Here is a 228,102-nt window from a genome sequence, read left to right as displayed (position 1 = left end):
GCTAGGATATGAGTTGGCAGAAGGCAGTGCAACTTTTTCTGCCTCTCTTTCTTATCTGTTTCATGAACAGGCAAGCAGCTTCATGGAAATGAAAATAGCAGAGGCACTGTAGCAAAATAATACTGGTTTTAATCTTTTTTGCAGAGTTCCTGACTGACAGTTGGTCAAGGAATCAATCTGTCTAATATCCCAATACCCTAGTAATTATTTCCAGTTCCTCTGTCTCCTAACATAGAGAATTTTTTGGGTCCACGCGGGCCATGCAAAGATGGAGGGGGCAGAACACCAAAGTCTATTAAACCAGTAGGAAACTTTATTCCAGAAAAAAAGAAAGAAAAATCTCCATGGGGCACACACACACAGAAAGCTTATCAGCTGACTGAGACCACAGCCAGAGATGGACTTGTATAAGTGTGGCAATTGGGCTGTTTCTGAACTCCCCTTTCTATAGCAAGAAGCAAGCATCAGGCATGAACAAAAGAATTTTTACAATCTCAAGGTAAAACTCAGATACAAATTGCCTTTTTCACAATTTCCACTAACAGCATTTTTCAGTTAAACTAGTGTTTGTATTTAGCCCTTTGTCTCTCCCTGACACTTCCTAATGGTGTTTACCAAAGCTCTGCACTCCCCTGATACTGTCAGTTTTACATAGCAGGGAAAGGTATGAGATAATGCACAACCAAAAAGTCAGGTACACATTAACTCAGCTCACATTAGTTGCTGGTCATGAGTGGCTGGGGTTATCTAAAAGCTGACCCTCAGCTTGCAGAGGGACTCTAGGTGTGCAGAGGGCCACTTCAGCCTTGAAGGCCAAGCTATGCGTTGTAAAGCCAAGTACTCGCTGGTAAGAGTTAAACCTTAAGCTGCTGAGAAAGCTGCTGACAATCTGCTCTCATTCTCCTAGGCTTACAACTTTATATTTATTTCTGGAACCTACATTTTTTATATTCTTATTCTTGGACTCTTCAAATCTCCCCCAACTCCTTTAATTTTTACCCAGAAGTCTCATCATACTCCCAACTTTCACCCCTGTCCTCCAGCCTTTGTCCCGGTAACCATGGTTCATGTCATCCCTTGCCTGATTAATATCAACAGGATCTTAACAAATAGTTCTGATGATAATCTTCTGCCAGGTCAGTCTTACCTGCAAGATTTTTGTTACTAAATTGTAGGAACTTGGTGCTTCTTGCTTAAAGGGGAGGCCGGCCACTGCTGGCGCCACACCGTCTCCTGTACTCACCTGGAAGGTTGTCCCTTCTGTGACATTTTCAGCAGCTGCTGAAAATGGATCCCTTCAATCTAATCATGAGAAGACCTCAGATAAACTCAAACCACAAGTCATCCCATGAAACATCAAGTCCTCTTCCAGAGTGTCATAGCCAAGAAAGAAAAAGAAATGCTGAGGACCTGTCTCTTAAGTGGAGGACGCCAGCGAGACAACTATATCCAATGCTGAACCGGAGCTGGATTCTGGAACCCTGGAACAGTAATGGGAAAATAACTTGACCAGAAGTAAGCTTTGTAGCTTAGTTCTGTTGTACTAGTTTCTTGTTTTGATCATGGTGCTCTGATCATGTGCTAGTGTTAGGGGGTACTGAGTGAAAACTGTCTTGAAAATCGTCATTGCATGTTGGATGTAATGTGCTTCTTGATTTCTACAAGGGATCACACTTAAGAAATTGTTGACTCTCAGAAGAGGCTTTAGACTTTTGAGTAGTGTTGGGGCTGTTAAAGATTGTGGGGACATTGGAAATTGGAACAGTTCATTTTGCATTATGAGATAGCCATGAGGCCATAGGGCCCAGGGGCAAAATGTGATTTGAATGCAAAATGTCTTCTATGAAGTTCCTGTGTTTGAAAACTGGGTCCCCAGATGGCGATGCTGTTTCAGAAGGTTGAGGAACCCATATGTGGAGCCTTGCTAGAGGAAGTAGAAATTGCATGTGGGTCTTTCAGGTTTATATCCGGACTCCCCTTCCTGCTCACTCTCTGCTTCCTGACTTCCATTCAGTTTTACCAACTGCCTCTGCTTCTGTTGCCATGATGAACTGTACCTTCCTGGAACTGTAAGGCAAATACACAAAGAAGGAGCTATGTGAAAAGTCAGAAAAACTCTGCTATGTACTCTTTCAACTTTTCTCAACCTGGAATTATTTGAAAGTGTGGATGAAAAAAAAGCAGAAGAAAACAGATACAAATTATCAACAAATGCTAATCTTGTGTATTGGTTTAGTGCCAAGAGAAGGGAGGAGAGAGAAAAAGAAAGATGCTTGGCAGTTGTCACTAGAGGAGAAATAGATTTGCAATATTCCCATCAGCACCCAAATCACATTTCATATCAATATCTTGAGGCACTGAGGTAAGGTTTGGCTCAGAAACTTCTTTGTAGATCTCTGTCGCTCAGCTGGGAAAGCAGTGATGGGTTCCAACCCTACAGGGAAATGGCTGATTTATTTCTGGGACACAAAAGGCCTCATGACTTCAATCTGTGCCTCCTTCGGCCACAGGAATCCTGGTTTTCAGATGAGAATGTTGGATCTCCAGTGTCTTAAAATGAGGAAGAATTTGCCTGTCATTGTTTAGCAACCTTGGTGGTTGGAGCCAAGGGGCAGCACAAAGTCACACCATACAACAGAGCTCTCATGGGAGGTTTATGGGGGGAGGTGCTGGGCAGCCTCTGAGCTAGAGCGGAAGGAAAGAGAGAGAAGGGCAGGAAGGGTTTGCCTTTTATAAAGAGGTGTAGTGCATGTGTAATGGGGAGAATGCTCTGCTTGGTGGCTGCAGTAACTATGGAGTCACGTAAATTCTTGGCTGCTGCTGCTGCTGCTGCTGTGTCCTGCTAGGCCCCTGAGAGCTGCCTAGTGTAAATGTCTGAATGCTAATGCTGCCTGTCTCATCTAGAGACCAGGGAAAGGAAAGAGAGCAGGAAGATGACGCTACCTGGTGCTGCCCCCCCCCCCCCCACACACACACTGTGTGCCTTCTTGTCTTCCTGCTTTTCTACCCTGCGCACACATAATTGGCACCCGTATCCTACAGTTCTAATTCCCAAGATTAGACACACTTTCTTTGTTCCAGTTTGTTTTGAGACCACGTTTCATTTGTCCAGTTGGAGTCTGAATACTAACAGGTACTGGCTTCTCATAAGACTATAATGATCTACTTAAGGTCCATATATATGATCATTTCCTGGAGACCTATCCCCAGTCACACAGTGTATTTTCATTATTTTAAAGCCAAATTATGATATCTTCAACCCGGAGCCCACGACTAAAATAAAGAACTATTTGCGAACCCGGTAAGCTACAAGTCAAAAACCAGACATGGAGTCCGCCATAAGGGATACCTGAGCTGCCTGTTGTAGCTGTAGCCCCTGCTCTTTGTCCTTCACACTCACAACCATGGACGACTCTAAATATGTTCACCAACTGTGCCGCTTTATCACTCAAAAACCATAAATACAACACGCAGTATGTAACAATTTAAGAAATGAAAAAAAAAAGAAACAAAACAATGGGCTAGGCTGTCTCTCAAAGGAAATTTTCAACACATAACATCCATGTAGTATGCATGTAGTATGTTTACTGCAAATTGTCTTGAAAGAAAAACAAGTCAAAATAGTTTCTTTGAGCTTTACCTGTTATGTTTCCTTTTATCTCCTGAATAATATTTGTGAGCTTTTTTTTTTTTGGTTCCTGGCTTTAGATTTGTTACATACAGGTTTAAACAAATATGGCATACTATACTGCCCTTACTCATGCCTTTGTGTACACATGTGCTTTCATTCTCTGGGATGAGCATCTACGCACATGAATACTGGGCTGCATGGTAAGCGTGTGTTTGGTTTTGTAAGAAACTACTAGAAACCGGGTGGTGGTGGCACACGCCTTTAATCCCAGCACTCGGGAGGCAGAGGCAGGCGGATCTCTGTGAGTTCGAGGCCAGCCTGGTCTACAAGAGCTAGTTCCAGGACAGGAACCAAAAAAGCTATGGAGAAACCCTGTCTCGAAAATCCGAAAGAAAAAAAAAAAAGAAAGAAAAGAAACTACTAGAGCCTTGACCGAACAGCTCTCCACATGTTCTTGGACCTAGATCCCACCCCTTTCTCATTTGTATTTCTTTTCTAAAAAAATATATTTCATGTGTACATGCCTGAGCATATATATGTCGGAAGAGATCAGAAGACGGCATTGGATTTGCTGTGGCTGGGGTTTTAGACAGTTGTAAGCCACCATGAGTGCTCTAGGAACTAAATTCAGCAAGAGCAGAAAATGCTCTTAACCACTGAGCCATCTCTCCAACCCTTACCTGTGGTTCTGTGGATAATGAGACTGCTGGGAACTCAACATCCTGAAATAAATCTCATCTCTGCTCCTGTTCCCTAGAAACAAGATAGTCTTCAATAGTTTAGCCCCGTTTGTCAATATGGCCTGGGATATAAAGGCCAGGGTGGTCTGCTTTCTGTGGCCCTCAGCTGTGATGAAGATGACTCATGCACAGATGAGACTCCAGCCTCCCTGGGCAGCCCTCTTGAGCCTTGTCAGGACCAGCTCATAATGAATGAATTCCAGGCTCCCACTGACCCTTGCTGCCCATCTGCACATAATGAATCGTGTAACGAATACACGCGAGTTTTCTCTCTTGGTAGATGCGGGATTTGGAAACCGTCACGCACCACACACCACATGTCTCTGCAAGTTCCCAGAGCAGGCAGGCCTGTCACTCCACATTCTCATCAACAACAGACAAATGAAGGCTCTTTAAATGCTTCCTTAAGAGCTTTGTAGAATAACTAAAAAGAGTATGAGAGTATAACTGTGCTTTTTTTTTGTTGTTGTTGTTATTCCTGGACTTGACCTTCTGATGAAAACATTCCATAGCCCTCAGTCCCCATGGTTGGTTTCATGTTTTGGGACTATGTCCATAGGGGAAAATCATGGCAAACAAGTTAGGTAGAGGAAGACTTAAGAAAAAAAAAAAATATTTTCAGCTTGTTGTAGGCCACCTTGTAAGTTCTAGGAACTAAACTCTGGTCTTCAATAAGAGCAGAGAATGCTCTTAACCACTAAGTCATCTCTCCAGCCCTTACCCATGGTTCTTATGAATAATGAGACTGCTGGGAGCTCAGCATCCTGAAATAAGTCTGGTTGATTTAACTGGAAAGTTAAGTATCTTTAAAGAAAGTTGGAAATGTATTCTAAAGGCTCTGGGAAGAGGTGAGAAGACACAATTGATGACAGGTCAAGCATGTCTCAATCTATCTCATTCATCAATCCCAGGGACACTGTAAAAAAGATATTTTGTGCAGTTTACAAATAATTCAAGTGGCCGGGCGGTGGTGGTGCACGCCTTTAATCCCAGCACTTGGGAGGCAGAGGCAGGAGAATCTCTGTGAGTTCGTGTAACGGCGTAAACAAATGCAGACAGATTGTAAAAATATATATATCTATATCTTTAATGTAGAAATAGACTTACAGAACCACCGTTCTGGTGGAGACCAGGAAAGCAGAAGCAACGGCTGGGAGCACGCTCGCCAAATTTATAGGCAGACATTAGCCCGAGGCGAACACGCCCCCTAAGGGGCGGGACTTATCCCTACAAATTCGAGGCTAGCCTGGTCTACAAAGGGAGTTCCAGGACAGGCTCCAAAGCTACAGAGAAACCCTGTCTGGAAAAACCAAAAAAAAAAAAAAACAAATAATTCAAGTGAAGTAACTTTCCAAACAAGCTCTAGAATTAAGTGACTACATGAAAGGAGAAACAATGCTTCCAGCAGCTCCTAGTGACCTTTTGTTCAAAAGTGTAAAAAACAGGAAACAGTCAACACATTCATGAGAAAGACAGAAAGCAAGAAGAATCTCTGATTTAAGGTTTATGTGTCCCAGGCAGAAAAATTGATTCATCTGAATCTGTTTCTTTACCTGTTAAGGGAAGGTAGTGACACCTCCTTCACAAAACTGAAGTAATAAAATAGGAGGAAACTGTTTGAAAAGATGTAAATCATACATTATTATAACAGCTTACATCATATTCTAGTATAAGCACTGTCAGAGTCATAAGAAGGACTGAAAATATAGGCATGCTTCTTGGGTGGGTAGGACAGGGCCAGGAACTTGCTGGTATGGCCCCACGCTGATCGTTAGGTTTCCTTATGTGCAAATCATTGCCGTGTTTACCCTCAAGCACCTTTGTAACAGATCCTTAAACACTGTGTTTTAACAGAGGGTAGTCATCCTTTACATAACGAATTTCAAACTGTTTACTAGATTTTCCAGGATGTAGAAAACTAGGTATGTGATTGTCTTTACCCAGGACATTCTGGACTGTGTCAATTAGGCCGTTTTGGCCTATGTGAATATTATGACATTTGTTATTTATGTGTGGTGTGTGTGTGTGTGTGTTGTGTGAGCAGAGTTAGAATGGCTAATAATATAAGGACTTGCACATAATTTCCAAACACCAGTGTTGAAGAAGAATGGGAATTAGATAGAAATCTGGAAGAACAAGCAAGGACTGGGTGGGTTGTGTCTGGAGAAAGAATACAGGTGACTAGGATGAAGACCTATTTGTACTCCTTTGCATTCTTCGTTAGAAACTTGAGCCGCATGTTAGTGTGTTACTCTGAAGAAATACACTGAAGAAGGCATGGTGTTGTACTCTTTTGCATTCTTTGTTAGAAACTTGAGACACAGGTTAATGTGTTACTCTGAAGAAATACACTGAAGAAGGCACGGTGTGTGGTTCGGGTCTTTAATCATGGCACTTAGGAGGCAAAAGCAGGTGGATCTTTGAGGGTTTTTGTTTGGTTTTTATTTTCTTTGTGCATCACTGGCTGTCCTGGAACTAGCTCTGCAGACCAGGCTGGCTATGAACTCACAGAGATCCGCCTACCTCTGCCTCCCGAGGACTGGGATTAAAGGCGTGCGCCACCACCACTCATGGGATCTCTGGGTTTTAGGACAGCCAGGACTACATACCAACTTCCTGGCCAGCCACAACTACATAGTGAGACACCACTCCCCCCTACACACACTACACTGAAACACTATTCCCCAATTTCCTCTGTTGCCATGGAATGCTATAAGGCTCAGATTTTTTTTTTATTTTTTTATTTTCGAGACAGGGTTTCTCCATAGCTTTTTGGTTCCTGTCCAGGAACTAGCTCCTGTAGACCAGGCTGGCCCAAAACTCACAGAGATCCACCTGCCTCTGCCTCCTGAGAGCTGGGATTAAAGGCATGTGCCACCATGCCTTTAGGCTCAGATTTTGAGTGCATCTGTATCTCAGTTGACCAGACCATTATGTGTCCAGATGGGCAATGCCTGCTGGGAGCCCTACTGCATAGTACACAGTATCCAGCCTAATGGCAAGACCACAAGTGACAGAACCATTACGGATGAGTCCTTATTCACCTAATTTGGGGAGACAGGCATTGGCAAGCATGTGTTCAGGGCAGTGTTTGTAGACCTGAAACTCACAATCACCGATGAAGTTCATGGTAACACCTGTTGCCAGGTTTTCCACCCTGAGTAGCTCATCACAGTCAAGGAAGATGGTGCCCATGACTGTACACATAGACATAACACCATGGAGATCATTGACTTCATTGTGGACTGAATTTAGAAGATGACTGACCAGCTCATGAGTCTTGCAGGCTTGTTCCTTTTTTCTGAAGACTTGGTTAGAAACACTGCTTCTGGTTTATGTCCCTGATGATGGAATGACTTCCCTGATTTGGGCAATGCGGAGTTTCCCATTGGTCACCACCTCTCTTTCCCAGAGCACTCTGCTTTTGCCTTCATGGCAGATATGAGACCGTCTATGACATGTGTCTGCTGTGGGATGATGCTCTTGTACTCTGTAAAGATTTGTCCCTTGTATTGGTTTAATAAAATGCTGATTGGCCAGAAACCAGGCAGAAAGTACAGGTGGGGAAACCAGACTAGGAGAATTCTGGGAAGAGGAAAGGCTCAGTCTGCAGTCTCCACCCAGACTCACAGGAAGCAAGTTGAAAATGTTACACTGAGAAAAGGTACCAAGCTCTGTGGCTAAACATAGATAAGAATTATGGGTTAATTTAAATTGTAAGAGCTAGTTAATAATAAGTCTGAGTTAATAGACTAAACAGCTTATAATTAATATAAGCCTCTGTGTTTTCTTTGGAACTGAAAAACTGCAGGACCAAGAGGGACAGGAACTTCCAGCTACATCTGCCAGAGAAATCATCATAACCAGGACCCAACCTACACTGACTTCAACCACCTGGTCATCCAATGGTGTTTCCAATACCACTTTCCTCAGATTTGATGGAGCCCTAAATATTTATCCAACAAAATTCCAGACCAACCCAGGACCCTACCCTCGCTCCACTCTCCTCCGGCTACATATACCTAGAGAAGAGACCGTGAGCTGTGTGCATTCTGGGCAAGATCAGAGACATTGTCGAGACTCAGACTGACCTAGATCACAGGTTCACTATGGTGTATGCCAAGCGTGCCTTTGTATGTGGGTGAGAGCAGGCAGAAGAGCTTTCTGAAGCCCAAGATAACATGGCTGCCCCAGGGAAGGGTTAAAAGGCTGGGAGACAGTGCAAAAGGAGAGAATGCCTGCGAAGGGTATTAGCTCATGTGCTGAAATTTTACACTTCATTGTTTGGGAATTTGTTCTCCCTATTTTAATAAAATTGTCTCTGGTAATCCTAAACTATCAATAGAGGTAATGTTTCCATTTAAAAAATAGGGGGTTGGAGAGATGACTCAGCCGTAGATGATGCTTAATTGTTTTCCCATAGGTGGTAGTGTGAGGTTCCCATGTGGTTCCAAACCATATTTGCTTGTAACTTGAGCTCCAGGGCAGTCGGAAGCCTTCTCCTGGCCTCTGTAAGCACTTGCACACATGTGGCATTACCCCCACTCCACAGATATAAATTTTAAAAAAATTAAAAAATAAGGTACATGCCCTGCAGTGGTGGCACACACGTTTAATGCCAGCACGTGGGATGAAGATGCAGGCAGATCTCTATGAGTTCGAGGCCAGCCTGGTCTACAAAGCGAATTCCAGAACAGCTAAAACGATTACACAAAGAAGCGCTGTCTCGAAAAATCAAAGGAAAAAAAAAGATTCACTGAAAGTTTAGAGAATTCTCATGTAAAATCTAAGTTTAGCACACAAATAAAGCTGATTTAGCATTGCTTTCGTTTCAATTAACTTAAATCATAAAACTACAAAGCTAGTTCATTTTCAATTTCCTATCTTCTCAACAAAGTTTGTGATTGTTGAGTGTGCTTAACTTCTGAATAAAGTCTTTACTTTTTACTATTATTTTGTAAAACTGATTTGTTAGGTGGTGTACCTAATTCATCAGAAACAGTTATTGTCTAGAATAACATTATGTGCAGGTAGGGTCAGCTGTGTTAATACTGAGTCCAGAGAAGAAATGAAGCAGAAAGTAAACAAAGAAAAGTTAAGCAAAAGAGAGCGGTCAGACCCAGAATGGCCAAGGGCCAACTGCTGGATCCCAGACTGTCATGGTTTCCACAAACATCTTCTGCCATCAAATAGCGATAAAGGCTTTTTGTATGCATTTTTGTGTTTTGAGACGGGATCTAGTTATATTACAGTGCTACACAGGTTGTTTCTGTTTCCAGTGCAGTTGGGATTACAGAAGGTCATCTCTGTACCAGGGTGGCGTTACAGTGTGCAATCAAGACCTATTGCCTCCCAGCTCCTTGGGCGCTTAAAGGGAATCCACTAAGAAAATGAGTTTAAAAGGGGAACGTCTCACCTTCCCTTTTTGAGTTTCTAAAGTTAAAACATTCGAAATCAATTTATGGAAACACACTTTTCCTTTCTCTTCTAGCCCGCACTATCCCATCCAGCCAGTCACGCCCATGGCCCCGCCCACTCTGCTCTCACAGGTACCCGCTGCTCAAGCCCCGCCTCCACTGAGGAGCTCCACCTCCACCTGGCCCTAAGCCCCGCCCTCTAAGCGTCCTTGTACCATTGTACGTCAGCGCGTCGGAGCGGAAGCCCGGCGGCAGCGAATGAGCGCGGGCGGCCGCGGCCTTGGCCTCGTTGTCAGCGCGTGCGCGCCGAGTGCGCGAGTCCCGAAACCCTGGCGGAGCGCAGCGCGAATGGAGGCCTGAGGGCGGCGGGGGCGGGGCGCGCCGCGAGCGGGGGCCGTGGCCGCGGCGGGCGCCGTCTAGAGGAGGCCCGGCCGTCCGCCACCACGCAGTCGGGCACGGTGAAACGCAGGCGGCTGAAACCGTGGGCCGCGGCGGCTATGCAGCGACGGCGGCGCGCTCCGCCCGCGGCTCCGCCGGCCCAGGACGGCGGGCACGGCGAGGAGCTGGAGGTGCAGTTCTCCGCCGGGCGTTTGGGCTCGGCCGCGCCTGCCGGCCCCCCCGCGCGCGCTACCTCCGAGGACGAGGAGCGGCTGGAGCGCGAGCACTTTTGGAAGGTCATCAACGCGTTCCGCTACTACGGGTAAGGCGCGCCCCCAGCCCGCCCGGCAGCCTCGTGGCAGGCGGGTTCGCGGGTCACTTGCGCGCGCTCCCCGGGGACGGCTTTCCCACTTTTCCCCGGCGCGGCCCGAAAGAGCGTGCACTTTCCTAGAGAAGTGAACGGCGCCGCTGAGTGGCTCCAACCGGATGGTGAAGGGTAGAAGTGATCCCGGAATTCCAAAATGTGCAGCTTGGGAAGGGAAAGACGACAGCAGGCACTGGAGCCGGCTTTACATTCTTGTAGTCTGAGAGTAAGAATGAAATTCCTTTCGTGGGCTAGGCATGGTTGCAGGACCCTTAAGTATGCTCCCGTTCGTTGTACAACTTCCTAACTTTAACGTTTCGTCTAGATAGGTGTTCAGATAGTCTTATCAGACTGTGTAAATGCAGGTCTGAAAGGGTCTTCGTGCGCCTGGATTTTGGGGCAAAGATAATAGATTTATTCTGGTAAGTGATAGAGTCCCCTGGTCGCTGTATTCTAAGCTTGTAGTTGGAACCAGAGAGACGGACAAACTCTTTGTGGGTCAGACTGTTGTAGATGGGACCCTTGTGCTAGTAGCACAGTTGTTTATATATGTAATTCATTTGCCCATCTGTGACCCCCTTCCCCCCAGGGCGTGGACTGAGCCTTTCTTATTTTTAATGTCACGGCACTTGGCAATGTTGCTGAAGCTCTATTTTTAACGAATAAAACATAGTAGCAAAAAGAGGACACCCCGATACAACCCTCTCCAGTTTTGGCCAGTGCTTACAGTACTTTGTTACTGGTTTGAATTGAGTAGTTATTTAGGATCTGATGGTTACGTTGTAGCAGGTGTGGCAGGAGCATGGAATCCAAAACCTCAATCTTTCCAATTGGAAGTACTTACTGCTTAGCTACACTTCTAGGCTCATGACAGACTGTTTCTTAGATCAAAGATTTTGATGAAATAATTTACTAATTAAACTCAGAAGAAGGGTTATTCTGTGATAGTGGCACATTTTACTACTGAAAAGGAGGAAGAATTTGGGACATAGTAGACTCCATTAAACTTAGGCATTTGTGTTCAGTTTTAGCATATTGGAGCCAAGAGTTGGTGCTTATTATTAGGTATTGGTATTATTAGGTATTGGGTGGGCCTTTATCCCTTAGCCTGGGGGAGAGGACCTTTGACCCATCTTGAGTGTTGCCGTATAGAAAAGGATGCTGTGTTCATTTTCTTTTTCTTTTCTTTTCTTTTTTTTTTTTTTTTTTTTGGTTTTTCGAGACAGGGTTTCTCTGTAGCTTTTGGTTCCTGTCCTGGAACTAGCTCTTGTAGACCAGGTTGGCCTCGAACTCACAGAGATCCGCCTGCCTCTGCCTCCCGAGTGCTGGGATTGTGTGCATTTTCTAGTTGTAACATGGTTCCCGGTGCTTTCTTCTCTCTTTAACAGTTGAATGTGGAATTGGGTTGGGGGAATTTTCATTAAAGTTTTTCTTTGTTTGTGTGTACTGTCTGTGTGAGATAGTCCAAATCTCTGGAAAAGTAGTGTAACATAAGTAACAAATAAGTTAAAATGCCACTGAGAGGTGAGGGGTATAGCAAGCACTGTGTTGCTTTCTAACATCTTTTGACAGTCTGGCCTTGAAGTGTATACTGTATACTATACTGTAACCACTACTCACATCTGGACAGATGCTAATTCACTGAAAGTTAGGATTGAGTTGCTCAGTCTCACTAGCCGTCTATAAAGTGCTCCTCCACCTGTTGCTAGTGTACCATGTTAGAGTGTGGATCGATGTCTTTTCATCAGCAGTCAGTTCTGACAGCCAGTCCTGTTCTAGACTCCTGGCACATTTTGGAGGGCTTGATTTTACCACTAAATGTTACAGTGAATAAAAGACTTTGATGAAAGATTACAGGGCAAGAAATGCCTTTTGGCTCCTGAGTGTACCAAAAAATCTGGTGTTTGAAGACATTCGTGAAAAGCAGAGTGCCATCAAAAGTTTCTCTGTTTGACCAATGAGGTCTTTACAGATGTTCAGCGTGGAACACATGAGCATTGTGTGAGCTTGGGTGGCTGCTGTAGAATGAGGCTACAAAATGACCAAGTAGCTAGTGGGCCTTAGCTTATAGTTAGTTTCCAAAATAGCTATGTTACCCCAAATACAGCATCGTAAGATCAGACTGCTTTCAGCTCTGGTAAAATGCCCCCCCCCCCCGTGTTTTTTTGTTTTGTTTCTTTCCTAACATTGTGTATGTGAGGAGAGCATTTTTAGGGCTCATTCATAAACATATGCTGTACCTCATGAAGCCGCAGACCCTCAGCCCAAACCCTTTAAGGATCTCCCAGAGTGCCCTGAAGACAACTAGATCCCCGGGGGTTAAGGACTGTGCTTCTTTTTATCCAGTTCTGCGGTTACCTGTCGGTTGTCTGAGTAATAAATAGAGTGCACCTCCCCTGCTGCCTGTGTCTCTGTGAGCAACTAGAAGCACCAGCATGCCCAGCATTGGTTTGTTGTTGTTCTTACTGAAATGTGGATATTTGAAAGCGATAAAGATGGAAGTTGTACCTAGAAAAATGACTAGGAGGGCAGGGGACGGTGGGGAGACCTTGGGGGGGGGGAGACAGCATGCATCTAGCAGCATTCTTGCTCAGCACTCTGCACTGTGGGGCTGAGGAAAGTCATTCAGAGACGGTGTTAGCTGTGACGATAGGGGGACACAGTCCTGGCGGTGAAGGCGCACGCCTTTAGTCCTGCACTTGGGAGGCAGAGGCTGGGGAATCTCTGTGAGTTCTACAGAGTGAGTTCCAGGACAGCCACGGCTACACAGAGAAATCCTGTCTTGGAAAAGAAAGAGGGAGGGAAGGAAGGAAGGAAGGAAGGAAAAAAAGGGGGGACACATGCTACTAAAAACCAGTTTGGTGATTTTGGTCACGGGTTTTGAGGTGTGGTGAGAGAATGACAGGACAGCCATTGCCTAGGAATACTACGAAGAAAGGTCTACAATAAGACTGAGCTGCTTAGGGTTAACTTGAAATTGTTGCCGTTCTGCTGTTCTCCTGACTTCACTAAGGCAACATTAGAACTATATAGGTATTGATAAAAAAAGAACTTTTTGAAAATCATTTTGTAATTATTTGAACCTGATAATACTACTTTGGGAAATTTGTTCTCTCTTCCTTTTTTTCCCCCTAAACAATCTGTTGCCATAAGTGAATCTCCCAAGTTAGATAATCTACTTGTAAGTATTAAAGCTATAAAAAGGTGGAGTTTCGGTGTGGACCACATTTAATGAAGTCCTTCTTATTAGTGGAGAGTCTTTAGAGCCCTGAGGCTGTATAGGACATCACATGGTGGAAGGACTGGGAAGCCTCCAGGTCTCCTTTCTTTTTCTTTTAAAGCCACAGTCCTGTCAGATTAGGGGCCACACTTCAGGTACCATTTAACTTCAATTATTTCCTCTAAGTCCTGCCTTCAAATACCATAGTTGTCTTACATTTCTAGCACTTTATACCTCACAATGAGGATTAAATTTTACTGTGCATTTTTGTGGCTAGTTTCAAACCACATGGAAATACAGATTGTGAACGTAAAAAAAGTTCACTGCTCAGTGCCCAGTAGTTAGGAAATAGCTTAGTAAACTTTGTTTGCATAAAGTAGAATGTTTAACAATCATTTTATTCATTTTATATTTGAGAACATTTATCCAGCCTGCAAGGATGAAGAATTATAAGTGATTCTTAGACTTTGAGGTGTACCTGAATCAACTGTGAAACTTAGCTAAAAGACAGATTCCAGCTTGGTAGGACATAGGTCTGGCTAGATGTCCATTCCTAACCTCTTCCAAGAGGTTTGCTGTTATATTTGGAGTAGCTGTTACATGACAGCAAGTCAGACATGGAAAGTCAGATACCTCATGTTTTTATGTGTGGAATCTAAACAGTCATACATAGAAAGAAGAGCAGAAAGTAGTTAACCACCAGATGGGAGCGGAGGGGTGAAGATGTGGTAAATACCACTTTATGTTCCATAACTGTGTGGATCTAGAATTTGTGAATTCGGTCATGAATGAATTCGTCTTTAACAGCTACAAGAGGGGTAAATGTGGAAGGTTAGAAGTAGTTCCTTCTAGAGGAGGGCTTGCTATTTCTTTCCCCGGGGGTAGTTTTACTTTTCTGCTTTTTTTATTTTTTGGTATTTCTGCTGTGGATTTGGTAATGTGTAGAAAGTAGATATGCCTGCTTATATTTGCATGCTGTGTTTGCCAGACTGTCACTGTGCTAAACCCAGTGTAAACAACTTGATGGAGGGCAAATGTATTTTGATGCACTGTTTCAAAGGTTTCAGTCAGCTGTGAGAAATGATGACTGAGCAGAGCAGCTGGTCTCCTGGCAGCCTGTAGTCAGAAAGAATCTGGATAAGATTGCCAAAAGTGTGTCCCCTTGCCCTCCTGCTAACTCCTAGAGTTTCTAGAACCTCCCCCAGAAAGTGGTGTTAGCTAGAAACCAAGCCTTTTGGTATATGTTTCTTGGGTTTGTTTTGTTTTTCTCTTTTTTAAGGAAAGCACTTCATATGCAAATCATAAGAAGTGTTTATACTCACTAGTTTTCATAATCAGTGAAGGCCAATGGAATGAACAGAGGACTATAATGATACCTACCTTGTGCTTGGTATGTGCTTGGTAGTTACTAAATTTCAATAAATGATACTTTCATCATCATTATTTTACCTTGCTTTATCAAGACACTTTGGGGTCTAAAAGGATCCCTTAGTAGTATGACTGGAGAATGGTCCCACTGTCTCCAGTGTAAAAAAAGCAAAGTCCATGCAGCCACTGTCCAGGTGACCTCTAACATCACCCTCAGGGCCTCTCTACCAGAATGCCACACATGCTTTTAGAAACATGGCTGTAGCATGTATGTATAGCATGAGCATTGTCTGTGCTTCTTCACTTTTCACAGAAGGTATTTACATTCGTATTTTACAGATGCATTTGTTTTATTTGTATTTAGAGAGTGTGAAGAATGGTACGCTGAATACCTATGAGCCGTCACCCCGTTTCCACAGTCCGTCACTCTTGTGACACACACACGCACACACCTATCCTATTCCTTTTTCTCACAGAGGGTGTTCTTGAAACATCATTTTCATAGCACAGACAATGCTCATGCTATACATACATGCTACAGCCATGTTTCTAAAAGCATGTGTGGCATTCTGGTAGAGAGGCCCTGAGGGTGATGTTAGAGGTCACCTGGACAGTGGCTGCATGGACTTTGCTTTTTTTACACTGGGGACAGTGGGACCATTCTCCAGTCATACTACTAAGGGATCCTTTTAGACCCCAAAGTGTCTTGATAAAACAAGGTAAAATAATGATGATGGAAGTATCATTTATTGAAATTTAGTAACTACCACGCACATGATGTCTAAACAGTATATTGTTTAATATATAAAATGGAGTTGTATATCATATGTCCTTTAATTTGCTGTTTTCAACAAATATTTGCATTGTTGTTTTTTATCTGTTATGGTTGTGGTAGTGCTGTGTTCATTTCTCTGCATTCCACTGTAGAGCTATAATTTCTTCACCTGACCACTGTAATGGGCTTTCTGTGGTCTGTGGTTTTTTTGTTTGCCATTTGACAATGCTGTGGTGAAGGTGACTTGTGTTTCTTGAGTGTGTGTGAGATTATAATTTCTAGCTCGTAGGGCAGATGAAACAGTAAGCTTTACTAAGTATGCTGTTATTTTGCAAGGTGGTGTGCATTCACCATTAGTGTGTAAATGTTCCGAGTTTTTCCACAGTTTTACCAATATTTGATCTAGTTTGGATTTTTAGATTTTTGCCAGTTTCATTGATGTAAAATGACACTTAGGTGTGAGTATATATTTAGCTTCTAAAAATAAGACTCTCTTTTTTACTTCCTGAATAAGCAATCCCCAAAGAACCACTCTACTTAGGAAGCTTTTGAAATACAAATTGTGAATTTTACATTTGGAACTCTTTAGAATCTTAATTTTCCATTTGCTTAATACTTTGGTATTATATGCTTTGTGTTTTTCAGAATTCAAATTGGACTGGCTTTTAGTTTTTTTCAAAACACATTCTATATTATTACTATTTTGATTCTGGGGATTCAGCTTATACTCCTTAAGCATGCTGGGCAACTACTTTGTCACTGAACTATCTATTCAGACCTTTTTTGTTTTTGTTTTTTTGGGGGGGAGTTTTTTTGTTTTGTTTTGTTTTGGAGACAAGGTTTCTCTGTAGCTTTGGAGCCTGTCCTGGAAGTAACTCTTGTAGACCAGGCTGTCCTCGAACTCAAAGAGATCTGTCTGCCTCTGCCTCCCTAGTGCTGAGATTAAAGGTGTGCGCCACCACCACCCGGCTATCCAGACCTTTTCAGTGTACTTTTACAGCAACATGTTACTACTTGATGATACAGGAATCTAAGTCAGTTTTGCCCAAAATGTTTAATTTGAAAATTTAAATTATTAAAAGTAATTGTAAATTAATCTTTGTTTCCTCTTATTAGTACACATATCTGTTTTTACCATTTTGTTGTTGATTGCTCTAAGAAGTATTCCTCATGAAGAAAAACAAACTTTCTAAGCTGATATTCTTCCGGAGTCAAAGGATAGTAAAAGAGGTCTGTGTCCAGCATAGCTAAGGAATAGTTATGTGGGATGGCAGTCTTAAAGTATGGTTGGCCTCTGGCGAGAGTTCTTCTTGGCAATTAAAATAAACACCTTTTCTGTTTTAGCACCAGTATGCATGAACGAGTGAAGCGAACAGAAAGACAGTTCCGATCACTTCCAGATAACCAGCAGAAACTGCTTCCTCAATTTCCTCTCCACTTGGACAAGATCCGCAAATGCATTGACCATAATCAGGAAATACTGCTGACCATTGTGAACGATTGCGTACATATGTTTGAAAATAAAGAATATGGAGAAGATGTATGTGAAACTTGTTCTGTCTCTCTTCCTGTGAGGGTAACCGTCTGTATGTGTAGGCCTTGAGCAGGTCATCCCTTCTACTGAGAGGATGTTTCCATGTGATGAAGCTGGAACAGCCTGCTAGAGATTGCATCTGTTCGCTGTTTATTTCTTAAACTCCTAGATAATTGGAGGTGCTTTCATGTGATGTTTTCAATCTTATAGTATATAAAGGACTTAATTTTTTGAAAGACTTTACTAGCTGTATTAATTTCCCTTGTTGCATTTTCAGTATCTTCTATTTGTTGATATTCATCTTTCACTGAAATAGAACTATTTTCACTTAAATATCAAGTGCCTGGCAGTAATAGGAACTGAAGTCTCTTTGTATTCTCATGGTAGATGGTACAGTTTGGTCAGTCCAGTGTGAGCCATCCGTGCTATTCATCAGTGAGCTGGAGGGAGTGTCTTCCCTCTCTTGGAGGGTGGGATGTCCTGTCTCCATAGCAGCTCAGTGCTGGTCCTTTCCCAAGTAAGGGCTGCTTCACTTTGTGGTCGTTTTATGATTAATGATTCTTCCCTGTTGAGGGTAGAAGTGAGAGCACCAAGCGTTTTTCTTGAAGGCTCTCAAGATGCGCTAGAGCCCCTAGGTGAGAGGCTAATCACTATCCACTGACCCACCTGTATCTTAGTATGCTCATTTAATCATATTCAAGATTGACTTTCAGAAAATAATTCTTTTCTTTCCCCTCCCTTTTTAACAGGGCAATGGAAAGATTATGCCAGCATCTACGTTTGACATGGATAAGTTAAAGTCTACATTGAAACAGTTTGTAAGAGACTGGAGTGAAACTGGGAAGGCGGAAAGGGATGCCTGCTATAAGCCAATCATAAAAGAAATCATAAAAAACTTCCCAAAAGAGAGATGGTAAAGTCTGCTGCATTTCTGACCCCTTTCTTTAAGGCGTGTAAGCACTTAGCCACGTCATTTCACCTTGTGATTCATTCTCATAGCCGCTCTGTGCCTGCATGTCTTTACATGTCTGAGAGATCTGTTCGTTACTGGATGCTGCAGTTGGGTGAGGTTGGAGTTTTTATGTTCTGTAACATTTACTCTAGTAATTTCAAAAAATTTTGAAACTAAAGTTAGAATAAATACTCATAATCAATAATACACACTGCTTTATAAGTTGTTTTTATAGCAAAGCAAAAGTGTGATAGATTTTACTTTATCTCATTATGGCATTCTTAAAAGAAATGAGGGGTCTACTGACCAGAGAGATTTAATTAACTTTTTAACATAGAACCTTTCAGACATTCAGAAGCTCCTGGTCTGATTTTCAGACTAACATTCATAAATGAATACAATGAAATGCATGACCTCAAAGAACTGGTTATTTTGAAATAAAGTTACTGAAATCTTTAAAAAGCAAACTTGTGGAGGGCTGGGGTGGTGCTTGTTACAATACATGAGGGCCTCTGTTTGGATCCCTAGCACCTGCTTAAGAAGCCGGCTCTTGGTAGTCTGAACTGGGAGACCCTATCCTGTCTCAAAAATAAGTTGGGAAGCAACTGAAGAAGACACTCATACATTTCTAATCTCTCTCTCTCACATAAACACACAGACACAAATTCATATAAACAAAATAAGTAATGTATCTTAATTAAACAAATACTGTGCTCCTAGGTACTTTTTACAATGTATTGATTAGATATAATGTATTGATTAGATATAGCCTGGCAGTGGGTATACGTAATATATTAAGAAAATGCTAAATAATTTGTACATTATTTTTCATAAAAATGTGATTCCTATTGGTGATAAAAGTCATAGATATTCCTAAACTTAACATTACTTATTGCCTGCATTTTGCAATTGAAGACAAGTATCAATTAAATATTATTGTAGTTATAATCTGTTTGGGGCTACAAAGATGGTTCAGTAGTTAGAGCCTCTACCTACCGCTCTTGTAGAGGACCCAAGTTCAATTTCCAGCTGAACATTATCAGGTGGTTCACAATCACCTGGAATTCCAGCTCCAGGGGATCCGATGCCCTCTCTGGACCCTGTGGGCGTCGGCGCTCATATATGCTTCTTCCCCCACACAGACACATACAATGTATACAATTCAAAGTAGACCATTTTTAAAAAATAATAAAATAAGATCTAACTTTTCCTCATGCTCCTAATGTGAATTTTGTCCTCAGACCCCCGGGATTCATTGGTCCCTGTTCAGAGCTCCCGAGTTTGAGTGTATCCCTTGAGGAATGTCAGTGCCTATGTCTCTCTTCTCTCGCTTTGAACTTTTAATTTTGAAATTGCTTCAAAATTATGGTTCATGAATTGTATAACCACCCTCCATATACTCTTTACCAAAATTCATCAAGTTTTGGCACTTTAGAACATGGCTGTATCATTCCCACCTTCTCCTCCTCTCCATCTTCCAGCATGTGGACGTCCAAAAGCACACACCCAGAATGACTGTGAAGCCTTTTGAGGCTTGCCTTAGTGTCTGCCATGCTTTCTTCCTGCCTAGGAATTCAGGCTCTCACTCCGTAGCCCTGGCTCACCTGGAGCACCGAGATCCGTCCGCCTCTGCCTCCTGAGTCTGGCATTGAAAGTGTGTGCCTCCACCCAGACGCACTTTATTCTTAAGTCTGTTCCCTTTCAGTTACCAGACTCGGGAAATTGACCCTTGAACACAGTTATGGAACCTGATGGTATATACTCAGATTTCAGACTTGCCCCGGTAGTCTCCTTAGCACATGTCCTGTCCTCTCTAGAATCCGGTCCACTGGTGGTTCTTATGTGAGGCCATCTCCTAGCCTTCAAAGTTTGCAGGCTGCCTTCTACTAAAGGAAGGCTCTTCTCTCTCCTTATATATTTATTTTAGTGACTCATCATTTGTAGTCAGTGAACTATAATCTATTACCATTGTTTTAATTTTGTTGTTCAAATTCCTTTTTTTTTTATGTGTGAAAATATATAAAATGTTTCAGACCCATGTTGTAGTTTCCTGTGAGGTGTGGCTATTTCTCCAAGGATTTGGTTTCTTGTAATTTGAGATGCTATCCAGAACCCCAAAACAGATATGGGGTCTCTTTGTTATTACTCAGATGTCATTTGCTTTTGGGCATCTGCTGCACAGATACAAACACACATATTGATACTTTAGTGCTGAATTCCTCTGTGGTACACATGGTCTGTCTCTTCAATTAGATGCTTTAACTTTATGCTTTTCTGAGGCAGGGTCTCACTGTAGCTCATGAACTCATGCTGGCCTTGAATTTATCCTCCTGTCCAGATCCACCTCCAGAGTGCTAGGACTATGGGCCTGTGCTGCTACATCTCAGCGCAGTGTAGTTTACAGTGATTTTTTTTTCTTTTCATTTGTTTTTGTTTTTGTTTTTTTAGTCACTACCCAATAACCCCAACATCTGTGTTGTTCATGAGTTTCTTTTGAAAACTTCCTTTATTTTCTTGAGTTTTTGCATTAACAATTTTGTTTTAGTGGGACATTTATGTTTAAAAAAGTGAAGATTAGCATAAAAAATTAATCAAAAATAAATGACGTTTTGCTTTTTCTGTCAGGACACTAGTATAGAGGGAAGGGTAAATAGTTTGTCTTAAATTTCTGAAATACTTGCAAGTATTTATTGCTTCAGACAGTCTCTTAAAATTTTTTTCTTGGGCTGGAGAGATGGCTCAGCGGTTAAGAGCATTGCCTGCTCTTCCAAAGGTCCTGAGTTCAATTCCCAGCAACCACATGGTGGCTCACAACCATCTGTACTGAGGTCTGGTGCCCTTTTCTGGCCTTCAGGCATACACGCAGAAAGAATATTGTAAAAGTAATAAATAAATAAATATTTAAAAAAAATTTTTTTTCTATAGGCTGGAGAGATGGCTCAGAGGTTAAGAGCATTGCCTGCTCTACCAAACGTCCTGAGTTCAATTCCCAGCAACCACATGGTGGCTCACAGCCATCCATAATGAGCTCTGGTTCCCTCTTCTGGTGTGCAGGCATAGATGCAGACAGAATACTATATACATAATAAATAAATAAATCTTTAAAAAAAGAAAATTTTCTATAAACCTTGCATCAAGAAATAAATACAGGATTATTGCCTCTTTCTAGAGAATCAACTGGTTTATAAGGTTTTGGGTTGTATTTCATCTACTACTTCATACACATTAACTTCAGCATCTTCCTGAGACAAGAGTAAAAGAAAAATTTTGTAACAGTAAGTAGTTACTGGTCTCTTACATAAAAACAATTACTACGTCAATAGTAAATCAGCGACTGTGCACACAGGAAACCATCAGCTTATTAAGATATCATCTACAAAGGCTAGGAGCAGGATATTTTGTTGCTGAGTCAATTTTAAGATAAAATGCTTGACTATCTTCCATGTTTAGATACCTCTCTGTGTGTGTATTTTCAGTGCTATTCTTTAAAATCATAAAAATTTGGGCTTTCTGGGTTTTTTTCTCCCAAAGTATTTTCTTCCTTTAACTTTTTTAAGTTACCATAAAACATAATGGGTTTCTTTATACATTTTCATGCATATATGTCAGATATGGCTCTTACTCATTCACTTCTCCATTATGTCCTGTAGTTTATTTTCAGGAGAATAAACATCATAGAAGTCATGGTGTAAATGCTTGTGATCTTTTGACATTTTGGACTGTACTTTCTGAATAGGATCTAGCTTTCTTGCAGACTTTTTTTTTTTTTTTTTGGTGGGGAGGATTTCCATATGTAAGATATCTTGCAAAAAGTCTTTATTTCTTCCTTTCCAACTTGAATACCTTTTACTCCTTGTTTTTGTTCTGGGCGGGTGGGAATTTTCTCTTTTCAATACTATGTATAATACTAACTGTAGAGTTTTCATAATTCTCTTTTTCTTGTTGAATAATTTCCATCTTTATTAGAAAGCATGTTGGATATTAAATACCTTTTGATTCTATTGAAACAACCTTGCAGGTCTTCTCCACCAACCCCCCATTTTATTAAATTCTCATTTTCTTGTTTTAAACCACCTTTGCCTTTTTGGGATAAATCACATTTGGTTATGGTAAATGATTTTCTAAGCATATTATTGGGCTAGATTTGCTAATATTTTGTTTGGGGTTTCTACACTCATTTATTATAAGGGATAGTGGCCAACAGTTATGTTTTCCTAGGGGTAAGCATTTACTTTCTATCCGTATGACCTTGAGACGTTTACAGCTTGTTTTTTATTCTCTGAAAGATAGGGAGCAATCTTCAGTAAGACTCATCTTGAAGACTTTACTTCAGTTATCAAGACTGCTGTAGTCAGTCATCAGTGCTACTACAGGTTATCTGCTTATGTGCTGCACATGGACCCTACCAATGAGTTACACTCTAGCCTGAGATTTTTATCAGTGGCAGTTCATGAAGGATCCCACAGCTAGTAGAACAGTGACCTAATCTCTTATTAACTTTTTATAGTTTTTGTAATTGCTCTAAAGTTCATGAACCTTTATGAACATCATTGCTTCTATGGGGATATTATTTGTTTTAAAGTTTCTAGCTTTTATTCCCTTTGAGTGTCATCAGTACTTTGCTCACTAAAGTACTAGATAATGGCTTCTTTGAAGTCTACGTATCCCTGAAAATTCAAAGTGTCTTTGTCTCTGAAAGTAGATTGCAAAGTAATGCTCTTTAAAATTTGAGTGTACCAAAGCTTGAATGAATTTCAAGTAGAAATTTCAAAGTAGAATGAATTTCAAAGGCTCAAAGATCAGATGTTTATGTCAGCATAAATTACAACATATTTATAATTTTATTCATACTCAGATTCTTGAATAATATATGCTATTCTGTTTAATCAGCCTTTCAATACTAGCTTATCTAAAAACCTGTGTCATTATTAAAGGTGGGGTAAGCTTGCACACTCACTACTGTCTTAACAGTTATCTTTCTGCTGTTACAGTGTTGCCAGTGTAAGCAGGTAAATGGATGAATGAACTCTAGGTGGTTCTAGTAAATTACATAAAAAGTAAAAGAAAAAGGCATTTTTCAGTAGGTAAAAGATTTCAAAGCTGAGGTTAAGAAGGATATGAACCTCTGATACTGCTCTCCAGCCACCCACTTTCTCCCCTGGAAACAATGTTACAGTTGTGGTAAGGATATGCCTACACACACCTATAAACTTTAAATGGCATATGTAGGTCAGGGGAGGGTGTTTATTCCCTCCAGTTTTAGACCGGATGGAAAAGTTGTGTATTTCCTTTTATATTATTTTGTCTTGTTTTACTTAGATTTAGTTGCCTTATTGTATTGTAGCTAGAGAAAGTTAAACAGTGGGGTCATATTAAAGTCATAGGTTTCCCATAAAATGTAAACCCCATGGCAGGTGTAGGTGTGATGTCATGTCCCTGTGCTCCTACACAGCTGAGGTGGGATGTGTCCCGCCACCCAGCTAGCTTTACCCGAAATAATTACACGGAAACTGTATTCTTTTAAACACTGCCTGACCCATTAGTTTCAGTTTCTTATTGGCTAGCTTTTACATATTGATCTAACCCATTTCTATTAATCTGTGTAGCCCACGAGCTGGCTTACCAGGAATGATCTTAACCTGCGACTGTCTGGAGTGGGAGAACCATGGCGACTCCCTGACTCAGCTTCTTTCTCCCAGCATTCCATTCTGTTTACTCCGCCTACCTAAGGGTTGGCCTATCAAATGGGTCTAGGCAGTTTCTTTATTAATAAGAAATCACTCCCACATCATTTCCCCTTTTTCTGTTTAAACAAAAAAGAAAGGCTTTAACTTTAACATAGTAAAATTACATATAGCAAAACAGTTATCAAGTAAGAATTACAGTTACAATATTTATATCTATTTTATCTTTTATCATAACTAAGGAAAACTATAACTATCTATTCATTCTTCAACTCCATCAAAGACTCCAGAAGGATATAATACTACCTAAGTAAACAAGAAATAAGAAAACTCTAGAAATGACAGAGACATCTTGCTGCCTGGACAGTCACCCAAAGTTCTTTTGTACCTTTGGGGCATCCATCTTCAGCCTTCAGGCCCAAAGTATCCAGCAGACATTTTCATGAAGCAGGAAATTCCAAAGACAGTTTAGTCATTATCTGTTGTGTCCTGTAGAATGTCTCGCAGACTCCTTCATGAGTCATGAACCCCGAAAGACCATCTCACCTTTAGACAAGTTCAGCAGTCCTCTCTCTGCGGGTTCTCTGTGTCCATTTTATGCAACAGTCCAGGCAAGAGCAGTTTCTTGCCCAAATGGCTATCAAACTCCATAAGGATCCTCTTTGATGCCCATCTTTCTCTCGAAGTAGATTGGTGCTGCCAGGAGCAGACGTGTCTCATTGTCATGAAAAGTCCTAAGTTATTAAAATATTTTAAATGCCATATTCTGTAGCCTTTGAGAGATATGAAGAATGCCTATCTGAAATATATCTCTATATATCTAGAAAATCTAAGTAACATGACTACAAACTTGACTATTATTTATGATTATCCATCAACAACCTATATTTCCTAATTATACATTACATTTTAAAAATGAACTACACAATCACACCTTATTTAAGATCAAAAATACATATACATATAACAAAATTGACCTTAAAATCCATACCAATGCAAATTATTCATACCTATCATATCCCCCTTTAAATGTAAAAGAACATTTATAAACAATATTTTGGGAACATGGGCGCAGTTTTTCTCTCCAAACTGCTTCCTGCTGAATGGGGGCGTCGTTAATTAGGCCTTTCATGGTATAACCTGTGTGCTAGTTTTATCTTAGTTGGCAGTTGAGCGAAGCAATTTTCTGAAGATGTTCACAACAACCTTTCAGGAGGGCGTGGTCTATCATACCAAATTGGGATAGATTTAATCCACAGGATCTGGTCCTCTGTGAAAACAAAAGAAGACCCTTTCCAAAGCATCATATCCTTAGACCCAAATTTTGAAATCGTAATACCCTTATATCCATCCTGGTTTAGCTTGGCAGCCCATGTAATGAAATGTCTCTCTGTACTTAGCTCCTTCACAGTCAAAAATTTTAAAGAAAACACAATATACATAATCCAGACTTTCTGTGAATTTTCCATTTTTACATGGCTTATTTTTCTTTATTTCTTTTAATCTCTTAACTATCTGTACTCTGTCTCTTTAAAGACTTTACCTTTTTAAAAAAAAACCATTAACTTTATTTTCTATATTTTCTTTCTTCTCTCTCCCAAGTCTACGTACATTCATCCAACAGTGTGGTCTTTTATGTCTGAATCTGTTTTATTGTGAATCTGTAATTTTTTTTTTTACTATCCAGGAGCATTTCTTAAAATGTTAAGCAGTTCTTAAAAACTTAAGTTGCACCATGTACAGGTAATACGGTACCGCCTGTGTCCTGCCCAGTTGAAACCTTAAATGCGCTGTTTTTATGGTAATTACGATAGTTTCTGCCTGAGACCAGCACAGTTCAGCATGGCAGAGCTGAGCCAAGCCGCTCCTGCCTCAGAGCCATTTGGTGCCCCTGAGCCACACACAGTTCCAGGCACACAGCAGTCCACATTGCCATCAAGCAAGCCGTAGAGCTTTACTCCAAATGTTCCATTTAAAAGCTCTGTCTCCCACAGGAGCCAGACAGAGATCGTAATGGCGGCACAGCCCAGAAAGCCGGCATTTTAAAACAGCCAGTTTTTTCCTGCTGCTGAGTCAGGACAATTTCTCTCTGTGGCACGCCACCCACAAACAGCAAAAAGCTATCTTTTCCTTATTTTTAAGCCTTCTCAGGTTTTTAAGTGGATTTAGCCCCACGTTGGGCGCCAAAATGAAGGCGTAAGTCGCAAACAATGCCACACCAATTCGGGGTTATGATTATTAGGGTGGTATTTATTTAAAGGGGAAAAAACTTACAGATCACTGTCCCAGGCAACAGCCCTCTAAGCAACCAGGAAAGGAGTCTAGTCGCAGGCGGAGCAGGAAGTGAAGAGAGCGAGGAGAGGGAAGTGGCGGCTTTTTTAAAGGGAGAGAAACCACGCCCCAGTGGGCTGGTACCTCAGCGGTGATAGGCTGGAGGAGTGGGAGGACCTCCCGCAACACTTAATTGCACAGCAAAACCCTGTTTCAGAGAAGGAAAAGGACCTGGATGAGGCACATTAATTACAGCCATTCAGAGTCTGGTTCGTTCTGGATACAGTGTTGTCATCTGGGTCTCAGATGGTGCCACAGCAGGCATAAGAACTTGATGTCCTTATTTATACTTGAGCTGGATTTGACTCAGTTTCAACTGCCTTTTCTTACTGAGATTTCAGTGATGGCCGTTCTGAGATGTCCATGAAAGATAGCATGTCTAACGGAAATGCATAGAGCTTTCTGAACCTGATCATTACAATGTTTTATGTAAACAAATTTTTATTTTTCCTGTTTGTCCATGTTTGGGAATAATGTGCTTGAGTTTTTTAAGTACAAAATTTGAAGGCACAGATCAAATTCTGCAAGGATCTGTGTGTTAATGAAATACCTTCTACATTTTACCAAATGCCAGATCACTCATCTCTCTGCTTTGGTTTTACCTAAAAGTGGTTTCCTATGCTGATATTGGAAACAGTTAACATTGAAGTTATCAGGCAGTACCATCTCTTTTTATTTTCGTTTAAAATCTAAGTTTAGCTGGGCGTTTAATCCCAGCACTGGAGAGGCAGAGGCAAGTGGATCTCAGTGAGTTCGAGGCCAGCCTGGTCTACAGAGTGAGATCTAGGACAGCCAAGGCTACACAGAGAAATCCTGTCTCAAAAAAAAAAAAAAAAAATCTGGGCTTATCTGAATGTGGTGGCTTGAACATCATTAATCCTACTATTCAGTAGGGAGAGGCAGGAGGAGCAACACAAGGTAAAGGCCACTGTGGTATAGCCTGTTTTAAGCTAGCCAAGCTAAGTATTGAGACCATGTCTCAATCAAAAACATGAGCACAAGGATAGTGTAACACTAAGCATTTGGTAGAATAGTATGTATTGAAATTTTCACCCAAACAAGCAAATAATAAAGAAACACCACAAAACAAATGGTCCATTTTCCCAAGTGTCTGCTGGTTTGAGCTATAAAGTACATAAATGTGAAGGAAAGACATTTGGGCCTGTCTTAAAGGCTCAGAGTTTTTATTATAAGAACTATTTTTTTTGTTATTGTTGTTTTAAAATCTTAGTTGATGTGCCTATTTTAAGACAGTTTAGGGTGATCTTTTTAATGAGTATGTCAGTATTTACTGTACTCCAGAAGACGGTGGCAGACGGACTCGGCGAAAATTTTATTTTCTTATACTTTTTAGGAAAATACTGTTTTAAAGAACCATTTTATATTTATATTAAAATAAAAATTTAAATTATTTTTATGAAGGGATTTATTAGCTTAAGGGAATCCATTTTAAAAGAGAAAATGGAGGAAATATAGAGTGCAATTATATAGATAGAGTGAAGAACATTTTCTCTATTCTCAAAGTCTTCTGGACTAAAAACAGGTATGTCTTTTAGACTTCACTCAAATCAAATTTCAAATGTTCATAATTCTAGAATAATACCCCAGTGATAAAACTGTCTAAGATTAAGAAAAGAAAATGACATAAATTGGTATAAAAGGAATATGACAATCTCACAAGAAAATTCAAATCTAAAAAAAAATCTATGTTAAGAAGCCATTTTTCATATAGTTTATTACAAAATTTGAAAATTAGGGAGCAGTGAAGCTGTGAAGAAAGATTTTTCTTGTGAAAGAAAAAAATTATTAAAAATTTTATGGAGGACAATTTGGTGGTGCTTATCTTGTTTATTAAAAATCTTTCTTAGAGTTCAATTTTGTTGAATCTGATTTGCAGTTATACTTCTGTATGTGGAAACTATTCTAATAATAATAATACCAACTATTAGAAGTAATGTAGTTGCCCGTAATTTATTTATTTTTGTTTTTCACAGACAGGGTTTCTCTGTGTAGCCCTGGCTGTCCTTGTCCTGGTATAGTGTTTTAATAGTTTGTTTATATAGACCACCATTCAGAATTTATGTAAATATGCAGGTTCTAAATATAAGGTCCATAAGTAATTTTAAATGCTTTGAAATAGTGGAAGCAGATGAAGTCAATAAACTAAATTTCCAGAATATTTCTACCACCAGGGGTCAGCCAAGTGTCACTTTGCTGATACCACAAAACAAAGTACAGTGTGTTAGAGTTTGCTAATTTGTAAAGGAGAAATAATACAGTTAAATAAAGCTCTGTCAAGAGTATTTATTGTTGGTAAATAACCAGTCTGCTTGTGTGTTTAGTTTTGTCCTAGTAGGTCCTCCTCTTCTTCATGCCTGTCTTGAATGAACTGCTGAGGTTCCCCTCATGTGTCAGGAGTTGCATTTGTTGTAAATGCACCTTACTAACTTGGTCAACTTGCTACTTTTTTGCTGAGAATCTCAAGCAGGCAACCCACATTTTATATATCTATCTTCCTGGTTTTTCAAGTTTTAAAACCACCATATCTGTTTTAAGTTTGTTTCTTTTCTCCATGAAAACAAGGAATGCTCAAGACTTCTTAAAGATTCATATCAGCATGTATACCTTTGGGGGAAACATCTAGCTGATATTACACATTTAGGAAAACCTTCTTGCCATTTCCCCCATTCCTTGTTTGGTTCTTGATCAATCATATTTTAATTCTACTAAATTTGTTCTAAGACCCTTTGAAAATACCTTGTTTGTCATAATATGAATAGTTTGAAGATCTTCAATAGTGTTTGCTAATTTGTGAGGCAGGGTCTTGATATATTCTGTATTTTGGGTTTTTTTAATATTTATTTATTACGTATACAATATTCTGTCTGTGTGTATGCCTGCAGGCCAGAAGAGGGAATCAGACCCCTTACAGATGGTTGTGAGCCACCATGTGGTTGCTGGGAATTGAACTCAGGACCTTTGGAAGAGCAGGCAATGCTCTTAACCTCTGAGCCATCTCTCCAGGCCCATATTCAGTATTTTGTGTCTTAGTGCCTTTTAATAGCAATATACACACTTAAAATGATTCCTTTTGGCACAAAGTTCATGGTTCTAGTTATAAAGCTAATATTCCATAAGTTACTAAATTGTTGTTGTTGAATTTTGTTTGTTTCTTTAAAGACACAGTTCTCATTGTGTAGACCTGGCTGGCTTGGAACTCATTACGTAGCCAAGGATGGCCTCAAATTCACAGTGGTCTGCCTGCCTCTGTCTCCTGAGTTCTGGAATTGACAGATGTATTATTCAAACATGTGTTCCATAAATTGATACAGAAAATGAAATTACCGTGGGCTAATTCCTTTGGGACTACATTTGTAGACTGAATTTTCAAGTTCCCCAGTTGTTTGTGTATGTTACGTGCGTGTGTGTGTGTACACATGCATGTGAATGGAGGCCAGAGGTAACTTTGATGTCTTTCTCAGTTGTTCTTCATCTTATTTTTTTTTTAGATAGGATCTCTCATTGAACCTGAGCTCACTGATTGAGCTAGAAAGCCCTGGGGATCCTCTTGTCTCTGCCTCCCTGGTGCCAGGACTATGAGGTTTTTGGAGATACAGTTAAGTCTGCAGGCTTGCATGGCCAGCACTTTACTGACTGAGCCATTTCCATGGCCCCCAGTTTCTGTTTTTCTGTTATTTTAAAATGGAATATGCAAAGATTGCCCTATAGAACACAATGCTAATTAAAAAAAGGCCCTGTTGATCTCTGAGTGCACACCTCAGGGAACAGGTAGTAAGATTTGAATGGTTTGAAATAGAATTGAAAGAGAACCAAATTTTGGAAGTGTAATAGTTAAATTCCTTTTTTATAGACAATGCCAACTGGTTACACACATTTTCCTTTAGCTTCCTATGTGTGTGTGACTGCATGTACTCTTGTGTACACCAGTGCACATGTGGACATCAGGGGATAGCGCAAAAGAGTTGGTTCTCTCCTTCTACAGTGTTGTTCCTAGGGATTGAACTTGGATTGTCAGTCTTGGTCACAGCTGCTTTTACCCCCTGAGCTATCTTGATAACCCTAGAATTTGAGTTGCTAGGGTTCCTGAGAAAAGTTCCCTGCTCCCTACCTTTTTTCTTCTAAAGCTTATTGCAGTGTGCAGGTAAACTAGCCGACCTTCGAGAAAAGGAGCATGTAACGGCAGTGTGATGGGATAAATGGGGTCTCTGGTCTGTTGCGGGATATTTGTCATGAGTGCTTGCCCAGAAGTCCTTATCAGGGGAGCTGTGGCAGGGAGGTCATGAGTTTGAGGCCAGTCTGGGGCTACTTAATGAAATCATTTTGAGAAGAAGGCAGTTGCCCATTTTCTCCAAGAGAATATCCCATCCCTCTTCTCGCTTCTGAGGGGAGAAGTAAGGGCAGTGGAAAAAGAGTCCTATTTTGTCTCTCAAGCTACTCTGGAGATAACAATGAGGGCCAGGCTAGTCTCAAACTCAGTGGCCATCCTTTGAACCTCCCAACTCTGGAATTACAGGTATGAGCTACTGTGCCCAGAACTTCTGCCCCTTCCTTTTTGTACCTGAGATCTATCAAATCTGAGACTTTATACATTAAAATCTAAATATAGTTAATTTATTTGTTTCTGTAAATCATTGTGTTGTATGAACTTTAAAGTGTTCTCCACCTCATGATGAAGTTCAAATGTCCCATATGTAATTCAGGGATCACTTTGGGATGATTTATCTTCCCCAAAATAAGAATGGCTATCAATCTTTAGATACAATGTGATTCAATTTTTTTTTTCTGAGAAGTATTTGGGGGGTCAGATAAAATTCTCACTTGATAATGCAATGATTCCTTCTATATCTTACTTTTATTGACATTTAGAAATACTTCAATATAAGAAGTCAAGACTCTGAGTAAGCTTATTCTTATTGAATAATTCAGTAAATTTTTAGTTGTTAATATGGATTTTGTCTTTTTTTCTTTCTAATTTTTTTTTTCCTCTTTGAGGGGCAGGATATAATTGCCTTGTTTCATTGCAGGGATCCTTCTAAAGTAAATATTCTGGTACCTGGTGCTGGACTAGGAAGATTGGCCTGGGAAATAGCTTTGCTAGGTTATGCTTGTCAAGGAAATGAATGGAGTTTTTTTATGCTCTTTTCTTCCAACTTTGTACTCAACAGGTATTTAATTTACTTTTTGCTGGAAATAGTAACTTCTCAAAATTAAATTGCTTTACCAATTTTTGAACAATTCTGAATTAGAAGAAAAGTATGTAGTACTTGACTGATATAGATCATATTTACAGTAAATTAATAATGTTTATACCAATTGCCACTGTAGCCAGGGTTAATTAGCTAGCAGTGTTGACACAGGGCAAGCAACAGCTATTTAGAAAGTGATTTGGTAGTTCATGAAATTAAAACAGTTTCTCTGTAGACTCTTTAGTTGTAATTATGATATAGAAAAGGGTTTTTTTTTTCTCATTTTTTTTAAAGGTCTTTTTACCTTTTGTTTCTTGGTGAAGAGTTTATGGCAGCAGTTGTAACTGTTTTCCCCAACTGACTTTTCAGTAAGTGGCCATACATGCTTACTGCATCTGGAATGAGGTCTGAAAACTGCTGGGTCCTCTACCAGAAGGTAGCAGACAAGAGTGACTATCGTAAGTCACAGGTTCAGCATGTTAGAGACAGAGCCAGTCCCCTGGCTCAGTAGCACACTACAGTGGCATACTCGGCTCCTCAGTGCAGTGCTGTGTTGTTGCTGGTGAGGTGCGGGGAAAGAAGGTTACATACAAAATGGTAAAAATAGGTAACAAGACGAGTTTCCTTGCTTTTACTCAAGGTTTAGGTTCAAGAATACGTTTTTGCTGGGTGTGGTGGCACAGGCCTCTAATCTCAGCTTTTGTGGGGTAGAAACCGGAGGATCAAGAATTCAATGCCATCCTTAGTTACACAGTGAGTTCAAGGCCAGGCTGGGCTACATAAGACCCTGTCTCAAAAACCAACAAAATTTTAACATTTTTTTTTATTAATTTGAATGAATAGCACATGTGAATCTCTGAGTTTTTCTTTTAATCCATGGTTGGTCATTTCATGTATACACACCTTCAATACCAGTGTAGTGTGGATTGGCACTTTTCAAGTCTAATTAGTTTTATGCAAAAAACTTCAGTAGATATTTTAATGCTTAAAGTAGATTCTTTTTTGGTAAAATGTGTAGTTAACATTGGACCTTATGTTCATATTTTACAGATGTTCTGAAATTAACAAATATAAACTTTATCCCTGGATCCATCAGTTTAGCAATAATCGGAGATCAGCTGATCAAATTCGACCCATTTTTTTCCCTGATGTTGACCCCCACAGTCTTCCTCCAGGTTCTAACTTTTCAATGACAGCAGGAGACTTTCAGGAGATTTACTCAGAATGCAGTAAGTTCAAAGCAAATGCTTAAAGTTCTTATCTGTTATTCTAAACAGTGACGCAGTGTTATAACCATTTGTTTTGATGCCAGAATATAAGGTGTGCAACGTCAGTGACATTTTCAAGGTCATGTAAAAGGCAGTGACAGGAAATGTAAAGAAATATATGTACATTCAAAAGATGTTGAGCTGGAGTGATGGCTTGGGTAGGAGCACTGCCTGTTGTTCCAAAGGTCCTGAGTTTAATTTCCAGCAATATGGTGGCGCACCATCAGTAATGAGATCTGGTGTCCTCTTCTGGCCTGTAGGCACACATGCAGGCAGAGCACTATATATAATAAATAAATATTAAAAATAAAAAGAGATGTTGACTCTGTTAATAAAAGAGTCCAAATGTATAGTAACTGCAGTAAGATGGAAATAAATGGTGGGAATGGAGCTTTCTAATGAGGCTGTGACTTGATGGACAGAGATGAGTAGTTAAAAGAATAAGGTCATCAGGGACTGCAGCAGGATTAGATTGGCAAGGAAAGAAATTTTATGGGTGATATGTCTTAAAAAGTAGGTTAGCTTCAGTTGTAGAAGTATCAGGTTGGAAGTTAGATTTCAGTCTGACAGGTTATTAAAGACATTGGAGGGAGGCAGGAATGGAAAGGGAAAGAGTATGAACTGGCAGTAGCAGGAAGAAAGGAAACAGAATTCGGAGCAATAGCAAGAGTATCCTTTCAACATGTGTCTATTTGCCACCTGTTAAATGCCAAGTACATTCTTAGACATCGAAAACCTAACAGCAGGACAGAGGCCTTAGCCACAAGGGACGTATAACTGGAAGGAACAAAGAGGCCATACCATACAGTATTGTATTTAAGAAAATAAGGTAGAGTACTAAGCCCAACAGAAACTAAGAAGGCGGTTGTCACTTACATGTTTAGGGATGTAAGGGGTTTAGGAAAGAGTGCTTGGCCGAGTTCAGCAGGGGCTATGGTGAAGTGAGTAGTGGGGATGAGGGAGATAAGAGGGCACAGGGTTGGTTAGGCTCACTTAAAGCAAGAAGTTTGAATTGTGCTCTGAGAGGATCAGGAAGCCCCTGAAATATGGCTCGGAGCAGGGAGTAGCAACACAGAAAGATTTTATTTATCTAATTTCCTAAAATAGGAAATAAACGCCTAAACTCTGAGATTGGGACAAAGTGCATTCTGAAGATAGAACGGAGCAATGAAGAGTGGTTGAGCTGTTGAGTAAATGTTAAGGAGCAAGATCTGAGAATAGTGAAGTAGTGGAAAGCATTACAGTGCCACAAGGAATCGTTTTCCTCTGACTGGAAGAGGACACAGATGATCTCTTTTGGCCTGGGCACTTTTACAACGTCAGGATTAGAATAGATAGTACATCTTGAATCTGGTCCCTACCTCTGCCTGGAACAACTTACAAGAGCTAAACAGTTTTCTAGTTTAGCCCACCTTTGCTGTGTCTTTCCCAGCCAACTTCTCCCTGCTGATTATCAAGTCATGCTAGGTATTCGGGTATTTTGATGTCATCATTTCTCAAATTGGCAAGAAAGGCCTACTTCTAAAACCTGCCAGAATCAGTGATTAACATTGGTTTAAATCAGAACTCAAAAATCAAGATGATGATTATTTTGTTTATGCAGATTTTAGATGAGAGCTAAGGTAGGCCATCACAGAGCACCTTCCAAGCTCAAGACCCTAGGTTTAGTTACGAGCATCACGGAATAAACATAGTAAAACTAAAGGCTACAGTTGAGTGTATGTGCTGAGCAACTCTTTCACAATGTCACTTGGTAGTATGTGTTGATGTGTTAATAACAAGTGGTTTCCAAATTGACTACTGTATCTACTACTCTATAATCATGTTGATTATAGTGTTGATCGGAAGAGTATAGTGTCTGTATCCCTTCAGCTAAATGAAATATTAGTCCTCTGCAAGAGTTAGTTGGCAGGTATGGGGGAAAGAAAAAAAAATAACAGATGCAATGGTCTGATTTCTGTTAATTAGATACCTGGGACTGTATTGCCACCTGTTTCTTCATAGACACAGCTCACAATGTAATTGATTATATTGATACGATATGGAGAATACTCAAACCAGGTGGAATTTGGATAAACCTCGGTAAGTGCTTTAATGTTCATTAATATTTTACACATCAGTCTGAGGATTAGAGTTTTTCCCCATTTGGTAGTGACACAGTACCAGATGATTGTGAACATTGTAATTATGTTGTATTATCTGTTAGGACCACGTCCAAGTGGCTGATAACCTCCTGAAAGCAGTGGCAATCCAAGCATTGGGATGATCCTCTTAGATCATCAGCACATACTAAGTTCAGTCTGCTGCTTCATCTCGGTCCCTTGTAATCTTCCACCGCTCCATGCAGGTGGTGGCGTTTCATTCCATTAAGAGGAGAGTGTTTTCAGAGACTGAAGCAGCAAGCATGGGTCTGCACCAGATCCTCCGCGTATACGTTACAGCTTGATGTTGTTGTGAGACTTCTAACAGTAGGAGTGTATGTATCTCAGACTCTTGTCTGCTCTTGCGACGCTTTTCTCCTATTGGGTGTTTTGTGCAGCCTCCATATGAGGGCTTTCACCTTGTCTTACTATATCTTATTTAGTTCTGTCTGGCTGTCATGTCTTGGAGACCTTCTCTTTTCTGGAGAGGAAATGGAGGGAGAGTGGATCTGGGGGATACAGGAGGTGTGGGGGAGCTAGGGGGAGGGAAAATGGTTGGGATGTATTGTATGAGAGAAGGATCTATTTTCAAAAATAAAGTTCACACAAAAACAGAATGTTTATTGTTTTTAATCTTTAAAGGAAGGACTTTACCTCCATCATGGAATTCTCCTCCCCTTAGATAGAATAGTTTTTCTAACTATCATGAGTTTAAGAAGCAATAGAAATACAATTTCATACATGCAAAAATGCCTTGTACTTTGAGCCTGTTGCTTGGTACTAAAATATAATTGTGCCTTGTTCCTTTATCAAGAATTAAAAGGTAATTGCCTATTTTCTCCTCTTAAAGGTAGAGGGAGTATAGTTCATTTAAGTTTGCATGTCTTCCTTAAGTGTGATGTGTGCCCTATGTTCAGAGTTAACCACGCTTAGAATATGAGACTTTCATGATAATTCTACCAAAGAAAAGGGTTACATAAAGACCTAGTTTATTGCCGAGATTCTGGCAGTTGGACTGTATATTGATTTTATTTTTACTAGAAACTTTTTCATCAGGACCAAGACTAGAAGTAGTAAATCTTCCCACTTTCTCTTCAGAATTTTGTAAGATTAGATGAGAACAGCTGTAAAATGCAGTCATCATAAGAATCAAATATCTCTCTGGGCAGTGGTGGCACGAGCCTTTAATCCCAGCACTCGGGAGGCAGAGACAGGTGGATCTCTATGAGTTCAAGGCCAGCCTGGTCTACAAGAGTTAGTTCTAGGACAGACCCCAAAGCTACAGAGAAACGCTGTTCTCGACCCCCCCCCCAAAAGAGACTCATATCTTTTTTTTTTTTTAATGTTTTTTTTCCCCCCGTATCTTAAACCTTAGAACTTTAAAAGAAAATGCTTTGGGAAAGTTGGCCCAACGAATGACTTAAGGATACTGCTGAGAACCTATGTTTTGTGATTTAGGCGCTGTTATAAATACTGTAAATTCATAGCAGCCCTATCCTGTTTTGTAGTCCTGGAGGATTAAAATAGGACGTTGTACACCTAGACAGGTTCTCTTTCCACAGAGCTCCATCCTCAGCCTCTCAGAGCAGCCCTAATGAAAAGGCGCTATTTACTAACAGTGGAAGAAAATGAGATCTGCTTTAATAACTAGCAGGAAGGTCCCAGGCTTACTTGTGGCAAGAGGCAGGCTCATACTCTGACACTGCCAGTTTGTGCTTAGTGTTAACATGATCCTATATATACATAATTGAAGGTTGGTTCCTAGTTATTGAGCTATGATACAGTTTGTTGTCCTTCTGAGGTACTTGATTTAACTGATACAAGTAACTTTGTGTATGAACACTTGTTTTATTGATACTTTCTAAAGTTATATAACAAGTGCCTGATACATATAACAAAGTTGGCCCTTCTAAGTAGGGGGGGGGCTGTTCTCTAAAACTAGTTGTGCTGCAGCTGTGTTATGTGCCGTGGACAGCAGAAGTCAGGGAACAGGTACTTACAAGAGGACAGGTAGACTTTCTAGTCATCCAGACACAAGGTTTCAAAACAATCTGAGGAATTATAATAATGAAAACACCTACCTTATCTTAATACGTCATAAATAGAATACTTTGCATGTATAAATTAAAGGATATTACAAATAATAATCAGGGCTGGAAAAATGGCTCTGCAGTTCAGCATGCATACTTTTCTTGCAGAGCACCAGAATTCATTGCCCAGCACTCACATCAGGTGGCTCACCTGTAACCCCAGTGAGCTCCAGATGCCCCAGCCTCCACAGGCACCAGTACTCATGCTCACATACGCACACATATACATGGAATTAAAAGCAAAATCTTTAGAAACAATAGAATCTAGTTTTCCCTAAATATTGGTGTTTTATGGAAATTGTTAGTGTTTTTTACTTTATGTACCATGTGCTGGCTCTTTAGTTCGTTCTTGCCACCTGGTTGCATAGTTTCCCCTATTGGTTTTAATTCTCTGTCAGTATTTTTGATTCAAATAATGCTCTTGTGTTCCAAGCCAGTTTTGTCTTTCATGGACTAAAAAAAAGTCTAGATATCTCAAGATGATTCTGGTGCCTCCCTGATATCTTTCTATTCTCTAATCTGCTCAAACTACCTCAGCAAACATTGCAAGAATGTGTTTGATCTTTTGATTAAGTTGGGCTACTAAAACAGTGCCTAACAGATTGGATAAACAGCAGGCATTTATTTTGTCATAGTTCTGGAGATGGGATTTCAAGGATAAGGTGTCAGCGTGGTTGATGTCCGGAGAAGGCTGTCTTGTGTTGCAGTGTTGTGTTGGTTGCACATAGCTGCTGTCCCAGTTAGGATTTCTACTGCTATGATGAAACATTATGACCAAAAGCAAATAGACAAAAAAGGGTTTATTTAGCTTTACATTTCCACAGTGCTTTTCATCATTGGAGGAAGTCAGGACAGGAACTCAAGCAGGGCAGGAACCTGGAGGCTGATGCAGAGGTCATGGAGGGGTGCTGCTTACTGGCTTCTGCCTCATAAGTTGCTCAGTCTACTTTCTTATAGAATCCAGGACGACCAGCTCAGGGATGACACCACCCACCATGGGTGCCCCCTCCCCCATCAATCATTAATTAAGAAAATGCCTTACAACAGTGGTTCTCCACTGTCCTAATGATGCTAAACCATATATGTAATACTTCATACTGTAAAGCCTGCAAGGAGCTTCAGTATATTTTTCATTGAGTCAGTGAATGGATTAGAGATGGTTTTGTTTTCTTTTGGTGCTGTTTCATGTTGCCTTAACTTTCTATTATGAACTTACTGTATATATTTTATGATCAAGGAAAATACATCTTTGTTCTTTCTCAATATGAAGAGAGATGATAATTGAAAAATTAGCTGGAACTGCTGTTTGGGTTTCTGTAAGTCCAATCCCCCCTTTTCAGAATATCATATAAACAGAACCAGACAATGTAGTGTTTTATGTATCCGGCTTCCATTGTCTGGCATGATGCTTTTGAGACTCACTTAGGTCACTATGTAACCCATGTGTTGTTCCCTTTTACTTTTGAGTGATACATCACTGGATGGATGGGTGACATTTTGTTATCATTTCTCAGTGGATGGACATTTGATTTATTGCCAGACTGCTGGTTAGGAATAAAGTTGCTATTGACACTTGGCACAAAATCTTCAGTGTGGCTGTAAGATTTCATTTCTCTTGGGTTAACACCTAGTAAAGAAATTTCATATATAATGAGTGGGCAGCAGATTTTGCAAGAAACTACTGACCTGTTTTCCAGAGTAGCAGTACCATGGCTTCTCATCCCAATAAGGTTTTGAGACAGTACTCCTCCTGTAATTGTGAGTGAAAAGCTATACAGATCTCTCCGAACTTGAAAGTCTAAATTGCTCTAAAATGTTGATATGCCAAGTAACAAGTTCATACATGATTTCATTTGACAGATGATAGGCAGTATGTTTGTGCACTAAAACTACTATGCAAGATTAGTTTTAGCGTTTAGAGTTATAACTTACTGGTTAGAACCTTCCTATAAGCAAAGCCCTTGGTAGTCCAGAACTGTCCAAACAAACTATCAGGCTACGCAATTAAGTATGTATGAAACTAGTTTTGTGGTTAGACTCAGTCCCCTCCTCTGCCTCCTTTTGTATATGTAAATATTCTAAAATATCAAACACCTGTACTCAAGCACTTCAGCTAAGAGACCTTCCTTCTGTAACTCTTGGCAGTTTGAACCACGTCAGTAAAAATAGTTGTTGACTCAAGAAATGTCTTTGTGTAAGGGAAGGTCTGAAATATGTGGAGATGTCTGTCACAGCAGTTTATAACAAAAGACTACAGAAAGTATTCACACCACAGTCACCGTCCTTGATTGGTAATGTTATAAACACTTAAAGTTATACAATCAACATTTACTAGTTAGTCATTTTGATAGACTTAAAAGAAACGTAAAGACTTCTTTGGGCTGGTGAGTTGGTTATGTGGATGGGAGTGCTTGCTATGCAAGCATGAGGACCTGAATTTGATTCCTAGCATCCACATACAAAGGCAGGTATGTAGCCTGGAGTCATAGCTTAGAGGTTACTAGTAAGTGCTACTCTTGCAGTGGTTCAGAGTACTGTTCCCAGACCCGTGTTTCATGGCTCACAACAGCCTGTACGTAACTCAAGCACGGGGTGAATCTGATGCCTTCTTCAGGCCTCTGCAGGTATCTGTATGAATGTGGCATATACTCAACACAGACACATCCACATAAATAAAATAAAAATAAATCTTATAAAATGAAGAGCCAGGTGTTGCCATGAGCATTCCTGAAACCTCAGCACTGTTGAAGATAGAGATAAGAGGATCACTGAGGCTTGCTGGCCACCACCATACATGGTCCTGGGTTCAGTGAGAGAGCGTGTCTCAAAGAAATAGGGTGGGGGAATGATAGAGAAGGATAGCCAGTGTCATCCTCTGACCTTTGTGTGCACACACATATATACATCCCATTCATCTGTATATATTGCTTGATATATTGTATAGTCTGCAAACTAGAGAGTGCTGATACTTACCTGAAGGTAGTGTGAGCTATAAGACTGCAGTAAAAGAGTTTTAAAAATTTACTATGAAGGACTTATTCTAGCTTACAGATTATAGTCATCCATGCAGGGAATCAAGGCAGGAGTGTGAAGCAAAGACACAGAAATTCTTCCTGTGTTGCTTTCTCTGGTGTAGTCTACTTTCTTACACACCCTGGCCCACCTGTCTAAGGATGGTGCTGCCCACTGTGGACTGAGCTCAGTCCACATCAGTAGCAACATGTGACTTACTGGGTGAATGTATACCTATAAAACTGTATTTTCAGATTCTCTTAAAACAATAGAGCAAGGGGGTTATTGAGATGTTTCAGTGGTTTAGAGAACTTTCTGCTCTTGCAGAGGGCCCAGGTTTAATCCCAGCACCCACATGGTGGTTTCTCACAACCTTTTGTAACTCTGGTAACCAGGAAGTCCTGTTGCATCTTCTGACCTCCATGTGGTATATACACATACTTGCAGGCAAAACATTCATGCACATAAAAAAGTAGAACAGGAGCAGACGTAAAATAAGCTTTGAAGACTATAAAGATTGCTGTGAGGCTCTGCCTTCTGTCAAAAGGCTTTGATATAGTTTAGGACTGATCAGATGGCCAGAAATTGTCTCCGTAAGAGTAGGCTTTTAAGGAAGAGCCACTGTTATTTCGAAGAGTGTGCTAACATATAAATTATATTCATGGACATCTGTTCTAGTGGTTTAGGTAGGGTAAAAATAGAAGAGGGTGCAGCATGACGAGATTCCTAGCGTTGAGAGGCTGGGGCAAAGGATCTGGTGTTCAAGGCCTCCTGGGCCTTTGAAAAAGCCTACCTCTAAACTGAGGAGATGAAAATGTTTACCCACAGGATGACAGGATGGCAAAGCCTCTTAGGAGCAGAAACTGTCTCACTTGTTACTTTTTCTCCCTTGCTTTTTTCTTCCTATCCTTTTCCTTTCTTTTCTTTTTTCCTTTCCTTCCATCTTAGTATGTTGTCTGAGGAGTGTAAATAGAGCTAACTTGTATGTAGGATTTATGATTAACTCAGAGGTAAAGACAAGACTGAGTAATCTGAGAATACAATTGTGATAAGATGTTTTCTTGGCTGAAACTGATGCGTTCATGTTCAGAAGTTTGGATAACTGTCCTCAGCAAATGTAGTGGATCTTTTCACTTTGACCTCATTTCCTACTCAACTATTACGTCTGGAATTCAGCGTACAAAGCTATTAGTACGTGCTTATGTTCATGGAACTCATTCATAGTTTCTCGCACCATAGGTCCTCTACTGTACCATTTTGAAAATCTGGCAAATGAACTTTCTATAGAATTGAGCTATGAAGATATCAAGAATGTTGTTCTGCAGTATGGATTCCAGCTGGAGGTAAGAATGGAAAGACACTGCCAATGTTGACTTGAAAAGCCTTTAAACAGGAATATAGGTGTTACAGCAGTTACTAACTTTACTTTTTCTCATCCAGATAGAAAGGTATTATTACATAGCTCTCTGAATTGTAGAGATTTGGGACAATATGTATATAAAGGAAAAACTGTAGTTCCTGATGAAATAGACCTTCAATATTGAATGGTAGCTGATAATGGCCAGGCTAATCTTTCACTGACAGGCTCTGGAGAAGGCAGATATCAAAAAAAACAGTTCTTATTTTATACTGCCTGGCCTTCTCTTAGCCACCCCATATTAAATAAAACTTTATGGTACTTTGGCTATTACACTCATTTACAAAATAATAGATTTATTCTTAAGAATAAAGAGAAGCAATGCATTTATGCACTTTGTAGTTGACTTCCTGAATTTGAAGCCATTCTTAACTACCTATTAGCAGTGTGATGATGAATTTACATAACCTGTTACTTTGTATGTGGGATTATGAATGCTACCAGTCTTATTAGGGGAGGGGTAATTGGTTTGTTTGCTTTGGTTTTGGTTTTTCGACACAGAGTTTCTCTGTAGCTTTGGTGCCTGTCCTGGAACTAGCTCTTGTAGACCAGGCTGTCCTCAAACTCACAAAGATCTGCCTGCCTCTGCCTCCCGAGTGCTGGGATTAAAGGCGTGTGCCATCACCGCCAGGCGGGGGGGGGGGGGGGCAGGGGTATTGTTTAAATATAGTTATGATAGTGCCTACAGCTATTAACTTCTTGTTTTTGTTAATTGTGTTGCAATCATGATCTTACGATTTTTGCTTTTTTACAGGTGGAAGAGGAATCTGTATTGTCAACATATACTGTGAATGATCTCTCTATGATGAAATACTACTATGAGTGTGTTTTGTTTGTGGTCCGGAAGCCACAGTAATGGTCCTAAGTAATGGTACTACCCAGAAAAAGGTTTAATATGAACAAATGCTGAAATAAACAGCTCACAGTCAGCTATCAGTGACAACAGGACACAACCTCAAATCAGTGGTGCCTTCTTATTCCTATCAAAATTTAGAAATAGTGTCTATTTTCTTAATATCTATTGCTTTTTTCAGAAATATACTATACCATGCAGATTTATACTGCACAGAAAAAAATGGAGAAAATATCTCCTGTGCAGATATATAATGGAGGAGATATCTTCAAGTACTTTTCTTTGAAACCCAGAATTTTCCTTCTTTAAAAAAATAAACCTAAACTCCAGGCTTGATGAAGCTGTTGCAAGTCTGCCCTGTTAATGACTGATATTACTGAAGTCCACATTAAGCTCCTTTGGGGCTTTCCATTGCCCGTGTTACTTTTAGAAGAGGCTAAGGATCCTCTGTCATACTCGGCATCTGGAATTGGAACTTTGTTCTCATTGACCTAAGTAACTTATAAAGAATATTGAAACTATTCTTCATCATTCATTTTTTTTTCTTCTTAGTCCAGCTGAATTTAGAGAGGCATCAAATATGTCTTATGAAATGCTAATTCAGTTGTATCACAGGTGAAAATTCAATGAAATGCATCAACAGAGAAATTCAGTCTTTGTCCATGCTAAACTGAATCTTCTATTAACTCCTGGAAAATCCCATTGAAGTGTATGAGATGTGAACATTTGGAGGCACAATTTTTTAAGCAGTGTTAACTGGAAAAATAAGAATAAAATTTGCCCATCTGAAACATAACTTCAAATCAGTGATGAGTTACAAAGTTTGTCAATGTAATGTTTACAGTGATGTCTTTTAAGTATGTGGCTTATGAAAGCAAGCACTTTTTTTTTTAGTTAAAATATATTTTAGTAAAAACTGTCATGATAGAATTAATGTGAGAAGTTTTGAGTATGAAATTCAGGGATAAGTTAATGCCCATGGTCTGTGTCTTCAATACTCTAGGCAGCAGCCATTCATGGAATTCAGATTAACAATAGTTTTGTCTCCTGGTAGAGTTGGAGTTTAAACAGTGTGTGTGCTGCTTTAATTTTCTACCTCTAGGGAGGCCTGGTTGGGACGGAATTTCCTTGTTGCTGTTAATTTGTTATTCTGTTTCCATTAGCTAAGAAAGTAAAGAGGACTGATGTTTTCCCTTCTACAGGAAAAGAAAAGTTCTTGCTGAATCTTTCACAGATGCTTGTGACCTCTGTGGCATTCGGATTAGATGGATTTAGTATGTGCTGTGGCATAACTCCCATGTTGCCATGCTTTCATACGAACCTTCAGGCCTTTGTGCTGCTTAGGTTTGGGAGTTTAGGATCTACTGCCCTTCTAGTTGGAGGAGTTCTACAGTGTGGGATTGTCGTCTGCCTCCCCTATGAAGTCCATGGCTCCATGGGGTGCATTTTACTGACACCTTTGAATGTGTTTCTTGTTCTTCCAGTGCTCAGTACTTCAGAATGTTCGTTTGATGGAAATTCTCACTGCTTAGTATTGGCAAGGGTAAAAAGTCTCCCAGAACTATTTTTTTAAGAAAAAAAAAATTTAAAGAAAGGTATTTTAAAAGACGTTCACTGAACAGCAAGATATGCATGTGTTTGTTTTTGTTTAGTTGTTACTTAGGAATGCTTTTATGAATTTTGTAGTATTTCTTGTAGCCTGGTCGTTGTCTTCCTTACAGATGTAAGAACAGACTGACAGTAGTGGGTTGCTTTTGTTACCTAACGTTTTTTTCCCTGCCATGTTTTACTCTAAATAATACCACTTACATTTCTAAATTATATATTTTACTTAACTCTGAGGTCAGTTAATCCTTTTATTTTCAGTTTTTTCCTTATATCATGAATATTTTTAAAAATATTCCTTATAAGTTTGTATCACCCTTTTCTGGCTTTTGAAGTTAATATATTCTAAACTTGAAAATAAGGTATGAATCAATAATAGAAGAGTCACTGGAGGACTTTAGTTTTGTATTTTTATATTTAGGTCTAGCTACTTTACCATATAAATAAGCCTTGAAATTTTAAATTCTTTTTCCTAAATTTGCTCGTACCCAAGTTTTTCATCATAAGGTGATCATGTGCTTGCTGTTTTTAAATTTTGACTTTCTGATGTGGTGCAAATTTAGGTTCTGATCAATGGGCAGGATAGGGCATATAAAATATACAGGGAAGCTGCAGAAATCACAGTATGAAATAATCAAGTTTGAGAACTGTAAAATATATGGTATTTATATGTAATTCACATTCTAAATGTTGCCAGAAAGTTGAATTGGAAACTTCATGTCAGCATGAAATTTCCTATATTTTTAATGTGTATATGAACTTAATTTTTCTTAAATATTAAAGTCTGCCAATTGCTATAACAGCTTTTGTTGGTTGTTTCCCTCTCTGTAATGATGGCCATAATGTAAGTATTATTTAATTGATCATATTCTTTTCACCTCTTGGTTATCTAATTTTTTATGCTTTTAGAAAGCTAGTAATAATGTGCATTTGACCTTTGAGTTTGCCCAGGTGGACAGTATTTATTTTCATTTTGTTTCATTCACGCTCACTATAATGGACTTGGAATTTCCCTAGGAAGAAGATTAGTCTTGACAGAGGCTAATAGCCAAAACAAGGACCAGGATGAGCATTTTTATTTTCTGGGTTCATTTTCCTGAATTCTTCTCTATTGACTGGGGTTTGGGGCAGTCTCAGAGGCCTTTGGCAGAGGCCTGCATGGTGCCTCAACAGAAGCCTGCTGGAGAGGGCTTCACACTTTATTGTGAATGGGTATTTTTCCCACTCCTAGTCTCTTCTCTCTTCTGAACTATATGACATGCCTTTAAAGTAAAGAGGATAGCAGGTTTGCTGTTTTGTCTCAGTTTCTCTCTGAGCTCACTTGGCTGTTTTTTTCTGTGGTAATAAAGCAGAACTTGAGGGTAAGGAGCAAAATGCAGTGAAGCAGTTGATGCCTGAGGTGGAAGGGTCAGGGCTAAAGCAGTCCCAGAGGCATGCCTGTAGAGGAAGATCCACCTTCCAGTATTCTGTCCACAGATGATGTCATCAAAGAAATAGTCCATTCATGAGGTCAGAGCCTTCACTGCTAAACAATCGTTGGGGAATCAAGTTTTTATTTTATTTTTTTATTTAATATTTATTTATTATGTATACAATATTCTTTCTATGTGTATGCCTGCAGGCCAGTAGAGGGCACCAGACCTCATTACAGATGGTTGTGAGCCACCATGTGGTTGCCGGGAATTGAACTCAGGACCTTTGGAAGAGCAGACAATGCTCTTAACTGCTGAACCATCTCTCCAGCCCCCAAGGGATCAAGTTTTTAATGTGTATACACTGGGGGACCTTTTATACTCTGTCCCTACTGCATTTGCCCATCGTCAGTATTGCAGAAGTCTTTTCAGGGTTCCATGAGGGGTGAAGACCTGTTAATGTGCCTGACCTTGGTGCACTGTTTCAGGAGGGTGGAAAGAGGAAAAGTAATCCCTTTTTTGGTTTCATCTTTGTATTAGTCAAGGTTCTCTAGAGTCACAGAATTTACAGAATGAATACACACACACACACACACACACACACACTTACCCACGAGGCTGGGTGTCTCAGCTGGTCTTCTGTATGTGCTGGAATCCCGAGTAGGCACCAGTGCCAGTGAAGGAATGGATATGCTCTTAAGGTGAGGGCAAATAAGTAAAGGGAGAATAAACAAACCATACTTTTCCATGTCTTAGGCTTCCAGCAGAAGGTGTGGCCCAGATTAAAGATGTGCCTTCCCACCTCAGAATCTGAATTAAAGGTGTGTGTCATCTTGCCTCAAAATCTGAATCACAGGTGTGCCCCCATTTCTGGGTTGTAGTTCATTCCAGATATAGTCAGGTTGACAATCAAGAACAGCCATCAAAGTCTCTTACTAGTACTATTTCAGCATGTAATTGAAACCTTGACTGTTACTGTCAAGATTTTGCTGTGCAAAAACATTGACCAAAAGCAACTTGGGGAGGAAAGGGTTTATTTCATCTTACAGAGTTCCACAGCACACTAGATCACTGAGGGAAGTCAGAAGAGGAACCCACACAGGGCAGGAACCTGGTGGCAGGAATTGTTGCAGAGGCCACAGAGGACTGATGCTTACTTGACTTGCTCTTTGGGCTTGTTTAAATCTGCTGTTCTAACACTGGCAAGCTCACCTCTGGCTGTACGATCCTCCAGGACCTTCGGTCCACACACATGCCAACCTGCTTCACATTCGGTCAAACTGTGACTACGTAACAGCCTTTCAGAGCAAGAATATCTATAGGAATACAAAAATATCTAATACCCAGCAAATAAAGTTCACAATGAGTGACCAATCAAAAATCGTTAAACAGGGTTGGAGAAAAGGCTCAGAGCACATAGGTCTCTTAGAGAGGACCTATGTTCAATTCCAAGCGCTATGTTAGACTCCATGTAACTCTAGATCCAGGGGATCTGAGAGCACTTATGGGCACACAGGTGCACATATTTACACACATACCCATGTATACACAGAATTAAAAGTAAATCTTTAATTACTGTGTGGCTCAGAAAGCAGGAAATAGGGAAAGATCAGTGAAATGATGCAACCTCCAAACTAACATGGATTATAAAATTAGCAGAGAGCAGTTAAAACTGCAGTCATATATGTTCAGATATTATTATATTCATGGAAAGAATAAAAATGACCCAACTTGAATTTGTAAAGGTGAAAAGTAGATATTATGGGATGGAAAATAGTGGCAGATTTAAAATCAGAAGCTGTCCGGAACCATAGCACCGTGGAGAGAAGGCTGCAGTGGCTTCTTTGCTCAGGTAGGCATGCTTAGGTTATGTTTGGACTTAGGGACATTTCACACTTCCTGTGACTTCTGCCAAGGATCACTCCCATTCTGTATGACTTTCCCTTCACTCTCCGAGGCCTTTAAAATTAACATAAAGAACTCCTTTTATCTGCCTTTTGAAAATAAAGGCACATTTATTAGATATCCTGTCTGTCTCCCTCAATCCAGGCTTCAACGAGAGTTGAAGGAGGTTATTTAACTTGGTCCTTAGCAGATGCTCAAAGTGGTTACTCAAAGAGTGAACTCTTGAGTAGATACAAGATTATGAGGGCTTATAGCTATACTTCTGTGCCTGAGTGGATAAACAGTAGTACATGGCAAACAGTGGAATACAGTAGCCACTATTTCCACAAATACCAGCCATCTGATACACGCCAAACATTTAGGTGACTGATGTAGAGAAGCTAGATCCATGAAGTCTCACGAACATAACTGCCTGAAACATGAGCTGAACAAGACCACCAATAGAAATGCTAACCTGTAAGGGGAAGCTCACAAGACCTCAACCCTAGTTAAAAAACAAACAAATCCTCAAAAAATTACAGGCAACCAAGGGATGTTGAGAGTGGGAAGACCACGGCGACTGGTTAGACAATACCATTTCTTTACACACACACACACATATACACACACACACACACACACAAATAACAGACTGAGCAGATTGCACCTACATATTTAGGAATTCACACAGATATAAAACAGCCATGAATTTGAAAGAGTAGGGGAAGGAGGACAGAAAAGGGAGGAAATAATGTAATTTCAAAATCTAAAAACATAATTCTTTGAAAGAGCCCTAATTACCGGAAACTCATTTCTAGTGTGGGAGACGAGACTAAACAGCGAGAGCTATACTTTTCTTTACGGTGACCAGAGTTGGGCACACTGAGAAACTGGCCAGAATTTGGTGCTCAGGGGAGGATTATCTATCAATTAGAAACATTTTAAAAATTGAGATCTGTTCAAGGTCTGCAAAACAAAAAACAAAAGCCAACCACTTAAAACCACTTGGTCTGTAACAGATGTGCTTGATGATGAGCAGAATAAAGCAGCGCAGAGGCTCCTGCTGGCTCCAGCCCTGGGGAAAGCAAAGCTAGAGGCTGCCTGAATCCAGGAGTTGGAGGACAGTCTGCACGAATAGTAATACTCTCAAGACAGTAATTTTGTTTTTGTTTTTCAGGACAGGGTTTCTCTGTAGCTTTGGAACCTGTCCTGGAACTAGCTCTTATAGACCAGGCTGTCCTCGAACTCTCAGAGATCCACCTGCCTCTGACTCCCCAAGTACTGGGATTAAAGGCGTGTACCACCACCTGGCTCAAAACAGTAAATTCTTTAAAATGTATTACTTCTTTACCAAGAAAACCGGGGGCGGGGCGAATTAAAACCCAATTTCTGGTTCGTTACTGATAGCATTTGATTTTTGTTCCGTCACTGTAGGTGTGTAAACGCACCAGCTACACTGTGGAGGTGAGCGTCGGGACTACTCAGTTGTTGTTTTCCTACCATATACTGGACAGGGCCTAAACTCAGGTTGTCAGGTTTGGGGGCATGCACTGTAGCCTGCTGAGCTACCTCACCAGCCCCAGTCTGCATTTTATATCAAACTATAGGACAGGCAGAATTGGTAGAAGATACTATTGGGTCAATATGAAAATTGGTTGAATGGGTTGGGTTATGGTTTACATAAACAGTACAAAGTTTAAACACAGACTCTGAAAACCAGTTCAAGATGAATATTAACCTTAGAGTAACCATTAAATATTAATGCAAAGAGCTATAACTAAAGCGCCAAGAGGTTAAACTGAAATGGAATTAAAAATATTCTGGTGATTTAATAAAGTCAGGAAAAAAAATAAAAATGCAATTGTATTTCAGACCTCAAGAACAATGAAAACAACACACCAGAAACTGCAGACTGTAGCTGAGACGGTGGCAGCTTAAATATTAGTATTAGAAAAGAAGACAGCTGGACCTGCTGTGCACCAGTCCCAGCTCCTGCTCTAGTAATGCAATGAATATGAGGTGACCCTGGCTACAGGAACAAGAACAAGTCTCAAAAAACCAAACAATTAGGAAGATTATACTCAATTTTAGGCTCCACCAGCACTAAGAAAGTATTAGGACAACTTGTATTCCTTACTCAGTAGATTGGTCCAACTGAGGGCAAAGTGACAGCAAGTACTACAGTGGCAGTTACAGGCAACAAAGATATGCCAAAGCAATAAAGTTAAACCTGGCAAAAAGGTATAATGAGAACTTGGAACATTTTACCGAAGGACATTTAAAAATCTAACTAGAGTTTGACAACTCCAGAATTAGCAGTGGGCTTGATATTGTAAAGATGAAAACATTTCCCCAAACCAATCTATAATTATGACGGGGCTCATAGGTGTGGGTCCATTCTACCCTGGCTAAAGATCCGAGAGTTAGAACTTGCTTCTTTCCTTCAAAGTTGTCAACAGTTCAAATAACAGGTATGGCTAAAATCCAGACCTGATTTTTCAGATACGAAGCAGATCTGTTTCTACCTCAAACAAAAGTCTAAGGATCCAACTAGGTTCCCACTCCCTTAGGGAGATAACTCTGGATTCCACCCAGGGAGTGGTTTGCCTATACCTTGTTTTAGTCTAGGGTGTGTTACTTGTCTTGTTTTGGGAACAGAAGGTTTAAGAATGTAGCCTCTAATCCTTCAATTGCTCTGATCATTCCTGGTATGATATGAATGCAGGGTTGTTTTTTTTTTATTCTAAATCTTACTCCTACCTTTTGAAGTCAGGGCATTTAAGCAAATGGAAATTAAATGCAGGTGATTTTCAGTATTCACTGGAACTCCCTCCCAGTGCTATCCTCTTTCTGTTTTATTATTTTCACCCATGTCTTCATTCTCTTTACTTATTATGTTCCTAATCCCCATGTCTCTATCCTGGTAAGTAGTATCCTTGTTGAAGCTGGTCTCCAACATAATTCCACTGTAATTCAAAAGACTCAAAGGGAAATGCTATAGGTGGTTTCGTATGGAAGAGCCAGGGGCTAAGTATCCTGCACACAATCCTGAAAATATTCAAGGATTGCTCTATAGCTATCAAGTATTTTAATAAAAACAATGTGTGTGTGTGTGTGCGCGCGCACGTGTGCATTAACTTGAACACATGGCATGGATCAGAGAACACCCTGCTGAATATGTCTTTCTACCATAGGAGTCTCAGAAATTGAAGTCAGGCTTAGGCTTGGAAGTAAGCACTTTTATCCATTAAGCTGTCTTGCTGGCCCTGTCAAACCCGCCTATAAAGCTGTAAGCATGTAGATGCTATTTATTGAGACACAATTGCAAATAGAATAATTGAGCTGAATAGATTGCCCAACCTCTTAAGTTCAGGGAGGAATGGAATTAGCATGGAGTAGGAACCACACAACAGTGAGCAACAACTGTCTCACAGGAACAAAATGTACAACTGTCTCATGGGAACAGAATATACTGTCCTTAGCATAAACACACACACACACACACACATACATTGATTCCAAGTGTAGGAAAGACTCAAGTATGGAAAGAAAATTAGAGACTGTAAAATGTTTAGACAAAACATAATGTACAAACTAAAACAGACAAGGCAGCATCTATCTTGCTATATTGTCATGGCAGGGCCAACGAGATGGCTCCATGGGTTGAGGTACTAGCCACTTGTCTTGACCATCTGAATTTGACCCACAAGATGGAAGGAGAGAACGAATGCAACATAAAGTCGGACCCAGTAGTATACACCTTTAACCCTAGTTCTCAGGAGGCAGCAGCAGATGCAGCTCTATGAATTTGAGGCTAGCCTGGTCTACTTATAGAGCTCAAGTCCAACTAGGGATACATATTGAAACCCTGTCTCAAAAACAAATTAGAAGTAATATACAATGAAAATATAAGACAAAAATTGGTAGAAGTATTTATAATGCCATTACCATAGGAGACATTTCTAGAGTACTAAATAAAAAGGTTCTAATAAACCAGAAAAAAAGGATACCCAGTCAAATTTTTAAAGAGGGCTAAGGACGCAACACACCTTTAACCAATGTCTAGCCATCCGAACTGGGCCATGCAGGTACTAGAGGTCAAGTGTAGGCTTTGAAGCAGAGGTAGTGGTGGAAGGACAAACTCCTTACAGCAGACCAAAACCAAAAGGAAAAACAGGACTGATCATTTGAGCCACATGTAAATATAGAATTCATTTAGCAAAGAACACCATTAAATATAACAAGGCTTTCTGCACCAAAAAAGGATTTCCAACTTCACTGAGTAAGGTGCAAATTGAGGCCACATGAGATCCATTCCACATCGACCAGGTCAGACCACAATGTTTGCTGGTGAGGATGTAAAGAAAATGAAGTAGTAAACAATAGCCTTCCAATGCAAAAAAAAAAAAAAAAAAAAAAAACCCAAAAAACAAACAAACAAAAACCACTTTAAACTGAGGAAAACATTTTTTGTAAAATCAGTCTTTGTCCTCACAAAATCTTTTTGACCAATGCTCTCAGCAGCTTTATACATAATAACTTTTATTGAAAAGTAATTAAGCCATCAACAAATGAATAAACATTCTCATGTAGTGGAATACTACTTGGCAATAAAAAGTAAAGAACAACTAACATGGAAGGATCTTTAAGATATTTATGCCAAGGGGGGGAAAGGCAAACAAAAGTATAGATTGCATCACTCCGTTTAAGTAGAGAAAATGCTGCAAAGTAGATGACAGAAAATAAATTTGATGCTTAAGGGATATTAAGGGGGTGACAAGGGAGAAATTCCTAAGGTGATAGATGTATGCACTATCATGTGTTTTCACAGGCATATGTGATGGCAAAATGTAACATTGCAAATATAAGTAGTTTATTGTATCAGACCTCAATAAATCTTAAAATATCAGCAAAATCAAAAATCTTTCACAAAATATATCTGGGTGAAATATAAGCAGTTTAATGTATCAGACCTCAATACATCTTAAAAATATCAACAAAACCAAAAGTCTTTCACAGATACATCTGGGTGAGTGACTAGATGGGGAAACTACAAAGAAGTAATAAATAACTCTGAAACAAGACTACTTGGGCACAGAAAAGAGAAGGAGGTGCCAGTGGAGAGGAACAAAAGATGCTCTTTGGCCCTTCTGGTACTGGCTGTTTCTGAAACTGGGCTAGGCAAGTCGCATGTCTTTACGGTTATTTTAGCCATGTGCCTGCTTTCTATTACCCTGTGTACATATGCAGTCTTATAACTGGGGAGGAGGGCAAGGCACAAGCCACTGCCCAGGCTGTATTCTATCGTTTTGGAGCACGGTCTATGCAGAATAAACCATCTGAAGGACTAAGTTCTTTAAACTTTTCATTTGTTTCAGGTGGAAGAATTATTAACTGCAAACAACTGGAGAGATTAAATGGAAAAGCTATCGTAAACTTCCTGAGAAACCACTGTCTGCGCCTGTTAATACACTCCTCCCACAACCTTCCAGGGTACACCTCCAAATACAAGCGGTTGAACATGCATGTGGTACACATACATAAATGCACCCAACACATTTTCTTCTTTAAGAGGAGTTAATATTCTCGGAGTCATAGCTAAAACAGAATTATCTTCTTTGCATGCATTTTTGCCTGGAGGCATGGTGGGCAAGCAGTCTATCACTGAGTAATTTAAATCAACCGACTAAAATACAGCCTGAGGCAAACCCACCACGGTTTGCAGTTGTCTTCTCCAGACACTGGAAAGGTCTTGGAATCGGGCGGGCCACAGCAGGCAGGGTAAGCGAAGCCTCGGGCTAAGCAGTCACCTCTGCCGCTCCCGCCCGTGGGAGCTCAAATACCAGTTCAGGAGCAGAGAGGGCCGCAGGGTATAGCATCAGGATCCACGCTCCACTTCCACCAGGCACATCCTCCCACACCCCGCCTCCTAGAGGCGCGCACTTCCGGCCACAAAGGCGCTCGGGAACTCAAGCGGTGAGCCTGCACCAACCAGCGGCCGCGTCGGGCCGGAGCGACTGCGCGCGCATCGCGGCGCAGGTTCGAATCTCGGGCGCCTCGCTGCGGCTCCCCAACGTCCCGGTCCCCCTCGGGGCGCCGCAGCCCTCTGCTCCGCGCCGCCTTCCTCCCTCCCTCCGCCACCCGCGTGCCACCCATCCCCAGCCCATGGCCAAGCGGCGTGCGTCCGAGCCGCTCACGTTCCGCGTGCCTTGGAAGCGGCTCTTGCTCAGCGACTTCCCCGAGGGGCCACCGCTCTGGGTCCCGCCGGCTCGGTCCCGCAAACGGCAGGGGGACGCGGGGACCATGGTGGAGCCTGCGGCTGCGCCCAGCAAGCGACGCGGCGGCGGGGATGGCGGCCAGGAGCGGCAACTTTGCCGCGGCCTGGAGCCGGGAAAGCCACCTCCAGGCGAGCAGGAAGAACCCCGGGGCAGCCGAGCTCCCGGCGGCGACGACGACGGGATGGGGAGCGCGGGCAGCGGAGCCGACGGGGCGCACGTCCAGGTAGGTCCGCCCCGCACCAGCCCGGAGCCGGGTCCCAGACTGCGGAAGTCCGGCCCATTCGAGGGGCTGGACCAAATGGTAAAGACCGTGGTCCTGAGGGGTCAGCTCAGTGAAAGCCGGCGATTATTGTAGAACTTGTAGTAGGTTTTCCAGTAGCATCCATCAGTTAATTGAGCACGGTGCTCGGCTGGGCAGAAGGGAAGGGTGTCGTCTGGTCTTAGGAGAACCCGTTAACTCATAATGTTCAGTCCTATGAGAAAGGGTGGTGCCGCTGTCAGTTTTGGCAGCAGCTAGCCATGAAAGCCAGAAAAAAAAAACAAAACACTAGAGGTGCAACTTATCCAAATCTATGTGTTGTAAGTGTATAAAAGAGTAGGCTCTTAAAATTTGGTTAAGATAGAAGTTCAAAGTTGCCCGCAGTGGCGATGCACACCTTTAAACCTCGGGAGGCAGAGGCAGTTGGATCTCTTGAGTTTGAGGCCAGCCTGGTTTACAGAGGGAGTTCCGGCATAGCGGGGGGGGGGGGGGGGGGCGCTACAAAAAGAAACATTGTCTCAAACAAAACAAAACAAAAAATGGGGGAGTCTCAGGGTCTGTACTTTGTTACACACGAAGTAACTTTTCACACGGTGGATGGAATGAAATGCTAATTTTACTTTGTAAGATGTGACTGGAAAACTCCAAATGAGTTTATAAACGCACATTGTATATGTACCGCACAGCCTTGACCTGACTTGAGAACTCTCGACCTGCCTTTAAAGCGGTTCTGGTATAAGTTGGTGGAGGTTAGGGTATTTGGCAAGTGTAATTCTCAGAACTCAGCAAAACCACCTCAACCATCTTGGAATGCATCTGCTCAATGTCTTTTTTTAGTGTCTTAAACATTTATGACAAAGTTAAGAATCATGCCATAAATTAATAATTGAGGTACTTTTGCCATTGTTTTTCGTGCGAAGTCTGATAATGGAAATTTTTTATTTGATACTTCCCCCTTCCCCTTGGTTGTGAGAGATTATCTCTCTTTTTGTTTCGATTTTCTAGCCTGGTTTCTCTGTTTTAATCTTGGTTGTCCTGGACCAGAATGGCCTCTAACTCAGAGATCTGTCTGTCTCTGTCTCCCAGGTGCTGGGTTGAACGTATGGGGAGAGATTATCTTTCAATGCTGCTGTGACTGTTTCTAGTTGTGGTTTCGAGTTGTAAATATATAATTTAACATGGGCCTTATTTAGACTTTCGTTAGTTTGCGAGAAGTTCAAAATCAGCTTCCATAAAACAGAATCATAGTCTTCCATGACCATTGGGTAGAGGCGCATGGTGTCTAGGGTGAGACCTTCCTCTCCAGACCATCTTTGGCAAGCTGTCCACATGCAGATTACCTTTCCTATCAGAATATACTGTGTGCAGTGTAGGTGCAGTCTGTCTATATGTGCACGACTGATAAGGGATAGAGAGGGACAAGTTGACCACGGGGAGCTTTTTGTTGTTGTTTATTTGAGAGGATTTCTTTGTGTAACAGAGTGTACTGGAACTCACTTTGTAGATCAGGCTGGCCTTGAACTCACTGAGCTCCACCTGGCTCTGCCTCCCAAGGGCTGAGATTAAAAGTGTGTCCCACCACCACCTGGCTCAAAGGGAGCTTTTAATATCTGCCACAGCATCTGCTTTAACTCAGTTGGGTCTTGCCTCACACATTGGCCAGATATGGCAGTTTTTACCCTGTGTTAGTTGCAGCCAGATGGCAGTCATGAAGCCCTGCAATGTTCTGTTAGGTCTGTTCTTGAGTTCCCTCTCTTCTGCAGAACTATGAAACGACAGAAATTCTCCATCTCTCTTGCCTTCAATGACAAGATTTTGTATTAAGAGCATATCATCTAGGAGAAAAGAAAGACTATAACAAAAAGCATACTGACATCAGTGTCGGTCTGATTTCTCTTTGCTCAGATTAGGGCTTAAATCCTTGCCCTAACCTCATAGTCTCATGTAGGAAATGCCTTCTTTTCATGCACAGTAATCTTAGCTACTTGTTGTGGTGCTGTCAAGCTTCAGGATGGGTCCTGCGTGGTTTCATGTACAGAGTCAATGTATGTATGTACATATGTACATGTGTGTGTGTACACAAAGCTTATATGTGTATATAGAGAGGGGATAGTTTAATGTACGTGTATACTCAAGACAAAGCCAAGAGTGCATTTATGTTATATATAAATATCTTTAATGACGGTATAATTTTATGCAGACTAATTGCTTAGCCAATATTGCATTATACTTTCCAATAACAGCAGAAATTTTTGTTTGTTTTTTTGTTTTTCTAGACGGGGTTTCTCTGTGTAACAACCCTAGCTGTCCTGGAACTAGTTCTTGTAGACCAAGCTGGCCTCAAAATCAGAAATTTACCTGCTTCTGCCTCCCGAGTGCTGGGATTAAAGGCATGCGCCACCACTGCTTGGCTCAGAAATGTCTTATTAGGACAAGAGTTAATAATATGTGATATCCAGCAATAGTGAGCATTTACCGTCTTAATTTTTAATTCTCACAAAGATCCTAATTCATGTTTCTAAGGGGGTAAGATCGGAGATTTTTGCCAGTTACTCAAAGTGAGGTATACCCGATGGCAGCTCGTTCTCAGTCACTGTTAGACTTACATCAGATGATCCTTTTCCTTTGTACTTGTAAGTAGAGAACTAGAGGGTAACTATTTTGACCCCATTTGTTTATTAAAGTGGAATGTTTTTTGATACATCCTTTAAAAGTTTGTCATGTATGTATTTGGTTATCTGCTGAGCCATCTCACCAGCCCTGTCTTTTGACTTTATTGTATCTTTAGCCCAATATTAAGAAATTCCCCCAAAGACTAATTCTTTCTGCCCTAAAGTCTCAAAGGGTGACTGTAACATGACTGCTTATCCTGCTGTCAACTTTGTCATGTCTCCCCTGAGCATTGACATATAGCTTTGAATAGTAGAAGTGTAAGGTACATTCTTAATTTTAAAAAGAGTGTCTTATACCATTACGTTTTGAAATGTTGAAGCAATATTTTTGTTATATTGGGTTAAAGAAAATCAAAGTTAATTTCCCTTGTTTTTATTTCTGTTATCATTGGAGGAGTAAGTACATGTGATTGCCATTGCGGTGGATGGAGTTACTGTAGTGAGTGTAAATGTAACACAGCCGAGTAAGGCAAAGGTGTTCAGGTTGAGAACTGTCACCCGTCAGCCTTTGTGGACTCCAGTGCTGCTGTCTTTACATGGAGTATTTTAAGGATGTTGTGCCAATTTTAACTTCATTACTTAAAGTAATGTTGTAATCATTTAGGGTATACTGCTTAAAGTTTAAGGGGTCACCGTTCATTTGGCTTGATAGACCTAATTGTCAGTCATACTGATAGTCAATTCTGTGTTCTTCTCTTTATCACGTTTATATACTAAACTTTATAGGAGGTCATGAAGTATTTTGGCCTCTATGTTAGTCTAAATCCTAAACATCAGGACAAATCAAAAGTAGGTTATATTTCTCATTGAACTTAACACTGTCGTTCCTCAAACTCACATGGTGACTCACAACAGTTTGTAACTCCAGTCTGAGGGGATCTGATGCCCTCTTCTGGCCTCCTCAGGAACTGCATGCCCACAGTACACAGACATACGTTCAGGCAAAATACCCATACACATAAATCAAAATTTTACAGCACTACAATTTTTTTTAAAGATGCTATTAAAGGAAATTTTTCAAAAAATTTAAACCCTTAGCAAATACAAACCCACAGATTTGATTGGGTATGTGAAATGCTTTATCAAAATCAAAACTGCCTTTGTTGAAAATGAAAAAGTGTGTAAAACATATCTAAGTCTTTTTCAGACAGAGAATTTAGAAAGTAGTTATTGGGCTGGCAGGATGTCTTAGCAGGTAAAGGCATTTGCTTCCAAGCCTGAGGACTTGACTTTAGTCCCCAGAACTCACATGGTGGAAGGGGGGGGGGGGTGCTGTCTCCTGAAGGTTGTCCTCTGATCTCTTTGAGCCAGGGTAGCCCAGGATGGCCTTAAGTTTACAGCTCCTCCACTCAGTGCCCTCAGTGCTGTGATTCTGGGCATGTCAACCTGCGCAACTGAAAGAAGGAGATATTCCCTAGTGTGTATGTGTGGTGTTGTGTTGTGGGTGGGGTGTGTGTGTGGTGGGGGTGGTGTTTTATAAACCAGTGCTAACATTTTATCTCTCTTCTTTCCTTAAAGCCCAGTGAAGACTTTTGGCAGTATAATACGTTCCAGTACTGGAGGAATCCTCTACCACCTCTTGATCTGGCAGCTCTTGAAGATGTGAGTGCCGACAGTTTGACAGAAACACTTGAGGACAAGAATGAAGTAGTTGAGATTGACATGGAATCCTGACAGGAGAAACTGAAGAAGTGGATTTTTTAATTTGAGAAGAACTAAAGGAAATGTTATTTTCCATCCTTGACATTTGACATGGTACTGTTGTCAAACCTGAAAAATGGGGAAGAATTTTTCAGGCTTAAATACTTGTAATTACTACTGAATATCCTAATGGAGATTTTTAAAGGATTTAATATAGCTGGAGGCAAAATACTTGCATTTTTAGTGAAAGGGGTTTTGTTCCTGCTCTAACTTTGGAGATGCTTATCTTGGAAAGGGTGTTGCAGCTTTAGAGGAAGCACTCAGCTCTTCCTCTCTTGCTCTGTCAAATGCTCCTCTGCACCAAAAAGCTTTCTTGCGGTACATGGAATGAACACATTTAACATTTATATAACTGATGCTAATAAATACTTTCTAGTACATTTTATTGGCTCCTCTTGGTTGAACAAGTAGACTTGAGTATCTATGCAAATTTAAAGTGTGAGATTGTTTCTTAAGCTAATATTGTTTTAGAAGACAATGAATTTTAAACTAGTGAGAATTTCCATTTGGGTAGCTTGTTTTATCTTTCAGTATTTGCTGTTTATTAGAGACAACGGATATAGCCAAAAACTGGATAAAGAGCAGTAAGAAGTAGATGCCTGCCCCTCCTCCCCTTTTCTGAAGTGAAAGGAATGATGTGGTCAGAGAATTGAGTTTTGGTTTGAGTCCATTTTGTTACTGTTGACTACTTTAGCCCCTTGACTACTTTAGCCCCGCAGTTCTCAACACTGATAGCACTTTAACAGGTTTTGTTTTTTTGAGCCCCACCCTAGAGAAATTTCATTCAATTATTTGAAGGTGGGCTTTACACATAATTAGTCTTTTATTGTTGTGTTGTTTTGGGTGCCAAGTCTGCATTCCTGTACTGTGCAGAGCTGGCCAGAACCACTAGACTAGGAGCTTTTCCTGTTTAAAGGAGATCGCTAGTGAGCTGAAGAATGCCTGTTTGTTAGTCTTGTCCTTGATTTGTTACATTATTGGATCTGTCACTTCTAAGTTATTGTGTTACAGTTTTATTGTTAATAAAGTACACTGTTTATGCTTGAGTTATGTATCAATTACTGCTTTTTGTATTGCATACAGAATGCTGGCTTTGTTACTGAATAATTTGTTTATGTTTGTGTATTTTTGACATTAAATCCAGTTCAAAATTTAGAAAAGATAGTTGATGTCAGTAAGAGGAAAATGAGAAATAATAAATAGTATCTACCTCAGAGTGACTACTTTTTAAAATGTTATGTTTGATTGGCATGTTTTTCTGTGGTTGATCCTCACTCTTATCTGCCTGCCTGTCCAGGCTTCCCTGATGTTTTGTTCATACACAGGGCTGTTGTTTCAGCCTCTTCATCCTCCTTCTTTAAACCTTTTCTACCTCCTGGGGCCCCTGTCTCAGTCTCTTCCTGTTGTGATGCCAACAGAATCAAAAAGCCACTTAGGGCAGAGAAGGTTCACTCCAGCTCTGCCTAGGCTATAGTTCCCCTTATGGAAGTTCAGCAGCAAGGGCAGGAGGCAGTGGACACGTGTACTCAGTCTAAGATAACCTTTAAAATGGCAACTTTGTATATGTATGTGGACACTTGTTTTCTCTGTGGTGGTCAGTGAACAACTTGAGAGTTGGTCCTGCCCCCTGTTTCCTGGGGACCAAACTCAGGTCATCAGGCATGGAAAGCAGTACCTTTACCTGCTGAGCCAGCCTGATGGCCATTACCTTTTTATATGGTCCAGGATTGCTGCTCAAAGAATGGTTCTACACACAGTGGCAAGCCCTATCTCAGCTGGGGTCAAAATAATTTCTCCCAGGTGACAATAGATCTTGTCAAGTTGACAGCATCACAGACCTGTCTAGTTTCTTGGCTTGCCTATGCTCACCCCCTCAGATATATGTTTGTTAAAAGCAGATCTATTTTAAGAGAAACATTTAATACTTGTTTTTCTGAACTTGGGTTACCTCACCTAGTACTTTCTACTTCATACGTTTTCCTACAACTTTTTGGTTGTAGTTGAATAAAATTCGATTACCTGTGTCAACGTTTTCTTTGTCTGCTGATAGACGTTGAGGCTGATTCCATTTACTCCTCTTGTGACTAGGACAGGAATAAACACAAACGTGCACACACCTCTTGCAGGATATAGAGTCTTTTGGATACGGTATGTCCAGAAATGGTATAGCTGGTAGTTATATGCTCATATGGTAGCTCCACGTCTAGTATAGGGATATTTTTTCTTTTTCCTTTTTTGTTTAGAACTTCACTCTGACAGTGGCTGTACAAGTTTACATTCCCGTGAACAAAAAGGGTTTTCCCACATCTGTTTTTTCATTTTTTGAGACAGAGTCTTGTGTAGCCCTGGAACTCCAGGTGTGTTCCACTACACCCAACTTGACATTTGTTTTCTTGATAGCCCTATTCACAAGGGTGGGATGCAATCACTACGTTTCAATTTGCATTTCTCTGCTGGCCAAGGACATTAAACTCTTCAAAAGACTTCTTTGTCGGGCTGGGGAGATGGCTCAGCGGTTAAGAGCATTGTCTGCTCTTCCAAAGGACCTAAGTTCAATTTCCAGCAACCACATGGTGGCTCACAACCATCTGTAATGAGATCTGGTGCCCTCTTCTGGCCTGCAGACATTTAGACAGAATATTGTATACGTAAGAAATAATTTTTTTTTAAAAAAAATACTTCTTTGTCCTTGTGTTTCTTTTAAGGACATTTATCGGTTGGCAGTATGTACGTGTGTGCCACAGTTCCTTGTGTACTGGGTATTAGCTCCTTGTCTGGAGTGTGACAAAGTCTCCATGTGTCTCCCATCTTTTCACCCTACTGAAGCTTTTGCTTTGCAGGAGCTTCTTGATTTTATGTAATCCTGCTCTGTGATGCTGGAATTCTATCCAGCAAATGTTGTCCATATCTACATTTGAGAGTTGTTTCTATGCTTCCCCTACAGGTTCAGCATTTTGTGTTTTAAATTAAGGTCTTTGGTCCACCTGGGATTTGTTGAAATAGAATTAGATGTAATCTAATTCTTCTGTAGGTGGGCGCCTTTGCTGGGTGAAAATAACCTTGGACTGATCGTCCTGCCTCCACCTCCCTGCTGGGATTACAGGTGTGTGACACCTCACCTGGTTTATGTGATGTTGGGGATCAATCCTAGGGCTTCCTGTATGCCAGGCAAGTACTCTAACAACTGAGCCGCACGCCCAGCCCATAAATATTACATTTAGAGGTATATTACATAATAGAGAGTTGGTAGATTTGCTTAGGAGAACAAAGACGACAGGAAGAAACCAATGAACTTGATGGTGGAGCAAACGAAATGATCACAGTTCAACACAAGAAAGAACACTACAAGGAACAGAATCTCAGCAGCTCATGGTACAATGCAGAAACTCAGAATATTTACGTCACTGAAGCTCTAAGAATCACTGAGCTGGGAATGCAGCTCGGGGCTATAGTGCTTGTTCAGTATAATGGTGAGTCACTGGGATCAGTACGAAAAAACACGGGATGGGTGAAAGTAATATTACATAGAACCTTATTTTGAGGAATTAGATCAAGTGGATACATTTCTTTATAGGCATAAACTTCTATGGCATCTTCATAAATATGTAACCTTAATAGTCTCATGTCTATTAAAAAAAAAACTAAATTCATACCTTGAAACCTTCCAACAGTCCTCTGGAGTCATGTAATCTTGCTGGAAAACTCTTCCAATTACTTAAGGTAGAAATAACACAATTTCCTTCAGAAAAATGAGACATAAACACTTTTTCAGTTCATTTTGCAAGGCCAGTGTCACTCTGATTCCAAAACTAGACAAACATCTCTCATGCACATAAACATAGAAGTCTTCCTCTACAAAATGCTGAGAAATAAAATTTATTAACATAAATATACATATTCCTCTCTGATATCCTAAGGTAGGTTTAATAGTCATTCTTTTTTTCTTTTGCTTATCTAATTGTTTTTTTTAATCTGCATATTTCATTTTACTTTTTAATCCAAGACAGACACCACAGTCATGATTGGTCCTGAACGTGTTTTGAATCTTCACGGGGCTAATGAGTCTTTGGAAACTCCAAGCTGTTGAAGTGACATTGCTTTGTGAATAAATAGCTTAGTATTCCAGTCAGTAACCAGCTTTCAAATATGCTGGCTCGCCCTCCAGATGAAAGGTGGAGCTATTGCATGATGCTTATTAAAATTTCAAAACAATCGTTTTACTTACATTAGTATAGCTTTTCTGATGTGAACTCATAAAAGTACAGGTGTGAAAGTGTGGGATCATTCATTGGTGCCCAGTTGCTTACCAGCCCTGCTTTATAGGCATCTTCTGGATAGTGAGTTCCAGGTCAGGGTAACAGTTGGGGAGTCTACACAAAACTAAATCTGTCAACCAACATCTTAATAGTGTACACTCCTTTTCTGATTATATAAATTGCATGTGCATATATAGGAAATTTAAAGCATAAAAGGAAAAAAAATGAAATTCCATTTCCCAGAGACAACTCCAGATAATATTTTGCTTTGATATTTCTTATCTACAATTATACAAATACATTTGAATCTATTATGGTTTATTTTTAAGTAACTCATGAACATTGTTAGACACATTTGATCCCCTGCCCCCAGATTCTGTATTGTTTTATCATACTTCTGCCTTTTGGACTATGTATCAGCTTGAAATTTCCAGATTTTCAGCGGGAATGGGGAGTGATGAAAGAGGGTGGTGTGTATAGGCCTAACCCGACTCAGTATACATACGTATGGAATTGTCAGAGTGATACAGACCTACATATGTACACACACACAGGCGGAGGGAGTGATGAAAGGGTCCAGTGGTGCATAGGCATAACCTGACTCAGTATACATATGTATGGAATTGTCAGAGTGATACAGACCTACATACGCACACACGGGCTTTTGGTCTATTAAAAAGAAGCAACTTGTGAAATGTAAGCAAAGAGTTGAACACAAACAATTATTTTTAAATGACACCAATATAATTAGAATAATGTATAGTAGCATGAGGTGAACATCCCACCCAGCCCCTCTTGATGGACACTATGATGGGCGAATGACAATTATGGACTAAAAGGAGAGGTAAATGGACATCATTTTACATGAGATTTATTATTAAAAAATATATATACAATTTTATTCGAATCTAATGAAGGAAATTAAATAAAGAGCTATTTCCCAGATAAATGTTTCTTTTACATTTTTATTTCTCTTTTAGAGTAGTTAAAAGTGCTTATACCAAAGGCTCACATCCGAGTTGAGGGCTAAGACACTGAACATACGGTGATTGACTAGTGCAGCTTGTGCGTCTCCACACTGCCTATCTCCTGCCAGACAAAACTGTCTCCTGGTTACATGGTGCTTAACAAAGGACAGGGTGAAGGTTGAAAACCAAGATGATAAGGTAAGCAGCAAGGAGATGCATGTATCTTCCCTGCTACATGTAGAGTCTTCTCGTGCCTGTTCCTCGGCCTGAGGCACCTTAGGATCCCCTTTCTTTGAAGCCGTGAATACATTGCACGGTGCTTTCAGCGCAGTTCGTACATCCACTCCCCCTACACAAAGGGAACAGTGCTGACCTACGTGCTTCCGCTTTAGAACCCATTGAGAGAAGGAAGGAAGCAAGAGAATGACAGAAAGTCAGAGAGATGGAGTCAGCACAGCTCCAGCTCCCCGTGGGAACAAGAAGGCCCTTCCCGCTGTAAACTTAACCACCCACAAAGACATTAAACCACATCTGTTTTCATTGCTGCCTCCAGCTCTCTCTGCTTATCAATTACATTTACAGAACTCATGAATAACCTACTGACGTGTTAGCTTATCTGCCCGAGCCCTTGCCTCCTAGCTTCACAATTGGTCTTTCGTGGGACCAATTTCAGGGCTTCTAGCCATCTGGCCTCTCAGCTTTTCCTTTGGTATCTTTCTCCATAGCTGAGCGATTCTTCGATTGTACTTGTCTACAAAACCAACAACATTTAGACAAGGCCAAGGTCTTCCACTAGCCTGAGCTATACCACTCAAACCTGCTCAAACCGCAGCTCGCCTGCCCTGAGTCCTGGTCAGCTGAACATAAGGATATGTACCAGAGACAATGGTCTAAGTGGTATGGAGATTAGGAGTCTTTGTTGCAGGGGCCGCTCCTTTGTTCCCGGCTGCTTAGCTCCTAAGTAATCACATAGAAAATGTATTAATTAAATCACTGCTTGGCCCATTCGCTCTAACTTCTTATTGGCTAACTCTTACATCTTAATTTAACCTATCTCCATTAATCTGTGCGTCACCATGAGGTCGTGGCCTACCAACAAAGTTTCAGCATGTCTATCTCCAGAGGCAGTGGCACCATGGCATCTCTTAACTCTGCCTTTCTTCCTCCTAGCATACAGCCTAGCTTACCCTGCCTACCAAAGTCCTACCCTATCAGGCCAAGGCAGTTCTTTTATTCATTAACCAATAAAAGCAACATAGAGACAGAAGGACCTCCCACACCAGTTCCTCAGGATTTCTCAAACAAGTCATTGAAATGAGCTCATATTTTAAAACTATTTATTTTATGTGTATAAGTGTTTTTGTCTGCATTCTGCATGTACATATACCATGTGCATGCCTGATGCCATGGAGATCAGAAGAGGGCATTGGATCCTGTGGACCTGGACTCAAGTACAGTTGGGAACTCCTACATGGATTCTGGAAACCGAACTTGGATCCTCTGCAAGAGCAGCAAGTCCTGTTAACTGCTGGGGCATCTCTCCAGCCCCAGGAGTTCACACGTCTATGTCTTTGAGCTTGTGATGAGTGGGGTCTTTGCCATGATACCTTCATGACATCCTTGCAACTGCTCTCCTGAAAAGTACTTCATTCATTTAGCTGCTTAATATTTAGAGTTTCTTTTAATTTTTAATTATGTGTAGGTGTGTCTGTGTGTGGGTTATGTGCACATTTGTGCAGATGCCAGCAGAGGCCGGAGGTATAGATAGTATTTCCCGGAGCAGACTGGGTACAGGTGACTGCGAGCCACCTGATGTGGGTGCTGGGTATGGACTCAGGTCCTCTGGAAGCACAGTGCACTTCGTTCTCTTACCTGCTGAGCTATTTTTCCAGTCCCCTTTGATTTCTCTTTAGTGCTACTTGCCTCTTTAGCGGCGACACCCTCTTTGGGTGCAATTTTCAACATGCTTCTATTTCTAGCAAATTGCATATTTTCCACCTATTTCTTTTGATGTTCTTCATTCCCATCTCTCTGAATAATAATCATGGGAAATGGTTGTTCTGTGTATCTAGTGTACCAGACACAGCAAGAAGCCCCACCTCTCAGGGCCAGTTTTCTGCGTCAGACAACTTTTCATTACTGTGACGAAACACCTAGAGTAGGCTAACTTACAGGAAGAAAGATTCCTCTTGGTTCATGGTTTTTGTTCATGTTGCACCGTAGCTCTGGGTTTGTGACAAGGTGAAACAACATGTCAGGAAACACATGGAACAAAGTTTCTCAACAAGTAACCCAGGAAGACAAAGGGATAAGAGGAAAGAACCTGGACCCCAGTACACTCTGACAGTCACGTCTCAGTCCTGCTTCCTCTCTCTAGGTCCCACCTCCTGATGCTTCACCAGCTCCCAGGGCACTAGACAACTCAAGCCTTCAGCTCACAAACTTTTGGATTGCATGGAAAACTGGAATCATACTGTGGGATTTCTGCTTTCTTTGTCCCACTTAAGCCCAGGTGACATTCCTTCTGTCTCTCCCAACGCCGTTAGGACAATCTTCTCTCCTTGTGACTTCTCTGCCTTCCAGCACCAACTCTCCTGTCGGAAGGAGGATGACAGCACTTGGGATATTACTTCCGGGCTATTGCAGCTTCTGAGAAGTTAAAGCAAGAAGAGAGAAACTAGTTACGACTATGTAAAAGCCATATGAGCTACAGGTGTTTCCATGCCCTTTTTTGTGTACAGTTAATACCTTATATGGTCATCGTTAGCTTACTCTCATTCAGTTGAACATGTACAATGGTCCACCTGTCTGGGTGCGTTCTGTTCTGGCGATATTCTGCTTATAATATTTGTAATAAAAGTGTGAACTTTGTTACTCAAAATAATTACTATTGAACTTTACCATTTTATGGAGATCAGATCACCTTTGCCTGACTCGTGGAGTCCAGTTTATGCACACCACAGAAGACTACATGGTTTTCTTTTCATAGGATTTATTCTTCAGTGATGAGGAGATACCTACTGTGCTGAGTTAGAGTAACACTTCTTAAAATTATAAAAAAATTATTCTTATGTGTGTGTCTCTATATGGATTTTGCCACAAATGTATCGATGCCCACGGAGGACACAATATTGGATCCCTTGGAGCTGGAATTACAGAAGGTTGTGAGCGTCTCAATACGGGTTCTGGGAACTGAACTTGGGTCCTCTGGAAGAGCAGCAAGTGCTCCTAACTGCTGAGCAATCTCTCCATCCCTCCACATTTTCAGTTATTCTCTGGAGCAGAGGATTTGACTTTATCTTTGTGTCATTGATCCCTTTAGTTAAAGATCTTATAAATTATAACAATGTTTTTTTTTTCTGGAAATATTCACATGACGACCATACATGTTAAAAGCAATTTCAGGGTTTTTTTTTTCAATTTATTTTTATTTTTATTTTTTTATTTTTGTTTTTTGCCAGACTCCTGATTTGCTTTATATATCTTTGACACCTGACCAATAATGGCAAATGATTTTGTTCTGTGCTTACAGTATAGCAGGCATTGTGAGAATGACTAACTATATGGATGGTGTGTGTGTGTGTGTGTGTGTGTGTGTGCATGTAATTATTTTCTCCCAACTTCCTACTTAAATGTACCTAGGCAAAAAGAAGGAGAGAATGGCAGATGAATCAGTGAGTTCCCACTGTATTTCAGGGCCTTTATGGAACATTTGAAGCTCACACAGAACCCTCGCTACCGAAATGAAAGCCGTCATAGGTGAAGAGAGAGGAGGGAGATGAATTCATTGACATGTTCCACAGCCCTGAAATGATTAAAACTTGGTTTACTTGGCAGGGTGTGGTGGAATGAGGTTAGGAAGATGTCTTTGGATTCCTAGAACTTGGCAGAAAAAAAAAAAAAAAAAGAACGCTGAGTCATCAATCTCCTCCTAAAGATCAGTCCCAGGGCTATCAGGGAAGTGGAGTTTATGACACCATAAACACAACTGGACTGCTCTTCTGCTCTGCCACAGCCCAATTTCAACCCCAGGTTTACTGTCACTGGCCATATAGCTAGCATCAATTGCACGGTCTACTCTACGCTGTTGGAGTGGAGCAGGAGAACCGGAGTCTGTACTTGCATCATCTTCGCGGGCCCCTGGTTTAAAGACACTGCTTAGACAGCTGTCCAGTAAATCTCAGCCATCTCTCTTATGGGGTGAGTATATTTCTTTTCTTCTTCTAGAAGCATCTATGAAGGACTATGATTGTTATTCATGTTGTTCTTCAAAGCAAACCATGTAGACAGAAAACTTAGGAATCTCTGGAGACTTGTGGGTGCCTGTAAGTTGGGTGCTCCTATGTTCACCCTCTCCCTTCTTTCTACAACCCAAGGCTCCAGAGGAATAAATGCTAACACTTCAAAAGGCCACTTGCTTAGAAGTTTGAGGAGACAAACAAGGCTGCAAGAGATTCTGTTAATGTTACTTACAAACCTTTGGAATTTTAAAGAAAAGGGTCAAAGCGATAATTCATCTTTTAATACGAGGCACAGAAGAGGGAAGGAAAGTAAAGTTTTTCAGAAATATGATTGAATAAAAACAGCCACTCATGAAGTTAGCAATGCTCACAGACGCATTTTTGCTTAGAATACCTAGGCCCTTGAGTCAAGCGGGGGCAAGCAGGCTCCCTAGGACCAGGAATTTACAACGTCCATTCCCAGAATGGATAAGTTCCTGCAGCCAGGCATCTAGAGCAGGAGAGCTCTTGAGCAGATGTCAACAGGTGCGTTAATCATTTTCCCACCACACAACCTTAGTCACAGTTCCTGTTAAAAGTGAAATCACCCCCTCGGGTTTAAGTGGCATTAAATGTTTTCTTTTTTTTTTTTTTATTCTGCGAACATTACATTTCTCCCTTCTAGATTAAGCCCACGGGAATGTGTTGGGCAGCTCTTTTTACAGCTCCCTTTCCATTATTCTCACAAGCTGGGGTTTATCTGATTGTGTGGTGGATGGAAACCGAAGGACAAAAGTCAACGTCTGAAGACTGAGCCAAGCTTACCCCTGCTGTGGTAATGAAGAGGGTAAGTCAAGGAACTTTTGCATGGCTCCTGCTTGCATTTATTTCTTTTCTGTGAGATTTTAAACAGCACAGAATGCTCAGGGCATGTCATGGGGAACGGCTATTGCAAGTCAAATGCATTTAGTGGTTGATTAGGTGAACCTATTCTGAACTAAGAAATCAGACTGCACAGGGAAGTATGTATGGCAAACAACATTGCTTCAATTCTTGGGGGGGGGGGGAACCCTTTTATTAATGATGAAACAATGTGCTTAGTTAACTGACCAGTTAGCAAATGTCCTTTCGTTATATTATTTGACCGCTTAGTATTTGACCTCTCAGTAAATACATTGGAGATAATTTTGTGTGAAGAAAATGGCATAGATCATTTTGATTGTTATAAACAGATGGTTGGATGTTGTATGGATTCTCTGGGGTCAGATGTCAAGTGACCTGTAATTTCCATGCTAGTAGAAAGTTTATTATGGCTGTGCATTTCTGTACAGCAAGACAGTATTTTTTCCTTAAAATTTCCTTGAAAATGACATGATTTCAATTCCTTTCCTGTAAGGCAAAATATATTTCGATATGATTAGGGAAGTGAAGAATCTTCTTGCTCTGGGTGGGGATGCTTCACTCAACACAGTTTTGTTGCTGCTGTTCTTCCTTTTCATGCTTCTTAATGGCAGTATACAGGTGCACCGGTTCACACAGCCGCCATGACGCACAGCTACTGAGTGAATGAGTGGCGCTCATCTCTAGTGCAGGAGGGCTTCTGCATTCGGTTGGTTCTGTTTGGCTCTGAGGAAAACAGGAGGAGGTTATGTTTGTTTGGGATCATTCTGGTGACCAGTGACAGAACATTGTGACTAAAATAACCAGAATTAAAAGAGAGAGAGAGAATATATATATGAAAATAGAAAACAGGAATTGTTAAGAATAAGCCACGTGTTCCTTCTCTGGGAGGCTGCCTAAATACCCTGTGGGAGGGGTCAGCGCTTAGCAGGCTGGGAATTGGAGTCCAAGCGCTCGGCAGGCAGGCTGGAAGTGGAGTCCAGACCAACAGGAATGAGATTATTATTTGGGGGAGGGAGGAACAGGAGGGAAGAAGAGAGAGAATATGAGCAACATACAACGATATATCTTTATCTATATCTATCTGTATAATGTGTGTGTGTATGAAAATGTCATGAAGAAATTCATTATGTTGTACTTGTAAGACTAAGTTAGGAATGGTGGATGGTTCCGCAGGTAAAGATGTCTGCTGTCAAGTCTAATAATAATCTGAGTTCAGTCCCCAGGATGCACATAGAGGAAGGAGAGAACTGACCCTCGTAAGTTGTCCTCTGAGCATCACATGTGTGCCATGGTGTGCTGGCATGTGCTCGTGTGAGCACAGTTTCAAGATATACACACAATACATAAACACATATTTTAATTCCCCAAATGGTCTTAAAATGTAAATAAAATAGAATTGGCAGAGGTAGCTTAAAGATGCTCCCGGTATGAGAAATAGCCAGTCTGTATGGCTCAAAATAGCACCTTCATCTTCTCTCTCACTTCCTTGTTTCTCTCTCCCTCCGTCTCTCCTTTCCCTCCTTCTTCCCTGTATCCCTTGTTTGGTATTGGATGAATTTCCTTCCTGAGGATGCAAAGCAGCTGCTAGAGTCCCCAGGAGCTGTAATATGTTCCCATCAGGAAAAAGCTAATCTTTATGTGAACATTTATAGAGGCAAAAGCATGACTCTAGTTCAGGGTTAGGGAGAGCTACTCAATCGTCACTCCAGTCCAGACAGTCTGCATCAAGTCTTTGGTGAGCAGTTAATTCATCAATGCATGCCGTAAGGGGGAGTGAAAGGACTCAGGGGAATAAATGTGATGTGGGCTGTGAAGTCAGGACATGCAGCTGCAGAGCTGGAAGGACTAAGAGGAGGAAGGCTGGAAGCAAGGAGGCCAGCACAGAAGAGCCAGTTCTGAGAATTCAGTGGACAGGGTGTGTGTGTGTAGCTCTGTGTGGCTGAAAATGACGGTGATGCTGGGTGGGAGGTGGATGTGAGATTTAACTTAGAAAAGCTCTTCAATTCCTGATTCAAGAGCTTCCAGGAGCTTCCTGCTGTCTATAGGATAAAATCAAAGCTCCCTAGAAGAGACCGCAAGTCCTTTGTGGCTTATTTATTGCTGGTTCATCTTAGTCCCTGCTTAGCTGCTACTCTCTAGGTTTCTGCTTCAGGATTGTTGAGTTGTGCCACCAATCCTTTCTTCTTGGCATGCCCATTCTAACACAACCATAAACTTCCCAGCAGGCCTTTCCCACCTCACTGAGACCCTTAATACTTTTTTTTTTTTGATCCCATTAGCTGTACCTGTTTTCTACTTCTTAATTTTGAAATCAGTGCTGCTCAGATTATATGAACTATTTCATTGGTTAATGTTCAAATCCATCATTACAAGTTCCAGGAAACAGGTCTCAAAGACTTTTTCCTCACATCTTTGCTTTTTCATTGCTCTGATAAAACACCATGACCAGGGCAACTTATAAAAGAATTAGTTTACTTTTGCTTGCGATTCCAGAGTGAGAGTCTGTAATGGTAGAGAGGCATGGTAGTAGGTGGCTGGAGCAGGAAGCTAATAGATTGTGTCTATAGCAAAAAAGAAGCTGAGAAAGAACAGGAAGTGGGGGAGGTGCTAGGTTACCTGCAGTGACGTACTTCCTCTATCAGGTTTCTAACCTAAACGTCCCAAAACTTCCTCAAACAGTGCCACCAACTGGGGACCAAGTGTTCAAATACTTGAGCAGATGGGGCACATTTCTCATTCAAACCACCACAATAGCCTTAATACTTTATGTACAGTTTTATTTGAGTGAACATATAAGTACTTGCTGAATAAATAAATGAATGAGTCAGAGGAATAAGCTAAAAAGATTGAAATGAAAATTCTGCTAAAGGAAATCAGAAAACAGACAGCAGTTGGGACTTGGAGATTAGAAGTGTTCTCAAGCATCTCAGGTTTTAAGAAGAAATATTCAAATGTATCTTTAAATTTGTTAGGTTTTGAGATGAGGGCTCACTATATAGCTCAGTTGGGCCTTAAGTTTGAGCTCTTTCTGCCTCAACTGGAATTATACAGGCACATGCAAAAGAAAGTCTGTGTATCAGCTGGCTTGCCATTATTATAACAAAACACTCGAAGTAATCAAGTTAAAAAACAGAGAAGGTTTGTTCTGACTCAGTCTTGGAGGTTCTAGGCCATGACCAGATGATCTCACTGCTTTGAACTTGTGACAAAATATCATGCGATTACAGGGACAAACGATAGATCAAAACCTGATAACTTCATGCCAAGAAACAAAGGAGAACAAACTGGGGTCCCACTGTCCCTTTATAGGGATGTCTCCAATGACCTAAGTTTCCTTCATCAGGCTCCACCTTTTGTGGGCTCTGTACCTCCCAAGACACCATACCAACACCAAGCCCCCAACATGCAGACTTTAGGGAAGCATCCAAATTAGGATTTGTACTCTTAGTTTTGAGGAATGTATTTCAAAGTCTAAGAAGAGTAATGTCTTGTCCCTTTTCACCTTTTTTTTTAACAAAGTAGTCAGGATTTAAGATCTATACATATTACTATGTTATAAATGTATTGTGATTGATACATCATACAAATGCTTTATTCCCTCTGTTAGTGCAATCAGTATTACTTCTGACTCCTTGAACATCCCCCCTTTTGTTTTGTTTGTTTGTTGACAAATGTGAGTGAGAATTTACTGGGCCATTTATTCAAGAAAGACTTGCTGGACCTCAGAATGTATACACATGTTTGATCTGATTTAGAAAGGCCTTATTTCTTTGCTAATGTTAGCTGTTTATGGACCCCAACTTCCAATGTCCATTGTGTGTATAAATTATACCATTCACCATACTTAGCTCTACCAGAATCCTAATTTTGCTTGTTAGAGGAAATATTAATATTCCATTGTTGTCTTGCTTGGCATGACTATTTACTAAAAGCTTTGAAATCTTGACATTTCCGTTTCTTCTCTAATTGCCCCTTTGTATTTTTTCATTTTTCTAATGAACTTTTGACATTTTCTTGTTAGTTTACTCTTACATGCTTATAATGAAATGACTGTATGAATACTGAATTACTTTCTGCCAAGTTCTTCTCATTTTATAATTAGTAAAAGTTAGTTCCGATTCTGAGGTGGCTATGGATATCTAGTACTTTTGGTTCCTGCTCTCCTCACACGTGAACAGAAGGCAAATCCAAACAACTCTTAATAAAACGAAGTGCATCCTGCTTCTGACCCTTCACCCAACCTCAGCCCAGCTTCTCCTTCCTCCTCATCTGGAGCCTGCACCTGCCTCCTTGTCACTGGCTATAAGAACCAGGTCAGGGGCCCTAGAAAGATTTAAGATCGCTGATTTTCTGGTGTCATCTGCCCTTATTGCTAAGACCTGGGTTTCATGTTCCAGGTTGGGTCACTGTGTACCTTTCCTCTGAGAAGTCTTTGCTGCAGCGAGAACCTCACACTCTTCTTAAGGGAGTACAGCCTTATTCTGGGTTTCAATCAGTCATAATCAAGCAATTTTCCTGGGATCCCAGAAATGCTGGGTCTCCAAGACTAGCCCTTTGGAGGAGAAGGACATTTAGTGGGTGGCTTGGTCGGTGAGGAACATGAGGTGGCTCCCAGACACAGCAAGCACACTGTTTCTCTCCAAGAAGCTTTTGACTACTAACTTTAGGGTCCTCTTTCTTCCACACGCCAGGGGAGTGATGGGCTCTGTGTTCTTTCTTTCTTTCTTTCTTTCTTTCTTTCTTTCTTTCTTTTTTCTTTCTTTCTTTTTAATTCTCTCTCTCTCTTTCTCTCTCTCTTTCTCTCTCTCTTTCTCTCTCTCTGTGTGTGTGCGAGAAAGAGAGAGAGAGAGAGAGAGAGAGAAAGAGAGAGAGAGAAATGAGTGTTTGTCTCTGTGTGAGAGGCAGGCCCACACACGCCTTCTCTGCTGAACTATTGACAACTAATAGATTTTGGAAGAGGGGGAGTCATTGTCTTTAGTTGTGTACTAGGAAGGTCCCGATTCTACCCTACAACTACCTAGTAGTCTTTAATCTGTAAACACCAGCTTAAATAAGCAGATTCCGGTCCAGAGCACATACTCTATTTAGTCAGTAAATGTCTTAGTGTCGGGGTTTTGCTCACTGATTTTGCAGGACTATGCTCTTCATAAAGCGTGAATTATACTTATCCCCTTTTCCTGTTCATTTCAGTTTAATCAAATCTATTTACCTTTTGCATTTGGGGGAAGGGTGGATTCTGGATTTAGAATACCTCAGCGTTTCTCTCAATGAACTTTTGGACACATATTTTTTTATGCCAAGTGTTAAAACAACACCGTGGTGACTAACCTTTGTGCTTTTTCGTTGATAACAACTTGCTCATGGTAATAACTAGGATTAAGGAGGCTTCTATTACTTTTAAACTATAATCCTGGGCTAGTAAATGTTTTCTGGGCACTGATATATATATATATATATATATATATATATATATATATATATATATATATATATTTAAATAACTGTTTTAACGTCCTTTTAACCTTTTCTAATATTTCCGATTTTCAATAACTAGCGTAGTTGTTGCAAACTTTCTACAGAGTCTGAAAGTGTTCAGTATCCCGAGTATGAAGGAAAGAGACACAAACACAGAGAACTTTGGGAGGGTCAAGATACCTCTGTGTATGACACAGCTGGTAAGCGGTAATAAATATTTCTTTGCGTTTGAGTCATGATGTATAAGAGACACATATCGGGATGCGGCAAACAAGGCGGCAGATGAGCTGGACTCCTCTGAGAAGTCAGTCTATTTCTGGGTCCTCTGGGTTGTAAACGTGCCACATAATCCTTTGTAAACTGACCCTTCCCTTGCTTTGTTCCCTAGACGACAACTGGTTGCCTACTGTCAGACTTCACGCTAACATTATTTCTGTTCTCTTATTGCAGTGTTCTAAACCTCCTCCTAGAAACAGGTCAGCCCTCCCCACCCCCACATACACACGTACGTACACACAAAACCCCATCCCCACTAGTCACATAAGATGAACTGTTTGGATTTGTCAACTTGACCCAAACTAGAGTTAGCTGGGAAGAGGGAGCCTCATCAGAAAAATCACCTCCATTAGGTTGGTCTATTGGAAGTCTGTGGGAGCATTTTCTTGAATAATGATTGATGTAGGAAGGTCCCCCCTACTTTGGGCAGTGCCATCCCTGGGCAGATGGTCCTGAGTTGTACAAGAAAGCAAGCTGAATGAATAAACAATGGGAAACAAACCAAAAGGCAGCGTTCCCTCCTGGTCTCTGCTCCAAGCTCCTGCTTGAACTCCTACCCTGATTTCCTCAGTGATGGACTATGCTCAGGAAGCCAGATACACTCTTTGCTCCCCAAGGTGTCGTTGGTTATGATGGTTATCACAGCAACCAGAAGCAAACTAGGGCAGCTGCTTTGTAAATAACGACACTGGGAACAGCATAAATCAGTGTAAATAAGAACTGGGAACAGATTTTCCTTGCACAGACTAGCTTCCAAGTTCTAAGTTTCTTGTTCTCTCTCCAGACCTATGCAGACGGCCCTGCAACCAATTCCTGCACAGAGCAGTGTCTATATTTTATGTCCATGGTCATAGCGATGTGGTTTCCAAAGAAGCAGACATCTTTGCAAGTTAGGTCAAAGGTGAACTTGGGACTCTGCTGTGTTAGATAGTCAGAATGGCCAGTAACTCATTCTCCCAGGATCTCTTCCTTACCCCCTTTCTTTCTCCTGCATTCTTTGGAGGTTTCTCCCATCTGCAATGATGATGTATGGCTTTTGTTGGTAGAGAGATCAGAGTTCTACCAAGCTGAAAGAGATGCAACTATTTGGAGAATTCTCAGCACCGTCTTCGGGAAAGGAGGCAGATTGTGGAGCCCTGGGCTCCTTTGAGGTAGAGGTGAGGAGGCACATACCTACACATACTTACACACACACACACACACACACACACACACACACACACAAGGGTTCTGAGTGCTGCAGACACACGTGTGGCTTAGAACTTAACCAAGAAACATATCTATGTTGAGAAAGAGTTCTCACTATCTTTGCTCTGTTTTCCCCACCGGGATGAGAAGCCACACATATACCTTCAGCCAGGCTTCTACCTGGGTAGAGAAAATTAGCCAGTTCCCGGTAGGTGTCACCTCTGGAGAACCTCACATTTATGTTAGGGAATGCTGACAAACATCCAGCTCTCCTAGGATGGGATCTGAACTTGGTGCCATCAAAGGTTCATCCTCCTTGACAGGAGAGGATGAAGGGCAAGTACCCAGGCAGCACTGAGGAGCGTGCTCCTGAAATGACTTTGTTTTCCTGTGTGACTCTGACCTTGAAATCGGTCCGGTGATTTCCTTCTCCCACCAGAGTCTCACACTAGGCTTCCTAGACCTGTCTGTGGTGTCCTGCCTGGCACAGCAAGGCTATATATGAACCTGCATGCCATGCAATTTGGGATAGGGTTCGGCCCATATACGCGTGTTTCACCACCTGTGTTGGCACAGGGACTTGCCTTGTTTGCAGGAACAATCTCCTTTTGTTGGTTTTAATTTTATAGTGCTGCTTCAGTTTTGTGAAACGTTATTAGGGACACCTTATACGCGCACACAAGGAAGGTGTTCCATTTCTCTCTGCGTATTCACGCTGGAGTCAGCATCGTAATGCCACACTCAGACAGAGCAGCTTGGTTGTTCTTAGCACCTTTTGCTTCTTAAGGAGAACCTGGAGAGTCCTAGTCTATGGCTTAGTATTGTGATTTGGAGATGAAGAATCTCCTTAAAAATTACTCATGTATGACAAGGGTGCTTACAGGGTAGTAGCAGTATGTTGGAAAGTTCTGGAAATATTGGAAGGTGGGACTTGACTGGGGTAAGTAGGTCACTCAGGACAGGTTTGGGGAGTTATATTATTTCTGGCCCCTTCCCGGCATGCTCACTTTCTGCTTCCTGTCTGGGTGTTATGAGGTCCTCTTTTACTACACACCATGATGTTTTTTTTCTGTTCCACTACATGGGGCAAAATGAGCACGACTGAACCCTCTGCCTCCATGAGTAAAATAAGCCTTTGCTTTTGAGTTATTTTCATAATGATGAAAGTTAATATACTTCATAGCTGGGTGGTGGTGACACACGCCTTTAATCTCAGCACTCGGGAGGCAGAGGCAGGCGGATCTCTGTGAGTTCGAGGCCAGCCTGGTCTAGAAGAGCTAGTTCAAGGACAGGCTCCAAAGCTACAGAGAAACCCTGTCTCAAAAAACACACTTATGAAGTGTGTTAACTTTATTTACAAATACCATTTAAATTTGTACATAGTAATTTTCTTTCTTTCTTTTCTTCTTTTTTTCTTTTCTTTCTTTCTTTCTTTCTTTTTTTTTTTTTTTTGTGATTTCCCAACAGAGTTTCTCTGTGTCACAGCTCTGGCTGTCCTGAAACTCAATCTATATAGCCCAGGGTGGCCTTGAACTCACAGAGCTCTGAACTAATCTGCCTACCAAGTGCTAGATTAAAGGTGTACACTAACACCAGCCCTCTGGGAGAGGGTAATTTAAGGAAGTATGATCCTTTATTAAAGAGTAATGTTTGGGCTGGGCGGCAGTGGTGTACGCCTTTAATCCCAGCACTCGGGAGGCAGAGGCAGGCGAATCTCTGTGAGTTCGAAGCCAGCCTGGACTACAAGAGCTAGTTGCAGGACAGGAACCAAAAAGCTACAGAGAAACCCTGTCTCGAAAATCAAAAAAAAAAAAAAAAAAAAAAAAAAAAAAAAGAGTAAAGGTTGGCTATGGAGCAGAAGTGTATTAGAATACCTGCTTAGCCTGCTTGAGACCCAGGGTCAGCTTGATCAGGAGAAATGTAAATGCTGAGTGAGGAAAGAGTTTCCTATCTTTATTGAGTTTAAAACTAGTCAAAACAAAACCAGTTGAAAGCTTTTAAATGAATATCCTGTTTGCCCTTCTGCCAAGGGAGGGCTGGAGTAGTTAGAGACATCAAAGTGGTTGGAAGAACCTCATAGCTGAAGGCTTCCAGGAAGGGTTGTGGGTTGGCCTGGAAGGTAAAGTGGCTATGCAAACACAGACACTTTTAAGGGCAAGGAAGGGTGTAAATCATGTTTACACTTGTGCAAGAGGCACATACTGGCTCCCCTGGTCAGGTAGTTAGGGCAGCTTCTGAGTTTAACTCGTAGGAAAGTATGTTAATCAGTTAGGACGCCGTAACTGGCAACCCTGACACTACATTATTTCATTGCTCTGCATTTCTGGAAGCTAGAAACTGGAAATCAAGTGTTCCTAAGGTTGGTGCCTCTGAAGGCTGCAAAAGACATTCTGCTCGGGCTACCTTCTCTCTGGCGCTCTTCGTCTGTTTCCTGTCCTTACATACCTGTGTCCAGATTTCTCTCTTTTTATATTTTGGTATGAGCTGTTATATGGAAGTCTGAACATTTTTTCACACAATTCTAATACAAATTCCGACATTCCCATTTGCATAGTAATAATTGGGAATATTAATAATTGCATAAAATAAAAGTAAATTAGTAGTTCAGTAGCAGAATATTTGCCTAGCATGTGTGAGGCCTTTGGTCTAATCCTTAGCACTGAAAAAAAATCATCTTTTTTTTCTTCTTTTTAAAATAGAAAATTGCATGTGTGTGTGCATGTGGATCTGGAGGACAGAAGCTGATTGTCAGTGCCTTCCTTCTCACTCTCCATCTTATGTGTTGAAGCAGGGTTCTCAGAACTAGCTATTTTAGCTAGTCTAGCTAGCCATCTTCCTCTAGGGAATCCCTGTCTCAACTCTGGAGGGATTACAAGTGGCCTGCCATAACTCCCTAGCGTTTACATGGGTATTGAGGACTTGAACTCTGTTCCTCACACTTGAGACAATATTTCTAACTTAGCTTCCCAAGTGTTGGGATTATCGGCGTGTGCCACCCTGCCTGGCTTTGGTAGATTTCAGAAGTATGAAGTCCAAGGTTTGCAATTATGATGCGTAGATTGCTTAAATCCCTCAACCTCAATTAAAAATATTCTAGTCTTTGTTTCTGTGGGAGGAGATCCTCTGTCTTCATGGCTGTTAGACAGTGTTGGAGCACAGCAGATAAGTTTTATTCAGGTGGTGAAAACGATACAGTCTTTCCTTTTTCCAAGAGTTCAGGTTTTCAATGGTTTAAAAGAAAGGGTGAACAGACGGAATGAGTCGTTCACAGAATGAGTCGCCACTCTGAGTTTGAACAGGAAGGTTGTTTTAGTCAGGGTTTCTATTACTGTGCTGAAACGCTATGGCCACAAACAGCTTGGGAAAAAAAGGGTTTATTTCACTCACACGTCCATATTACAGCTCGTCAGTCATTGAAATCAGTCAGGGCAGGAACCCAAATAGAGAAGGAACCTGGAGGCAGAAGCTCCTCCAGTCGGGGAGCGCTGCTTAAGGCTTCTTCCTCGTGGCTTGCTCAGATGCTTTTTTAAAATTGAAAATATTTTTTTTTCATACACCATATTTTGATTATGGTTTCTTCTTCCTCATTTCCACCCAGTCCACTCTCCCACTATCTAACTCCATACCTTCTTTCTCTCTCTCTTTAGAAAACAAATAGTCAGTATAAAACAAAACAAATAAAGAGAATAAAAAAGTAAAATCATGACAGATACACACACACACACACACACACACACACACACACACCATTGAAGTTCAAAATCAGAAACCATAATAAGTAACCAAAAGACAAGTAAGGTTAAAAAAAAATTCCCCAACAAAGCATTATGAGACAAAGTATCTCCAAAAATACCACTGATGTGTTGGCCATCTTCAGTAGGACACGGGGCTTGCCCTAAGTGTTGTCTATACTTCCAATGAGACTCCATTGGAGGAAACTGCATTTTCCTTTGTGAGTGGCTGTCAACTAGAGACAGCTTTTGGATTAGGGATGAGGTTTCCAGTACAGTGTCCTTCTCAGCACTGGGACCTATCTATCAGTCTGCTTTCTTATAGAATCCAGGACTACCAGCTCAGGATGTCCCCATCCACAGTGGTCTGGGTCCTCTCTCTCTTTCATCTATCACTAATCAAGAAAATGCTCTACAGGCTTCCCTGCCCGCAGCATGACCTTATAAAGCCCATTCTCTCAATTGAGGTTTCCTCTTTCCAGATGACTTTACCTTGTGTCAGTTTGGTTGCAGAACTAGCCAGGACAAAGGTCTGAAAACAGAAACAACTATGCAGAAAGGGCTGAGTTCCGTCCTTTATCTCTGACTTTTCTTCAACTTTTAAAAAATATTTTTTGAGACAAGGTTTTGGTCTGTGACCTAACCTGGCTTTAAGCACCCAGAAATTCTCCTGCCTCAGCCTCTGATGCACTTGGATTACAGGCGTGAGCCACCATGCCTACCCTGATCTTCTTACTAACCTATAATTCTACATTTCCCCCAATTGTGCAATTGCTTATTTTAATTGTAGCTGGTTTGTGGCAGTCGGAGTATATTACCTCTCCGCATGGCATTGTCCTTTCTTATGTTCTCTGGGCTTCTGAAAGCAAAAGATTCGTGAGTCAACGTGAGGATCATAAGCCAGGCAAGACAGGCAAGAACTGTGCCAGACCACTCCCACACACAGTGCCTTTTCTCCTCGGTGCAAAGAAAAAGTCATTCATTTCCCCTTCATCCTAACAGAATGGGAGGCATGACTTTGGAAAATCTCTAACAATCCTTCCAAGGAAAGGAAATGAAAACAAAACCAAACTCAAATCCAAGCCTGAAACCATTCTCCTTCAGAGTCGATTATTTGTATTAGAAAATATCCCTTGATGCTCTTGATTATTTGGGACTCATTAAGAAATGAAGGATGGTTGGGGCACCATCCTTCCTCGTGGAAAAAGGTCAGCTGTTCAACTCCACCCTAAACTCACCAAGTTAACCTTTAATGATGAAACCCTAGCTTAAGCGCTGTTAGCTCAGACATCAAAACTCTCCATGTGCATGTGTTCGTTAGGCTAGAGACCTTAAAAACTCTGGGTGAGAGGAGAGACCAGACAAAAGAGAAGAAAACCTAAGAGAAGAATGGACAGAGGCAGAAAGAGAGGGCAGGGATGCAGTCAACGGAGGAGAAAAATGAAGCCCTTTAAGATGCTGAGGCTTGGGGATGGTGTCCAGGCATGCTTTCAGTTCTGATTGCTCCCCCTCCTGTAAAGCTGAGCTCTTTGGAGGCTGGACAATATCTTATTCATCTTTGACTTTTCTGGCATCCAGCACTGTCTGTTAAATAGTATGTGTTCGGGGGACTATTTGTCGGTCGGAATCCGTCCACCCCAGACAAATAATGAACATTGCAAAATTTAAGCGTCCTAACTAGAGATATGTTTGTGGCCAGAATAATTTGATACACAATCTTTTCAACTAATTGAGGGAACTATGAAAGAGATGCCTGGGCTCTACCTTAGAAATACTGTGCGGGAGGGTCTGAGGATCTGCCAAGTGAAGCCCGGCATTTAAAACATCCCTAGTGACTGATCTATGACTCGGGTGAGATACTACTTTCTTCCATTATCGTGAGCTCGATAAACAGCAAGAGTTCTTCAGGCAGCCTCGAGGTGCCCATTTTGCAATAACTGCAGATGGCTACATTAGTCAGTGGCAAGAATAGCCCAGAGAAATAATGGCCTTTGTTTTGCCGTTCACAGAGCAGCGAGCTTTTCTGTGACTAGGCCTTCCAGTCTAGTGTACATCCTTTGCTCCCACCCTGTATCCCTGGAGGTCCTCAAGAGCCCAGAAACACCCATTAATGGCTCCTAGAAGATATTCGTGAGTCAGATTTCCCGAAAGATGGGTTTTGTGACTGGTGTCCTTTTATCTTCTGACTGAGCCAGTTTTTCTAATCAAGTCACCTTCCTGGCCTTAGCACCTGGCCAGTTGTACAGTGAGCAGCAGCCTTGGGGTTGGTAACTCACTTATTACAATGCCTTCAGTACTTTTGATACAGCTTGGAACCAAAGAGCCTTGTAAACCAGCACATTTAGAAGGTCAAAACATTTAGGGGTCACCTTGGGCTCCAAGTGTCTCTTGAAGCTTGATCACGTGACCATCCTAACACACACAATTGTCCGAGACATTAAAATAGACACCAAGAGGTGTAAGCATGTGCCAGTTCAGATGCTTAGTTTTTTGGATGAGTCTAGATTTTTTCATGTGTGGGCTTTAGGGCTGTGATGAGAGCTAACAGAAATGATCTATGGCCGGAACAAGCCAGGAGGCTCTGGCTTGCCTTGTAAGAGCGTTTGTCCTGGTAAATGTCTACAGATCATTAACAATTTGAGGAGGCTAACCTAGAGGAAAAGACTTCTCATTCTTAGTAGGCAAAACAGCAAAGTTAGAATATACGACTTTACTAAAAAACAAGGAAATGACCGTTGAGACCACACTGAGTAACAGCCCTGGCTGTCGTGGAACTAGCTCTGTAGACCAGACTGGCCTTGAACTCACAAAGATCTGCCTGCTTCTGCCTCCTGCGTGCTGGGATTAAAGGTGAGCGCAGCCACCACCAGGCAGAAACAAGTTTTATTAACTGTGACAGCAAATGCGAGCTCACCAGGCAAAACTTTGGACTGAACTTAATCGTAGGTGTTGCTAATTTAAAGTCACCTGTCCAGGATAAATGCCTAGTATTGTTCATTATATTTTGTATGTAGTATTGTTCATTAGTATTTGTATGTAGGAGGAGGGCCCACACCATTTGTAATCCTCTGAACATCACCTCTCCTATGTGTCACCGCTTCCAACACAGAGATACATCTGGAGTCACTGACCACAGCCTTAGACAAGTCTGTGCAGTCAGAGGAACCCCTTCCCTGTAACAAGAACCACAAAAAACATTTGTATGATACTTCATAAATAAACCAAAGTAACTGTCTTTGTCCAGTGAGAAAGGCGGGTTTTCTTATTATTCTCTCTGTATAGGTAAGTAAACCAGGTCCCAGGAGGACCTCTTCTGTTCAGCAACTCACAGGTGTGTAAGAAACACCGCAAGCCTAAACTCTGAGCCAAGAATCTAAAATCTGTCTGATGACAGTGACCGTCTCCTCTGCTCCTCGGACTACTTTGGAGTCATCTCTTTCCTACACAGGAGGTAACAGAACCCAAAAGACAACGTGACAACTCCACGAGGCTGTAAAGGGCAGAGACCACGGCAAGGTGGAGGCCAGATTTTCTGACTCCACAGTCCTCAGAACAGGTTTTGGTAGCTGGCCTGGAAAATCTAGGATGAGGACCCGGGGCAGCGCTCTGCTCTGCGGTAGGCACGGGTCAGGCTCGGGGCCCCAGGTGGCTGTGGGTGGAGCCAGGCGCACGCGTATCTAACTGCGATCTAGAGTAGGTAGGATTTGCGAAATGCTGGCTTTCAAGTCCTCTAGTCTCCACCCGAAGATGATTATCATAGCTGAAGTTTTAGCAACCTCGTGGACCCTCCCGAAGGGCAGGACCCGTAGTCTTTCCTCCGGGAGTTGGGACCCGGCCAGAGCTGGGTCCTGGCCGAGCGGAAACCGAACCCGGGGTCAGGGCGGCGGGGCGCGCGTGTGAGTCTGGGTCTGCGGAATCCTGGAGGAATCGAGTCTCGGGAGGTGTCCGGAACCCGGAGGAATCTGCTGTCGCTTCGGCTCCTGTGGTGGTGAGAATGCAGGTCAAGGTAAAAGTTGGACCTGTGGCTGTCCGCGTTGGCCCCTGTCTACTGCCACTGCGGGGGACCGCTGCGCGCCATCAATGTTCCCAGGTCGTGGACAGTGACAGCGCCCAGTCCAGTGCTTAAAAGAAAACAGGATTCGGTGCCTGGGTGTCCTTTAAGACCGCTAGGCACTGCTAGGCACAAGCTGCCTGTCAGCTCTACCGGTTTTTCTTTACTTTCACACTTTGTGCGAGGAATAATACTTATTGTGCCCTTTGTGTACAGGCATAGTTCAGGCTGCCACAGGTGGGGTCTTTTCAGCCTGGCCTGGCAGAGAAGAGCATTTTCTCTGTTATCTTTTCAGGCATCGTGAATTGGCATCTCAGCGCCACCACCTGTGACCCTGGGAGCTTAGTTATTAGCTTTGGCCTTTGCATTTGGAAGAACTGGAAAACGCTGTTATAAGATTAAGCGGGCTATGATACACCGTGTTCCCTTAGAATAATGGTTAGTGTATTTGACAAGATGCAAGAGCGTTCTTTTTCCTCCTGCGTTGGGGTTTGATTCCATGGCCTCCAGGATCCAAGCTCTCTACCACTGAGCTACATTCCCAGCCTTTTAAATACTTTTTATTTTGAAGCAGGAACTCACCAAGTTTCCCAGACTAGCCTTGAACTTGTAATCCCCCTGCCTCACTCAGCCTCTCTAGTAGCTGGACTAAACAGGCCTGCATCACCAGGTCTGGCTTAATTATTTCATCCTGACAATAATCCTATAATGTTCTAAATGTCATCTCTCTTCTCCCAACCTCCTCCTTTGGGGGAGAAAACAAAGCTGAGAGAGAAAAGCAGAGTTGAGATTTGTAGTCATGCCAACGTATAGACTGTATGGAAAAATCTACCATCCATATACGCAATGGTAATAGTTTGTTCTAGAGAACTATACTTTTTTTTTTTTTTGGACAGGGTTTTTCCATAGCTTTTGGAGTTTTTCCTGGAACTTGCTCTGTAGACCAGGTTGGTCTCAGACTCACAGAGATCCACCTGCCTCTGCCTTCCAAGTGCTGGAATTAAAAGCATGTGCCACCACCGCCCGGCTAACTATACAGCTCTTAACTATTCAGTGGGAAATGCATGCACCCTTCAGTTTCTTTGTTCATGTGCGCTCATGTGCATGCACACACACACAGACACATAGACACACACACTCATTATTGTGTGGGCTGCTATGGTATGCATGTGGAGAGCAGATGACAGCTTCATGAGTTGGTTTTATATGTATGTATGTGTGTATGTATGTATGTATGTATGATGTATGTAAGTGGTTCTCACCCTCCCTTGTGAAACCTGGGGATTGAATTTGGGTTATCAAGTTTGTGCATTGATTTTAAACACTTTTTCTTGGTGAGCCATTTCTCAGGCTCCCATATGCCTTTGATGCGCTAATTTATTCTTTGCTTTGGATTCCTCGACAACCAATATATCATTAGCTAGTCAGCTGGATTGGCTCATTTGACTAATTGGATTTGAGTTTAACCTGTGAGAATTTGCTTGACTGTTTCTTATTTCTCATGAGGGGTTGTAAGCATAAGGGTGGAAGAAATTATTTAGGATAAATGTGTGTGTGTGTGTGTGTGTGTACACATTCATATATACATACTTTTCTGTATGTATGTCTCCATTGTTTTAATTTGTGCATTGTGTAAAAGGAATCAGATTGTATACATTGCACTGTTAATAGTTTCTAGGAAAAAAAAACAATGTCGGTATATATAGTGCTTGCTCAAGTGAAGACCATATAGGCAGCATTTTCTCCCTATGACTATCAGTCTTCTGGGTTCACATGTTTGTAGCGTGCCAACTATGTGATGAGCTCTTGCTCAGAGCCTAGGAATGTAGCTTGAACAGGACTTTGATTGTTGAGATAAAGATGGGATGAGGAGCCCAATGGGATTGAGCTCAACTTCAGCTACAGTTAGATTTTGGTTTTCCCTGTCTGAGAGTGTCCACGCCATACAGTCAAGCATCTCCCTCTTTCTTCCCTCTTTGTAAAGGAGTAACGTTACCTCGCGTGCCATCGGACTCTCAGAGCCACACCCTTGAGACATAGGAGCAAACTTTCTGAGTGGACAGTGTGAACTTGCACACACGCAGCCGATTAATTTTAGCCTTGACAAGGGTGGAAGTTTTGACATTTGCTGGCAGACGAATGAAAACTGGGACTGTTATATTAAGTGATATGAGCCAGTCGTAAAAAGACAAATAGGATTCCATTTATGATATATTTAAGAATGTCAAATTCCTAAAATTGAAACGTTGAGTGGTGATTGCCAGGGGAGGGGGGAAGAAAGATGGAGTTGCTGGATGGGTCTGGAGTTCCAGCTTTGATGCACAGAGGAGTTTCAGAGATGGCTGCCTAACAATGGGGATATATGTATCAATACTGAAAGTCAGACTTAGAAAATAGGACAGTAAATATTTTATCGTGTATCTTTTATCACAATTAAAAATAAAAAGAGACCAGTTAGAATGGTCCATGCTTATAATCCCTGCTCTTAGGAGGTAGATGCCGGAGGATCATGAATCCAAGCCAACCTGGGCTGTAGTCTGAATTAAAGGCCAGCTTCACTTACAGAGTACGACCTTATAGCAAAATCAAGCAAATATGAAAGAAAGATGCTCACATAAGCTATGTAATGAGATTTTTTCCCCCTAAACATTGGATAGGATTGTGAAATCTGAACTCAGGTAGGAGTAGGGGAGGTGTGGCAATGGAGCACCCTGGGAAATTTCCCCTTGATTTGGAGAGCCCAACACTTACTCTTTCTCACTGTCTTTGAGACAGGGTTTCAATTACAGCCCTTCCACCATGGAGATTTCTTCCCCTTAGTATTGATGAGCGTTGGCATTTCTGTGTTTCCGTGGGAGAGGTTCTTGGCCGTGGGTTGTACAGGGAAGCTCTAGGACTAGTTCAGAGTGTCACAATCAGTTTCTAGCAGTGAGAAGCAATCATTTAGTTTGCCTTAGAGGCTGGATGCTTTCTCAGGGTTTGGCCAGCACTCCTTTCTGCCACAGCCCTACAGTCCATCCGTGTAGACACAGATGCCGCAGCCGGAGGTCAACACCAGGTGTTGTTCCTCAAGATGGCTGTCCACTTTATTCTGACACAGGGTCTCCCACTGGGATCTGTTGTTTGCCTGACTCTATGATGGTTTGAGAGGCCAGGACACTCCCTGCTTCTACCTCCCCAGCATTGAGATAACAAGCGTGCCCCGCACTCTCTGACTTCTTCTGTGAGTATGAGGGCTCAAACGCAGATCCTGTGCTTGTGAAAGTATTTCACCCACTGAGTCATAGTTCCAGTTTCCTACAATCCATTCTGACTGGAAAAGAAGTGTACCCAAAGCTCAGCAAGGCACCTTCCTATATGTGGTTACATTACATTTCCCCTGCTGAACTTGGGTACGTAGCCCGTGGAAGCCTGGAGTGGTTGGCATCGTGATAAACTCACTAGTGGAATGCATTCCCATTTTCTGCCTCATACTGGCTTCAGATCTTTTGTAAATAGCCCAGAGCCAGATGGGCATCAGATATCCCAGGTTTCTAGTGGTAAGATTAACCTTGTGAATTTGGTTGTTCTTTATTTCTGTCCCATCCTTAAACTGTGTGTGGACATAACATGGAATTTCCTTTGCCGAACTCAAAGCCTGGGTCATTGAATGAGTATAGTTCCTCAAAGTGTTTACCTTACTTGCCTAGTTATGGACTAATAACTTCTTATGAATGCTCCTTTTTCACCAGGGAAGCAAAGCTATTGATGAGAAGTAAGTGCCTTCTGTAGCAGATGCATTAAGAGGCCTTGGAGAAGGGTCATTGCCTAGTGTGTTCAAGTTTGATATTCTCTTCACCCTCCTTAGTGTTGGGAGATGTTGGCATTTGGCTTGGGAGGGCTAGCTCAAGCTTCCCATGAAAACCACACCGAATCCTGGGGCAAGGCAGAACTTCTTGCTCATGATTAGATCATAATGTCTGAAAACTACATACTGTTTTCAGAACGCACATTGTGTTGCCTTTTCATGGAGTTCTCTCTGTTGGGACTAAATAAGAACTGAGAAATAGCAATGATAAATATTTGGAGATACTAGCTGCAGAAGTAAAGAGCAAGGAGCTCTAGGGTGGTAACTCAGTGTTAGAGCACTTGGTTAGCATGCAAGAGGCCCTTCAGTGCCGAAGAAAAGAATGTAATAGAAAGAACACCTGTTTTACTGCGGGCTGCGTGTCCTCTGGACTCATAGGTCACCTTAGTTACTTTACCCATGAAACAAACAGCTGCCCTTCATAGGCCACCTCTTTCTAAGAGTTGTGGCTGCGACTTGGGTCTGAGGTTCCATTGGAATCTGTTAAAAGCAATAGATGAGGGACTTGAAATCACAAATGGAGTGGAACCCAGCAGTAGCTGGAACCGCAATAAACTGACTTCTACAAGCTCTGTCTTGCTAGGGCCCCTTAGCCCCAGCCTTCTGTTGCCATACTTTTTTTCTCCTACAATTCCTTGTTAAAGTAAAAAACAAATAATACAGATTATTTCTTGAAAGTGAAATCTTTTAGTTTTCATATATTTTGATAGTTGGTTTGAAATTTTTTCTTAAACTATATAGTCCGAACAGAACACTTGGGCGATCTGCAGTCTCAGTGGGGGATGTTACCTATTTTCTATGTGCTTTTGTTGTTTTCTGGGATAAGGCTTTCTTTCTGCCTGTGTTCCATTCTTTTTTATTTTTAAAGCTAAAGTTGTGTATGCATACATGGTTAGGCGTGTGTGTGTGTGTGTGTGTGTATGTGTGTGCTCATGCTTGTGTGTTTGGTGTATAGGTTTGCGCATGTGTGCACAGGTGTTCTCGCTTACACAGAGACCCGTGGTTGATGTCAGATGTCTTCCATAGGTACTTCTGTACCTTTGATATTAGGTTTCTCACTGAACTCACACGCAACTGGCTACCCAGCAAACCCCTGGGATCCGTCTGCCTGTCTCTGTAGTCAATACCCTTCCCGTCCCCCCTAACAGTGCTGTTGTTATAGGTATGAACAGTGACATCTGACTTTTTATGTGGGTTCTGGGAATCTGAACTCAGGACTTTATACTTAAGCACCAAAGACTCAGCCCACTAAACCATCTCTGCAGCCCCATCCGTTTTTAAAGAAAGGGATTCCCCAAAGGAATCCCACTGGTATTAGTTATCACCTCCTTCTACGTCTATACTACTCGCCAACCTCTGATCTGCCTTCTGTTGTTATAGGCCTACCTATTTGAGGGATTATATATGAAGGGTTGCATGCTGCTGACAGTTCTTTGTGACAGGCTTATCTCATCCTGATGGGTTCAGGGTTATCCATGTTGCAGCATATGCAGGACCTTTGTCTCTTTGTCTTATTAAACAATATTCCATTGCATATATATACATATATATACACACATATATAGATCTATAAAATCAGTTTTTTATTAGTCATATGTTGGAATTTGGTTGCTTCTATTTTTTGGGTTATACAATGATGCTTTTATGAAACTTTGTGTACAAGATTTTGAGTGGATTTTTTTCATTTCTCTTGGGTAGACACTTAGGAGTAGCATTGCTGGGAGATACAGTAAATCTGAGTTTAGCTTTTTGAGAAACTGTAGACTTCTTTCCTAAAGTCATTGTACCATTTTACATTTCTTCTAGCAATCTATGAGAGTTGCCTTTTTTTTTTTTTGCAACTTCCTCATCTTCTCCCTTTCTGACTATGGCCATCACAGTGGATGTGCTGGTTTTGATTGACATTTCCCTAAAGTCTAACAAGTTTGACCACCTTTTGTGTGCTTATGGCTGTTTTCTTTGGAAAACTGTATATTTAGGTCCTTTCTATGGCACTTAGGTTTGAACCAGCACTTGAGATTGTCTCCTGGAAGTGGTCCATATTCACACAAAAGTTAGCTTGTAATTCCTAATGGCTCACAACCCTCTTGTCATCTCTGTGGGTTTCAGGACTCACACAGAAAGCATGCTGTCTTGCAGTGACTTTCCCGAGGATTTTCCATGCTTGGTATGTGAGGGGCCTCACAGAATTCAGATGATTCAGATGGTGAAACAATATTCAAGAAATTAATTTGCAAACCTTAAAACACTGCTGTTAAACTATGATTCTTTTTTCAGATTTATTTTATATTTTTATTTATTTTATATTTTAAGATATATTTTATGTATATGAGTATTTTGCCTGTGTGAATGTATATGTGTGTATTATGTGGGTACCTGGTGCTTGTAGAGACTAGAAGAGGGAGATCGAGCCTCTGTAACTGGAGTTCTAGATGGTTGTGAGCCACCATATGGGTACCGGGACTTGACCTCAGTTCCTCTGGAAGAACAAGTGCCCATAACCATTGAGCCATTCCTCTCCCCAGCCCCCAACCATTGTTCTTGTCCCCCTGGCATGGGGACAAACCCCAGAGGCCACTATCAGCACGTGAGGCAGCAGCTGAAAATAGGATTGCTGAAGCTAGGGGCCAAGAATAGTGTGTGTGTGTGTGTGTGTGTGTGTGTGTGTGTGTGTATCCCAATGTTGGGTTCCCTGGGCACATTATTCACCGTCTGTAAGATTTAGTATCTCGTTTATAGAAAGGAGCTAATAGTTGCACTCAGGTGTTCTGGGGCACGTTAAGTACTTGGCATTGTGCAGGTGAGACCGTCGAGAGGGCAGAATAAATGCTTACCCCCGCTGCTAATATTCTTTTACAAACTGGGTTGGATTTCCAATATGGAGACCTTTTTTTTTCTTTCTTCAAAAGTAGATAGCCTCCACTGACCTAAGGATCAAGAGATTTTGTAAACCGAGCCTTATAATCATCTCTGAGAGACAGTTTTCTTCCCAGATGAATCTAAGAGGGCACTCACAGGCACTTGGCTTGTATCCAGTAATCCTTTCCAACCTTTGTCTTTATGGTCAGCTCGTGCTTCACGAGGATTCTCAAACAAAACACAACAAAACAAATCTCAATCTTTGACCTTATCTGTGCTAGATAAACTGGGCCCTTTGAGCAGCCAGGTTTCCTGTTTGAACACAGGACCAAGTAAGGAGGTATTTTTGAATGTGTAGAGACGATTTTAAATTTTTTTTTTTTTTCAAAGACAGGGTTTCCTTTTGTAACCCTGACTGTCCTGGAACTTGCTTTGTAACTCAGAGATCTGCCTGCCTCTGCCTCCTGAGTGGTGGGATGAAAGGGGTACACCACCACTGCCCAGCAAAGATTGTACAACTTTAATTAAAAAAAAATAAAGACAAAATTTCTATACTCTGCTCAGGTTATTCTTGAATCCTCTCAGCCTCCCATTTGGGTGGAACTGCAGGAGAGCCTGGGCATGTTTGGCTCAGGGGGTCAAAACCTTGCAATTAAAAACTTCTCTAACATTAGCGAGGTTTTAACGGACAGCTTCAAGCCAAGCAAACTGACTTAAGACACTTGCAAGGTGAGTTCTTATTCTTGCAGGGAACACAGCCCATATTTGGCTTGCTCAAGTTCCCCCGCAGCCACTCCCGCTATGAAGGAAAGCATTCCTCAGGAGCAGCTCTTATCTTGGAGACCTTTCAGACAGAAGTTATGTTCTGCTGACTGCCACTTAGGTTTGGCAAACGTCAAGCTGAAGAGCAGGGTTGGAGGCTGAAGGACCAGGAGCCCCGAAGGAGCTCTTCGCCACCCTTGAGCTAGGGGTGTGCAGGTGTCGTCTGGGTCCCTTCGTTCAGCAGGAGGGCAGGTCTGCGGAGCAGGTGCCTGCGCACTTCTAGGAGGTACTGGAATTCCTGTTTGTCAGCTTTGTCCTCCAACTGTAGACAATGATGGTGGGTTCCTTTAAGTTATTTTAATCTGTGTAGTTTGGGCTTACACTCGGGGGCAACTAGAGAGAAACGTTCCTCTTTATAATCCATCACAAGATGTTGTGAACGTCCGAGCTTCTTGTTCTGGAGTAGGAAGTTTGCTGTCCTCTTGGTTTAATCCCTCTTTTGTGGCTGCCCTTTGGAGGCGAAGTCTCTTCCTTATGGAGTGATTGTGTTTCTTCTCATCTTACAATGTCACAAGAAATCAAACAGAGAAGGAACATCTTAAGACTTAAAGCCCGGTGAACATGGAACCTGCCCTGTAGTTTGCTGTTCAGTGACTCTCGGAGGGAGGTGCTGTGTGGTGCCGGTGCCCTCTTTCCTTCCTGAGTGGCCCGGTATACAGTCAGCCTCCACGGAACAACCCCGGGGAGGGGGGGAGAGCTTTGAACGCCACAGCAACAGCAACAAACAGAAGCTGGGAAATTCGGGCCTAGCAAATACTTCATGCCTGCCAGTCTCTCTTAGTCACAGCATTCTTGCTCTCCTACTGACCGACCAACTGCTGAGGCTTCACTTCCTGGACCACCCTCCTTCTCACAAAACATCTTTTTGCTCACAGACCTTTAGGAGAGTTAGCTATTCTGAATACGGGAAATTTGACACTAAAGCATTAAAGGCATTCCAGACACTGTTTCTATTTATCTTTGTGTATGTACATGTTTGTGTGTGGTGCACATGTGTCTGTGTGTGTGTGTGCTGAGTTGTGTAGAAGCCATAGGTCAATGTCTAATGTCTTCCTCTCCTGCTTTCCACTTTGTCTTTTGAGACAGGGTCTCTCACGAACCTGGAGCTCAATGATTTACCCCGAATCTTGTGAGTTCTGGGGTTACCCTTGTCTCTTTTTCACCCTTCAGCGCTGGGGTTACAGATATAGGCCTCCACCCTCAGCTTTCCTGTGGTTTCTAGATATTTGAATTCAGGTTCTCACATGGGAACACACTTTGAAGGGAAATCTCGGGGGCCCCAGCAGCCCAGTGGTAGAGTTAAGCGCAGTATACATGAAGCTCTGGGCTTAACCCCAACATCTGAACAAAAATAAACAGAAGGGTGAACAGGGCGGAAGGGATAGAAAACATAACAAAATAAAAGCCCCGCAAGTAAAACAAAACGAAAGAGCACGTTAATGGTTCAAAATGTTCCTATTGAATTAAAAACAATTAAAGACTGAGATGGAAATCTTTATTTTTCTACTTTAAAATAGCACCCAAAGATTAAGGTTAAACATCTTAACATGGTAGAAAACAAACAAACAAAAAAAAAAAAAGGAAAAAGGTTTAGGCAAGGAGGGTTCTTTATTGAAAAATCTCCTAGAAAAAGAATCCCCCAAAATTATGTTTTCCAAGAAAACAATCCTGTGATCTTGTCAGAGGAACCCTGGGCCAGATGTTCAGAGAAATCGACACTGGATTATCAGGAGACTCGCGATATTTTCAAACACTTACATGGCCACAATACCTTTTCTTTCTCCTATGTTGCGCCTTTGTTTTTCAGTATAGAAAGCAGTGGCAAGCGCTTGGTCTGCAGGAAGGTGGGCCGAGTGCAGAGTGCTTAAACAGGTAACATGGAACAGCGGACACTGAGAGCCCAGAGGCTCAGAGGACACACATGAGGAGAATTTGATCTAGATTTCATTCTAGACAGCAAAGGAGTAGAGAGTGCCTGCAGTGAGAACAGCCTGAAGAGAGCTTCTGGAGGAAATTTAGGGGCCTGTAAGATGTTTAGTGGATGTAAAATGTGGAGGCTGAGGCAGGGAGAACACCCAGGATGTGGTTGGCCAGGAGTAGGGCGTGAACACTGTGAGGGATTTCCAATACCCACAAGACAATGGGGAGCCACTGGGTGCTTTCAAGTGAGACTGCCTTTCTTTCTCACTCCCTCTACGAAGACCACAGGCCTGACTGGAGAGACTGGGCCACAGAAAAGCAAACTGGAGGCAGGAAGGTCTCAGAGATAACCAACACAAAATTTTACGGTGACTTTAGCTGGGGAAGTGGGAGCATTAACTAGGTTCGTGGTGACACAGGTGCGGCGCTGTAGACAGTACGTGAGCTATTTCAGAGATAGACCCAGCGCGCCTGCTGGCTGACGGAATGGGAAGCAATGCAGCGACTGAAGGTTCTCTGTCTGCTCTTGTTCGAAAGGTCCCGTAACTTAACAGACTGATAGGAGAAGGAAAAGCTTTTCTGAACAACGAGTCGGATATTTGAAGACCAACAGCACACGGCACTTTCTCTTGCTTGGTGCAGAAAGAGAAGGCGCACGGTGTCTTTTGTGAGACTGCACCCCAGCGTTCAGCAGGTGGCTGTCAGGGAGGTTCATTAGTTTTGAAAAGCTGCTGGTTCTGAAACATGGACTGTGCGTGTCTTAATCCAGGGGTCACCGAATATCCCGGCCCTATGCAGCCAAGAAAACATGATTCCTGCTTCCATTACTGTCAGTAACTGGCTGGATTGTAGTTTTCTGACACTTAAATCTTTTAATTGGGACTTCTGGAACCTCTAGTCGGGAGAGCGCAGGAGAAGCGGCTGGTACATCTAACAGATTCCACAATCAGTCATAAAGATTTGGGGCAGGATGGAAAGAGGAAGCAAAGTTACACTCATCAATAGAAAAGAAGAAAGAGAGGAAGAAAAATAACCCTCCTTTTAATTGAGGGCGCAGGTTCAGTCAGGATGGGAACGTCCTAGTTTCTAACACGGACACCTGGGTACGGTGAGGAGACTTTAGGGAGCCCTGGAGGGGCAGCAGTTTTGGGTGGGGGAAATGATGGGCAGGCTAAGTCCCCAGTCAGAGCTGCTCAGGTGAGTGGGTATGTCTTGGGCAAGCAGTTGCTTGAACTGTAGACAGGTGAGAGGGATGCCAATAGCAGCTTCCTGTCCTTGCGCTTTGCCCTCTGCTTTTCTCTACTTCTTCAATGTACGTGACCTCTGTTGATGGACAGTCAGAAATCACCAGGCACGGAGTACTTGCCCTAAGGAAGTCGTCTGTTGGCCAATATTCTGGTGTGTTCACGGTGCTGCTATAGATGCTCTCATCCTTCTAAACCCTCAAGGCAGTGCCAGGAGATGACTGTTTTTCTAGCAGCAAAGTGATATTGTTACTTGTTATATTTGTTACTATTACTTTATTTTTCTTTATTATTTTTATTGTTTTTATTGCACTATACATTTTTCTCTGCTTCCCCCCATTATACTTTTAAGTGAGAGGAATTTGGTCCCTTCAAAATCCTTTTGGGAGGAAGTTGAACATAAATAATAAAAGAGTTGGTAACTATCTGAGGCAATTGAAATGCATTATGGTAGACTATTCCTTAACAAGAGAGCGCTTAACAGTTACTAGTAGCTTCTACTGGTTGGTATTTCTGTCAGCTGGAAATAAGCTAGAGTCATCTAGGAAAAGGGCACCTCATATGAGGAATTAATTGATTCTATCAGAGTGTTCTGTGGGGGCATTTTCTTGAGTAATGGTTAATGTGTGAGGGCCCAGCCCACTATAGGTGGTGCCCACCCTCGGCAGATGGCCCTAGGTTGTTTAAGAAAGAGAAAATCAGGGAGAGCAAGCCAGTAAGCATCCTCTCTGATGTCTGCTGTGGCCCCTGCTTCCAGGTTTCTGACCTGCTTGAGTCCTGCCCGATTTCCCTCCGCGATGAACTGTGGCCTGGAAATTCAAAGGATGAGATAATAATAGAAATAATAAATTATAAGATGAGATAAATCCTTTCCTTCCCTAAGCTGGTTTGGGTCAGTGTTTGATCACAGCAACAGAGAAACAGACTAGGATATAACTCATGGTTTTACTCATAAATCGACAGTCTGCATGGAGAACAAGATAGTATTATCTGCATTTTCTTACATTTCTACTCCACAAATACAGATGTGCATGAAACTTATGCTTTCAGGGACATTTTATATAAAATGAAGGATGACAGATTTATATGAGTAGGTTATTTGCTTTGTATAAAGATTTCTGTATCAACTAATATCAGTTGGCTCCCATAAGCAAATATGTATGAGTATTGGTAACATCATTATTAATGTTAAAACACTGAGGCATAGAGATACATATTTGTGAAATTTTTTGTATATATTATAAATGCACAGGATGTCTTTGGAAGAATGTCCATTGAAGTGTAACAGAGCTTAGCTTTGAAAAGGGGAACCGGTGGCTCCAGCAGAGGGGTGAGACAGCCAGCTCACATTCTCGCTAGCATCTGCCGTCTTTTGGATTCTGTACCATTTAGAGCATTACCTATTAGAAGGTACGTTTGGGGGATACAGCTCAGAAGCAGAACACTAGCATATGTGAAGCCTGGGTCTGAGCTTTGGCACTGGGAGAAGATAAGACCCGACCCCCACTCCCAATTGCCAGGATCTGGTTTCCTATATCAGGACCTATGCTTGGTTCTAAGAATCCACTTTGGGTGGCTCACAATTAATTGCCTGCAACGCTGGCTCCAGGGGTCCAATGCCCTTTTCTGGTCTTTGAGGGTGCATGCACTCCTGTGCACATACACCCCACCCTCACCCAACATACAGTTAATTATAAAGTAATCTTTTAAGAAAGACTCATCCATGTTGCTGTTTGGGGTCCCCTGTAGGCTAGACAAGAGAGCGAGTTTGTTTTAGCTCTTCCTTCCCAGAGTCTTATCCTACATATGCAGTAATTTCGAGGCCCACACTTTTAAGTTAAAATTTAGGAGAAATTCCTATTTATTATGTAGCAGGAAGATGGTGCTTCCTCTGGAGTGTCTAATAGGCTGCTATGAATGCTCCCAATCTACCAAATTTAGTGGGTACTTTTCATTATGTCTTAGTTGCTTTTCTACTGTTGTGATAAAGCATCATGACGACGATGATGATGACGACGACGACGACGACGAAGAAGAAGAAGAAGAAGAAGAAGAAGAAGAAGAAGAAGAAGAAGAAGTTGTTTAATGAGGTTTAGAGTTCCAGTGGATGAGTCCCTGATCATCATGGCAAGGATCATCATGACAGCAGTTAGGTGCTGGAGCCATAGCCGAGAGCATCCATCTGACCCACAATCACAAGGCAGAGAGAGAGAGAGAGAGAGACAGAGAGAGAGAGGAGGTGGGGGATCTATCCACCCCCTCCCAGAGATATGCCTCTTGCAAAAAGTCCGCATTTCCTAACATTTTTCAAGCAGTTCCACAACTGGGAACAAATCATTCAAATATGTGAGCTATGGGGTCCATTCTAAAAATCACTGGAGATTCTAAGAGCATTCCCTGTGCATGGCGAGCCCAAGCTTCACCAGACACAAGGTGAAAACACACGGCGATGGTACCGAGCCATGTGGTGCTAATGCAGGAGAGGGGATGGTGAATGCACGGTGAGCTTCCTTCCTCTTCCTCTCTGGCTGAGGGTGACAGAAGGGAGAGCAGACACTTACAGACCTCAGAGCTGAACTGACCGAAACTTTTTGTAGAACATGGAAAATAGAGCCTTGTACAAAATTACCAAGGAAAATAAGCATGTCAGCCACTCTTTGTGTCTCAGGGGAGTGAACAGTTTCTGCGATTCTGAGCATCTCTCTCTCTTTTTTTTTGAAAAATTAAATTACATTTAGGGATTGTGTGTGTGTGTGTGTGTGTGTGTGTGTGTGTGTGTACACATCTGCATGTGTGTGCATGTGGAGGTCAGAGGTCAGCTTTCAGCAGTTAGTTGGTTCCCTCCTTCCATCTTGTGGGGTCTGACGTATCAAAGTGGACTCAAGTTGTCAGTGGCCTTACCCGCGGAGCCAGCTCACCAGCTGAGCCCTTGACTGTCCAAACCATTTGTGCACAGCACCACCCAGCCCGCACCAACATCTCCACGGTCGTTTTTCTTTCTTCTTCTCATATCTTCATCTGTCCCTCTTTCCCTCCTTCCTTTACCTTCCTTCTCTCTGAAGTGCTTTCTCTCTCTCTCTTTTCACTAACTGCTCCTTTGTGTTCACACAAGCCCTACTTTCCTTCACATAAACTTGCCCTATAAAACATCATGTGGATGATTTCTGCCCTTGTTTTTAGAGCAGTGGTTCTCATCCTTCCTAATGCTGTGACCCTTTAATACAGTTCCTCATGTTATGATGGCCCCCAACCACAACATTATTTTCATTGTTACTTCATAACTGTAATCTTGCTACTGTTATAAATCATAGTGTAAATATCTGATATGCAGGGTATCTGATATGTGACCCTTGTGAAAGGTCATTTGACCCTTAAAGGGGTCATGACCCACAGGTTGTGAACAGCTGTTTTAGATAGAACTTGTTCTTCTGCATAATGGAGCAATTATTGGTACTAGTCATGAAATTATGGATACTAGTTTAGCTAAGGAAAGAACATTTCCCACAGCTCTTGGCATATATAAAAAGGCTATGTTAATGCCAGATTTTGGATTGTATTGTTGACGTAGGGACCACTGTGTGTGCGTGCACAAACATATGTGCTTTTGTGCCTGTGCACGTGGCTGTTGTTTATACCTCTGTTGATTTTCCCCTGAGTACCTCCTTCTACCTGGCCGTTCTCACATTCAGTTTGGTCATCATGGACAAACCTGTTATCCTCTTCTGTTTGTTTGTAGCTTTAATCACAAAGGATGTATTTCTCTGAGATTTCCTGGTTTTGTAATAATGCACTTATTTTCATTGCGATGAAACTGCTGTGGACTTGTGTGTCAAGTCATCATCGTGGATAGGAGCTGTTCTTTAGCCCTCCCCCCCGCCCCCCGAGCCCTTCATCCTCTACTTTAAACTTGGATCTTGTTTCCACCGTTTTCTCTTCCTCCCTGACCACATGGTTTTTTATAAGAGCCCTAACATGAATGTTTCTGGATTCTCCAGTCACTGTGGTCAGTACCAGCAGACATAACTCAATAAAGCTTGTCAACAATCCTTGGTAGATTTTAGGGTATTAAAGAATCTTAAACCCCCCAAATTTGAAAAACATTCTTTAACATGAACTGTTACTGATGAGGGATGGAGACAAATCACCTACACTTAAAAACCTTTGTAATAGATATTTATTTCTGTGTGTCTGCACATGCGCCTGCCATGGTGAGCGAGTGGCATTCAGAAGACAACTTGTGGGTTCTTCTCCTTTCACCATGTGAGTCTGGGCACTGAACTCAGTTGTTAGGCTTGGTGGCACACACTGAGGCTTTCGCTGCTGAGCCAGTTCACTAGCCATGTCCATACTTTCTATTTTTTAATTATAAAATTTCATATAATATACTTTGATTATTTTCCCATTCTCCAATCCCTTCCCATCCAACCTCATGCTTTTTTGCTCTTTTTTTTAAAGAAAAAAATCCATAAAGTAAAAACAAACAAGACCGAAAAAAACCCACAAAACACAAAAGACCAATAAGACAAAAACAACCCAAAAAACAGCAAATGAACAAACACCACAGGGTTAATTTGGTGTTGGCCAATCACCATGAGGCATGGGGTCTGTCCTGTGACAGTCCAGGATAGAAAACCGATTATTCCTTTGCAGCTGGTACTAATTGCAATTAATTCTTGGTTAGAGTTAGGACCCGTTTCCCCCCTCAAGGCTGGGACCCTGTCTGATCTGAACATGTGCAAGTCTTATGCAAGCTGTCACAGTCTCTGTGAGGTCATGTGTGCATCTGTCCCATCCCGTTGTAGCTGGAAGATGCTGTCTCATCTTCCTGGAGTCATTCATCATGAATCTTTTACAATCTTTCTGCCTCCTCTTCTGCAGGGTTCACTGAGCCCTGAGGGGAGGGTGTGCCGGAGACGCCCCATTTAGAACTAAGTATCCCAAGGTCTCTTGCCCTCTGAACATTGTCCAATTGTGGTTCTTTGTATTCCCATTTTCTGCAGAGGAAGCTAATCTGATCATGGCTGAGTGAGAGACAGTGATCTATGCCCATAGCAGAATGTAATTAGAAATCATTTTACTGCTATATTTCTTATCTGAATAATAGCAATGCATTTTCTCCTAGGCCCATAACCTTTCTAGGTGGTTGGTTGCACCCGTAACATTTATTGCACCAGTTTATCTTGTAGGTTCATGATTTATGTCCCAGGATTTGTAGCTAGGAGATATTGATCATTATCACTCATCCAGTGGCGTGCAGAGTACCTTCCAGCCCTGTGAATGCAAGTCAGCAGGGGTGAAGCTGCTAGCTTGGCGCCAGTTAAGCTTCGTCTCCATGTTCAAGGACATAGTGTTGTCTTCAGCAATACGGCTTGTCCATCCGGCTGTGGAGAGTGTTTTGACAATAGCCAGGGATGTTTGGGAGCGTTTTGTGGTTCCCTTTGACCAGTGACTCAACAAGATATAACCAATTCCTTTCTAGAGGTTTTACTTGGATATAGTTATACTTTTAAATCTGCCTTTCAAGCTTTCCTAAAACTCATTGTATACGTAGCACAGGCTAGTCCTGAACCCAAAGTATCCTCCTGTTGATATTACAGGCAAAAGCCACCACACCTGGCTCTTTTCTCTTATTGTTTTAGAGAGGGTTTGTTTGCTTGTTTGTTTGTCCATATATTTATTTATTTAGAGACTGAGTCTCTCTCTGTATGTAGCCCTGTTTGTCCTGACACCTGTGACATATAACAGGCTGGCCTCAAAGAGATTCACCTGTCTCTACTTCCCCGACTGCTGGGATTAAAAACATGTCCTGGTTTTTGAAGAGATTTTGCGTTTGTCTGATTTTAATAATGTGGCATAGGTTTCTACCATTTAATCCCCACCCACATCTGAGCAGGCTCTCACTGTACAGGAAGGTCCAGAACTCTTGGCAGTCCTCCTGCCTCAGCCTCAGGAGTGTCCTGATGCAGCAGACTTTAAGAAGGAAAGTCTTTCTTATGCTCTTTCTGCTGTGCTACACTGGAAAATAAAAATTAAAAAAAGGCGTTTCTGTAGATGATCACAATAACATTTAGCCTGAAATTCCTAATTTGTTTCCTTAGGAAGTTACATTTCCTTTAAGTTTAATGTTTAGTCAATTATTTAAACATATAATTTTGTGAGTGTTACATTTAGAATGTAAAATACCTTCCACAGATCATGAGTCTGAACATTTAGTTCCCAGTGATGATGGCAGTCCTACTGGTGTCTGTGAAGCTGCTTGGGGACATGTGGCCTAGCAAGCAGAATCGGGTTGCTTGGGTGGGTGTTGAAGGTATTACCCATCGATGGCCCTGGTGTGAGTTCTCTGGGTTTCCTGGTCCTCCCGGCTGGTTAGGACCTCTGTCTTCCTGCTTTCCCTGCCTTCCCTCCACGGTAGGCTAACACCTCAGAAATTGTGAGTCAGAACTAACCTTTCCTCCCAAGGTTATTATTTCCTTAGGTATTTATCACAACCATATGAAAAACAACACAGTCAGTTGTCCCCAGAAAGTGTGTTGTCAACTATGTTGTGGACGTGGGTGTTATCTTACTAACCTTTTGGATACTTTGATTTGATATTTTTTTTTGAGCATGAACAAAGACCATCAGTAGGAACTGGGATGTAGCTCAGTGGCCGTGCATTTGCCCGTTGTACATAGGTCCGTCGGTTTGATCTTGCGTTCATAGACACACATTTGTAGCTTTTTTGCTCCTTGAAAGTGGGAGGGGCTTTTATGCATCTTCCGGGAAGGTCTTAATAGGTTAGAACTGTAATGAGATGAGTATTCTGGTGTTTGCTTTAAAACGTTCCCATTTTATTATCTAGGGACACTTATCAAAAAAAAAAAAAACTAATAGAAGAGATTTCTATTTCCTCCCCATTCCATGAGACAGGGTTTCTTTGTGTATTCCTGGCTGTCCTGGAACTCACTCTGTAGACTAGGCTGCATCCAACTCACAGAGATCCCCATGCCTCTGTCTCCCAAGCACTGGGATTAAAGATGCGCACCACCACTGCCCAGAAATTTTCTCTTTTTCTCTTACCAAAGTGAAAGCACGCCCATAGCTCCCAGGTGTCTTACATTTGCATTTGGCGGGTGGAGAGAGTTTTTGAGACAGGGTTTCTCTGTGTGACAGCCCTGGCTGTCCTGGAACTCCCAGAGATCCCCCCGCATCTGCCTCCCGAGTCCTGGGATAAAAGGTGTATGCCAGCACTCCTGACTTGACATTTGTAGTTATTCCTAAGACTGGACAACTGTGTGTGACAGCTCAGGAAAAGTTATCTTTCACTGATATTTTGAAAATCCTGAGCCCTTTAGAACTTTAAAGAACGTAAGAAGAGACAGGAAGGGGCGTGGCAGGAAGGGGGCATGACATCAGTTAAGCATGCAACTTTATTATTTATATATGGGAGGACACTGTTGTCTTTAACTGCCCCATTTGGCCATGTGAAGGGCATGTGCATGGATTGTTTATTTGTCCATGAGTTCATGTAGTCTAAAAATTCATTCTGGGATTCTTAATGCTTTCACCTAACAGAGCACTACGGGAAGGTCTTTAGTTTACATAGAAGAAAATGCATTTTAGTAATGCATGGGTTATTTGACTGACATTCTACTTTAGGGATGTTATAGAAATTACTAATATAAAAATGGCTCACCTTTACTATCAAAAAAGAGAAAAAAGAATAAGGTTCTTTTATGTTTTCTTTCTGTGAGTATTTCTAAATTCTGCTTCCTGGAAGAATACTTAATGGAAATTCAGTCAATATACCCATAGAAGTGTTGCTGGAACAGATACTAAATTCTTGGAATTCTGGGTAGGAATGTTTTTTTTTTTTTTTGAGATTGTTTCTCTTGAGGAAGAAGGCAAGGCATCCTTTCTGAGTTCACACAAGACTTACACAATAGTTCCCAGAGCTGATTCTCCCAAAGGAGTGGCCTCTCCCCTGAGCCAGCAGATGGTTTATCTATGAGACACATATTTTGAAAGAAGGAATTGCTCTAAGGGAGAAGTCCTACAGAGAAAGCATCAAATGTCACTCTGAGGTCTGAAATTATTATTGTGTCATTTGAGCCATTCTTGTGGTTTCCTAGCGATTGTGAATTCCAAGATACATAAGATAATAATCTCTGTAACTAGAATCTCTCTCTCCTTCCTTTTATCCTTCCCTTTCTCTGTCTCTGTCTCTGTCTCTGTCTCTGTCTCTCTCTCTCTCTCTCTCTCTCTCTGTCTGCGTGTCTCTGCATTGTGTGAATGTGCATGTAGTGACTGGAGGTTGATATTGGGCATCTTGATTGCTCTTTATCTTACAAATGGAGATAGGGTCTTTCACTTGATCTCAGAGCTGGCTGATTCCACTAGTCTGTCTACATAGCTTGTTATAGGTCCTCCCTATCTCTGCCTCCAGTATGTTGGTGCTATAGGTGAGTCACCACATAGATCAGGCTTTCACGTGAGAGCTGGAGATTTGAACTTCAGACCTCACCGGTCCAAGGCAAGTGCTCTATCTACTGAAGCACTCGTAGGCCAGACAATGCTCCTTCTTTTCTCTTTTAGAGGTGCTGGGTTTGGAATCCAGGTCTTGTACATGCTTGGCAAACCCACCACGGCCGACTTGATTCTTTAAGTGCACACTGTCTTCATTTAAAGTGGGTCATAATAAAATTGATAAATACAGGCAGCAGAATGTATCCAGCTACACCGTGACAGTGCCATGCTGTGTGTCATGTAGAACAGGTGACATCAAAGTGGGGGCGAGTCATCTCCGGTGGGGAAGTTCTTGTGTGATCTTTGAAGGACTGAAAAAGTGTTGGGATGAAAATAAGTGATCTGTTCCTTTTTTTCCTTTAGCCCCTCGGATGTTAAAATGAATTGTGGGTATTTAAAATGAAGAGACGCTTCCAAGAATCTGTCTCTTCAGAGATTCCACAGAAAGAATCTGTGCTCGGAAAGTATTTCAAAGCCCTAGGGCCTGGGAAAGTGGCTTGTGGATAGAGTCCCTGTCCAGCACGTGTGAGGTGTGGGTTCAGTCACCAGCCTTGTAGAAAAACCAGTAGTGTGAGCTGGGACCATTCACGGATGGTGGCTATTACAAGGCCCATCTCTGGGTGTTTCTTTGTCTTTCCCAGCTTTACCTCGGGTCTAAGATTGGATGTAAAAGGTAATTTTAATTTAGGGTGAAGGAAATTGAGGCTAACCCTGGTTCTTCTCTGCCTTTTTCTCCTCCAAGGCCAAATTGACAAGGAAAAAGTGCTGACCTGTGGAGGCAGCTACAGCACCTCATCCTCACTATGTGGCTGAGGCTGGCTTTGAACTATCCATCTTTCTGCCTCAGCCTCCTGAGTGCTGGGACTGGAAGCTTTTGCTATAGTTTTGAGTTAAGCACAGGAACTGCAAGAAAAAATTCCCTGTTTCTGTTATGTCACAGGTTTCTTGTTTATACCCTTGAACGGAAAATTATATACAATGGTACCCACAGGTTTATTTTGAGGGTGTTCATTTTGTTCATTCAACAATTTTTGGGTAGGGGCCTAGGACAACATAAATGACTAACACTGGGTCTGCATCATCTGGACTTTAAGGAGAAAGTGGAGGTGTAAGGCCATTACATCATATTCTGAGGAGTCCTATGAGGGAGAGTTGGAGGTACTCACTTTGTTCTGTGGCAAAAATATAATAACCAAATACTAATTTTACCCTTTGGTATAGCTAATGATGATAGCTAAGCTTTATAGAGACATAGTAAGTCCTTGGAAGAAATCTAAACTTTAAATGAACAGATCTTTCCAATATGTCTATGACGGAGTGTTATTATAACTATTGTTTTTGTGCCAGGATTAAATTTTGGGCTATACATGCTAAGCACATGTGCTACCACTGAGCTACATGCCTGGATGAGCTAGTCTTGGCTAGCATTTTCATTTTTGCAAATGAGCAAATAGATAATGAAGAAATTGAGTCAGAACAGAGAGTTTGTTATCTAGTCTTTGAAAAGAATAAGCCGAGGGGCTGAAGAGGTGGCTCGGCAGTTCAGACCACTGGCTGCTCTCAGAGAACCTGGGTTTGGTTCCCAGCACCCACATGGTTACTCACAACTGTCCATAACTCCAGTTTCAGGGAATCTTGTGCCTTCTTCTGGCCTCTGGAGGCACCAGACACATATATAGTGCATTTACATACACACAGACAAAGCACTCATATGCATAAAAAATAAAATAAATGCATATTTGAAAAAAGGAGTAGACTGAGCTCAGCTTGCTTAGTGTGTATATATATTATATTAGTATATATGTACGTATATATGCTTCTAAACTAGGGCCCTTCTTTGCAGTCAGCTGATTGTTTTGTTTATTTATTTATATACTTGTATTTGGAGATAGCATCTTGCTGTGTTGCCATTCTGGGCTCAAATTCCTGGGATTCCCCTAGCTCAGCTTCTGAAGGAGCTGAGGCAATAATTTGATTGTTATTGTACCTGATTTGCAATTTTTTTTTACAGACCACTGTTCATATGATGTATTATATCAGTCTTTATCTCTTCCTCCCTTCGCTTCTACTTTTCTTGACATTACGAACCTTGTCGTATTTGTTACAGATTTCCCAGTATGTAAACATGGAGGCCTGTCCAAGGGAGTTTTGAATTATTTAATAGATTCAAACATTTGGAAATTCAGAATAAGAAATTCTTTGAAGACATATTTATGCCTTTGTAGCACTTTCGCTATTACTTTGCAAAAATTAAATATTTAATATGTCTGTAGAGTAGCTGGGCAAAATTGTTAATGCTTTTTAATAAGGATAGAGCTTAATGATTCTTAGTGTTCATGCCATTTATAATAAATATGTCATGAGCTCCTGTCTATTTTGTTAATTTTAAATGCTGTCATTTTTGATTTTTATGGATTTATATTTTTATAGTTTATTGATTGTTTTTAATTCACACAAATAGTTGCAGACTGTGCAAAAGGGACAGAAGGACTAGGGTCCCACTGCCCCCTCTCCCATCTGACTCAGATCTGGATCCGTTATCTTGTGCTGTATTCAGTAGTAGACCCTTGGATTTAGAGTTTGTGCATTTAGAATACAGTTACTTCCCCTGCATTCCATTATACTTGGTATGGATTTCTAAAATTATATCCACACCTTTAATCTTAGGCTATTTGGCATCAAAATATTTTCATATAGAGGTCCAGAGAGATGGCTCAGTGGTTAAGAGGTTTTAGTGATCTTCCAGGGAATTTGGGTTTGATTCCCATAAACCATATGGTGGCTCATAACTCCAGTTCTAGGGGATCTGATGTCATCTTTTGGCTTTCTGGAGTAGCTAAGCATACATGTGGTGCATATACACTTATGAAGGCAAAGTATGTCTAGACATAGAAAATAGCATCTAAAATGAACAAATAAACATAAACCAAAAAGCAGTTTTATACTATGACAAAACCAAGCTTGTCTGTTAGTTGGGCGCAATGGTGGCTCCCTGTCTTGTGTTTCCAGACTTCGAATGCAGTTGGAATGCATTCTAATGCAGTTGGCTATGACTTGGATTTTGTAGAATGGAAGACCCTTTGCTAGAAGAAAGAGTGAGCCTCAGGTCCCCATGGAGGTTTTGTGTCACGAAGTGAAGTTGCCAATGGTAAGCTGTGCTCACAGGCTGTCTCAAGAAACTGCCAAGATGGGAACTGTTCTTTGACATGCTTTCCAGTGTTTTGATATCTTAGTCATGCTGGGATTTACAGAGCAATAAGACCTTTTCAGTCCTTGTGACTCCAATTCACAATCACCTAGTTATACCCAATCAATCATTATGAAGAGTGCACGATTTTCAATTAGATGGATCCATATTTGAAAATACTCGGGGTTTAGAATTAATATTCTAGTGAATATTTTCATTCTTTCAACCAAAATATCTCTATTTTCTTCATTTTTATTCTAATATCCTTGGCTTTTGTGCTATCGGTGTTTGTGAGAGCAATACCATTGTCTCATACCTGATTATCTATGACAATAGAGCAAGGTTTCAGTTTGCCTTATGTAGAAAATTATGTCTCTATTATTTTAATAGATGTTTAAGAAAAAACTCATTGAGGTTGAATTAAGGTCAAGCGGGAAGGAGTTATGGCTAAATTTGGATTAGAAGATTTTGCTTCTGCCTCCAGTCTCCTAATATTATTAGCCTTAGCTTTTCTGATTGAATGATTCATTTTACACGCCCCTGTGATCGCCTTAGAGAAAACCAGCGCATATGTGCGTCCTTTTTCCCCCATTATGTCAAGAGTAAATCATAGTATTTGTTCTTCTTTTTAAAAAGTATGGAGAGCACAATAGTCATGTGTTGTTGGGATTATGGCACAAGACCTGGAAGTCAGTCTTAGCAGGTCTAAGGGAATGTATCAGTTATAGCTTTACTACGACCTTGTTACTCAAGATGAAATTCTGCATCAGTTGATTTTGTATTTTGAACATTAGGCTGTAGAAGCTACTGGGTATTTAACTTGATTTGATTTGGTTTGTGTATGAATGCATACTTGTGTGCTTGTGCATGAGAGGCCAGTGATTGACATTGGTGTCTTCTTCTATTACTCAGTCAGTTAATTAGTTTTCTGGTAGAACCCAGGGATCTTCTCTTCTCTGCCTTCCCAGAGCACAATTACAGGTGCATGCTACCACATCTGGCTTTTATGCTGAGTGTTAGGGAGCTGAACTCAGGGCCTCACGCTTGTTGCAGCAAATACTTTACCGAATGAACTGGGCCTCCAGTCCCTGGTCACGGTATTTTAATGAATATCATGATGATTACATATATATTGCCTACCTGAATTACCATAGTTATACCACACTCACCTTTCATTAAAACAGATCACAAAATAACATTTTTCTCTGTTTCAGAAATCTTGGATTGAAGGGGTATTCTACAAGAGAGAGTGTAACAAATTCATACCCAGCACAAAAGACCCTCACAGGTACAGTTTTAAATTTCATTCTTCCTTCTTAAACGTGGTACTACTTCAAGTGCTATTTGAAGAAATTTACAAATATCACTTATGTAGAGTGTTTAATAATAGCTATGGAGTGAGGGTATTTACTCATTTCAATCTGTTTGTTCCTGTACTCTATAAAAGCCCTTTTTGAAGATTGAAGAAAATCTACTAAGAGAAGGAACTGTTAGCTACATATGACAGCCCCAGTGCCTGCCACCAACATGTTCCTGTTAAAATGTCCATCTAAAGACGTCGTTAACTCAAAGAGGAAAAAATTACATATAATAATATCACTTACTTGTCGCATTGTGGTGGATTCCGGTCCATGTGCCACTGCAGTTCCCCTTGGAGGCAGGACAGACGTCATAGGGATATAAGGCTCTATACCCACCAAGTGAGGGCAGATAATTTTTACTATCTCCATAGTGAATACTCAAAATGTTGTGGCTATTCTTTATTCCACCTAAAGTATCCCAACTAGATGGTGACTGTAGAGGACACGTCAGGGACATTGCAGAGATCCAAAGGGGTCAGGAGACTTAGTTGCGGTTTCCTGCTGAGGCTTTGTGTTTAGGCCGATTCTAGGCAGCAGGGTCGAGTTCGAGAACTCCACATTCTGGACAACCCTATGGAAACTGCTCGGAGAACAAAGTCCAGCAAGGCAGCTGGTAAGAAGCAGGGGAAGAAAGGTCTACGGAAAATTCCTCAGGCTAATCAGGTCTGTCTGTGAACTTACGACCGGATGTCATTGCCCTGATGGAAAACTGATAGGGAAATAGAAGAGAAACATTTTCACTAGGGTAGCCAGTCTATTTTAGATTCCCTTGAGCCATTGGCCTTACATCTGTTTAAAGTTTAGAAGTCATGAGTGCATGCTTGTGAAGGAAAGTGTGGTAAGGTGTGGGCGAGGACTGACATCGTGCTCTTTGCCTTGGTTAAACATTGACTAGTCCCACCCTCACTGAATTACCTATGCTTGGTAAGCCCTGTGATTGGAAATTCTTATTTTACCTGTGTATAAAGTGTTTATCAGATGCTTAGGTAACACAATTTTCCCCCATTCATCTTTTATGGTTTCATGTGACATGATACTCATTTCACTTCTTTGAATGGAAAAATCATCTTCATAACCACCTTGGACCTCAGGAAAAGTGACAGAGTACCAAGTGTGGTTATTCCTAAGGTGCAAAGAGAATGATCTTGGGCAGAACTCAGTGTTAGAGCAAGCATTGGGCCCTGCTGTCAATCCTCAGCATTAGAGAAAAAGAAAACCACTGGGAATTTATTTATTTTAAGATAGGGTATCAGTATGCTGCCTGGACTGGCCTTAAACTCACCATTCTCCTGCCTCAGCCTCCCTGGGTACTACAACTACAGACATGTGCCACTATGCCTGGCTCTGTTGAACATAATTTTATGAAACACTCAAGACTTCTTACTGTTTATGGAGAAAAAAATCTGTCTCTATGCTGTGTGATTGCAAAAAATGCAGTAGATGACCATGGAAATTCCTCTTATAGGTTGATTTTCTTGGGTTCTAGTGAAATTCTCAAGAAAAATAGCTTTGATGTGTTTTTTGTCATTATAATGGACAGGAAACTAGTAGTATACTTGTTACTTCTCCCATGGAACAAACAGCTGACGGAAGCAGTTAGGGAAGAAGGGCTTGTTTTAACTTTAACTCCAGAAGGTCTCAGTGCTGCATGTAGGGTAGGCACTGGCTATTGTATGTGGCTGGATAATTGTTTACATTGTTCAGACTAGAAAACAGAAGCGGTGGTTGGAGTGAGTGGTACGTTATTACCCTCAAAGGCCTTCCATTAAATGAAACATTTTTGCCAGTCAGGCCCCACCTCCCAAAGGCTGTGCACCTATAAACAGCACCACAAACAGTGGGGGTGGAAATCAAACATTCAATACTTTAATGTGGGTTGGGGGGGCAGATTAAAACTATAAAGCTAGTATTTCGCTATTTAATATCAATAAAAATTTCTTTCTTCTATTAAATCTTTTTTAGCTCCTAATAAGAAAACAAACCTAATAGGTTTGATTACAACTTCCTTCTCCTTTCTTATTTTTAAGAAAAAAACACAAAGAAAAAGTGAAACTTAGAATACTGGGTTCTGAAAAGTTTAGACTGATCATATTTGATAAACAGTGTCTTTCTTTCTGTTGCTTAATTATAGTCTTTAAAAAATATTTTACACTTAAAATAAGATCATTGCTAACCAAATCCTGGAAGCTTTTTTTCCTGAAAATTAAAGAGGAAAAGTAATGAGGAAAAGAATTATATTCATATTAAGTCCCAAATCATTTTACAAATTAAATAAAATACTCATAAAAATCATGACATTTTCAAAAGATTTTTAAAAAATTCATATGGATATATATGTGTCTAGAGAAGTAAAACAATTTTAATCTTGTTTATTTATTTAGACACTAGAGATGGAATCTAGGACTTCACATACTCCTCAGCCGAGAAAAGTAGAACAGTATTTAAAACAAGACAAAAATAGAGGACTTGCCTATGAGATGTCATGATGTGTTACCAAACAGCAGTGATGAGAACTGAGTCCAGAACTCTGTGGCAGAGCCTCGCATGTGCAAGGCTTTGGATTCCATTCTTAGCACTGTGCCAAACAAATAAACCAAAGCAAACCGGACAAAATCAGGTTAAACTAACCAATCCAAATCAACTAAAACAAACTAAACCAAATCAAACTAGGCCATCTAAACCAAAGAAAATAAAAGCCAACCTTATCAAAGTAACCAAACCAACTAAACCAAACCAACCAAACCAAGCCAAACTAACCAAACAAATAAAAAATACTCCAACAAAGCTGTGTTATGAAACAGAGTGGCATTAGTTAGACACTCATGTCTAATTGTGGATCAATGACAGTATTTGATTTGATATTGTTTTACACACACACACACACACACACACACACACACACATACACACACATGCACACACACACATGCACACAAAGACAGTGTCTCTTGTAGCTCAGCATGGTCTGGAACTCAGGGTGTCACAGAGAATGACCTTGAGCTTCTGATCTTTCTCATTCCCCCTCTGGAGTGTACAAATTATTGGTGTGCGCCTTTATACCCAGTTTATGAGGGACTAGGGATATAATCCAAGGCCTCTTTTGTGCTCAGCAAGCTGAGAGAGCTACATCACTGGTCCTGCTTTATAACTTTAAAATATTTAAAAATATGTTTTATTACTTCATTTCCTAGAGTTCTGCGTTACCTTCATTGTTCAATAATTACAATAGCAAAGTAATAGCAACAGCAATCATAATACCTACCCATGATGCTTACCCTCCACCACCTGCTTGACCGGATTAAGAATCCCCTACTGAATTAATGAGGAACACTTCTGGGTGTGTTTATGAGTGTTTCCAGAGAAGTTTAACTGAGTAGGAAAAGACCCACCCAGAATGTGGTTGGTACATTTCCCATAGGCTGCTCCCAGAATGAATAAAAGGGGGAAAGCTGAGCACCAGCTTTCCTCTCTCTGGTGCCCGATTGCTGACAGTGTGAACAGCTGCCTCACACTCCCACCTTTATGACTTAACCACCGCAATGGACTGTAGCCCCTCAAACTGTGAGCCAACACCGACCCTTCCTTCCTCAAGTTCTTTGATCAGATACCTTGCCACAGTGGTGAGAAAGGTAACTAATCCACCTTTATTAAATATACTGCAATGTAGCAGCTGGCACAAGCTACTTCAGATAGATTACTTAAGATAATCCTTTTCATCACCTTATGGGGGGATCAAAAAGTGTTTGAAATTATTTTTAAGTGTGAGAGCTGGGACTTAAAAGAATCACTGAGTCAATGGTATTCAAACCTAGGTAGTCTGGTTTCATAGTCCATGGTTTATTAATTTTGTCATTGTTTCTACTGTATAATTATGCATAGGAAATGATATGGGAAGTAAATGATGAATGCATGTTTAGCAAATTCCAATTTTCAGACTGTGGAAAGTGATGTTTACTAGAAAAGCATTAAGTTCTTAGTACATATATTTGTAAACTAACAATGATTTTATTTCTTTAACTCAGATGCACTCAAGGCTGCCAAGTCTGTCAGAACTTAGTCAGGTGAGACTTTGACAAATCAGCTTCTTTTCATTTTAAGGCATTCGCAATGTGCTTAGGAGAGTTTCTTCAGATCTCCAGACCTTTTTCCTTTTCTTTTCTTCTGGAGGTTCTAGCAGGGGAGCCAAACTCCTTGTGAATTTTAGGCTGAGGAACAGTCCCCTTTATCCAGGAAGGTTGTCCTCTTCGTCAGATCATGGAGTGTTGGGAGGGACACCAATGGAACAGTGAGGGAGAAGTGGACACTCTTGTAGTGGCTGGATCAGGGAAAACAGCTCTGTTGATTGAAGTGACAGATGTGTCTGGCTTCTCTCAGAAGTTGAGCTGACTCTGATTAAGGCACCTGTTATTTCTTCTGAAAAAGATGGACATATAAAAGAGGCGTGTGTGTGTGTGTGTGTGTTCTTCCTTTCATGAGCATGGAACTTGAGTCTAATAGAAGTCCTGAGTTACTGAGACATGCAAACATGGTAGGAGATTTGACAAGAGCTTTTATCACCTAAATCATGTATGAAATGGGCACCACTTTATTTTGCTATCACATTGCATTTGGATAAAATGTCACTCTATGTTGCATATGCAGTGAGGTATTTGACATAAGAGTCATACACATCGTATTTGCACTAAACAGGCAAAACACCCACAGTAAAGTGAACTTTGCAGTGCGGTATACATTGTAGCAGTGACACACATCTTAACGTGTGTCTGCAAGCGGGTTTGCCCTTCCTTTTAATCAGTGGAGCAAAATAAAGTGTCCTTAATCCTGACCCTGTCCTAAAGTTTGTGAGTTTAAATGCTAACTTTAACTTTTATATTATTTGATTTTTATAGCTTGAAATTTTGAAACAGGGTCTTGGAGTCTTGTTAAACTGCCTAGGGTGGACTCCAATTTCCAATTCTCAGGTCTCAGTCTCACTAGTAGCTGAGATTATAGGTGGTTATCACTGTACTTGACTTACTGGCTTTTTTTTTTTAAACAAGGTCTCATGTAGCTCAGACTATCCTTAAACTTGTCATGTTTCTAAGGATGACCTTGGACTTCTGATTTTCCCTTCCCTACCTGTATAGTGCTGTATTATTTGCGTATACCTCTCTGCCTGATTTTTGTGATGCTGGAGATCAAACCCTGGGCTTCTTTCAGGCTGAGGCAAGCACTCTAGCAAGGGAGCTATGTGTTTATTCCTATATTTGCATCCTTATTGATGAATGTTCAGGTTACTTCCTCATTTACAGTATTTTAAAGTTATGAGTGGAAAAACAACAAACAATTTGATACCTTTGTAATTTCACTTCTGTCTTGACTAATATTTACTATGTGGACTGACATGAACATGTAATATTATTTATAAATGAATATACATATATTGTGGTCCATGCTAAAGGTTTCTGCCTTTGATAGAGTGAACGTCACATGTTTTACTCTATACTACATCATTAAACATTTTGGGTTATGTATATCAATATACACATTATATGCATGCTTATTTGCAAATTATATAAATATATACTACTGTGTTAGTAAAGATTTATAAAGTGAAGGAAAAAGGCAGATGAAGAACAGTGTGGCATTTTAGCTATAGAAAAGCCTTGGTTTCTCTCACTCACAACTACTTTTATTTAGAGTCCAGTCACTGTCTGATGGCACCCTACTGTGGTCTAACTACTTAAGAGGCTGGGGCAGAAGCATCATTTATATCTAGAGTTTGGAGTTCAAGACTAGCTTGAGCATCCTGGTGAGATTCCATTTTAAAAAAAAGAACAAAGGAATAAACAAAACAACAGTAAGGAATGAGAGAAGATATAAAGTCTATTATATGTATTTATGATCTTCTTTCCTGCCATGGCCGACAGAGTGTCCATCAGTGTTAAGAAGGAGACATAGGGACTGATGAGGTGGCTTACTGGGTAAAGGTGCTCCCTGCCAAGTCTGGTGAACTGAATACCAATTTTAAGAGTTATTAATACATGGCATCTATACATCAATCTGAGGATTGGAATTATTGCACCGCTTTTCTATTTTGAGTGACTGTCTTTCTGAATTTAGGTGCTGCTGTGGCCGGCTGATACAAGAACATCATGGGTTAGATTATGCCTGGACCCTCTCAGCCGCTGGGGGCGAGGGGGATCAACAGTGGTCTGCTGAGAAGCACACAGTGAAGAGCCCTACAGACACCTTTGGCACCATTAATTTCCAAGATGGAGAACATATCTACCACTCCAAGGTCTGCTGATAACCCGAAGCATCTCGCTAGTTTTGAACTGAAGAGACCTTTCAAGTGTACTTCTAAGGAGAGAGAGCCACATATCATGGCTTTACTTCAAAGGGAGCCATGTCATTGATCCACTGTCACGTCTAGCCAGGTCTTCACTTCCCTTAGGTGTGAAGGGCGTTGTCTGCCTCTCAGGTGTAGGAATAGGTCCAGATGGGCAAGCAGATGACAGTCTAAGTAGGTTATAGCAGCAATGGGGACTGATCTGAGCTGAAGCTCCTAGGGCAGTTCCACGTTCCCTGCTTGTGAGTCCCTTGACACACACTGAGGGTGGTCAGATGACACACCCGTAGAGTTCATTATCATTTTATTGTTAGATGGTTTATTGTTAGGTGTTGTGGGGTCCAGGTGACAGTGTTTCTTCACTATGGTGTTTCTCGTAAGTTCTCAAAATTAGTTTTCTTGGATGACTTTAATATTATTATGCGATCTTATGGCCTCTGTTAACTTTATAAATTTATAGAGTAGCTCCTTTTAACATTTTAGGGTTATTTAATCAGTTTGTTCCCTGTGGGTGGTGCCAGGGAGATGGCGCTGTTTATGTGGTCAACAAGGTGCAGTCTGCACTTGCAGGCAAAGTGGAGTCAAGTCGTGCTTGTAAAGTGGAATCTCTCAGGGCAAGGTGCAGCCTGTAACGCTATGGTTTTACACAGCATGCCGTCCGTGACTTTGGGCAGGGCACAGCCTGATTTTAGCAGCAGCCAGGAAGAAATAGAGAAGAGGGACAAGGGTAACAGTGTCCTTGCAGGGTGCACCCCCAATGACCTAACATCTTTCCATTCGGCCCCATCTTCTGCAGCTTCTGCCATTTCCCATTAATGCTGGCGAGTAGGCCTTTAACACGATGCTTTTGAGGACACTACATATCCAGACTGTAGCATACAGTGTTAACAGGTCAACTGGTCCTCAGGTGTACTCTTCTGAGAGCAATCATCACCTGATGTTTTCTGAGCACCTGATTTCCCAAGTAGAGCAACCTCAGGAAACCTGAGGGCCAGTCATGCTCTGGAGGTGACCATCAAAGGCAGCTTAATAAAGTTGCAGTGCGTGTCTAGAGGAATCCATATTTATAGTTATCCGTCCTCTTGCCTTTAACTATGCAGGCTTATTTCTGTTTTAGTTGGCAGAAAAATTCCCCCTCATTTTCTGATCCCCTTCGGAGTCTGATTTTTAGAGAATCTATTTTCCCTTCAAGTTTGACACTCTTTCCTTTTGTTGTTTTTGTTTATATGTTTGTTTTGTTCTTGTGAGACAGGGTTTCTCTGTGAAACAGCCCTAACTGTCCTGAAACTCACTTTGCAAACTAGTCTGGCCTTGAACTCAGAAATCTGCTCTCCTCTGCCTCCCAAGTGCTGGGTTTAAAGGTGTGCACTACCACCACCAGGCTTGCTATTTTTTTTTAAAAAAGACATTTATTTACTTACTTACTTTTTAATTTGTGTGTGTGTGTGTGTGTGTGTGTGTGTGTGTGTGTGTGACATATGTGTGGGGTGCTGGTGGAGGCCAAAAGAGACTATTAGATGCCCGGGTCTAGGGTTATAGGTTGTTGTAAGCCACTTAATATAGGTACTGAGAACTGAACTTGAGTCCTCTGGAAGAACAGCAAGTGTTCTTTACCACTGAGCATCCCTGTCTTTCCCCTTTCTCTCTGTATGTCTGTCTTTATCTCATTGTTATTGTTGATTTGTGGTGGGGGTGGAGCCCAGGACCTTCTATGTGTAAGTCAAGTGCTCTATTATTATACCATGATTCCAGATATTGTTTATTCTTATCCACCTTTATTTACTTTTTTTTTCTGCATATCCATTACTTAATGTGTGCCTATATACTTTGTATGGTCCAAAAAGAATAGGTTTTCTATATTGACAATGATTGACATTTGGGGAGGGACACAGGAAAAAATACACAATCCTCACAAAAGTGGAGGATGCTATATGAGCAGGTTCTCTGAGAGAATGAAAGTGATAACCCCTTCTGTCTCAGAGAGAGGACACAGTGTGCAACGAGGAATGCATTCAAAGGTAGAGAAAACGGGCCCCTGTGTTGAGCGGAGATGTGAAAGTGAACAAGGAGAAGGGGCCCAGTGAAGAAGTTGCTTTGCTTGTACAAAGGTCAAAGAACATTCCGGAAAATTGAGAATAGAGCTAGACATATCTCCTGGCAATTGGCTAATTTTTTTTTCCTTAAATTTGTTTTTATTTGATGTGCATGGATGTTTTGTCTGCATGTGTCTGTGCACCACATGTGTGCCTGGTGCCCATGGAGGTGGGAAGAGAGCATCAGATCTCCTGGACCTGGAGTTACAGATGGTTGGAATTCTCCATTTGGGTGCTAGGAATTGAACCTTCATCCTCTGGAAGGGCTGCCAGCTCAGCAACCACTGAGCCATCTCTTTGGCTCCCACAGCTTTTGACTGTCATTACAACTTGTGTATCTGAGTGCATCTTACTTCATGTCTCAGCAAAATGTGCTTCATCCTTCCAGCTCATATTGAGTAGCATCCAATCTTGAGAGAGACTGTCTTTTGTTTCCTTCTGCTGCAGTTTTCTTCGCAGAGTCCCTCCCCTCCGCAGTACCCCATTCTACAAAGGATCTGAGAGAGTCTGCTTATTAGGTTGAGCCTGGGGGAGTGAGTTACTTATAAAGGAAATAGAAGAGAGGTGTTCAGTTGGCCTTCTTTGCAGTGTTTATCCAAAGAGCAGTATCTTTTAGCATGGGGAAGATCTAGAGTTGAAGACAGGCTCACCCTAGAGAAGAGCTGGGGTACAGACAGGTGAATGGAACCCAGGCTCCTCCTTTGCCCTCACCCATTGCTCTCAGCAACAGACCCATCTCATAAGGGTCTGCTTGTGTTTGCCCTGCTGCTGCTGTGTGTTGTAAAGCCTGGTAGTACAGTGCCATCTCTCATACATGGACTCATGGTCTGCCTTCTAGTCTTCCTATTACACGTGTGTAATGATAGCTGTACAGACCAGACGGTCAGAAATTCTAATATTTTACTTATGAAACGAAGTATTCCTATATCAACAAGTTTAAAGATAAATAGCAAACTAATTTGTTATTTTAGAGGCTACTGTGATAATTTATAGTTGCTTGTATGGAGAGTTCCACCCATGCTTTCTTTTGACATAGACTTGTATTGTAATTAATGTTTTCCCAGTGTCCCCCTTTTTTCCATAACCTTGGCTCATTCCTGCTGGTTGGGATTCTGTTTGAGGAAGACGAACTCATCTCACTGTGCAGAACTGTGGCCAATCATGCCCTGTAATGTCAGACCAGTGGCTCTCTTAGGTGTGACCTCACCGGTCTTTTCTTTGGCTAGCACTATCAGAGATGAATGTACTTATTTTCAAAAGAAAATTTTCTCAGAGGGATAATGGTATGCAAAGAAATTATTGGTAGATAAATTAAAAACACAAGTTCATGCTCCTGAATTTTTAAAGTGTCTACAAATATATGAGAAGGATCAAGTAAATGCAGAGTCATGGGTTGTTGAAAAGTCATATTTCATCTTTTTTGTAAAGTTCCTCTCAATGGCTTTGCTGATGTACTGATGAAGTATTCCTGCCTCACCTCCAGCCTTCTTATGAACCATGGAGTCCAAACCTCCAAACAGAGGAAGCTTATCTGTCATGGTTTATAATTCCCAGAAAGAAGTTGGAGGGAGTGTGGAGCCTTTAAAAGAAAACATTTCCATTAGGTGAAGTTAAACTTTCAGAGAGGCCCTCAACACTTCCGACCAGGCTGAGGCTACCCTAGTGGCCCTGCTGTGTGCGGATTTTCTCTACTGACTTGCATGTTGCACTGTGTTCTCTTCATGGGTGTATACTGTCCTTCCAGTACATCAGAACGTCTTGGGATACAAACTCAGAACACCTGTTGCAGTTAATGTTGAAAGAGTGGAATATGGAGCTGCCAAAGCTTGTGATCTCTGTCCATGGGGGTATCCAGAACTTCAAGATGTCCTCTAACCTCAAAGAAGCCTTCAGCCAGGGTCTGGTCAAAGCTGCAGAGACCACAGGAGCATGGATAATTACAGAAGGCATAAACTCAGGTAAAGCGCATGCCAGATCCTTACCTTGCACCCCACTTCTCTATCTAACCATGAGTCAAATACCCTGCTATCAAATGCCTTTATATCAGAGTTAATCTTCAGGGTATTTTACTGGTACGTTTGATAACATTACAATGCTCAAGATGTTAAGCAGTACATGGAACATTCTAGCCAGGCAAGAGTAGTGACTGTGTTAGAAATTGGTCAAGGAAGAGAATTATTCAGGTCCTGGTTCCGTGGTAAGAGGAAGAGAGGTTAAGAGAGGAGAGAGAAAGTCAAGAAGCCAGCATCCAATTCCACAGTGCTAAGAGTCTACCTTAAGAATGACATTTCATATATGATCGTCTATTTGTCTGTGAGAGTCATTGTTTATCTTGATCTATGAGCTGAAATTTGACTTCTGCTCTGGTTGTTTCATAGGAGTGTCCAAGCATGTTGGGGATGCCCTAAAAGCCCATTCCTCTAAGTGTTTGAGGAAAATCTCCACAGTTGGAATCCCTCCTTGGGGTGTCATTGAGAACCAGAGGGAACTGGTTGGAAGAGACGTAAGTAGACAATTCTTTCATAACAAAGGGAAATGAAATGTATCTGAATTGCCATCATTACGATGGACCCAACTATCTGAGAAGACAACTCAAATGTGATAAATCCCAAACCAACTTAACCTTCCTATGGCATCTGTCATCCTAGATCATAAAATGTCACTCTGTCTTGCAGTTGCCTAATTCAAAACCTTGGATTAAGTTTAGAGCAACCCCTTTTGTGTTATGCCTCAAATTCAACCTGTCGGTAAACTCTCAGCTCCTCCTTCAGAGTATAATCAGAATCTGACTTCTTTTTTCCTCCTCTGTCATTGAGACAGAACCAAATGGCCATGCTCTGATGCCCAAATGCTCGGAAGTCCCCCTTTCTCTTACTTTTGTGTTCTGTTGTAGTCTAGCCTCAATGCAATAGCAGAGTAATGCTTTTTTCTTGTTTTTATTGAGCTATACATTTTTCTCTGCTTCTCACCCTTCTACTCCCCTCCCCTTCTAACCTCTCCCATGGTCCCAGTGTTCCTAATTTACTGATTATATCTTGTCTTTTTCTACTTCCCATGAAGATTAGATCCATGTATGTCTCTCTTAGGGTCGTCTTTGTTGCATATTCCAGATATTAATCCTCTGTAGGATGTGTAGGTAGTAAATGTTTTATTCCATTTTAAATTCTGCCTCTTCAATTGATTAATAGTCAATTTTAGAAATTTTACAGCGTCCTATTTGTCAATCATTGTTCTTTTTTTTCTGAGTGGCTAGAGATATAATCAGACAGTCTTCCCCTTACTTATATCTTAAAGTGTTCTTTCTATATTTTTTTCTAGAAGCTGCTGAGTTTCAGGGCTTACATTAAGATATTTCTAAAATATATGAGCAACTTAAGAAAATATCATTATAATACTATTAACATTCCCCAAAATTAACAATAATTAATAAGTACCCTTGGCTTCCCAGTGAAATCTAGTTTTTCATTGCTTCATAGTTTAAAAATTTTGGTTTGTCTATATTCATTGTATAAAGTAATGGACTTCAATACAACATCTTCACACACACATGCGTGTAGCATATCTGACTTAACTGTTGGTGGATTTTTTTTCTTTCCCACCTGACAGTTCCCAAATAACCAATACAGAGACTCAATATTAATTATAAATGCTCAGCCCATAGCTCAGGCTTATTATTAACTAGCTCTTACAACTTAAATTAGCCCACTTCTCTGTGCTGCCATGTGGCTTGTGGCTTTACCTCTCCTCCAGCACGTCTTGGTCCCTCTACATCTCTTGGTGACTCTGAGACTCTGTCCTTTTTCTATCTAGCATTCTCGGTTTGGCTCTCCTGCCTAACCTTATCTTGTCCAGCTATTGGCCAGTCAACTTCTTTATTAAAACAACGTGAGTGCCAAATCTTTGCTGCATACGTAAGGGTTATTCTACAGCACACATCTATTCCCCCTTACCCTCACTTGTGCTTTGTTCCACTTACCATGTTTCTCTTCCTCTTCCAGAAGAGTATTCTTCTACTTTAATGTCCTTAAAATCTAAATTCAATATAGTTTCATAGTTTTAAATCTTTTGTTTTTTAGTAACCAACAATGTTCCATTTATTGTGATAGACCAATACATTTTTTGATTTTCAGTTTTCCTTATTGACTTATAATTCATTTTGCCCCATATATGACTTATCATATATATATCATATTTGCCCCTATAATAACTTATAGTTGATATTTACAATTAATTGCCCCTCCAATTTGTTGAAGAAATTAAACCATTTGCCTCAAAAAGTTTCTGACAGTTTGGATTTTCCAGATATATAGCCTATTGAAGCAGGCCTAGCATGGTTTTTTTGTCTCTTGTCTTTCTTGTAAATTGCTAGTTTGATCTATGATTATATTCAGATTTCTTTTGTGCAAATTTATGCCTTGAGAGGAGCTATATCCCTTTTATGTAATATTTGATACCTACCAATTTATGATTTTTGGCAGCCATGTTCTAGATTTAATTTTCAACAGCAATATGTCCTAGTTAGGTTTTCTATTGCTCTGATAAAGACCATGCTAAAAGCAACTTAGGGAGGAAAGGCTATATTTGGCTTACAGGTTACGGTTCCTCATCAGAGAGGAACTGAAACAGAGACCATGGAAGAGTGCTGCATACTGGCTTGCTCCTTCTGACTTGCTCAGTTTGCTTTCTTATACATCACAGGACCATTTGCCCAGGGGTGGTATAACACACCGTTGCCTGAGCTCTTCTACATCAATTATTAATATAGGCTTGCCTATAAACCAATGTGATGGAGGCATTTGCCCATTGAAGGCCCCTCTTCTCAGATCATTGAAGGCCCCTCTTCTCAGATCATTGAAGGCCCCTCTTCTCAGATCATTGAAGGCCCCTCTTCTCAGATCATTGAAGGTCCCTCTTCTCAGATCATTGAAGGTCCCTCTTCTCAGATCATTGAAGGTCCCTCTTCTCAGATCATTGAAGGTCCCTCTTCTCAGATCATTGAAGGTCCCTCTTCTCAGATCATTGAAGGTCCCTCTTCTCAGATCATTGAAGGTCCCTCTTCTCAGATCATTGAAGGTCCCTCTTCTCAGATCATTGAAGGTCCCTCTTCTCAGATCATTGAAGGTCCCTCTTCTCAGATCATTGAAGGCCCTCTTCTCAGATCATTGAAGGTCCCTCTTCTCAGATCATTGAAGGTCCCTCTTCTCAGATCATTGAAGGTCCCTCTTCTCAGATCATTGAAGGTCCCTCTTCTCAGATCATTGAAGGTCCCTCTTCTCAGATCATTGAAGGCCCTCTTCTCAGATCATTGAAGGTCCCTCTTCTCAGATCATTGAAGGCCCCTCTTCTCAGATCATTGAAGGTCCCTCTTCTCAGATCATTGAAGGCCCCTCTTCTCAGATCATTGAAGGTCCCTCTTCTCAGATCATTGAAGGTCCCTCTTCTCAGATCCTTGAAGGTCCCTCTTCTCAGATCATTGAAGGTCCCTCTTCTCAGATCATTGAAGGTCTCTCTTCTCAGATCATTGAAGGTCCCTCTTCTCAGATCATTGAAGGTCCCTCTTCTCAGATCATTGAAGGTCCCTCTTCTCAGATCATTGAAGGTCCCTCTTCTCAGATCATTGAAGGTCCCTCTTCTCAGACCATTGAAGGTCCCTCTTCTCAGATCATTGAAGGTCCCTCTTCTCAGATCATTGAAGGTCCCTCTTCTCAGATCATTGAAGGCCCTCTTCTCAGATCATTGAAGGTCCCTCTTCTCAGATCATTGAAGGCCCCTCTTCTCAGATCATTGAAGGTCCCTCTTCTCAGATCATTGAAGGTCCCTCTTCTCAGATCATTGAAGGCCCCTCTTCTCAGATCATTGAAGGCCCCTCTTCTCAGATCATTGAAGGTCCCTCTTCTCAGATCATTGAAGGTCCCTCTTCTCAGATCATTGAAGGTCCCTCTTCTCAGATCATTGAAGGTCCCTCTTCTCAGATCATTGAAGGTCCCTCTTCTCAGATCATTGAAGGTCCCTCTTCTCAGATCATTGAAGGTCCCTCTTCTCAGATCATTGAAGGTCCCTCTTCTCAGATCATTGAAGGCCCTCTTCTCAGATCATTGAAGGTCCCTCTTCTCAGATCATTGAAGGCCCCTCTTCTCAGATCATTGAAGGTCCCTCTTCTCAGATCATTGAAGGTCCCTCTTCTCAGATCATTGAAGGTCCCTCTTCTCAGATCATTTTAGCTTGTGTCACGTTGACAAAAACCTAACCAATGTAGGTAACAAATGATATTTAATTGTAGCATTCTTTTTGCACTTACTAGCTTAACACCCTATCGAGAGAAATAGTTTAATCAACATATGTATCATTTTATGCTACATGAGAATACTGAAAGGGCAAGGTATTACCTGATACCTTATTTGGCAATTTTCAAAATCTTGGGATGTTCACCTATTATTCTTCAAAGGTGAAAGATGACTTTTTGTCTAAAGCTTATGAAATGTTTTCTTTTTTCTCTTTTTTAATTGATTTTTTTTATTGAGCTCTACTTTTTCTCTGCTCCCCTCCTTGCTTCTCCCCTCCCCACTTTAATCCTCCCCCAAGGTCCCCATTCTCCAAACTTACTCAGGAGATCTTGTCTGTTTCTACTTCCCACATAGATTAGATCTATGTATGTCTCTCTTTGTGTCCTCATTGTTGTCTAAGTTCTCTGGGATTGTGATTTGTAGGCTGGTTATCTTTGCCTTATGTTTATGAATTTTAAGCTTTTGATGTGATCTCACCTATTCATCCTGTGACTGATGTAGTGATATTTCATTAGTATTTTAATAAAGTTTGCCTGAGGATCAGAAAAGTAAAACAGCCACACTGGCCAGCCTTGCAAATTAGGCAGCAATGACTTGCACCTTTAATCCCAGTAGCCACACTAACTTGCCATAGAAGCCTGGCAGTAGTGTGCATACCCTTAATCCCATAACTACAGGAAATTACAAGGTGGGAGGAGACAGCTCTCAGTCTCATTCTGAGATTCCTGGAGGCAGGATCACCATTTCAAACTGAGGTAGAGGTAAGAGCCAGTGGCTGGCTATTTTGCTTTTCTGACCTTATGGTTGAACCCCAATTTCTGTCTCTTTATTATCTATCTCTTTATTATTTGGGGTTGAACCCCAATTTCTGTTTCTTTATTAATCGGGCTTCACTCTGATTGTTTATGAAGTTTAGTATCTGTGTATATTTTTATGCATTACCATAATTCAACCCCATAACATTGTCAATCTTAAGCATTTCTCTCAGCTTTTATTTTGCACTATTTTTTTCTCTGAATGCAAAACATGAAGTAAACCTACCAGTGACTTTCCTTTTGGTTTCTGGCTTCTGCATTATTCTGTGGAATTATAAAGTTAATCATTAAAGGCTAAGGCCTGTTGTTTCTCTGAAGTCTTACAAAAACCCCGTGGTACTGGAATGATCATTATCCTTACTTACACATGAGAAAAAGCGAGACAGAAACTACCCAGAGTTAAAATTAGCCCGAGATTACACTTGGAAATAAGAAGTGGAGCAGCTTAAGGGAGAGTCCATAAATGTAACAAAGACCCCGAAGTCACACTGCTGTCTGTTATCCTGTATTTCATTTGGAATATGTGAAAAAATAGTACCAAAATGTTATTCTAAAGTTTACTAGAATGAGTTTTTTGTTGGATAATGGTGTAGTCTATGGACTGGTGCCCATCCTTGAACTGTTTTTTTAATGGTCAGAAAGTAAGTACCAAAAATGAGAAATTACTTTTTAGAACCATTTTAGTAATATGACTACCATGTCATCTAAGCCCGTGGTCGGGTGCTTATCCTGCTGAAGTGGGTAGGGTATGTGTGGATATTGCTCAGCATGTCCTTTTCATGCTCTGCAAGGTCCCCTATTGTTGAAGGGCATTGTTTGATCTGTAAGAAATGGGAAATTTTTAAAAAGATAAGCTTGTTGAGAAATATGGTCCTAAATAGTCAGTAATACTTTTCATCTAGATACGGTGTTCCATTAGTGTAGACGAACAGGGCTTAGAGTCAACGAGGTCTGTGGAAGGACTCTGAAGCCCCCTCGTCCTTGTTGTCTCTCAGGTAGTGTGCATGTACCAGACTGTGGGTGGCAACCCGTTCAGCAAGCTCACCACCCTCAACTCCATGCACTCTCACTTCATCCTGTGTGACGACGGGACAGTGGGCAAGTATGGAAATGAGGAGAAGCTCAGGCGGAACCTGGAGAAGCATCTCTCCATGCAGAAGATACACAGCTGTAAGTTCCATCGGGGCTGGCATCTGGCAGCCACGGGGTGGGGTGCTGGGGGCTTGTTAGTGAACCAGGTGCCTCCTTGTCATCTACTCGGGGTGAACAGACCTCAGGGGCTCCTTGCCTTTGAGCAGCCAGAGCGTCCAGATAACACACTTGAGTCAAAAGATAGAAGAAAGCAGGATGTTGGTTGATACAGTGTTGTTGGTGACGGTAGGACAGAAAAATAAGTCTTTGGAGGACAGAGTAGTCGGGGGAGATTTTCTCATGAATGAAACTTTAGCAAGGCATCCAAGAGCGTGTAGGGCTAGACAGAGAGCGAGAGGGAAGTGTCCATGTGTAAATGGGAATGGCTAAGGAGAAATAAAAAAGATGAACTCAAGAGGAATATGCATCTGAACTGTGATTGTCAAGGAAGACTGAAATTTCATATGTCTGCCTTCGGCAGGGAAGGAGTTAAAAATCAGCACTCAGGGTACAGGTTAAAACCTGTAGAAAGAAGAGTTTGGAAGGCATTAAAGCTGTGCTGTGTTCACATTGGTGCTGTAAGAATGTCACTTTTTGGCTGGAGAGTACATGTAGCAGACAGTGGCAATCCTGTTGGCATTACAGTTATGTGATAGGAGGCTTGTCTAGCACTTGTGAGGCTCTGTTCCAACCCAGCACTGCCAAGATCTGTCCTCCCTCAGCAGCAGCAATGACAACAAATGGCCATTTGGTGTTGTTTGTGGAGCAGGCCTGCTAGTCAGGCTGGCTAGAGAATCCTTCTAGAAAGAGGTGGGTGCGGGGAGGCTACTGCTTTCTGGAGGGATGGAGACTTTTTACTCAGGCATCACCAAGTGAGCCCGGAGTTGTACTGAGCCAAGTCTTCCATAAGATACCTGAACCTTTCAAGGTGCTAGAGTTGTTTGCCCCCTTCGCGTGGTGACTACAGCAGTAAGTCTCTAGATTTTGTTGTTGCTCCTTTGAGGCAGCAGCAAGTGTGGGATTAGAGACAACTGTGTGTTTGTTGTCTGTGAGGTTGGGCAATGGAGCTAACACTTGCTAAACTTTTAAACTTTATAAGTGTAAAGATTTGTCTATCTTGAACTTTTGTTTCAGAAACCTAGAAAAAAATGTGTTCAATAATGTCTTAGAATCCCCCTTCCCTCCATGATGAGATTCTCTGACAACAGCAACTGCGGGAAGATTGAGCTTGTTCTGGCTCTCAGTTCAAGGGTATGGTCCATCATGCTGGGGTAGTCAAGGCAATAGCAGCTTGAAGAAATTGGTTCTTTCGCATCCACAATCGGGAGGCAGAGGAATTGTACGCATGTTAGTGTCCCACTTGCTTTTCTTCATTTTATACAGTCTGGGAAGCTCTTCCCAGAGAATAGTCCTGTTTACATTCAAGACGGTTCTTCCCATATCAGTGAGTGCAATCAAAATAATCTCCCACAGGCATGCCTAGAGGGCCATCTCCCAGGAGATTCCAGACTCTTCCGAGTTGACAGCAAACACTAATCTGCCTTTTGCTTTGCAGAGGATATACTTGGGTTAGAGGCCCAAGCAGCCCCCAAAAGTCAAGATCTTGGGGCCTTATGAACTTCAGGAAGTGGGAAGTAAGCACGGGCTTCTCCTGGCAGTCATCCTACATAGATCCCTGTTTTAGTTAGGGTTTCTATTGCTGTGAAGTGACACCAGGGTCAGGCAAATCTTCTAAAGGAAAACATTTAATTGGGGCTTGCTTATAGTTTCAGAGGTTTAGTCCATTATCATCATGGCAAGAAGTAAGGTAGCACACAGGCAGACATGATGCTCGAGATGTAGCTGAGAGTTCTACATCCAGATCAGCAGAAAGCAGGAACAGAACACCACACTAGACAGGACAGCTTTGTGACAGTGTGGTACTGTTTGTGACCTGAAACAGGCTCAAGACAAGGTGTACCCGTGGTGGGGCTGGTGGTGGAAGGAGGCCCCAACGTCATCCTCTCAGTGTGGGAATCTGTCAAGAACAAGGAGCCTGTGGTGGTGTGTGAGGGCACGGGCCGAGCCGCGGACCTCTTGGCCTTCACCTACAAACACTTGGAGGATGGAGGGTGAGTTGTTGACTCTTCCGTTTTGAAAATATGGTGACTATTCCTTCTGTGTGTGTTTGTGGGCCAGATGAGCCACATGCAGAGACAGCCATTCCTCTTTCAGTGACTGGATTTGTGCAGCAGACCCCCACCCTGTAACTGGGAGAGTGATTATTGTCTCAGCTGAGCAATCACCTTCCTTTCCAGGAGATCAGACCATCAGACAATATTATACCCAGACTGTGAAAACACACTGCCTTCTAGAACCCTATCAGCCTGGAACCCTATGAGATCCAGAAGACCAGCTTAGAATGTATTGTTCTAGGGGACCTGGTGGATGAATACTTCTCACATTACACTTCATCCTCCCCACTTGCCATGTATTTGCTTATTGCTCATGGACTCTCTTGAGGGCATCTTTCTCAGTAGGGAATCTGCATGGAGTACCCTATAGCATCCCTGCTTCTGGCTTGGCCTCTTCTCTTCAAGTTACGCCCATTTATTTCTCTGCCAGGATGCTGCGCCCTCAGGTGAAAGAAGAGATCATCTGCTTGGTTCAGAGCATGTTCAACTTTAGCCTTAGGCAGTCTAAGCACCTTTTCCAAATTCTAATGGACTGCATGGTGCACAAGGATTCAGTAAGTATGATGAGCTGATGACTTAAAAAAAAAAAGACCACCTTCTGAAAATCAAAATATTTATCTTCACATTTTTTTTTTAAAAAAAGCATGGAATACCCATTTTGAACTTTGATGGATATAACTCTGCAAAACTTGACCCTTCAGTTGTGTAAACTTGATTCCTGCTCCACCTCCGCTCTTACCCTTCCATTGCAGATTCTATCTGGGACAAAGCCCTTACAAAAACATATTACACAAAAGTTACCAAACAGAAACACTTGCAAGGGTTGAAAGAGTGGCTCCAGGAGTCCAGGGACCTAAGTCTGCTGTGTTAGATGACTATATATATATATATATATATATATATATATGTGTGTGTGTGTGTGTGTGTGTGTGTGTGTGTGTGTGTGTGTAAAGTCTAAAAATCTAGAAAGGAAACCAAAAAAGGGTAATATCAGATGATAAAGGATATTATGTTCCACCACACACAACAAAGGACACGTGGGAAATCAAAGAGGAAAAGAATCTGTTAAGAGGGTGCCAGGGGCACAAGAGTACCAATGGATGTGGGGATGGTGGAAACAAGAACCACAAAATCATCATATTTCATTAAAAATTGTCACAATGGATCTGACACACTCTATGCTATTTTTTTTAAAAGTCAGTCTCACACTAGGATGTCCTGGGCACCTACACTATGAAGACCGCAGCTCATTGGACCATCTGTGGGCTCCATGGTCACCATCTCACTGAGGTCAGGATGAACATTTGAGGAGTCACTTGAGGAGTCTTAGTTTCAATGCTTATGTGCACAGAGGGCTCTCATGGTTTTCCCTTCCAAAGGAGGGTGAGTCGATTTGCACAGAGTCGACAATGAGGTGTTTTCCCCGAGGAGGATGCATAGTGAGCTCCACGACATGTGAGATTTTTAGTGTTTATTTTTTCCGTGTGCCTCTAATTCTTTGTCACCCTATTTGAAACAGTTTTTGTTCTGTAAGTCACATAACACCATGCTGTTTTTAAATTACAAAACCAGGACTATTTTCTTCAGTAGCTGAAGTGTTCATCTCATTGGTACCATTTGAAGATATGTGTGTGGTAGTTTCTAAACTGCGTGATTTACGATTTCCCCCATCACAGATTACCATATTTGATGCTGATTCTGAGGAGCACCAAGACCTTGATTTGGCAATCCTAACGGCTTTGCTGAAGGGTGAGTGGCCCACCAAATTCACAGCTCCTCCTCCTTTCTTCTTCTCACATTCTAGAGGATTCTGTGCTTTTCACCTAGATATTTTTGAAGAGAATATATGATTATTTCTTTCTTCTCCCCAGGCACAAGCTTATCGGTGTCAGAACAATTAAACCTGGCAATAGCTTGGGACAGAGTGGACATCGCCAAGAAACATATCCTAATTTATGGACAACACTGGAAGGTAAAATGAAATCTTTTTTTAAAAAAGTATGTTGCATGTTGGTTTGTTCAAGAGGGACAAAGAAAAAAATTGGAGGAGAGATAGGTATCACTCTGATGGCTAGGCACCCAGGGAAGCAAAGGCATGTCTCTTTCTTGGTTTGCCTCCTCAAAAACAAAATTTCTCTGGCTTCATGGAAGATGAAATAGGAAGTCAAAAGATCAAAAGAATGAAAAGAGCTTAAATTTATTTTTAATGAGTTAGATTTTGATTAAAATGTAGTATTTATAGTGAAACATGAGAGACTACCACAAGAAGACTCAAAACAAATACATTCTGAGTCCTTAGCCTCTTAACCCAGTGAAAACACAATGTGTGTCTCCTTCTGCCTCTGTGTAGTCCTTCCTTACACGCTGAATTGTGAAGGGCCAGATTAGATCACAAGGCTCAGATGGCTACAGGAGCTCCTTGTGACTAAACCAAGATAAAAAACTATGAATGGCAAGCCAAGACGAAGGGAACCGTTATTGCCATGAAAAACACTTATTCCACAAATTGACTTCAGAAAGACTTGAGGATCCCCTCAGAGGCTAGTATCCCGTCAGAGTGAATCCCCTCTACTCCAGTCACGCCTCTGGTATGTGGGCTATGATCACATTGTCCGGGGTACTCTGCAGACATATTAGCTAGAAACCCTGGCTCTGCTTGGGGACATACACTTCCCCGAAGAGATGACTGAAGTAGGAGACAGGACTTGGTATCTGTGCCTTCACATCACCAGCCCCTTTGCTGCTCAGTCTTGATTCAGACTTTGCTCTGCATAGACATGCTGATCATTTGAGAAATGTTTTGTTTAAAGACTGTGAAGGCTTAACTTGACCACTGCCAGCTGGAGCGGGTTTGAGTTTCTTACGCATGCATTCCCTTCAACTCAAGCACTGAAAGTCCTTCATCCCTGTAACGAGGCCAAGAAGTTTGCGCAAGATGAGGACATGACCCTTTACTCAGCAGCCCGAGTGGAGCTGCACACTTTTTAATCCACCAAATAGAAGACGAGAATGCTTGTGCATAAGAAGCGTGTTTAAAACTCTGCCCATAACTAATGGACAATCACCAAATCTTGGACCATTCCCATAAAAGAATCAAAGCTGGCAGCCTTTTGCTGAAGTGAGCAGCTGCTCTCCTTTGGTTGGCCTCATTTCTACTGTTACCATGCCTCATGTTCCTATTCTCTGATATCGATGATAGAAATCAGTGAAAAGCAGAAAAATGTATTCACTATTCAACATTACAATGGTAATAATCACCATTTATATTGTTTAAGTTGTGACTGTACCCCAGTTGCATTTCATTCAAGCTAACACTTGCACATGGGTTTAAAAACATCAAGTAAGGTTACAAAGCTACAAAAATGATAATTTTCTGTTTCAATGAGCCTTCTACATTTGACACTTTTGAGTATTCTGATACTTGTAACTTTCTAGATTTATTAATTGCATCACAAGGATATCTTCCAATTCATTAAAAATTAGAAACATCTTGACCTTTCTGTCTTGTGAGGCTTACTCTGCAGAGCCGGAGGTTCTTTTTGGTTTTGGAGCTTGGTTGTCATTATGGGTTCTCCCTCAACAGCAAGGGAACTTCTTGTCTCCCTGCTATGTTTCCTGTGCCTCAAGACTCCTTTTCTAGCTTTTCTCTTCTGTAATGATGGCATGGATTAGTAACTTTCTAACAAAGAACATGTGAGATAAATCTTCAGAAGGCCTAATATATGCCTGTATTTTAAGTCAAGACTATAAATATTTTTAAGTTTTTGTTACTATTATTATTATTTTGTTGTTGTTGGGGTATGGGAGGCACACATGCCGTGGCTTGCAAGTGAACACTAGAGGACAACTTTGTGAATTCAGTTCTCTCCTTACAACTTAATGTAGGTTCTAAGTATTCAGGTTGCCGGGCTTTCAGGGCAAATACTTTTGCCTGATGAGCTATTTTGCTTGCCCTAGAACTACATTTTTTTTCCCTGTAGGATTTTGAATGCCTAGCATTGATGTTGACAAATGAACACAATTTCATCTTTAGGTCATTTGTTACCAATTTTTTTCTCTTCCCTGGAAGTTTTAAGATATTTTCTTTCTCCAAGGTTCTGAGGTTTCACAACAGTGTGTATTAGGTCTTGTCTTAATTACTTTCCTTTTGCTGTGATAAAACATCATGACCAAGGCAACTTATAAAAGAAAACATTTAACTGGGCTTATGGTTTCAGAGGGTCAGAGTTTATGATGGTGGAGTGAAGGCCTGGTGGCAGGAACAGCTGAAAGCTCTTATGTCAGAACCACAAACACAAGGCAGAGGGGCACACTGGGAATGGTGCAAGTCTTTTGAAGCCTCAAAGCCTGGCCCCAGTGACACACCTCCTCTGACAAGGCCACACCTCCTAATCCTTCCCAAACAGTTCTATCAGCAAGAGCATTCAGAGATATGACACTCATCCAAACTGCACAACTCTACAGATCCGTTTTGCATGCACTTTCAAACTTTATTCACAGTTCCATTCTATCCCCTATGCTTTCTCTGCTTGTGTTTTTGGATTCCTGTTTCCTTAATACTTACTGAGCTGCTGATAATTTTTTTCTCTTGCTTTTCTTATGTTTGTGTTTGGTAAGTTTTCTTGACTTCTCAGCCTCAGTGCAGGCGCACTATACTGGTAGCATAGGGTTAGTCTACCAAGTCCCATGAGCACATTTGTTTCCTGAGTGGACTGCCTTTCCCCTGTGTTCAGTGTCAACTGGAATAGATCTTATAAATAACTATGAGATAATTATTTATAATATCAATAATTAACAATCCATCAATTTATTAACACTTTATAAATTATTAACAATGATTATTAAATACTTATTAATAATAAAATTATTAACAACAGCCCTTTGGAAGCATTCCTCCTGAATTATTTGGTTTCACCTAGCTTTTAGAAATATTTGTGTTGAATTTTTTTACTCAAGGGTGGAGGACAGACAGGGAAATATTTGTACACGGTACGTTTGAACTTTAGCAAAAGGCTATCTAATGCCATCTGCTGGGGAGACTTTCCTCAGCACATTTTTTTTAATTTATTTATTTATTAAGGATTTCTGCCTCCTCCCTGCCACCGCCTCCCATTTCCCTCCCCCTCCCCCGATCAAGTCCCTCTCCCTTATCAGCTCGAAGAGCAATCAGGGTTCCCTGACCTGTGGGAAGACCAAGGACCGCCCACCTCCATCCAGGTTTAGTAAGGTGAGCATCCAAACTGCCTAGGCTCCCCCAAAGCCAGTACGTGCAGTAGGATCAAAAACCCATTGCCATTGTTCTTGAGTTCTCAGTAGTCCTCATTGTCCACTATGTTCGGCACATTTGTATCTTCTCTTAGTTGGTGATAATTCCAGTAATGAAGTATCTATCCAAGCTGGGAGGTATACACATTACTGCTCTTCGTGAAGGGTCAAGTGGGGACAATAACTTCCAAGTCTTACATTAAACTCTGCACGTATACATTGACTTCACTGTGGTGTCACGGTTGCTTGGCATCGATCTGAGGGATCCTTGGTACTTCTCAGTTCAGTTGTTTGGCTGTGAGTGGACTGTTGAGCCAACTACCACGTGACCAACTGCGTTCCACATTCCATACCGCTGTCCTCATCCTCCCTTACCCCTTCATACTTATGAAGTGATTTGGTTAAATAAGTTCCTCTAAAGTAGTTTTGGTGAACTTTTGGTGGGAAAATTAGATGAATACATTCAATATGCTACTTTTACCTAATACAGATAAGGTTTAAATGGAAAAATTATGGTAGCAAAAAGAAAATTAAAATCAAAAATTTAAAAAAATCTATCAGCCAAATGAATGAGTAAACATTTCTCTCCACTTTCCAATTAAAAATGAACCTAAAAACTCTTAGAATTTCATTAGAATTATATTTAAGACTCACCATCGATTTGTGGGAGCTTTGAGGTTGGTACAGGGTTTAGTTTTCTCACACAAGAACGTGAATCATTCTTGTCTATGTCTTCATTTGGTCCCTGCTTTCTTATGAAGATTGTATTTTATAATGATGGCATTAATGTAGTGTTATCTGTGATTCTTATTTCTCTGTGTCAAATGTCTTCAAACCTCTTCTTTATTTGTACCTCCTGAAGCCCGGCGTTCTAGAACAAGCAATGTTAGACGCCTTAGTGATGGATCGGGAGGATTTTGTGAAACTCTTGATAGAGAATGGAGTGAACCTCCACCGTTTCCTCACCATCCCCCGACTGGAAGATCTTTATAATACAGTGAGTATGGAACACTTCGTGCCATCTTGTTCAAGATTTGTGTACTAGGTATCTTAGTGCTTGTCTGTCTCCTTGAGTGCTCATGTCCCAACATAGTTTTCAGAATGCAGACTTACTTCCCAACTTAAGTCACACCCTTACCATGGAATCATTTTATCTCAAGACAGAGACTACAGTGTGAATAAGAACAAATTGTTTTTTGTTCAATTATTTGGAGAATCTTGACCTAAAGTCACTATTAATATGCTGCTTGTGGGTCAGCGAGGTGGCTTACTGGGTAAAGGCACTTGCGTCCAAGGCTGATGACCAAGTTCGACCCTTGAAACCTGCTTATCTGTTGGGAAAATGCCCATTGCTCGTGCCAGGCATGTTCCTGTATTGTCTCTCCTGCTTCTGTCAGTACCTCCCTCCCTTCTTCATTGTTCCAGGTACCTAGCAGTGATCTCTTTCTAGAATTTGCACAACTTTCAGCTTCTTTTCAGCATGCACATCTTCACACTGTTGGCCACTGCTCTTCATTTTCTGTTACTGTGAATGTTCCCTTGAATCCCTCAGGGTTTGACAAGGTACCAATTGATAGAATGTACTTGTGTACCGAGAGATGTTGTTATCTGATAGAGTTTGTATACAGTAAAGGATGGTCATAAGTGTTCAAGATTTAACTTCTTACCACATAAAACAAACACCTTTACTATCTCTCTCCCTATACATACTTTGAATAATCATGACTTCTTTTGGGAAACTCCCTCTTTATGATGAAGTAGCTTAAGTTTCATTACCAAAGATGTTGAGGAAGGTTTTCAGTGTTCTGGTTTGCCCATATAATTTGAACTACCTATACAGTTCTGAAACAAGGCTCTTCCAGCATATGACAGTCTAATGGAATTCTTCTTTTTCTTCTTTTTTAATCACAGAAACAAGGACCAACTAATATGTTTTTGCGTCATCTTGTCCAAGATGTCAAACAGGTAACTTAAGTATGAAAGTCAAAAATACTCTTTGCCTAATACCTTAGATTTGAGATAGTTGAATGAAAATTTATAAAATGTGGGTTTGGATTTTGTTGAAAACTAACTTACTCTTTAATCACCAAATTTTACTCTTTTAGGGTTTCTCACTGTTTCTGTTTTTAGTTCATTCCATCAACTAAGTGACAATAGTAATGAGAAACATGTATCCGAAGAAGCGGTTCAGTAACACAATGCTTTACATAAAACCTTGAGTCCAGTTGTTATCACAAATAAACAAAAACAAAACAAACAGGCCAGATCTGGGGGTTCATGCTTATAATTCTAACACTCAGGAGCTTGAGGCATGAGGATCCAGGTTTTAAGGGCAGCCTGGGCTACATATTAGACCCTGTCTCAAAAGTCAACCAAAATAAATGAAGAAACATAAGCAATGGGCCAGGACCCCAATAGATTATATCTATCACACAGCCAATGAGAACAGTAGCTGCACAGGCTTTTTGGGAATGTCTAGTGTGTGATTTCTGATATTCTCTGTTATCCTTGTTTTGAGCACCAGTGTCATCTTAGGGATGCAGACAATACCTCTGTGTGTCTGAGCCCTGTTGCAGGGAGTCAGGATGGTCCAACATCCTTGCTCGTGTTTTTCTCAGTGTTCTCATTGAATGCTGAGTAACATGCAACTTGAAAATTTAAAGGTCCTTCATTTGCTGTGGCAAAAAGCTACCCACTGTACATTTTAAGAGCTCTCTCATTTTTTGAGCTTGGTATCTCGTTGGATAGTGTGTGGACTTTCTGCTTCTGTTGACTTACTTGGAGAGTCAGATGAAAGAGGTATATTTACTTGGCAAACTTACAGTAAGCAAAATTGTCTGTGCTGATATAAATTTAAGTTACACTGACTTGAGCTATAGCAAAAGGACTGGCCCGAATTCTTTCCTGAAACTCTGTCACAGTATGCTGAAGAGAAGGAACTGATAAGTTAAATGTGTTGCCTTCTGAGAGCCTGGAAAAAGTGATAGAGGAGAAAAAAAAAACCCTGTGAATCCTCGTTCTTCGTTGTAGCACACCCTTCTCTCGAGCTACAGAATAACACTCATTGACATTGGGCTGGTAATAGAGTACCTCATTGGTGGAGCCTACCGAAGCAGCTACACCAGGAAAAACTTTCGCGTTCTTTACAACAACCTCTACAGAAAAAACAAGGTAAAATCATTGAAAAGTACCCCAGTGTGTGGAAGGGGGAATTGCAAAGTGTGGTTTTAGGAAAATGGCCAAAGGAGTCCCAAGTGGCTTCTGTGATGGCCCTCCCATCTGAGGGCACATGTCACCTGCTGTCTGTACAGTGCTCTGCAAAAGGGTTTGTGAGCTGGCATGAGACGAACACAAAGAAACCTTTTAGAAGAAACAGATTGATGGGTGAAATTACCCACAATACGAAGCGAGATGCTGTGCTGTATTGACATGGAAGCCGTGTGTGATGAATCTGGTTTGAGAGCAGCTGCGATTTCTTTTCTTCCTTTTGAAAACAAAGAGATCAAAGGTCAAACTCTTGATAGATTTGTTTCTATAGACTAACAATGGCCTCTATAGTCTGGAGACTGCATATTGGGCTAAGCGTGTAAGGATTATATTGGAGGGTAAAAAAAGAGTGTGAACTTACAAAAGGGAAAGGTTTTGCAAATGAGAGTGTATTTTCTGTCATAGTTTTGGAAGACCAAGATGATAAAGAGAGAGTTGCCATCACAGATCAGTAGTTAGGGGAGCCTAGTTCTTTTTAGAGATACAAACAGCAGACAAGGAGCACTGGACACTGACGTAGAAAGATAAATGAAAACAGAGAGGGGCGGTACTCAGAACTCAGGATGGGGTTCTGCAGCGACACCGAGACCTTTGTAGTGGGTGGGCAGGTACGAGATTGGAATGTGGCTTGGGAGGAGATTCCATAAAGAACGCGGGCTATGCAGCTGCTTGGGACCTTTATAAAGCATTGGGAGAAGTGCTATACCATCGTAAGTTTAGGAAATGAACTAAACAACCCCCACAAGACCATGCAAAATATGGGAAACCACATCTCACCTAGGAAGTAACCTCTAATGAGGTTTCTGAGGCCAAAAGACACTCAGGATCAGCTCCTGCCTTTGAAAGGAGCGGCAGTACTGAGTGGCAGTGAGGACAGGACTGCTGTGTGGCCTTGGGGAAGCTGGTTTGCTCTTTAGTAGGAGGCTCCATTCCTGCTCGTTCTGGAAACAGGCCGTTCATATGACACATCCATTTCACCAGTGGTTTTGTCCTGAGTGTAGGTGACGGTGTTTCAGAGCAGACCGCAGTCGGACCACAGTGCTAACACGGATGGAGTGTGGAGTCAGAGTGGCTTGACATCAAATCCTATTTGTCTCTTTACTTGGTTTACAAAACGTAATCTGTTCAAACCAGGCGATGGTGACGCAAGCCTTTAATCCCAGCCCTGGCGAGGCAGAGGCAGGTGGATCTCTGTGAGTTCGAGGCCAGCCTGGTCTACAAGAGCTAGTTCCAGGGCACCTAGGGTGCTTACACAGAGAAACCCTGTCTTGAAAAACAAACAAATAAACAAACAAAACCCAAAGAAACAAACCATGATTTGTCTGTTTCCACTCTCCCATTTTTAAATGGGCATACTAATGTCCTATTCGCAAACTTGTGAGAATACCCAAAACCCTCCATGTTCTCATTACAAAGCAAACTTTTAGTGACTTAATTGTTATTCCTTGTGATTGTCACCATGTTGATATTATTAATTCTGTTACAATAATGATGAGACTAATATGGGTATTGGCACTGGAAAGTCTTGACGTCACTCTTCCTGTGTTGATGTTTTACCCATAGCACACAAACTGGAGGAGAGTAGAGCTTTCCAAAACCTGGGGTTTATACCCTAGGCTCTCACGGCAGTCTCTGCAGACTCCTGCTCCTCCTAGCTGACACTTCATTTGGTGCCCATGCAGTGGAAACCTTCCAGAACTTTCTAACTTCACCTTTGCCTTAGAGCTCTCTGTGAATGGAAACTTTTTCTTACCAAAACTGTAAAGTTTGATTGCCTGCTTTGAGCTTGTTCTGCGGCTAATTGATTTTAAAGGAATTTCCGCATAGGAAAGGAACTCAGGGGCAGAATAGGAGACAAAGGAGTGTGCTCTCTAACAGGTCGGGAAATAGTAGTTAATGCTCAACAGACAGAGACGGGGAGGCTACTGAGTGAGGAATCTCCAGACACGTTAGTTACTAATCCTGGACCAGACAAAAGTGTTGGGTGTTTGAGAGGACACGTATTTAGCGTCATCATTGTCTGGAAAGATCATGTTTTCACTACTATAATCTTTTTTTGATCTCTCCCCTTTGGTTTTCTTTAAAAAAACAAAATAACAACATATAGCAGAGTGTGAGCAGCTTGTCTCAGAGCCTTTCCCAGCATTCTCTCCACCAGAGACATTCCTTGGGAAGCAGAAGTGACTCTTCAGAAAGCACCTCGCATTCCCAGTTCTTTAGGACTGCCCAGCCCTACAAATCCAAGGTACACTGCTTTGTTTGTAGAGTTGAACATAAAGTTGCTGTTGCAGACTGAGATGGCCCCTTCCTTTGACACTGGAGAAAGGGAGGGGCTAATGAAGAATCACCGCCCTGTACCATAAACAGACGGTGTAATTCACAAGTGTCACAGCGGTCACAGATGTCCTTCAACAACACGGAGTGCTGACAACCCAGTGATTGTCTGAGCTTGCCCCTCAGGCTCTCTTCTTTGTTCCCATTTCTGCCTTGTACAGTTGGTGACTGTGTATGCCATGGTATTAAACATTCATAGTCATTAGCCTGACACTATGCACTTAACTTCCTTGCTCAAGCCTGGTTGGATATGAGGACCATCCCCTTTATAAGGCTCAGTTTTGGGGAAATGGTCCTTTTGTATCTTCTTTTTCCTAACCAAGTCTTTCTTGAAGTTAGTTGGATTCTAATTTTGCAATATAGCAAAGGTCATGACTGTGTGGTCTTTAGCCTGCCCTTCTCTGGGGCAGAAAGCTTTTGCCTAAGTATTTCCATGGAAATCATATACTAATCACATATATAATGTATTTGCTATGATGCCTCAAATTACAAGTGCTTATTTTAAAACCTTTATTAGTCTCCAAGCATTTTGATGAGCACTTGGTTGGACTGGGGAGGTGAGCATGTAGAGGTAGCTAAAATAGTGACAGAGAAATGGTTCCGCATTTCTTAAGGTGCCAACTATGATACTGGACACTGAAGCAGAGACAGGAAGCCATACAAAGGGACACAGGGAGTTTGAGTGGCATGCTAGTTGAGCACAGGATCAGTTTGCCAGGGGGATAATGCTCATTGTTACCAGAATAAAATAAAGCAAAGAAACCCTTTTGAAAGTATGCAGGCAACACTAGTGATGCTCTTCAAAGGAACAATGACAAATCAAGTCATTAAGGTAAAAGTAGAGAATATTTAAAATAAAAGTCTTCCTTACCCAAATAAATTAAAGTGCAAATTGTGCTTGCTGGTTTATCTTAGCGATATTTCACATGCTCTTGAGACAAGGACTCACCACGAAGTCGGGACTGTTTTTAAGCTTACTCCTCATGGCCTTTTAAGCTCAATAAAACATGCTTTTAAAAAAATAGTTCTAAGAATTGAACTCAGGGTTTTGTACATATCAGTTGGCCACTCTACCACAGAGCTACAGCCCCAGCTGATTGCTTTTGCATGCTTGATACAGCGGGCACATTATCAGTTTTACTGGAGAATTTGTACTAACAGTTCCACTACAGTGGATATCTGGGCTTTTTGTTTGTTTGGCTTTTTTTCTTCAGTGCCAGAATCTAGCATAGGTAGTAATTATCCTAAAAAGTATCCCTGGGAGGAAATGAGGGGAATGGAGAAACATGTATAGCTCAATAAAAACAATTTTAAAAAGTATCCCTAGGATACTTGGTGTGTTATATTTAGCAAACTAATATGCACTGGAATATTCAGGACTTTGTTCTCCTTTGCTATAGGACAAGCCTGGAGACTCTCATAAATCAAAGAAGAAGTCAAAGGACATTCACAGCCTGTCGGAGGACCCCGAGCCAGCTGGCTTTGTCTACCCATACAATGAGCTGCTGGTGTGGGCTGTGCTCATGAAGAGGCAGAAGATGGCCATGTTCTTCTGGCAGCACGGAGAGGAGACCACAGTCAAGGCAGTCATTGCTAGTATTCTCTATAGAGCCATGGCCCGGGAAGCTAAGGAGAGCAACATGGTGGATGATACCTCGGAGGAGCTGGAAAATTACTCAGAGTAGGTCTTCCCTCTTCATTTCACACCAAGCAGCAACACTTTATAGAAAGTGTAGACACTGCTTTCTCCTTCACTTTGCCATAGAATAAACAGATTTGATTAGAATTGTATACTTTAGTCAAGCATCCCCCAAGGAACAGAAGCAGGGTATTTATGGTAGGATCCTCAGTTTAAGGCCTTCAAACTGGGGGAGGCTGTTGCTGTTATAATTGTGGAATCTTCAGACTGCAGAACCTGGACTGCTGATGTCTAGGACGCACGACAGGTGTCTCACCTCTCAGGGGCAGAGTTCAGTTTACTTCCTGTACTGAACCTTTGTGGGTTCCTGGAGGACCAGGTGGTGGCCATCCAACTAGAAAAGGGATCTTCTTCGTGTAGCCCACTCAGACTCCCTGGAAACATGATCGCAGACACAGTGTGATACTGATTTCTAGGTATTTCTTGATCCTGCTCACCCAGCAGCCAATGCTGACTATCACACTCTACACTTCTTGCACTCTTGTAGTAAAGGGTTCCTGAAGATTTGCAGGAACTCTGTGGAATGAAGGAGAGAGGTAACCTTCCAGTGAGGAGCACTGAGTCCCAGGGGCAACTCTTTTTGCATTGTGTAGGTCAGCTGACTCGATTTTAGCCTTTAGTTCCTTAAGGAGAATTAATGATTTTTGAAACAAATCATGTAGAAAGCCCTTTGGTGCTCCAAAGTCTTCGATGTTCTTAACTTGGCTGCTTACCTTAGGTAAGGGTAACGAATACACACATTGTAGTAAAGAATCAGAAGGCAATTGGTGGGAATGAGAAAGAGGAGAATTGCTTCCTTTAATTGGATTACTGAAGTCCTTGGGTGGAGGGAAGCTCAGGGAATGATGGAAGTTAATCTATAGCTTGATTGACAGATTTAGAGAATTTCTGGAAAAGAAAGCCTCCTGGAATTTCCTGAGGGTTTCTGGGTCTAGATTCTTAAGTCCTTAAGGATTTTATAAAAATAATAGTAATAGAAATAGGAATATGGTGCCACAATGTTTCTTGGACACAGTGTTTCCAGTCAGAAATTCTCTCTGAAGTCATATCATGTAGATTCACCCACTCCAGGATGAATATAAGACATACACAGCATGGAATGGTTTCCGACACAAACATTAAATTCTACTTTGGGCTACCAGGAAAATAGGACACACTGTCTACCTTCCATACCAGAGACAGATCTGCTTCTGAGCAGCTGTGGTAACTTCTGACAGCTGAGATGAATTGGCTGTTTTTTTTTTTTTTTTTACATAGCCTTATTTTGTTTTGATCACATAGCCCAATAAACTGGTGTGTTCTGTGTAGCGTGGTCCATCTTTGAAGACATTTCTGGGGCTCTGACCGGCCTTTTGTGTTCTCTGTTCACCACTGTGTCTTCAGGCAGTTTGGCCAGCTTGCCCTGGATGTGTTAGAGAAGGCCTTCAAGCAGAACGAACCAATGGCAATGAAACTGTTGACCTACGAACTCAAGAACTGGAGCAATTTCACCTGCTTGAAACTGGCAGTGTCTGGAGGACTACGTCCCTTTGTGTCACATTCTTGCACCCAAATGCTGCTGACAGACATGTGGATGGGACGTCTGAAAATGAGGAAAAATTCCTGGCTGAAGGTATATTCTTTTTCTGTACGTCATATCATCAGTGTAGTGAGAAGGTCAGTGCTCCTGAGTTCCACATGGCTTGGTCCTCTGGCAAACAACACCTCCCTGCAGGTGCACGGATCATCTCATCCCTCAGGGATCTCTAAACAACTTTTCCACAGGGACTTTTCAAAACTTGATGATTGTACTGCCCTGCCACCACAGAGCCATTCTCCTGTGAAGACGATCAGAGTCCCAAGCAAAGAAAAGCGACACTTCTCTGTGCCAAATGACAGTGTCTGAGCATTCCACAGGGGTTGGGTGAATAGCTCACGTATAGAATGCTTGAACAGCATCCACAGGCCCTGGGTTTGGTCCCCAGTGCCACAAAATTAATAAATATGAATAGATAAGAAACTAGATAGAATTAGCAATTTTTACTGCATTCCTCCTCCAGTGTGTTGTTTCAGGGACTCCGTGGTTGTTTAATAAGGCTCTCCTCTAGCAAGTGATCACGCCATTCGCCACATCTAAATTAGCCTCTCCAGGTATCTAAAATCAAGGGCACCTAAATTCAATGCCCAAGATTTACGTTTACTGTGGAGCCTAAGCCTAAAGCTTTCCATTTGGTTAATCTCAAAGTGCATGTATTGATGAAGTCAATAGAAGGGGTTGTAGCTCAATGTTAAGAGCTACACAGGACTATATTTGGCATTTTAATTGTGTTCTTTTCACAATTATCAAATACATAGTATATCTTAAAAAGAATGGCTTTGATAAAAATATAAACATTTTTTAGTAGAAAAACTACAGAAATCTCAAGAAAATAATTATTGCATAAGATAGGAGAGGCTGTGTGTGTTTTAATTTCTGCCAATGAGATTAGAGAAATAAAATACCAGAGAAAAAGCCATCATTTCCCAAAGCTCTCCTTTGATCCACTTTGACTTCAGAGGTGAAAGTGACGAAACAGAGATGGGATGGGTCTGCCTCCACTTACCCAGCTCTCTGGAAGCAGCAGCTTGTAAATTCCTGGTCATAAGAAGGCTGCAGCTGGGAGCCTGAGGTAGCACACACATTAACTTCCAGAAATGCGGACCCTGGGAACTTAGTGGAGTTTTGTCTTTTAAATACTTCATAATGTGAGAGGGGCGTGTGTATGTGTGTGTGTGTGTGAGAGAGAGAGAGACAGAGAGACAGAGAGACAGAGACAGAGGCAGAGAAACAGAGAGAGACAGAGATTGGTTCAAGCAAGGCAAGTCTCAATGTTTCCCGCCAAACATGCATGCATTGGTTACTAGGCTAAGGCTGCTGACTGTATGAAGTCTCAAGCTCCACCAACCATTATTCTCAGGCACCAACAGTCCAGTTATCCACGCTGACCTGTGAGCTTCTGAAGCACATTTGCAAACAGTTTTGTAATCCATACTCCCAAGTAACAAGATTGCAGGAGCACCATGGAGAGCTATGGAATACTGATTTAAATCATGTAGTACATCAGCCTCCAACCTCTCCTTGGGAGTAGGATGTCTGCAGTTCTGGGCGGTGGAATGCTGCTTCTCCAGGGCAGTGGGATCGGAGGTCTTCCTGGAAGTAGAATTAACACGATGCTGTCACTGTGCGCCTGGCTATGGAGTTTTTACACTCAGAGGAGCAACATATTTGGGACAGAAATGATCATTGTGTTAGAACTAAAGCCTAGAGAATCTTCACAGACCACAGCTTACAACAGCTCAGAAGGTCATTTTGGCATGGGAAAGAAAGCAAGGTTGGCAAGCCTTTGACTTCACCTACTAAACCAGTAAGGCAGGCTAGCAGGTGAATTTAACTTTTGGACAGGGAACTCCAGGATACTGAGATATAATGCTAGTTGAAAGAAAGACAGAACATCCACCAAGTTAGATTTCACAAAATGTAGTCGGTATTTTAAACTGTTTATCTTGAAAGGCTGTAAAAATTGAACACAAAAATTCCTTTCAAAAGACTGTTAATGTGCAAAATGTGGTGGCCCAGTGAAGAATGCTTGAGCTGTTCCCTAGGTCTTCCTGGCAGATGACAGTTTATACACGATGGGAAGTGGATCTTCTATATTCTAAAAGTCTATGATATAGAAGCTAATATGTTTGTTTATATGGTAATTTCTATTTCTATTGTAGTCACTACAAAATAATACTATATATATATTTAATGTTTTAAAAAAAGAAAATAATTTTTTTCATTATATATACCAATTCAAGTTCCCACTCCTTCCCCTCCTCCCATTTCCTCCACATATCCTTCCATTCCACCTCCATCCAATCCTCAGAGAAGGTAAGGAACATTGCCTTGTGGAAGGTCCAAGGCCCTCCCTACTATATCTAGGCTGATCAAGGTATACATCCAAAGAGAACATGTTCCCAAAAAGCCAGTACAGGCAGTAGGGATAAATCCTGGAGTCACTGCCAGTGGCCCCTGTCTGCCCCAGCCATGTAATTGTTAGCCACATTCAGGGGGACTAGTTTGGCCCTATGCTTGTTCCTTCCCAGTCCAGCTGGAGTTGGTGAGCTCCCATTAGCTCAGGTAGACTGTTTCAGTGGGTGAACCCATCATGGTCTTGACCTCTTTGCTCATATTCTCCTCTCACTCTTCAACTGAACTTTGGGAGCTCATTCCAGTGCTCTGATGTGGGTCTCTGCCTCTGTTTCCATCAGTTGCTGGATAAAGGTTCTATGGTGATATTTAAGATAGTCATCAGTCTGACTACAGGGAAAGTCAATTTCTACCTTCCTGCTTAGGCGCAGGTATCCCGGGGAAACAAGTGTGATATATGTACTTTTAAACCTTTTTTTTTTCAAGACAGGGTTTCTCTCTGTAACCTTGGAACCTGTCCTGGAACTTATTCTGTAGACCAGACTGGCCTCAAACTCACAGAGATCTGCCTGTCTCTGCCTCCGGAGTGCTGGGAAGAAAGGCGTGTAGCACCAACGCCCAGCTGTATTTTTAAACTTTTAAGTTGGGACTGAAGAGATTGTACAGTGGTTAAGAGCACTGGCTGCCCCTTCTAGAAGACACAAATTTGATTTTCAGCACTGACATGGCTGCTCATGGCAGTCTATAGCTCCAGTTCCAAGGGGTCTGACACTCTCTTTTGGCCTCTGTGGGCATTGCATGTGCTGTTCACCATATTGAGCATAGATACACATGGAGGCAAACACCCATACACATAAAAAATTTTAAAAATCTTTGAAGTATATATATATATATATATTTACAATTTTTAATTTTACTCTTTCTAAAAATGATATTTAATGTTTTACATGTTTTTTAAAAATAGATTCATTGATTTTTACTTATATGTGTGAGAGTTTGCATTCACACATGTTTGTGTACCACATGCGTGCTTGGTGCCAACAGAGGCCAGAATAAAGGCATCAGATCTTCTGGAACTGGAGTTCTGTTATCAACTGTTATGAACTGACATGTACGTGCTGGGAACTGGACTGAGGTCCTGTGCAAGAGCAACCAGTGCTTTGGACCACGGAGACATCTTTCCAGCCCTTACATTTTCCTCCTTAATGTTAACATTGCATTCCACCATTAGGTTTTTCTATATTATCTGTCCGCATAGAACTGGATCTTGTTACTTGGTGAGTCTTTTTGTCCTCTGCTCATCCTTCGTCTCGTTTCCTTTGCAGATCATCATCAGTATCCTTTTACCACCCATGATTTTGACATTGGAATTTAAAAGCAAAGCTGAGATGTCACATGTCCCACAATCCCAGGATTTCCAGTTTACGTGGAATAACAGTGACCAGGATCTCAGTACCACCAAAGAAAATGCTTGTGCGGTGAGTACACTTCCGTAGTAAATTGGGTTTCCATGGTGTAACTGTGCACAGAGGTGCACAAGCATGGAGCTTATCTGTAACAGGCATCTGTTCAACAGAACGTTCGCCTTGTTACTGTTAACAGGGTATTTATTAACCCCACCCCCGGTACACACCTCTCTGTGTGTAGCTACATTTCCCAGAATGGCTTTGAGGTCCTGGCCAGTATTTCCATCCAGTGAAGTTACATATTACCCTGCGGCTACACATTACTCTAAAAGCCCAGGACTGATTCATCAATCAAGCATTTAATTCTCCCTGTGTAATCCCCATCTCGTTATATATGAGTTAGGTAGAGCATGTAAGCAAAGTATCCCATTTCTGCTCCAAAGACAAAGTCATTGTGTCCAACAGCTGTCTCAGCATTGCTCTGAGAGGGGCAGAACAGATCGGCTTACCACTTAAGGGCTCCATCAACACCGCCACACACTATGGTTCTCATCTGTAAAGAGACATTTAGAATTTGTGTTGATGGGCCTGAGAGAGTGGGTAAGGGTACTTGCTGCCAAGCCTGGCATCCTGAGTTCAAGCCCTGACCTCACATAGAGGAAGGCAAGGACTGACTCCGAGAGGTTGTCCTCTGACCTCCACACACACGCTGTAACACACGTGTACCTCCTAAACAAGTGGGACAAGATTTTTGTTGATCCTCTCATGTATCATCCTTCTCATCTAGTGGCTGTGAGTAGTTTCGCTTGGATTCTAGATGTGTGCTCTTCCCTGGTCTGACAGTCCCTTTTCCAGCAGCTGACTGTCACAGCCCGGGGTCCAGGATGCTGGGATTGCTCTCTCTGCTCCCACTCTGACCATGACTCATAAAGCTGCCCTTTGCCCCAAGGTGCGATAAATATCTTCAGTGTAAGGTAAACACATACACTGAATGAAGTGCCTTTAATATCTTGTCTGATGTGCTTTGGCATGTAATGACGTATTTATTTAAATATTATTTATTCTCCAAGTACTAAATATGAAGGTTAACTCTGATCAGTGTTTTTTGGCTAACAGTTTTTGGTGCCTGGTTGAGCATCTGCATTCTGATACCCTGGAGATATGCCTCTTCCCTGTCTTTAAGGACTTTAATTATTGCTCTTTTTTAGGTGTGTGTGTGTATATCCCCCTTTCTCCTTCCCTTCCTTCCTAGTTCCATCTTGAATACAGGAAGCCAAGAGCCTTCTACTGTCTGTAGAACACACAAGGAATCTCTTAAAAGCCTGGGCTAGTCACATGGTTACATTTGTGTTGGTCCCAGGTTCAAACCTAGCAAAGGGAAGAAGTTCACTGATGGCCCCACCCCTGGAGATGTCACACAGGTCTGGCGCAGAGGTGCTCTACTTGGGTGTATGCCTGTTTGATTGTACACTCCAAGTTTAGTTTGCTAGTTGAGGCTGAACAAGGAAGAAAGTTGTATAAGCCCCACCTACTTAGAATGTACACACAGCTCTCACAGGGCATAGGCAATAGTTTGTCAGTAGTATGGCAATCCCACTTTTGGCTCTCACGGATTTGGTAGAATGATGGAGTCATCACACTTGAAGGGTTTTGGAGAACTGGTGTATTTCTAGTGAAACTGTTCTCAAAGGGAACACAGTTCCTTCACAGAATTGCAGATAAATGTATGCTCTTAAAATTTAAATATATAATATATAATATATATATATATATGTGTGTGTGTGTGTGTGTGTGTGTGTGTATAGTAAGTTCTTGAGACCCCCTGACAAGTGTCCTGCCATAGCAGTTGTCTCCATAGGTTGTTTAGATGTGGCCATATCAATTGATTAATTCAGTGAATATTTAAGTTAAAGCAGATATGGTCTCCACCATGATGAGCTTATTATCAGAAAAATATCGATGAAACCTTAGCATTCTTCAATTTGAGACACTCAGTGAAAGGGCTGTTGAAGTGCATTCTATTAAGACTGGCTTGTGATCATAAAAAGTGGGTTTTGTTTTTACTCTATGTATTCATCTTAAGCAAAGATTACTAACTACACTTGTCTAGCAATTTTTGCTTGCAGGTGGAGGCTGCTTGTTCATTTCCCAGCCGCCTAGACCTAAAATAATCACACAGAATCTATAGTAATTGTAATGGCCAATGACTCTAGCATATTCCTAGCTAGCTTTTACATCTTAAATTAACCCATTTCTATTATTTTATATTTTACCATGAGGCTCATGGTTTACCAGTAAGAGTCCCTGTGGGTGGCTCACATCTTTCTCCTCCAGGGGCTACATGGCGTCTCACTCACTCTGCCTTCTTTCTCCCAGCATTCAGTTTTGTTTTCCTGCCTAGCTCTTTTCTGCCCTGTCATAGTTCCAAGTAGCTTCTTTATTCATTAGCCAATAAAAGCAACATATATACTAAAGGACTTCCCACATCACTTGCTCTCTCTCTCTCACAATTTTGATTTATTTTTACCTGGCAGATTTGGTAGGCTATATATGAATTCATAATGAATAATATGTAGAAGTAATTGATTAACAGGGGAACATGGTTTACATTGTGTATTGTGGGAGAAAGATGGAGGCAGCAATCAAAACAGATGTGGTTTAATGTGTCTTGTGGTAGTAAGTTTACAAGCAGGAAAGACCTTCTTGTTCCCACAGGGAGCTGGCGATGGATTATCAGATACTGCCTTTGCTCTGTGAGGTTTTAGTAAAACTCCCCCCACAACTCGCTATCTCTCTCTCTCTCTTTTGTGTGCATTTTGCCCTGTCTTGCTATATTTCCTAGAATGGAGTTTCTGGACTTAAGTGATATTCCCACCCCCCCATCTCAGCTTCATGAATAGCTAGAACTGCAAGGGTACACTTCCATGCTAAGCCAGAATTCTTTTTGGAAGTTTCCACAGGCAAAATAATTTTGTTAAAAGAAATTTAAGTTTTTTGATTGCTAATCTCTTTAAGCATGGCCTCTGTGGACTAAATTAGCCCAGGAATAAGCTGTATAAAGATACTGGAATGGAAAACTCTGGATGGAAGAGGAATGGTTGTTTTTAGTAGGGCCAGTGGGGGAGGATTAGGGATGGACAACATCTTCATGAAACTGTAGCTAGGTCACAGTGGCAGGAAGTGCTGAGGCAGAGGGTAAGCGTGGCAAGTGGGCAGTTTGGCTGGACTGGTGGCTGTGGAGAGTGCTGGACAAGCAGGGGGTGTTTGTAGGCATGGCTGGAAATGCAGAAGACTGATTGTGAGATTCTTGCGTGCTTCGTAAGAGAGCATCATTCTGTTTCACTCACCAGAGAAACAGTGAAGGCCAATGAGCAGAGTAGTGAGACAAGCTGCTACAGGAAAGTCACTGCCTTGACTGCACAGGATCATCTGACAAGAAGACAGACTAGAATCAGGGAGAACATAGACCAGCATGGCCATCAAGACCAGAAGGGACAAGGATGCCAGCCAGGATCTGTAACAAAAGATGCGGAAAGGAAAAGAGGGATTTTAAATAAATAATTGAACAGGAGGCATGGGCAAGAGAGAAATAGAGACAGCAAACCTGACTAAGAATTAATGGTTTGCTCAGGGATGTCACTGCCCACCGTGGGCTGAGCTTTATTAGCAGTTAATAAAGTGCCCTACAGAGATTCTCACAGGCCAGTTCTTCACTTGAGGGTTTCTTCTCTCAGATATGTCAGGTTGGTAGATGAGATTAGCTGTCTCAGCAAGAAGTAAAGATGGCAGACTGTGGTGGTGCATGCCTTTAATCCTGGCACTGGAGATGCAAAGGCATGGAGATCTCTGTGAGTTCCAAGACAGCTAGGGATATATAGTACGACCATGTCTTCAAAAGCTTGAGGGTGAGAGGGGATATAATTATTGCTGTTTATTATTCTTAGTGGTGGCAGAAGATCTGGGAATTGAACCCAGGACCTTACACAAATAACACATGAGTTTTACCACTTTGCAACACCCTCTAGTCTATAGCAGTATTGCTTATTTTTCAGAAAAACTATGATTTGGAAAGAGGCCCCGATGAGAAACTGGATGAAAATGTGCACTTCGACATCAGAAATGGGCCCCAGAGCCTCCCCTGGACAAGGAGAGTCTACGAGTTCTACAGCGCTCCCTTTGTGAAGTTTTGGTTTTACACGGTTTGTCTCATTACAGTAATGTTAATGATAATTAGTGGCTTACAATGATGTTACTAATGATATGTCTCATTTGTTAACCTGAAATAAAAATGTAAGAATTTCATTAAAAAACAAACAAAAGAAATGGGGGATAGGAAAGTAGGCAGGTGACAGGGTTGGAAGAAGACAAAAAAAGTCTCTGTCTCTCTCTTTCTCTCTGTGTGTGTGTGTAGACTTTAAGTTCTGAATGAGCAACACTTTTTTCTCAAAAGGAGCGATCCTTGATTGCTTTTCACCATTTTTTAAATGTCTATCTATCTATCATCTATCTATCTATCTATCTATCTATCCATCCATCCATCTACTATCTCTCTCTCTCTCTCTCTCTCTCTCTCTATCTCTCTATCATCTATCTACCTCTCTCTATCTACCTACCTACATCTATCTATCTATCTATCTATCCATCCATCTACTATCTATCTATCTATCTATCATCTATCTACCTCTCTCTATCTACCTACCTACATCTATCTATCTATCTATCTATCTATCTATCTATCTATCTATCTATCTATCTATCATCTATCTACCTACCTATATCTTCTATCCTTAGCGTCCAGAAGACAGTTCCAGATACCCTGGAACTTGAGTTACAGGCAGTTGTGAGCTGTGCTTGGATTAGTTGTTCACACAAGAGCAGTATGTGCTCTTAACTGCTGAGCCGTTTCTCCATCTCCCGAGCCAGATTAACACTTACTCATTATAAAATAACACTTTAGTGGTAGTAAATATCAGCTTACTGTGAAGATAAGCATCCACGGATACTGCTTATCTGGCAATCTTGGCATACATATTTTCCAAACCGAAACTAGAGGGAAGGCATGTGATTCTTTCCTGGTCTGCTACTAGCATGCCAGTGTGCACGCTGCAGGGGTTAGTGCTAGTAGGATAGCATCCCCTCTCTTTACTGGCAAACAGCGATTATCATTCATAGACCGTAGATACTTACGTTTTCCTTGACTTTGGGTCATCAAGGATCAGAAGTGAGTCGCCAGTTATATTTTCATATTGTCATGTAGAAATCTGATGCTTCTAGGCTCTGTCTGCAGAGCTCTGCTTGGCATTCTTTGTGGTCTCTTGAGCTCACATCCGGGGAATGTGTGTCCCTCACAGATGGCTTATCTGGCATTCCTCATGCTGTTCACTTACACAGTGTTGGTGGAGATGCAGCCCGAACCCATCGTGCAAGAGTGGTATGTCATCATTTACATCTTCACCAATGCCATCGAAAAGGTCAGAGAGGTGAGTGTGCCTTCTGTGTCTTCTCCATGCCCATGGAAGAGGAGTTCTAGGCCCTGGGGATGAAAATGGCCTTCTGTCAAGTGTGTGATGGAGAGAGAGAGAGTATACTGAATCCAATTTTGCTATAAGAAGGTTGCTCAGGGAAAATTTTCTGGTTTCATTCCTTTATCCTTACCAAATATTTCTGTTGAACTTTGAAAACAACCATTTTGAAGCACAATCTTTTTGTGCTTGTTACTCAAGGAGCAATAGGCAGCATCCTTTATTTGTTATTGAGCTCTCTGACTGCTTGTTTCCCATGATGCAGCTTTCTTTGTCACATGGATTTTTAATCACCTAGCCTTACCTCATATTGTCAGCTTTACCCAACAGAGTGACACATGAACGGCTAAAGTTGCATAATATGTAAGGAATCCACTCACAGTAGAAGGAAGTTCCTAGTCAACTCCCTTGAAAACTGAAGCTGGATATCCTTCTGGGAGAAGAAGACCAAGAGTTGAAGAAACTAAACATTTTCATTTCTACTTTGCCACTGGTCACTTAAAAGTTAGCCTTCTTCATGAAATTTTATATATAATTCCAAGTAGTTATGACTTTGACTCTCCCAGATGTGTGTGCATGTCTCTGTATGTCTATACATTTGTCTTGTTCCAGTGGTAATTTGGCCAACATTCTATGCTAAGTAAGCATCTTCTTAGAAGCTAGACTGCATTGCCTGCTAAGGATCTTTATAGTCAAGAAACACTAACTGAATTCTACTATGATTTTTGTTTTAGGGAAAACAAGCTTAGTGTTTACATTGCAGCGTGTCTGCTATAGTAGTGCATGGGAAGTGTCTTATTCTCGTGAGTCCCAACACCATGTTCTTAGTGATTTGCCAAGAACTCACTTAGTAGCAGCTGCAGGAGCTCACACGACTGCTGGGTTTCCAGTCACAATTCTTTGTCCTCAGCTCATGAAGCCAAAGGATGGATAGGCAGAGCCATGGCAGTGCTGAGCTCTGAAATGGTCTGGTGTTGATGTAAAATTTGGTAGGAATTGTTTTACTCTTTAAATGATGGGTTAATGAATTTAAAAAGATGCTATTGATGGTATTCCCCTCCAGCAATGGTTTTGGGGCTTGAACCCAGGGTCTTTTGTGTCAGAGACGAGTGCTGTACCACTCTCCTCCACCACCAGTCCAGCACCCTTCTTTAAAATTTCTTCTTTCTCCATTTAGATATGCATTTCAGAACCAAGCAAGTTTACTCAAAAGGTGAAGATGTGGTTGAGCGAATACTGGAACCTAATAGAAGCTGTGGCTATTGTCCTGTTTTTAGTGGGTTTTGGCCTACGGTGGGGAAGCCCCCCTTTACACACTGTAGGAAGACTCATCTACTGCCTAGACATCATATTCTGGTTCTCTCGGCTCATGGACTTCTTCGCTGTGAATCAACATGCAGGTCCATATGTGACTATGGTTGCAAAAATGGTATGCACATCATGTTTTATACAGAAATGTCCCTTTTCGGTGGCTCCACCATTGTGGTTCATAGCTCACCCTTTAACTTTCTCTCTTGTGATGTATGCAAGCATACACATGTATGTTTGTGGGTGTCCTCACCCATGTTTGCGTGTGTAGAGGGTGGACATCAGTGTCGAGTGTCTTCCACCATTGCACTTGTCCTAGTTGTCTTTCTGTTGCTGTGAAGTGACAGCGTGACCAAGGCAGCTTAGAAAATAAAGAGCTTGATTTGGGGCCTCATGCTTCCAGAGGACTAGTGTCCTCTGGCATGGCACCAGAGCAGTAGCTCAAAGCTCACATCTGATCCAGGAGCACCCGATAGACAGAAAGTTAACTATGATATGGGTTTTGAAACTCCAAAGCCCACCCCAATGGCACACCACCATCAAGGCCACACCTCCTAATCCTTCCCAAACAGTCCCACCAACTGGGGACCAAACATTCAGATCTATGAGCCTATAGGGGATCTTCCCATTCAAACCACCATAGCTCTCATCTTAGCTTTTGAAACAGACACTACTTAACGAACTTGAAGCTCACTGTTTAATTCAGACTGGCTGGCTAGTGAATTCCCAGGATCCATACTATGCCTGGTTTTTATATGCTTTCTCAGAATCCCCTCTCAGGTCCAGCAAGCATTTTAACACTGAGCCGTCTCCCTAGCTCACTAGTCAAATGTTTGAATTGTTCCAAGAGGCATACCGACTCATATCTGGCTAACCATAAACTTGTATATAAAATGGGCCTGGAGAGCGCCTTGGGTAGTTAATAGGAAAACTTAGTTTAGCCTTTTGTGAGGATTGCCAATATGAGATTGAGTCACATTAGTCTTTGATTTGTGCAAGGCCACCACCATGAATGTTTCTCGGAAAGTGCTGATTTATTCTTTTGTCACTCACTATCTTACTTCTAAGTAGTGCCACTGTGTACCACACACACACGGTGCCAGGTATTCTGTATATATTAACTCACTATGTTTGTAGCAACTTAATGAAATAAGTAGAATTATCTATTTTTATACGAGGAAATGTACATTAAGTAAATCCCCCATGAGCATATGTGGGGATCCAAGCTCCCAAAACGGGTAGCTTGGCTCTAGTCTATGCACTGAGCGTGTTGAACAATGTGCCAGGTTTTGCCATCTGGCAATTTGAAAGTACCCAAAGATCTACCGCCTAGGCATACAGTATCAAGATTATATTGTATTTGCTTCTAGAATACAAGGAAGGTATTATTCTGGAGGGTGAGGGGAAAACAGAAATAAAGGAATACAGAGGGAGAAGGCCCTGAAGAGCCTCCAGATGGAGCTCATTGCTTCTGCTTCCATCTCTCTCCCCTTCTTAGCTTTTTCCTCCTCTTCTCATCTTTTTCCTTTTGGTTGGAGTGGGGATTGAACCTAGGTCCTCATGCATGAGAGGCAGACACTGTACTGCCAAGACCCAGCCCAGCCTTCAGAGTTTCTTCTTCACCACTTTTCTCTTAGACCATAAACACATCCTTTGATTTTGCTAAGGCCACATTTGTTAGAGGAGTTATATGAGATAAAAGTACATCTCAGTGATGTGGCACAAGGTCTCTTCTCCCCAAAACCAGCTTTGATGGGTCTTCCAAGTGCTGACTCCAAGATATAGAATTTCATCTTCGTGTGGCATAGCCATGCCACCTCACCTCTTCCAGGGTCTCCTTTGCCAGCCACAGTTCAGCATTATGTAAAAGCTTGGGCAAAGCCACTGGTGTCACTCTCCAGACTCTTGGCTACTTAAATCTTTTGTCACTACTGAGTAAGATAAGAAATGTGGAGAAAGTGGAAATGTTGGTGACTTCCGGGTCTGCCACACTGAACAAGTGGGTCGAGTTGGTGTATTTTACAAGGTGGAGGGAAACCGGGGTAATCAATACCAAAGATATTACATGGTTCTAGGGGCTCTGGGAGATAATTCTAACAACAGTTATTGGAATAGTTTTAATATGTTTTATCCTTTAAAAATATTTTCTAACTAAGTCTTTGATTTAATTGGTCAAAAGTTGGGTGCTAGCCAGCCAAAAACAGTTGATATTTGATGGCTGCTTCTACAAAATCTTTATTTGTAATTTCTGTGCATCATGTGACTCCACAGATGTCACTGACCTAAAACACATATTGTGTAGGGAAAAGAAAATAACTTAGCCAGTTATTTTTGGATAGAGGGTTTTAGCCACTGGCTAGACTATGTAGCCATCTCTAGGTGTACAATGACAACCTTGGGGGCTTGATGTGTGGTAAATTCTGGTTGTGCTGTGCTGTTTTGCAGGCAGCAAACATGTTCTACATTGTGATCATGATGGCCATTGTCCTGCTGAGCTTTGGCGTGGCGCGCAAAGCCATCCTCTCACCAAATGAGCCTCCTTCATGGCGCCTGGCTCGCGATATTGTTTTCGAGCCATACTGGATGATGTATGGAGAAGTCTATGCTTCAGATATAGATGGTACATTTGGGGTTTGCCCTCATGCAGAATCAGAACCCCTGTAGATACTGAGAGAAAGATGTACCCGGAAAGTATCCACAAGAATCTTTTCAATGTGGAAAGTGTGTGGCATTCTGTGGAGTTGAGGGGCCAAATATTTGCAGAGGGTTCCAGGGCTGTGATTCGTCTTACCCCACTCTTGAATCCTTTGTTTTTAGTTTGTGAAAGTGACCCTTCTTGCCCTCCGGGTTCTTTCCTGACTCCGTTCCTGCAAGCTGTCTACCTCTTTGTTCAGTACATCATCATGGTGAACCTGCTGATTGCCTGCTTCAAGTAGGTGACTTTCATCAACTGTGGTCATTTTGTTTACCAAAATATGAGAGCAGATATGTTGAATATGTTCTAATAGATATTGAGTATATGATCTTCTTATGTGTGTCCCATGCTATATTACTATGGCTTTAAAGCAAGGGGATGGAATTATTGGTAGAAGAGAAGTTGAACTCTTAGATCATAAAAGAGTGCAGTCATAAGTGATGTGTGGGCGAGGAGATCGGAGCCATCACTGTGTAGGTGGAGTCTTGTAGAATGAAGGTTGGAGCTGATGGCTCACCCAGGGTTCTTTGTGTGCTCTTCCCACAAGGCCCCCGTCTGTTCCGCTTCCTTTCTTCTCTCTCACAGTTCTTCCTTTCTGGCTCAACCTCTCCATGTCATACTAAAAAGTCTTGGGCATAGACCTTGGGCCTTTTCCTTTTTGTATTGTGCTTTTTTATGTCCATGTTCAGTTTCCCGGATATTTGGGAAATCCCATTTCCATGTTCAGTTTTGCTGACACTCCAGGCTCATCAACCCACGGTCCCCCCAGTGACAAACTCTTGAACTCCCCTCTTTCCCAACATAGACTGATTCCATTCCCAGTCTTTCCAAAATCTATAGGGAAAAAGAAGAGCTTCCCTGGGAAGTCCAACCCACAGTTTTTTCCCGCCCGGCTGCTCCTCTCATCCTCCTTCTTTTCCTTTCTCTGCATTCTTCCTCCTCTCCTGCCTTTATTCCCCTTCTCTTCCCCGACTCCCTATACAAACAACAACACTCTGAGGAGCAAGCTAGTGCAATGATTCCAGATCTGACGACTTATTTATCTGGGGGAACACTTTAAGACAGAGTTCTTACTATTAATGACCCTGAGATACTTTGTGATTGATGGACAGGCTGAAGTCACCTGTGAATTGAAGACCTAATTGGGACCAGCCTTGAGGGTTTGCAGAACTGCAGGTTAATGATCTCTCACAGTTTCCCATGCCATAGTGTTGAGACAGAGGCCAAGGATGTGCTTGGTCTCAAGTGCTCAGGTGATGCTGAGTCCAAAAATGTCCACGTCAGGTGGAACCAGGAGAGTCTGTTAAAGGGACCCAAGAATTTATTCAGGTATAGGACAGGGACAAACGCTCACTGATACAGAACCAATTAGATGCTGCTGCTGATCCAACTGCCTTCATCCAGTCGTTCTGTCCAGGGGTGAAGAGCACCAACTGCATGCCGTCTCTCCATCTCTCTGCTCAGACCACACAAGAGAACATGAGAGCAAGAGAGAGTGCGCAACCCTCTTTTCCAGTTTTTTAAAAAATTTTTTAAAGAAAGCAAACCTTTTATTAGTTTCTTTTAAAACTGACTTAATTTAAGAGAAAATCCAGAGTGCCCACCAGTAGAGACTACCTTCACTGTGAAGCTAACGTGAATAATTCATCAAGTTCCCGTTGGAAGCTCTGGGAAGCTTATTTAAGGAGTTCCTTCTTTTTTATGTCTTCTTCATCCATATGATTCTGTTGCAATGCTTCAGTTAGAACAAGTCTTGCATGTCTTGCTTCTGGCAGGCGAGGGATATTTTTTATAAAGGCAGTAACGCAGAGGAACATCACACTTGTTTGCAATGAGCTATGTTATAGAAAAGAGCTTCAGAGAAGCAAAAGTGTCCAGCAGACAGGGCTGAGTGAGACGGGGCAGTTTGTTCCCCGCTTAAAATGCTGTCATTTTTCTAATCTCTGATTTCAATGTCTGCATTTTGCTCATTGTTCCAGTTAATGTACTTTGTTCTAAAAAGTGCTTATTCTATTTTATTTGATGGAAGAAAAATCGTAAGCGAATAATAGTTATTGGCTACCTGCTGATGATTGCTAACCAATCAGAAGAGTTGGGAGGTAGAGTCTGTCGCATTTCAGGGTCCCATATTAAAACGTTGTCTCTCGCCCTTTCTACAACCTGCAGCAACATTTACTTAGATATAAAATCCATCTCGAATAAAGTCTGGAAATACAATCGCTATCGCTACATCATGACCTACCACCAGAAGCCCTGGCTGCCCCCACCCTTCATCCTGCTGAACCACATGTGCCTGCTCCTCCGAGGTCTCTGCTGTCACCCAGGGCCACAGGACCAGGAAGAGGGTGATGTAGGCCTAAGTAAGTTTCTCCGGTGGGGCAGAAGGGATGAGGAAATAAAGGGCAGAGACCCAGGAACTCAAGGAGGGAGGAGGTAAATGCTGGAGACCTGGGTGTTGACAGTTTCAGTGAGGACGTGGCATAAAGGCTCTCATGGGACACTGACTGCAGACCCTTGCCTTTGCCTGGGATCTCAGGATTGTTGTTGCTTCTGTTAAATGGTACCCGGAAGAAGAGAAGCAGAGGAGACAGTGTCTTTGACTGAATGGGAGAAGGCTTTACACCTTCTAGAAAACCCGGGCTTTCTCTGCTGACCAGGGAACTCCTCTGAACATCTCTTATGGGGTAATCACCTGACCTGTTCTTATTGCTCTGTTGAGTAAAAAGGTGACTCCGAAGGTCTGGGATTCAGGGAAACAGAGAAGCAAGCTTCTCCAGAATCACAGCTCTGGTTCCCTAAGCTCCCAAGAATGAATGCGGGTCCTAAAGGAGGTTTCTTATTTTCAGAATATCAACATGAAGTGCAGGGATATAGAAATGCGTGTTCTCATTTGGCTTTGTTTAAATCAGGATGCTTATATTTTTTCCCCCGGGTGTGACCATGGAAATGTAGGTCTATAAAAGGGTGCCTATTACTAACAAATCACAGACATTTATTTAAGAACAACCCTGGGGGGAGTGTGTAGAGATGATGCAATGGGTAAGAGAACTGACTGTTCTCAGAGGACTTGAGCATGAGTCGCAGGACCCCATGGCAGCTTACAACTGTCTGTAACTCCAGTTCTAAGGGATCTAACTCCCCCTTCTGGCCTCCATAGGCACTGCATACATGTGATACACACAAGAGGCAAAATACCCATACACATTAAAATTTAAAAATCCTTGGGTAGCCTTTTATTAAAGGCAAAGCTAATAATTTACATAAGAATGAGGTGGATATGCTTGTTTTTTACACAATTTAATGTTGACTATTGATACTTAGCGGTGTAGAGCTTCTTCGGTGTTTATGGATATTTTGATTTTATAATTGTCCGTTTTAAGAATCCCTTTGCCTAAATACACAGACAGTTCCAGTGTGTTGTGTGATTCTTTTGAAACTCAAGTCAGCAACTTAGATAGCAGATTTTAAAATCACACAAGATACTTCTAAGAGATATTATTTCAGTATTTGTCTGCTGGGGGAAATTACAATTGTTTGCTGTTTTGATAATTAAGCAATCATGTTTGTCTATGAGCAGACAATTCTGTCCTTACATCACAGTTCACTGTGTTTCTCACCTGCAGTTGTGTGCAACTGGGGTGTTTTCTGCAGTGTTCACTGGAACTGTCTGCTGTGCTGATAGATGCTGTCCAGTACTAGAGCGATACAGCACCTGAACTCTGCCACACACACCTGAATATATGGCACCTGAGCTCTGACACACACACCTGAATATACAGCACCTGAACTCTGCCGTACACACCTGATGATACAGCGAACACTGCCGTACACACCTGATGATACAGCGAACACTGCCGTACACCACTGGATTCATCAGTTTGACTTTGAGTTAGATGTTAGTTGTTGCATGCTCACAAACCTTTTATTCTTGTTAGTTTTTTTTTTTTGTCATCCTCACACTCAGTTATGTGAGCTGTGACCCGGCTGAGGTGTGCAGAGTCCAGATCACAAGCTTGTGTGCTTTGACAACTCCCAGTTCATCCTGACTGTGGGATCCACCCGCCACTCCTGCCTGCCACATGAGAGCTTCACTTCTTCTTCTCACAAGTTGTGTTTCTATCAAGCAGTAACATGATGGGCGCCAGGCCCTTTTCTAGATCATTCCTATATATATAGGACATGACAAAGTCACATTTCTTTATCCCAAATATTTAATTCAAATACTTCCGAGGGCTTGTCTCCAAGCCTGTCAATTTGAGTTCTTCCCTGGACTCATGCGGTGGGAAGAGGAAATCAGCTTCACTGCTAATCTTCTGACTTCCACACATATACCGTGGTATGCTCGTATGTATGCGTGCATACACACATGTAAACTGACAGCCTTTTAGTCCTCTGAACCAGGAAAGGGCTCTTTTGGCCAAAAGTGGCCCAGAAACAGGAGCTGGGGCAAAAGCCGCTTACTTTTTCACTCCATGTAGTTCGACTATCCAAGCATTTTCCTGTAGGTTTTGGAAGTAGAAAAACTTTGTGAGCTCCGAGATACTACTGATTCCAGAAGTCTCGGAAAGGGTCTAGTGCCCTATTTACACGGTCTTAAGGACCCCATTATCTTCTGCCATGTGTTGTCATGGGATTGGAAGGACAGTGAGTGTTTGCTTGTAGCACATGGCCCTCTGAATGGCTTTCTCTCTGTTTGAAGAGTTATGTTGCTCTTATTTCTTCTCAAGTGACCTGGCCATTAGAAGGAAGCCAAGAACAGACCCCTAGTAGCTTGTCGTCCCAGCACTGGAGGTGAGGGGTGGGGGATGAGTCAGGAGGGTCTTGAATCATGGCCGGCCTGGGCTGCAGGGCAAGATACTATCTCAAAACACCAAAATAACAAGAAAACAGACAAATATAAAGGCACAACTGAATTTAAGCTAGCGGCACATGTTTTGAAATTTCAATTTTTGGTAGAGAGCTGAACCTGGCTCTCCCTGGGTAGCTACAATGACCCCAGTACAGGGTGAGACCCCAGGAAAGATTCTAGGGCTAGCTAGGATTGACCAATCCCTGTAGAGGAGCCTTTCTTGGGCTTATAGGGTGGTATCCACAGAAGACTCATTTTTTTTAAATCATTTATTTATTTATTTGTTATATGTGTATGTATTTTGAGTGTACATCTATCTGTGTACTATTTGAGTGTCTGACTCAGTTTTTGCTTCATGGCAAGTTCACTCAGCACTAGAACATGTAGAGCAAGCTGACTTTATGGGCTAGGAGTGCCACCTCGTGGATAATTTTAGGTACTGACTGCATACACTAAGGTGTGCCTGTTGCTGGACATGCTGTTGGGAGTTTGAGGAAGCAGGTGTTGGGAGAGAAGTTGGGGTAGGGAGTTCGCAGCTGGTGTATATGGGGGGGGCAGGAGTAGGGGATTCGCTGCTGGTGTATATGGGGGGGGCAGGAGTAGGGGATTCACTGCTGGTGTATATCCTGGGCATGAAAAACTTCATACTTATAGGACATCAGAGATGGGGACTGTGGGAAACGGTCATTTTTTTTTTTTAATGTCTAAAGGATTCTTCTACACCATATAAAGCACAAAATAATGTGTGCTTTAGTTGTGAGCACATTTTTTTATAGCTAAACACATTTTCAATTTGAAACTAATACATTTTTGCTCATTTAATTGGAAAATAAGTAACCTGTTGCTTTATTAATAAATTATGGAGAAAGGTAATATTTAATTTTCTTCTGACTTAAGACGCGAAAGAACTTTCCAGTTTTATCTTCTTAGGAACATCTCAGCCTCTTGATATTTCCCAAGTTTTAGGAACACATTTTTTAAAATTTTTTTTAAATTTTTTTTGAATTTTCGAGACAGGGTTTCTCCGTAGCTTTTTGGTTCCTGTCCTGGAACTAGCTCTTTTAGACCAGGCTGGCCTCAAACTCACAGAGATCCACCTGCTTCTGCCTCCCGAGTGCTGGGATTAAAGGCGTGCGCCACCACTGCCCGGCTAGGAACACAGTTAAAGGTGATTTCTGGTCTCATTCCCTGAGAACCAAGGCGGTGTATAAGCAAGCCTGCTGAGGCTGGAGGAAGGACGGGGCCTCAGCACCACAGGGTGAGCGGTCCTTTCATGAATTAATTACTTCAGGGAAGGGGTGCTGTGCTGACTGGCCTTGGCTGGTAGTTCTCAGGAGGGGGACTTTGTCCATCCGTGCACAGCCTGACAAGGCAAGACTTTCTCCCAGAGGCTGTAGCAGCATCCGCAGACTCTGCCCTCTTACTGTAGATCACTTACTGTCATATTAGTAGCTAGAGCAGTTGACGGAGGAAAAGGACAATGACATTCTTTCTCCGGGTGTATATGAATATAGAGATCTTTGGCTAACGCACGAGAACATTGCGAGCTATGAAAATATTGAAACAAAAGCGTCAGTCTGTGCACATGTTGGTCTTTTTCAAAGAAGAAGGAAGAGGGCGCGGTGTAGCATTCTTAGGTGTTTGCACGTCCCGCTTTTCCCAGAGCGCAGCGGAACAGCTGGGGATGTCCGTCTCAGAAGCTACCGCTTCATGTCTTCAGTACACGTGAAAGAAAAGGCTTTCACACTTACGACATGGTTATCACACAACACCCGAGACTAGGTGCTTAGGAAAGAAAAGAGGTTTCTATTTGATCTTTGAATAGTCAAGGTTTAGCCGAAAATACTCTTGCACTTAATTTTGCTTTTGAACATTTGCAATATTAAAAATAAACTTAGAAGACCTTGCTGGGTACTGTGACACACACCTGTAAACCCAGACCCGGGGAGGTGGAGGAAAGGGTGTCTGCGGGTTTGATGTTAGCCTGAGCTACATAGGAAGACTGTTTCATTAAAAACACACGATCAAACAATTTAAAACAAAAACTCTCAAGTACTAATTCTATAGCATGGAAATTTGAGAAAAATTAAGAGAAAAGGGGCCCGAGTGACAGTTCAGCCTATGACGTGGTTTCCATGCAGACGTGAGGGCCTGAGTGCAGTTCTCAGAACCCACGTGACTTGACCTGCTCTGGGGGATACCTTCTTTTAATCCCCGCACTGGGGAGGCAGACACAGGCATTTCCCTTGGCCTCTTGCCATTCAGTCCAGACAAAATGTTCCATGTCAGTGAGGGACCTTGATTTCAGAAACACAACCGGAGGGTTGACCTCTGACCTCCACATGTAGGTGCCCACATGTGCCTTCCTGTGTGTTTATCTTCCCTATAAACACACAGGCACAGAAACATTCACAGGAAAAGGTATGAGTACCTAGAATGCATACAGAGACAATAATGTATTTTGTCACATTTTACCAAAAAATGAAGAAAAACTATGATCACAGAGCATCAGTAGTACCACGTGTACAAGAACAATGCAAACAAAGACACAGTATCAAACTGCAGCTGTGTTATACTAACTGGAGCAGTGATGTGACCTTCACAGCTACCTTCTGCTGTCCCCTCGGTGATCTAAAGTTCATCTGCTGAAGACCCTGTGTGATGCTCATCACGGTGTGAGCAGCTGATCTGCTCCCCCAGTGCTGGGGTGAAAAGAATTCACCTCCGCACAAAGTCATTTTGTGTAGGTTCTGGGACTCAAACTCAGGGGCTCCAGCCTGCATGGCAAGTATAGCTGGAGACTCAGCTATTCCTCCACCCCTCTTCTTAATGGAAAGTTAAAAAGTGATTTCTCACAATTTCTCCATATATAACACATATATCATGGAAAGACATCTGGATCGCCTATGTTATTACTATAGTGTCCGGCCAATGTAGATGGTTGGGAAACCAAATTGTATCTGCATGTTTTTGACCTCAAGCTCATCAGCACCCGTAGCTCCATCATTCAAGGATTTGGAGGCGGAAGTTCCAAGGTTGCCATCTACTTCTGGCTAGCTTCTAGTGATGGTCTTCTAGTCACATCATAACGTAGTGGACAGGCTCTTGTAGGGAAGGGGAGTGAGGGGGGGGAAGGAGCCAGAAGGGGCGTGGGGAGCCCTGCATGGAGGGATGTGAGGCAGGAAAGCAGGAGATCTGGGAAAGGCTGGCTGATGTGACCAGCCCATCCTTCTATTCCGGAGGCGGTCCCCATGATCTGCTTATCGCCCAACGTCCCACCCTTTCAGCGGCACCAGTGGACCAAGCTTCTGGCACATGAGCCACTAGGGACACAATCCACATCTGTGAACGGCACACTGTGTGTAGCTCCCCAGGAGCGGTCCTTTATCTGTGTCCTGCTTATCTCCACAGAGCTCTACCTCACCGAGGAAGACCTGAAAAAGCTTTATGATTTTGAGGAACAGTGTGTGGAAAAATATTTCCATGAGAAGACGAAAGGGCTGAACTGTAGTTTTGAGGAACAAATCCGAGTGACATCAGAACGGTAAAGTACCGCTTTCCCATTCCAAAGCTGCTACCAAATCATGATTGTTCTAGAATGTCTAAAAGTATTCCTTTTGAAAGGCTCACTTTCAAACCCCAGAGGTCAGAGGCCTGCACAATTTAAAGCATGCATCGCAATATGATTTATACAAGCAGTATCTGTTTATTGGATTACTGTGTTCTGAACAGTCTTCCATTTTCAAGAGATCAGTGGAGATGGGAGACAAGGGTCCCAGTCTGATTTACTTTCCAGTGTTTACATGTGGAGGGGTCAAGGGAAACGAAGGAGTTGAAAACACCAGATAATCAAGGAGGCAGACCGAGAAAACATAGTGTCGGTCAGTAATAAAAGCCATGAAGAACTGGGCATAACGGCGCACACCTTTAATCCCAGCACTGGAGAGGTGGAGGCAGGCGGATCTCTGTGAGACTGAGACCAGCCTGGTCTACAGAGCGAGTTCCAGGACAGCCAAACAAAACAATAAAATAAAAAGCTGTGAAGAAGATGAGGTAGTTTAAGGATAAAGGAAAGATGAAGAAGAGAGAACTTGCAGCCTGGGCTTTGGATCTTTCTGCTTCACAAAACTCGGTCCAGAGAGGTTGCTGGGAGGAGTTTGGAGAGGAGAGGTCTCAAGGAGGTAGCCAGCAGCGCCTCATGGTGGAGTGACATAGTCAGAGAAGTGACACCCACTGTCTCTGCAGGTCATATGCTGGTCCAGCAGCAGCTGCAGACCCCAGCAGGGGCAGGGCAGTGGCTGACTGCCAGGGTGGATTTCTGTAGCAGGCCCTGGTCAGCATTTGCTGGTGGTGTGGCTGGAGACAACCTCACTGCCAAGGAGGGAGAACAGGAGGGGTTGAGCCAGCAAGCACAGTAGCTTAGGTGAGCAAGTTGACTGCGAAGGGAAAAAAAGATGGGGCGTGGGGGCACGGTGAGCTGCCTTTGTTATCTATGGAAATGACAGAATAAATGTGTGTGGTTCTGAAAGTGATCTTGCCTGGGTTTTTAGACTATGGGCAGTGGACAAGCCTGCGGGGGTACAGCAGTGAGCACTCAGGTGCTTGCCTCGAAGCTGTGGCTGAGGGGGCTTGTGGTTTTTGAACTTTCTGGAAGGGGGGAGGGGTAGGAAGGCCATTTAGAGCTTTGAGTGATGACAGATGTGTTGGAGAGAGGGGATGTATTAGGAAACCTAGTGGATGTGTTATTAGAAGAATTGCATGCGTACGGCATTGTGTTAAAGTGTGGAAGGGTGCACATGATTTTATGGACTTTTAAAAACGGAATTGTTCTTGCAAGTAGAAGCAAATTGACACAAGTTAAATATATCCCTTCAGTTTTGAATATACATGAGACTGACTATAGAATGTTTAATCTAATTATATGTGTTTTTTTCTGATGCCCACCCCCAAATCACATAGATAGATGTGACTTCTTAGGCACAGCTTCACTTAAAATAAACGTACACCAGGAACTTTCCAAATGGCTTACAGTAGGCATGTCATATTTATGTAATCCTATATTTTTCTATTGATAATATGTTTATATAAAGATGTCTTTATGCAGCTGGTTGAACTTCAGATTAAACTTAATGCTGAGAAATTGTTGACTATCAAATGATGATTGTGGACCCATAAAGTTAAAATTCACCTCAATAATCTCCTTAGACCATAGCCATGCGAACCTTCTCTCTCCTTATTCTGCATAGTCTCTCTGGACAGCTGTGTTTCTGCTGGGCTTTGTGCTTTGTGTGATGTGTCGGCTCTTAGGAGCTGGCAGAGCCAAGACACAGCTCTGCTTCTGCTCCTGTAACTCTATGTTCTTAGAGAAGTGTGCCAAACTGCTTTGAACATTAGTTTTCTTACTTGTGACATAGATGAGAACATAGGCCAATGTCTTAGAACTGTGTAGATCAGCCTGGGCTAAAGGGAGGGGCCAGGCATAGGTGGGTAGAAAGATACAACACCACTTAGTTGGGAAAATAGATCACAAATTAGGAGTAAAAATAATTTTTTTTGAAATACTGTATTTGTTACTTCTCATTGCGGTGATGAAACCCCTGACAAGAAGCAAGAGAGGAAGGACTTATTTCTGCTCCAAGTTTGAGGGTTTTAATACATCACAGAAGAGGAAACGTGGCAGCTGGGGAGCAAGACACCTAGTCCCACAGAATCCACAGTCAGGAAGCAGAGAGAGAGATGAATGCTGGTGTTTAGTTTGGTTTCTCCTTTTTAGTTTGGTCTGGGACCTCTGCCCATGGGATGGTACCACCCACATTCATAATAGATTTTCTATAGTTAGAACTCTCTGGAAACAGTCTCAAAGGTAAACTCAGGGATATGTTTCCAAAGTGATTCTAAATCCTGTCAAATTGATTGTCATAAATACAAATTCCCCTTTAAGACCTGGAGGGAGATAAAACGAGGTCAGAGCGGCTTCTGCTGAGATTATGAATACAGGCAAGGTCGGGGAGGACCCCTCGCTCTACCTATGCTAAGGAAGGAGTCTACACACGCTGTGGCATGTGAAGGCTTGTGAGCCTGCGAGATTCGAATGTGAATTCGACAGGTCAGCTGGGGACCAGGGATGCCAGGTGAGAGAGGGTGTGTAGCACAGGCTGTGGCAGGGGGGTGGAACAAAGGAATAATTCATGAATAGGAGGGATTAGTTGGAATTAAGGGCAGAATGGAGCTTCAGATCCCAACAGTGATCAGGAAACAGTGGCACCATTTGGAGACAGTGTACAAACGTGTGGGAGAGCAACAGAGCTCGTATTTCTTGACCATGGGATTCCCGGGACACAGTTAGCCACAGATGTCCACGAGGCTGGGGACGGGGGTCTGATGGCAGTCCCAGCAGAGAATGTGACAGAGAAGTAGAATGAAGGCAGCACGTGCCAGGGAGGTGTAGAGCCGGCATCTGTAAACCCGGCAGAAGAGGGACTTATGGAGAAGACTGGAAAGGCAAGCCGCAAGGGGGTGCAAGAGGTGTTCACGGTGAGGGGGGGTAGCAATCAGAAGTCAAGGAATGCTGAGTGTGAACTTGGGCACCAAAGATTACAGCAGGTGCCCCAGTGGTGATGGTCCGAAGACCTTTAGTCCTGCAACCCTCACACCCCATCTTTCTTGAACTTGAGAACCTAAGAACCCAAGGGAGTTAGAAACAAGAACGTCAGTGGTGAAGTCCAAATACGTTCAGTCCCCCAACCCTTTTGTGACACTTCAGTTCTCTTAGACTGGTGGGGAGGACAGATGTTACGTGATTATATGACTCCTGAGAAAAACATGGACGCTCCTAAGGGGTTTTGGACTTGGTTCTGAATTTCTAATAGAATTTCTTCCAATGATCGCATGCTTTCTAACTAGCATGATCCCGAATCGCAATGATTTTATATCACCATCTTTGTTGAGGCTGTTTTGGGGTAGCTCATAAATGAGGGGTACTAGGGAAGTAAATGAGCAATGGTTTTAAGAGATAAGGAGATCTTAGACGCCATTGCATGTTTGCTACCTCCAAAGGGGGCGTTAACCATCTACCTTCTAGAAGGAAATGACTTTGGGTGTGGACAGAGGGCAAGCACTAAGGCCCTTAGGTATTGAGTAGGGACATCTGCTTGTGTTGTCATCGCAGGGTTTGCCGATTTCCTTTCTCCCTGGTCTGTGGGGAAAGATGCCCGTGGTAGCCTTTCCCCTTGAGCACATTCAGCACTGACCTGGGAGGGGCCACGCTTTCTACACTTTGTGGAAGCTTCGGCACGGGCACGATGGGCACCTTGATTCCACTGTGCAGTTTGAACTTCAGCAAATTCCTGTCTCTTGGCTGAGGCTCTATGGAGCAACATCTGGGAGCATCTCCAGGGGCTTATCCTTCATGTCGGCTTCCCCAGAAAAACATGCTTTGATCCCAGACGATTTGCTGAGGGAGCTGGCTGGCTGCCGGGATGGGGTCAGATGCCGAACGTCTGGCTTGATGCCCAGGCACGTGACATCGAATCCGTGACCTAACCCCTTTCCTGCGATGTGCTGAAAGAAAGCAGTGTGAGCGGAACCTTCGTGTATAGCTTTGCTCATACCAAGCCCTCCATGATGGGACTTTCAGGCTGATTATAATAGTGTTTCTTATTATCTCATTTTTAAGAATGCTGGCTAATGGCCCCACAGGTAAAACAGTCACCAGGCCCGTCTTTCCTCCTCTCAGACCTTGCACAGAGGAAACTGCAATAGCAAGAATTTGTTTCATGTGTCAGAATGACTGAAAAGCTACGCTGCGTTAATGCAGCCAGTGGTCTAGGAACATAATTAAAATACGCTTCACAGGACGCCGTGTTTTAGAAAATGAGTTCCCATAAAAAGCGAGAGGGCCCATTTCAGGCGACCAGGTTATTTGTCTAACAGGCTCCTATTGTAGCATGCCACCTGTTGCCGGGAATAGTGGCTGGGTCCTATTGTATTCATGCGATGTGTCTGCAGCTAATGGAACTTAATGAGTCTCCATTACCGCTGCTCAGACCGTACTGTTTTTGAATTAGATGAAATGGGGCACTGGATGGAGACGGTCCAATTAAGCATATTTGGAAGAAAATATACATATACTTTGTGCTCTTTCCTACACGGTCCTTGCCAGTTCGAACATTTTAGGTTTCAGAAGGTCAGCAAGCGTGTTTTAAGCCTCGGGTGAGTTACAGAAGTTGGATTTTATACAAAATTAGCCAGAAGGGGTTCTGTTCCTATAGAACACAATGAAAATGAAAAACACCACCCGCTTTATTTGTGAAGTTCCTATCTACAATGCTCTCAGAAAGAAGGGATGGGAAGCCACTTGAGTCCTGTGCTTTAGACTTGTGCTAGAGGCAGGAAACTGAGCACTGTTTTGGGGAAGTGCTGGCTAAAACGGAGTGCCCTTCTCACTGAGGAGTGAACCTCCTTCTCCCAGTCCGAAGTAAGAATGGGGCTATTTCTCAAGACTGCAGATGACCATATCAGCTATGAAATCACTGCGTAGATTTCCTCCCTAATTGGTTTTCTGTTTCATCTCATTATCAAAGATTTTCATTTTATGTGCAAAAATGCCTTGTCTGCATATAACTATATATAGTTCATGCGTGCCTGGTGTCCAAGGAGGTCAGGAGAGTGGGCATTGGATCATATGGAACTGGATTTACAGACAGTTGTGAGCTATCATGTGGGTGTTGGGAACTGAACCTGGGTCCTCTGCAAGAGCAGTCAGTGTTCTTTGACTGTTGATTCAGCTCCCCAGTTGCAGAAATATTCTTTTACAAAACTATTTATTTTGCTTTTATGTGCAAGTATAGTGTGCTTGCAGAGGCCAGAAGAGAGAGTGCCCGATCCCTGGAACTGGAGTTATAGATGGCCCATAGCTCTGGCCTCTCCAGTGTCTTGGAGTCTACAACACAATCCAGGCTTTACTTTCATAGTTTCAAGCAATGACCACTCTGGGCCTCCATACGGGGAACCCCCTGCACATGCCTGGCCCCAGCAGCTTTTCTTAGTTGTAGAAGAAGAACTGACAATTCCTTCATTCATGTATTCTTCATGACGTTAAAGTCACACACTGCCAAGTTCTGTTGCCGGCCTGGGATGGAATCTCTCCCTCCTTGAATTATGTGTGTAAAAGCTTTGATTTGTTGATACTTTCCTTCCTACATGTCGGAAGCTTAGCTTGGTGAAGTTTCTCCTTGAGGACACCAGTCCCTTTATTCATCAGGTTTGTCATCTCTCAGAACAACCCTTGACTCCAACACTAAATTTCCTGGTGCTCTTTTTTCTCCTCAAACTCTGCCTTTTGTATATATATATTTTGTCCCATTTGCCCTTTTTCATTGTAGACCTGAATAAGAGTGGCTTATCAATAACCACACAAAAGAGTAAATAGTAGGTTGTCTTGTGTTTTGATACATCTGCCAAATAAATCAACACAAAACTCTTCAATTTAGCTAGATTTTTTTTTTTTTGCCAAAGCTTAAGTTGCTGATTTGTTACCTCTAAAACTTCTTGAGCTGGACCCCCATAGTTCACATTTCTCTTAGCACTACAGTCTTCCATGCTCCTACTAGGATGATCTGTTAAGCCCTGCTTACAGTTTTCAACTGCAAAGTCCCAAAATCAACATGGTCTGGCCCATCAAAACAACATCCCACTTCCTGGTACTAACTTCTATCTTAGTTACTTCTGTCTTTGGTATTCTTATGATAAGACACCATGATCAAAGCAACACACAGAAGAAAAGGACTTACAGTTTCAGAAGACGGGTCCATGACTGGTATGGCAAACAGCATGTCAGTAAGAAGGCAAGCATGGTGCTGGAGCAGTAGCTGAGAGCGTACATCTTTATCCATAAGTAGAAGTGAGTGAGAGAGACAGAGAGAGAGAGAGAGAGAGAGAGAGAGAGAGAGAGAGAGAGAGATACGCAGAGAGAGAGAGAGAGAGACAGACAGACAGACACAGAGACAGACAGACAGACAGACAGACACACACACACACACACACACACACACACACACACACACACAGAGAGAGAGAGAGAGAGAGAGAGAGAGAGAGAGAGAGAGAGAATGAATTCCACCTGGGAATAAGAACACTGCCACAAATTTTGATCCAAATTTGAAGTAATTAAATACTGGCCAGGACATCGGACATTGGCAGGGTGCATACTGCTGATTCCCAGAGTACGGTACCTAATTACATTAGTCAGGTGCTTATACAGGCAAAACCCACAAGGCTACATACATCCCACCTTCATCCAATCAGGGCAAGCATACATCCTGACATAGGAGTGAATGTCCAAGCATACATTCCTGCCTATGTACCACCTGCCTACACGTGATCAAGCACATCTGGTGCAGCTGGGGGAAGCAAGTTTGTTTACAGAAGTGAAAACACTTGGCTCGCTACCTTACATGAACACCAGCCCCTAGCATTCCAGGAAGTTATCTGTCCTTGGGCTAGTGGGGCTTACAGGTTAGAGGCATTTCTGTGTTATAGATCTCTTAGGCATGGTAGTTTAAACTTAAAACATAACTGTAACTATGGCATTCACCCCTTGAGTTGTTTCCTGAGTCAAATCCTTAACTCTGTGGTAGGTACCTGTCCATATTGGATTCTAATAATCACCAGCTTAATGGCACCCAGATGGGAATTTATGTATTGGCATTAATGATGCAAGGGCCAACAGTAATTAGCAGAAACAGAAGGGCCAAAGGCCCTGTGATGGCTGACATCAGAGTTATTATCTAGAAGGAGACTAAAAATGAGAATAGCGATGTATCTCATCTTGGGTCCAGATTATCCAGCTGATTCCTGAGTGGTTTGCATAGAAACAACACTTTTTTTCTTAAAGCCATACAATAACCTCCCTCTGCATAGAGCAGGTTGAGTGCCCTATCACACTGTTTCATATAGTGAATCCATTGATAGATTCAGATCAATTTAGTTTCATAAGGTACCTTTTTGATAATGAGTCTGGAGGCCAGCATGAGTCCTGATGTGCCAATAGGCACAATATGTAGCCATTTTGTCCCCTTTTGCCTGGGAGTTTCCTTTGAAGCTAATATTCCAGCCTTTTGTTGAGGATAATGGGTGATATACTCAGTTTTGTAACTACCTTCTGCTGAAATTAGGACAGTGCTATCAGGGTCCAAAAAGGTTGAAATGCTAGTCAAAGGCCAGGAGGAGATGTGAACAATGGGGCATTCATCAGAAGCTTATGGTTAACTGACCCAACTTAAGAGACAGGGAACAATCACATTGGCTAAACTGGTTGACATCAACTTTTAGCAAGTTCGGGGCTCTACAGTTTTGTAGGACTACGAGGAGCTGACACAGTGTCTTTCACAATATTGGAGCAGTTTGTAGTTTTCAGCTGATTCCTGCATGATGTCTCTTAACTAAGAGGGAATCTGCTGGATAGATATAGATTGAGGGGTAGATGTTAGAGTTCAGAAAATTAAAGGGAACCCTACATTTGAAACTTCCAGTCCCATGGTCCTGGTAGTCAGGGGAGGGGAGGAGTCCTAAGACTTTCTGAGATATAGATTTGAGTCAGGATTCCTTAACTTCTTGAAGCTTATATGACTTTTTTGTTTACAAAAGAGGTGAAAGTTTTAGATATATTAACATTATCATTGTTTATAATCTGTATTGAAATCTACAGTGCAGAACAAACAACTACCAAATGTCTGTAAAACACCTGCAATAAGCTCTAACCTTTGAGTCATAGCAAAAGCTATGGTTTTGGGTTAAAAAGCATGAACATTCTTTTCTCTTTCCAGAGGGCTAGATATATATAAATTGGACAGAGATGTTTTCAGTCCAATGAGAAGGGCCTTTAAGTCTATACTAAGAAGACAACCAAAGGAAATTAAATTTTTAAGCTTGTGATTATGATATAGTCAGTACTTTACTATCTTGTCATAACTTCATTGATTGATGTTAAAACTCTGAACCTTGGCCGGGCAGTGGTGGCACACACCTTTAGTCCCAGCACATGGGAATCAGAGGCAGGCAGATCTCTGTGACTTTGAGGCCAGCCTGGTCTACAAGAGCTAGTTCCAGATATCTAGGGCTATTACACAGAGAAACGCTGTCTCAAAAAACCCCAAACAAACAAACAAACACAAAACAAAAACAAACAAACAAAAAACGGTCTGAACCTTTGAAACCTTAGTATAACAATAATATAGAGGGAGAAAGAAATCTCAAAAAGTTCTTGTTTTTCACATACCTTAAATAGCTTCCTTAGACTTTTATAACTTGAATTTACACATCTTAAAACACTTTTTTTAGACCCTCACAACTTACTTAAGCTTCACATCTTTTTATTTCCATCTAATCATTTACCACGAGGCACAAGAAGTTAGTTACTGACAGCAGTCATTGCAAAACAAGTTTTTCCTTTTTTTTTTTTTTAAATAAAGGAATGGTAAAGAGTTACATCTGAAACATGTTTATCTTTTAAAATGAAGCCTGTTAGCAAGGCAAATCTGTCTGCCTTTCTCAGAAGGAGATCTAGTAGCGCTAGAAAAATCAAGGCTTGGTTTTTACATGTGAAATGAACTAACAAGGTAGCTGCAGCCTTGAGGAAGGAGCTGGTTTCCCACTGCTCCCAAACTGACAACGCTACAGTTAGCCATCAACACCATTAGAGATCTGAGAGGGATAAATTATAGCAGAAAACACAAACCAAGGGCCTTTGCAGTGACTAAAATGACAGAGACTTAGCTGCTACCCGTGAGGCTCCTGTGGTCTGTTTGTCTTCATTGGGGGCAGAAGTTGTAGTCTTTGGCTGTTGCACAGGACAGCATTGCATCTTCAGCTGCTGCACAGGACAGCATTGGTCTTTGCCTGCCAGACTCAGACGGTCTGAGAGATTTTACTATGGATGAAGAACTTGGAAAAATGGGTCTACCTTGACTTACATAGAGGAAGAAAATTAATCCACAGTGTCCGCAGTTTGTACAGGTCCTTCATGGTGAGGCATGAAGAAGTTGTTCCCAGTTGATAGTGGCACCACAATCCAGGTTTACGCACAATTTGTTTTTTGTTTTCTTTGGAGACGTTAGGGTTGCTTCTAGGATCTGGCATTTTTGTCTATCATAGGAAGCATTTTTTTTTTCATTAAACATTTTACATGCCATATTCATCAGATTTCTGAAAAGTTTTGAGTGCCATAAATTAAGTATACTTGATTTCATTGAGTGTGGTGGCACACACCTTTAATCCTAGCATTCAGGAGAACAGAGGTAGGTGGATCTCTGTGAGTTCGAGGCTAGCCTGGTCTACAAAGTGAATTTCAGGACAGCTAGAAATACACAGAGAAACCCTGTCTTGAAAAATAAAACAAACAACAACAAAATGTATATCTGATTTCGAATAAAATTTGCTTTTTGTTGTTACTAGGCTTAAGCTTGAAAACATATAGGAGGCTAAATAAACCTTATTCCTGTAATTAATTACATTGGTACTTAGCATAATTGCAAGTAAAATTCTCAACAAATTAAAAAATATGATAATTCATAATATGACTATTAACTTGCATGTCTTAAACATCTTTAACAGTTTACAATAAGCTAGTGGCTTTTATAAGATTAGGATTTGCATTTTTATCCCTGCTAAGCTTAGCCTTAAAAGAAAAACAATTTTTGAGTTAAAGCCCTTTTAGTATTAGAATAAAACTTTAAGTTTTAAGTATAATCCATAGGGAGACTGGCAACATTATTTCCTGGTGATTAAGTAGTGTACCATTACAGAATATCACAGTTTCTTGTATGACTCAGTCTTTCAAAATAGCTAATGCTTAACAAAGTTAGTAAGACAAAGAAGCTAGACTTACATTCTCAAGTTAGAGACTGTTCACTTGAATAGGCTCGGGTAAGGGGCGACTTTCTATAGACTCTTTGCAAGACTGATTAGGTCATTGTCTCACTGCATCTTAAGATAGGAATATCCCAGTTTCTAGTGTTTAGTGTATGGTGCTCATAGTTGTGACCCTAACTCATTTTTCTTTCTGTATATCTATCTGTCTGTCTGTTTCTATGTCTGTCTGTCTGATTGTTTTTACTTATTTTTCAAAGATTACATGGCAATGTAATATATCTTATAAACTTAAAATGTCCCATAACCTTATTAATTTAAATATTTAAAGAAAATATCCAGTTTTTTAATTAAAAAAATTTTGGCAACACTTCAAAATTTCCTTTTAAAAAAGTTTAAAATCTCTCAGCTGCGGGTTCCCGCAATATTAAAAAAAAAAAACCCTTGAGTACCCTATTTTATAACAAGAGGGAAAAAGCAGGGCACAACCACAGAGTAGACAAGGCAAAATCAAAGTTTGGCAATGCAAGCAATTCTGTGCTCACCCTCTCGTATAAGGGGCTCGGGTCACCTTTCCAGCTCCACCCTCCGTAGCACACAAAACCTGTCTTCTAGGTCCTAGCCGGCTCCTTTCTTTGTGGCTGTTGTTCCTGGTGGCTATCACATAGCACTGGCATTTCCAAAACTGCTGAGGTCCCTCTCCTGGGCTCTCTTTAGGGACTCCAGCCTCTGCCACACACTGCCAAGCTTCAGCTGTTCTCCATGACCCCTTCATGTCTTTAAAACACATATCACTTAGGTGATTGTTACATTACAAAGTTTGGCTGTCAACATGAGGTACATTCTTGTATAAAAATGCCTATTAAACCTGCCCTGTATATAAGTACATAAGTATTCTTATATGAGTACAGCTTTAATACCCTATTAAACAAGCATTGTTTTTTTAAGTCCTATCTTTCTAAACCTTGTTTTTAATGACTTTGTTTTCAGGATGAGAATTATCATACACAAATCTATTCTAATTCAAAATATCTTGTACATCTGTTGTTGCTCTCCCGAGACAGGACAGAGAAAAGACTTTGAAATAAGCAAGCTTGGCTCTAGAGAAGAGAGAAAACCCAAACCCAATCACAGAGCCAGCTTTTCAAGAAAGCAAAACAGCATAAAATAGCTTTAATATTTTTTGCACTCAAAAGACATTTGGATTCCTGCTAAACAGAATCCAGTGACCAAAAAGCTCAGAGATAAGACATTTTGAAGTCTGTGTGTCAAAGCAGCCATGGCAAGTGTGTTAGTGGCGGCTGGTGGCCAACAACAGTGACAGAGACAACAGAAACAAAACCAATAAATACAGAACATAGAAAGCCCACACACTCAAAGGAGACCAGTCAGAAACAAAACATGTGGGGGTCAACCATCATTCATGCATTTCACTGAGCCTGACCCCCATTTCTGTCTTGGCTCCCATGTTTGCAAAAAAAACAACAGACACACCAGAAACCACAGAACCATCCACGTACACAAAACCGACAGGCAAGACTTTACGTTTAACTGGGCCTGACTGATTTCCATTTTGGCTCCGAGTATCCAAACAATCAGAACCAAGCAGGTGGGACTATGTCTTGCTTTTTGCCCTGAATAGGAGACTATTGGTTCCTGTCGAACACTATTCCAACTACTCCCATATACCTTGCCCCTCCTCTTTTTCAAATTTGGGGCCTCTTTTCTTTAATAGACATGATAATACAGAAAGGCAAAAGCTCAGGAGGCCTAAACCCTAGGCAACCACCGAAGACTGAGAGCAGAAGAAATAGTCTTCCCTAGCAAAGACCACACAAGACTGAGCGGTCCGCCACTGAAAACACACATACAAATTACAATGTATGGACTGAGAAAGACTTCTTTTTTCATATTTATGTTGCTTGTCTTCAAGTAGGGGTTAGTAAATGAAATAATTTTAACTTGACTACTTGTGTAAAGAACGAAATAAGGGTCTTGTGTTAAGATGTCAACATTGTTTTTTTGAAGGAACCATAACACCCCTACTGGAGATATTTACAGTGATATATAGAGATAAACATTTAGCAAACAAGGTTTTATTTTTTTCTTCCCTCTCTGTGAATGAAACTGTTATCCCAAACCCATTTATTTGCAGTTTGTTCTTAAATGAATCTACTATAGAATGTGCCATGTTGTTTTTACATAAATCAATAGCTATATTTCATAATTTTGTGTTTGTGTATTCAAAAACCCTGTCTCGAAAATTAAAAAAAAATTCTGCCTTATTCTTTTCTGCCTACAGATGTCCTAAAATGGATTTTATTTGGAGTGTGAGATGTATATTTGAACTATAGGGTTGAAGGTGTTTTCTGTCTCCATCGTTTTGATTTTTTCTTCGAGCTTCCTCTCACCAGGATTGTCCAAAAGAAGATCTTCCGGTGTTTGTCATGCAATAGGATGACTACATTAGAGAATAATAATTGGCTGGCCCATCAGAGAATTGCAGTGGTAACCTGCAGGCAGCTGGAAAGTCGGTCCTGAGATAGTAGGACGATATCAGGGCAGGGAATTTAGATTTACAGCATTCCTCCCTGGAGTTGAAGTGGGAAGAGAGGGAAGTAAGATCACCTGGGATTAGAACATGTACTGTGTTAGAGAGAGAGGACATAGGAGGCAGGCTAAATTTGGGAAGCAGGTATGATTTAGTTGCCACTTTTGGGCAGAAGCAAATCGAACAGAGAGCAAAACCAAGTTCAACAGATTAATGTGGTTATTGGCTTTCTTTCTGTCCTCACTGTTAGGGTTTCAGAGATGTTCTTCCAACTGAAAGAGATGAATGAAAAAGTATCTTTTATAAAGGACTCGCTACTATCCTTGGACAGCCAGGTGGGCCACCTCCAGGACCTCTCTGCCCTGACCGTCGACACCCTGAAGGTCCTTTCTGCTGTTGACACGTTGCAGGAAGATGAGGTTCTTCTGGCCAACAGAAAGCATTCCGCTTGTAGAAAACGTCCCCACAGCTGGACCAATGTCATCTGCACAAATGTTCTCAGCAGCACGGGAAGCTGTGCGAAGAAGAAATTTCAGTGCTACAGCATGCCCCCTTCTTTGCTGCGGAGTCTTGCCAGAAGCCAGCTTCCCCCAAGAGTGCAGACGGGAGCCTTGCTAGAGATTACACACGGTAAGGGAAAGGCCTCATGCGTAAGAGAAGACCAGGAGGAACAAGAAATGGACCCAGTTGCTTCTGGGGTGTCCCAGGTCAGACAAGCACACTCTGAGTATGGTCAGTTTCTCCTGGTCCCGTCTTCTGGAAAACAAGTTCCTTTCTCTTTTGAAAGGCCCCCACCTATTTTCAGATCATCTGAAGAAGCCAACATAGATGACCTGGCACTGGAACATGTATGCCAACATGATATCACTATCCATCTGCCTGTGCAGACCTCTGCTGCCTCCCACCAAGCATTGGTAGCAGAACACAAGGAGCCACATGAGGCAGCCACACAGAGGTCAGACGAACATGACAAGGCCGAAGAAGATCCACTCACGCTTAGTGGCCTACCTGCTCCCTTGACAATGACCTCGCTTCCTTCCCGAGCCATCAGCATGCAAGCCGAGGGTGGATACGTGAACTGGGCCTTTTCTGAAAGTGATGAAACCGATGTGTTCAGTTTCAAAAAAAAGTGGAAAACTTGCTTGCCTTCTACGTGCAGCAGTGAAGAATGCCCCCTCCAGAGAGGAGGCAGGTGCAGCAGTAAAGAATGCCCCCTCCAGAGAGGAGGCAGGTGGGGACTGGATAATTCAAGAACATCGTCCCAGAGTAGTGAGCGCTCAGTAGTGGCAGGACCGTGGGCCCAGCCAAGAAGGTCTTTTTGCATCAGTCCTCTCTGTAGAAACAGACCTCTCATCAGGAGCCATAGCTTTAGATTCCACAAGGAGGAGAAACTGAGGAAGATCTGGAAGAACAACAGTAAGGAGCAAATGCTTTCAATTTATTTTTATTTTCTCACTCATGAGATCTCTTATTTTTTATTTTTAAAACTTTCCATGCCACATATTTTGGATGTATTCTCTTTCCTCTCCCAGCTTCTCCTTGACCTTCCCTTCTTCCCCCACAACTTCATGTTCTCTCTCTCTCTCTCTCTCTCTCTCTCTCTCTCTCTGTCTCTCTGTCTCTCTCTCCACACAAACAGAAACAACAACAAAAAAGCCCCAAACCAAAAGCAAGCCTGAAACAGAACAAAACACAGTAGAACCATGGAGTTGTTTGTGATACTCCCTGGGGCTTGCCCTGCCTGGGGTTCAGTTGATTTATCCAGTGTCACTACATTGGAGAAAAGGGATTCTTCCCTCATCTCTTGGCATCTATCACTTGCAGTAGGTCCTTGATTAGGGGTGGAACTTAGGGTCTACCTCCCCTTCTTACTGGCATTTTTGTCTTACATGAATGCTGGCAAGTCTTGTACCCGCTGTCCCAGGCCATGGGAGTTCCTATGTGCGGTAACCCTGCTTTGTCCGGAAGTACCGGCTCCTCAGAGTTATCCATCATCTCTGTCTATCACAGTCTTTCTAGCCACCTTTCTTGTTTCCTCCTTGATTCCCGAATCGTGAGGGGTGATAAAGATCCATTTATGGCTGGTGGGGAGGAAACATTTTTAAAAGTGTGGTCATTAGCATTGCTACTCTTCTGCAAATGCCTGTGGTTGTTAAGGGCAGTATCATTCTTCTCATTACCCCAGTCCTCTCTTTAAAACAGAATTGTCTCCGTACACAGCCTCCAGCATTCACATGCACTCTATTTCCCTGCCAGGCCACGCAAGAGCCTCAGAGACAGGCTCAACATGGATCAAAACAAAACTCCTAACCAAGAACAGAAGCCTGTCAAAGAAGAAGAAGAAGACGACGACTCAGGGACTCCAGGTGCCAGTAAGTATTCCTCCCTTTTACTTTAGGGTTTGAATAACTGAGTCAGTGGCATCTCCCCTTGGCTCCTGTTGTGGACGCAGGACAACATTGTACCAGGAGGAATAAAGACATCTATCTTGACTTGCTTATCTGCTCACAAGCTGAAAGCCGTTTAGATTGTTTCTGATTTGGGTTAGTCCAAGAGAGCCTGAGGGAGCACTCGTGTAAAAGTCCTTCTGTGAATATTGTTTCATCCACATTAAATGCCAGCATCCTGTGACGTTGTTGATGACGTCACTCCATGACTTTCGGGGACCATCTTTGGTTTGTGAGTCTATCAGCTGTTCTGCTTCTGCATCTGTGTGCCTGAGGCTCAGTCTTGATCCAGGCACATCGGTGGCTCTGGAGTGTACGTCCTGTGAGGTTAGTGAGTATTGACTCAAGTTCTTAGGAGACCTTCCATGAGTTCATCTGCACTCACCTGTCTGGGTCCTTCATAGAATGCAGTAATTGATTTGTTTGCTTACTGTGACGTAAACTCCCGCTGTGAGTTCTAGTCTTGTTGGATGTTTTTTGTGAACCCCCTTTCCCACCGGCATCTTGCCCCTTTGCTGTCATGACTGTTGTCAGAGGTGCACAGATTTGTTTTTAAAATTTTTTATCAAATATTTGACTTTTTCCTTTTGTAGCTAAAGGTTGCTCTTCCCCCAGAACCCAAGCTATCACTAAGACGTTGTCTCTTGTTTTCTGCTACGATTTCTACACTTTTCGTCTCTACATTAGCTCTAGGGCCCATTTTAAGGTACTTTTTGTATATGGGGATAGGAAAGGATTGAATTTTCTCTCCCGTGTAAATATCAAAAAAATTCTATCATTTTTTTTTTTTGGTAAAATTGTGACTTTTTTTTCTATTGAATTACCTTAACATTTGTCAAAAGCTAATTGCCTATACAGACCCACAGTATGTGTGGTTCTATTTCTGTCTATCTCCATGCCAATACTAAATCCATCTCGACTACCGAAACTTTATAAGTTGTGAAATCATGCATAAAAGAAATCCTTCGTTTTTCAAGAAATGATTTGGCTATTTTATGTTCTTTGCATTTATATATAAATTTAGTTTCAGATTTCAGTTTTTACACAGAAACCTTCTGGGATTTGGAACAGAATTGCTCTGAATCTGCATGCCAGTTGTGGGAAATTGACATCTTATCCACAACTAGGTGTCTGATTCATTGGAAGTGATGTATGTCTAGCTTTAGGGCATTTTGACCTCAGTAATTCTTTGTAGTTTTCAGCACTCATGTCTTGAATATCTCTGGTTACATGTGTATCTAACATTGAAAATACATATCAAAGTTTTAAAATTTGTTGTGACTGTAGTTACTTTAAAATAGTAAATCTCCTTCTTTTTCTCCTTCTCTCTCTGTGTGTATGTATGTGTGTGTGAAGCCTTGGTCTTATTTTTCACAATTTTGCCAAACTCACTTTTGCTTTTGAAAGTTTTTGATAATATTTTATGTAAGTGATGGTATTAACAATGGATTTTTAATTATTCATTTCCAATCTGGATCTATTTTATACTTTTTCTGCCTGATTACACTGGCTGGAACACTGAGTACTGTGTTAAATAGAAGCCATGAAAGCAGGCATCTTTCCACGTTTTCTTTGAACTATAATTGAGGCCAAACACAGCGTCTTTGTTTTTCTTTTATTGCTCCTGGTAGAAAGTACTTTTTCTTTCATCATTAAATAGGATATTTGTCCATATTGTTGTGCACCAATTTAGATGCTTTTCTTCTTTACCTTGTTAATTGATTTTAAAATGTTAGAGTTAACATTTTGAGCATTAAACCTGCATTACTGGGATAAATGCCACTTGTCCACTTATGTACTCTTACAATGATATTAATTTTGCTAGTACTTTTGCACCTGTGTTCCTGGGGCATTGTCTTCAGTTTTCTTTTATTGTCATAACTTTGGTTTGGGTAACAGGGTTATCCCAAAATAATTGGCTACATTGGGTATATGTCTTCAGTTTTCTTTGTGAGTTTGTTAAAAAGTTGATAACCTTTCAACATTACATACTCAGTTGAATTATCCAATAAACCCATCATTTTGGTAAAGTTTTTAACTACATATTAAGCACCTGTAATAGTCATAGGGCTCTTTAGATTACCAGATTGTTAAATGGTCTTTGACTGTTTCTGAATTTAAAGACTATCTATTTTGTTTAATGTAAGTGGAGACTGCTTGTTCATTTCCCAGTCAGCCAGACCCAAATAATCACAAAAAAGTCCCATATTAGTTACAACATTGTTTGGCCAATATCTTAAGCATATTCCTAGCTAGCTCTTACATCTTAAATTAACACATTTCTATTATTTTATATTTTACCACAAAGCTTGTGGTTTGTTACCTCTTGCTTCTTGGGAAACTCCATGGTGTCTGCCTTTTTTTGGCAGCTGCATGCCATCTCCCTGACTCTGCCTACTCTTTCTATATATCTCTTCCAGCCTGGTTATATTCTTCCCTGCCATAGGCCAAAGCAGCTTTATTCATTAACCAATAAAAGTAACACATAGACATAAGGACATCCTGTATCATCATCCCTTTTCTGTCTAATTAAAATGAAAGGTTTTAGTTTTAACATAGCAAAATTACATATAACATAACAGTTATCAAGCAAGAATTACAATTTGTGAGTCTAAAGTTTCATATCTAATTTATCTTTAACAAAACTAAGGAAAACTGCAACTATAGCTATTTGTCTTAACTCCATTGAAGACTCCAGAAGGATATACTATTATCTAAGTAAACAAGAAGTACATTGTAAGCAACTTCCAAAGTTCTAGAAATGACAGAGGCATCTTGCTGTCTTGACAGTCACCCAAAGTTCTTCTGTAATATGTAGGCGTCCATCTTCAACTTACAAGCTCATAGTATTTTGCAGACTTTTCCATGAATTAGGAAATTTGAAAAACTGTTTTGCCTATATTGACAGTTTTCAGTCACTTTCTTCTATGTCCTGCAGAATGTCTGGCAGTTTTCCCTGTGAAGCAGGAACCCTGAAAAACCATCCATCTTTTGGAAAGTTTAGCAGTCATTTTTTTTTTTTTTTTTTTGTGGATCCTGCATATCCAGTTCATACAGCATACCATCAGGCAGTCCAGGCAAGAACAGTTTCTTGATCAAATGGCTAGCCTTGTCACATTGAATACAAATTTCATATCAAGTTTCTTCAATGCCCATCTACTTCTCTGAAGTAGCTGATGTTGCCAGAAGCAGACATATCTAACTATTGAGAAATGTTGAGGTTCTTAAAACATTTTAAATGCCATATTCTATAGGTCTTTGAAGTTTTAAAGACATCTATCTAACTGAAATATATCTCTATATATCTAGAAAACCTAACTGACATGACTACAAGTTTGACAATTACAAATGACTATTAATCTGTAATTTTTAATTATATATTACATTTTAAAGTGAGTTGCACAAATATAATATTGTAAATAAGAGTAGAAATATACATATAACAAAACTGACCCTAAATTTGTATCAATAAACCAAGATTCATACCAATGCAAAGTATTCATCTCTAAATCATGTCCCTCTTTAAATAAAAGCAAACATTTTAAAATAATCATTTTGAAAATTTGGCCATAGTTTTCTACAAACTGCTTCCGGTTGTTTATTGGGTGAAGTATTTTTAGGGTTCATGGAGACCTTTCAGGGGGTCTTGTTCCATCAAATCACATTAGCCTGAAAGAAATCCATAGGTTCCCATCCACTGTGGAAACAAAAAGAGAACCTCTTTTCTGAAGTAACATATTCTTAGACTCAAATTCTGAAGTCAAGATACCTTTAATATATACATGTTGGTTTAGCTTAGCAGCCCATACAATGAAATATCTCTCTGTACTTAACTATTCATAGTCAAAAAATTCAAAGAAAACATGATAATATGCATAATCCATACTCTATGTATTTTCCATCTTTACATGGCTTATTTCTTTTTCACTCCCTTTACTCCTTTAATCTATGACTGTCTGTATTCCTTTTCATGTTACTTTTACTGTCTCTTCAGACTTTTAGTTTTTAAAACCATCTATACTCTTTCTCTTCTCTCTACCAAGCCTATGTACATTTTTTTCAAACACACTATGATCTATTCAGAGGTTTATTTCTGTCCAAATCTGTCTTTATTGCATACCTGTAATCATTTTCGGACCAGAAGAATTTTTAAAATAGTAAGCAGCTTGATTGCAGTAGCTCTCGATTCTGGCTTCACCTCTTTTAGCCTTTCAATATGTTGGAAGGACATTTACCACCAGTTCTACAAGCCATGCTCACTGCCCCAGCTCCAGGGACACAGCTGATCTATGTTACCCTTAATCAACATATAGCACTCTGCTCACAAACCCTAAATGCTCTGTAGAAGGATCTTCCAGAAGAGCCAGAGCCATTCATTGCTGCCAGTACAAACCAGGAAGCTGTTCTTAAAGGAGCCATGCCTTTGCTTGTGGTCTGCAAGTAGAGCCTATCTGAAAAAAAAATGTGGCTACCAAGAAGCTGCATTTGACTCCAATTTTTGTGGGTCTAGAAGCCTCTTTTTTCTTAGGCATTTTAGGTCTTATGTGGATTCATGCCCCAGACTGTGGGTGCCATTTTGTAAACAGAGACTGCTTGTTTTTTTCGCAGCCACCCAGACCCAAATAATCATAAAAAATTATTTTAATTACAACACTGTTTGGCCAATAGCTTAGGCATATTCCTAGCTAGCTCTTACATTTTAAATTAACCAATTTCTAATATTTTATATTTTACCATGACACTTGTGGTTTGTTACCTCTTGCTTCTTGGGCAACTGCAACCCCATGGTGTCTGCTTCCTTTGGCAGTTACATGGCATCTCCCTGACTCTGCCTACTCTCTCTGTATGTCTTTTCCAGCCTGGTTATATTCTTTCATGCCATAGGTTAAAGCATTTTATTCATTAATCAATAAAAGCAACACATATACAGAAGCACATTCCACATCAGTTTAATGTTTCCTGTTCATCTCTGCTCCTGGTAACTTGGGTCATCTCTTCCTTTCTTTTGGTTAGTTGGGCCAAAAGTTTGTGTATCTTATTAGTTGGCCTAGTGTTATTTATAATAGCCCTTCCTCCTGTAACCCCTCTCTCCAGCTCTGTCTCTGAGACAGGGTATCACTATGTAGTTCTGGCTGGCCTGCAACTCATACTCCTCTCACCAAGGTATCCCAGGAGCTGTGATAACAGGTGTGTGCAGTGTACCTGCCTTGTTTTAATATTTACTTGTTACACCTATAGTGATTTCATCTCTTGCATTCTGATCATTTGAAATTTTAATTTTCTTTCTCTGTTTCATGACCAGTGTGGCTGTAGGATTTTATCTGTTTAATTAATTTTTTCTTTTGGAAAAACCAACTCAATTTTATGACTTTTTCCTGAATTCAATTCTATTTCCTTTGTTCATTTTACTTTGGGTTTGACTTGATTTTCTCTTTCTAGTTTATGTTAAAAAGTTTGGTTAATGATTTGGGAATTTCCAGTATTTAGAAAGAATATTTTAATTTATTCACTGACAGTTTCATACATGTAAATATTTTGCCTTTTATTTTTGAATACAGGCATTCAAGCATATGTAGTCAAGTCCTACAAACTCTGGTGTTGTTTTCATGTTAGTCCAGGGAATCTTTTAAACACACTGTCAGAATGACTCCATCTAATTCAGCAAGACATCACTTTTATGGTCTGCATATGCTGTTTAATTTTCTTTTTCATTTACACATATTTTTTTCTGAATAAACTGATACTTAAAAAATACTCACTTCTCTTTGTTATAGTAATAAGAAGCAGTTGAAGACTTTTAACTACTTATTTGTTATGGGTCTACTTAAGTTCCCGATCATTTATTATTGGTTTAGCATAAGTGGTTTGCATGAGTCTAGAAATTTGTTGATTTTTCCATTTTCTACTTAATGGAGTACAAGTTTTTAATGCATTCTTTTACAATAGTCTTAATGTTTTTGGTGTCTGTTGTAATATTTTTCTGATCATCTTTGTTTTGATTAATTTGGGTCTTCTCTTTCTTTTGGTGAGTTGGGCAAAGGGTCTGTCAATCTTAAATACTTTCTCAAAGAGCCAGCTCTTAGATTAATTGATTTTTTGTATTGTTTTCTTTGTTTCTTTTTCATTAATTTTTGCTCTGATTTTAATTTTCTTTCCCATCTACTGTGTTTGGTTTGTTCTTGTTTTTCCAAATTCTTAAGTTGTATCATTAAGCCATGTGTTTCTGTGTTTAAATTTTTTCGATGTGAGTGCTTTTGAGCTATAACTTTTCATGTTTTGACAGCTTCTACTGTGTCACAGAGACTTTTGTTGTATGTGTGTTTTGTTTTCATTTTCATTTAGTACCAGGAATCTCCTAATTTCTTTCTCATTTCATCTTGGATCCATTCATCTTTCAGTAATGTGTTGTTTAATCTTCATGAGTTTGTGTAATTACTGGGGATTCATCGGGTGTTGGTTTTAAGCTTTATTGCATCATGTTCAGAAAAAAATAAATGGAATTATTTCAATTTTATGAATTTGTTAAGATTTGTTTTGTATCTCAGATTGGGTCAGTGGTGGCGCACATCTTTAATCCTAGCACTTGGGAGGCAGAGTCAAGTGGAACTCAATGAGTCGGAGGCCAGCCTGGTCTACAAAGAGAGTTCCAGGACAACAAGGACTGCTACACAGAGAAACCCTGTCTTGAAACAAAACAAACCAAAAACCAAAACAAACAAAAACAAAACAACAACAACCAACCCCCCCCACCCGAAAAACCTCAAAGATTTGTTTTGTATTTCATTATGTGGTCTATTTTAGAGATGTTTCCATGGGCTGTTGAGTAGAATATTTATTTTTTAGTCTTTGGGTTGAATCTTCTTTAAATATCTACTAAGTCCATTTGACGCACATTATCATTTAATTATGATGTTTCTTCCCTTATTTTATTTATTTTGTTTTTTTTTGTCCAGATAGCTTATCTACTGGATAAAGTAGGGTACTGAAATTATCCTCTGTTATTAAACTGGAGTTTATTTGAATTTTCATATGCAGTATAATGCTTTTATGAAATTGAGCTCATCAGAGATTGGGGCATATATGTTTAAGATCACAATATTATCTTGGTTAATTGTTCACTTGACTAGAATTTCTGTTCTGATTAGTTTTAGTTTGGTTTTGATTTTGTTAGATACTAGGATAGTGACAGATGCTTTCTTCTTGATCTCATTTGCTTAGAATACTTCTTTTCATCTTTTGACTTTAAGATGTTACCTGTTTTGAAGGTAAACTGAGTTCCTTGTAGAAAACAGACAGATGAATTTTGCTTCTTAATCCATTCCACTAATCTTAGGTGAATAGGGAGTTGAAGCTACTGATATTTACATTTATTACTGAAAGGTTGATTGATATAATTTTATTATTGTTATTATTGCTATCTGTGTTGTTAGTCCTATATTGTGTTATAGTAATTATAGCTTTGTTCTTTTTCTATACTCTCTTGAATGCTTATTCCTGTCTTCATCCTGGAGTAGGACTTCTAGAATTTTCTGTAGGGCTGTTTTGGTAGACATAAATTCTTTTAGTATGTTTGTATCTTGGAAAGTTTTGCTTTCTCCAATTATGGCGGATAGTTTGGCTGGTGCAGTGTTCTATGCTGACATCTGTGATCTTTTAGAACTTGAAGTACTTTATCCCCCACTCCTCATCAAAGAGACTTTTTTTTTAAGTAGACTGAAAGCCATAACTGGTCAAAATGCATAGAAAACTGACCAGGGGCTGCCCAGCCCCAGCTGACAGATATCACCAATAACATAATCCTAGCACCTGAGGCTTAGGGAATATTTTGGAAGAGGGGGCAGAAAGGTTGTAAGAACCAAATGATCAAGGTATCTGTTGTGAAATAGTGTCTTCTGTATATTGCATCTATGAAATCTCAAAAATAATGTTGCCTAAACAAGACCTGCACAATGTGGATGGAGAATATCTCACAAGACCCTAGATGAAGAGGAACAGACAATTAATAGCTACTAGGAAAAGAATAATCAGTCTTTTCCAGGGACAAGTCTTCAATAAGTAATCCAACTGGTCATTCTGTAACAGATATATATGAGTCCATATGAATGGACTCAGCATGTTGTATGTATGTATGTATGTATGTATATACATATATATATTTAAAGAAGTCATGAGTTTGAGAGGAGTTGGAAGCTTGCAAAGAGTTAGAGGTTGAAAATGATGTAAATACAGTACTCCTCTGTAAACACCTTGCTACCAATTAAGTTAAAAGGGAGCAGAAGCAAAAAGACAAGATGGAGACAATTATATAGAGTCAGTTAGGAGAGGGTTAGCTTGAGAAGGAAGGCTACTATCTCAGAAGATGCCATGACCTGTTGGAATACCGTGGGACAAGCATTTAAGGAGATTTGTTTTTAGAATATTTCAAATGGTCTGAGTTCAGTTAGGTTTCACCTGAGTTCAAGTACTCAAAATTTCATTCATGTATTGCTTTGAAATTTACCGTCTTGCCTGTCGTCTCTACCTGGGAAAGGTGTAAGACAGTCATGGTATACCAGCCACCTGTTGCTTCAGTGCTGGAGATAGTGAAGGATGGAAATAGCAAACTGTTTTCTAAGTCCACACAGGTTCTGATGGGGCAGAATTCCAACGCAAGTACTTTGAGTTGAAACCCTTTCCCTTCTCTATATAAGCAGATTTTGCAATATGGTTTCTGATCAGCAGCATGAGTTTCCCCTGGGAACGCATTAGATAGCCGAGTCTAATCTCTCCCCTAGACCTTCTGACTAGAAACCCCGAGGGTGAAGGCCAGTGACCATTCCTGAGCCCAAAGTGGTTCTGATGCTTATTCAGGTTCCACACCACATTCTGGTTCTTCACCATGACCTCAAAGAGAATACACACAGATGTGTGTATCCTGCTAACCTGAGTGATGGGGTTTGTAAGTGTTCCGGGTAATTCAAAATGTAGCCAGGGCTAATCACTGCCTTCCACTGTGTGTTACTATCAACATAATGTAAAATTTTGTCAGATTAATGTCATGGCATTCTTACATGTGACTGTCTCTCCAGGTGATTACAGTCAATACCTGCTATCAAAGTGACTCATTGAATTCAGAGACAGGAGAAGCAAACATCACTGAACAGTACGGCAAGAACTGGCTCTCCGTGTCCAACTTCAGCCAGTTAAGTATGTGCTTTGTAGTCTTGGACCCCAACATCTGGCTGAACCTTCTAAGGCATCTAGGACAGTGGTTTTCAACCCGTGGTCCCCGAATCTTTGGGGGTGTGGAACAACACTTTCTTAGGGGTTACATATCAGATATCCCACATATCAGATATTTGCATTATTATTCATAACTAGCAAAATTATAGTTATGAAGTAGCAACAGAATAATTTTATGGTTGGAAGTCACCACGACATGAGGAAGTACATTAAAGGATCGCAGCATTAGGAAGGTTGAGAACCACTGGTCAAGAGTGTTGCCTTTAGACCACAGGTGGTTTCTGATTTTCTTTTGTTTAGAGATGAGCTAAGGAGATGGCAAAAGCCTCTAAGGGAAACAGTTCTTTGTTGCTTGTAATGCTTATAGAAGAGACAAAATTTCATTTACTTAAAGGAATTGCTATCAGGATACAGAAAAGAAATACTAAAATTTAGATAATTTTTATATTCAAAGAGTTTCCCCCCAATTGGGGTCTTTCAGTCTGACTTATAGGGAGGGGAGTTTGCTTAATTTTCAGAATCCTTAAAGCTTGTGCAATACTGGTAAGAATCAGCAGGTCAGCCATTGTTGCTAATTTACTGTGGCCCACATGGGATGTTTATATATGGATGCATGTCCTTTACACTCAAAGTGCTGTGTGGGGAAGAGCCCCAAACAAGACAAGGCATGAGACATTGGGTGAGATGAGGAAGATTATGAGCAGAAACACTTACAAATGCAGATTCTAATTTTGTGCACTGGAAGTACTTTTGAAAAAGAAGGCACTGGTACATACTGCAGGGTCTTGTACTTCTTCATAAACCTTCCTCACTCAGGTACTCTGTGGTCCTCAACTAAGTAGGACATTTTCACAGCAACTCCAACCCCTGCACTCCCCAAGAGACATTGGGCAAAGTCTACAGACATGTTTTATTGTCACAATCAAAGGGGGTGCTCTTGGTACTTGGCAAGAAGAGGCCAGGGATGCTATGAGGCATCTTGTGACGTATGCTACAGATTTCAGGACAAAACATCAATGCCAAAGTGGGTGAACCCTGTTTTGTATTTAAAACACAGAACCCATTATGAAGCCAGTGTCAATCAAGTGGGCACAAAGGTAGAAATTAAATGGGTGGTAGTGGCACACGTCTTTAATCCCAGCACTCAGGGAGGCAGAGGCAGACAGATCTCTGTGAGTTTGAGGCCAGCCTGGTCTACTGAGTGAGTTCCAGGACAGACAGTGATACACAAGGAAACTCTGTCTTGAAAAAAACCAATAAGAACTAAATGGGCACGACATTGATTTACAAGTATGGCTCAGGAGCTGAATTGCCTTGCCTTAACTCACCGTTTCCTGGAAACTGGACATTTACATATGTCAAACCCATGCATAAAACACGACTCCAGCTGGGCTGATGCCTCCCTGACAACAACATGAGCATGAAGGAGGCTGAGGCCAGAAGACTGTCTTCCAGGCCAGTCTGGGCTGGACAGTGAGAACTTTCATCACAGTCAAAATGGGAACAAGGCAGTAAGCAAGCAAAGTAAAAAGCCTGACATCAGTCTCGGATGAATCATAGTTATATAATGTAGTGTGTATTTTACAGATACTATAACCTGTGTTTAGTTTTTATTTTTTAGGCTCTATTAATTTTAGAAAGTGGGCTCACGATGATATTTCTGTACGTGTGTATAGCTTGCTTCCTTCATACTCACTTTGGCTCCCTTCTCTCGCCACCACCACCTCTCCTGCTGGCTCCCTTCCAATAGTTCCCCTCCTACTTTAATGCTCTTTAAAATCCAGAGTCCATAGATGAGAAAATACACAGATAGTTGTCCTACCCTGCCTGCCTTGTTTTGCAGACTATTATGACTTCTGTGTTTCCCAAATGACATTGTTTTCTTCTTTATGCCGAGTGAAACTCCATGGTACCCACCTTAGATCATAGTATGTCATTCTAAATATGTGTGTTCCTTCCCGTGAGACTCAGACAGAACGCTATGTGTCAGGAGGGTGTAGCAAGGCATTTTTTCCAAAGACAGAAAGTCTAAGGGAAACTGGCTGACCCCAGGGCCAGCAGATCTGGTGAGGTCTGGCGTCATCCTTGCAACGCATCTTGAATTGAGAAGCTTTGTTTTTTTTTTTTTGAAACACCTTACAAAATAATTGAAAATTAAGGAAATAAAATTTGGGGAGTGGCAAGCTTCTTCCTCTTCCTCTCTGAATCAGGGTCTCCCGTAGCCCAGGTTGGCTTCAAAGATAATGTGTAGCTGAGGATAATCTTGACCTCTGATCCTTCTTCCTCTAACTCTTAGAGCATATGCAGTGCTGGGGACTGAACTCAGGGCCTATGCATACAAGGGGCACTCTATAGGGGACTGAAGAACCCATGTATGCTAGGCATTCTGTCCAGGGGATAGAACTCAGAACCATGCATTCTAGGCACTCTATGGGGGACTGAACTCAGAACCCATGTATTTTAGGCTCTTTGTGGGGGACAGAACTCAGGGCTCATGTGTTCTAGGCTCTCTGTGGGGGACTGAACTCAGGGCCCGTGTGTTCTAGGCTCTCCATCAACTCTACCAACCCCAGTTCTCAGGTAGTTCCCATTATACAGTCACAAAATTTCTAAGAAAACTATGAAAAGATAAAACATGTTTTTCTATAAATTTTTGTTTTAATGATAATACAGTTTTGCCATTGAAATTATATTTATTGTAATTTTTATCCTATGCCAGTAACTTCCTTTGTACTTCTTATATACTTTTTATGGTGCAAAATCACATGGGAAAATATGATTATTATCTCTTACATTTGTTACAGCTCAGCTCTGTAGATATCAGGTATAACAGTGAAATAACATCTCTCATTATCATTTCTAAGAAAAGTATAAAAATTAAGCCTAATCGATAGTTTTTGCTTTCCTCTCTCTTTTGTTGTTTTTGTACTTTTTTGTTTGGTGCCCTTATGAAGGAAGGATTACTAATTTATAACAAAACTTTCATATATTTTAAAGTATGGTAATAGAATGCAGAAGATGGCAAATGTAAAAAACTGTTGGATGTGTTTTCTAGATAAAAAAAAAACCATCATGGATTATCTAATTCCTGACTTTGATAGAGTAGTCAAAGCTAGGGTAGGTGTGATGGTTTGGTGTGTAAGGCGCTCATTGTACAAGCCTGAGGATGGCAGTTCAATCTCTAGCATCTATGCAAAAGTGGAAGGAGAGAAGGGGCTCTGCGGAGATGTCCTCTGACCTCCAAGTGCAAGGGCCATGTGTGCATGCCTTGCAAGAATGGTGAGCGCAACTAGAGGAGACTGGAAACAGAACATATAGTTTTCAATCCCAAGGGAAAAAAAAGGAAAAATGAAACTTGGTGAAACTTTCTAAAAATAGAGAAAACTATATCTAAGTTTAAATAAATGTACTGTGTCCAGATTTTTCTATTTGAGAAATGTGATTTGAATGTAACACATTTCAACCAATTTTCTAATTTTTCTTCTTCTTTTAAAAACAAGGTTTAGAACCTTATATATATCAGAAAATGAAAATGAAGGAAATTGAGCAGCATACCACACGAGCAAGCGACTACCTGAAGTGTTGTCGAGAGGTAAAAATATTTTGAAAGTCTTTTAAGAATTTGTGCACGCGCCACTTCGTTTGACTCTGCTGACTTTTCCTGTCACAGTCCATAAATGGCCTCTGTTTTTACTGGCCTTGGATTGAAATCCTTGGGGCCTGTGTGTTCAGGTCAGTCCTTGCTTCGTTTTCTAAAAGCCTTTGTTCTCTTTCTCGTGCAGTTTGCTTAGCACAAGAGAAAGAACTCACTTTTTTCAGATGTGTGACATGGTCATATGCAAGAGAAACAGGTTTTCTCCAGCATGCTTTTCAGAGGCAGATCTAGGACAACCGTGGGGGAATTAATGTTAGACAGCTGATCTAAGAAGAAACTTTTACCAGTTGGCACCCTTCCAGGATAGAATGATTGGTTCTGGAGACAATGAATTCCTCGTGGGATTAGTCTAGCATAGGCTGTGGGAATGTGTTCAGACCCAGGAAGGGGACTAAAGCATTGCAGATAGCCAGTTTTGCATTCGGCTTTTCTACTACCTCCAAATTGGTGTCTTGTCCTACTGCCGCCTTCCCATGTGGCATGTGCCACAGAGTAACCCAAGGAAACTAATTTTGGTCTTGGTTTGAATAGCTGAACTTGGGAATTATAAACCCTACCTATATAAATATCCTCAGGAGTTCTTGTAGCAATCTAAAGGAATCTAAAGAAATTAGAAAGTGCTCGCTTGAGGATGGTTGTGAGCAGCACCTGTGTTCACATCCCAATTCCATCATTTCCATCTGTCCCCACTAAAGCTGGATGGGTCAGTTAGCCTGTGAGGGTCTTTAACGATCTCCATGAGATGCTATTGTTACAAGATTGTCCGTAGTAGCCAACCAAGAGACCTCACAGGAAAATGCCTACTACAATGCCTGAAGTGTACTGTGTCTCAAGAAATATGGCTTGGATAAACAGGAAATAGGATGAGGTAAATCCGGGGTAATGCTCCTCCCCATCGCCATCGCCTAGAACTGTTGTGTACTTATGACAGGGATGCTATGATGTAATGGCTGATGTTTCTAAATACCTAGCAAAAAGAAACCCATGGGGCCAAACAGAGGCTGTTTTTGGCTGTTTGCGAGCGTCCAGGCAAGCATGGGCCTGGAAGGCCAACTGGATGTAGGAGTAGCAGAGAGCTGCGGTAGCTGGATGCTCGTTCACATGGCTCCAGAGCAGGATGCAGAAAGGGAATGCTTTCTCATCTCTGTTTTCAAGTCAGTGTGGAGCCCCAGGCCACGGCATGGTGCCACCCTCCTTCAGAGTGTGTCTTCCCACCTCAGTTAATCCTCTCTGGAAACGTCCTCAGAGTAACAGCCAGAGGAGGACCTCATTGTCTTAGTCAGCTTTCTATTGCTCTAATGAGACACCATTACCACCATTTGGTTGGGGTGGCTCGCTTACAGGTTCAAAGGTTCAGTCTATTATCACCATAATGGGGAGCATGGTGGCAGGCAGTCAGATATGGTGCTGGAGCTGAGAGTGCTACATCTTGACCAGAAGGCAAAAAAAAAGTCAACTGACTCACTGGGCAGTTTTCTGAGCATAGGAAACCTCAAAGCCTCCCCCACGATGACTCACTTCCTCCAACAAGGCCATACCCACTCCAACAAAACCACACCTCCTAATAGTGCCACTCCCTATGAGATTATGGAGGCCAGTTATATTCAAACTACCACATTCCACTCCTTGATCTTCATAAGCTTGTAACAATATCGTGATGCAAAATACATTTAGTCTAATTTCAAAAGTCCCCATAGTCTATCATAGTCTCCTGTTTTAAAGTCTGAAGTTCAAAGTCTCTTCTGAGATTCATGCAATCTCTTAACTGTAACCCCCTGTAAAAAAATCAAAATAAAAAAACAGAACACATGTTTCCAATATATAGTGGTATAGGATGTACATGACCATTCTAAAATTCAGGGAAGGGAGCACAACAAAGAAATACTGGACCAAAGCAAGACTGAAATCAGCTGGGCAAGCTTCAAACTCTATATCTCCATGTCTGATGTCAAGAAGCTCTTCAGATCTCCATCTGTAGAGCTCTGTTGACGGAAACACACTTCTTTCTCTTGGGCTAGTTCCACTCCCTGGTAGCAGTTCTTCTGAGCAGGTATCTCATGACTGGCATCTCTAACATCCTGGGTTCTCCAAGGCAATCCAGGCTTCAACTTTACACCTTCACACAGTGGCCTCTCTACTAGGTCTCCATTCACACACACCTGGCCTCAGTGGCTTTAGTTCATAATTCATTTCTTCTATCCTTAACTCTGAACCCAGAGTCATGTAGCCAAAGCTGCCAAATTCTGCTGCTTGATGGGGTTGGAACATGATCCCCTCTTTCAAATACATCTTCACCAGCTTTCTGTCTTTCACTGTCTAAGCTTACTTGTTCTGAAACTTGTTATGTAGTCCAGACTAGCCTCAAACTAGACATCTGCCAGCTTCTACCTTCCCAGTGTATGCTCCTCAACACCTGGATCTAAGCATTTTTTTAAAGTTCCTTTTCACAAGTTGGAACCGTAGCTGGGTGGGATCTTGCCAAGGGGTCACCACTCCCTTTATTCCATTTCTTAACCCGTTTATCTCCTTGAACACATAATTTATCTCTATTCCACTTCCTGTTGCCCTTTTTCTCCTCAAAATTTTTATTTTGCAATTTACCCTGCTCAGCTTGCTTCTCCTCATTATAAATCTTCATTACAGTTACTACTAAAAAAACATGGCAGAGTCTATATTAGGCTGTTTTGAGATTTCCTCTGCCAATTGAAATTAACCCAAAATTCTTTACTTTATCCTCAGGTAGATTCTTCAGACAAAGGCAAAAAAGACAGTTACTTTGTGCACCAAAATATGACAGGAATGATCTTTAGGCAGCACACTAAAATTCTCCCCCTACCCCTGAAACCTCTTGTGTCAGTCTTCCATTGTTCAAATAATTCTTAGCACCACTGTCTTCTATGCTCTTAATAGTACGGTCCATTCACCACTGCTTTCTAAACCCAAAAGTACCAAAGTTCAAATCCCTCCAAACACACACACGGTCAGGCCTATCATAGCATTACCCCACTTCTGGTACCAACTTCTGACTTAGTTCGGTTTCTATGCTTCCAAGAGACACCTTAACGGCAGCAACTCATAAGGAAAACATTTAATTGGTATGGCTCACTTACAGTTTCAAAAGTTCAGTCTATTATCATCATGACAGGTAGCATGGTGGCAGGCAGGCAGATGTGATGTTGGAGCTGAGAGTGTTGTATCTTGACCAGAAGGCAACAGGAAGCTAACTGACACACTGGGCAGTATTCTGAGCACAAGAAACCTCAAAGTCTGCCCCCATAATGACTTACTTCCTCCAACAAGGCCATACCCACTCAAACAAAGCCACACCTCCTAATATTGTCACTCCCTATGGGGCCTGATTACATTCAAACTACCAGATTCATTAATGCCCTATGTGTTTTTTAACATGTTAAGTTGATAAAATTATCCATTGTATGTGCCAAGTAGGACCTCCATTACTACATTCAGACAATTAGCTGATTAATCTCTATTTCTGTAAAAATTTTCAGATGTTGCATTTTCCTTTCAGTGTCTCTAAAAAAGTAATTTCATTCAGTTAAAGCCATCAACTATGGGGCTTCCCTGATGACATGTTGACATTATGGATCATCCTAGCTTGTGTTTCCCTTATCGACTTAAAGAGAGGTACTGAGCCAGTCAGAGGAAGAGTGTGCTTTACTGATGGCCCACTAAAAGGATGGGGTGGGTGTGCTGGTTGCATTCATAATGTCCGTTCCCTTATGCTCAGGACCCACATGAAGACCCTTCATGGAGTCCCAGGAACACCAACCTCAGCAGGAGTTTTCTGTGAGTATTTCTGTGTCGCTTTTAACAAGAGCTTCTGGATCCTTTCCTCCAAAGATAAGGAGCAAAAGTTTAGTTTGGTCAGAGTAGGAAGAAAAAAGTGCATGCGTGGTGACATTATTTTTCTTATTTTAGCAAGAATGGAAAAAAATATTCCCCAAGTTTTCCAATGTCTAGTAGGAGTTCCTCACCCAAGTCCCTTTAAGAATATAGTGATAAAATGTATACTTTGACAGTCGACTAAAAATTCCTTTGTAAACTCAACAAAAATAGTAAAAAAGAAACATATGGAATACCAAATAGAAAAAAATTCCTTTGTAGTATCAAAAAGTTCACACATGAATTGATATATCTTTTCAGATAGTAAGGTTATGAATGTGTTTACAGTGTAAAATACATGTGTTTTCTCTTAAAACAAACAAGCCTGAAGGCCTGTTTAAATTTATTTTATATTTTTAGAATGTATATAAATAAATTAGGTATCTATTTTTATTTTATATATTTTCTCTGCATATATTTAAGCTAACGTGTGTGCAGTATTCATGGAGGCTAGCTGGGATTTCTTGGATCTGGAGTTATGGACAGTTATTATCAACCAGGTGGATACTTGGAACTGAGACTAAGTCTTCTGCAAGAGCAATAAGTGCTCTTAACCACCAAGCTTCACTCCAGGCCTTGTTCGCTAGATTTCAAAACCCATTCTCCCCAGTGTGTTCCTTTGACAGATGGGCTTGGTCTTTGTTTCCTCATTTTCAGTGGCACTCCAATTGTCAAGGCATCCACTCTGACAAGGATTGAGAGTGAGATGGGAAGGAGAGAATCTGGCAGTAGAATTGAGTATATTCCTGAATTTGGTTTATTAGGAGAAATAGAATTTGAAACTCAACCAAGTAAAAATGATTCCATTTTTTTAAAAGTATTTTTTTTTTTTCAAGAGACATGGTCTCATGATGTTGCCCAGGCTGGCATAAACTCCTGGGCTCAAGTGATCTTCCTGTCTCAGTATCCCAAGTAGCTAGCATTGCTGGTGTTTGGCTCTGTGCTGCTGTGATGGTTCCACTTCACCTGTAGGGTGTGTGTGTGTGTGTGTGTGTGTGTGTGTGTGTGTGTGTGTGTGTATGTGTGTGCTTTCCTCCTTACAGCATCAGTCATCTACAAAGTCATGGGGGGGGGGGGGGGGGTAGAGGGAAATCTCCCTGTGGGAAGACCATTTGATGTAAAGAAAGTAAAAGATGACTTTTAGTTATGATCCTCAGCTCTGTTGACATGGCCTTTCTTGGGAACTGCCACCACAGCCCCATGTAAGCCTGCTTCTAGACCTAAAGGATACATGACTTTCTTCTCCCAAAGGTTCAGTAGTTTGTGCTCATGCAGGGTGGTGGGTTATTGCAGCATGAAATTAAACAATAATTGTAATTGTACTTTCCTCCCCAAGGACCTTAAATACTGGAGATATTCTTTGGATGCATGTTTTCAGACTTGCCCGTGGCCACCTGTGCACTTGAGCAGGACAAGGAACAATTTAAAGAGAGCTAATTCCAGCCTGTGAACACTTAGGGGCCACGTGGGCTAATGAAACTGATTTGTGGTCTTGTCCAGAGTCATTCTCAGACTCATTTGTAGGCAGCTGCTTTGCATAGTTCAGGCACCCTTTCGTTTAATTGATCCAGAACAACACAAACACAGTTAAATCTTATATATGTTATGTGATCACACAGCTAATTAAAACCACTAATACCACCATTTCTCAATTAGCTTGGGGCATAGATAATAAGTGATTTACATGCCTTACTGGCATTATTTTGTGTGTGTGTGTTGTGAAAATAATTGTATGGCTACAAACGTCTTTATTGTTAAAATAGGAATAAGATGGAACAGAAAATTTCATACACATATGTGAAATTTATATTATATAAGATATAATAAAATGTGTATATATATATATATATATACACTCTTTATTTCTGTTTCAGATAATTTTTCAGTGTTTTGGAAATTAAAAGATTTAAAGCAGCATTTTCTAAATCATTTTATTTCCCCCCAAACAGAACAAGGAGCTCAAGTGAAATTGACAGTAAGTTTTTATATTTAAACATTTATTTTTAATTTTTAATTTCATTGATGATGGAATTCATTGTCCTGTTATGAATTTTATAATTCCTGACTTTTATTCTTTTTGTGTTTTTTGTTGTTGCTTTTGAGATACATATAAAGCAGAAAATTCAGTAGAAAAATAGAGATAGCCCAGATAAACCAAGACTGATGTGTGCTCTTGTGTTTTTGTTTTGTTTTATTTTGGTGATTCTGAGGCTCAAGTCCAGGACCCTGTGCACTCTAGGCAAGCACCTTACCCACTGAGCTACATCCCCAGCTTGAGATTCTTTGAGTAACCTGTTTCCACTGTAACGTCCCTGTTGTTTCTCTGCATGAGAGCAGACCCACTGAACTCACTTTGACTCTGCAACAATTAATAGTGTCATATTTTACAGACATAGAGTCAATCACATGCTTGCACATGGAAGTTTCCTTTGATATAATTTCCAGGAAGCTGCGCCACAAATGTCTGAATAGGACCTGGTCACAAGGCCAGCTTCTCTCCATGTGTTCTTGCTCTTTCTCTGACTGAGAGTACTGGGCAGTCTGGCATGTGGTCCATCGGTGCTCAGTAACTATGTGTTAAATAAATACCACTAAGGTCTTGAAGCTCCTTAGATGCTGAAGTTTAAACTGAAACCCACCAGATGACTGCGATCTTCCATCGTCCAGTTAGCATTAGGGAAATCCATAAGCCTTGGTATGCCATGGTTTATTGTCGATTAGCAAACTGTATGGTAAGAGTTGCATGATTTTTTCTTGAGTCCACTGCATTTACCTTTCTGAAGGGTGAGCACCTTCTCCTAGTCCCTTCTCATGCCTAGTGTGACCCATAGTAGGAGCTAAAAGTCTATGTTACTGACTGAATTCAGAAATGGAAGCCTTTTCTGCCGACCATAGGTCCCAGCATGCCCCCTCAAAGGACGCTTGTTCCCTTCATTATGTGGCAGCAGGAGCCAGAGCGCTCTGTAAACCTAGGCTCACTTGGCTGCTTACTCTAGTAGGTGCAAAGCATTGGCTGTTGTGAGACTCAAGTTTCCCCCCTTTAATTTTGATTTTCATGGAACAGCAAAATTGTTTCAAAGGATGTCTCTGGAGCCTTATGATTTCGGGCTGGAACAGATAGAAAAGCGGAAGTTTACCATTGGAGGGGGCGTTCCCTACATAGGGTCCTGGTATAGCTTAGCACATGGCACGCTGCGATACTAGCCACCCTCTCCTATGTGTCTGGCATATACTTAATGTTCTGTCATTAGTTTCAGTCAATGAGCTAGCATGCTAATAAGTTGGCATTAATATCGTCTTTGCATGGGTAGGTGCATCTTGGCAAGGAGCTCAGAGGACCATGCTTCTGGGATGTCATGATAGGCAGCTGTGTGCCTTCTCTAACCCAGAGGTGTAATTGGTTCAAAGGAAATACATCTTTGAGGCTAATATTACCTGTCTTTCTTCAATTCCCCCTATAAATATGCTTGGAGATATTGCACTGATGATTGGAAGCTGTCAGGATACCATGAACAATAATGAGTTAAAGGGTATTTATTGGGTGAGCTTTTCTGAATAGCGAGCAGCTATTCTGATGAAGCCATTTAATAGCAACTTTGAAGGCTGTGTACAAACATGTATTTATCTGCAGCCAAGTAATTAAAGTGCCAATCATTTCTATGATTTCAGAGATCTCGGCCTCCTTAAAGAGCCCTCAAGAGCCTCACCACCATTATTCAGGTAGGAAGCAGGTGTACAGATGGGTCATCGGAGCTAAATGGGTGTGATTCTGCCTTGTAAACACGAACATCCATCAACTCCACATTATCAATACAGCGCCCAATTCAGAAAATTGTTCACTCTAACAGTTAGAACAATTAGATTTCCCAACCATGGCCCTGACTCAGAAAAACAAATTGTTGGGATTGAAGAGAATTCACAAACAAGAAGTTTTGAAAGAGAAGATACCTTTGGTGCCTAAAATTTCCTTGCAAGCTCAGTGCTGGCCAAAATCCAAATATCTTAGTGTTTTGAGCAATGTCCCTTGTACTGTGCCCTTTTTATTGCCATGCTGGGGTTTGAACCTAGAGCCTTGCTGGACAAGTATCTCTCCCTGAGCTATACCCCAGTCTGATCTGAATGTTTCGGATCAGGAAAAGGGCAGACTTGAAAGTCCTCAGTGAACTTGAAGGTTCCCTCGGCAGGCACAACCACTGAAAGGATGCCATCTCGCACGGCATTAAGGCCAACAAACATGCCTTGCAGAGATGCCATTAAACAGAGATGTCAAGGGGCTCGACTCTGTTACTGAGCCAGGCTTCACAGCCCTTCAGTTGTCTTTCTTTCAGAGGGGAAATGATTGTCCTTTCCCTCTCGGAGGGACAGTCTGCCAAATGGCTAGCCGAGAATTAAGAGGCAGATACTTTGAGATGCAAAGCAGCCTAGAGCAGCTGGACTTGTGCCCTGGTGTGGTTTCTCAGTGGTCACTGCTCTCGGTGGGTGAGCTAACGCAAGGACAAGGCTTTCACAGAGTCTAGCACTCTGTGAGCAAGACCTTGCCGGCACTTCAATGACCAGTTTTATTATATGAAGGTCATTTGTTTAGGGTTTCATTATAGACTGTCTCATCCTGAATTCTCCTCTGTGGTGAATAATGGTTCTGTGGACTCCAGCCTTCTCTTCCTAGGCTCCTATGACTGGGTCCTAAGCTCAGCAGTGATCTCTTATTTGGACTCTAACTGCGAGCTGTAGAGAGTCTCTGGTGAGGAATACTGTAACTCAGATGCACTGCACTCTGATCTGTTAGGCTCTGGCTCTTGACAGGAAAATGCAGATCATTTGCTTCTAATTAAAATTAGTGTTCCATTCTCTCTGGGATAAAGAAGGCCAGCTCTGCAAAACCGACAGTAGGTGTCCCCACAGACCACTGTGCGCTGGGTTTGCTGTGGGAAAAAGGAAAGCAGAGAATATGGAACATAGATTAAATCCATTTAAAAGAACGACTTAAGTATTATTTGAGTTAGTGTCTAATTGGTTATTTGCGAGAGTGAGAAGATAGCCCCTTCTTAGAAACATGTTACATAATTTCATGTAAAATTTCTTGAGAATAAGATATGCTCACTGTTTAAGGCATATTTTATATTTAAAACTATTATTTATAGTAGTTTTGCTAATGAAGAAAATAAAATGTTTGAAATGAAACATTCTGGAATTTATGTGTACTTTGGTATGTGGGGGCTTCCTGTAAGTTTAATCATTGATGTAGAACTAAAGTAGTCAATCCGTTTTTGTTTGTAGCCATTGAAAGGAATAATTTAATGAGGCTTTCTCAGACCATCCCGTTTACACCAATCCAGCTGTTCGGTGAGTAATATCCCCCTCCCTTCTTGAGGTTAGGCGAGGGCGGAGTGAATGCTGGCACACAACAGAAAGAAAAAACAACAACAAAAAAAAAAGAAACAAAAACACAATGTTGCTTCACTTGACTCACAGATTTCATTTTGGCCATATGGTCAACTAAGGAGATTCGTTTCCCAAAGTAGAAATTCTTGTTAACTACTGTGGCCAGCATTTGGGGTCAGCAGCTGATACCATGGGGATGAGACCTACAGGGGTCAGCAGTTGGGAAATCAGTGTGCTGCCGCAGCTGGCGGTCAGTGATTCTAGGCTGGACACACACAGGGTAGAAAAGAGCAAACCAACCTTGTATAATGGACAGAGAAGAAAGCGCTACATGGCAGTGTGCAGAAAGCTGACAGGTCTGGGAAGAGAAGCCCTTTGTTGTCTTACAGCTGTTTGGTTTGTTGCATGAACATGGATTGCTCTTTCTTCAAACTGCAAGTGTAGTTTTTTAAAAGCTGGAGCGGTAAAGAAAAACAAGTGTGTGTTAGCCAAGGGTATGGGAGTTTTTCTGCCTCGCAGGATAAAGCATGAGCAATTGACAGAAGAACAAAGGTGCCTACGCTGCCCGCCATCTTCATTCTCCTCACACTGTTCCAATGGGGAGAGCCCAGGTTGGCTTCTGATTGCTTATGCAGAGGCCTCCTTCTTCCCCTTGGCTCCAGGGCTCATTTTGCAAATCAATAGCTCTTCTCTAAAGCCTCCAGGAATTAGGACTCCAGAGAGCTCCTCAGTGGCATTCACTTGGGCATCAAGAGTAAACATTTGAGAATATACCACATGTTCTTCAGCTACGCTTATGGATAAGGAATTAGGAAGAAGGATGAGGCATAGATGGCTTCCCTTCTGGTAACTCAATACAATGTTCACAGAGAGCAAACAAACAAAGAGCAGCAGCAGCGACAACAACAAATGGATATTTGAAGCAAAGTGTAAGAAAACAATGTGTTACAACTTTGAGGGGAACTCTGTGGGGCTCGTTACTCCTCTCATGCAGCTATAACACTGTATCGGTGAAGTCCACGTCTGGCAATGACCCCTTCTTGCTCTCTACGCTCAGAGTGGGTGCTGTGTTGCGCTTGGGCAGTGGGTTGTGTCTAAAGTCCTTGGAAGTGGGGTTGAGTCTGTTTCTGAGATCCTAGTTTGCTGCAACCCTGATAACATGTGATCTGTACTTCAGACCACTGAAACAAATGTTATCTTTCCCTTTTACCAAGAGAGAGTTCCAGTAATTTGCTAATGAGCGCAAAAGAAAATAGTAGAGACTCAGACCTGAGTACTGAGTGATTCCCACTGGGGAAAACCCTGCATTATTAGTGAGGTCAAATTGCACTTCATGGAGCAAGCACAACAAGCAAAACCACTCCCAGAAAACAAAATCCATCATGTCCTTCATGTATAAAGCAAAGATACATACATAGCTCACAAAGAGTACACAGCGTATTTAATATTGTATGGAGGGCAGTAATAAAAGTGGTTGCTCCTTATAAAAATGACTAACTCCAGGTTAAACTGTCTCTAGAGATAGATTTGTCTTGAGCAGGTGTCATAGCATGTGCCTATAATCTCATCACTCAGGAGGCTAAGGCAGGAGGATCAGAAATTTGGAGCTAGTCTGGGGTATGTAATGATTGCTAGGTCAGTCTTAGTTGTTAAGCAAACCATGTCTCCAATAAAAAGTCTAACAATGGCTGAAAGGTGGTGGCGCACGCCTTTAATCCCAGCACTTGGGAGGCAGATGCCTGCGGATCTCTGAGTTCGAGGCCAGCCTGGCCTACAAGAGCTAGTTCCGGGACAGGCTCCAAAGCTACAGAGAAACCCTGCCTTGAACCCGCCCCCCGCCCCCCCCCCCAAAAGAAAAGTATAACAGTGGCAACATATCGATGCTGTTCTAATATTGTTTTTGTCTAATTAGTTTATAACAAGCACAACTTAATTTTTTTATGCTGTTTGAGGCATCATTGTTCTTCCTCTCCCTCCCCACCGTCATCAGACGACAAGTCAGATCCATTTGTACCCTGACCTTTTTTTGGCTCCTGCTAGTTGCATCCTCTGATCACAGCGACAATTGAACTGCGCCTGAGTTGATCTTCAGGGCACCAGTCACACCCCAGACCTGCTGTTTTATTGAACTGGCTATCCCTTCTTACTGCAGCAGGAGAAGAGGTGACCATCTACAGGCTCGAAGAGAGTTCCCCTCTGACTCTCGATAAGAGCATGTCCTCTTGGTCCCAGCATGGGAGAGCTGCCATGATCCAGGTGCTGTCCCAAGAGGAAATGGATGGGGGCCTCCGCAAAGCCATGCGAGTCATCAGCACGTGGTCTGAGGATGAAGTTCTCAAGCCCGGGCAGGTTTTCATTGTGAAGTCCTTTCTCCCGGAGGTTGTACAGACGTGGTATAAAATCTTTCAGGAGAGCACTGTGCTTCATCTTTGCCTGAGGGTAGGTCTGAAGTTGAGAGACCCAGAGTCCAGATGGTCAAAAGAGAAGTGTAGAAGTCTGGCTACATCCTCACCTAAGATGGGTTTTCTTCAACCAAAGGGAGGTTGTTAGGTTTTAAAGGTGGTGGCGGTGTTTTATTCTTTTTGTTCTGTAGGACATTTGCTTTTGATGTATAGAGTCCTAGAAGTTAAATAATGTTAAACGTTTGGCAGTTGGGATCTGTTTGATCTTTAATAAGTAGAGTAAGTGAGTAAACCAATATTTTTTTTGAGAATTTCATTACAACATTTTCACCTCTTTCTTCTTCTCCAACACCTCCTTTGTCCCCCCATTCTCTCCCAAATTCTTTACCTCTTTTCCTATGATTATTATGGATAATTGATATTGATCTCTCTCTCTCTCTCTCTCTCTCTCTCTCTCTCACACACACACACACACACACACACACTACTGAGTTCATTTGATGTTGCTCTTACACATATGTGTTTAGGATTGACTGCTTGTGATTTAGATAACCTATCAGGAAGTTTGTCCCTAAACACCCCCACCACGTATTTGCTAAATATATATAAATATATTTATTATATTATATATAAATATAACATATATATATATACTTTAATCAATTCTTCATTTTTTTTCTTTTTTTTCTTTTTTTTAGGAAATTCAACAGCAAAGAGCTGCCCAAAAACTCATCTATACCTTCAACCAAGTCAAACCACAAACTATTCCCTATACACCGAGGTGGGTAAACCTGCCCCTGTGGTTCTTCATTATAAGAAGAATTCCATTTAACCTCTTCTCAGCCCATTAGACACAAGAAATACCAGACTCAAGGGAATGTTCTCCATGACCATTTTCAGGGTTCTTCCTTTCATAGTTATACAGACTGGTATAAAGATAATTAAATGTTCCAGACATACCTGGGTTTCGGTTCCAGAACTTACGTGAGTGGAAATGAAGTTCAGACAGATCGACGACAAACATTTCAGATAGGTGAGACAGGCAGATGCTGGATGTAGTCGCTAATATCTAGGGGTATTATGGCCCCAAAACATGTCTATTTAAAGCTTAGCTGTCTCCTTAGCATCCTAAACCAATTAGGAAGCTTGCAATCACGAACCCTCCTTATTTTCCCTTGGGTGTCTTAATATGCTTATATTCACATATCAAGGCAGATCATAATTTCGTGCTGAGAAATTAGAATAAAACCCTTTCCTCTATTTTACAAGAAATTTTATAGAGCCCAGCATGAAAAGTTGGATCCGGTACTCAGAAAAAAAGTTGGCAACTTTTCTCAAAGAAAAGGGAGGCGAGCAAGCTTGGGAACAAACCTCCCAGTTGTGGTGTTTCCTCTGTCCACAGAAAGGCCAAGGTCAAATGACATTTGTGGCTGAGTGTTCTGAAGGGTAACTGCTACGCTTCCTTTCTGGTAGGAGTGGATCATTGGATTCTCTTTTCCTCACAGGTTTCTCGAGGTTTTCTTGATCTACTGCCACTCAGCCAACCAATGGTTAACCATTGAGAAGTACATGACAGGGGAGTTCCGGAAATACAATAACAACAATGGTGACGAAATTGCCCCCACCAACACCCTCGAGGAGCTGATGTTGGCTTTCTCTCACTGGACATATGAGTATACCCGGGGAGAGCTGCTGGTTTTAGATTTGCAAGGTAACTAATTGACGATGCAGGAGGCAGAGTTCCTAGACATCTCACGAGAACTAGGGTGGGCATGTGGAGCTGTTGTACCCAGCTTGGTAGAGAGATACAGGCATTTAGTTCAGAGACATTGTGTGATAACGAGCGTGAGTACCCACTCTGCTGTATTCTACGTAGCCAGAGGGGGGAAATATAGGCAGAGAGTTAACTATTTCCATCTTAAAGATTTAAGTAGGTGGGGAATGATTTTTGTATCATTTGTTTTAGTGTTAATCACTTTGCCTTGTCTTCTGCTTACCAGAAACATCAACTGTATATCTATATAAATGGGAAAGCTTCAATTCTTGATAATTTTCATTTTTTTAGTTTACTGCCTTGCCAATTTATAATTTAGTTTGTTATGTTTGATGTATTCCTTGATATGACAATTTAGTTCAGGGAAGTCCTTGGCTCCAAGACAGGGCGGGAGTATACTCTTGTTTAATGAAGCCTTTGATCAGTGTATCGCCCATAGTCAGCACCTCCTGCCAGAGAGATGTCTAATCCCACAGCACACTCAGTGTGTCTCAGGAGGTTTTCCTCAGGAGGAGGGCACAGAATATGAGTTCTGGCCAAAGTTCAGTTCTTGGGCTCATGAACTGGAGCCTTGGATTCAAATAAGGGATCTGGCCCAGACACGTCATACAAGTTACCTCATTTAACCCCAGGAGCAGCACACTGAAGTATATATCACTGGGAATTTAGGACCAGAAGGTTTAAATAACTTGCCTCAGGTTGCACAGGTTTTCAAGGGAAAGTGGGATGTGGACTTCAGCTGGTGTCTTCCTACATATCCTTTTCTCCTTTCTAAGCCACAGGATTTCTGTAAGAGTGTCATTCTGAGAGGAAATGACCATCTTCGGGTATATTTAAACAACATGAACTTTCTTTTTTTTTTCTGTTCTGATTTTCCTTTCTAGTTCTTAGCAAAACCAGGTTTGAGGCTGGGGAATGCTGAACTTGACACTCCTAGGGCATCAGGGGCAACGTCCAGGACTATTGCAGTCACTTGGAAGTCTGTGTCACATGCTCAGTGATCCATCCACACTTAAAGCATTGCATGTATTACTAAGCACATCTGTCTTTTGATATTCCTGGTGTTCTCAAGGCTGGGTTATATTTCTAAAACTCAAAAACAATTTTTCAGGAAGGAATATAAACTGAATTAATGTGAAAAAGAATCCAGCTTTTTATACCAGCAAGCACTTGATGAAAATCGGCCGGGAGTGGGGGTGCCAACGGCATCTGTTTTGTACTTCTGGCTGGAGAGACATTGATTGTTTTCATCTGTGCTCCACTGTTTGTGTTTTTGCTTTGAATTTTGGGTGGAGTTGTTTAAAAAGCAAAAACAGAAACAATAACAACAAACAACCAAAGAAAAACTTTAAGGAATTAATGACGACTCTTCAGTGTGTTTTGTATTTCACTTGAATAGGGTTTTGTTTAATGATGTTTATGTTTGGGGATTTTTATGTTTCTTAGTAATCCAGAGTGACATTAAACAGAACAAATGTTGCGATTATAGTCTTGGAGGGAAAAGGGAATTAACTTTATTCTTTTCCTGGGTAATTATGTGAATTGCTGAAATAGGTCCCTGCAAGTCAACTATGTCAAAACATCGACCTTCAAAGAAGGCCTGAGTGGACATCACAGAACCACAGGCTAGGTGTTATGAAATGCATGAAACTTATCAGAGAGCTAGATAATTGTCGGTCTGAATTCGTGGAAAAACATGAGTCCATACCAATAATTATAAAGTTATAAGCTGTTGCTAGTTAACACAGAACAAGGTTGGAGAGGAAAATTGTGTTTTTAAGATTTTTTGGCTTACATTCTAATGCCCTTTATTTACTAGTATTTCTAGTGTCTGGAAAGATGATGCATTCTGCCAGGCCCCACTGTGAATTGCTTGTATGTCTTGAGGAGCAGCCACCTTGAGTCCCACCTCCCTTAGCTGTAAAGGGGAAAAAGAGTATCATGCCTTTAAGTCAGTTGGTTATTAAATTCCTAAATAGGTCAACTGAGGCAAGTTCTCCACATGTATCAAGCCCTTGATAAATGTCACCTGCTGTTGCCAGTGAGTAGTAACCCTTGAATGGCTCTTTGAAGTGGAATTTAAGCTTTAGGTACGGGGAAGCTATCCTTAACTGTTTGACCCCGGGGTACCACAGGGAGACCCCCCCCCTCTCCATTTCAGACCCTACTCATTGCTGCTTTGAGAGGAAGAAGGGTGAAGAAATACTTGGGCAGTTGGTCTTTTACTGTTTCCCTTTTTCTTATTTCATTTTTCCGAAAAGAATGAAACCCGGAAACAGCCATAGCATTCTAGGAAGCTGAGCTCTGAGGAGAGGTGTGACCAATTCCCCATTATTTATAAGTCTAATGAAGTTTTCTGGTCTTTTTCCACTTCAAAATCTTACATGGGAAGACTTGAATCATCATCACTGCATTTAAAGTCCAACAGTTAATTCCCAGCAATGGAAATTAAAAACAACTGTATTCCAAATTAGAACAATGTTTAGTTTTTTTATTCTATCTTTCAGTGGACTTTTGGAAATACAGTCCTAATTTTTGGTTCAATAAAGCAATTTCTAGAAAAAGTTAGCACCCACATCACCATGAATGATGTCACTACACAGAGGTGACCTGTTTTTATAGATTTGGGAATTGGAGGTCACTGGTGATGCCAAGTTGGATGAAGTTCCATGGATGTTTCTGGGCTTTCTCTAGGTATGGGTATTTATTCATAATGACACTAAGAAAGAGATCATCAGGATGTTTAGATATCCAACCAGCTTACTTGTTCTATATTTTGTAGATATCAGGAGAGTCTGAGCCGAGTTGTCTTGGGTTGGGTGCTCTTGGGTGGCTAGAAGAGCCTAGTGACTCAGCCTGGCAAAGTGATGTGGAGGGCATTGAATGGTTGGTCTTTGGGTACTTTTCACCTTGTTCATGGGTCATAAAGCCCTTCTTCCGTTAGAACACCTCAAAATAAGTAAGCTAAGTTTTATCATATAAAACATAGAGTTGTGCTTTAACATATAAAAATGTGTTGGTGTATACTCTTTAACCCCCTCTTTTAAGGTGTTCTTTAGTACTAGGAAACATACTTTTGGGGAATGAGAGATAAACATGGCTTTACTGCTGGTATGGGAGCTTCTAGATAGAATACAGAAAATGGAGTAACAGCTGACATTGGAAGCTTCTTATGGGTTAGATGCAGCTCATTGAATTCTCCCCTAGCCCTCTCTGATAAGACCAGGATGCTATACTCACAGATGACAAAAGTGGGATTCAGGGAGATTAAACAGGGTACTGAAGCCTTACAGCTAGAACATGGCAGAATTTGGAGTGGAACCTCTGTCTTTCTGTGTCTAACAAGCCACAGAGGTTCTGTAATAAGATTTAGACAAAAAAAAATTTAACTCTGTAAAGACATTTCTCCCCCCAACCCCCCCACCTAATAGTGCTTCTTCAGCTACTATATGTAGTCCTGGCTTAAATTTGCACTGTACTTAAACATAGGTTTAAAACTTTAGTCATTGCTGTAAGCTCCAGGCTTAAAGTTCAACCCATGCTTAATTAAAATGGTGAAGACTGCAGCCGTCAGCCTGTCTACCTGCAGCGCTGGGGTACACTTCTGCCTGGTATTTTGTTTGTTCCCTTCATGGCTGTAGAGAAGCAGGGGCTCCCTCAGCTGTCCCTCTTGTCTATGTGACGAGAAAAGTACAAAGAGCTCCTTCCCATGGCTTTGAAAATGTAAGGGTTCGGCAAGGTCTGCTTTTCACACTTGCCTTGTGTTTGTGGTTCAGCCCAAAGTTTTCTTGCCCTCTTCAAAATCAGCATGAAAACGTGCCAGGCTAGCGGTTGGGAAAGGGTCCTCTCAGAGTTTGGAAACTTTGATGAGAAACTAAGTTACACCTTATTGCCACTAACCCATAACTGGATTTCACCATCTCCCATTATTAGCCAGACAACAAGCCCACAGTGACATCATCATCCATGACTATCAGTAAGAGGAGCTGCAGATATTAACACGGCATCTTGCAATGCAGGTGGATTTCAAGACACAGTTTGCAATTACCATTTGTTAGATAAGCTTGTGGAAAACAGATGGGGTAGATCCTGTTATTGAATATACTATTAAACAAACACACTATGTATTGTAATACAGTAGTTAAAATGTTTTGCTAAAACCTTTTCAGGATGGATCATAGATTTCCTTTGCTACATATTTAAATCATACATGCTAAAATGTTGTTTTCCTGAGGAAATCAGCTTCTTAGCAGAAAACTTTATAAGGATTTCTGGTTCCTCTGAAAAGGTTACTATTCCAAGAGAGAGGTCACAGCAGAAATCTTTAAGAGATACTGCTTAGAAAACATGGCCTTTGTCTTTTTTAAAAAATAATAATTTATTTTTAAAATAAGTTTTTTAATTTTAATTAGAATATAATTGCATAATTTCCTCTTTTTCTTTTCCTTCCTCCAACCTCTCCTGTGACCCCTCCCTCCAAACCTTCCCATGTACCTCCCCCAATTCCCTCTCAAATTTATGGTCACTTTTCCTTTGATTATATATATGTAAAACATATATATTATATAATACATATAAATACAATGCATAAGCATGTAAATATAATCTGCAGAGTTCTTTTAGTTTTGCATGTATGCATGTGATTTCAGGCATGAAATTAGTTATTCTAATGGTATTAGTTAACTGACGTAGGGCTCGTCCCTGGAGAAGTCTAATGCTCTCTCTCTCTCTCTCTCTCTCTCTCTCTCTCTCTCTCCCAGCAGTCCTTAGTTTTCTGTAGTTCTTTATCTAGGGGTGGCATCCCTTGAGATTTTTCCCCTTTCACTTCAACAAAACATGAACTTTTCCCAACAAGTAGTAGTAGATAACAATATTCTAAAGTTCATATAACTTTTGATTCCTCACCTTACAAAGTCAGTGTTTTTCAAGCAGAGAAAAAGAGGCCCAGTTAGGGAAGGATCTCAGAAGTTGTTGGGGATGCCTAGGTGGCTCATCACTGTCTAACTGGCTTCTCTGAGCTGTCATCACTGTTAGACGCTAGCCTCCTCACTGCCTGAATTCATCACAGAGCTTTGCTCTGGGTATCAAGCCCAGTTTTGATTAAGTTCAGTCTTAGGTTGTGCCTCTATTATCTTTGCAGGCTCTGCTCTTTTCTTTTCAAAACTAAATTTTATTGAAGATACATTCTAAAAAGCGAACAGAGCGTAAGCACCCACCTCAAAGAATTTTCTCAACTGAACACACAGGTGGAGCCAGCTCTCAGATCAAGAATTTGGTGCCGTTTTATTCTGCTGTTTATAAGCACTGTATATATAGACAGAACATTTGATAGGTCTCTTTGATGCCTAGAAGCTGTATTTGCAAAACCTCCCAGGGCCTTGCCTTTGCTGAGCACTGATGGAGGCCATCTAAGGAGACCATGAACTAGTGGGAGGAACACAAGCATTGCCCCAGCTTTAATCCTGTTATGGCCACTTAAGGGATACACCATCTTTGGCAAGTTCTTCAATCTCTTTGAACATCAATGTACTTATTGATGTAAATGAGGGTGAGATGTAAATTGAGGATATGAGGATAATATTTTCTTTTCATGAGAATTAGAGAAAATACAGTTAGCTGTCTTAATGTATAGAACTGGTAAATGAAATGCCGATACACAGGTCTACTGAGAGATGCCACTATCAACAAATCTTATGACACCATTTGTAGCCAGATGTTCATTAATTCAGAGGAGATGCTGTATATTTTCCTACATTTCCTAAATAATTTTCATAGCACATTTAATTATCATGATTCTTTTAAATCTTACCTTCTACGGAGTGAATGACACAGGGTCTCACATTGTATATCAGGCTGGCCTAGAATTTACTATATAGCTCAGACTAACCTTGAACTGGTGGCAATCCTCCCACCTTAGCCTCCCTAGTGTTGGGTTTGCAGGGGTGAGTCACCATATCTGGTTTCAATATAACCTTCAAAATAAGGAAATGGATTTGGTTATTATTTTTCTGTGTTTCTTAGAAAATCAAACCTCATTTGCTTAACGAATTTCGTTTCTTCTTTTGAGGTGTTGGAGAGAACTTGACAGATCCGTCTGTTATAAAACCTGAAGACAAACAGTGAGTTAACTTATGTGTTATAATTTAGAAGATTGCACTTCAAGTTGTTCAAGTTTGTAACATTATTTTTAATTGTTGCATAAAGATATAAGATTATATGTATTAAGGAGTATCATGTAATGTTTTGTTATCTGCATAGATTATATAATGTTCAATGGTTCTTTTTTCATAACTTAAAAACTTGGTTTACTATTACATCTAAGGGTGTTTTGCCCATATGTATGTTTATGCCCCATGTGAGTGCCTGGTTCCACAGAGACTAGGGGAGGGCATTGGATCGCCTGGAACTGGCGTTATAGATATTTGCGAGCTGCCATTGTAGGTGCTGGAAATTGAACCCTGAGTCCTCTGGAAGAGTTACCCAGTGTTGTTGTTAACCACTGATCCTATTACTTTTTAATTTTTTTTCCAAAACCAAAATAAGACAGTGGAAATGAATAGGGTGTTGTGAGCAGAGGACTGTTGTAGTTTCTCGGAGGAGTTTTAAATACATGTGTGTCTTTTAGATCCCAGAGAAGTTTTCCAACAGTTATTGCACAGAGATATGAAACAACATTTTTAGACTTAAATCGAGATTCTTATACTTAAACAAGATTTTCTAAGACACTTTAAATAGGTAAGGAATACGGAGAAAGAATGAGGGTGAAATAAGTTTAATTCTAGAGATGGGTTAGTAAGTGTGAGTGGGCATTGGAAGGGGCAGCACAATTTCCAGACTTCGGCTGCAAATTTGACTCTTGTGTTTTCTTACTGGTCTAAATGTAAGTTTAGCTTGACATAAAAAGGTGCTGTAGCAGAAGCAGCTTCCTTTGTTGTCTTCCCTGTGGAATGGTGGCCTTGAGCCTAGGCAGTCTCTTCACAGGCAAATCAGAGAAGAGGTAGATGAGGACTCCAAGCCACAGTGCTTAAATATAAGGCATCATCAGATGCTCTGAGTTAATTTGGAGCCAAGTTATACAGAGTCGGCCACCCATCTTTTGAATGTCAAGGACATCTTGTGGTCTTTGGCACTAGGGCTCTTAGGTGTGAACGGAAAGAGGTGATGGTGCCGATGGGCTGGTGACTGGTCAATCCAGAGGGCAGCAGTGGCTGTTGTGATCAACATGGAGAATAGCAATGCTTACGTGTGAGTTGCCATCATGGCCACCAGGAGAACTTGTTGAACTAGATTACTGCATTTCGCCTCCAGAGTTTCTGATCTAATTGTTTTGCAGTAGGACCAAATGATGGGCACTTCTGATGCATTGCAGGAGAGGTTGATGCCACGGGGCCACAGGCACTTTGAGAACCATGGCTCAAATGACACTTATTTCCTAAAGAATTCATTTCTTCGTTGTGATGACATCTCACTGTTGTATAGCTTGTGGTGGGCTCGAGCTCTGGGTCCTTGAGCCTCTGCCTTCTTAGTGCTGAGATTATAATATCCATGTTGGGTTGACATTTTTGTTTTTACTTTTTAGTCAAACTAAGGGTCCATACTTGGTTGCCAGGTCATAGAAAACTTTTAGGACTCAATAAATTGAAATTCCTGATATATAAACGTTTTGCTTTTTATTCTTCTGGTTCTCATTAAATAATCAGTGTATTACTGCACCATCCCTCACTGAATAACCTTTACTGAAAGAGAGCACGGCCCATCCGCAGGCTCCTCTGAGAAGATGCTCATTTACTAAGATTCTATTAGCTATTATCGGCCTGGGTGGGCTAAGGAAGCTACAGCTGGTCCACAGGGCTCCTGTGCAGCATCCAGTTCCAACGATATTTATTTGATTATAGCCTCCATGTTGGACTTGAGGGTATAATGGACTGTTTTAGTTTTTTAGTATTTTAGCAGAGCTGAAATGTTCTCAGCTAAGCATATTATTTCTTCAGCAGTCTTGTGTGCTCAAGGGCTTGTATTGGGAATTTTTTTTTATATGAGAACTTTCTTTGCAATTTTTCAGACTTTTTGCATATATAATGAACTCAGTTTATGTGTACTCTGTCTATTGTTCATTAAATTTTGACCTTGGCATATATCACTTAATATGACCTGAATACTCCATCCTTTCAGAGTCTAAGATTATATTATCCTACTTGACAGTTAGGTATTTAATTGCATTCTATAGAAAGCGGGTTTCAATTTCTATTAAGGTCACCTGGGGGAATTAGAACAAAAACATGCTTGGCATTCTATTGCAATGTCTGAATAGGGCCCTGGCCTCTGTAATTTTTTTCTTTTCTTTTTCTCTCATACATTACAACCTGACTGCAGTTTCCCCTCCCTCCACTCTTCCCAGTGCTCCCCACACCTTTCCTCTCCCCCAGATCCACACTTTCTCCATTTCTCTTAAAAAGGGAATACCAACTGAGCCCAGCATCATGAATTACAATAAAACTAGGCACAAACCCTCATTCATATCAAGGTTGGATGGGACAACTCAGTAGGAGGAAAAGGGTCACAAGATGGGGGGTGGGGAGTCAAAGGCCCCCCACTCTCACTGTTAGGGGTAGCAGGGTCTGTGATTGTTGTTTCAGTCTCTGTCAGCTCCTACAAACCCTGCTTAGTTGATTCTGTGGATGAGTTCTCGTAGTGTCCTTGGACCCTCCGGCTCCTGCATACCCCACCCTGTTATGTGGGGTTCCTATGACTCTGCCTAGTGTTTGGCTGTGGGTATCTGCATCTGCTTCCGTCAGTTTCTGGATGACACCTCTCTGATAACATTTGGGCTAGCCACCAATCTATGAGTATAGCAGAATATCATTAGTAAACGTTTTATGGAAATTTCCCAGTCTTGTTTGGTTACGTCCTGAGTTTCTGGGCTGTTTAGACTCCAGTTCCTGGGCATCTAGGTAGTGTCAGCGTGGACTCCCTCTCTTGGTGTGGACCTCAAGTTGGACTAGTCATTGGTTGGTCACACCCAGAAGTTCTGTGTCACCATTACCCTAACACATCTTGGAGGATGGACAGATTGTAGATTGAAGGTTTTGTGTCTGGGTTGGGGTCCCAGTTCTGCTTTTAGAAACCTTGCCTGGTTGCTGAAGATGGCCGGTTCAGGGTCCATATCCCCCATAACTAGGAGTCTTTGATAGGGTCAATCTTGAAGATTTCAGGGAGTTTCTACTGCACTGGTTTCCACATTGTCCCCCAAATGTCCTTCAATTCCAGTCATCTCTCCCTCCTGTAAATTTTTTTTTTCAAGTTCCTCAGTGCACTTCAGTAAAATTATTATGGCAACTTTGTTTTATGTGACTTGAGGGCAGCGTCTCCTGAACCAGGTAGAGTGGTTTCATTGTGGCAACACCCAATTCAGTGCATTTGCTTTTCACAGTGACCTTCTGTTTTATGTTCTCTCAACTGATCGGTTTCATTAGAACTGTATCTAATTAATCAATGACCCTCATGACTGTAAAATCTGTTAAACAAAGTGTGAACCAGAGGTCAACATCACCATCAGGGGAACATTGGTAGGGATGCATGGTCTCTGGGTTTCTCCGTACCTAAGGAGCCAAAATCTGAACTTTCGTAAAGTCTCCTGGTGAACTGATGTGAATTCAAGTCTGAGGTGCACAGATTTAAGCTATTGCGTTCACTCACGCAACCACTCTATGTGTTAGTTTAACCCCAGTTCGCAGATGAGAAAACTAAGGCTCACTCCAAATTCCAACTTCCTTGTAAGGTGAAAGAGTCAAAGGAAGGGAATAGTTGTTATGAAAAGGGACGATGGCTCTGTGAACTGATTCTAATGTCCTTTCTCATGCCTGCTCCTGCTGTCTCGGACTCTCTCTAGCGAGCCTCATTTATCGGTAGTTTGGGACGGTGTCTTTTTAGCCCACTGCCTGATGGCTCTGAGCATTTGACAAGTATGAAATGGTGATGAGAGAGATGTTCTTCGGTGACTATGTATAGATGGCACTAATTAGCGTTTCCTCGTCTGTAGAACCACGCTACCACCTGCTTTTCCTGTGTTGTAAAAAATATCTGGAAAACAGCGAGTTGCGTTTTCCTTGAAAACTTAGTTATCTGAGACTGCAAAGCTTGGAGCATGCTGTGGGGCGTCCATGCTAACGGAATGACCCTGCATCTCTTTCACTCTGCTCTGGGAATCCTCATGACCCTGATACAGAACTTTTTTTTTTTTTTTTGCAGAGATTTTTGATGATTTCATTTTAATTTTCATGAAACTCTCAGAGACAAATACCTTTCAGATATCACTTGAAAATATTATTTCTTAGTTGGATGTCTTCATGCCTTGCTGGGAAGACAGAAGTGGCCAGTTTGGGGTGCAAAGAAGTGAAATTTTCCAATGAGGTCACAGAGAGACTCCAAAGGGAATCTTCCATGCTAATGACTGAGCAAATGCCTTCATCTCTCACTTTATCAGATCGGAGGATTCTGGTCTAAATACCGAGTGATTCTGCTGGGTTTTTTTTTTTTTTCCCCTTCAGTTTCACCTGACTGAAGTAGTGTCTCTCCAGCTGGACTGAAATGAAGGCAGAGTTAACAAGAGGCGGCTTATGCTGCCTGGTAAATACCCCCAGAGCTGTGCTTTGTGAGAGCAATTGAGTGACCAGGAAAGTTAATCCCCAGTGTCTTTCCACTCTGTCTTCCCAAGAGGTTTTCTCCACCTACCCAGCACAGAGCGGGAGGCAATCTGAGATCAAATTGACATCAGCCCTCATTCCGAGCTTGGCACATCTTCAGAGAGCCACTGTTCTTCTGCCAAAAGGAAGTGGAAATTGAGATAAATGCTTCAATCCTCGGATGGAAAAAAAAAGTCCATTTTTACACCATGTCCCTTTTGAAAAACCGCATTCCTCAGAAGCAAAGTTTATTGTTTCCCTTTGTGATAGTCTGCTGTGCTTTTTTTTTTCCTTCTTCTTCTTCTTAAGACGTGGTATTTAAGAGCGGTAATTGAGTTCAGATTTTAAACTGTGCTGTTTCCACTGTGCATGTCATTAAAATAAAATATTAGCTTTCATACACTTTCTTTGGAGGCGGTCCTGGTGTGCTCTGTCCTGCATTGTGCAGAGGGTCAAGATCTACAGAATAATGGTTGCGTGAACAGCGAGCCTGGAATCTGCAGAGAATCTTTATATTAGAATGTTCAAAACGTGTCTCAGAGACACTGACTCCCGGCGCTCATGTGATTAATTCTACTGGGCGTCTGCAGTCTATTCCCACAAGCGTTTTGTCTTGTCTAATAGTTGTCTTTACTTTCCGTGAAACAGTTTGCAGAGTCAAAAGTGGCTTTCAAAGCGCCGGGAATACTGGCTCTGGTGGCTAGTGAGGCGATGGGATTGGAGAGAGTCGTATTCAGAAAAGTATGTGGGTATGCGGCTTTGTACATCTTTTTAGAAGGTGCGCTCGGCTCCTCAGCAAAGTTAGCCCAGCCTTTACCTTTGGGTTGTTTTGGTAGCGCATATGGTAATGAATGTCGTTCTCTCACTCCATATGTATTCAGAAGGGTTTCGCTGTATTTTGTTTTAATGTAGCACATCGAAAATTCACTCTTCTATCAGATCAGTGTTGGAATGAGTTTCACAGTAGGTCTTGGAGTTGGGTACAAAGATTTAAGTGCATTTGAATTTTAAATGTGCAAACCTAACATTGTTACTTCCCCAAAGTGCTCTGTTCCTGGTTGGCTCCTTTAAGTGACTAGGTTACTACGGGATACTGTTCACAATCTCAGAGAATCCTAGTTGGACTCCGTTTCCTCAGCTGTGATCTAATTGATATTCTGATATTCCCTCTAGATCAAGAGGGATGGTGTTTGGACCGGCCAATTTAGGGGAAGATGCAATTAGAAACTTCATTGCAAAACATCGCTGCAACTCCTGCTGTGAGAAGCTCAGGCTGCCGGGTAAGTCTCGGAGACTCTGAGAAACTCTCATGGAATAACAGTTATTATAACCCGGGAACGCGAGAAAATCTTCACCACATTTTTATTTCATGCGCAGCCGTTCACAAGCTTGACTTTCAAGACTGAAAAATTTCAAGTCCCCGGAGGGATTTAAAGGACAGGGTTTTGCTTGAGGTTCTGCCAAAATGTGATAAAACAACCCTGGGCTCAGTGCTTGTCACAGCCGCTTCACGGAAAAAGTTCCACCTACTTAAAAGGAGTGAAGCGGGATGCAGGGCCCCGCTCTGCCCTTCCAAGGTCCTGTTTGCTCCCAGACAGCATGCCTGTAGCATTTTTATTGGGTTCCAGTTTGCTCATTGGGTACAGGAGAGGGTGTGGCCCAAAGGGAAAGAAAGGCTGTCAGTTAAAGCACTACTTTGTTCTCTAACAACTGCCCCTTTGTTAGCTCATTTGTTTGTTTGTTTTATAGCAGTGGGCTTGGAATCCTGGACCCTATCACGATAGGCCAGCACTCCACTGCTGAGCTAAGGTCTCAGCCCTCACACCTGTCACCTTAAATTTTCACTGCAGTGTGTGTGTGTGTGTGTGCGTGCGCACGCATGCGCGTGCCCACACTTCAACACCACTGTGCTTGCACTAAAGTCAGAAGACAACTTGAGGGGATGTGGTTCCCTCCTTTTCATGTGTGAATTCTGAGGTTCAAAATCTGGTCACCAGGCTTGTGGGGAGCCTCGTTTAACTAGCTTAGATATCTCTCTAGTCCCAAGTCCTGCCATCATAAACAATAGTCTTGCCTCTTTAAGCAACATTTAAAAAACAGAACCATTAACTGGGCAGTGGTTGTACATGCCTTTAATTCCAGCACCCAGGAAGGCAGAGGCAGGTGGATCTCTGTGAGTTCAAGGCCACCTGGTCTACAAAGTGAGTGGACACACAGGGCTACACAAAGGAATGCTGTCTCGAAAAATAAACAAAACAAAACCAAACAAAAATCAAAAACATCCCAGAGCCATCCAACTTAGAAATATGGTTTATTTTCTCCGAGTCTAGTACATTAGGCACAAATCCAGAATCCTCAGCATGAAGCAAATGGCTGAAGACTTTTGCTTTCCAGCAAGGAATCCTGACTCTGCTTGGGGTCTATTTGGCCTTTTCAGAAAGGGGCCTTACTATCTGCCTCAGCCTGCTTAGCTCTTGATTTCTGGGTCATAGCCAGGGTGTCCTTACACTGGAATTTCATATAGTTTAAGATAGCAGCTTTGCCTGCTTATCAAAGGGTACAGTCCTGAGTGGGGCACTGTGGCCACACCTAGAGCCCAAGATGTTCCAGAGGCAGGAGGATCACCTTGGTCAGTTTGGGCAGCATAGTTAGGACCCATATCTTTGACAAAAAGTCATACCCCAACCTGGAAATCAATAGAAGAGCGTCCTCCCTTGTAACCTGGGGTGTACCTAGAGAGAGCTACAACAAAACAGGCAATTTCTGATTCTGTTGGAATTGAGGGAGGGAGGTTTTTGTGAGCAAGACTTAGTTAAAAAAAAAAAAAAGCATTAGGATCAGGCCCCTAGTTTCCTCTATCGGTGAGAAGAGCGTGTACCATCCCGCAGTGGCAGATGACTGTGTGGAAGGGGAAGGCAAAGGAGCAAGGAGGAGCTGTAGTCTCATAATTGCCCCTGCTGTGAGGCATGGGAGATGGGCAAAGAGATGGATGCACAATGCTGTGTTCTCCGGGCTGGAATCACGAACCTGGGGAGGGGTTGGAGCTGGGCTGAGGCACACCACGACTCTAAGTAAGGGAGGAAGGAGCTGATGACTATCTGAATCATCCCACAGTTGGAGACCGCAATCTGCCCAGGAATCATCCTCCTTAGGCACTGCACTCTGCTCAGTCTGACTCACTGTAGCCTGGACAGGGTGGAATCTATTCTTGAAGGCCCAGGACTATATCTGATCAATCAGGGGCCAGTGAGACTCACACCATTACTCATTGCTTCCAATCTTTGGGCCCAGTTGGTTGTTAAGTATGCACATGTTGGCATGCCATGGTAGGCTGTAGGCTGGGAGCCAGTTGTCTGTTTTCTCCCTCCACCATGTGGGTTCCCGGGATTTGAACTTTGGTCATGAGGCTTGGCAGCAAGCACCTTTATCTGCTGAGCCATCTCATTGTGCAGTTTTTGTTTTCCTTTTAGCTAAAAGTAAGTTTGTTCCTTTTAACAGTCTCTCAGCCTGACCTACTCACTCAAACTTTTTATCTTCTTTATTTTTGAATATTTTTTAAATGTACAAACTGCAAGAATTTCTAGAATACTCATTTAGATTTCTCTCTCTCTCTCTCTCTCTCTCTCTCTCTCTCTCTCCCTGTCTGTCTCTCTCTCCCCCTCTCCTCTCTCTGTCTGAAACTGTAGTTTTAAAAAATTAGTATTGAAGTGGAAATAAAGAAATACTATCATTTTATATCATTGGTAATAGAGTAAAAATGTTTGGTGTGGAAAACAGAATGAGAAAACATTTTATTTTTTCATTTCCTTTATTTTTAAGGCAGAGGTAGATTAAGACAATGCATAAGACCCTGGAATCCAGACCTAGGCAGGCATGGCTTATGTATCCCAGTTTTGCTTTCTATTGCCTATAAGGCTTGGGCTTTCAACTTCTTCATCTGCAAGCAAAGAGATAATTGTACCTGTCTCACCAAGTTGATGGGAAGATTTATTTTATGTATATGTTCAATATTTGTTGGTTACATGATTAATTATATATTACATATACATACACACATGTTCGTTTTTTATCTAGAAAATTCAGCATTTAACATTAAAAAGTAAAACAAACAAACAACAACAACAAAACTGTACGCTTTTCTTCTTGGTGCCAGAGGTTGAGGCCAGTCCTTCACACAGACTATTCTCACAGCCAACCCCTGAATGGCAATCTTGGTTCCTTAGAGCCATCTGCCACAGCTTTCAGTCCTTGAGCTAACTAGTCAAGGGAGTGAAGAGGAAGGCTATACTCTCATAACTGCTCATGATGTGAGTTCACAATGCATGGGCAAAGAAAGAGTACAACACTGTGTTCTCTGGGCTGGTCATCAGGAACCTAGAAAGGGGTTTGGGCTGGACTGATGTACATCAGAACTCTTAAATAAGGAAGGCAGGTGCTGGGGGATATTTGAGTCATCCCACAACTGCATGCCAGAATTCACTTAGGAAATCACAGCACAAAGAGATGTTCGCACCATTTAATGCCCCTTTCCCTATAGTCCCTCCATTCCTGCCCTGCAAAGGTTACCCTGTTTACTGTTTTCTTTAAATGTCCTTTTCAAATGAAAGAGGAAGGGCTTGAGGAATGTCTGGTGTGATCTTTAGTTGATGAAGCTTTTATAGGTGGCCACAAAGCTGCAGGCAGCTTTCTTGCAGAAAGCCAAACCTTAGAATCAAAAGTCACTGTTTTCACTCATCCCTTTGATCATTCCTAAGGTTCCCATGTCTTGCTGGACCTCATTTAAGTTTTATCAGACACATCTCATCCCACTAGGAGGTGGCCAGTGACTTACACAGTGACAGCATCCATAGTTAGAATTTCATGTGGTTATTGGGATGGGAGGGGGCCTGAGTTTAGATAGGGTTAAGTGTTTGGAATCTGTAAGCCCAAGGCCTGGGGCAATAGAGATTCCCTGAACACTTTGACTAAGCCTGAAGTTCAGTCTATCTACATGATTCAATGTGTTCTAGGCCATCTACTAAAACTGTCTTGGTTTCTTTGTAGATTTAAAAAGAAATGATTATTCCCTTGCAAGGGAACATTGCAACTCAGGACTTGAGAAAAACATTGAACCAGCTGAGGGACTTCCAGCAAGAGACAGAAATATAAATGCCCTGGAAGATCTCACACGGCTCTAGAAAGGGCCACGAAGAAGATGATGGTCTCTTTGCTCCTTTTGCCTTGAACTCTATGGTGATGTCCACTGATTGACACGATCCTGACTATGTCAGAATCTCTGTCAGGCTGACTGTACAGTGTGGAAGTTCCTGGAAGTGTTCTCTGATCCTCATCTCCCGCTGTACCGAGGACACAATGTCTAAAGGAGGGATCCTCCCAGATATTGACCTCAGAGCAGAATGTTTGGCATGCATTCTCATGTCCTTGTTCTGCATGAAGACACTGAAGGAGTCCACCAGGGATACTCTCCTTTATACCTCATTGCTTCAGCTGGCTGCTTGGAACTCTTGGAGTAGAATGCTGTGCACTGAAGAACTGGGGGATGAATTAATTTATTTTCTTATGATGTTTGCAGACTCTATCCCCACTGCTATTCATCATTTCATTCAAGCATTGTATCTATATACATATCTATACCTTTAGGTATACACACCTATACATACATTAAAATGTATGTGATTTCTTCTTCCTTCTCCAGGAACACAAGGTTTGAATAGCAACAATAGGGAAAACACGGGGATGAATGTCTGTTGGCCCAGGTTGGAGCATAAAGAGTCACAAAAAGTCAAGTCCTGGTGAACTCTAGATGCTTTGGATTATAGTCTTCCAGTTTCTTTGAATGAGGGAGAAGTACAAATTTAAACCATTTTTTCCTTACATACCCCCCTCCTTTTTAAATTCAAAAATCGGAATATGTAATCCCACAAACTGTTCTGAAAGGTTTCACTGTATTAAGCTCAGGACACTAAGGTTAGAGACCATTGTCACTCACTGCTCCTTTCTCCCTTTTGGCACTGGATCCCATCACACCCACACTCCCCTTGGCCAGTCCTGTGGGGAAGATGCATCTGAGGCTGGAAGGCTTTGCACATCTTTTCTTCCCTCCATTGCAGCGTTCTGATGGCTTGAATACTTTATCAGTTTCTGGAGCTTGAAGTGAGGTGTCCCTGGAAGCAACCCTGTGTTGGGGCAGGTCCCTGTTGCATGCTGGGTAGGGTTGCCCTGCCTCAGAACACGTGTGATTTTTTTTTTTTTTTTAACAACAGCAGCAGCAACAGCAAAGATTGAAAGATGACTCCCATCTACCCCTGAGGCCCTCACTTAGCATTCCCACCTGGCCAACAGCAAACCTCCTAGGCCTAAAATTTCCACCTTTAGTTTTGTCTTTAGTTCTTACATTCATTGACTTACTTCTAATTCTCCTTTAGAAATCCAAACCCCTGCTTCCTTAGACTACACTTCAAGGGGAAGTATTGCATGGTGGGGTGGAAAACAGTTGTATGTGGTTCATGTGATTTTGAGGGTTCATCAGTATTCTGTTTCCTTTGGTTGGTAGTAGGTGGAAAACTTGGAAATTTCTTATCTCTTTTCTTCCCTCCCTCCCTCCTTCCCTCTTTCTCTACCCTCCCCCCACCCCCGTGTAGCATAGGCAGCCTTCAAACTCCCAATCCTCCTGTCTCAGTCCTTGAAGTATGTGCTTGGGTGAGACAGTGATTGGCAGTGAGGCTAGAATATTGATGTTGGGAGGCGGTGCTCAGCAATATTGTCCAATCTCTGAATCAGGAAGGGATTTGTTGGTCTCACTTCAGCGCTGTACTCAACTCTAGAAAGAGCAGAGTTTACTTATGCAAATACACCGATTTATTGACCAAAATACCTGTAAACTGGAGTGAAACTTGAAAGCAAATACAAAAACTTGATTGTAAACTTTTGTGGTGTGCTTTTTTTTTTTCAAAACAAAAAAAATGCTAAGAAAAACAACTGCAGAATATTATTTGAAAGAAAAGAATGATTGGGCAAAGGTCACTGGAATTGCTTGCATATGATGTGACAGCGTTGACTGAGTGACATGGTCACAAAAGGAGGCAGTGTTTGTTCATCCAGTCGACGGTCTGCAGTCTTCAGAAGTTATTTGTGAAGCGGCCTTTCTCAGCAGCATTGATGGTAAGATTGTGGCAGTGAAAATCCAACTCATATCTCATTTATCTTCCTTCCTTCCTTCCTTCCTCCCTTCCTTCTTCCTCCCTCCCTCCCTCCCTCCCTCCCTCCCTCCTTCCTCCTACCCTCCCTTCCCTTCTCCCTTTCTTTCCTCTTCCTTTTTTCTTCCTTCTCCTTCCTCTCCTTCACCACCACTTCCTCCTTCTTTTGTTCTGTATTTGGAACTCTACCAAGTCCTGAGGTATTTGACTTCTAGGCAGATGTTGGATTCAGAGAAGGGTCCTTTATCCTCCCTGCTAGCACCGTGGGCTCTGGCTGGGGTAAGAAAACTAGAGTAAATAAGAGGATATGGATACTCTAGCACCTCCAAGTGAAGGTGAACCGCAGAGTCCTTTCCTAGGCTCAGAGCCTTGGTCACAGGTGGGATCTGGATGTGAGGCTCTGAGAAGAAGTCAGGAAATTCGTGTGTAGGCAATCTAGTGTATGGAGTCTCCTTCCCATGGACTTTGCATCTCTGGATTCTGAGTGATGCGCACTACTTGCTGTCTTCAAACTTCTTGCATCACAGAGGAGTGAGATTTAATATAATTTGGGGCATTCCTCACTCCAGCTTTGTAAAACAAATGCTGGGTGGCGATAACCCTTCAGCCAGTGCTCCAGGAACATATTGTTACTGTTGACTGTTGTTTGACATGAGAGCCAGTACTCTGGTTTTGGAAATGATGGCACATGCCATCCACAGGTCTTCTTATGCTTCTCACTAGATCAAGCAAAAAGCATGGCTCACAGCATGAGGTCAACAACATTTTTTTTAAAAAAAGAAATAACACAATCTTCAAATGATAGTGAATTTCATTCACTAGGTAATAAATTATATTTCCATTTTTGACTGAGAAGGAAATGACTACCAACCCTTTAAGACCCAGGATGATTCTTTTGATGTCTCTCTGTTTTAATTTCTTAGGAAATAGCTTTTAACAACCTATACCTTGCCTATTGAGTTCTTAACCGGTCCTACTCTTATCACCATCGGTGGGTGATAACGCCTGAGAGCAGTCCTTTACTGGTGACTATTAAAACGAGATGATAACGTCCCAGAAACTGCCTAGAAATAACCATCACTTTATTACCCTTTGAAAAGAGGATTGATAGAAAAGTCATTTGAAAGATGGTTCATTACCATGCCCTAGTAAGATTTCTTTACTCACATCTCACCAAAGCACGAGAAAGGGAGGATTATTCTCTGAGGTCGGAATTTGAAGGCTGTGTGTTTGCCTCTTTGAAGTCTTGGTATTTAATTTTCTGTAGTCATTTCTTGGGCAATTTTCTAAGAAACTAGTTGAAGCTAATTTATCATAAGTTAAAGTCAAATGACAGAAAAGATTCTTCCCCCTTAACAGCATTTTATTCCACAGAGGTTAGCTTCTGAAGGAAATTGAGACTTAAATAGCATTTCAAATCTCCAGCCACATGGGTGGGGATAGGAAAAAAAAAAGCAGGATTCAGGAAGACACACTGGCTTTGCAGTTAGCACAATTGTTATTATTATTATTATTTTGCTTTTTCTTTGTAGACCACTATGTGCAGATAAAACGTATTTTTTTAAATACTCCCCTAAAAATAATTAGGTATGTTGCTTAATTTTTCTAAGAAAGACACGCCATCCTCATGGGATCCTACACCTTGGTCTCTATCATTTTCGACTTTTAATATAAGTTTATATAATTTGTTTAACCTTTCTGTTAACCCCTAACTCTGAAATGGAGATGAAGATACTTAACTTCTAAATGAAGGTGAATAATAATGAGATAGCATTTAGAAGGTCCTTGGAGAATCTCATCTAAAAAGCTTCTTGTGAGCCTGGAATGCAGTTCAATAAATAGTGCGGGATTTTCATTTTGGCATGATGTGATTCGTTACTGAGTATTACAGACGGTGCTCAGTGGACGTGGTTTTTCTTTCTTTCCTCACCCCCCCCCCCCAACAAGCACAAAAAGGATTCCTGCTCTTTTTTCCTTTCTAGAAAAAAAAAAAAAACTCATGGCTCCCTTTTTGGTTTCAAGATTAAATGTTTCAAATCGGGAAATCTGCCAATTCCCAGCAGCTCCCCTTTGCTCTTTGAGGCTCTAGACTTACCTGTCTTGTTTGTTCTGCCACCCTCTGTCTGGAGAAAGCGTTCTAGGACAAGACATCAAGCCCAAAGCGGCAGCACCTTAGGTGTTATTGTTGGAGGCATGAGAAGATAGAAGATACAGAGTTTGATGTTTGCAAAGCAATGTGGTCTTTTTTTCCCTGCAAGTTTTTATGAGCTATGATTTAAATTTTACCAGTACAGAGCTGGTTGGTAATAAGAAAATGTTGGTCTTTCACTCACCCGTGTCTTCTTTTTAGCAACTAGCATCCTCTGAACTTTCAGCTCCTCCAAGGGAAAATTTACTGTAGATCCTTAGAAATTCTATCTATTGAGTTAGTGACAAAGCTCTCGCAATTATTGAGGAAGAAACTGTTCTGCTAATGACTGTCTAAACGTGGATGTAACACTTGCCTTTTGTTGGAAGGGTTTGGAGGGGGACTCTTCATTGGCATCAGGGGTTTGTACTTTAGCCTCTAATGAATCTTTTGCTCTGTATCTTAATGGTAACCAAGCAACCAGTCACAGAGCCTTGGGATGCTTTGGTAACAAGAAGAAACCTTCAGTGTCTTGCCTTGTTTTAGAATTCCCATATCACCCTTGGAATTGTACAAATGAAGACTGGGGAAAGCACAAGTGGTGGGCAGAGGGGTACGGGCCAAGCCTGTGTCGCTATGGGTGAGGTTACAGTGTCATGGATGGTGGCCTGGCCGGTGAATGATTTCTCGAGGAAGAGGTGTGTTTGGAAGATTGTAGGCCTGTTACAGATGGAACAACATGAGACAAAATGCTGTCTACTTCTAGAGTACTTCTGGAAATTTCTTAGTGATAGGGTGGGAAGAGAGGTGTGGTGAGCTTCACTATTTAGTCCTTAGTATGTGTTACTGTTCAGTGTCTTTCCAAGCCTAGAATATTCCATGAGTGTTCTTATACGAAACTGACACTAAGATTAAATTTAATAGATGAAATATAATCAGATAGCAAGCTTTTTCCAGGCAAATAAGGAGTTTGCAACACAGAGGCTCATTATTGGTCAGGAAATTGCCACAGTGACAGGACCACTATTCTAGGGAAGGCACCAAGCACTCCTTGTCACACAGGCGCTGTGTGTAATATGCACTGTATCTATGCAATGATCTGATTCACTGAGTCCATTATGTGTATTATCTAGGCTTAAAACCACTACCTATAAATAAGTGAGGACATTAATGGGAATCATCTATCCGAGGAGCACTGAGATTTGAACCTGCAGCAGATCATTGATATAGTAATTTAGGTGATCCTAGCCAGCACAGCTAGTGGGAAGGTCTGAAATCTAGATTTGAAAGCTGGGATCTAATTTAGGCCTTCAGATAAGACTATCCAAACTGGGCTTGTGGAATGCTTCCTGGCATCGCCTCTATTTCCTAGGCATCACAGGGTTTTCAGTTCTGCACATTCGGGACATCTGTGATCCTCGTAAGTCCTTAGACCAGCCAATTCTCTTGTTATGCCATGAGATATGTGCAGAATAATGGGTGCATTTTCTTTGGGTGGTTCTGGCACTGGGTCTGTTGGGGAATTTTCTACTTTCACATGAATTTCTATCTTGTTCTTTTTCTCTCAACAATTTAATAGACTCTAGTGCCCTGCTAGCTTTTCACTATAGAGTGAAATCATAGAATGGCCTGGCCCTCATGCCACGTCTCGATAGGTCTCAGAAGCTGATTCCAATCAGAAGATGGCTTGAAGAATCAAGACAAAGAAAGGCAAATACACCAACAACCGACTGGTGTCAAGATGATATTTTCCCTATCATTTCCCTCCCAGAGGAATGGGTCTCCTGCTGTTAATAAAGAAGTTGAATTCTGAAATATGTCAGCTTGATTCTTGAGAGGATGGTTGGATTTGAGACAGCACTTCCATGAGCCAGGGAAAAACTGGGCTAGTTTAGGTGAATACTGCTTTCCCATTTCTCCTTCTCACTACCTCTTGCCCCTTTTCCCTCTCTCCCTCCCTACTTCTTCCTTTGATTGATTTCTCTCTTTGTTACATCTAGTAGGCTGCAGATGTAGATAGAGAAATGTCACCAGTTTTGCAACTGAGATATAAATTTTCTCAGACATGGAGAAATAGAAAATTGAGACTTTAAAAAAGTAAGGGTTCAAAGGATGTATAAGAACAGTTTCAAAAAGGAGTACATCCAAAATATATAAAGAACTCAAGAAACTAGACAGTAAAAGGCTAATCAACCCAATTATAAAATGGGGCACTGAGCTGAACAGAGAATTCTCAACAGAAGAAGCTCAAATGGCCAAAAGACACTTAAGGTCATGCTCAACTTCCTTAGCGATCAGGGAAATGCAAATCAAGACAACTTTAAGATACCATCTTACACCTGTCAGAATGGCTAAAATAAAAAACACCAATGATAGCCTTTGCTGGAGAGGTTGTGGAGAAAGGGGTATACTCATCCATTGCTGGTGGGAATGCAAACTTGTGCAACCACTCTGGAAAGTGTGTACCAGGAGGGTGGGCACATGCCCTTAATCCCAGCACTTGGGAGGCAGAGGCAGGCAGATCTCTGTTTTGAGGATGGTGTGGTCTACAGAGTGAGTTCCAGGACAGCCGGGGCTACACAGAGAAATCCTGTCTTGAAAAACCAAACAAAACAGACAAGCAAACAAACAAAAAAAGAAAATGTGCTTCACCCAAAGATAATAAATTGGAAGAGGGACTAGAACCTAGGCCCTGAAGATCACCAATTAGTCTAATAACAGCCACATTTGAATTTTAAAGCAAATTCTACTATGGTTTTACAAAAAAAAATTATTCACATGTTGATGTAACTAGATTTTGAGCTTGGGATCTCTGTGAGGTGTGTCAGGTAGGATTCTTGTCTATGTCTTCTCAGAGAGAATATGCCACTAGGTATGTGACTTCAGAATGTCAGCTGCAAAAATGATACTCTGTTAAATTATTTGCATGTGAACATGTATTTACATAAATGGAAAATAGCTGTTTGAGTGGCCACAGAAGACTTCAAATGAAATGACTTAAAATATTTTTGTTACATTTATTTATATTGACTCTTTTGTCATTTTAGAGTGCGGGAGACCCGTGTGAAGATTTAGAGAAACAAGGCAATTTCTATGCTGTAAATTCATACTTGTAACCTAATGCACACCAGACCCAACTGTTAAGGGAATTAAAGAGAACCACAGCAAACCTATTATAATCTGGAACAATAAGCATGATGGGAAACCAATCATTGCAATTTGACTTATTTTTGTTTTTCTCCAAAATTATCTTTAACCTAGGATTCATGGGGATGAAGCTGTTTCTTGCTTTAAGCTTTTATTTTAGTAGTTAATGGCATAGCTCCCAGAATACCAGGGCTGGGAGGGTTACTGTGAGATGAAACAAGAAGAAGATGCTGAAAAGTGAAGACTGCTGAATGATGGAAGATTCAAGTGAAAAAATTCCATGGGGCGTGGATTGTAACGAGTGGTTCAAATATTTAACTTGACCATTTTGATGGTACTGTTATGAGAATTGATGTTCCACTTCCTTACGCTCCCCTGGGCTATGACCACACGTGTGTGTGCGTGTGTGTGTGTGTGTGTGTGTGTGTGTGTGTGTGTGTGTGTGGTGGGGGGCTCAGAACCACTTAGGGTTTTTTTGGTGTTAGCGTTCTACTGTCTTTAGTGGAAGGATTCCAAGGCAGCTCTGGGATTTTTCAGCCCGAGAGGACAGCTATTAGCTAGCCCAGTGAGAGGCACACATTGTGCGTGTGTGTGTGTGTGTGTGTGTGTGTGTGCATACAATTAACTGAAACGCTGTCAGAGGACTACATCTACCTGCAAAGGAGTTTAGGAAGTGCAGTCTATCACTTATATTGAAGAAAAAAAAGGAGAAAGGAAGTTTGAGGAATGATTGGCAGCTCTGTCAAAAAATGAGAGGCTGTGCATTCGGGTCCAGTTCCTTCTGTTGCTGTTGCGCATGGTCGTAGAGGTAAGAATAATACCTTTTGAAGTTTCCTTTCTGTAGAAGTGTAGAAGAGTACCTGGGACACTTTTTCTAACTTTCTGCTAAGACACCTTTTGATTAGACATCTTTAAAATCTTGTCACCCCTATTGTCTTTTGGTCTCCACGATTTCTTTATAATGACAAATCTACTGGAGGTACACAAAAATACCTATTTGGAATGAAAGCTGGCTTTATTGAACCACAGTTGGCTTGATGACAGCTATAAAATATGTTCATTGTCCCTCTCCCGTCCATGCTTGGCCCCCACCCTTAGCCCCTTTGCTCCAAGTGTGAACGCAGTCATTCTTGCCCTCCTTTCTACATTGCTTGCAGCCAGCTAACAGGCAAATGAGCACTGAGGTAAGAGGAGACATTTACATAAGGAGCCTATTAATATACTAGACCAATGAGGGTCCTGGGGAGAATGTTAATTCATTTCCTACACTGAATGGCCATGATCGGTGTAAGTTTTCACCACTGCAGGAGCTAGCAGAGAAGGGGGGGGGGTGGAAAGTCTGGATACACATAAGAGACAAGTGCTGACGAGATTTTCTGAAGGGACTTAGTTGTCACGTATGCTTTCCACAAAGCAGAAGATCTTACAGCGTGGATTCATAAACTTGAAATAACACGAAGAGTCACCTTGCGTTATTTCTTGAAGAGAAGCATGGGTAGGAGATTGGAATATTTTATTAAAATAGTTTTACCTGTCAATTTCGGAAACTGAAAGCATATTTTGGTATTATTGTGACAATCAGTTCATTTAGACCACCGAAAGATCTATCCAAGGAAGACAGTATGTGGGACGGT

At 41.5% G+C, this 228,102-nt stretch overlaps 3 protein-coding genes across 4 annotated transcripts; all 3 read left to right on the top strand.

Moving 5' to 3' along the window:
* The first annotated feature begins 10,076 nt into the window (after window positions 1–10,076).
* On the top strand, window positions 10,077–44,787 carry Carnmt1 (carnosine N-methyltransferase 1). Of its 2 annotated transcripts, none has more exons than XM_041661834.1 (8): window positions 10,077–10,488; window positions 17,238–17,433; window positions 18,177–18,340; window positions 31,440–31,580; window positions 32,652–32,830; window positions 34,838–34,951; window positions 41,352–41,455; window positions 42,284–44,787. In XM_041661834.1, exons 1-8 carry the CDS (start codon window positions 10,286–10,288, stop codon window positions 42,383–42,385), a joined length of 1,203 nt encoding a protein of 400 aa, XP_041517768.1. In that variant the 5' UTR covers window positions 10,077–10,285; the 3' UTR covers window positions 42,386–44,787. The 2 variants fall into 2 exon arrangements, with proteins under 2 accessions (XP_041517768.1, XP_041517769.1); XM_041661835.1 differs by lacking the exon at window positions 10,077–10,488 and adding an exon at window positions 10,637–10,756.
* Window positions 44,788–46,204: 1,417 nt separating this feature from the next.
* Window positions 46,205–59,407, top strand: CUNH9orf40 (chromosome unknown C9orf40 homolog). Its single transcript, XM_041661541.1, has 3 exons — window positions 46,205–46,220; window positions 52,662–53,784; window positions 58,011–59,407. Exons 2-3 carry the CDS (start codon window positions 53,449–53,451, stop codon window positions 58,164–58,166), a joined length of 492 nt encoding a protein of 163 aa, XP_041517475.1. The 5' UTR covers window positions 46,205–46,220; window positions 52,662–53,448; the 3' UTR covers window positions 58,167–59,407.
* Window positions 59,408–105,573: 46,166 nt separating this feature from the next.
* Trpm6 (transient receptor potential cation channel subfamily M member 6) lies at window positions 105,574–219,869 on the top strand. The gene is made up of 39 exons (XM_041662151.1): window positions 105,574–105,609; window positions 106,863–106,936; window positions 111,032–111,070; window positions 113,112–113,289; window positions 117,178–117,391; window positions 117,812–117,936; window positions 123,528–123,702; window positions 125,606–125,774; window positions 126,268–126,391; window positions 127,514–127,586; window positions 127,709–127,809; window positions 131,965–132,099; window positions 133,014–133,067; window positions 134,133–134,273; window positions 136,513–136,614; window positions 138,104–138,384; window positions 139,786–140,014; window positions 143,659–143,811; window positions 147,792–147,938; window positions 149,091–149,219; window positions 150,439–150,690; window positions 153,015–153,189; window positions 153,387–153,501; window positions 155,431–155,624; window positions 161,525–161,657; window positions 174,781–175,946; window positions 176,787–176,902; window positions 186,046–186,163; window positions 189,700–189,791; window positions 193,603–193,661; window positions 195,707–195,732; window positions 197,427–197,477; window positions 199,035–199,100; window positions 201,292–201,578; window positions 202,240–202,322; window positions 203,047–203,252; window positions 209,383–209,434; window positions 215,171–215,277; window positions 219,041–219,869. Exons 1-39 carry the CDS (start codon window positions 105,574–105,576, stop codon window positions 219,172–219,174), a joined length of 6,111 nt encoding a protein of 2,036 aa, XP_041518085.1. The 3' UTR covers window positions 219,175–219,869.
* The last annotated feature ends 8,233 nt before the right edge of the window (window positions 219,870–228,102 follow it).

This window comes from Microtus oregoni, unplaced genomic scaffold (assembly GCF_018167655.1).
Source record: "Microtus oregoni isolate MIOR12 unplaced genomic scaffold, Mior012 000012F_ref0000307, whole genome shotgun sequence".
Classification (NCBI taxonomy): Eukaryota; Metazoa; Chordata; class Mammalia; order Rodentia; family Cricetidae; genus Microtus; species Microtus oregoni.
Note: the sequence above shows the minus strand (reverse complement) of the source record. Positions and strands in the feature narration are given on the sequence as shown.

Bases quoted from the DNA above. Each gene is read 5' to 3' on its own strand.
- CUNH9orf40 (XM_041661541.1), top strand. From the start codon at position 53,449: ATGGCCAAGCGGCGTGCGTCCGAGCCGCTCACGTTCCGCGTGCCTTGG. The intron at 53,785-58,010 runs GTAGGTCCGCCC...CTTTCCTTAAAG, and splicing joins CCGACGGGGCGCACGTCCAG to CCCAGTGAAGACTTTTGGCA.
- Carnmt1 (XM_041661834.1), top strand. From the start codon at position 10,286: ATGCAGCGACGGCGGCGCGCTCCGCCCGCGGCTCCGCCGGCCCAGGAC. The intron at 18,341-31,439 runs GTAAAGTCTGCT...GTTTCATTGCAG, and splicing joins AACTTCCCAAAAGAGAGATG to GGATCCTTCTAAAGTAAATA. The intron at 34,952-41,351 runs GTAAGTGCTTTA...CTCGCACCATAG, and splicing joins TGGAATTTGGATAAACCTCG to GTCCTCTACTGTACCATTTT.
- Trpm6 (XM_041662151.1), top strand. From the start codon at position 105,574: ATGGAGGTTTTGTGTCACGAAGTGAAGTTGCCAATG. The intron at 132,100-133,013 runs GTGAGTATGGAA...TTTTAATCACAG, and splicing joins TGGAAGATCTTTATAATACA to AAACAAGGACCAACTAATAT. The intron at 195,733-197,426 runs GTAAGTTTTTAT...CTATGATTTCAG, and splicing joins GAGCTCAAGTGAAATTGACA to AGATCTCGGCCTCCTTAAAG.